General features: G+C 42.2%; 4 protein-coding genes across 9 annotated transcripts; 2 read left to right on the top strand and 2 right to left on the bottom strand.

Annotated features, from left to right (window-relative positions):
• Window positions 1-11,898: 11,898 nt before the first annotated feature.
• LOC128852238 (translation initiation factor IF-2-like) lies at window positions 11,899-17,998 on the bottom strand. 2 transcript variants are annotated; one of them, XR_008449959.1, is made up of 3 exons: window positions 17,410-17,998; window positions 15,916-16,365; window positions 11,899-13,190 (listed from the first exon to the last, which is right to left on the bottom strand). XR_008449959.1 is itself a non-coding variant. In XM_054067071.1 (2 exons), exons 1-2 carry the CDS (start codon window positions 17,996-17,998, stop codon window positions 12,763-12,765), a joined length of 1,017 nt encoding a protein of 338 aa, XP_053923046.1. In that variant the 3' UTR covers window positions 11,899-12,762. The 2 variants fall into 2 exon arrangements, 1 of the variants encoding a protein (XP_053923046.1); XM_054067071.1 differs by lacking the exon at window positions 15,916-16,365.
• On the top strand, window positions 17,927-133,243 carry CCDC85C (coiled-coil domain containing 85C). Its single transcript, XM_009559163.2, has 6 exons — window positions 17,927-18,912; window positions 87,902-87,978; window positions 104,258-104,362; window positions 120,747-120,842; window positions 127,950-128,048; window positions 129,594-133,243. The coding sequence occupies exons 1-6, from the start codon at window positions 18,201-18,203 to the stop codon at window positions 129,681-129,683; spliced, it is 1,179 nt and encodes a 392-aa protein (XP_009557458.2). The 5' UTR covers window positions 17,927-18,200; the 3' UTR covers window positions 129,684-133,243.
• A 138-nt stretch (window positions 133,244-133,381) lies between these two features.
• Window positions 133,382-151,175, bottom strand: CCNK (cyclin K). Of its 2 annotated transcripts, none has more exons than XM_009559164.2 (11): window positions 151,049-151,175; window positions 149,108-149,374; window positions 147,997-148,078; window positions 147,268-147,399; window positions 146,353-146,458; window positions 146,150-146,207; window positions 143,689-143,858; window positions 141,806-142,089; window positions 138,403-138,436; window positions 137,271-137,345; window positions 133,382-134,731 (listed from the first exon to the last, which is right to left on the bottom strand). In XM_009559164.2, exons 2-11 carry the CDS (start codon window positions 149,302-149,304, stop codon window positions 134,106-134,108), a joined length of 1,764 nt encoding a protein of 587 aa, XP_009557459.2. In that variant the 5' UTR covers window positions 149,305-149,374; window positions 151,049-151,175; the 3' UTR covers window positions 133,382-134,105. The 2 variants fall into 2 exon arrangements, with proteins under 2 accessions (XP_009557459.2, XP_053923045.1); XM_054067070.1 differs by lacking the exon at window positions 151,049-151,175 and adding an exon at window positions 150,844-151,006.
• A 430-nt stretch (window positions 151,176-151,605) lies between these two features.
• On the top strand, window positions 151,606-214,244 carry SETD3 (SET domain containing 3, actin histidine methyltransferase). Of its 4 annotated transcripts, XM_054067399.1 has the most exons (14): window positions 151,611-151,710; window positions 152,002-152,129; window positions 176,763-176,872; window positions 178,515-178,607; window positions 181,817-181,965; window positions 182,975-183,047; window positions 183,585-183,841; window positions 199,286-199,344; window positions 201,168-201,282; window positions 205,563-205,637; window positions 208,342-208,508; window positions 209,148-209,236; window positions 210,926-211,086; window positions 211,708-214,244. In XM_054067399.1, exons 3-14 carry the CDS (start codon window positions 176,770-176,772, stop codon window positions 212,149-212,151), a joined length of 1,785 nt encoding a protein of 594 aa, XP_053923374.1. In that variant the 5' UTR covers window positions 151,611-151,710; window positions 152,002-152,129; window positions 176,763-176,769; the 3' UTR covers window positions 212,152-214,244. The 4 variants fall into 4 exon arrangements, with proteins under 4 accessions (XP_053923375.1, XP_053923374.1, XP_053923377.1 ...); XM_054067400.1 differs by lacking the exon at window positions 152,002-152,129 and having other exon boundaries at window positions 151,606-151,710; XM_054067402.1 differs by lacking the exon at window positions 182,975-183,047 and having other exon boundaries at window positions 181,817-181,921; window positions 183,675-183,841.
• The last annotated feature ends 40,853 nt before the right edge of the window (window positions 214,245-255,097 follow it).

The raw sequence follows: 255,097 nt of genomic DNA, 5'->3' as shown, positions 1-255,097 counted from the left end.
TGCTCCACGACCTTCCCTTGCACCGAGGTCAGACTGACAGGACTGTAGGTTTCCTGGATTCTCCCTCTGGCCCTTCTTGCAAATGAACATAACACTTGCCAGCCTCCAGTCAAGTGGGACTTTCTCAGTCAGCCAGGACTGCTGGTAGATGATGGAAAGGGGTTTGGTGAGCACCTTCGCCAGCTCCCTTCATGCCCTTGGGGGGATCCCATCCGGAACCGTAGACTTAGGAATGTCTAATTGGCCAAGCAGATCTCTAACCATTTCCTGTTGGATCATGGGAGCTTTGTTCTGCTCTCCCTCCCTGTGTTCTGGCTTAGGAGGCTGAGTACCCAGAGAACATCTTACCTTACCATTAAAGGCTGAAGCAAAGAAGGCATTAAATACCTCAACTTTATCCTCATCCTTTGTCACTATTGTCCCCTCTGCATCCTTTGCCCTCCTTTTGTTGTTAATATATTTGCAGAAACATTTTTATTATCTCTCACAGAATTGGCCAATTTAAGTTCTAGTTGGGCTTTAGCCCTTCTGATTTTCTCTCTACACGATCTCACTTCATCCTTGTAGTTCTCCTGAGATCCCTGCCGCTTCTTCCAAAGCTCGTATACTTTCTTCTTTTTTCCAAAAGCTCTCTGCTCAGTCAAGTTGGTTTTCTTCCCCACCAACTCATCTTTCAGCACACAGGGATGGAACTGATCTGGTCTCCTACACAACAGAACTTAATTGTCTGGTACAGTTCATTAGGAAAGAGGTCCATGAACTCTTGCTGAAACTAAACCAAGTATCTTGTTAGGTATATTTATTAAAATTCATTTCATGGCGCTTCGCTTAGAGGGAAAATGGTTTTCTGCCTCTTATATACCCAAGGGAAGGACTTCCAATATCTTGTTTAATGCAGGTATAATTCCATTATTTTGACACCAAACAAGAAAATAAATCCAAAATAAATATAGGTGTGAGAATTCAGACCTGTTTTCTGTCTGAATCATGGAGGCACAATCTTTACCCAGGTAAGCGAATGGCAGCACAGCCTCTGACTTCATTTGGGCCAGGATTTTAGCCAGGATATTTTGTCCTCCAAGCTTACATGTGAGAAAGTTTAAAATAACCCACTGAGAAAGAAAAACACCGTGGATAATGCAGCCAGGGCACATTACTCAAATGGACTTTACAGCTGTACACTACAGACAGCTCATAAGCCAAAGCTCCTGTCTCCAAAACACAGCACAGTTGCTTAGACGGTGAGGTCCTCGGGACTGAAAGCAATTTGTGGTGTGCTTTTTCAACACCCAGTGCAGCTGGCCCCAGTTCCAAGGGAAATGGGCTGCAGGTTCTCCTGCAATGCCTCCAAATAGTAAACATAATTGTGGTATACGGGAAGGGGATATGAAAGAGAAGGTTAAAGAGGATATAAACTAGGATTTAGGAAGAGTTTTTGCAATGTATATGCAGTGATGAGCAGCATCTAAATGAAATGAATGATAGGGCTGACACGCCCCTAGAAAGCATTACAGGAACACTGGCAGCTCACGCAACTGGGGGGCCCGTGGGCTCAGGATAAAATGCTGTAGGTGCCGCAGGCTGGTAGTACAAGCAAGCCTAGAGCTGCCTTCCTGGCCTGACTGGCAGCTTTGCTAATGAAGCTATCAGAGATGGGATTCAGAAGTAATCTTTCTTGTCCCTAGGTCAGTAGACACTGGGAAAAATGGGAAATAACCCCTCTCAGAGCATGCAAGATTAAGTTTGCAGAAGGGAGCACTGAGGAAGACAATGGCTTTTTTAAAAGTAATCAACAGGAACAGAGAAGAAAGCGTTCATTCAACCACCAGCATTGAGATGCTGGTCCTGCACGACTGTGTGGCGTATCACTTCTTGGCTTACATCATCCTGTTGAGGATGAAGGGAGCAGAGGGGCTCAGTTTGCAGCCCAAGGCTCCTCCGAGCACATGTTCCACCAGCTGGGGGACAGCTAGCTCCTGGCAGTTTGCTGGGACTATGGTGCTGGACACTTTGGGTGTCTTGGTACAAGCCATCTGAGGTCTGTCTAGAATTGGTCACTCCAGCTTGCCATTAGCCAAGCTAGAGCCAGGCTTGCCCCAAGATGACACAGGAATCTGCACTGTGTTCAGCAGTAGTGAGTTATCCATCTTTTTCCTTTTTCCATGGTATCCTAGTCCCATATGAGCCAAAATGCTGAAGATATGGCTGCACAGGACATGGAGCAAAGCACTGATGTGCTGCTGGTGCCACCAGACAGCCTGACCTCTCCTGCGTGAACTAGCAGGCCTAAGATGCTGGTAGGGGCTGGCATCCAGGGAAAAGGTCCCTGACAAGTTTATAGACCCTGGTTTGGGAGACTAACATCCTTCTTTTATTAATAGACTATTACAGATGGGGATCCAAATGATTCCAGTTAATGGAGGTAATGAGACCTTAAACTTGTGAAAGTCTCTTTTACCCTGGTATCCCAGCCCGCTCAGCAGCCTAGCATTAACAATGTGGCTAGTGATGGTCAGCTACAGGCTCCAAGACTTCACCCTGAACAGTTTGCCCCTTTGCTAGGAAAAGAGATAGTTGTAAAAGAATATATCCCTCATGTCCCCTCATGGATACCTGCCCCCTCCCCCCAATCTTAAGATAAATATCAGCTGTTCTGGTGCTGGAGGTTCCCAAGCCTCTTGGCCACTCTGTGTCCATCTTGATCAGACTCCAACAACCTCTGGCTGAAGTCTGTTTTTATTTTATATCTTGTTAAATTTTAAGCCTTTTTTTGTTCAAGAGCAACAAATAAATCTGATAATTGCCTCAGACAGCAATTACTTTGGGGATATTTTTTATTTGATTTTGGTTGGTTTGCACCTAAATTGCTATGAATAGTAAAACACCAGTTCAATTTCTCAGCTTTAACAGACACAACCAGCTACTGCATTTACTTCACAGTTTCAGCTACAAATAAAACTAATCAAAGCATGTAAAGAAACCATGGTGCCAGAACAGTTCAGACGAGGGTCACTAATAATCTAAAACTGTGGTCAGAATGTCTGGATTTTAAAGTCTGAAAGAGCCATGGGCGGGAGAGGCTATTTTCTTTCTATACTTAAACTCATACGTAGAAATGTTCCCAGCTTAATTTCTGCAACTGTTGTGACTTAGACTGTCCACAGTTTCTAGAAGAAAACTAACAAAGCCTCAGATGACTATTTGGGAAGCAGGGCGATTATCATTCCAATCTGATCCAAGATCTAAATGAATTTCTAATTTATCATATCAAGGTTTTCTGATGAGTAGTCATGAGGGAGATTCCAAAGGTCAGGAGAAATGAAATGCAGATTTAAATTCAAATTAATCAGAGGCAGACTCTAGACTGGCTTACACTTACATGAGTAAACATGCACTGTGGGCTGTATATCACTCCAAAACATGAAATATAATCCAGAACTGAATTTCAAAGCAGTAAACAAAATGTAAACCATAGAAAAAAAGCTGTGATTGTAGGTGAAAATGAGAGTGACTATTGAGGAGCAATGGGACAGGGAAAACAGGTGGACATGAACTCCCAGTGTACTCAGTCAATCCATATCCCACACTAGGGCAATCTGAAATCTGCTCTAATTGATGCCACCATTACTCCAAGACAGTTTTCCTTGATCTGACTCCTGACTTGCTCCTTTTCTGGGATTTGCCCATCTTGCAGGGTAGACAGCGATCCCTAAGGACCTGTTGCCACAGCTTTAGGGACAGCTGTGCCGTGGCACAGAGACTGACCAGGTATGAGACTTAGGGATTTTCATATATAAGAACTCTAGAAAGTTTGGAAAGTTTTAGTCAAAAGTTTGTCAGGCATATAGAAGCACTGATATATGTGTTTGCTTATTTAATCCATATGTTTGCCCATTAAATAATTCAGAAGATGTTATATTAAACAGACTTCAGAGAAAAGTGATGGAAGTGCTTTTGCTGAAGCAAGAGTTTGTATAATGAGACATTCCATAAAAGAAGCTGGACTTTTAAAGTCGGAATGGATTAAGGGCATGAATTCATGTGTCCCATGAGAACTTATTACTTATAAACTTGAAGGACATTCAGAGACCTCCAGAAAGAAGCAGCGCTCACACTTGATTTTAATATCATTGCAGTTGTAAATAAATTGTTTTTATAGTTGCTTCTATAACAAAAATAGTGACCAAGGATTTTATCCAATCGCCCAATTAGCAGTATGGGTTTTTTGTAAAAAATGAGGAATTTATTACGGATTATTTTATGCACTACTGAAGACAAAAGTAAATTGTAGCTATAAAAATAGTGCCTTTCTTTTGAGACTACAAAAGAAGAGAATTTAAATTATACCGAATAAATCACTTTGAAAAAAGCCCAATGTATTTCTCCCTATCTGTGTCATTGTTATAACATAATCAGCTTGGACACTGATAACAACCTCATCAGGTTCATGGCTGATTTCATGTTCTCATACAGTAATAATCGTATTATGATCATTCTAACCACAGGGTTGCCAAGGCTGCAGGAAAATGATAATTTGTCTTAAAGTGATACCTTCAGTAGTGTGTAAAAGAAAGAAACCCAAACTGGAATCTTTTCCATTAGTCCCTAGTTGCCGGTGAGGATCTTGTTCCCCAAACCTGTCTGTGGGCGTTGCTGGGGTGGTGAGGATGAGGACAGTGATGAGGGAGACAGTGATGCAGAGGTGTGTCTCAATACTTCAAAAGCTTAACCCTTCTGCTTATCCCAGGGGTGCACCGCATGGTGGCCTGTCCTTGAGAAGTTTTTTTTCAAAGCCTGTTTTGCAAAGTGAGCTTCAGTGTGCCTCTTCACCTGATGACTTGAGTAACACATACCCTCTCCCCTCATCCTGCTCCATTTCCCTTTCCTCCCTCATTTTCACAGAGAATTCAGCTTTCCTTTGGCCATCCCAGTTCCAGGGAAGTCCTGGATTAAGCATAGTCAGCAACTTAAAAAGAGGAGTCCTGCTCTTAGCTCCCACTATACAAACACAAAAAGGGGCTTCATAAATGGTATATAAATGGTCACTCTACTTTCACTCCTCTCTGATTTTTCAGCAGCAGAAATAATGTCTCCCCTAGTTTTCTAGAATAAATTTATTTTTAAAGTGCTTTAGAGCAGTTTAACATGATTCCTGCATTGGACACGAGCTACCCGTTACAGGTGTGTGCAAAATGTGATAGCACAGAATATTTCAGTTGGAAGGGACCTACAACAGTCATCCAGTGCATCTAGGCTGTCCCTATATGATGGACTGATTTTGCCCAGCTCAGGGGCAGCAGGCTCTTAAAAAAAAGCCCTCAATCATGCTTGCTGCTGGTGAGACATCCCCCCTAAATTCTTCAGCAAGGTTTGACCACTCATATGTGGAAGGTGAAAGATGATGACCGATCTGAGCCTTGGACCTTATTTGATGACTTGTGCTGATGACGACACATGTGGACAGGCAACAGCTTTCATTATTTGTTCGGTTTTTTCTGCAGTAACTGCTACATATTAGGTTCATACCCAAAGTTACGCATGATTGTAAGATGGTCTGAGAAGGGGAAATGTTAAGCTCTTGGGCATCGAGTTGCCTTCTCATCGTAACTCTAGTATTAAATACTGATGTAATCAGTTAACACAGTGTTTCTCATTAAAAAAAAATCTGATCTCATTTATCAACTGCAAACTAATCTCACTTTTTCTCATCTATGTATTTAAGATTTATTTAAGGCTGATCATGCTGTGAGTGAAAGCAAGTCCTATTCTTACTTAGCCAAAGGACTTGCAGTGCACTTAAGCCTAAGTTGTATTTCTTGCTGTATCAAGCCTTTTGCATTTCAGTTGACAAATGCAAATACGTGAAGGTTACAGTTCTCAGATTTTTAAACTTCCAGTTGTTTATTGTCTTTTGTTTGTTTGTTTGTGGTTGTTTTTAAAAAGTAAAACTATTAGTCTAATACTAAAAGCACTTTAATGATACAGCCAAAAAATGTTTCCTTACATTGTGATCTCTTTGGCTGACTGCGATAGATACAGATCTGCCATTTCTTTGTTTACATAGAAGAATCTCAGTGGACAAGGACAATTTCCCTAAGATTAAAACAATAGACTTTTGGAGTCTTTTAGCACCGTCACAGTAAAGAGCAGAAGCAGTGAGTTTGTGAAGTTATTAAAAGGTGTAAGCTCAGTACTTCTAAAGGCTTAACTCTTCTATTTATCCCAGGGTTAGCAAGGGAAGTGGCAGTTCAGCACAAAACATTTTTCCTCCGTCAGTGCACTCCACTCCTGTCTCAGAGCACACTTCCAAGCCCATTCCTGTGACTAAGTAATTCACGTCTCTCTGTATCTACTAAATCACGGTCAGGGATGAAGCTGATAATTGGGTTCTCTTTGTGCTGTTGAGAAAGATGACCAAGGACACTCACCCAATTGGCACCAACTATTTAGCAGCTGTCAGGCAGTAATGCCTCCCAATAACTGCCTATCCCACAGCCCTGGTTTGAACTAGTATCCCAGAGACAAAGGGCTCATATCTCATTGCTGCCGGTTCCTCGAGCCACCCCATTCCCTCACAGCAGATGTCTATTGTATTAGCATCAAATGGTTTTAAGCTGAAAGAGAGGAGGTTCAGGTTAGATATTAGGAGGAAAGTTTTTCCTGTGAGGGTGGTGAAGCACTGGAAGAGATTGCTTAGAGAAATCATGGATGCCCCATCCCTGGAGATGTTCAAAGCCAGGTTGGATGAGGCTTTGAGCATCCTGATCTAGTGGAAGATGTCCTGGCAGGGGAATTGGAACTGGATGATCTTTAAGGTCTCTTCCAACCCAAACCATTCTATGATTCTATTTGTCTAAAAACCTGCACTGGAAGAAGTTTGTGAAGGCGCATCTGTCCAGCACCTAAATGCACTGCCCTGCACAAAAAATGTACTGGGGCAGGCTGTTGGATGACAGGAACATACTACAGGCCCTCTCCTCTGCTTGGGCTCCTATGATCCTGCATCCATTTGCATCCCAGTGCCCAATGTACTTACAAATGGGAAGGGGCTTCATGTCTTTGTTATATTCTTATTAAGACCACTATGTGTGGCCTTTTAAAACAGCAAGGGTGCCAAATTATAGACAGGTATAAAGTCCATTCAAATTAGCAGAGCACCTCCCACTTACCCCAAGAAAGGATTCAGCTCAGACAGTGGAACTAAAATGACTAGGTTTGCCTGGCTAACATATCTGATAAGTACAAGGAGTACAAAATAATCTGCCTCTAAGAAGATGCCTGAAAATATCAGCAGTCAAACACACTTTGGTTTTGGCTTCAATTTATCAAAAGTCTGATCCAGCTGGTGTTCAGCAGCAAGCACTAGCCAGGCAGTATTTACAAGCCCCGAAACAGCCAGCTCCTGGGATAGAAATGGCAATAAACTATTACTTGAAGAAAACACATGTAAAAATAGCCCTTGCAGCTTCCTCTCTCCCTTCCCCCAGTTTTCAAATGCTCAATGCTAAGCTCTGCCTATGGAAACTAACAGCTCCTGGGATTCTGCTTGCAGCGGGGCTGGTGCTTGATGGCAGGCAGGGTCCCCTCCCAGGCCACGGTGGCTTTTCCAGTCTGTGGGGTCAGGTAAATGAAGAACAAAAGCACAGGAAGGGGAAGGGGTGGCAGCATGACCTGTGTCTCCCACGACCCATCTTGCCTTTGCACTGGCCTCCAGCAGTAAGAAAAGACCTTTGCTCAGAGGTTAAAGCTAAGGAAATGCCACTGATGTCAGTGATGAAGTGGAAGTGAAAGTGAAAAGAAGAGTTGGCATGTCTCTCAAAGCTTCTCCATACTACTAACATTATTATTATTATTATTATTATTACTACTACTAGTACTAGTACTACTACTATTAAAATGTGTATGGCAGTTGCTTCTGTGGTTCCCAGTTGCAGACTCCAGCCCATGCAGGGTAACAGAAAGGTTTCATCCTCTGATCAGCAATTCTCTCAAGGACACCAGACTTGCATCTAGAAGATACTTACGCTTGATTATCTGCACAACAGCAGCGACAGCAATCTGTTGCAGTAAACTGCAAGATGTCGATGTGCTCAGCCAATGAGGGGTAGGAAGGGGATGTGCAGCTCTTGTGCTGTCACAGATATCACACAGACATGGTCCTGGGAGTGGCTGGCAGCATAAAGGCTCGAGGGCATAAACAAACACCAAGTGCCTGAATCACAGAACTATAGACTACTAGAATGATTTGAGTTGGAAGGACCTTAAAGATCATCAGGTTCCAACTTCCCTGCCATGGGCAGGGACACCTTCCACTAGATCAGGTTACTCAAAGCCTCATCCAAGCTGGCCTTGAACACCTCCAGGGATGGGGCAGCCACACCTTCTCTGGACCAGGGTCTATCCTCTGTTCAGAAGGATCCGGAGAGGCTCTGATGACTGCTCTCTGGCACTGGTTCTAGGGGTTATTTTCCTGACTCCCTGTGATGGAGTTATACCTAATGTAGATCGCTGCCCTAAAGTGCCTGCTGCGGTAACTTTCCCCTCTCTATTTTTTCTCCTCTCTCTCTTTCCATTGCTTACACAGGGTTTGCAGGGAAATGTTCCTCCCAGTTCAGGTAGTATGAGAACTCCCTTTTCCACAGCCTCGCTCCTTCACTGTCCTCTGGGGGTCCCTCAAATGCAAACAAAGCAGAAGTGCCATGAACAGCAGTAACTACTGTTTTTCTTGACACACAGAAATTCATGGCTTGGGATGGTTTCTGTAATCAAATATTCAAAGCTAGACTTGTTAAAATAAGCACTGTCAAGATAAAGCTTTGGAAGCTTTATGAACAGCCGGAGTCCTGCCTTTTGCTAGTTGTAATGCATGCTACTACCTTGTAGGCACCATATCATTTGCCATCACTCTGCAGCATTTTCTACTTTTGAGCCATTGGTAAAAAGCCAGCCCAGCTCAGTAGCTGACCAGTTACATCAGTCAGCAGAGAGCAGAAGTCTACAGGGCTTGTCAAGAAGCACCAGTAGGGCTGTTCAAGCCACTGCACATTTCAACAAGCAGGTGAGCAGACCAGAGCAACCTCGCTCGAGGGCTGGTCCTCATGGGCAATGCCATTGGTGATCCCAGAAATCAGGCTGACATACAGGACATGGGGTTAAACCACAGGGAGCACATAGGCGTAAACAATTTGCTTTGATTCACTCTGTTCAGCTGGAACTTGTGTTTCCGGAGTTGTCAATTCTGGAAACTTTCTTGAGAATTACATTCACTTCTAATGAAGGCAAACCAGGGAGTACAGCAAATAAGCTCAAATTTGCAAGCAGGACTGATCAATTAAGCCTGATACATCCTGCATGCTATCAAAATCAATGTACATCATGGTTTAAAGTACCTTCTGCAGACTGGAAATCAAGTAGTACCCAAAATGCGAATCCTCAAATTTGCTCTCCAAACAAAGGGAAGAGACTAAAAATAAGATCATAAAGATGGTGATCTTTGCTGCACTGGCCACTTGGTGCTAGAATGGTTCCTGGGTCTGACAGATTATCTCTGCATTGTTAAAACGGATCAGATCCCTAAAGCAATTAATTCCTTGCTTTCAGAGTTTTACTTCTGCAGCAACAAGGATTGCCAGGGACAATAATGTGGGTCAGTGAGAGGGGCAGGGTTTGGAGCAGTAAACAACAGGCCAGAGGAGAATGAGTGTGAACACAACGGCACAGCAACCTGCTAGGAAGCCAGACCTGCGCTGCTGTGACCCACTGAGCTGGGGAGGGAGGGACACAGCAATGCCAAGCAGCATCACGCTGGTGACAGGGGCACTATGCTGGGGAAGGTGCTAATCACCATAGCAATCTTATTACCCCACTGCCACCTGAGCTTCGCCTGGGCTCTGATGGAGAGAGCATGGCATCCTGCCTCCACTTTGTATTCAGATGGCGTCCCCATTGGAAACGGTGTCCCTGGCTGGCAGCGGTGGCAGACGTGGGCAGAATGCAGAGAGGCATCAGGTGACTCTGCTGCCAGGACCTGCTGCAGCCACCCAGGCCAAGGGGGATTTCAGCCAAGCCAGGGGGTGTATTGACTGAGAGGAGTGCTAGTTAGGAGGTCTATAATGATACCACCTTCCCACTCTGTTCAAGTTTGCACATATACATCAAGCGGTCCCCAGCCTCACACCACTCAGTTGGCAAGGTAGTAGAGTTTGCAAGGCGTCCCTTCTCAAGCACCCATCCCAAAACATCACACCCAGTGAGCGTCACAGGTCCAAATTAAGGGACAGGAAACACAGAGTAGAAAAACAGATCTGCAGACTCCAGGGGATATCTGATTTTCACATGCGCAAGAAGAGACAAGCTGGAAGCATTACGCTTATATCTGAATTGCAATTCTGATTTCCCAAAAGACTTTACCTCATTTCTTTCAGTGCAACGATGAGGGCTCTTTGGACAAATGTCAGCCTGGCTTCAGTCCAAAGCATCCTCAGAATTCAGGGGTCTTTGATGCACCAGCACCATGAACAGCTTATCTCCAGCCTTTGCTTTGGACTACATTGTTTTGAATGGCATTCGTTATTAGGAACAGAAAGTGATCCATAGCCTGAAGACCTGTGACAGCAACCAGGAGCTATATGCGATGTCTCTGTGCATTACAATGAGCATGAGGCAAAGACACATTTTCCCTTTTTCCAGTCTGGTTCCAATTTCATTTCATTTCAAATGCCACACAAGGCAAAGGTAAAGGGTCATGTGCCTGACTGCAATAAAATCCCTGCATTTGGTTTATCACCCCACATCTTGTAACACTATTGTAGTTCTTCCTCGGAAAGACTGATGATGTTTTTTGCGTGAGAAAGAAACTTGTGGAGTTTTTATTTTTGTGTAGAATGAAGTAAACCTGGATGTTGTCACTTATGCCACTATTCCTTTAACTTGCACTGCTTGACACCATGAATTATTCAGATATCTCTATGATATATAGAAGTGGTGTCAGCATTTTGGGGCATGACTTTCCTTTCATCTACTATAAAATCCCAGTGGCTTCAGTGAGCTATAAAAGGAGAAATTAGGTCCTCAGCAAGCAGAAAATGCAGTTTACCACCGCACAAAGTATACCAACGGGCCTATCTATTAGTATAAAACTGGTTATTTGTATGTCCCTGGTCCACCAATACAATTAAGAGGTCAGTTATTCATTTGGAAATGAGAAATAAGTGTATAAAGAAGATGGAGATATTGTAACACCACCTGTTTTCTCTACTGCAGAACCACTCAGGTCTCTTCGACTTCATGCTGCTAATAACCAATGGCTTCATCTGCTCGAATAGCTATGTGTCTGTTCTGTAACCACCAGTGCCAAGCTCAGTGGCTGGCCCAAGCACAGAGCTGTGCCAGGGAGAAGGAGGATATATGTGGCATGGAGCAGCAACAGGGGAGCCCAGAAGAGCCTGGGGGGCTACTGCGAACAAGCTACTTGGAGGTGACCTGCTGAGGCTGATCAGGCTACAACCACTCACTATCAAAATGAATGCTCCTTAGGAATACCACTGATATTTCTCCATTCATGTGTTAGTCTTTCTTCTGTTTTTAAATCAACAATGGCAAAGATCATTTGGCTGAAACTGATCCGTTGTCACATATGGAACAGCACTCTGCCTCATCCAAAACATCTGAAAGGGGTTGTTAGGTTTGTAAAGAAAATGCAGAGGTATTGAAGGAAAAAAAAATCAATGTAATATGAATATACTCTTGGCAAAGCCAGTGTCTAAACCACCAGAGGCTTAAATGATGTAGGTCTAAATCCCAGGAGCTTCCTGGGCCTTGTGCAGTAGGTGGATGCTGCACACCCATGAATGACGTAACTAAACCTGGGAGTGGTCGTTTTGTCTTGCAAAACAACCCCCTGCAAGTACCTCCAGGCTGTGGGACTGACTTGTGTCCCCAGATAGACAGAGCCCCCTCCTGTGTGCTCTGCATGTAAATCAGGGCAGAATTTGGCCTCTGGGATGTACCCTGATGTGACAGTAACAGAGGGGTGCAGTTTAGTGGTGCCAAATGAAGCATGCAAACCCTTGCCTTCCATTTCCCCCAGCTATTTGTTGGATCACCTGTGTTTATAAAGGAGTATTGACAAAAGATAAAGATGTATCAAGCTATCTCTGCCCTTCTTCCCATGTTAGATAGGATGGTAAATATTTTTGGAAGAGATGTAAACCTTACTGCTTCTGGGAAGAAGGCAAGTGGTACCAGATGGCAGAGAGAAGAAAACTCACCCTATGGGCAATTTTTTTCACAGTATTCTCATAAGCATCTGGTATTTGCCACTGGCAGAGACAATACAAGGGCCAGTGCTCTGATGCAGTCTGCCTGCTTCCCTATTCCGGCTGCTGTCTGATAGCTTTCCTGTTCACGAGATGTTCAGTTAAATTTTTATTTCTTGACATACACTTGGATTCAGGGTCTCAGTAGCACTTCTCTTTGGGTAGATGATGGCAGTGGAGGTGACAGCTCACCAGCACATGGTCTCAGTTCACAGGCGCGTGGCGATCCTGGTGATTCAAATGTTGTGAGAAGTTTGGGGATTTTTCTTAACACTTGTAAAACATCCCTCTAATATTGTATGCAGCCTTCTGACCACACAATGAAGATGGATTCCCATCATACATTTAACTAGCAGTGAAATTTCTGCTCTAGCTATTACATATGAGTTTGGGAAGTGTCAACCACTTGCAGCTCCCAGCAAGTGCAGCAAGTGCCTATTGTCTCTTAGGATTCTGCTTCCAGAGCAGATCTGCAACTCCCTTGCTCTCCAGTTTGGATGCTACTCTTTCTAACAGTTTTCAGAGGGCACTGTTTATACCTTTTGGAGGATCTGTTTTCTGGCATAGAAAAGAGTTTTCCGGGCACAATCATAGTTATTCTCTGAATATCTGTAAGGCTTTCAAACAAGTTGGTGCATTTTAGAATTTCACTAGCAGTTTCAGGGCACAAAATAAAAAGGCTTTGTGGACACAAGATGAAACCTTCCATTAATACGCAAGGAGGAGAATGAACGAACTGGATGGCCCTGTTATATTGCCAGAAGCCAGCATTATGGAGTGCTGCATAATCTTCGAAGAGACTGCTTTTTCCTCGTAGGTCACTCAAGGGGCAAATGGAGGAATAAAGGTTTTTCACTGGAAGGTTCAGCTGATCTGCAAAAAGAAAGAATGATGCATGACAGTTCTTCAGGTAGCTGCTACTTGGAAAAATGTTCTACCTGAAAATACTGCTTAATCAGGCTAGAAGTGAGGTACCTATCCTTATAGTACAGATTAGGAGCGCTGCACATTTTTTCTTCTGTTATCGTGCAGCTTTGTTGCACAAAACAGAGCTCCTCTGTCGCAATCTGGATGGTGTATTTCAAACCATGAATCAAGGATTAGTCCTTGGTGCTGATTTACAAGGAAATTCCAATGCCACAGAGGATTCATTACCTGTGTAAATGATTCATGGAGTACATGTTTTATGAGATGGGTCCTCAACGCATATAAACTAGGGCACGGCCTTGATGCGCACATAGCAGTGTGCACCTCCTTGCAAAGGCAAAGTCCTGGGAGAGTCCCACTGGGATTCCTCCTTTCCCTCTGCCCACTCTCACACCGGATGAGTGGGCTTTGGGAAAGCCATCCCTCTCGAGGAGGGGGACAGTAGGACAGACCTGAGCTGTGGCAGTGCCTTCTGTAATACTAATGCAGCCCTGTAGAGGGAATGCTTTGGTAAGACTTCAATGAGGCTACAAATTGCTGTGTTGTATCAGGGACCAAATTCACTCTTAGCTTCATCTGCTGAATTCAGGAGGTAACATCACGGATACTCTACCCAATAGATTTTTTTTCCAAAATTCTTGTCATGTTATAATTAGCTTTAATATTTCTTCCCTGACTGAAGAGGGTGGAAGTGTCCGTCTGATTCAGAGCAAGGGATAGGCTTTGATGCTGTCTTACATGGGCATCAAAAGCTTAAGATGACACACATATAAGAAAGTGTTTTTCAGTGGCAGATTGTAGGAGGCACTGTGGCCACATGTATCAAAAGGGAGTCCATAGGGTGTTGTTTACCAGCCTATCCCATGTTTAATCTTAAATTGGCATGGGGAAATCATAAGGCCTTCTGAACAACACCAGGAAAATGGTCTTGTTAACTAAAACTAAAAAGCACAAACCCATCAAAAGTACTCTGATGTTACGTATTATTTCTGTTGATTAAAAATCTGCTTGCAACACTGGGTTTGCTCTTGATCATAAAACTCTGCACTGACCTAGTCTTTTCCCTCCAAGATATCAGAGCACTTTAAAAACCTGCTTCATCCCAGCTCTGAGTTCCACTGTGCCCACAGATAATCTGGGACATAGACACTTTCTTATACCTCCAGGCTTTGCCCCTCTGCTCTAGCACTGCTGCCTTGCCTTTCCAAGCTAAAAGGATTTTCCTCTCCTACAATGCAAAGTCCACCTTGAAGAGAAGACAAAGGAGCAGAACAGGCGACAACACATGGTGCCCAATTGATTTAGCTCTCACTCACCCAACCCTGCTAATCCCAGCCTACTCTCTTGGTTGATAATGGAGGCACCCGGCAGATAAATTTAAGTGCAGCTTCAATGCCACCTCCAGAGCATACAGATCTGGATGCCCAAGCACAGCAGGTCACCACACTTCAACAGCCACCTGGGCACCAGAATGACAGCAAACCCCTTGTGAATGGTGGCAGGGTGGATCTGTACCATTAACTTTCCTGAAAACACAGACATGCTGAAAGCTAGTCTTAATCATCACAGGGACTTCCTCTGTGGATATTAATAATCTCCTTGCTTCCTCTGAGGAGCCCCCCTGTCTGCTGGGCTCAGGCTCTGCAGAAGCATCAATAAAGCTCAAACTTTGCAAGGTTACATCTAGAAAAAACAGCTTTTCCTGGGGAAAAAAAAAAAAAATCAAGCAAATGTCAGGCAGGCCCAGCAACACGCTGCCTGGGCCTGGCAGTGCCACAGCAAGGCTGCACCTGTGTCTGTGGTGCAGCTGCCAGAGGCTTCTCCTCCTCTGTTGACTTCAGCCAGTGATGGACAGTTGGTCTGCAGGATCCTTGAGCTCTGCTCCTCCTTCTCCAAGCCACCGGCCAGGGATCTGCTAGTCAGATCACAGCTTGGGAGGGTCTGGGAGAAGCACTTTCCGCTTCCTGTGGGGAAGGATGTGATTAAAGCTTTGCAAACAAAAGGCTTGGCTTGGAAGATGCCTGGGTGCCTTCTAGATGTGATGCAGCCATGGGCCGTGGCAGCGTGCCCCATTACAGTGGGTGCTACCTTCTGGTGGCCTGACTCACGGTGATGGCCTGGCACAGAAGCAGGAGGTGGGGCACAGCCTGATCACATAGCACACTGGCTATGGCCTGTCTGGGACCTGCCAGAGGGGTCTCAGACCACAGGAGTAGTGATCTCTTGGCATAGACACTTTCTGGTTTCCACATCCAAAGGGCTGATTCTGGAGGGGCTGACTGACCATGGCCAGGACTGTGCCTTTTGGAGATCTACCACCAAGGTGTGTACCCAGGTCAGAGCACAGCTGGTCCTAGGTGGCCCCTGCTCTATCTGCTCATAGCAATCCCCCCTGAAGGGGGCAAGCTGGCCTCTGCTGGTTTCCACAGTGAATTCCTTCCTCCCTAAGGAACTACCCTGGTGTGGGTATGTGCTAGTGAGAGGTGTCCTCTTCACATCTTCACTTCAGTGCAGCGCGTTCCCAGGGCTCCATAACCTGCATATGTCACATGAAATGAACTAGTGTCTGTGTTCTCTCTTAAGCTCCTCTTGCCTTTTTGATACTGAAGGGATAAAAGCTATTTTGGGAGAGGAGAAGAGCCAAGAGTGCCCATGGAGGGGACTAACTTACCCAGAAGCAGGGAAATCCTGCTGTTCTGCTCCCTCAGGGAACAGGCAGTTATCCCAGCTTGCCAAGGGTATCGTCAGAAAACAAGAAGTACAGACTCATGCAGAATAACATCCAAGAAACTGCAGCTTTAGTGACTGAGGGTCAGGAATAGAACACCAAAAGGCAGAAGTTGCAGTCCTGTTCCGATGTTTCTTCCATGCACAGGCCATCTGCTCTGCATCCCACACTCTGGCATCAGATCTGATGTTTCTTTGTAGCTAGAGGGTGTCTTGACCAGCTTTCCAGCGTGGTCAGAAATCTGAGGTTGCACTGAGTCAAATAATTTACTGAGGTTCCTCAAGAACACAAAGCTGGCAATTCCCTGCGGCCTTTTAAGGATACTTTTGTGGAAAAAAGCTGGCAGCACTGTCGCTCTGTCCTGGTGCAGCTTTCATTACTTACAATGTGAAACTGTAGAAAGATATATATAACTATAGAAAGATAGCATAGCCCTAGGAAGAGTAAATCAGGCTAAAAGTCAGGGGATATAATGCAAGGATATACGAAACCTGCCTACAAGTTGCCTGGAAAACCCACTTTATTAATTTTCTGTACCCATTAAGAGGTTTGCCTGATGTGCGGAGAAGTTATGCGTGCTCCTGACAGTAAGCACCACCAGGACCTGGCTAGATTTAACCGAGCAATAAGTGTTATCTGTGTCTCAAGGACAGTTTCCTCGCACAGTTCAGCGCAGAATACACGGGCCCCAGGAGCAGGGAGGCTGGCACCGGCTCCTTCCACCTGCAGGATCCGGCCGAGGCAGGAAGGACCCGGGGACAAAGGCGGCTGCCCCAGGGGCAGCACGGAGCGGTGCAGCAGCGATGCCCCAGCAAACCCCGCTCCGCTCCCAGGCTCCATTCCCGCGCTGGGCGGCAGCGGGACCGGGACCCTCCGGCGCCGCTCCCCCAGGCGCGTTTTCCTGCCAATCCAAACCCCACCCTTCCCTGGTCTGGTGCTCCCTCCAGGAATTTTTCTTTAAATAAAAAACGAAAAAAGGGAAAAGAGAAAAAAAAGGAAAAAGGAAAAAGAGAAAAAAAGGAAAAAGAGAAAAAAAAGGAAAAAGAGAAAAAAGGAAAAAGGGAAAAAGAGAAAAAAGGAAAAAGAAAAGAGGAAAAAGAGAAGGAAAAAGAGAAAAAAGGAAAAAAAGAAAAAAGGAAAAAAGAGCAAAAAGGAAAAAGAGAAAAAAGGAAAAAAGAGAAAAAAGGAAAAAGAGAAAAAAGGAAAAAAAGAAAAAAGGAAAAAGAGAAAAAAGGAAAAAGAAAAGAGAGGAAGAGAGTATGGAAGAGAGAGGGGAAGGGGAGAGAGAGAGAATGGAGAAAAAACCAAAAAATAATAAGAAACCCCAATAAACCAGGCAAAGGGGGGGGTGGCAGAGGCAGGGCGGGGGCAGCGGTGAGCCAGCCCCGGCCGCGGCGGGCAGGGCAGGGCGGGGGGAGCGGCTCGGTCCCTTTGTACCTGCCGTTCGCAGGCGCTGGGCGGCCCCACATTGGCTGCGGCTCCGGTAACCCGAGCCGGGGCGCGGCGCGCCGGGCACGGGCGGCGCTCGACTCGGTTCAGCTCGGTTCGGTTCAGCTCCGCCGCTCGGCTCGGGCAGGGGCAAAGCCGCGCCTCCCGGCCGGCAGGAGGTGGGACCAGCCCCGGCGCTGCCGCCCGCCTCCTCCCTCCGTCTCTGTGTCTCCCTGCCTCCCGAGGGCTGAGCCATTCCGGGAAGGCGCCGCTCCCGCGCCGGGCTCGGCCGCACATCGCCGCGGGGCTGCGGGCGGAGCGGGGGGCGCGGTGCCGGGTGCCCGCGGCGGGGAGGGGGCGGCAGGACCAGGGGACGGAGCGCCCGAGGACGGGGCGCAGCGGCCGCCCGGCGCTTGTTTTTGCCCAGGGTAAGTTGGCCGATCCCCGGCGGAGGCTCCGCTTGGCTCCCGGCTCCCTGCCGCCCCCAGCCCCCTTTGGGGGGGGCACCCCTTTTTTTTACGGTTATTTCCCCCAGTCCCCCGCGTTTGGTGGTGGTTTGGTGGTGGTTTTTTTTGGGTTTTTTTTTTTTTTTCCCCATTTTATTATGGGGTCTATGGGGGAGCAGCTCTTTCAGACCAGCGTTGCGATTCTTCCTTGTCTAACGCTCTGCGGAGAACTATAATATTTCTTCCCCGAGATGCTGCAGAGAATTTGAGTTCCAGGAAATCAGGCGAACCAAAATAATTCGAATAACCCGAACCATTTGTTACCACGTGAGTGCAAACGCTGCCTAGGCAGAGATGATGGCAAAAAATTCCCTGGAAGGGTCTAAAGAAGACCTGAGCAAAATTACGGAGGAGGAGATGCTGAGGTGGAGCAAGGAAGAGCTGGTGAAAAGACTCAGGAAAGTGGAGAATGAAAAGATGAACTTAATGGTGGAACACGGCAACTTGATGAAGGACGTGAACCGGCGGCTCCAGCTCCACCTGCACGAGATCCGCGGGCTGAAGGAGGTGAACCAGAAGTTGCAGGACGACAACCAGGAGCTGAGGGAGCTCTGCTGCTTCTTGGACGACGACCGGCAGAAAGGCAAGAAGCTGTCGAGGGAATGGCAGCGCTTCGGGAGGCACACGGCCAGCGTGATGTGGAAGGAGGTGGGCATGTACCAGCAGAAGCTGAAGGACCTGGAGGCGAGGCAGGAGACCCTCCTGCGCGAGAACGTGGAGCTGAAGGAGATGGTGCTCATGCTGGACGAGGAGCGGAGCGGGGCCGGCTCGCGGAGCTCCATCGACAGCCAGAACAGCCTGACCAACCTCAACGGTGGCTCGGCCACCAGGGACGTGGGGGACGGGAGCAGCACCTCCAGCACGGGCAGCGCGGGCAGCCCCGACCACCACCACCACCACCTCCACCATCACAAGGCCGGCGACAGCAAGGCCGGGGCGATGCGGAGGTCTATGGATGACCTGTCCGCACCCCTCCACCACCGGAGCATCCCCAACGGCCTCAATGGTGAGCCTCTCCCCTCCCACCCCACGGCAGCAGGTGCCGCCGGGCTTGCCCTGCGCCGCCTCCCCCGCCAGGTCCCGTCCTCCTTGGCGATGGGATGGATGAGGGATGCCAGAGCATCCCCTGACCATCCTTGGTGACCTCTTCGGAAGGGCAGCCTCGGGGGGAAGCCCTGTTGTGAAGGGGGTGTGTTTGTGCTGCTCCTTGACAGCGTTATCGGTGTCTGGGGCTGAAGGCTGGAGCCTTCTTTATCTGAAGGGTTGGTGTTGTGTTTTGTTTGTTTATTTTGTTTTTGACGAAAACCAGCTCGAGCTTTCAGGGTTAAATAAACCTTGATTTTTATTTTTTTTTTCCATCTCTTCCTCTCATCCCCTGCCCCCCAGATATTTTGATTTACCTTTGTATTGTTTGTTTGCTAGTTTGATGAGATTGATAAAGAGCCTGGATGAGATTTTTGATGCATCTGTTGAAAGTGCAGGTCTTCTCCACAGAGCATCACCTGTTAGCTCCGTGAGCTCTTGGGACAGGCTGGCTCTGGCATGCTCAGCAGTTTTGGAGAGGTGCGACTGCCTCCGGCCCCATTCCCTTGCTCTGCCTCAGAAACAGGAGGTTTTCTTTTATAGAAGAGGTTGCTCTCCAAGGGACGCTGTACTCACAGTTTTGTTTAGCCTAGTCATTAAAGCAAGCTCCACTATGAAATCGTGCCAAGCCTCTTCTAACAGTTTGTATTCAAGCAAAGTTTCTCCTGTTGTCTAATAGTGGTTAGGCGTTAAAATAATAATATAGGCTTAGCTTTAAAATGGAGATTTTTTTTTTTCTCTTTTGAAACAAGCAAGACTTGACTTATAGAAGAAGTAGTTTGGTCAAGAGGATTAAATAGGAATCAAACCAGACACGAATCTAATCAATTCTTGTATATAAGACTCCTTTTAGTATTCTTAAATCTTTTTTCCAACCAGAGAGGACTGTTTTCTGGTTGGGGGGGGTACCCTTTTCCCTCCTCCAAGCACAGAGCCCCAGAGGCTGGCTCTGACTGGTGTCAGCACTGAGTGTGTTTACCAGATCACAGTGCCTTCAGCTCTTAGAGTTTTCGGTGGTCCGGGTGGGACTAGGGAGTGCTGGTCCTTTTTCTTTTTTTTTTTTTTTCTTGTGATTATGGCAAGTGCTTATGCCCTAAGAGATCTGAGGGCACGCAGTACCAATCAACCCAGTTCTCAAGTTCATGAATTTGCCATGTGTGGTCCTGTTGTCACAGCTGTGTGTCTCCACTCACAGCTGGAGATGTTCCAGACACCTCACTCACCCAATAGACAGGGATTGCTGTTTTCAAGGGTGATCTAGTCACCAGATGTTGCATGGTACAGCAAGCATCTTTAAATGTTGTTTTTTTTTCCTCTCTCTCTCTGTCTTCTAGTGCTGTGTAAATCAGAAGTATCTGGTTTGTAAATCTGCAGATAGCTTCTGCTCCTGGTGTGACTTGACTTTTATTTTCTTAAAGCATTGTTTGCTCTGCACAGAGGCCTGGAGAGCACTTGGCAGATAGTGAATGTGCTGTTACTGGTTTGGTACAGAATGGCCTGGCAGTTCCGGTGGTTTGTGAACCTGAGACCACATCCCTTATGGGTATCAGCAGCTGGCTAGAACAAAGCCAGTTGAATTCATTCCTGTTAGCACCAGGGCTCTTGTGGATATGGGACACCACTACAGCCTCCGAGCTGTTCTTTAAGCCTGGTGCGAGGTGCTGTGGGATTCTGTGCATGAGATTCAAGTCATTCCTTCCTGCCTGCAGTAAGTGGCAGGATTATTCTTGCAGAGATCAGTCCTCATTGACACAAATGTGTGCTGGACGGTGCCCTGCAGCATCACTCGGAGGGGACTGAGCTGAGTCTCATGTCCTACCCTGTGCAGGGTAAGTGTAGGAAGGTAGAGCGTCTTCGTGTGTGTGTGTTTCCATACATGCCTCTGCACCGTTTCTCCTGCTCCTGTATAGAACGTATGAGTATGGGTTCAAGTATTTCAGATGTGACCTTAGGTTTTAATGACTTCGGGTTTTGGAATGCCTGTAGAAGATGGTCTCTGTGGGAAGCACTGAAGCTAGCTCTTTGCTGTGAACCTGCCCAGCTTCATTTCTGAGGGTGGGACAGATATGATCAACGCTTTTAAAGCTAATAATCCTTATAAAGATGCAAACAAGCCTGATCTCTCCACTTAGGTAGTGAAGCTGTAAAATGTCTTGAATAGTTGTCATTCTCAGATAGCATCGGTATTCAGCAAGGCCATTTCCCTCACTGCCTTTAGAAGTGCCTCTCAATACATATGCAAATACAAAGCTTATCAGGCCCCTTTTTTGACTGACAGCAAGAAGTCTGGGAAGGAGGCTTGCCTGGGACCAAGCGGCAAATGTGTTCAGCCTGTGACGGTGTGGTGGAGCAGGACAGGCGAACACGAAAACCAAACCCAGAGAGTGAGGTGGGCAGTGGAGCTGTCACGGAGCAGCCCCGGCAGCGAGCATCCTCCTGTGTCTCCTGCTGCCGGCTCTGCCTTCCGTGCAGGAAGCTTAGGTCTCGGCCTTTTTATACTCTTTTCCTGATGACTGGTTGTTTTGTTTTTGGTTTTTTTTTTTTTGTTTTTTTTTTGTTTGTTTGTTCGTTTGTTTGTTTGTTTGTTTTCCCTCTAGGGATAGAACAGAGGGGGGAAGAGGAGAAAGTGTGGCTTTTCATTTTTAGGTTGCAAACTTCAGTCTGGTTTGCAGTGGTCTCATGTCTTTAAAACACTGGGTAACTAACTAGCATGTGTGTAAAGCAGAGACTGTCCAGCCTAATACCACAGTGAACAGCCCTCATATACTTTCTTACAGAGAGTGGAGGCAGATCTGAAAAGAATGCACGGCAGAATTTCTTATCTGTAATAAGGACACAGCAGAAGCCTTGGACAACTGGTGGGGGCAAGGCATGATGGAGCTGCTTATGAGATTACCTCTGCATATGGAAAAACTGGAAAGTCCTGAAATTGGAAGCTGAATGGTGCTGCCACTGCTAGTGGTATCCCTTGGGCTTTGTAGGGCGCACTGCTTTTCTAGGTATCGAGCAGGACTGTTTCACTTATTTAGTGCTTTCCTAAAGGAGTCAGGACTATACTGGCTGTTAAATGCTCTCCAGAAGGTAGCTTTTTAATGAAATCTTAGCAAGTAAAGGTGGATTAAATATTTATTATTTTCTTTTCAGCCGTCCTTTGGAAGTAAATTGGTAAACCAGGGATCGATTTATTTGCCCATGTGACCCATCCCAATGAGAGGTGGTGAACTCTAGATTTGTAAGGTGAATTTGGTTTAAATGATATGAGCTTAAAAGAACCAAAACCATCCCAACCTGTGATCCACCTTCCCTTCACTCTTCTGAAATCTATTTACTTTTATAAACTGGCTTTTTGGAAGCTGGTGTTTAAGTATTCGCTCATGGAAGATAAGGTAATAAGTGTAACTCATAGGGTGAATATGGTTAATATTAGATGACACATGTAATTGTATACTTGGTCTGAAAGTAAGTGGTATGTCCATTCTGTATATGATCTGGGACCTGGTCTGTGGGGACAGGAGCACCTCCAACCTGCATGATGGGAGCTGGCCAGTTGCATCAGTGTTGAGTGATAGGCCACAGTTCTCATAAATCTACCCACAAATCCAGGACAGAAATCAAGGCACAACTGTCCTGTTGTGCTTGTGAGTGCTTTGTCTTTCCTTTGTATGTGAGCAAGAGTCTCTATGTGCCTTCAGGTATCACAGGATACCTCCCTGGACTGAGGTGTGTGGGAACATTGGGAGGAGTGACTGAAAGCTCCCTGAGGCCAGGGCTTCTGCTGGTTTTAGCCTTATCTAGCGCTGAATGGGACAATGTCTATCCCTCTGCAAACCTGGAGGGGTACAGACTCCTACCTAGCTGGTGGTGTGCCTGGGACAAAATCGTGTGCATGCAGGCAAAGCTTTCAGGCTTTGCTATTTTTTCCTCCAGCCACTGAATGTTGTTGCTGGAACTCCTCTTCGTCTTCCACTGAAGCTGTTGGCTTTGGGTTCCCACAATGGGCCGGATGGTTTCCAGTGTCTCATTGACTTTATACTAGCAGGGTAAAATGCTAATGCATTTCTTTATCAATGTGAGAAGCTGGGGTCTTTTTTTTGTTTTAATTATTAAAACCATCAAAGCTTAAAAAGTGGTCAGAAAGGCCCAGAAGAAAGCTGTGGGTACAGCAGGCAGCCTGCGGTAGCAGAGACCTTAAGCTATGGCCCCTTGCTGCTGTCTGCTCCAACAGAAGAAGAATGGTCTCTCAGGGTGAGGGCGTAGGAAGATCTCAGTTCTATTGATTCCCACTTGTACATGTCCACATATTTACCTAGAGGATATGATATATTACAGTTAAAATGGTGGCAAAGAGAAATGGCTTGTTCCCTGTGGGTTAGTATTGATCAAATGTGCAACTACCCTGTACGTATTTCTTCTCTTCTTCACACGGCCTTTAGGCCAAAGTCTTTTGTTTTTATTAGCGTATTTATAATCAATATATATATTATTTACTATGAGGTATTAATGAGGCCTTTGAGATGAGAAGGTGCAGGGACAGAAGCAAAGGGTAAGGTTCATCTCATTTAATTGGAGCTATCTCCAATACAGACGTAAGTGTTTGTGTCCCCTTGGGTTTCCTTTATCAGCCATGTGGAGAAAGGCACTTTGGGGTCTTGATTTATGTCAACTATACCTACTTTAGAGGGAGAAGAGTTGCACGCTAATCATGCTCTTTCTGTCTGCTGATGGGAAGGCAGCCTGGACAGTTAGTTCATATGCAGCCATCTGAAGTCAGATGAGATCGGTCCTGTTCTATGTGTTGTGGTGACTACTGTCCGCTCTTCTAGTCTGTGCTTGCTCTGATGAAAGGGAGGAAACCACCTTTCTCAGCTGTCACCCGCTTGCAGTTGCCACACTGCCTGGGCACAGCAGCCTGACTCAGAGAAAGCCCTGCTGTCTGTGATGGAGACCTGTCAGAGCCCAGGGGCCCCTGCTATGCTTAAGCAGAAGTTCGGCTGCTTGACTAATTAATATCTTTCTTATATCAAGAGCATTTTTCATCCTCTGAACATTGCTTTAACTTTTCTTTTTTTGATAATGCTGTATTTATTTTGGTGCTGTAGGCTGCTATGTACAATTTTCGTGTGATTAAACTAGGAAACCTGTCTGGGCTGGTACACTTGATACAAGACTGCTGTCCGTCTTTTTTGTGAGTCCAAATGGGGTCTGCCTATAGGTTTATCAGTGCTGAGATCTTGAACACTGAGGGTACAGATTGAGTTTTTTGTGGTCAGCAGGCCACTCCTCCAAGAGGCTTCAGTGGAACGCTCCACTTAAAGCATCTGTCTTGCCTGCTCCTGCCTCCCTGCTGGAGTACTGCCTGTGCCAGCCCACTTGGCTCCCAAACTTCAGGGTAGCTGCTGTCCCTGAGAAAAAGGCTTGAGGTACTTAATCTAGGTACTAAAATTGGTTCTTATCTGGAAGTGTATTCTTCATAGTAGCGTGGCTTTTTTTGTTTAGAAATACAACTCTAAATAGTTTCTAAACTCTAAATAGTTTAGAAATACAACTCTAAATAATGTAGAAATACAAACTCTTTCAGTTTTCTATAGAGATACTTTGTTCCCAGATGTCCTGTTGAAGAAAAAAACTTGTATTGTTTTAAAAGGCAATTTTCTATGGGCCTTTGATGGAATTATCCACTTAACACTTGTCAAAAGCAATCAAAATAAGGGGAATAAACTGTGTTGGTTACGTGGAAGTGATTTGGTCCTCTGGAGGCGTTTCATCAAATAAAGCTGAGCATCGAATTAAATGGTGATCTAATTAAGTGTCAGGCATGGGAACCCAAAATGCAGCCTTGGCAGGTGTTACGCTTGATATGTGTGTATGGAGATGAGGGACATGAACAATAACACTAACAGAAACATTGCCTCTGGAAGCTTGAGGGTTAATGCTTTTGTTGGAATAAGTCTGACCACATCCATGCATCCTCATTGATACTGGAAGTCCTCCCTGGCGAGGAGGCCCAAGTCTGTCTTGGCATTGCTACGGCCGTGCTTTCATCTTACGCAGAGATATCGATGGCAGGGTCTGCTGATGTTGTCTCAGACTGGCCCTGAGACATACTTCTGTATTGGGGTACCCCTTTGAAGAGGCTTTGGGAGCAGAAGGGTGGACAATGGCTGATCTCACTGGTGGATAAGATGGGGATGAGGTGCTTAAACATTCAGAAATATCTGGTATACATCATAAGGTATGGAATGAGAGGAATGAAGAACATAAGCCTATTGAAATATACTTAAAACACCTAAATTGTGGAAGGCTTAAGTCCTTTCCACGCTTACAATCAGGCCTTAATGCATCATGCTGCAAAACACACTCGCCTGTAACAGGGAAGGTTTGGAGGCTGCACATCCAGATTTCCTGTGAATTAGCAGTGACTGGCTGGGTTTGTTTCTGCATTCTGTATTTTTAACCTGACTTTTTGTCTGCCAGCCAGAATTCATCCTGCCCTGTCGCCAAATGTCATCATTCCCTTGTGGTTAACTTGCTGCAATTCATGAAACACTTGGCTGCCATAAATAGTTATGTGCAGAGGTTCCTCGGCACGCAGAGCGGGCAGAATTCACAGGCAGTGCTCCTAGGCACTTGCACACTAACATGTCCACCAAGAGGATGTTGACCCACTTCTGCAAATAGATAACTCCTGGCAGAAAAAGTAACACTGTCTCAGATAATCTGTCTTTCCCTTGCCTACTGAATTGTGAAGCAAAAAGCAAGCAAGCTCCATCTTCTGAATTAACAGCGATGTGTGCACAGTACTCCCCATTGAAATGAGTGTGTAAATCAGCTCTTGATCTGAGGAGGGCTTAAAATGGCCACAATTCATTTGTATTTTTTTTTTTTTAATGTATAATGAGTGCTTTTGTTAGTGAATGAGGTGTATGGAGTTCAGGACTCAGCTGCTCTTAGGCAGTAGGAAACATTTATCACCATGGCGATTGAAGGCTGCTGTACAGGTTATTTTGAACACTTCTCTGGTGACTCATATCTGGGCCAGGACTGTGTATGTCAGGTTACACCTGTATGCACAGGGACCAAAGTATGTATACTCTTCTCTCCTTAAACTTCTTCTTGGATTGCCGTTTGCTGCTCTTGGGAAGCTCATTGATTGCACTGACTTTTTTACATCGCTGAGCAATGGTGCCAAATGTTCATTTTGCTCAGGGACTCTTCTGTGAAGGGTCTGTGTGAAAGATTGTCCATTTGAAGTAGATTACAGGTTATTTATTGGTTGGATTTGGGACTGGAGCACTTTGAAGCGCTGTTAAAAGTGCTGTCAGTATTGTGGCTGTGTTTCTTGGCTTAGCAAGTGGTTGTAGATCCTCCATTTCCAGGCAACTTTTGGTGAGGTTGAGGTGATCCTAGATCTGATATGAATTATCTTGTTGTCTGTATAGGCATCTCCTACAGTCTTGTAGGACAGGATGTCTCCTGATTGCCTGGAGTGCCTGTGGTGGGAAAGGGCTGTGCTGTCTATAGCAGAGGGAGCTCCAGCAATGAGTGCTGGGCTTATGGCATCAGGGCTTTGGCCAGCTGTAAGCTGCAGTCGCAGGGGTAACACATTAGTTGTCTTGTGCGCTTGCATCAACCCTGGCTTGCTGGCAGAATTAGTTCAATGAAAGCTGGAGTGTTCTGAAAAGCCCTTCAAATGTTGCTCCGTCCCCCATTCCATGCAGTGATGCTCAAGACTGCATACTGCTGCCTTTCCTCTCATTTAATCCCAAACTCCTCTGCTGCTGGGTTTCATCGATGTTGTGGAGGGTCAGCAGAATGTGAATATTTATGGGAGATGGAGAATGTAGTGTATGAATTAAACAGATGGAGGAAAGCCTAGGCCGGGATGCAAGAGAAGGTACTTTGCTGCTCTTTCAAACCATCTCCATGGCAGTAGGGTGCTCCAGGGCTGCCTATGCCTGGGGGTTTGGCAGCTGCATCTGACCTGTCCCTGCCTTCCTGGGACAACACATGGCATGGTGAGGAGAGCTGTGGAGTGGGTGCTGCTCTATCATCTTGCTGCAGAAAACCAATGGAGAGGAATGGAGCAGGCAAAAGGACCACTCAAAATAGAGCCGTAAAACCAAACTGTTATTTCAGAAAAAAAAAAAAAAAAAGTAAGCCTTACTGCATTTCCAGTCCCCAAAGTGTAATATTTCTATGGAAACCAATGCAGCAGAAGGCTTGCTGTCAATCTCTAACGTAGTGGGTTGACTAGATTTAAAAAATGTTTGTCCTTCCCTACATCTTCCATCCTGGATCATCTGGAGGTAGGTTGCTGTATATCACAGCTGCAAGGTTAAAACTTGCATTCCTGGTTTCTGACTCTCTGTTAAGTGCTAAGCAGTCTCTGGAGGGTTGGCATCCATCTTTCATGTGCAGTTTTTTACTTGCTAAGGTACATTTCATTCACTCTTTGACACTTATTGGTAACACCCTCTTCCTACAAATGACACTCCTGTGTGCTCCTTTAAGGATGGCTGTTTAAGGTACCTTTAAGGGTGGTACACCTTGGTGCCTGGAGGAGTTACATCAGGGACACTGTTTGACTTGAACAGACTTAAGACTTAGACTCTGTACACTTGCTTTAATCTTATATTCAGAGGAGATCCATAATGTCTTTAATCTCCAACAATGGACATAATCTGGCCTATTTAGTCCTTGATTTTTGTGTAGCCGGAGGACTACTTCTGATTATATATATGTGCAGCTATTTGCCATTGTCATGTTGATGTTGTCACTCATTTCCCCCTATTTTCATTTTTAGTAGCATCTACTAGAAATGGCTCCAGGCCAGCCTCTATAGAAGTCCACTGTTTTATACCAGAGTAGCATTGTCAGATGCTAGCAGAGTATCAGTAATAAAATTTTGGTTGGTGCTGAATCTTTTTCAGCTCCTAAGAGAGGTGTTAAGAAAATCTTATTTTTATGTACAATATTAAAGCACTTTTGTGATGTACAGTATTCTTTTGTCTTCCTGGTTTCCTTTTCTTATTTCCTTTACCGGGGTTTGCAGTCTCATATTTATATATTTCACAGCAGCTGAATATAACTTTGATCTATGCTTTGGATCTGCAGAGCTTTTAATCCCTTTCCACTGAGTTAAAAGCTTGTTTGCTGCTGAATGTGATACATAGATATAGGTTACATGATCTTCACCAGTAGCTCATACATTGCACAAAGATGGCATATTGTGAAAAACTCCAATAAAATGTCCCCTTGTTAGTTTGTGTGACTGTAACTTAAAACCAGCATGGGAGTAAGTCAGTTCTTCACTCCTGTGCAGACTGCTGATATACCTGTCCTTTGCTGTTAACATACCTATGTACGCGCTTTATTTCATTTATGAATTCATTTCTTTGTGGTGTTTATGTTTTAGGCTACAAACCAGTTAAGTATTTCAGCCAGTGCAGCAGGCTTTCTGTCTTCCATCTGATAACATTTGTGGTGTTTTCCCTTTTCATTCTCTTCACTGCTTGTTACATCTCTTAAAAGGTGGGGATTGCTTTTTAAAGCCCGAACATTTATTTTGCTTTGGTGTCTTGAAAGATGATAATGTATGCCTTGTTTGTGGAGGTATCTTCTGGAGTGGCTGCAGGTTCCACCTCAGGAAAAATAATGATTTCTGGAGCTTTCAGTCCTCTAGGGCACACGGAAGTAACTGCATGTGTGTGATTGCATTCAGCTGTCTTCTGGAAGTTGCTCTTACTGAGTTTTTGGTGTAGCTGTTTGCTTTCTGGATTATGGGCAGCTTATTTGGAAGTCTCCCATGCTTGTCTCCTGTAACAAAATGCAGTCCTCTTTTTACGAGTTCAGTTAGGACTGTATTATTTAAGGTGTAAGCTTTAAAATAACAAAGGGATGGATAGTTTTGCAACTCACAGCATTTAATTGGGACTCAGATTTGATGTGTTTTCTCATTGTAACGTGGCCTTCTGATGTAGTCTTAGGTAAATGACATGATTTGTGGTTGTCTTTTTATAAAACCAGGATAATATATTTCCTTTACCTTCTCCAAGTTACTTGTGGTTTGTTGGGTCGTTTGTAACATGCTTGTACAATGCAACAGAATTAGACCCTTACCTCAGGTGGGGCCTCTTAATCATTGCTATGATACCAGTGATAACAAACAACGCAGGTTTTCAGTTATAATCAGCTAGCAAGGAAGGAGCAGCTTTTATAGTAACTAGAACTCTAGACGCTTCTAATTCCCAATTTTGGAGTTGCTTCAAATCCTGTTTCAGTTTTACTGGGATAAAAGCACTTTATGTGTTGGGGTGGTTCTTTCTGTATTGTATATATTCTTGGGACTGTAGGATGATGAAGTATGGACAGTCTCCAGCCAACTGTCAATAATAGAAATATGTTATTTCTAATAATTCTCCTAAATGAATTCTCCCAAAATGTAATAATTCTCTCAAATGAGGAGATGGGCAAAATAAGACAAAGAGCAGTGTTTCTCTCTGCAGCTGGAGACAAGTGCAGAAAGATGCTACTGACGTCACAGCAACAGGTTATCTCGGAGACTGAGGACAACATCTGTTGTTATTTCATCTCATCCCATCTGCATTGCCCAGTTGAGTATCATATCATATGTGTTTGTTAAAATGCTGTTTATCTGGCAGCCTTGTGGAGTTCCAGCTGAGGTGAACCACAACTGTGAAGCAGACGGCTTCTTGTCACGTTGCTCCCACATCACCGCAAAGCAGCGGTGTCTTTGCTGTAATTGCTGAAGACACCTTTCCTCTTTCCAATTAAGCTCTTACCTGATCCCTTGATTGCTGTATTTCTGATGCTAATAATGTGGTAACTCCTTACAGGCCCTGACTGAAAAGTCATCAAAGTCACTTTTGGGTGTGAACTTGGTGTTTCTTAACTACCTTCTGCTTTTATTCATTTGAGTAGTGGAATTTGTAGGGAGGTTCTATTTGTCAGTGTATCACCGAATCATTAGGAGGGTGACAAGACCGCGGTAACTCTTCCTAGGCAATTATGTGTGAAAGGTTGTCAGTATGAGTAGTATGGGAAGTTAAAAGCCTTAATTTTCATTTGGAATTGAAACCCTAATGACTTTCCACTCCCACAGTTCATAAAAACCTTGTTTCAGCCTCAAGTTGACCAAGGAAAGGGGGAGGGGGTTCTTTTATTGCAGACTTTTTTTGTGCAGGATTATTATGAAAAAGCAGATTTATGAGTCACTGTTCTTTGTATAAAAGATAATTACTATAGAACGAAGCTCAGAAAAGTGACATTTTATGACTTCACTGCTGGCCACGCAGTGTGAGCTTTTGCTTTCTTTCTTTTCAATTAGTTAAGTTAAACAACATCTCTGTTTGAAAGGGCTAATTATATTCCTGTTTGTTGTTTGCCTTGTAGGCTAAAAATGTTTTCTATATGTAAAGCTAAGCAATGAGGGAGAGAGAAAGGATCACCCCAAATAAATGCTATTTAATTATTTAAAATGATGGGTGTAGATCCTGTGGGGTAAAGTGGATTGTTGCATTTAGTCACATCCATCACTCACAGTGTAGTAAGGAAGAGAAACTGGATCACGCAAATCCTTTTGTTAACCCTAGAATGATAATTAAGTTCCTCTGGAAATTTGTTCTTTAAATGAACATTCCTCTAAATAATGATGTTGTTTAGTCTGTGCTTAAATATAAAGCTCTGTGTTTATCCACTTCTGCATGTTTTGTAGTTTCTTTTTTTTTCTTGAAGTAAAGGGAGCATTTTGTAACTCAGTAGTGTCTGCTGCTTTACGCAGGTGTGAGCTGAGGGTGGATGGGTATGTAGAGGTGGCACATGCAGGTCAGAGTCCTGCTTTGGCTCTACGGCAGCAGGTCAAGAGTTTGCACAACAGCAAGTGATCCGGAGCATCTTTGTTTTTTGTGATCTATCTAGGGTACCTGAAGGCATCTTCTATTTAAAGGACAGGTGCTCAGCATTTTCAGAGTGTTAAGTATTCTGAATGTGATTCAGACTTTGCTCTTGGAACTATCTGAGGTGACTAGCTAATTTTCTTGGCCTCAGGGCTGTAGCTTGAGAAGGTACTGCTGCAGAGCTGTAAATGCCCTCAGTTTGTTGGACCTACACTGTTACGAGCTTTCTGATCCCACAGTTGTAGAGACAAGTCTGCTCAGAGTCCCTCAAGATGAGGAATGGATCGCGTAAACAGCAGCTGATGCAGTTGTTGGAGAGGCCTCTATTTTTCCTTTCAAACTGTTATAGCATCTTGGCCAGATTGGACAGGGAAGGTTTCCGATGGAAAATCTGGTGTCCTATACTTTCATTCTGCCTTATTTGGATAAAAATTAGGAGGCTGTCCTTTTAATTATTTTTTTTTTTAATTTGGCAGTTCAAAGTGAAACAAATTTTTGGGAAAGGCTTGGAGCCGGCCTTGTAAAAGGAATGTTATGTAAAAGGTAAAACTCCCATATTGTGTTAAACGTAAAGGTGGTGATACTTGTATTTGACCTTTTTTAAATGAGATATTTCATTTTTGGATTTAACCCAAAACATATCAAACACAAAGAGACAGGGTTGTTTTGCAGATGTTGTCTTTGACAGAGCTGGAGGAAGGGGCTGGGCAAGGTGGAGTGTGTGGTCTGGCACGGTGAGCTGTGGAGGTGCCAACCTCCTGGACCTGGTGCAGGAGGGTAGAGAGTAAGGGGACAATTTAGGGGAGAACTTCTGTCAAGCTCAGATGAAACTCTCAAGCACCCCTTGTGCTGAGCTAGGGGAGTAGATGTCCTCACCATGGGTGAGAAGTAGGCAGCAAGAGTGGCCTGCGTAGGATGGAGTTAGAGACCACTGCAAAGGGGTGTGGCAGCAGCCTGGAGGAGGACATGGAGTAAATGAGTCCAAAGATGTGGTTTGGGAGCTAGCTGTTATTTTTAACAGCCAATTTCATTGAACTGGATTGAACTCCCTCCAGCACAGCATTGATGATGGAGCCTGGAGCTATAAAGATTGTATTTTGATCAGCAAGTCAAAAGCAAGTCTACCACTAGTTATGAATACATTTTCAGAATTGCAGGCAAAGGAGATCTCAGAATAATAATGGGCAGAAAGAGTTGCCTGAAGGGACCAGCTTCCTTGATAAATGCTGGAGGAGGTGTAGACCTGAACTTTGCACTTCTTCCTGTCTCAGCTTTTTAAAAATGTGCAAACATAGTTTTGAACCTGTTGAAATCCTGAGTAGACATAATGCAAGATGGCAAGAAAACCAGCAATGGTGGAGTTCTGAAAATACAAGTGGTTCAGTTGAAGATGCACGGGATAATTGAGGAAAATAAGTGCCTGTGTGTCCTGTGCTGTCTGTCTTTGACCCAGTTGGTTATTCCATGATGAATTCTGATCTGTATGATTCGAATGACAGATCTGGGTTCTGAAGTGCTTATAATTAGATTAAGACTGTGTAGTAAACCTTAATGGTGCATGAAAAGCTACTGCTGGATTTGCAGTAATACCTACTTTTCTGCCTTAGAACACAGTGAATAATACTTTATGGTTGTATAACTCCTTCCATACAAAGAAGTCTAGGAGTGCTTTGTAAATTCTAATGGGTTTGGCCTCGTAGCATATTTATAAGCCTGAGAAGTAGCATTAGTCCCCTTTTTTTTATGGTTTGAGTGTTCACTAGCCTAAGTATGCAAAGAGCAGGCAACAGAGCTTTTGTCTGCTGACTCTCTTGGGCCTTATCTGCAGGACTTGGTAGGCTTTCTGAGTATGTCTGAGGCATGCTCAGAAATTTTACTGTGTATTCAATCCAGCAAATGAGTTGTTTTTTTGCAAACCTCTGGGCATCCATTGTGAAGCAAAAAGTATTGTAATTATTTGATGGTAATTTCTTGCTCGCCTTTTCGTTCTGCAGCAACAGTGAGTGAAGCTAATCCTCTACTGGAATGAAATCAGTTTGGGCATTATGAATATCGTTTCCTTGCCCAGAACAAAGAGGCTAAGCTCATGTGAATGAAAACTCCTGTTATCTTTACATGGGAATTGCAGGTGGATGAGGAATGTGGGGTCAGCCTGGATTGGAAGCAGATAATTGCCTGTGTCAAAGGGCAGTGAGAGTGATGACTGTGAATAACGCCTCGCAAAGTAGGTAGGATCAGGCACTGCGATGGGAATGTACAGATTTTTCTCTAACAGCTTCTTCAGATGTTCATCCCAGAATGTCTTCATTATTTGTACAGATTTAGTGGTGGGATGTTCTGCAACATAAACACTGTTGGATTGTAGGTAAATTTTATAAAAAAATTTTGTGTGTAAATGCAGTGCTTGGTGATAACTGCCAGTAAGATGGTTTTAGAGGGAGAAGTCCCTATTTAGCTGTAGGATGAGCATATGCAAGCAGACATTTCAAACACTGCTTTTGCATTCCTAACCTGAAAAGCTGCTTCCAGATCTCAGTGTTTTTCTGAGGAATGGAGACCAATGAGGATCTTGGCTGTAAAGCTCTAGCTGTGGAGGTGTTGATCCTCATGATATGGATATACATCTACCAGCAGAGCTTATTGTTTGGATGAGCAGCATCTGTGGTCTCAGAGATTCCCTCATGGCCCAAGGTGGTCAAGCCAGGAGACTAATGGTGTCCTGAAGCTGTTATGGGAGGGGTGGTGACTCTGGCGGAAGTTTGGTAGTGGAGATTAGGAACAGGAGAACATACCTGTATTTTTGACAGTAGTTTTATTAGAAAACGCTAAGGGAGTTACCTAGGAAGATTTACATGTGGTTGATTATTATTTTGTTGGCACGATGGAAACTGCAATAATAAGCTAGTTGGCACTTGAAAAAAGGTACATATTTTCTTGTTTTCAGAGGCAACTGCTTTGTCTACTCTTTGTCTTTCCACATGTGGATCAGACTTGTCTCATATTTTAAGATGTTACTGCACTGAAGAAGGCCGTTCTTACAGGCTTTTTACATTCAGTTATATGAGCTATACCAAAGGTGAATTTGCCTTGTGGGCTTGTGCTGTGCAGGTAATGACCATGCGAACATGAAGGGGTTGTTTGACTTCTGTCAAATTCATACAAAGCATATAAATGGCAGCTGGGGTCATAAGCAGGAGGCAAAGATTTGAAGCATATGGTAATGTACTTTACCTGAATAATTTCGGTGGGACAGTCTCTGGGATATCATTATTTCCTTGTACCGTGATATCCACAGAACCAGACGTACAAGGGCTGTACTACACAATGTGTTCTGGTCCTGGAGTTGTGTTCATTGTGCTCTTCAGATGTGTATCTCACTGAATTAAATCATATTAAAGCAGTTGTCTCCATATGTCTGTCCTGTGTTTTTAGTCTGATTCTGGTCTGTTAAATTCCATGCTGGTATGTGACCTTTTTCCTTATCTGTCCACTTCTGGAATGCAACCTAGCCTTATCTCTTCACCACAGAACAAAAGGTTTTCTGAAATGTTGTTTGCTTGTGGCTACAAATAACAAACTTCAGGTGAATAGCAAGAGGTTTGGGCAAGGCAAAGCACAGTCATGCAGATACAGGGTATTTCAGTATGTGACATGGCATTCTTGCAGAGCCGGGAGCTGGAGCATCCTATAGAGAGGCTCTTAGTTGACTGTGCAGTGCTTAATCTTTCTAATACAGCCCATAATCTGTAGTGAAAGATCTAGATAATGCAAGAAAACAGTTATTTATCTGGGATTAGCCTACATGAAACATTTACATTGAACAGAAACTAGGCCAGAAGACCATTCTTTTGTAAATGGTGGTGATGAATTGTGAGCTGATCCAAAGTCTTTTGAAGTTAAAAAAACTTTTTAATTCCTGCAGTGAATGGACTTGGGACCCTGGACTTGGGTTTACTAAGACCCCTTGGATCCCTGGACTTTGTCTTAGTACTACAGTCTACGTCTATCAGTGTTCTCGCTGCAAAGAGGAAAGTCTTGTTTAAAAAAAAAAAAAAGTCAACCCTGACCCTCCCCAGGCACCCAAGCAAGCGTGCCAAATAAGCGGAGTGCAATTAATATCATATTTTTCACAAATTCTTATGTTGGCTGCTGATCGGTGCCTCTTTATGAAGAACAGTCTGCCTGCTTTTCCGAATCCTTGCTCTGCTAGCTGTGCACAAGGCGTTTTCCTGATGATTTATTATGGTAGAAGCTACGGAGTAATCCTTGGTAAATAGACTTTTACACGTGACAGTCTAGTGAATGGGAGATTATTTATACTTGGCTATTCTATTGCTGCTTATTACCATATGATGTTTCATTGAATACAACTGTATGTCTGCCTCTACTCTTTGAGAACTAGAAAGGTTTCACAGCATTCCTATCTTCTGCTCAGCAGAGCCTCACAAAGAGGGCACTTTCCAACATGACAAATGGGGTTTGCAGGTGGCTTTGTGCCTGGTAGGTCTGGTTGTGTGAGGGAAGCTGAGTTTTGGCTCTTGGCAAGACTCGTAGTACTGTTATGCTGAAGGTGTTTTAGCAGTTGAGCTTAGCGTTGCCAGCTGCCTGAACTCTTACACGGTTTTGCACTGCAGAACTGGCCTGTTCTTATATGCATTTAGTTAGGGAAATCCTCATAACTCTTACAGGTCTTACAAGACATGTAGCTACGTATTTCCAGTTGATTAATTTAGTTTAAAGTATGCATTGCACCAGCTGAAGATAAGAATACTGTTTCCTCTGACATTAGGAGAATTATTTAGATTTTTATTAGCTAGTATTTTTCATGTAATTTCTTTGATGCAGATCCTGCTGTTTACTGCTGCTATATACTACATTTTTAATTTATATATTCTCATTAAACTAAAATTATTTTTTCCCCCCATTTGGAAATCAATGCAATGTAAAACAAAACAAAATTCAGAACAGTGGCTTAAAGTGATGAGATTTGCTAGGTATTTTGTTTAATATACCCTGACTGCACTGAGGTCCACAGTCAAACTTTCCTTGACATCGGAAGCATTAGTATTTCACTTCTTATTTCCCATTTACCCCTAACGTCTTTTTGTTCCTGGCTAGCACGTATTACATCTTTAATTATTTCATTTCAACATGGCTTTTAAAAATCATGACCCTTTCTGTCCACGGTCAAGCCCTGTGTTGCTGCACCCTTGTGCTCTGAGACCTCATTCATAAACATTTCTCCAAACATGGCTCTTTATCCTGCGTCCAGGGATGCGAGAGAATCCCATACAATAGCAAGGCTGAGATAAAAGCTGCTATTGTGGAGGGGGCGCCGGGGTGGTAGCGTGGAGGGGCCCGGCAGCCTCGTCAGGCTGGGACCATTGTGCCAATAATTGGATTTCTGCTGGCAGTGGCCAGGCGGTGGGAGCAGGAGTGGGGCGTACCAAAGCAGTCATGCCCGACGCAATAAACCTGGCAGTGATTGGGGGAGGCAGATGACCTTTAGAGCCCGTGTTGTTGAGCGAGACCTAATACCATACAAATGCACCAGGTTGCAACTTTATTAGTGATTAGACACAGAGATAAGCCTCAGCACATTGCCTAATCTGCAGAGCCTAATTCCAGGCATTGAAGCCAGGGATGCTGATGCAGACCAAGTGCCCATTCAGTCTGAGTGAGCTGGAGTGGCTGCAGACAATATGATAGGGAGTTTCTGGATTGCCTGTCTGATCAGCCTTTGCTGTGGGAATGTACTAGAAGTAGGGAATTGAGAAGAGGGTCATACAATTGTCTTCAAATCCGGCTTCACTTTTGTTACAGCTGATTAGAAGAATATTTGCAGTGAGCAAGGACTGGTCCTTGCAAGGACCAGTTCTGAGAACAGCAAGGAGCTGTTCTGAGTTCGTCTTGTCTTCTGCCGGACAGGATTCCCTTTCCTGCAGCACAGTGTAAAAGCTTAGACAGCCTTGGCCTATGGCAAGTGATCCATGATGGATGTTCTAGGCTGTGGCTGGCTGCTACTGATGTGCCTGTGTGAATGCTTGAAAGCTCGTAACATTTTCCACCACCAAAGATGAATTGCTGTAGGACAAGGGTTAAGACGCTCCTTGACAGCACAGCAAATATGATGCTCTGGTATGCTCTGCTCTTGGATTTCCTCCAAGGATTGCTCTTTGAGGAGTTTTGGCCTCATGGCTTGCTGCAAAGACCTGGTGCTTGGTGCCATCCTTTAAACATAATGTGGGAGCCTCCAATTGGATTGTATACAGAACTTGGTCTGCATTACAAAGATATGCATTGAAATGTTTGGCAGATTCACTCTACAAATCCAGACAAGCCCATGCAACCCTACCTTCTAAATCCATACCTTGGAAGTCTGCCTCCCAGAGCCACTGCAGACTTCCTTATCCTGGGCTCTTGGGTCACGTTTACCTTGTCTTCAGACCCACCTGGACAACCACACAAATATTATCTAAGAAACCAGCTTACTAATAGCCATACCCTCTTCACTTTGTCAATCAGGGGAGCTCTTTTTGACCTTTATTTGGACATACTGGTATTAAACTAATCCTGCTCAATCTCTGTAGTGACAGGGTGACCTATTTTTTTTTAACTCTTGTAAAATGATGTTGTTAAAGTTACTGCATCTCACTGCCTTTGCCCCTTGCCTCCAGGCAAAACCCATTTGGATTCCTGCTTCTCTAGTTTTCTCTTAGCCCTTCATAACTGTGTTGTGACTTGTATTTTGGAACACCTGGCTCTGTATTTGGGGGTGAAAAGGGATGAGAAGCTTCATTTACTATAAGAGAGTAAATATCACTGGGATAACATTTACCCCCCAGAGGTGGCAGGCCACAGAAATTTCCTAGAAGAAACCAAAATCTTGTTCTTATTATGTTAAATTATCCAGTTTGTTAAGAGGTAGTTTGGAGATGTTAAATTCTCTAACGGTCTGTTCAGAACTGCAGAGTGACCTAGTTGATGCTGAGTTCTAGGTAAGACCACAGTAGGTCCCAGGTTGGGGCCCCCATCCCTGAGACAGCAACTTGCTGGGCTAGCGTATCAATGTCCCCGCGGCCTTGCATTGTTTTCCCTTTTATCGCTCAGCCAGGGCTTGTTGTCTGTCTTTTGCCTCCAGAGTTTTGGAGAGGAGCCACAGACTTCCCTTTCTGTTAAAGGAAGCTCTGCATTAACTGATCCTTTTCCTCTAACTAAAAAGGTGTGCTTCTGAAGAGGAAGCTTCTGTTGCTTTCACCGAATCTGGAACCTGGCTTGCGTTGTTGAGGTCAAAATCTGTGGACAGCAAACAGTGATACAAACTTCATGCCTGGTGCCATGTGGCATGTCCAAGGCCATTGAGGAATCTTACCTGCAGGTGTAAAATGTGCATTATTCCACAAGGATTAAACTTGGTTCTGGGGATGCTTGGAGGACGTGAAGCAGGAGCTGAAGGGAGAAGAGGTCATTCAGCTCTCACCTCTGTTACTTGTCTGTGATGGATGGAGAGTGTGAAGGTTTCCTTGACTGATACAAATTTTGGCTTTGCACACCTGCTGGTTTTGTTTTCTGCCTGCACCTGATGAAGCCAGAGTATTCTTTGCTCCAGAGCAGTATTACTGCTGAAATAGACACCTTCTATGCCATACACTACTTGTGCTGGAGCTGATTACAGTTGGATTGGACCTGGAGTCCTAAGAGAAGTCTAAAGCCTTCTGCAGCAGAAGATGGGAACTGCCTGTTTGCACTGTCGTCATGGAAGGTGGTGGTGTGACTTCTTCCCACCCACTTCTTTGGTGGTAAAGACAGCGCAAGCAATAAGTACTTGGAATAACTTGTATTTGCCTTGTGGGATAGTGTATGTGTCTCGGGAGGGGGCTTACTGAGGAGAGTTCTCTTCACCGCCTGTCGGCATCTCCTTTTCTCTGAACCATCAGCATTGCTGTCCTCTGCTGCACAGCCCGTTATCCATCCGTGGTAATGGGGGCTCCTGGGGCATGTGTGGGGCCAGGGGAATAGTTCACTAATCTGCAGACAGTGTCGCCTTATTTAAATAAATCCATGCCTATAGGCAGCTTTCTGGGGCTCATTATAATACTAATTCAGTTGAATTCATAATTAGAGAGCCGTGGTTTTGTGTGGGTATTGGAAGTCAGTATAACTTACTTAGGGCATAGGAATCATCTACTGAAAGCTGCTTTGGGGAGAGAGGCTGAAATGAGATCAGAGTCTAAAAAAAGATGCTTGTAAAATAAAAGAACTGTTTTAAATGTGTGTATAAAGCTGTTGTATTACTTCAGATCACGCAGAGCATGGAATTATTCAATTTTATTTTAGTTGACATTTTTGTGCAACATTTTGTGCAAGGGAGCTGTGTAGACATGCCCATAGATAAAGAGATGTCTCTGCCTTGAAATATAAGGAAGGGATAATTTTCAAGACCAAGTCCAGTGTTATTTCTTTGGGTTAGGTGAGAGGACTGCTTCAGGTAATTTGAATTAAGATTAAATAAAGACAGCTTTTGTGAGAGAGAGAATCTAAAGCCTGACCCCTTGATATCTGTGAAGAAATCCCAGCAATATCCCTCTTTGACCATTCAGGGTTAGATGTGTCCAGAACAAGCAGAACCATGATTATAGCCCATATATTTTAATTTTGTAAATTGAAGAAGTAATCTGTCCACACTTTGCACTATGTCCTGGCTTAGGGTGGTGATCTCTATTTGTATTGCCTCTTCTGTTTGAGAGGCCTACATTGCAAGGGTTTAGTTCAGGGAGTGTTCGTGCATGTATTTCTGTTGGGGTTGCACTCTATCATTGCTCTAATGGACCTCTGGAGGAATGTGATACAGTGCCAGCTATGCTGTTAAATAATAGCTCTTTCAGGAAGGAAGTGAAGAATAATTTATGTGCAGGAAAACAGAGCAGGTATATGGAGAACAATAAAAATAGACAAGCTGTGATTTCATTAAAATAGTTGAGCCAGTTCCTGAAGCAAAAAGTTATTTGGGCTCTGTGGTGCCTGCTGGTGCCCTCCTGTGTGCTGCCAGCAGTGGCAACTCCGTGAGGATGGCTGGCTGGGACTCCTGGAGCTTAAGCACTCAGGGGGATGTGACAGGGAGCAGGTTGAGGCTCAGGGGTTGTTCAGCCAGTGCTGAGCACTGGCATATGCATGCATCCAGCAGCCCAAATACAGTGTCCTTGCAGATGCACTTCAAAAATCCCTCACTTGTCAGGATTTCTTGAGGGAGAGGATGTTATCCTGTAAGTATGGCTCTGGTGAGGGGCACTGCTGGAGCTTGTTTATACTGGGAATGGACTATAAACTGTGACCTGCATTTTGATTGTACCAATACCCTCATTCTTGTCTAAATAGATTTGTGCATTACCATACCTTATTATCTGCTGGACAGTCTCAACTTTTGTTTGGATAGCCTTCCTTTTGTAGTTAAATGTAAATAAATACTGACTGAGTAGATGGGACTCCATTTGGGCTCTGGGGCTGAACAGGGGGCTGTGCCATGGCTGTGCTCCTGGGAGCTCCTCAAATAAACAGAGACCTTCACAAGGGCTACCGGGAGAACTCCTCCACTGCTAATTTTAAAAGTAGCCTATAAATCAAAGCATATCTCTCATTTTCCTCCCTTTTGCCATTCCACTTCTGAGGCAGGTTTACTTTTGCGGCGTGCAGCCAAAATGTCAGCTTTTGATTACTCCTTGCCTTTAGTCATAGAGATGTATTATTTAAGTGTAAATACATTTACATGGAAGAAGTGGTATCCTGTGTCACTTCTTAACAGCTTAGACACAGGATCACCTGAAACCCCCTTGAGTCCCACCCCTTCTCTGCCTCACACGTATGATTGGGACCCCCTCCCAAGGCCTCTCAAGCAGGAAAGGCATGAAAACAAAGAAATCCCAGTTGCATTCTTGTAAAGAAACAGACCACCTATGTGATGGGGCTCGTGGGCACATAGGTCAGTGAGAGCGCGGATTACCTGTGATGGGGCTGCAGTTTACATTCCCATATGACAGGGAGCCGGGTAACGCTATCTGGTACCTCTGGCTACTGCCCTGCCATCGCTTTTCTACTAAAGTTCAGATGGTAATTTTAAACCGTGGGAAAACCATTTTTTCTCTTTGAAAAGCATTGTTAGTCACTCGAAGTCTCCTCCCTCCTTCCTTCACTGAGTGCATCAGCCCTCAATCGGATTGTGGGGAGCCTACAGTTCCCCAGGAGGGCCGCAGGGATGGATGTGTGGGGTGGAGGGGGCTGCCATAATTTTTCTTCTGGGTTTGACTTGTATGGGTGTACTGATCTGTGTTTGTGGGGGCAGGAATGTGACAGACACATTTAAATTAATCTTGAATCATATTAACCGACAGTTTAGAGGTGGATTTTTGCAAATTCACAAATTACAGTTATGACAAGAAAATACTAACTGCCTGCAATTTTAGCTCTGTCCCTCCTCACCTCCCAGCGTATCTGTGTTCCCTCACTGAATAATATTCCAGCTCCCTAGAAATGTAGTCAAATGCCTGTGTGTATTTCAATGGAAACGTCATTAGAGTAAAAATACTTAGTTTCTCATGTACTGCCAGGTGTTATTGGCAGAGGGTGGAAATCTGCACTTTAACAGATCCTTGGCTTAATAAAGAAGTGAAAATGATGCCTGGTATCTTTGGGTTGGTTTTTTTTTTTTTTTTAAACACTATCCCCGCTCTCCTAGGAACAATGTAAATTCACTCTAAAGTACTTGCATTTCAATAGCACTGTTTTTTTTTTTTAACTACTGGAATGAGGGAGATCTGATAATGCAGTCCAGGGTCGAAAACCTTGATAACTTGAGCTGTTAATATAAAATGAACAACACATACAGTGTTGCATTAAAAGATAAGGCTACAAAGGTGTGGTGCTTTTTTTTTTTTTTTTTTTTTTTTGGGTTTTTTTCTTTCCTTGAGGCAAGAGCTGTATTTGGTCATGACGAAATTGGGATGGAGGGGTGGACAAATTTGTTGCTGGTGGAATTGCGTCTGTGATGAATGCATGCTACTTGGCCACAGATCCTTTTATAGGTATTATAAATATAAGATCTTGCCTAGAAGGTGATGAGTGATGGTAGGAAGCAACACTTGAGATTAATGTGATATCTTTTTGAAGCTTTCTGCCTTTTTTTCCTAGGTCCTGGAAACTGATTATAGCAAACACCTCTCCAGTTCCAGGGAGGGTAAGGAGATCCCTGCCAGAAGCCTGGTGCGTGGCAGGCATGCTGTTTGCCCTTACGTTAAAAACAAACACCCCAAACCTTGACAAAATTAGAACTTGTGCCACTTCAAACAAAAAGCTGGGCTGCAGGGAAGGGTATGCCGAGAATCTGACCGCGGGTGTGGGAAGTCAAAAGGGCAGCAGCGGGAGCAGGGTTATGGCCATCGTGGCGCAGCAGCTTTCAGGCTGTTTATTCAGTTGCCATTTAATTAAAAGCTGGGGGGGTCGCAGGCACATTGTTATTTATTTATTTGTGCTGGTAGGAGCTCTTTTCTTTAGGAAAGTTTGTTTCTGAAAGGGAAGTGGCTTAAGTGTTGGAGAAGCGAGGTTGTCTTTCTGAAGAATAACTGGTGGCATTGCTTGCTCTCTGATGGCCTCAGATCCTGTCTTTCTTGGTGGGCTTGCTCTTGTAGTAATCTCACAGCTACAAAACCAAAAGTAATGTTGTTAAACTAGAACTAATTATTGTAAAATCATGGAATCATTTAGGTTAGAATAGACCTTTAAGGTCATTTGGTCCAACCATAAACCTGACACTGCCAAGCCACCAGAAAACCATCTCCCTTAAGCACCACATCTACTTGTCTTTTAAATACCTCCAGGGATGACCTCTCCACCACTTCCCTGGGCAGCCTGTTCCAATGCTCAACAACCCTTTTGGTGAAGAAATTTTTCCTAATATCCAACCTAAACCACTCTGGTGCAACTTGAGGCCATTTCCTCTCATCCTAATTATGAGCATCTCCTTCTAATGAAAACAGATACCCAGAAAATGCTCTTGTCTGATGAGGGAATATTGGTTAATTTAGTTTGTTTTCCCTGGTCCAGACTCCAGGTTGAAATGTGCCTGCTGCCATTTATGCCCCAGCCCTTTTACCACTGTTCCAGCTCTGGGCAGGCCAAAGGAACAATCCATATATCTGCATGATGCAGTTAGAGTTGGGCTCAAATGCATGGGCATTCCTGAATATGTGATAAGCTGATAGATTTTTTTTCAAAAGGGTAGAACGCTGTCAATCCATTGATACCAGAGGATTTGTGGATATATTTTGCTTCTGTGCAACAAGCCCCACTATCTTGATGACATCCAGCACTTGATATTTCCATGAGGTTTTCAGCAAGATTATTGAATTAAAATTCAATGGCATTCTTCTGTCTTTAATGATACCCAGGTGAAAAGTACAGGCAGGTAATTACACATAATTTTCACATCTTTTTTTCTGAGATAGACAACAATCTTCATATATACTAGGATGAACAGCACAGAACAGTCTTGCATTGAGTGTGCCTTAATTAATACAAATGTTAACTATTCTTACAAATAAGCACTTTTAAATGTCAAATGCTTGTTATTCAGTGCCTGTGAGTAATTTTTCTTGCTTGCATGTGTGTGAATTAATGTTTTGAAGTCATGAAGTATCTGAGGTCATAACTCAGTAGTATGTGTGTGTTGTTTGTTTGCCGTCAATAGTTAGAAAAAATTCTCAGTCACAGACGGTTTCTGGCTGCGTGGTGTTCAAAGGAGAGAGAAATACTGTGCCATGTTCGTGTGGTGATGCAGGACCTTCTGAGTGCCAGAGTTTGTCCGTTAGGGCAGATTTTTTTAGTTTTCATTCTGAATTTCCTTGCTTGTACAGAGTGTGGTGAAACCATCGCTACATGGGTATCCTTCCCAGGAGAAGAGCAGTGAATCCAGATATGCCCCTTCAAAAAGGTGGGAGACAAAGCAGGGTCCTTCTATTCACTTTCCCTTTTTATTCACCAGTGTATTTATCCTATTGCAAAATCATCAGCAAAGAAATAGTTACCAGCCTTTACATTTAAATAGCCTTTATATGGAAATAAGTGGCAGCAGTTTGAACTTTGCCAGGGCTATGTTGGATTGAACTTTTGTTTCCTGGTAGCATTGCTCATTGTGGGCAGTACCAGTGTCAGCACAGCCAGAGGAGCCTGCCCTGCTGCATGCTGACACAGGCCTTCGGATCTTGCAAAGGGCAGAACAGGCAAGGTCGGCTGCCTGGCAGCCCCAAACCACTCCAGCCCCTCAACACTGGTGAGGATGTTTTGAATAGTCCTTGTTGGAAAAGACCTCAGTGAGGATGCTTGGAAAAGTCCTCACATAACCAATCCTCGGAGCTATTTGTCTAGGACAGGTGTTGTTTTTTCTTCATTCAGGAATACCTCAGTCACAGCTCTTGCTATTCTAAGAGGTGGAAAGTGAGGTTTTCCTGCGGTGAAGGAGGTGGAACGGGAAGCTTTTGTAGGAAGCCACAAGACAAATGCTAAGATGCTGCTTTCAGATTGTACTTTAAAGCTTGTGTAGCTGCTGCTGCTGACTGCTTCATGAAGATGCTCCTGGAGCTGTAATTCTCTGAGCAGCCATCTCATGAGCTTGCTTATGGAAGTGTGCAAGCATCCACAGGAAAAGCAAGCTCACTCTGATACAGAGCGTGTCCAACAGAGTTTGATTTGTACAGCACGTCAGGGAGTTGGGTCTGCAGTGACTGGACCTACAAAACCCCTTCATTGCTGCAAGCTGAGCTGAGCTGACTCTTACATGAGCTGGCTTTCTATGTCCTCTGTCGCCTGACAACTGAAGCTGTGCCAAGATGGAGATGCAGAGACGGACTACACACTGAGGGCTGAAAGCTGGAAATGGTGCTCTGTATCCAGGTGTACTACAAGAAAAAAAGTGTCCAAATTTTGGCCTCTCCTTCAAAACTTTTCCTATCTGTTTACAGCTTTTCACCATAGTGGAGCCGCTTCTGATTTTATTCTGTTTGTGGAACAGACCAAGACAAGAAGAGGGAGAGCGGGTGAGGAATGACAGCATGTAGAGGACTTTGCCTGGCTTTTGAATTATGCCCAGCTCATGCACCATGTAATGAACAAAGTGATGCCCCTCTTCATGGTGTCAGAGCAAGACTGGCCAAAATAAGGGGACCTGGGCCCTTATTTTGGAGAAGAACTGCTCCTCAAACCAGCCTGGATTGCAGGGATGCTGCCACGTGGACCTGACTAGCCTCCTCCCCCACTCAATGCTGGGACATAGGAAGAGGCCCCTGATAATTTTATTGCTGGGTTTGGGGCTGCTTCTAGAGCGGTCTTGGGCGATGTGGCTTTGAGGAGAGTTAACCTGTGCTTTGATTAGGCAACCTCTGCTTTGAGCAATAAAGAACCTTAATTTTGCTGCACTGAGGGTCTTGCAAGGCACACATCAGAACTGGCAAAACATATATTTGAGTCAAATGATCTATACTGGGTTGCTCAATTTCTTGGCACTAGGCAGAAAAGATGAATTTCAGCTGGTGTTTCTAATCCCTTCTCATAGCACAGTCCTGGATGACAATAGGAAAAAAAAATATTTAAGACTTTTCTCCTCTGTAGTGAAAGAAATGAGGGGGTGACCCCCATGAACTGTCCATAACCATCAGGCTTGTCAGAGGTGCTCTGGAAGATTGGCCTGCCAGCCTGGGTTCCTGCTTTGAGACATCGCTGACTTTTATCTAATCTCTGCTGAAGCATCCTGACCGATAAAGGATGTTTTTGTTTTCTCCATTTCACCTCATGCTTTCCAGGAGGCCATAAGTATTTAATAAAAGCACAAAACTGCCGTTTTAGGCAGCAGTATGCTTGTCAGCTACTTGAGTCAGACACCCTGTCTTCCTCTGGGTTTCATGTGGGAATGATCCTGCTGGCAGCAATAAATAACAGTGCTTCCCATTGTGACAATGGAGGTGTTTAAACGGTCCTTGCTTGGAGGTGGCGAGTCAGCCCTGAGGGTTACCTGCAGTTGGGTTTCCACTGGCTGCATTGAAATCTTGAGCGACGTGGTCCTGTTTGCATTGTGCAGAGGTCAGTGTATACCAGAGGTGGCTGTCAAGCTCTAAATTTCTATCCCATGAGTGGGGATCATGAGCAAATTGCCCCAGAGAGGTGCCAAAATGTGTGTGTGACCTGCTCCAGGACGGACAGATAGATGGACTTTAGCACCTGCCAAGCTCTGATGTCTTGCTTGTGAGGACAGACTGGAGCTGCTCCCATGGCATGAGCCTTCCCCCAGAGCCAAGCCTGCAAAACGGGTTCAAACAAGCTGCTGCTAATCTACTTAATGTCTCAACACGTTGTAATAGCGCATCATCTGCTGCTAGTGGTGGGAAATGGGGCTGTTATCAGCACTGATTTCAAGTGCCTTTCTTGCTGCAGAAACGAGACAATTTAAGTTAGTGTTGACCCGGTTCATTAAAAATGGGAAGCATTTATTTTTCTATTAAATTAAAAATAAGTTGTTATTTCCTGAAATGGATTGAACCTCAAAAAAACCCCAATCCTTAGCCATTAGTTGTGGCTCATTTGATGCCTTTAGGTTTCTTCCTGCAGTGCGTCCCTGCAGCTCATTACAATGGTTCCCCTCTGGAAGGAGAGCCAAGAGAGAGTGCTCGGTTCTCACGTACTTGTCAGGGCTGGAAAGTGGAGAAATAGAAACCTCCCAAGGTGTGTCCGGGTGTGCTGCCACAGCAGTAGTACCCAGCTCTGTGGGTTTGGTGCCTGCCTCTTGTCTTTGTTTGCTGTAACTCATGTAGTTACTTCTGGTTCAGGCGTAGCTGCAGGAACTTTCTGTGCATCACAGTAGCTTGTTCTTGGTGGAAGGAACATGGTGGTGGTGGTGAACATGTGTATGCTGGCATGAAGAGGAAAGGGGCTATTTCTTCCTTGGCTGCACTGATGTTGTTAGAGTGATGTGACTTAATGTGTGTTCAGACAAGGCTTTGGGCAGAAAAGTGGCATTTTCAGAGTTGGCTGGCCCGGTGGAAGAAGTTGCTGTTCTCCTCGGCAGGGTGGGACCAGCCCTTGCTGATTAGTACTTAATAATCTGCCAGTGGAGCAGGTTCTTAATGAAGCATATTCAGCCATGCTCACAGATTGCCTGGGTGAACTTTTTGCCTAATTTGACCAGAGCCAAAGAGTCAAACTGCTAGGGCAAGAGTCTGTACTTCGAGGTGCTGAGGGGCATGGTTTAGGGAGTGTTAGGAATGGTTGGACTGGATGACCCAGTGGGTCCCTTCCAAGCTAGTGATTTTATGATAAAGGGAGAAAGGAGTATATTGTGATTTTACGTGTTTAAATATGTGTATTTGAAATGAAAGTAAAGCATAAAGCAGCAGCAATAAAAGGCAGAGACGCAGTGAGTGGTGAACATGTGGAGGAGGAGTAACATCAGCAAATGAGTCTAGAAGATGGGAAAATGTAGACAAGATCAAAGAAAATAGATGCAAGGCAAAGGTGTGGTCAGACGTAGCACCCCTTGAGCGCAAAGGCTCTTATGGGTTGTTGTGATAGCCCTGCCTGAAGAGGCACTGTGGAATCCATCTGCCTTGGAGGGAGTGGACAGTCTCCCAGGTCAGGGTCCAGCCTCCTAACTCCCTGTGCATCAGCAGGGATTTTGTCTGAGAAAGGACTGCTTGCTGAGTACTACAAAGGAGAACAGCAATACAGCTGCCATCTCTTCTGTGAAAGAGTAGACTTCAGCGTATTTTTCTTTTTTTGCCTGCATTCAAAAACAATGATGACGAGAAGCCTTTTCTGAAGCTTCTTGGTCTTTTCAAAGCCTATAGAAGATTTCTCTTTGCATGTTTCACCTTTTTGAAAAGATGTGGGAAGGTAGTGAGTGATCCGCGGCACTCATCAGTATGTACATGAGCTCCTTATACAACAGCTAGTGAGGTTGCTCTCAAAACGTAGTCAGTGATGTGTATGAGGGTGGCTGCTGGCATCAGGCTTATGAATTGCTCTGTGATTGGAATAAAGTTGATATTTTTTAGGAAACTGCTCTCCAGGCCTTAATAGACAGTAATTTGTTGTCACAACTGAAGAATGTCCAATTCCCTTTTCCAAGGGCAGTGTTTCAGCATATCGCATCCTTATTTGTCTGTGACGTTCTGCTTTTATGCTGCTGTCCCACCATTGGGTGAGAAGCTCCAGCACAAAAGCCCCAGGGCCTTAAAAAAGAAATCTCTTGTAATAAAACTATATTGCTTTCATACAAATGTAGAACCCAAAGCAAAGTTTTCCTTCTTAACGACCATTTAGAACAAGGTTTAATTTGATCTGGGAATAACTCTCCTCCCCCTCTTTTTTTTTTTTTGCTTCTCTTTTTTTTTTCCTTTTATTTTTAATACATTATTTTAATTTTACTTCAGCAGAAGCTAATGTCTCTTCTTCAGTTGAGTGAGTTGTCAGCTGCTATGCAAAGGCTGAGTTAAAGGTTTACTGGGACCATCTGAGGCTTTGGAGACCACCATAGTTAATATATGCAATCCCACTCGTCTGTGTGGGTGGGAACTGACCTTGGGCCCATTGCTTTTACAGTGTCTGGAGTAATGGGGCTGTAAACCCTTTAGGAGTCCTTAGGCACTTCCGCTGCAGAAATAACAATTAGGTGCACGCACAAATCAAGGAGAACATAGGCAGATCCCTGGTGTGTACGTGAGGAAGGTGGGATAGTTAATCATAGTCTGAGATGGGGATAATCTACCCTGATGGGTACCAGTGCAGGATCACATGCACTTGGTGCAATTACTCTCTGAGCAGAAATGGGGAGGCATCCTTTGCAAGATTCCCACAGTTCCTTGTGTGTACTTGCTTTAGCTGTGCTGTCTCCAGTCACTTGGGGATGAAAAACTTGCCTTTATTTTTGTGTCTGAACAGCAGCTCAGACAAGGCTTGTTGTCTGTGATGAGGCTTATAATGCAAATAACAACTAGGTAATAATAATATTTAAGCAAAAGATTGATAGCAGGATTAGGATTGCAGTCTGGAGGTTGTTTTCAGTATTTCCTGGGAGTTTGTTGTTAAGTGAATGCTCATTGGCTCTACCTTAGTGCTTGTCATGCAGCATTTACAGAGAGGGATTCTTATGCATTAGTAACATCCTCCTACCCTCCTACAGGGGTTCCTGAGATGAAGCTATTTAGCTGTTACACTTCAGAATTGCTCTGTTCGGTACTTCTGGTGTTATTTCCCACAGTTGTTCTGTTCCTGTAAGGCTATAAGCCTGGCATTTAATGTGATTTGGAGGTTTAAAACAGGCAAAAGCTGGTCCTTGCTTGAGACCATCGAGGTTTTTTCCTGTACTTTGAAGTGGAAAGAGAGGGTTTGAACTTCTTAAATTTATCATATCTATTTATTTATTTTGCTGATGTTATACTACCTGCTAGGAGCAAGTTGCCAGTTCTGGAACTGGATTTTGGGAGGGGGCTAGGAATGACCCTAGCTGATGGGTCTCTGCAGGACAAGCCTCTTCTCTCTCATCCATTTCTTTTGCTGGAGGGTGCTCAAGAAGGGGTGGTGTTAATGATTTTGTCCCAGCTAGGCAGAGATGGTGAGTGTTTCCTGCTCGAAGAGAAGAGTGGGGAGGCTAGTGGCTCATGTTGGTGCAGTTTTAGTCCTTTTCAGCAGAAGTGGAAAAGCAGCTTTTGCAGTACCATAGACTCATAGAATCATTGAATAGTTTGGGTTGGAAGGAACCTTAAAGATCATCTAGTTCCAACTACCCTGCCATGGTCAGGAACACGTCCCACTAGATAAGGCTGCACAAGGCCCCATCCATCGTGGCCTTGAGCACCTCCAGGAGTCATGTTGTGTCTCTTGCTGTAGCAACAATGACCCTTTGACCTCCTGCTTCCTGATGTTTTCTTGCCTCCTCTTGTGCAAATGTGGAAATAACTTGGTTTTGGGACAGTAAGTCTGTAGCCAGTTCTCAGCGACGTCCAAGTGCCTCGTACCCATTGAAGGAAAATGGAGCTGGGTGCGCAAGTGCTCTCTGAGAATAAGGGACATTGCTTTGGTGTTTTGTTGAATTATTTGTTATATTAGTCAAGAAACGTCCAGAGTCTCAGACATAAAGCATGGACTGATTGTCGTGGCAGCAAAAACTTTGTGCCGGCTCCAGAGCATTTCCCTCAGGAGACTGGAGACAACAGGCACCTACTGGGGCACATCATCACGCCATGTTGTATCGCCTGGCCCTTACCAGTGTTTCTGTAACACCATTTTTGGGAGTACAACCTGTAATTCTGCACTTGCGTTGTGGTTTTTGTGATCAGTTTTTCCCTAGCAATTCTCTGAAGTAAGGTATGCAGGAAACTGCAGATCTGGCAGTCCCAATCTTGGATCCTCTTGACCCTTTCAAAAAATGGAACAAACATTGTCTGATGCTTTAAAACCTCCCCCCTGCAGGGCACTGTGGATGCTAAGCGTAGCGTGTTAAGTTCTCACAGAGTTGGGCTCTTAAATTGATAGTGCCTGTAGTTATATGTAGCTCTTGTGAAGAAAAATAAGAGAAACATCTTAAGTCTTTAAACTTCTCAAGGCCATCTTTTCCCTGCCGTGCTGTGAGGTGTTTGTAACTCTATAATATAAGAAAAAATCCTACATGAATGTAGCCATGCCAAGATGTGCTTACAGATAAGAAGCCCTCTTGTAGTGGACATGAACCAGTGCCTGCCGGGGTCACTTTTGGGGGTCTTTCAAGGCTGCTGTGGGCTGTTCTTAATGTACCTGGCTTTTGAAAGCATTGCATGTGTTTCAGAAAGCCTCAGAGTGATGCTGTAGTTGCTCTGTTCACACAATGTAGATCTCAAGGATTATTAGTTTCTGTGCTGAAATATTTTTTTCTAAAATAACAGAGGATGACGCGTATATCTGACCAGGTCTGCTTAGAGTTCCAGAATGGATGTGGCTTTTGCTTTTCATTTTATTTAGATTTGGTTTAACTAATGAGAAACACAAGTAAATGTTGTTTATTGCCGAGAGGGAGATCTTGAATGTAGATCATTAAGAAATGGGGTCAGATGAAGAAGAGAAAAAAATATCCCTGTCCCCAAACTTGCAAACCCATGCATTGTGCAATGCCCCACGGTGCTGCAAATCTTCTGTCAATGCTCATATGATTGTGATGGTCTGCTGAGCTGATAGCAGTGCCTGGCTTCAGGGTCTGTGCTATCCCTACATGTCACAACCACTATGTTTCAGAAAGCTGGATTGCATTTCCTCCTGGAGAGGTTGTCTGATTGCTCACAGCACATAACGATTTGAAAATGAGTTTCGTTTTAGTAATAAACCTTTATGGCTTTCGCAAAGTGGGTCTCTCCAGACTGGTTAGGGCAAAGGAACTGCTTCATCTGACCTTCCTTAGGGAAGACTGCCAGCTCCATGAAGGTAAGACAAGGTTGTTGGGAAAAGAGGAAATAAAAGATCTTTCTCTCACTTGTTCTGAAAACCCACAGCTTGGCAAAGTATACATTTCTCCAAAATTCTGAGAAAATATCGCAGTAATGTAGCTGTAAGTTATGTGAAATGAAATCCAAAGGCATTAATTATAATTCCAAACCATATGGTCATGCGAATCTGGAGATCCACACAACTGCATTTTCATATCTGATGTTGACACATTAAAATTTATCAGTTTGCAGCCTGAGTTGTCTTAGTTAATTTAACTAATACCATAACATTCCTGAGATGCATCATTACACCTCATCATGTAAATATAGACCGGGATGATTAGGAGAGAACCACTCGCTTCAAAGAATTAATATAGCTGAAAAAACTGCTTACAATTTAGAAGAACTAAAATAAGATGGCAAATATATCTTTTTATGTCCCCTTGTTAAAGCCAGACCTTTATTAGTTTACACAGTACCTTTTCTGATGGTGTATGTTAGCCAATGGCTTGTTTACACTTGTTCCTGTGCCATCTGACTGTGTGTTTGGGGCTGTGATGCGCATTCTGAATGGAACCTTTAAGGAGGAGGTTGTTCAGCTTCATGGGCCGGATTGGTACCTTAGCTCCAAAAATGTTTATTCTCCCAATATAAGCTGGTCATTGCCTTAGAAGGAGGAAATGGAAAGGAAGGAGGGCTGGAAAGGAAGGCAACATTGCAGCTGAAAATGCTGACTAGGGGCTAGCCTGTCCTGTGATGGTAAGCAAAGCCTGGTCCACTGAGAGGCTGGTTGGACTTTCCATGTTTGTGTCTTGTCTCTGACATGGGGAGATTGAAGAGGCTTGAGTCTCCTCTTGTGCATCAATTTAGCTGGAAACTGTCTGCTCTGTGGTGAATCTAAGACAGGTGCATGTCGCAAGAGAGCTGGGTTCAAAAGGGTGATACATTCTTAATGTCTGCTTTAGATGCTTTTTTTTCCCCCTGATGGTTAACTGTCATGTTTTGTGTCTAGGTATCTGTGCAGTGTATGCATGGACAAGGAGACAGAATACACTTCTTGTGATTACAGCAGTCAGCTTTCAGGCTTAGGTGGCTGGCAACAAAAACGTTCACAGAGATTTTCCCTCTTTTTGTGTGTACAAGGTTAGGGCTGCATTGGTGACAAGTTGACCAAGGGACATCAGTTCAGGAGAGCAGTAGCTGCCCTCTTACAGAGTTTTGTGTGGTTCTCTGCCAGCTCTGCTGTCATTTGGTAATCTTATCCTTGTGAGCAAGACCAGCTGCTCTGGACCTCCTCCACTATGTGGAAGCCAACTGCAAATCAGATATACCCTTGTGGTTGCCTGTTTTGTTGGTAGGAATTTGGGACCAGCCTGCTATAGAGCAGTAGTCCTGGGAGGACTGGGATTGGTGTGAAATTACGGATGTTGTGACCATGCCTCAAAGCAACCAATTGATTTGAAAAGTGTGATATTGACTTGTGAACCCCTGTTACTAATTGAGTAAGTGGCTATAAGATGTGAAAGAGTCTTCCAGGGGTCATCTAGCCCAGCTCTTTGCCCTAAGGCAAGACCAGCTCATACCTAAACAGATGTTTCTACAGCCTGGTCTTGAAAACCTCCTCAAATGGCAATTCTATAACCTCACCAGGCAATGACTTCCAGTGTGGCACTGTCATCCCAGTTGGAAGGCTTTAACTAACCTCTAACCTAAATTTTCATCATTGCAATTTAGGTCTTTTTTTCACCTTGTCCGATCTGCTATGGGAAAGGAAAACAGGTTATTCTTTCCAGCTACTTGTCATGTATTTTAGAGATAGTTATCGTGTCTATCCTCAGTCTTCGCTAGACTAAACAACCTAGTTCCTTCAGTCATTCTTTGTAGGTCATGTTTTCTAGGCTGCAGAGAAGTCTTGTTCCCCCGTGGACTGTCAAATCAATCTGCTTGCTTTTTTTGAAGTGTTATGCCCCAAACCAGCTGGCTGTGAGAGGGTGATGCTAGGCAGAGAGAGAGGAGTTGGTACAGGCTGTCTGCTGGTCACCAGGAGCTCAGTGTGTCAGTCTCTACGGGGAATAACAAGCTCCTTGAGCAAGGCGTCATAACTGGTGCACATGCTTCATGGCCTGGCCTCAGAGAGGAAGAAACCTTCTCAGCACACAGGCTGGTGCCTCTGAGGTTCCTACATGTCTGAGCGGGTTGTTGGAGCTTCAATGGCGTTCACAACCTGGGCTGAGTTTGCTAGCAGGACTATAGGGTCCCTGAAGTATCTATGAGCAGGTCCTAGCTTTTCTAGTTTTGACTTTAATTTTTATTGTTACAACCTTTTCTATCAAGCAGAAATACATTAAAAAGAGGAGGCTGAGTGGAGTACTTCATGTCTCGCCTTGGCTCGTGCAGCAAGTTACCCGAGTTTCCAGAAAGCCTCTCAAGCTTTACCTCTTAAAAAACTTGGCGCATTGCCACTGCTTTTGGAATTAATTTTTTTTCTTTACTCCTACTGTTTCAACTGCTTTCATAAGAAACTGTTGGAGTGTGTTGTATGTGGGTACCTTGTGCAATGAAACCGTACCAAGGAACCCTCCTTGTTATCTTAATGTGACACAGGTCAAGGAACTTCCTCTGCCTCAAAATCACACTTTATTCTTGGGCTCAAAGGAGCCTTACAGAAAGTGTCTGCGTGGAAGGAGCCAGCTATCCAGCATGTTTTCTTCAGCGGCAAAACTGATTGCTCACCAGCTTTTCCTTCCTTGTCACCAATCTGCTGTAAGTTACCTTGTCCTCCAAGTCAAGCCACCTCCTACAGCCACATGTATCGTAGAGACACCTCAGCAAAGCAGGTTCCCAAAACATGCCCAACAGGTACCTTGCAGTGAAGCTGCCTGCCCAAAGCCAGGAATCGAGCCCATGTCCCAACTGGCATTACCTGTGGCAAAGGAATGACTAAAGGAGCCCTCCAGCCTTTTTCCCAGAGCTCAGGTTCACACCCCTGTGCGTTTTTCTCTCTGCTTGTTGACAGATTATCCTTCCATGCATTCCCTTCCCGAACCAGTGGGCCATGTGCCAGCCACAGGAGTTGTGCAAAAGCTCAGCCTTGCCAGGCTGCCAGGCACAGGAATGTTGCAAGAGGACACAGGGCTGCTCTTGAAATGGTTTGAGGCTATAATCTTAATTTCTCATTTCTTTAGTACTGGCAACAATTTTAAAGAATGCAGGATAATTGCCCTGTGAAATAGATTTGATTTCCTACCATGTCTTTTCTCTCTGCCAGTAGTCTTAAAACTTGAGGGTTTTGGAGGGGAAATTTCATAACATATGAATGATCATTTGACAGTCCACATGTGGATTTGACCTCAGAGTCTTTGTACAGACTCCATTAAGCTGTTGAATACAATGTTTTATTTTTTTCTTCCTCAGTATTTGCTAAACATCTGTGTCTCAGTCTTCTCCTGACCTGCCTTTTCAAGCTGCACACACTGACAAGCAAACTCTGCTGTGTGTATCGTTTATTTCCCACCACCACACTATGGGTTATACAAGGGACATTCATTACTTGGGTGAAGCTTCTCTTGGAGCTTGAAACCAGAGCTCTGATCCAATACATAGCAAGATATATGACCTGGTAGATAAATTAGATTTAGCAAAACTGAAGCTGTAATAAAATTATTGTATTGGATTGCAGTGTGTAGATGTGAGTGTGTGTGTTTGCCTGGTGGGGCTCAGATACCTCCTGAAAATATTCACTTTTCTATTCCGTCTGGCCTTGCCTTTAAAACCTCACTAAAGCAGTGAGGAAAAACAAAGCAGATAGGTTTGGAAAGGATCGCATCTGACTGGCTGACTTCAGAAGGGTGGGTAATTTTAAAACAACAGCGTATTTCTTTGAGGTTGAACTGACTCAGAGCATTTATTCTCCCCTTTCTCCCACCCCAAGGGATAGATTTTGTTTTGTTGCAAGTACAGGTCAAACCTGAAGGGGAAAAAAAAATGGTTTTCCTCATTAAGTGTTTTTGGAGGAGTCCTTGTGGAGAATTCAGCCTTTGTGTCGAAATCTTTGAGGAATGGACTGCACCTTAGTCGGTATTTTTCTCTCTCTGCTCCTTCACTGTCCTGCCTTGAAACAGTAGGTACATAAAACAGGGAAGGAGCAGGAAGAAATTGCTGGCAGTTGAAAGAAAGGAGGATGGAAGATCAACATGATCTTCCTACTCTATCCAACACCCTGCTGGGATTAATGTGTGTGATTGTTTGTTGGTTTTGGACAGAAGACAAGATTTTATTGGTGAATGCTGGATGGAGGCAGACCAGAGCTGTGGAGCAGGCCAGGCCAGCAGTGTAGGCACAACTGTTGATGCATTTGGAAAGGACAGGACTGTACTGGACTCACATCCAAGTTATTGCTACCCCTATCTGAGTAGATCTGTCACTGGCTTGGATGGCTTTTGATGCGTCTTGTGGTTTTAACCACCCATTATTAGTGTGCTCTCCCTGCCTTAGAAGGGTAGGCCAGCACTACATCCATTTGATGGTGGGAAGGTGGTCCTATTTATTTCTGGGACTCTTGAATGCAGAAGAGGACGTGGTTGTATGCTCCAGAGCTCTCTGGGAGAGGCTGAGAACCATGTGCTGTAATATCCTTGGGATTAAGTGATCATTTCCTGAAGAAAAAGGGAGGAGAGGAATGTATCAGGGCATCACAGAGAGAAGAGGTGACTCTTCCCCTTGGGAGCAAAGCAAAATTGTCCTGTGCTTTGCTTCAGAACTCCACGTTGCCTCCAGGAGCCTCCAGCCCTGCAGACTAACATGAATTACATTAATATAGTAAATTCCAAGCTTAATTTTATGAAGGCTACAAAGTGAACTGGATTGGGGAGGCGAGTTAGCTTTCTCCCTACAACTAATTTTCGTTGAAATGATTTGGAGGGTGTGCCTGTACCTTGTCATGGAGCACAACCCAGGGACAGATGGATGCCTGTGGGAATGAAGGCTGTAGCAGTGGATCTGGGCATAACATAACCTCCCCCAGGGAAAGTTGTGTCAGGACTTGTTCACTTGGCCACAGTACTATCCTGCTCTACTCGCTTGAGATCTGCCTGGTATTGCTCTTGGTTCTCCCTGCCACACCTTCTGCAGGGAGCAGGTAAGAACTTTTTTGGGATGATGTAAGTTTTTCCATGTTTGGATGCTACAGCGCTGATTTTAGGGCACCAAAGCAAAATTACCTCCCACTCAGTAACAGAGGGTCTCGCTTGGATAGATTCAAACACTTGGTTGTGGATCTTGTGCCAGCTGGAGAAACCGTTGATGTTCATGGAAAGGAGGTGATCCCAATACAACCGCAATACTAATTGAGAGTGGTTGTCAGGGTGCACAAAAGATTTATTTATGTTATATGTATATATATACAGAGGTAATATATGTAATATATAAGTAATGGCAGTCAGTAATGGAAATAGTGGTTGCAGTCAGAAAAGCATATCTGGACATTTTGTGCGCACAGACATTTTCTGGCATTGAAGATTCTAGTCAGTAGAAACCCTGCTCATTCCATTAGAATAACATTCATAATTGGTTGGTTCAAAATTCACCAGTACAGATCATTGTTTTCCAGAAACAGCATTTTATGCTTTTCATTGGACATTGCTTACAGCATCAGTGGACAGTGCAAAGAGAAAATGTGCTCATTAGATATGAGCTTAATTGAGAGTGACATGGCTGGGTATTAATATTAGTTTTGCTGCAGGCTTTTCCTTTCCTTTTTTTGTGTTTATAGTCACGCTAGTAGATACTGAGCATATTATCCGTTTACTGAATTCCACAACAGCACCTTCGATAAAAGGGGTAGATCTCCCAGTTTCTTTCTAAATGGAAATACAACATCAGATGTCCATCTTCTCTAGATGTGGGACCAGGAGCAGCAAAGCAGGAGGTTCCAAGCATCCGGTCACCCTTGCTACTGATGTGACCTTTTATTAATGGTATTTCTGTTTGCAGGAATCTGCAGTTATGGTGATTATGGTGACTTATAGAATTTAACTTTGCATTTGTTTTTCTGGAGAATGGTCTGATGATAAGTAGCTGATGCAGATTTTTTTGAGGTCCTGTCCCTGGGCACTCCTACCTCCTTCCCCTCCCCCCTGAATGTGCTTAGGAGAAGAAAGAAATTAATTAGATGAAATGTCGGGGTCCATTTTTACTGACAAGAGAAGCAGGCTGGGAAGCGTGAGTGAACGTAGGGCTCTGATTGGTGTGAAGGGAAGTGGTGGTTTGTGTAAATAGTGAGATGTGCTTCTTTGTGCTTGAAAAGCTTCTTGTGTAAGGCAGAGCAGAGATGCTGGATTTGTTGCTGTCACAACTAATTCAACTCTTTTTGGTACATAAGCTTTTTTTTTGAGGGCACGCTTCCTTTTTTTCCCCAGCGTTTCCTTGCCCCTTGTGCACTCTGTGTGCAGACCTGCAAGGCGAGGGAAGGTGCAGATGCCTGTCACAGGGTGGTTTGTGGCTGCAGGATCCCTGGCTCCACACGCTCTCCTGCTGCTCGTGGCCAGGAAGAACAATTATCCAGAGCGGTTTGTCTCACAAGTCAGTGCCATCTGTGCGGGGCGTCTTGGATTTTGCTGAACAAAAGGATTTAGAGGGGCTGAGGGGCTACAGCTTTAAAAAAACCCAGTTGAATGGAAGAAAGGATGCTGTCATCCATTTCTAACTGCATGCGGGAGCATTGTTCCCTCCTGAAACGTTCAGCATCACTTTTATTACCTGCAGCCGTGCCAGGGGGACAGGGTAATAGATTCAGTCATTCTGCCTGCTACTACTATGTTTTGTTTTCTTTATATATGTTTTACAGGGTTTGATTTGACAGCTTTGTCTCCTGAGTAATTAAGCTGAATTATTAAAGGCCCAGAAATTAACACTGTCATTTTTAATAATTAAAATAAAGTAAATCTCAGCCTGTTTCATGAGTTAGGTTATTTCCTCTTCCTGATTTGGAAGGTGCGTGTGAACTTGTTTGGAAGAATGCGAGCACTGGGGTAGCTTGTTTTAAATTTTTGTTTAACAAAAATATAGGGGAAATCCCTAAGTCTCCTGTAGGTTTCTTATAGCATCCAAGCCTTAAAAGAAAACAGAGTGGTAGGTGGGGGAAGTCAGCATATGGTAGGCACTGCTGGTAGGAGTCTTCCTTGCCCAGTGCTCTAGGTAAATACTAGAGAATAAGCGTGTGTTGGAGAGTATCCTAGAGCAGGGAAGGAGCTTTACAGATAGATTATTTCCATTTTTTCCTTTAAGTCGTAACACTACTATCAGAATTTTTCCTGGCCCAATTATATATTTTTTAGAACTTAATTTTTTTTTTTCAAACATTTGAATTTCATTTTTTAACTCAAAATTTGGAATTTTCTCTTTGCTCTAGATTTGGGAATACTTCTCATTTGCTATTTGGGAATTCTAGGATGGTGGATTTCAAGGAGCCTGGTTTGGTTAACTGCAGTGTTCAGACTGTAGTTCTAGCCTTTGGTTTCTAACTCGGGGCCAGTTGCACCCAGCTCCATTCAGGCTTATTTCTCTTGACAAGGGCTACCTTTCTATACTGGGCTTTATCATTTCTTGCTGAGTTGAGAGCTGAAAGTATGGGTAGTGATATCTATGTGTGCGTGGAGCTGTAGCAGAGGAGGGGGATGCTCCTCATGGGAGTAGTCAAATAGGGTCAGAGATGCTCAGGTCCTAACAATGCTGCTGCCTTATGGGGCTGGTCATTCTGTAGTAGTAGAAAAGCAATAGGAATCAGAACAATCACCAGGAACAGTCAGAGGGTAATTCAGGCTGGAAGGGACGTCAGGAAGTCTGTACTCCAACCTGCTACTCAAAGCAGGGTGGGTCATGAGACTAGAGGAGGCTTCTTAGGGCATAGTTCTGTTTGGTCTGTAAAACCTCGAAGTCTGGAGACCACGTAATCTCTCCAGGCAGCCTGTTGCAATGCTGGACTGAAGGAATGAGGATGCTCCACAGGCCAGTAAATCATTCTGTCTCTGCTTTTGTGTGTGATGATGTCTAAAGCTGCAGAGAAGGTCACAAGTAGATTAAGAGGGCTGTAGAACAAGAAGAGTAGCTCCAGCCCCAGTGAATTTAATTGGTTTGTAAGTATGCACCCAACACTTTTTATTGATAAACATATTATTGTATTTCCTTGGTGACACAAGCTGGCTCCAAGTTTGCAGCCTGGAGGTAAGGGAGAGGAGGTGATGAAGATAGCCAGGGCAAGGGCTGGGGCTGATGGGCTGTTTTTAATAGGGGAAGAAATATGAGCCATGAGCTCCAGTTGCTGCATGAGACTTCATGACTGGTCTCAAAGTTGCTGGCTGCTGTGGGGTCATTGCCAAGGAAAGGCTTGATGATGTGGCTTTGCCTTGTGAAACATTAGCAGCTCTTAAGCTTCAGACTGGTCACCACATGAAAGGTGGAGCTGGTGTGTGGTTAAGGCACTGAACTAAGCTCTACTGAGTCTGGGATTGGCTGCAGACTTCTTGTGTGACCTTAGGCAAGTCACTTAGCTTCTTTGTCTCTCAGTTCCCATCTGTGAAGTAAGCGTAGCAAGGCTTCTTCCATTCATCATGTACAACTTGAACCATAAGCACTTTGGGCAGCAGTGGCCTTCCTGGGTGTTGAGATATGGGGCTTTGGACTCTGCTGTGGGTTGTCTGGGTTCAGGTGTCACACCCAGCTCCAGGGCCAACACGCTTGGGTAGACCTTCAGACATGCTTTAGAAATAAGGAAGTTTGTCTTAGAAGACAGAAGGACACATCCCTAAATCTTGCCACCCACTGGTGAGTTTGAGAGGGCTGAGATGCCACGTGCCTGGTCCCCTGCACTCGACATGGTATGGGGGACATTTCTTCTTCTCTGGTCCTGCAGAAGGAGACCCTGCTTGTTTCATTCTCCACAGCTTTGCTATTTGCATTTTGGGTTTGCAGAGTGTCTTTCCTCCCCGCAGAAGCAGAAACACCTGCTTATCCTATTTAGGGTCCTACACGGCAACAAATGGCTCAGACTTGCCTGAAGGAGGTTTTGAAATCTTGCTTGGACGTCCTCTTTGGGCAGAATTTGCCGAGCTCAGGGGAAAAAGGGGCTGGTAGGAGGCGATGGAGGTGGCTGCATCTTGGTCCCTGTCTCCAAGAAGTTTGCAGGCTTTTGTGCTCTTGCTTCATCTTGCAACTATATATATCGCTAGGCGTTGGCATAACAATATGAGGCATATTGATCCTGTTAAAAGCACATTTTAATGATTTTTAACTTTATCTTCCCTCTGACCCACTTTCCCTCTTGTTCCCTTGCAGAGGAACAGGTGAAGTGTGAGTGGGTCACTCTGACTGTGTGTGTTCCTGGGGAATCCTGGATCACTTGCAAAGAAACATTTTAGCATTCAGGTGCCAAGGTGGTACTTCAGAAAACTCCTTCAGATGAAATGCTTGGCAAATCCACTTTCACTTCTCTGAAATAGTGGGAAGATTTTTTTAATTGGCAAATCTGGTTTGGTCCCTTTGTAATTTTCAGGAAAAAGTGATGGAAGGATTATGACCAACCCTAGTTTTGCAAATGAGGTAAGGAAGCAAAGCCCGTATAATAAAACCACAGGGTAATGCATCATCTGTACCCTTTCTTCACTCACTAGGCACATACAGTTTAGTTGTAATGATGTGTGAACTTTTCTCCAAGTAAATGTTCTGGAATACGTTTTGCCAAAGGAAAGAAATCACAGTAATACCAGATCTCATATCTCCCTGCTGTCTGGGGCATGCAAATTATGGGTGAATTTCTAATGTGTTAAGTTCCCACAAGCCTAAACCAAATCTTTAAGGAGAAGCCAGTGGGACAAGACAGCAGGACTATTTTTTTTTTCTCTTAGCCTTGCAAAGAGTTTTTGTTTGGGTTTTTTTTTGCTTCTTTTTGTTGTTGTTATTTAATGAGCATCAATCTTAGCTAAGTTTCCTCCTCTTAGGAATATAAAGCATGAACTTTCGCATTCCTACATGGGCACTTTGTGTGAGTTCATCATGTTGGGTCTCGGTGCTCCCATCATTTTCGTATCCATGTCTTTGAACTGACTTCTTGATGCTGAGCAGATGAAAGCCTAGGTGACCATGCTGGGAGGGTGTGAGGAGCTGCATGGAGGTGAGCGGAAGGCAGTGAGGCTGGGAGGTGTAGGGCACAGTGCTGATGTGCAGATTGGTGCTGTGAGACCAGGTTTGGTGTTTCTCAGGGGCTGCAATAGCAAGGGAGTAACTTTGCTGTGGGATCACATCTACCAGCAGTGGAGAAGTCTAACTGGCTCATCCTGCCCATCTCCCCAGCACTTATGTTGAATTGGCCCTCTAATGTGTGTAGTCTTCCCAGGCAGCTGCTTTTCCAAATTAGCTATTCCCGGATTTGGCTGATATCTGGCACTGTTGTTATTTTCTTGGTTTCCAAGTGCTGCATCCCCTTGCAGTCTTGGAACCAGGCGCAAAGCATTTGCCGAGTATCTTTTTCCCAGGTAAACATTGCTTTAGAAGCTGCAGTTGGATTTGCAGTTGCAGATGGGTGGGGTGGCAATAGAAAGGGAAAGTTGTTTCAGTAAGATAAAAGTGGGCTTTTCTCTAATAGCCTGATGCGCGAACATCTTTCTCAACTGTGTTATCCTTGGCAGCTGGAGATGGCTGGAGCTCTGCTCTTGGGGAATGAGACAGTAGGTGAATCAGACAAGGTTTTGCATAATTTTTGACCATGGTTTTGAACAGTTCCCTGTTCTCTGGGGGAAAGGGAGGAGAGGGGTGGGCTCTGCATGTAGCTATGGTGGCACAGAGGGTTTGAATGTTGGCTGTGCCTGCCCTCTCTAGCCATGAGCCTGCCTGTGCTTCTGGGCCAGTGTTTCTCTCCTCTCGTCTTTGCTCTCTGTCTGCCCATCAGTTGAGATGCAGCTCCCAGCTGTGTCCTCACGCTGTGCCCTCCATGGATCTCACCAGGGGTTTGCTGTTGCTGCTGTTGGGGCTCTGCTACTGGCTGCCGGCTGCCTGCGTCTGCATGGCAGACTTCTTCCCCAGATGTTAGCAACTCTATTAGTGCTAAAATCAGAGTTGTGGTCCCTGAACACTGGTGGCAGCACGTGCCTCTCCATGGGGCTGCCCGCTTCCCGCTGTGGCAATGCTGTGGGCAGAGCTGCCTGCAGAACGGGAAAGCCACTCTGTGTGCAGCACGCAGCCCGGCAACTGCCTTGCCCTGTGCCCCTGGCTCTGCTTCTTTGGCAGCACCCAGCACAACAGTGGTCTGAACGAAATTAAACAGTTTGTGCTCTTGCACAACAGTCTAACATGCAGTTGGGGGGCCAAGAGGGAATAGAATGAAGAGTTACATTTTCTGGTTTTTGTTGGTGCTTTCTTGCCCTTGATAGTGTCCTTTGTGGGCAAAACCACAGACAACTATAATATGTATGCATCATTTTAATATTATTAGTTGTTACTCACAAAAGGCTTTAAAATGTCAAGGATGACCCAGTAACTGTGGTAAACTCCCTGTGATAAACTTCCCAAGGTCTTTGTGTAATGAAGACTCCCTGGCGCTTCTTATGACTACAGATCCATTAGGTAAGCAGATAGTACCTTAACAAACAACCAGTCATTACATGGAAATGTGAATATTTGTAAAATATATTTTACAGAATTTTTTAAGTTACTGTCACTGAACCTGTGGTTCTGGCATCCGACTATTTGAGAACTTCTTAAAAAAATGAGTACAATGCCAGTAAAAGCAAAGCAACCTGAAGAGTGAATCTTTACCCTTTGTCGACTGTCTTAATTAAAGGTAATTGCCAAGAGCAAAAGTGTTTGCACTTCATTATATGAGGACTGACTTTTCTGATTGAGGGATTGTGAGATTGTGAAGAAAATTTAGTTCAAGGATGAGCCCAACGTGAAGTCTGTTAAGTAGTGTCTGTTGTCTTCCCTTCTTCAGTCAAGCTGTATTAATCTGTCTGAAAGCTCACGTTTCCCAAGGGCCACCCAGCACTTGCTATACTGTGGCAATGACCTGAAGGAAAGTGTGTTACTTGTGTTATTTGGTAGAAAAGATGAAACTAAATTTTTTATCTAAGCAAAAACATGAGTGAAACCAGCATTGGAAGTGCTAGAGGATCCTAAGCCAGGAGACACGTTTACACATTGCCTCCACCCTGGACATGCCCACCTCTGTGTCACCACATTTATCCAAAAGACCTATTACCCCTTTGTAGGCACACAGCTTGTCTGGTAGTGATGAGATAAGGGTATTTAGATTGGTGAAGTTCACCCCTGAGGTCATTTAAGTTACTTTGGTAGAATTAAACCAGGACTGAATTTGCTCCTGATTCTTTATGTTTGCAAATTAATTTGGGTGGTATCTACTTTTAATTATGCCTTACCTAGTCATACTAGATTTACTGTCACAAGGGAGGAACGCTCTAATAGTGAAACAAGCACAGTGAGTATGGCCATCCCCTTAGGTTAATGTTACATTGATGGTGGTGTGACATGTGGTGTGTGTGTGTATATATGTATGCAAAATGCACTAGTATTAAAGGATGTATGAGATCAGAAGGGCCTTTTGGGATTGTTGAATGTGCTCTTGTGCCATAGCGAATGCTCCCACTTGATGCTGCCTATCTGCTGAAATGTTCGCCCCTAGTGCTTGTATTGCAAAGCTGTTCCTGAATCTCATACCTCCTTTCCCTAATTTCTATCCTAAATGTCTTCAAATCTAGTTTATGTTCATATTTTCATCCCTTTCAGCTGCTGAATGTTTAGTTTTTCCTGCCGTCTTCTTGCCTGAGGCAGATGCTGCTGAGTTCTGAGGAAACACAAATCTGTCTGTGTGAATCTTGAGTTATGGTATCATTATGTACCTTTCATCCTAATAACGGTATCTAACCTCATGATATATGCTATGGACGGATGTCATAAGCAGCCCTGCAAAATGACTCTTAACCCTTTGGCCTCCATGTCAGAACCTGTGCTAAAGCAGTATGCTAGAAGAAGACCTGTAGAAGCATAGTCAAGGGCACCTTAAAATTCTCAGCTGATTGTTACATTTATAGAGGAACACCTTTGAGACAGTCCTGGCTCACAAAAAAGGTAGTGTAACATCTGTGGCGTGCAGGGCTCTCTGCTAGGCATGTTTACCTGACGTGTCCTCCGTGGACTATTTTCAGCAAAGATGAACGTGGGTGCTGAGAAGCACATGGGTTCTTGCTGGGGACATGCAGCCCTGTGTGTCCTCTACTTCAGTTGTGTCCCTGCCTCGCTGCCTGTTCCAGGCATGTGGGGGATGGTGAGGAGAAGACAACCTGCTGTCTGAAGCATGGGGCTTGAAAGAAGGCAGGGAAGTCTGCTCCTGGCTGTGCTGAGGATTTGTGATGCACAGCTCTGATCTAGCAAAGCATATGACTGACTAGGTGCTGGATTTTTACTAATCCTCAAGTTACTGAGCTGTTCAGCCAGGGAGTAACACTTCCTTATGTCTGCAGACAGCTCTGTTTAGCTTTATTGGTACGTAGTTTGTTCACATTTTTCCTCTTGATGGAGAGAACTTGTATGGCACCATTAGAGCCTGGTAGTGCCAGCCTGGTACCCAGAACTTTATCAAGTTGCAGTGGAAGTGCTGTAAGTACTACGTAGTGTATTGTCAGTGCTAGATTAATGCTGCAGAGAGGACAGGTTTGCTATCCTGTGTGGTTGGGATGCTACCTGGGCTGAACCACTGCTGTACAACAACACACGCTTTTCATTCTGCCTAGCCAAATGTCCTGTGCTGTGGAGGGAAAAAAACAGCGGGGAGCTTATTAGCTCCAGTTTGGAGATGAAGTGCTAGGCATGTGGTTTTGTAAGCGGTTTCAGCTGACCTCATGTTGAGTTGCTGCCAGGGGCTGGTACTAGCTCCCCATGTCCAGCTGCACGTCCCCTCCATCATCGCAAGGTGCCACGGTGTAGCATCACCCCTCTAGGCAGCTGCCTGCAGTTGGATGGGCATAAAAGCCTAAGGTTTGCCCATATTTAGTGGCAAGCTTTTAAGTAGACTTTCCAGCTTGCAGGCTTTGGCTCCCTGCCTCCCTCATACTCCAGTCCTTGCCCTCCTGCAATCACTGTTACAGAATTTCCCATATCTGAGATCCCTAACCAGCTCTGGTATCTTATATGGCTGAAAACAGTGCTTTCATGCATTGAGGGAGTAAGTAGAAACCCTTTTATTTTTGTGATACCTCTTAACGCATTTTGCTTGAGGAAGCATTTGTTAAAAGGGTTGAGTAAGGTTAGAGAAGATAAATTTGGGCCTCTGGGCATGCTGTAGCTTGATGGGCATGGAGCTCTTTCTGTCTCTGCCTGTGTCTGAGACTTGCAGATCCTTTATATCAAAGGCTGGCACTGGCTATTGCAGTACCATCAGCACTCTCTTTTTTTCCTCCTTCTGGCAAGATATTTGCTGGGAAACCATTTGTATTATTTAACTAGTGATGACTAACACTTGAGAGTGGATGTCTGTGCAATGTAGGATTGAGCTTGTCTGAGGTCTCAGCACTTACCGTCTATTTTCTCTGCCTAAGAACACAGCCTTCTCTAAAAAGATAAAAATGAAAAATATTTTGCAAAGTTCTTTTTCATTACCCCTTTTTGAAAGTGAATCATCCTGAAAATGAGTTCTCTAAAAATGCCCATCTTGGTGTTTGTTGAGGCAAAACTGGATGATAAGTAGTTTTTTTGAGAGAAATAGAGAAGTGCTGGAGGCCCTTGTCTCTTCTGGAACATTGCACTCTTGTGCACTTTTGGGTTTCTTTTCTGGGTGACAGCCAGATCTTCAGCATCTTGCTTGAGGGCAGCGACAAGGAACATGTATCTCCATGAGTCTAGGGCTGTTAAAGGCCGATCTTGGCTGCTAGTAGCAGCTGAGGATGGCTGGAGGATTCCTCGATTCTCTCTGAGGGTGAAGGGAAGCTGGGCTTTTGCAAACATACCCCTGTGCAGTCCCATCCCAATCTTTGCAAGAGCAGCAGCAACCCACAGCAAGGATACCCAGTGCTGGGCAAAGTCTGAATAGCTCCTTGGAGGGTCTCAAGCAGCTCAGTATGGTGAAACAGCCTGACAGAGCACCCCAAAGTTAATGCAGTCTGTGGCATGTGCAGCTGATTGGGTTGAGCTCACCAGAAACAAAGCTTTTGCCTCACGCATTCCATTTTCAAGCACCACATTATGACTTGTGTATTGCTCTGGTTTGGCCTGAGTGTTCTGCTGCTGGGTACTCACAAAGCCTCCAAGGTCTGAGAGGTCTTTGTTTAATTTAATTTTTTCTTAAAATGATTTACCCCCTTGCAGTCTTACTCTTTTCTGCCCATTGCCTTTCAGGACAGTGCCTGCTTCCTTCCTAAAGAAGCCATTAGCTTTCATGCTCCAAACCAAATTGTTAGCTCAGCTGCAACAGATGGATGGATATGGCTGTTGTGTGGCAACTTAATGAATAATATCTATCACCTAATTTCCCAAAAGTTGGCATGTAATGAGACTGGTGCCATGATTATTACCTCTGTAAATCATGACTTTAAGATGATGACAATCCCTCCTGCCCCAAGGATACAGGACAGCCAGACAATGATGTACATTTAATTGCTGTGTGAGAGCGCCAATGTGTTCGGGAGCATGCCATTGCCTCTAAATTATCTTCTGCAGCACAGACGCAAGAAGAGATTAGTGCAGATTGGAGGGGAGGGAGAGCCTTGCCATGCTGCAAGGTGCTCTGTGTGTGTGTGCATTTATTCACTTGAGACAGCCGGTGGTGGTGTGAGCTGGCTGGAGTGGAATGGAGGTGTGTCTCCCCAGGTTTGCCTTCTTGGTCTCTCTCCATGACTGAAGAAGCAGTGGGCGGAGAGGGGATTGCTCACAACTGTTCAAAGATGCTTTCTTTGTTTTTCTGATGAGTGTTTGTGGCAAATACCTCTTGTGGCCTCCCAAACAGTGCCCTTGGCTTGCGGAGTGAAAGCAGCCAAACTTCTGCCCTAACCTCCTGCCACTACAGGAAATCTCTATTCCTGTTTCTTTCCACCACAAGCCACAACTGGCCGTAAAGCAGAGCTGATGTCCACATTGTGGCCTCTCAGCTAGCTTCCGCAGCTGCTTCCTAGCCAAAGGAGGCTTCCTAGCCAAAGGAGGCATCCCTTCCAGACTGTCTCATTCTTCATCAGTTTAATGAATAACAACTCCTAGTAAAATAATTACTCCTGGGCTTTTAAGGTGTCTTTCATTAGGTGCTATGCTGTGACAGCTTACAGAAATGTGGCTGGGTTATGGATGAATCGGATATTGCAGCTGACCCTTGGAAAGCAGCTACTGCCAGCCTGCCTGCACTGCTGGTTAGTGCTGCTCTGTTGTCCCCCCTCCTTTGTGTTTGTTTAATTTTTATTTTCCTTTTCGTTCTGTCCCCATCTCTGTGATGTGCTGGTCAGTGTGGTTACAGCTTGGCTGGATGTAGGGCAGAGCAATGGACATGCTGCTGCTCTGGTCCTCTCCTCTGCTTTGGTACTTTGAAGCCATGTGATGAGCAGAGGTAACAAGAGCCTCAAAAATGTGACAGAGGCTGCTTTACGTCAGGCCAAAGATCCCCCTGGCCTGATGTTCTGTTGCCACCAGTACCCAGTGAATTAAAACTAGGGCAATGTCACGATCACATACGATGAGGTGTTTCCCTACAATACTTGCCCAGCTACCAGCTACTTGCAGTTCAAGGACTTCCTAAATCGGGACTGTTACCTTTGGTTTGGTGGCCTCTGTGCAGCCACCATCAGCAGCATCGTGGCTGTTTCCAATTCCTGCAGCTCAGCTCCCAAATCCAGATGCTCGCCTGGTTTATGGGGAGATGACTATAAAACCAGCAACACTGTGACTGCCTGCATACTGTGAGCAATAGACCATTTCCAAAGCCACCCAGTGCTCTGAACAAAGCGGGATGAGGCTACTCAGCTGTGTGACAGTGTCTGTGTGTTGCTTCTGGGAGCTTGTGGGATGCTGGAAGAGAAGGTCTGCTATGGCTGTGGTGGACACTCACATGTCCAGGGGAGCAGCGTGCCTGCTTATTGTTTTTCTCTAATGTTGGTTCCCAGAGCAGTGATCAGTGTTAACTTCCTTTAGCCACGGTATGCAGGGCTCCCAGATGGAAGGGTGGGTGGGTTTTGCAGAAGGAAAGTGAAGGCAGAGCAGCCTGCACAAGCGCAGAGCCAGAGGGAGCATGTGCATTTACCTCAATAAGATCCTTCTGCAGCAGCCACCTTCGGGAATACCTTCAGTTTTGGTGTTTCTGGAAGGTGTTTGCAGCCTAGAGGTGGCCCAGAGCATTTCCTTCCTTCCTCCAAGTAAGCAAACACCATCCTGCCAATGCTTTGCCAGTGCCAGATGTTCCCGTACCTGCTGGAAAGATGCTACCTGCTAAGGCAATAGTGGCTGTGCTTAATGATTTCCCAAAGTAACATCAGTTTCTTCTCTTTAATTCCTGCAGTGAATTGGCTGCTGTTGTTCTGAGCCTGCATTGAGCCTTTTTGTCACTAAAGACATTGTAGTGCTTATGGCATTAGCAGTTACATAAGCTGGCTGCCTCTGAGGGGGCTTTGCCCTGCCGTGATGCTCCTTTAGGGTTAGGTAAGAGCCAGCCATGGTGCAGGGGGGATGTGAAAGAAAATAAGCATCTATAGTCAAGAGACTTATTTGAACTTAACACGCCCCGCAGGAAAACCAGATTTTGGAGTTTTCATGTATTCTCTTGGCTCCACAGATTAGAGGGGGACCGTGGGAAAGCTGCCAGGGCTTGGAGATCAATCCAGCCTTTGTAAATCCTTTCATCTGACTGGCGGCTTCATACAATTGAGTATTACCCAGTTTTTTATTGGTGGTTGATTAAATTCCTGTTGGTCAACACAAATAGTGCTGTGCAGTCTGTGCATTCTTGGGATGGAAATTGGCATTGCGAAGCACTTCCTAGAGAAAGGCAGGAACGACCTGTCATTTTAAACCACATTCAGGGGACATTTGAGAGGGAAGAAAGGACAAATCCCTGCATGTAAGTGATTTCCCAGGCATTTCTCATGTGCCTGTGGAGGCTGAGCCTGCAGTGAGTGAGTGTGAGAGTTGGGTCCCTGCTTTTCTGGCAGCGAAGGCAAGCAACCTCAGCGGGGATGCACTCAGCAAGCCCCTGTGCCTGCGGGGTGGGGGAGGTGTGGTGCATGGTGGACCCAGTATGTATAACAAAGATTAATGGGATGAAATTAGGTGAAGGAGAAAGTCATCAGGATGTATTCCCTCAAGGTGAAAGCTATTAGGCTGCAGCACAGTTTCTCAAGGGAAGCAGTGGATGCTTACTCGGGTGGTATTAAAATGAGAACATGAGAAAAAACCTGGCTTTGGGGAGAAGATGAGTGATATCAGTGGCTTCAGGGGGCTCCAAGGAGACATGAATCCCCCCTCAGGAACAGTGCATTTCTGGGAGGGATGAAGGGGGGCTGTGAGTGGAACTTCTGCCTCTCTACAGGGTAGGGTCTTCAGCTGAGGTTTGAACTCAGGGAAGCTGCAGGCTTTTGTCCACCAAAGCTAGTCATTACTTGTATACCAGCAACAGGGACTTGTCCTGCTGTGAGGCAGGGCTCTGGTAGGCCCTGAAACAACACTGTCCAAGTTCATTGGTCTTTCAGAATACACTTTTTATACTGCCTGGCTTGTACGAAGGAGAACATAGGACTTATCTCTTAAAACTTGGAGTAATCGGGAATCAAAATAGTTTGGGAACCTCTGTGCTTGATGACCTGAAACATCTTTTTGCTTTTATGAATGGTGTTACCTTGTGTTCCACATCCTTGTGCCTGGAACAAAGCAATCTGTTTTATCTTTGGGTGTAATGATTCGTTTCCCATCTCTATGCAATGTGCACCCCTAGAAAATGAGCCCACTTGGTTATTTGGGCAGGAGATGGGGGATATCATTGGCTTTAGGGAGCCTATGCCTAGTGGTCTGTTTTCTTTTACGTGTGTAACTAAGAGCTATCCTGTGGAAATAAGATCATCTTCTGTCCCTCTGCTAGTTCTTAGATAGTTCCAAGATGTGGATGCAGAGGAGCCCCAGGTGACCTTTTGCTGTGAGCAGATAGGAGATGCCTGGAGCAACATGTGGTTGGGAAGGAAGACGTTTGTGTTAAGGTCTCTTCCTGTATCCCTTCCCTTTGCCCCAGCTCTGCCATGATATGTGTAACCAGAACTGACTCTCAAATGTTTAGACTAGATAGTAGGAAGAGATTTTTCGTGCTGAATCATAGAATCACCAGGTTGGAAAGGACCCACTGGATCATCGAGTCCAACCATTCCAAACACTCCCTTAAACCATGTCCCTAAGCACTTCATCCACCCGTTCCTTAAACACCTCCAGGGAAGGTGACTCGACCACCTCCCTGGGCATCCTGTTCCAGTGCCCGATGACTCTTTCCGTGAAGGATTTTTTTCTGATATCCAACCTGAACCTCCCCTGGTGGAGCTTGAGGCCATTCCCCCTTGTCCTGTCACATGTCACTTGGGAGAAGAGGCCAGCTCCCTTCTCTCCACAACCTCCTTTCAGATAGTTGTAGAGAGCAATAAGGTCTCCCCTCAGCCTCCTCTTCTCCAGGCTAAATAACCCCAGCTCTCTCAGCTGCTCCTCGTAAGACTTGTTCTCAAGCCCCCTCACCAGCTTTGTTGCTCTTCTCTGGACATGCTCCAGAGCCTCAACATCCTTCTTGTAGCGAGGGGCCCAGAACTGAATACAGTACTCAAGGTGTGGTCTCGCCAGTGCCGAGTACAGAGGGAGAATAACCTCCCTGGACCTGCTGGTCACACCATTTCTGATCCAAGCCAAGATGCCATTGGCCTTCTTGGCCACCTGGGCACACTGCTTGCTCATGTTCAGTTGGCTGTCAACCAACACCCCCGGGTCCTTCTCCTCTAGGCAGCTCTCCACCCACTCTTCCCCCAGTCTGTAGCACTGCATAGGGTTGTTGTGCCCCAAGTGCAGGACCTGGCATTTGGCCTTGTTAAACCTCATGCCATTGGCCTCGGCCCAGCAGTCCAGCCTGTTCAGATCCCTTTGCAGAGCCTCCCTACCCTCCAGCAGATCCACCCTTCCACCCAGCTTAGTGTCATCTGCAAACTTGCTGAGGGTGCACTCAATGCCTTCATCCAGGTCATTGATAAAAACATTGAACAGGGCTGGACCCAGTACCGAGCCCTGGGGAACCCCACTTGTGACTGGCCTCCAGCTGGAGTTAACTCCATTGACCACCACTCTCTGGGCCCGGCCATCCAACCAGTTTTCAACCCAGGAGAGTGTGCGCCTGTCCAGGCCAGAGGCTGACAGTTTCTGAAGCAGAATGCTGTGAGGAACTGTGTCAAAGGCTTTACTGAAGTCCAAGAAGACTACATCCACAGCCTTTCCCTCATCCAGTAGTCGAGTCACTTTGTCATGGAAGGCTATCAGGTTAGTTTGGCAAGATCTGCCTTTTGTAACTCCGTGTTGACTGGGCCTGATCACCCGGTCCTCTTGCATGTGCTTCATGATAGCACTCAAGATCACCTGTTCCGTGACTTTCCCCAGCACTGAGGTCAGACTGACAGGCCTGTAGTTCCCTGGATCCTCCCTGCAACCCTTCTTGTAGATGGGCACAACATCAGCCAGCCTCCAGTCCAGTGGAACTTCCCCAGTCAGCCAGGACCACTGGAAGATGATGGATAGGGGTTTGGAAAGGACATCCGCCAGCTCCTTCAATACTCTTGGGTAGATCCCATCCAGCCCCATAGACTTGTGGGTGTGTATCTGGGCAAGCAAGTCTCTAACTGCCTCCTCTTGGATCATGGGAGCCTCATTCTGCTCCTCTAACTCCTGGGTTTGGACACAGAGGGAACAACTTTCCTTGCTATTAAAGACTGAGGCAAAGAAGGCATTAAGTACCTCAACCTTGTCCTTATCCCCTGTCACTGTTGTTCCTTCTGCATCCAATAGGGACTGAATATTCTCCCTAGTCCTCCTTTTCTTGTTAATGTATTTGTAGAAAGATGTTAATGTATTTGTAGAAATATTTTTTATTATCTTTCACAGACTTAGCTAATTTGATTTCTAGTTGGGCCTTAGCCCTCCTGATTTTTTCCCTGCACGATCTCACTTCGTCCCTGTAGTCCATCCAAGACGCCTGCCCCTTCCTCCAAAAGTGAAACACTGAGGTGGTGAAACACTGCAATACGTTGCCCAGAGAGGTGATGGATGCCCCATCCCTGGAAACATTCAAGGTTAGGTTGAATGGGGCTCTGAGCAAACTGATTGAGTTGAAGATGTCCCTGCTGTCTACAGGGTGGTTGAACCAGGTGGCCTGTAAAGGTCCGTTTGAACTCAAACCATCCTATGATTTTGTGTGACACTACCAGGTGAGCAGGGGTCCATGTTGCTGAGAGCCCACTCTTTGAAGCAGAAGAAATGCAGAATATGCATTTGAAGCCCACCATGCAGAGGTGGGTCTTGCAGGTTCCTGTGTGCTGCTGAAGTGGTGAGGTGGGGAGTGAGCTGTGAAGGCTGCTTTGTAGATCCAGAGAATTACGTGTTAACCTGCCTGGCAGGGAGCAGTCAGCCACCGGTCCAAAGGGCTCGAGTGAGAGGTAATAAAGCTGTTAATAAATAACAGGGAAAGCTGGCTGTGTTGCGTAGTTTTAATTTCTGAATATAACCTCAGGGAAACATGGTACACGTTTGTACAGTCCTTTTGCAAAGCCGTAGTGAGCACTCATTCGGCTTGTGGGATCAGAAAGTCTCTTCTGCTTGCTTACTCTCTGAATCACTGTAGGATTGATTTTATTATCCCTGGTGGCCAAATGCCTGGGCTCTCCTTGCTGCCCCAGGCAAGGTGATAGTGCAGTTCCTTACTTTGCTCTAATCACCAGGGAACTCATCCTGTGGGATGCTCAGTCCTGGCAAGGACCAGCTTTGTAGAGTGCTTCCTAAAACTTCTGCCTGAGGGTGGTAGCATGGATGAGAGTGAGTCACAGTTATCAGGATTGGCTTGCTATTTCTGAATGATTTCTCATGTTGTAATAGTGTTGTACTATTAACTTATTTTAAAATAGGTTTTTTCCTATTGTCTCATTATTTCACTCTAGCCCAGTGATACATTGCAATCTGCTCCATCTTATTTCTATTCCCTTTAGACATTGTAGAGTTAGGAAATGCTCAGGTATGGTCTGGCCTTTCTTTCCAGGCATTAATTATATGTTTACTATATTCAGATTCTTAAGCCATGCCACGTGTCCCTCACTGTAGGTATCTGGAGTCTCTGTTCTGCTCAGTTTTGGGATGTAACATATTTTTGGCTGTCCTACTGCTGTTCCCAGCTGGCCCTGACAAAGCCCGTGCTGGTTCAGTACAGCCAACATGTTGCACTTGACAGCCTTGCTCCTGTTTAATTTCCTTTCGCTAACTCCTGCAGCAGAGCAGGGGGTGCTGGCAGGAGAAGGCTGCAGGTAGGACATGGGGCATCACTGCTTTCCAAAGCAAGGATTTCCCTCCACCCTCTTGTTAGCACATAGGAAACAGTTTCTTCTCTATTTGTGTAGTTCGATGACATGAAGCAGCTCCTCTGTTACCCAGTTGTGTGTTTGTATTTCTGGTTGACTTTTATCTCAGGTGAAAGCTGGCAGGAATTGGATCCATGCTATCTTCCATCTTGGCACTGAAGTACACTGAACGAACTGTACATACTTTATTGGTTTTATGCATAGATGCTTTTCCTGTCTGTACTGAGTGCTTTAAGGTGTTTGGGAGGAAACACACCTTACTCCCACGGTCATACTGCTGTTGGAATGTGTTTATCAAAAGTGAGATAAATGACTGGTCGATCACAGCACTATGTTTAACTACAGCCTGCAGTAGGAGAGTGCCAGGATAAGTGGTTTTCTGCTGCCAGTGGAAGGGAGGAACTGGGCAGGGGAAAGAGAGAACTACCTCAGAAAATACCCCAAATCAGACCGGACCCGCTGTAAGGGGAGGAATTCTCTCAGTGCTCTGGACTGCAATAGAGCTCTGCTTCCCAAAATACTGGCTGTCTGGGAGAAACCAGCATGTTAGACCAGCTAATTGCAAAATGCATGACGAGCCAAAACTGAATGATGGGTGAATGCTGGGACCTGTGCAGGTGCCCGTTCTAGCTGGTAGGAGCCACTGGCTCTACAACTGGGTTTATTTTTGTCAAATAGGACTGAGTGTGGGGTTTCTGCCTGCGATGTAGCCAGGCTTCATGTCCTTGGCCATGGAAATTTCTGTGTCTTTAAAACAAACACACACAATCCCCAGCTCCAGAAATGTTTAGTGTGCAGGGATTTAGATGTTCCCTGGCAATTGCCTTAAGCCATGAGTTTGCAGCTATTTTAGGCTTTCTCCCTTTCTGAAGGTCTGACCAGAAATTTCATTCTGAACTAAAAATTGCATGAAATTGGGTGTACCCGTGTTAAAAACGCTCTCTTGATAAATCAGCATTTTCTTATGAAAAGCTGCTTTACCTGAGAATTCCCAGTGAGCCTTCATCCCAGGCAGCATGGCGACAGTGGATGATGCCATGAAATCATGCATCTTTCTTGTCACTTGGGCAGGGGCCCTCCTTTGCCAACTCTAGATGTGGGAATGAGGTTTGTTGCCAAACTGCCCCATATGTAAACACTAGCCATGACTGGATAAATGCTTTTATCTGGAAAAAGGCCAGTAATTTTTAACAGCTTTGCTACCTTACACTTTTTTAGGCTCAGGTGGAGAGATGCAGGCAGCCAGTGCTGGGGGCAAAGGAGGGGATGCAGGGCAGCCTGGACCGGGGTGGGGGGCATAATGAATTCCTGGGCACATGAAGGCTGTTTAGTGAGCACTGAGCTCCAATGAGCCCCTGGGTAAAAGGGCTTTGATCTGACTCTAGCCTTTTCCCACCAAGGCATCGTTTTTGAATGTGTTCCTGCTCTCAGCCTTGCTGTGCAGGGCAGACAAAGGCGAGGGGAGTGGGGAAGGAGAGGCTGGGGGTGGGGGTGGGGGTGGGTGCTGTTTACCCTCATCAGGAATGGTCCAGTGGCCCAAGTCAATAGACCCTATTTTTCATTAAACTAATCACTAGTTTTTTCTTATTGCCAATTAAATTTTTCCTGTCTATACTCAGAAGGGCATCATTTGCATCTATGATATATATTTTTTTAATAGGCGGCTCCCTGTACATTGTGGGCGTATTTGAGGAGTGGAAATTAAAGTTTAATTTCTCTCAGGATGGAAGAGGATTTTTGAGTTTTAATTGTCACGCAGCTTGGATTCCTGACAGTTGAGGACCATGTTGGAAAGGCTGGTTTCCATTGTGTGGAGTGGATAATTATTCAGCCCTCTCCCAGGCTCGCCGCATGTATTGTCCAGAAGAATCTTCCCAAGCAAAAAGGGGGAGCAGATTTACAACCCAAAATGCATTTTCAAAGCCTGCAAAAAATTCAAACTGATGTTTGCAAAGAAAGACTTGCAAGTATATAAGATCACCTTATTTACCCCTTTTTGAAAAAGACCAATCAATTAATCTGGTAATCTGCCTTTCCTCCTGCAGGTTGCTTAGGACGTAGTTTTGTAAACTCGAGGCAGCCCTTCTGCAGCTGGACTGCTTTGTGCTATCAGTTTCTAAGCAGGATTCTTTTGAAGGCAGTGGGAATTTCTGCACAAAACCTACTGGCCCATTTGTACGTACCATGTTGAATATAAGATTTGCAGCCTTCTGAAACTTGGCAGTGCTTCTTACTTAGGAGGTAATGCTAATCTATCCGGGAGAAAATGTTGAAGGATTCAAGCAAGCTTGAAATTTCAAAGCAAAACTCACTCACAACTGTTCTGTTTCACAAGGCTTTGGATTAACTTCATGTCTTTCTCACAGGTTTTTGAACCATTGATGGTTAGAAAGCTGCAATAAAAATGGAGAAATATGAGCAAAGGTCTTGTCAAATATGGCAAAGCTTTTGCAACGGCAACAACCTCACCAAATCTTTTGAGGGTGGGATCAGGTTTGAGGGCAAATGTCTTGAGCAGCTTTGGTCAGTGTGACAAGTTCAAAGAGAAAAATACCAATTTTTCACTCTTTCTCCTTGGTGAGAAGTGGAGCAGCAATAGTACAAAATGGAAACCAGGGAGCAGATTCTCGGATACACTCATTTCAGTGGATTTACGAGAGATAACTATCTGAGAGGTTTGGTGTGCAAATGTTTCACATTGGCCTGTTTTCCAGAGCTTTCTGGCTGTGAACACAACTTGACTTTCATTTGCAACTTTTTGATTTCACTAGTGCAAACTCAAGAGTCCTTGGGCTTCTGGCAGCTACCTTCCTACCTTGAAAGACCATGCGGTTGTTTTGGGGAAGGTATCAGCTAATAAAGGGCATTTCTGGACTATTGAAGTAGCTTAGGACAACCAGGTATCCATTTCCCACATACTGAGTTTTCAAATTAGCAATCTTTGTATTTTTGCTTGTGCTGCTCTAAGACTCAAAGGCATGGACACAGCTGTCTCTAGTCTGCTCCAGCCCTTTTCTCTGTCATAGTAGCTACGAGCCTTGACCAGAGTTGGACTGTCAGTGCTGCAGAGGCTGTTTCCTAACCCACATGGTTCCCTGGCATTCCCCAGCTCGTCTGCATTTGCTGAGCTTCTCTTTTTTGAGCTCCTTTGGCTAGAGACCATATGTTGTTACTATAGTTATACTGAGCCTTGTGTATGTTGGCCTTCTGTGATTTAGGACTGCAAATTTCTGTGAAAAGCTGGAAAGAGTAACTCTTATAAAGATAAGAACTCTCTTTTTTTTTTTGGGGGGGGGGCGTACTAACTCTTGAAATCTCTAGTGGTATTTTAGAACAGCCAACTGTTTCCAATATAACCTTTTCATTGAAAACATACCAGTAGTATTGGAGGGCCCTACCCCAACGCTTATTCTCCACAGTCTCTTGCCAGATCTGCTTTCCTGTTTGCCAGCTACCATGCAGTTGAGACTTTCTGCAGGTGACAGAAAACCAAAACGTGTGGATTGTTTCAGATTACTGAATCTGATATGCTAATCAAAGGCTGTTTAGTGATTTCATTTTTGCCTTCAAATAACAGTGGTGCTTCCTTTCTGGATTTTAGGTGAAATAGCCACAGATTTTCTCATGTGGTATTTGCACATGGAAAACAAGAGTTGATGGGCTTCAGGGTCACCTGACCCATCCATCTGTTTGCCCCAAGGCAGACTCAGTTCTACCTAAACTACTCCTGATGTTTGTCTAATCTGCTTGTGAAAGACAGCATCAATGGCAGTTCCACCGTGTCCTGAGGCACTCCTTTCTAGCCCTTAAACATCCCTGTTAATAGAGAGCTTGCTTTACCTGGGTGGACATGGAGAACAATTTATTCACTTCATCTTTTTTTGAAAATAATTTACATATTTTAATCAGTTACTACAGCTATGTTTAGTCTTTTCTTCTCCAAGCTAAACGATCTGGGTACCTTTAAGCTTTCCTGCTAGATTATGATTATGCTTTCCGCACTCTGATCCTCCTTATTTCTCTCCTGAATTCCTTCCAGCTAGTCCACATGAGTCTCAAAGCGCGATGCCTAAAACTGGACACAGATCCTTATTCAAGACCTTTAATAGCACCAATGAAGGAGGATTATTTCCCTTGTTTACATACGGGGCTGTTGTTTCTGTGCAGTCCCACATACTGTTTTTGCCCCAGCGTGACACTGATTTGTACCCAGTTTATGAATTGCAATAGTTCCCAGGATCCTTTTCTACAGTACTACTGGGTATGAGGGATTGAGGGATGCTGCCACAAGATTCTATGTTGAATTCAGAAGATACTTTGAGCATAGGACATTGGTGGTGGGGTGGGCCTAGCCTTTGGTTGCTGGGGTCACAGGCTACCACAATGGTAGCCAAAGTTAGGTAGGAAGGGTTGTGTTTTGGAAGTGGGAGGGAGGATTTAAGTAACTGGATGGATACAGGTGGAAATTAGTACAGCCTATCCTCTTTGTGTCATGGATTTTCCCCTGGAACTGTACCCTCTTGGCAACTTCTAGAGGCTACAACCTTGGTGAAGGTGCCCTCAAAAGGATGGTGTGGAGCAAAGTGGGCTACTCCTCCTGAAGCATTCACACCATCCCAAATGTTTTGAGTTGTTTGTAGTCAGTGCAAAGCCACTAATCGGCTTTGGGGCTTTTTTTGACTGGGTCACATGATCATGCTACCGAGATTAAAGCAGCACGAGGAAGGAAAAGAGGCTTAAACAGCTGAGGGTGCCCGGCAGGTCATTTTAACTTTTTCGTAATCATTAAAGCTGTAGAATCCCATTAGTGGTGAATGATTTGCAGCTCTGCTCCCCGAACGAGTGCTGGTGACACAACTTTCTGTCCGCTTTGGTCTTCCTACAGAGGAGAGTCCATCGCAGCTGGCTGATAGGGTTCAGAGTTTGAGAGGAGGTTATGGCCATTCCTTCCTCTGCATCAAGGAGTCCATCACACCAATGAGAAGCAATGCATGGATCTATTAAAAGCATAGGATTTCTCTCTCCGTATCTAAAATTAGACTCTCAAGAAAGGTCCTGCTTAGACCATACTGTGGTAGATCAGCCCTTGCCCATCTGTGGCAACAGTAGAGAGGTACAGGATAAGGAAGATTATGATGATCTCCTAATTCACTCCTTTGGCACTGGTCAATGTGCTATGGCTTGACTCTGCTGGGATCAGCGACAGCAGAAGATCCTGCACTCCTACAGTGCTTCTGACATGGGAAGCAAAGCTTTTTGGATGGAACTATGCTACTTTCCTCAGTTTTTCACTTGCAAATTCTCATGAATGTAGCATAGTCAGTAGTCAGTTTGATCTTCTCTTGCTCTCCCTGCATCTTTTGTTGTCTTCCTTCATATCAAGCAGTAAGCATTGATAGAGCAGTGCTAGTACCACACTGTCTGGAAGGGAGGATCACTCTGAACCACCTGCAATTTGAACGTTGTCCCACTTTCTCTAGAACTGCCCTTTCTGCATTCAGGCAGTCCTTCACTGAGTACAAGTATGTGGTTGGACAGAAAATGGCTTCTTAAAGAGGCCAAGGAAAACCTGAATACTGCCTGGTGTCACTGAACTGTGGTGGGTGTCGCAGGTATTGCAACACCTGGAATTGATCCAGAGAGCACCTGCTTCCTTAGACAGTGCAGGATTCCATGTATATGGGGCAAGAGCACTGCAGCAGATGTAAATCAGCCCTCCTTTGTTATGGATGCACCAGTCAAGACTGTCTGACTCTGTGTATGTCCATAGTCAGGCATTAAAACACAACTTGTAAAAAAAATGCAATCTTTTCCTCTGTTGTTTACTTTCAAAATTTCAGGGGGACAGAGGGAAAGATTTCCCCAGGAGACCTGGACAAACAATAGTGACTAATAATTAGGGCTGAGCTGGCCTGTCATGCAGGTAGCAGGTTGTGTGGCGAGCAAGTCAGAGCATCCCAGTGAAGGTGCCATCCTCTACAAGCAGGCTTAAAGAATAGCCGCAGCAGCACTGTCTGTCCTTGCCCAGTCCCAGCAGCAGAAGTTGTCCCCTAAGGAGAGAGGGAGTGTGGTGTCAGACTACAAGACTGGGAGGTGTTTTACCACCTTCCTGTTAAGCAGGTTTTACAGGGTGAGGGAGTTAGACATCCTCAGATGCAAGCAATCTCCAGGGGTGCTGTGATAGAAGGACAGCCTCTGTGAAGATTGTAGTGTAAAGGTAACCCAAGCAAGGAAGGAGAAACTAGTCGCCACTTTCCAATAGAATGAGACAGTTTCCTCACAGCAGCGCTGCATTACGTGGGCACACATGCGCATGCTGCTCCTTCCCTTTCGACTGCCTCCTGATGAAATCTCGATAAGATATTGGGAGCTCTTGAACTGCTGTTGACAGTTGTTATGGGTAGATGTTCTGCTGTGAGCGGAGATGATGTCATGGCTGGAAGTCACAGTAGTGAGATGTAAAAGCCTAAGTCAGGAGAGACCTTATCAGACTGTTACAGACTGACTTGAGGCCACTAAGCTCCCAGACAGGCCTAATGAACTGGAACTGAGTCGGGAACGTGCGGTCTTGAAAAACTACAGAGCTCATAGTTGCAGGCTTGCTATGAAATATTAATTAAATAGCTGCATTGGCATATGTCCCATACTACCGGAGCTGCACTTTGCAGCAGCACAGCTGTGTCACCAGCGTGTAACCACTGGCTTATGAGAGTTAAAAAGATGTGTATTAGTATGACACCAGATTTCTTTGTTATTTGTGATTAGACCCGTAACTAACTTCTCTGTGGTTTTGGCTAGTGTTTGAATACTTTTACTAGAGCCATCACCTGCACCTTAATAATGAGGCCTGATCCTACCTGTCTTATTCAGACAGATGTTATCATGGGTAGATTTGGATGCTCAGAATGGGCCTTTTATTTTTTTAGCTTAGTGGTAAGGGAGTGTCCATTCAGTAAGAGTGTGCTGTAGCACCTCGGCTATGGAAATAATCAGGAAATGACCTTAGTTCTGCTTCTGTTAAGTGTCCTGCTGTCACCTCTTTAATGTTGCCTGGCAGAGCCTGGAGGAAGATGCTGCCTGTGCACCTTGGGGTGAATGAGTTGATGGGAGAGACATAGCTATGATTTGCTTGTAGAATATCTTGCATGCTGCAAAAGGCTGGAAGCCGCTGTCTGCCATAGACCTTGTTTCATATTCTCTTACCAGGTCCCAAGAGACCCCACATTGCACCCAAACTCCTACTTGAGAAGCATCAACATAGGGGTTAGCAGAGCATGGTATTTTGAGAGAAGAAAAGGAGGGTTTAGATCCGTGAGCTACTTTATCTCACTGCTGGAATACTTCATTTGACTCTAACGTGCTTTTTGTCTGCAGACCTGCCCTCCTATCCACTCGCACGCTTTCCCAGCTGCATTTAGTGATATTTTCAGTGGAAAATACCTTGGTTGGAGCCTGGGTGCCAGGCTGGAGAGCTGCCTGTGTTCGGTGGGGACAAAGGCTAATGTGGGGACAAAGGCCAATTTCCTTAGACATCTGCAGTGTCCTCCAGGTGCTGGAAGAAGTGGCTTCTCCCTGAGTCTGGATGAGAGTCACTGCAGAGTTGAGTGTGCCAAGGTGAACCAAGGAAGCTGCCCCAAAAGCCCTGGTGGTGCCGTAGCAGAGGGCAGCACTTGTAAAAATGAAGTATTTTGGTGGCGGCTTTGTGGTGTTCCTGCTCATGTTTAAGCCATTCACTGAGTTAAGCCTGATGTGAAAGTTTGCCTCATGGACCAGTCTGAAACAGGACATTGGGAATGGTGTTTGTTAGTAAGAACAGAAAGATGGGGGCTGCCTAGCAAAAAGCAGAGATGGTGTGTTTGTCCACCTCTCACAATTATTTCCTTTAATGACAGTATATAAAAAGATGTGAGTTTCATCTGCTTCCCAGCTGCTATGAAAGAGCCCTGTTGCCTTAATAAATCAAATTCTTTACAAGATGTATCCACTGGCCCATTTTTCAGCCTGCTTGTCTGTGCCAAGAAGCAAAACCAGCAGAGAAATATGAATCTGAAATATGGTGCCAAAGAGCAGAGGTGTGATAATGAAACTACCGACAAACAGATAAATGTTTTATTGAACACAGGTGAAGGTCTTTTTAGAAGATAATCTTTGATGGAAGGGGAGGAAGTGAAAATGTCTGTATCCCATCATGTGAAGGAGATGGCGGCAGCTGACTGCAAGGTGCAAACCTGGCAGAGCATCACTCCTTCCTATGTCTTTCCTTCTTGGGTTTGGATTTGGGAGAATCCTTTGAGGATTACTGCTTTTTATGAGAGGAGAAAGAGCCTTGTTTACAGAGCATTGACAAAATATAGCTGTGCTTTACTGTCTTAAATAATTCTTAGATGATCTAAAAGTACCACCTGAGGAGAAAACACAGTGGGAGGCAGTGAGTATCCAGCCTCACTGCTGGAAGCGTGGGGCACCTCTGTGCTGCTCACAGCAACAGTGTGGTGCTGAAGTGGGGCATCATGGTCCTGACCTGCCAGCCAGCACCCAGCCAGATGCTGCCTAACCCCCTATTTGTAGTAGACACTGAAAAGACAAATCAAACTCCAGTGGGATGCCTTGGAAGAGGACTAAGGCACCACTGTTGGCTCAAGTCTGCTCATGCCAAGTTGTTTTTTATTGCCTAGAATGGGTGTAGGAACCATCCTGCTGTGAGTGAGTCCCATCGGAGGACTCTTGACCACTTCCTTGTCTCACAGACACCTACAAGAACCTTTTTTTGCATCTCTAATGTGAACTGCCCGAAGTAAAGGGGTTTAATTTTTTTCCTTCTATTCCTTTAACTGATAAGGCCTTATTATGAAAAGGTCTTAAATAAAAGTATCTTGATCCCAACTGTGTACCTACCATACAAACCTCTGCTCTGCATACTTGTGCTTTGGAGAAATAGCATACAAGGAAATAAAAACATTTATTTTGCCACTGTCAATAATTCATTGTATTTACCCCTCTGACAGATTCTTCTGAAATCTCAAATGAGGATCAGAAAGGCTCCAGTGTCTCCAAGTGTCTTTTAAAATGACACTGTTCTGTGCTCTGCAGGCTGAAAGAGTGTTTTGATTAACAAAACAGTTTCTTATTTATGTTTTAAAAAAGCTTCAGGAGCCAAGCTGTTCCTCACTCTCTCAGAGGCCATCGAGTTAAAACAAGGTAGAGTGATTTGTCTTGCCTCAATTTAGCTGTAATGAGTATTAAGTGGTTTATCTATGTGGAGAAAAGTTACTCACCTAGATTATATCCAAGTTAAATTACACCTCATTCCAGATGGGGTATATTTTTTAAGACAGTAAATCTTGAGGAGGGTGGATAATAATAGTAGTGCACCTTCCTGGGCTGGAATGTGACTCTTCTGCCTCTGGAGTTAATATGCAGTGCTACATCCTATTAGTTTTTCAAAGGCTTTCTAAAGAAATGGAACTTAAGGTTTTATGGCTCTGGGAACAATTTAGGTTGGAAGTATTTACACTGTACAAGTGAGCAATGGCTGATGGTCATTATGGTTTTCATTGTTCTGCTGTTGTGGGCAGCAGCCTGGCAAGGCAAACGTCGTCTCTCTCCCTGACCTCTTATTCTGCATCAAGTGTGATGGCTGCGACAGGGAGGGTGTTGGGTGGGAGATGAGATATTTTGATGGGGAATTCCCTCCTTCTGGTATAGTCTGGTCCACTGTGCCATCCATTGTTCATGCAGGTGCTGCTTGTGGCTCTGAGGAATAACTAGAGGGGGATGTTGGCCCTGCTGGTGTCCCAAGCAGCACTGAGTTCCAGAGCATTCTCCCATAAACCTTATCCTTGACAATGTGTCCTTGACCATGCTGCCTTGACCACTATACTTCTCTGGTACTGTACCTCCCCTTCACTGTGCTACACCTCTGCAGAACCAACTGGCGTGGCTGTCTGGCCAGATTAGGATGAGGTATTAGGTCACCAGTGAGGCACCAGCAGGCATGTGTGCTACAAGTCAGTGCTGCAAGGTGATGGCCCAGGCAGGTGTACCAGGGGTACACCCCAGCACTCAGGTCTGTGAGGTGCTCGTTCCATCAAGGAGAGGGCATTTGGGCTGGTGCGTTCCTCATGGCTGGCAGCAGGCTTTGGTGAGGCAATGGGGACCATTCATCTAATTTCTAATGAAGGGGATGATGGAGTCCAAGCTGTCAGTGATCCAGCTTTACCATCTCTTCTGGGTGGGTCAGCAAGGCTGTCCTCACCCCATGGCTCTGGGGGAGGCAGGGGAGGAGGAAAACTGACTGATAAGAGGAAGGTCAGAGGCAGAAAAATGTTGGGAATGTGTTTCTTGATCTAATGTGGGAGAGATGCAGCCTGAGGTTTCACTGCTCAGCCTGCCAGTGTTACCGCCTGCTGTCATGAGAGTTATGAGATTTTTTAAACCTGAGATCAGGATGCTCATCTGGTACCTACCTCAACACAGGCAGGTCCAGAAGATGGGGGTGGTTCATCTCTGAGAGCACGAGGATGGTGATGGCTCTAAGCACTGTTTCTCAGCCTTTGTCTGAGACAGAGCATCTAATGTTAAAAAAAAGCCCAGATCATCTGCTTTTTTTTCTTTTCTTTCTCTGTATATTTTATGTTGCTTGTGGACTGTTTTCTGGCTGAGGTGTGGAATTGAGCAGTGGTGTTTAAAGAATTCTAAAAATCTCAGAAAAGGCTTTCATGGCTGGAGGTAGCTGTGGTCTGTGTTGGCTGCTGGGGGTGAAGGGGTTGCCTTCCCAAGGAGGGCCTTTTTTTTGCAAGGTTTATGAAACTCAAGTTTTTCTATCAACCATCCAGTCCTTGTAGTATCCAGGGCCTGAACTTGATAGTTTCTGTGTCACCATTCAACTGCTTCACCTTAATTTCTTGTAGCTGTTAGAAGTGCTGGGACCCACCGCAAGCACGTTGGAGAGGTCGTTTATGAGGTTCATGTCATCCTCCACCTTGGGTAACTTCCCACTGTGCTTGAATGCAGAGCTCTTGGACAGGACCTCCTGCAGTTTCCCTGATCTTAGTGTGCACAGGACTGGGCAGAAGGGCTTTTCTGCAATAAAAAAGGGTTCCCATGAGCTTTTATTTTGGTTGCTGTTCTTTGCACGCGACAGGGTGTGGTGGTCCACAATATAAACAGTTTGTAGTGATAAGAGAGTACAAAGGTGAGAGGGGGCACTGTGCACAGCAGGCTCCTTGCTGCCTGGGAGTCAGGCTTGGACAACAAAGGCAACAATCTTAGTCAATAACTGTGGCTCTTGTGAAGCCTTTGTCTGTTACCAGCATCACATCGAGATCTTCAACATTATCTAGCATTTTTTACACTTATTTATGCTGTTGCTGACTATGTAATTTATGAATGCAGAGACTGTGCTTGGTCCAGAGGCATTTCTCTGATTCCCTGGCAGGCATGTATTGAGCCTTTCCTGTGACACCGCTTTGAATCCTTGAAGCCTCTTTGAATGCCCTGATACTAAAAATCAAGACTTGCTGTATCAGGATCACTGCATTCATTGTGTAGAGGCAGTCAAGCTCTGCTGCTGCCCTGGCAGGGTGCAGTATAGGTGGAGCTGAGGCAGGGAAGGACACGTTCTCTGTCCAAATGGAGGCTGTTTAATCCAGCATGTGAGTGGAAATGGTGGAGTCTCTTGTTGTCTTCAGACAGAGCTGGAGACCATTCTGGGAACTGTTTAGCCAAATGGATGTTATTGGACTGAATTTATGGATAGGTCAACAAAGTGTGGTGGCTTGGGGCACAGTGAAGGTCAGACTAAAGGGTCCATGGTCCTTCTGGCTTTGTGTTTAAGAATCTCAAACTCCCCTCTCACCCCGCTGGAGGACAGATTCATTGCTAATTCAGCTAGTCGTTCAAGCTGATGCTGAAATCTTGCTGACTTAAGCACCAATCTTCTGCAGTGTTGTACTCACCACCTTTTGATATGCATGACTAAATTCACAGTGCTGTGGGCATGAGGCCTTCACAGGGAAGGTACTATGGATTGGTCCTATAGCCTATTTTGGTTTGCTGCCTTCTCCTCTGACCTGGAGACTCCTCCCATATTGGCGTGGTTGTTGGGCAGAGTTTGTGGTCCCTGCAGTTGAAGGCAGTACCGCTGTGAACCTTACCACCACTTAAACTGTTCACTGAACTTACATAACTTCCTATGGTGTCTTCTTAACCTTTTTCACGAGGACTTTTTTGGATTTCCTGGGTTTGAACAAAGCACAATCTGAACAAAAAAGTGAGCATGATTTCTCTGAGAGTGTTTGTGCTTTAGATGGGCACTTGACTCCAGTCTGTCCTGCTGTTTCTTTATGTGCGCTTTGGCACAAGTCTACAGCAGCACTTTTTACAAGCAGTTTCCAATTTTTCTCTTGAATGGTCAAAGCACTCTCAGTGATTAGATGTAGCTTGCATGCTGGCTCTTCTGCAAAACTGCCCCCGGAGCAGCCAAGAAATGGCATTCGGGCTTGTGCCGAGTGTGTTCAGCAGCCATTGGCAAAGGCAAAGATAAGCTGTTTAGCATGGAGCCAGCCTAAACCTTACACTTGTGCATGGGCATGTGTTTGTGTTTACAAAAATGCAGCCAGTGGTGCCTGCTAACCACGGTGGGGCTGATCCTGAAAGGTGCCGGCAGTCGGTGACACATACTGACTGGCATCAGCACAGTCGCATGAACTCCTGGTACCTCACCGATTCACACTCTGTGGGATATCCTGTGGTTCAATAGCGGCTTTTGCAGGTTTTAAAGCAGTCATGCCATAATAAATGAAATGAGGAAAACTATAGTTCCATTCCACGGAGCCCTTTTAGTAGTGCAGAAAATGTTTGGATTTTTTTGTATGCTTAAGCTGTAAAACACTTCCTCCTGCTGTAACAACTCACAGCCTGTGCTACCAAAATTACAAGTGGAGGAGAAATTTGGCAAACATCCAGATGGATGGAAGGAACTATTGCAAACTGTTAAACTATAATGAAAAAGGAGAAAAGGTTTTCCTAGGTTCCTTTATTTTCTTCCCTGTGAAATTTGCAAATGTATTGCTTCAAAGCAGGTTTCCAAACAAAACCCAGATGTTTTGAAGAGCAGTAAGCAACCCACAGAGCTCTCTGTCGAGTTATCTTCTATGCCAGGTCACCCTATCTAGTGTAACTGTCTTACTGCGATGGTAAACTGGCCATTACATTCCTTCAGGTTGAACATTACCATTTTATGTGAAGGTATTCTGTATTTCATTGTCCCGGTATTTTTTCTGTTTAGTGTCACGTGTTTCCACTAGAAAAAACAGATGGTCCTGGGTAGGCACTTGTGTATGTCAGGCTGTGTGCATGCTGCAGCTCTGTGGCCTTGCTGTATACACTTCTCCCTCCTTTTACAGCACTGGCAGTTGTGGCAGTGACCTCCATGTAGAGCTGTGCCAGCAGCTTGTTTTTGTGAGTTTTTCAGTTGGTCTCAAAAGAAAAAGGCATGTGTGTAGAGGGATTGTTTATTCAAACCTAAAAAGAAACAGCTTGTTCTGTTGTTGAGTATTTTGATGCGTTTTAGATGAATGAGAATGGCTTTCAAAGCTAGGAAATTACTATTATAAAATTACGAAACACAGTATTTCAGCTACACTTTCCTTCTGTACCCCACCCCCTCAGTCAACCTGGTGGCACTGATACGGCTTCACAGAAGAAGCTGTTGCTGAATCTCAGTTTTTTAGTGAAAAAAGTTTTTCACAGAATCCCCTCCTCACCCTATACACTTGGGGTTTTATACATTAGGTCTTTCCGAAACTTCCCTTCCACGGAGGGGGGAAAACATATCACTGTCTGACAGTACTTGCCTGTAACACAAAAAGCTTAAACAGATTTTTTCTCTTTTCCTAAAGATCCGTCTTCCAACTATATCAGGCAACTTGAAACAAAAGTGAAACTGCTGGAGGATGACAACAAGCTGCTTTCCCAGGTAGGTTGTTAATTGCCTAATAGATATTAATGTGGCTCAGTTCTCCTGTTTCCATATCGTTGTGTCTGACTGCCTACTTGAATGCACAAGAGCTTTTGGTGGACCAGGGGAAGCGCATAATGGTCTTTTCATATCAACCCCTCACTGACAGAACTGGGTCTCTTTGTTAAAGAGAAAAAAGAGAGAAAACAAAAGTATACCCTCTGTTAGTGTCTGTGTGTGTTTTGGAGATGTATCGATGCTTCCCTGTAGAACACCTTGATCTGCTGCTGCTCTCGGAGATGCTGTGAGTATCCGGTGCTGCCTGTGCCCTTGCTGTAGGATTTTGTCTCGCTTGCCCATTTACATTGACTTTTATCTAGTTGAAAGAAGAGGCTATAGTCAAAAGACAGCCTTGGGAATAGTTTTGTGCAGTGCTGGCTCCCAGCGTTTATTTGAGATCTTGCTTAAAGACAGACCTCTTTAAAACTGGCACTTTCTGCTTGCATCTGCCCTTCAAAGTCTACTCCATGTGCCAGTGGGCTTTTTGATCACTCCTGATGCTTACCTATCTATATATAGGAATGTCAAGCAGCAGGAAGAAAACAGTCATTCCGTCTGGTATGCCCCCTGGATCCCCTGTAAAACACAGCACTTGGTGTAAAGAGGGGCAGCTTTGCTGAAATCAGTAAAACACTGTCTATTTAAGTAGTTGGAAGATTTACCCTTTTTCTCTTGTTCTTTGCATCCTTTCACTGTTGGACTGTTCTACCTCCCTGGCATTTTAAAGGTTGTTTTTTTTTTTTTTTTTTTCCCTATACTTTGCTTCTTACTTCAAGCACAGAGTTTCACAGTCATTTCTCTAGATTTTTTCCAATTATAAGGACTGGAAGTAAAATAACCCCCCCTACTTATTTTTTTGTAAAAAAGAATACCTTTTTTGCCAGTTTATGTTGTGCTGGGTTTTGTATTTCACAAAGTCTGAAAATAAACTGCTTCAGGATCATGTTTCTAAAACATTCCTCTTTAGAAAAAAAAACAGAAAAACAAAAAGCTCAATGCTTACTGATTTTTTTTTTACCTGACTGTGAGCTTTTTTTTAAAGATTACCCCAGATCTCCTGTACTCATTGGCATTGCTAGCCATGAAATAAAACTCACAGAGCACTGAAGGGTTAAAACCCCAGAAGGATGCTCTACTCAGCCGTTACCGAGTGGCTTCATGTATTAATCAATTACTAATTTAATTTTAACTCCCTCTGTCTTTCTCCCAACCCGCGAGTGAGCCGGTGGCGGTCAAAACCCGGAGACTGTTTAATTGCAGCGATTGATTAGCAGATGGGCTGTGTGTGGGCAGTTGGGATGCGCATGGATTCAGGGATGAGCTCGATGTGCCCTTGGCCTGGCTTTGTCCTGCCACAGCTGAGCACATTTCTCCACCATGTCTGTCTTATGAAGTTAAAAAAAAGAAATGGTTGGTAATTGATGAGGGGTAAATTAATAAGGGCTGAATAGCTGCCCGAGATTATTGTGTGAGGAGGGTGAAGCCCAGTGAGTCTCGGGGTGCGTGAGCCTTGAGCAGCCCCATACATCAGCCCTTCACCTTCATGCTGTCTTGGGTGGGAAGGCTGTGCCTTTGCACCTGCACACGCAAACTGTCCTCAGGTGTCTGTACCCTTCAGGCTGTGTTACTACAAATGTTTGAATCCAGGAGGGAGGGAAAGAATCTTAAAATAGCTCTGTGCTCTGAAGGGGACCAGCAGCCTCCCTGACAGCAGCAGCCACCGAGGCCAGCCTGCCTCAGATGTTCTGTGCAGCCCCTGTGCCCTCCAAAAAGACCAGGATCCAACTTATTTTAGATTGCGCTCAGGAAATACCTCTTTTTTATTGTAGCACTGAGACAGCTGTCCTTAGGGCAACAGGAGAGGCATTGAAGCTGCCATGGTGTGAGTGAATGAACTCTGTGGAATGCCAACCTGCATTGCCTCCAAACCTGCTACTAACCTAGATTTGGATATTTTTTCTTTTAATAAGAAAAATGTAAAAAATCTGTACAGGCAGAAACTCATATGTGTATGTACACGGTGCTCACAGCACTTTCCCAGAAAAGTATAATCCACTTACTCTGTTCTTTCTTGCTTCATCTGATTGGAAGGTGTTTAGCTGTTACCATGTGGATCTTAGGATAAGACTCTCATCAGAAAGGATCCTGGCAAACTTTCCTCCTGTTTTTAAAGTTGCCAGGTAATCCTTGCTGTTTGAACTCTGCAATGCCAAACTGGCTTGTCAACACTAAAGTCACATTTTAACTTGGCTTGGCTTTCTCCCTGGGAGTATTGACATTGCAATAATATTTGCAGTCTGGTGTCAAGAAGTTCTATCACCAGCCTGCTGAGGAGTGATGAAACCTGACGTCCTAAGTAACAAACAGTTCCTGTGCATTAAGGGATTAACAAATCAGTGGTGGTTATGGAAGTCTTCCTGGCTTCTCTCCAAGTGCTAAGCGTAGAGCTGAAATAGTGCTGCATCCAGAGAAACCCGAGAAGGCCAGTGTGGCGGATGGTATTGCAAGCTCTACAGGAGGATTTAAATTACAGTGGCTGGTGACAATGCCTCTTTGCTAGCTGGTGCATCATGAGCAAGTTTGTTGCTTTGTCGGCATCTGGGATGTGAGGCTATGCTGAGATGTGGTGTCTTTGTGCCCCCTTCAGGCATTAAATTAAGTGGATGTTGGGGTCTCCAACCTTCACTTTTTCTCCTGCTTCCGGTCACCTTTCTCTGTAAGCAATTAGGAACAAAGGTTCAGTGGAAGAGGTGAGAGCTCTCCAGCCCATGCCAAGGCAGCGGCTCTGCACTGTGAGTGTTACCCTCAGCGCTGGTGGGCTGGGATTCACGCTGCTCTTTTTCTGGTGACTCATTTGAACAGAGAGGTTTTCCTCTCCTTGGGAGACCAAGAGGTAACATCTCATGAGCCATGCTTTGCAGTGGGAGGAAAATAAATGGAGAAGTATATGTTACTTATGATAGCCGTATATGGATTTTTTGGTTTTGACTTCTGCTTTTTAGTGAAGGAGATGTGTATTTCCAGTTACTTCTGACTTTGCTAACCCATCAGTAATCATCACTCTTCCCATTCTCTTTTCTCTGAGGAGAAACAACTCCATTTTTTAAAATTTTCCTTTAACTTAGGTTTACAATACACTGTTTGACTGGCATGGTTGTGTTATCTAGAAAGTCACACTTTCAGATGACATTGCTGTGCTGGCAAAATCCCTGGCAGCAATTCTGACAGTACACTGCTTTTTTTGTCCTGGCTGGGGAGATGTAGCAAATGCTACTACCAGAAAAGGCCCCTTGATGCCTGCTCACCTGTGCTGGTAGGTCTGTGGTGCAGCCACAGTGGCAAAGACCCTGCAGAGCAGGTGGGGACCTCAGTGTCCCGGGGTTGACAGTATTAGCCTTTCTCAAAAGTCTAGCTGGTTTCTCTCCTCTGTATGCACATGACCAAGGAAGAAGAGAGGCACATGCTGAGTTCCCAAGGAGCATTAGTGACCAGACTACTTGCAGCCTCCTTGCCTGGGCTGGTATTTTTATGTGGGAAGGTGCAGTGGAAATCCTTGCTTTGTTTCCAGCTTCCTTTTATAGGAGAGGTACAATCCAAATGTGTTTCTGGTGTGTAGGCTTACTTGACAGCTTTGTTTTCTAACGTTTTAGTTAAGGTGTAAAGAAGATGAATGCAAGCTCTGAGGAATGTTGGTTGTTGGCTTTAAAGAGCTTCACAGGCATCACTTTTATAGTCTCCAGTTATCTAGAGAATAAATGCACTAAGTTCTGCTGTGTGCAGGCAATTATTCTATGCAACATCACGTGGGAGAAGTCCTGATTTTTCTCTGTATCGTTGTGGGTAGTGCCCAGGAGAGCTAGTATTAACCTCTCTGTTGTGGTCTCTGGTTGGCCTGATGAGAGGATATCTTCCACATTACTAAGGTACAACCCCTGAGACAGATCATATTTACTTCTTTTGAGCTGAAAGTGTCCAAGCAGAGAACAGACCCCTTAAGTCACTTCATGCTGCTCCTTAAATGGATTTGTAATCGCACCTTTTCCTCTCATGAGACACTTTCTCCACTCAGAGATGCCCAGGGCATGTGGCACACCTTTGTTTCAAAAAACTCAGCTTTGAACAGAGCAGATGTGTTGGGCAGGTGGGACTCTGAGTAACTGGACGTTTGACAATGAGGAGCTGGTGCTTCTTTCAGGGAAAAATTTCAGGGCCTCTAGTGCAGAGCAGAAATATGAAAAAGTCTTCTCTAAGAAGGGGACAATCTGAGATTTATCAGGAACATCCAAGTATTTAATTGAAATGACCATATAGTCTTCAGTATTACCAGCACATCACAGCATTTCAGTACCTGCCTGCTAGCTGACTGGGATTCAGAGTATCCCTGGAAGGTCTTTAGAGCATCACCGGAAGATCTTAAAAGCTGCATGCTTAGCCTGAATTTAAAAAAGGCTTCAGCTGTACGGATAGTACAATTATAGTAAATAATACCTGTAACCACTGCTGTTAACACAGAGCTGAGGTTTTTGAGTGAAGAGCTTCCATGGTGAGTGTGTCTACAGACTGCCTCAATTATTTTTAAGCAAATGTGAACTTGTTGCAAATGTGCACTCAGCAGCCAGTTTCTAGTATATTGTTCTGAAAATTACTAAAAATCTCCTGGATCCTGGGATTTAAGAGAGCCTGCAAATCATCAGTATTGCAAAGGACAAAGATGTAAATGCCATTCAGAAGAAAGCATGATCTCTTCCTAAAGATGGAGGATGGAGGTGGAAAAGAAATTTCCCACAGTTGCTGGCTCCAGGAGGATCAGAGTGCAGTTTCTTCTGTTGTTTTATTATCAGTTGCTGTTGTGCCTAGCTCTCAGGGTTGCTATTTGGTCTTAACATTTGTGCCTTTCCTTGAATTGAGGCTCTGGAGTTTTGTTGTGAAGCCACAGCTTGGGCCAGGAGCGTTGCACGTGCTCACCATGAGTGGAACAAAATTAGAAACCTGTCTTATTTCCCCAAAGTCTACCTAATGTTTGTGTGTGAGGAAGATAAGTATAATTGCTTTAATTTAAGGTCTCACAAGGGAAATTGAATTTTTTTGTAATAGAGAGCAACTCAGACATGAAAGCTTTCCAGTGCATTTGGTCTCCATTTAAATTCAGAAAACTGAAGAGGACATGCCCTAGGTTACTACATTACCGGTTTTATGCGCTGCTTAAACGTTTAGCCGCATAGTAATTTTAACTAATCAAAAGGAGATGCATATTTGAGGCTTCATACAAATATTAATTTCAAGTCAATGGTGAGACTTTCTACAGAACTCCGTGCATTTTGGAGTACAGCTCACGCAGAACCAGGTTTTTATGAGAAGCTTTCTCTCATGAGACCACTCTCCAAACGTATATTTAGACCTCTAATTGCATTGCTTTGCTTACATGTGTAAATGCAAGAAATGTTAACAGGATCCCCCAAATGTAGCTTCTTTAGCTGTGACAGCAGAAGCGTCAAGAAAACATGGCATGCAAGCCAAATCTGTGTATAAGTATGTCCTTTTATCAATTAAAATGATGAGACTGATCTGACCAGTTTGCTGTCAGATAAGTGGAAGTGACCTTTAAGTAGCCAATATATATTTCTTGAGTACAGTGAGGTTTTTCCCTCAAATTGGAGATGTACACTTCAAAGATGCCTCAGACTTGCATCCAAAGTACTTTCAAGTCCTTTAAAACAATGGGGTTCATTCTGTTGACTCTGGACATCAGTCTTGGGCTGCTACATACCGAAAATAAATTTCTCTTGGTATTCACCTTCCATTCATAGGTGCAGAATCTATGACAGAAATGAGTTTTTCCAACTTGTGGTGAAAGCTGGGTGATTAACAGATAGACAGAAAATTAGTGTTTATAGTATGTTATGAATTTGAGACAATCTGATAATTTCTTGCAATTTAACTCAAAATTTTCAAAGGATTAGAGATGAATTTCTGTGTAAGAGTGTATGTGAGAGAGACACACACAGGAAGAGCTCTGCATGCCCCATTTGTTTCTGTTGTGGGTGAGCAAGAATGCTGGGTTTAATGAGGCTCATTTTAACCTCCAGCTGTGAAACGTGGGGTTAGTCATATCCTATGCTTAACTAGCTTTGTAATAATTTCACTAGATTCCACTTTTTTTTTCTGTGTATGAGGATAGGGTCAGGGGAAAAAAAGCTCTTAATTGCAGTTAGATTAGACTATGAATAAACTGCAATTGTGTCTTTGTAAGGTGTAAAGAGGTGATCGGTAGTCTGAGAAGGACTGAAAAATGTTTCTGGGGGAAACAAGCAGTAGCTGGAGAAGCTTAAAAACAAGGCCAAATTCATGACCAGCTCAAGAAAAATTCAGTGTCTGATATCTGAAAAGAATTTGGAGAAGTATGGGAAGGATGTTAATTGCTTTTTGCTTTTGCTAAAAAGGAGGATTTACCCCAAACTGTAAATCTGTGATGAATTTTTCAGTTTTGTTTTGCTTTTCATGAAGCCAAATACACAAATTTATAGGAGACTTCTAAAGCACGTTCGAACTCATAAAAATTAAGACTGAGGGTAACTGATTCTTCCTGACTGTCCAAGTCCTGGTTCAGCAAAGAGCTTTGAACATCAGAGTGGTTCTCCAGAAGAGCGGGGCTTAAGCGTCCATCCTGTCCTGAGTACTGTTCAGAAGAAGAGAGAGGCGGCCAGCAGAGCCCAGCTTGGTCACAGCATTAGTTAAAGCCTGCAAGGGACCATTTCTGATTTGTGAGAAGAGGATTCAGGTCTTTGCCTTCCTCATTCCCAGCTGCCCCGTTTCATGTGGTGCGCAGAGTGCCTTAAAGGCAGCCCCAATGGTGTCACTGTGGCTGAATTTTGGGAGGAGGTGTTTCCCTGTGGCCTCCCTGCCTGGAATGCAGTTGACAGAAGAAAATGACGGGTGACTCCAGGGGATGGTCCGATGAGTTTATTCCAGTGCTTAATGCTACACATCTACCTCTATTTGTCTGGTGGAAGTGGGTCAACATTTCTTAGCTTCTCCATCTCGACATCCCAAATGAAGAGTCTGATTTGGTGCTAATGAGCCATCCCCAACCCCTTCCCACTTTGCTACTCAATTGCTACAAGCACAAACCAGACACAGGCTACAGGGAATGTCAGTCGTTATAGCTCCATTTGGCTTTGTTAACCATTGAGCTGCATTTCTATTTGGGTTATAGGCTGTGATGCTTGAATCTCAGCTGTGCCAGTCCATATTCTCTCTTGAGCAAAACCTGCCAGTTGTGCAATGATAATTATGTACTGCAATTTGATTTGAGCTGATTATCTGAGTCTCCCGTGAGTTACAGAGTTGATCTTTCTCTGCTGATGTAAAACAAGAGGAAAAAAATACAGACACTTTTGAGTATTTCTGTGTACTAAAGTTCCCCACCTCAACTGCTAAAGAGAATGAAGAGGTTTGAAACTTACATTGCTTTTATTGCCTGTGCCCCACTGAGATACTAATAAAAATATTTTTCCAAGAGTGCTTTTACATAGCAAAATCTCCTGAGCCTCTTACTGACTGTCCTGTCTCCTGCTATTTATTATGCCTTTCCCAAAATGTAAGCTCCCCAACAACAGAGAATTTGTTGTCACCATTGCAACTATATGAAGTCTGCTTCTTTTCCCCTCCAGCGTTGTCCTGGGTTTGGCTGGGGTAGAGTTAATTTTCTTCAGCTTCTAACACTGACTTGCCAACCTCAGAGTGCATGGGAACCTGGGACGGGACACAGCAGGGAGAGCTGACCCAGGCTGGCCAAGGGGTTATTTGATAACATGTGACATCATACTCAGTGTATAAACTAGGGGAATTGGCTGTGGAGCAGAGGGATTCCTGCTTGGGAATGGGCTGGGCAGTGATTTCCGAGTGGTGAGCAATTGCACTGTGCATTACTCACTTTGCATATTCTGCTACGATTATTATTTTTCTCTTCCTTTTCTGTTCTATTAAACTGTCGTTATCCCAGCCCATGAGTTTTACACCATCCTCCCACCAGTCCTGATTCTCTTCCCTATACCACCATGTGGAGCATAGTTATCAGCTGTGACTAAACCATATCTAGCTTGTATGAATGCAGCTCATGATCTGAGGAGAAAGTCAGATCATAGGCAGAAATGAGAATGCTTACTCCTGTGTTGTGTTTGCAGATGGCTGAGATCCAGCTGTGGCAAAATGTCCAAATGCATCCTCATAGCTCCTTGTGCTGTTTCTATACAAGGGCAGTGCGCCTCATTCTTAGGGTCACACCATTTCCAATTCCATGTGAATAACTGGAAGTTGCTTTACTAATGAAACTGGTGGAGGTTGCACTTGTGTCTTCCTCGTTGAATCCTGGAGTGGGAATTTGGAAGACTAGGTGTCTTGGCAGACCATCGTCCTCTAAAGCCTTTGTCACCAGTCTAAGGAATGACCCCTGGATGTGCTGCATGTACAACAGGGATATGAACAAGTGTAAAAGAATTTAATCTGCCCTGTTACAGAAAGCTTATATTATTACATGACATGGAACATGTTATATAGTTTTAATCTCATCCCTTAATGTTTTTCCTTATTTGCAGAATTCTTTCAAAATCAAATACATGGATATTTTACTGCACTCTCATGTATGTACTTTGCAGCCTGCCTGATAATTGCTATTGAAGTTAATGGGACTCTTCACATACACCTAAAGTCAGATATATGCTTTGCTGAGCTTATTTTCACTTGAATATGCCTTTGTAGTGATAACTGCAATTACTGACCCTTAATTCAATTATTAGCTACCTTCACACAATGAAATTGCACATCCCTCAAGTTCCTGGTGCATAAGAGCCTAAAATGTGGATTAATGAGATAAAGAGGAAATCTTTGTGCAAGGTCTTGTGGTGGGGGAAGTTCCCTGGGGCATGGGGCCTCCTGAAATAGCTGCTCGCATGTGGTGCAGAGGTCACAAGAAAGCAGGACCATTGCTTTGGTGCCCCTGTGGGAGCTGCACGAAGCAGGTGCTTTGCAGGTTCTCCTTCTCATTATTTGAGATGTGTTTCCACGTTGCTTTGCCTCAGCAAAATATCACTGCTCTGCTGGACTTACTACGTATATCTTGGGCCAGGTTGTTCTTACAGAGTGGTGTGTTCTGAGAGTGCCACTGAACTCCGTGGATGTGGTAAATTATCTGTAGATATGAATAAGAGTCAGGTGATCAAGCTTAATCAACGATTTGTGGGGTCACCATGCTCTAAATCAGGACAGTAAGATGTTAATGTTTGCGTGGGTAATTAAGGGTTCTGCAAAATTTAATTCATTAATATGGCAAAAGGGGTTGAAGTTCAAATAATAATGTCTTGTCAAGTGCTGTGTGTAAGACCAGCTTGTTTTAGTCATTTGTGGTAAAGACAGTGTTTTCTGAGGTGATAAAATTTATTTTAAATATATTTTCTTCTGTTCCCTTCTAGTCTGCTGATTGTGACAGCTTGGCACGAAATTTCAGTAAGGTAGAGAGAGCTAATGCATCCACAAACAGCTTCTTGGATCTGGGGGCTGCCTTTTATTATTGTTGCTGGTTGTTTAGGGCTCTGATTGCTTGTTCTTTCACATGCTAATATTGGCAATTTCCATTTCTTATTCGTCTGAATGTATTAAATATGCCCCTAATTATTTTTTATTTCCCTCCTGTACTTGTGCAAAAGACATTGGTTAGTAACACCTGAGTTTTTACCAACTTCAAATCAAAGCTATTTACCTGCCTAAAAGAAGTTGGTTTTTTTGGCTAAATCGCTGCAGCAAAAGGTTTTGAGCTAAACCTTCCATTTAATTACCCAGTTGCAAATGGTGGTTTGTTAAGGGCCAAAATTGAGGCAGTTTCAATTACTGGAACAATTATGGTTTAGAAAATTGTTGCTGGTAGGTTTAAGAATTTATATTACAGTGACAGACAAGTAATTCAGGTAATGGGCAGTACAAGAGTTCATAAAGATCAAGGCAGTCTGACCCAGTGGACTGAAATAAAACCTTGCTCTTTTTTCTCTTCACAAATACTCATAATCAAAAGCCAAGCTCTCAGCAGAGTTTTCCATTTAGATTTATCCATCCAAGATTTATCAGGTAAAACTAGAATATGAAGTAGGAATGACATTTTTTTTCATAGAGACTTTTTTTCATATAGAGAATTACCCAAATGATAAGCCCGAATCCTTAGGGGCTTGCATGGTCTGGATGGGATACCCTGTTGCTAACGACCAGGTTCACCCTGATATTTGAATGACAGATAAAGGAAATCCTGTGCTTTCTAAAAGGGTGGAGTAGCCCCCAAACATGGTAATTACTTGTCTCTCTGAGGCCTGGGTAATGGTGTTGAGTATGCATTTGTCCAGAGAAAATCTTCTGAACTAATGTCTATAAGGGTATCTTTTGTTGCTGATATTGAGTTAAATACAGTATTCCTTTCCATCTGTTTGTATTTCATGTTAAGATATGTAATTTCTTCTAATGTTATGTTGAATGGAAGGTATAATATTAATCAATTTAAGTGGTGCGGTGTGTAATCTGCTGTCTCTTGAGCTTAGTGCCAGTGGATCTGCATTGTAGGAAAATGAAGCTGATTATTATAAAGCCTCTGAAATAAAAGTCCTCTGGGAAGTCCGTTGTTGGTGACTCACATATGCTTCGTTCTCCTCTTCATTCTGAACACATTTTTCCATCCCTTTATAAAGGGACCTTCCAGAGGTAAACAAAAAGAAGCTTTGCAGGACTGCTGGCCCTTGAATCGGCACTGGTTTTATTTTTAAAACTGCATGTGGACCAGGAGATAAAACTTTCACAATGTGAGAGGTAACAAATGAGTTACAAAAAAGTGAGGAGAGCAGCATGTCATGTGCTCTGACGGAGTCCTCAGGTGCCACCAGGGCTGTCTCTCCTGATTCCTGCCATGCACCAGAAGGTTGTGGGTCTCTATCAGCTCTTCATCACATCCACCAAGCCTCTGCGGGTGCCTCGGTTACGCTCGGGCATGTGGTTCCTTTGTATAGACACCCAATTACTCCAAGGTAACCCTGCAGCCTGTGGAGAGAAGGGAAACTGTGACTTTAGAGAGGCTTTTAATATTTCTGCAGGGTCCAGGCTCAAACTGGTCATTTATGATTTTCTTTTTTAACCTGTGTTCAGCCTTCAGCTGTTACAATTTATATGAAAGGCGAAAACAGTGTTTTCAATTAAAGGCGACTTATGTAACACTCCTGTTTTGAATGCTAATTCATGAATTACTGAAAGCTGACAGAGTTGCTTTTTAATTTTCCTGGGTCACTTCAGCACATAATTATAATTGAAATAGTTCTTTTTTTTTTTTTTTTTCCCTAATCTCGTTTATAAATGCTGAGGAATATTTGTGAAGTAAATTTCTGCCTTTCATTTTCTCCTTTCCAGTAGTGGTAACACTGAAGGGGAACAGAAATGATTATTTGTCTAACTTGTTTATGAGTTTTCAACACTTCATCTTCACAGTTGGTTCAACATGGCCACTGCACTGATCTGACTTTACTGGACAGAAACGAAAAGGAAAATGAATGTTTTTTCTTAGTACTTTGACCTTAAAATACCACAAACACCATCCATCTTCTTGTGTTATTTGTGTTATTTTCAAATTGAATCACTCAGCACATCAGGTCAAAAAGTCATAGGCTGCCATTTCTTCTCCCTGCTAGCAGGATAGAAAGGTTTGATAGGAACAAGTGTTTGCTGTTTTTTTAAAAATTATAATTTTAGGCTTTTGTAAGCACCAAGGCTTTAATTTTTATCTGCAGTATTTAAAATGATACATTATTTATATGGAAAAAACTTACCACTTTCCACCCATGTTAATCAAATTGCTTCTATTTTCTAGACAGAGGAAAAGTTGGATTTGTAGTCCATTTTTACTAAAAACCTGATTTGTTGGTTCTGTTCCTTTCTCAGTGGTACAAGTAGGCAAAACTCCCTTCCCTGCCAAGAGGAGCATGTCTAGGTCCATCTCTTTCATAACAGGGCTGATAAAGATCTCGGGCTTTGGTCCAAGAGCAGATATCTTCCAGGACCATGTCAAGTTATGTTTGGTTGAAAAATTTAGCAATAAATGTCATTTTGTTATTTTCAGATAACATTTCAATAAATGTCATTTTGTTATTGTGTCTGAGGGAGCACTGTGGAGCTGTCAGCATTGGTAGTGTGTAGCACAGGTTTGCACTCAAGGTGAAGATGTAGGGTCTACAGGATTGTCTCCATGCTCAGTAAAGGGTAGCAACACTAGGCAAAGTGATGCTGAGTTAGATGGAGATTTAGCACTTTTGTACCACTGTGAAAGTCAGGAGATGCTTTGTTTTCCTCTATTTCCTTTCCTTTTAAAAATTTCTTTTAATGTTTGGATGAAACAAGGCTTTGAAAAAAATTCACAGTAAAAGAGCAAGAGCTGCTCCAGAGTAGTCAATGCCTAGTTGCTCACCTTTGCCAGGGACAAGTATATTTCAGGATATGCAAGTTGTAAATTTGATCATGTTAAGTAAAGCCTGACTGTGAGTCTCCTCAGTCTCCTTTTCTGTGTCCCTCCCTCTCTCTCTCTGCTCCTCCACTTAGATAGCATTCCCAATTAAAGTTCAATTGAAACAGCACTCTCCAATAGAGTTTTAGTTCAGATGAAAATTATTTTGGTGATAAATTCCTTGAAACCCCAGAAATAGGAAGTAATTTTACCTGAAAGGTAATTTATTATAGACATGTTGCCCGTTAATTGAGATAATTTCCAACAATGACGATGAACAGAGATGATCAGGGATTGTACTTCAAAAATGCCGTTCTGACTAGAAAAGCAATTTGGGATCCACTTACATCTCAGTAATGAAAATTGGGTAAGGTAATAAGAGATTTCATTTTGTGAGAGAATTGACAATGCAAATATCGGGATTTTTAATTTAGGCTTAAGTGGAGTAATGGCTACTTGTTCTGATGCATCATTAGTCATATTGCTTTTTAATGAGGGATTCTCTTTCTTTTTCCAGTTAGCTCTAATACTGATAGCAAAGCCCAATGAATGCCTAAATGTTTAGGGAGGTCTGATGAATACATGTCACCGCACCATTTGAGTTTTAAAAAGGGAAAAAACAAGCAGTTTTCCTTCTTTGGAGAAGATATACACATTCAGTTTTAGTGCATGGAAACACATAGTGCAGAACTGTCCTTGGTAAACAGTTGTAAAAATACACAGAGCAAGATACATTTCGCAACAAATTCTTGAAAATATAGAAGGGATATTGGATTGAGTGGAGTGCTTGTGAAAGGACTGGCTTTTCCTTTGACAGGGCTAGGAAAAAGTGTTTCTTTGGTCATCTCCAACATAAATGCATTATAAATGATGGCAGATGATCCTTCTTGCCCTCCCCAACCGACTCCATGCCCAAACCAACTCATTCCTCCACTAGATAGATCTCTGTCAAGCAATTTTATTTCTTAGATACCTTTTCTTTTATTTTTCTTTTGCTTTTATTTTCTTCCTTTTTCCTCTCTTGTCTTTAATTAAGAGCTTGTTTTGATCTGCGTTGAACTCTGTGGGAATCTTTCCATTAGATTGAATGCATTAGGTCAGATTCGTAATCTGCAGTCACTGAAAACAACCTAACAATAGCTTTGTGACACACAAGCACACTGTCTTAAATGCAATTTGCTTAAAAAAAGGCAATAGAACTAATCCATTAGAAACACTTGTTAGAGCAGATTTTTGATGGTATCTGTATATTTCAACCAATTTAACCCAATTTCAAATTAATGCAGACTCTTGCTCCAGGCAGGAGCGTAGGGCAGTTAAATTGAACCAATTTAAATGAGTATATTTTTAGCAATGGCAATATGATATTGTATGTTGACCACACTTAGGTCTGGTTGCCTTACTTCCTTTGGTGGATGAAGCATTTTGATTTTCCATGAAGACAACCTGTAATGTGATGAAACACACACTATGTCTAATGTAGAGCAAGCCATTCAGATTTGATGGCAAGAGAACAAGTTTTTGGGAGACATGGACATGCCTTTTCTATGCTCCCGTTTCTCCATAAGCATGTGGCACCTTGTCTTGGTGCCGTTCACAGAATTCTGAAGCAATCCAGGGCCTCTAAACACTGACGATGCAGTGCACGTCCTTCTGGAGCAGAGCCTTCGACTTCTGCGATCTCCAGTGTGAAGCTACAACCTTGCATTTTGCTCTGCTGTTTTCTTCTGGGTTTCTTTTGCCTGTGCAACTGCCCATTCATTACTGATGCCAAGGAAAAGTGCATCAGCTCCTGAGCTGACAAACTAAAGGAGTGGTAGCAGAGTGTCGGGACCTCTGCAGGAGGTTGGTCTCCCTCGCGCGCATGAACAATAACGAAGAACAGGTTGCACACAGCAGGGCAGTGAAAGCCCAGCCAGCCAGGGCAAAATGCTTTTAGTATAGCCACCAAGAGACCCCTACACATTACATGCCTGGGACAATAACAGTAAACTTAAAGAGTCCTCTCATCATCTTCTTTTGTGATCTTTCCTTGAAAGTACTTACCTCCTAGGCATAGTGGAGGAAACTCAGTTTTGCAGCCCTCTCCTTTTAGTGCCAGAAGGAGTTATCTCCTTCAGATCTTTCAATTTCTGACTTCTTATTGTAAAATGTGAAAGAAATGTAGGCCATGATCTTCTCTGATGCCACCTTGTAAATACAGGGGAATCCCAGGCATCCAATATGCTGAAGTCATTCTGTATCACTTGACTCTGTGTGAGGTACAATAGTTCCCAGCAGATTGGGTGAAACAGGACTCGCATCCATTTTTCATGATGGCTTTCTTGAAAACTGCCCTTCTCTTCACAGTTTGTAAAGGGAAAGTTGATAGAGTGAGTGCGCCAGAATGGTTGTAAAAGCACTGGGTCACACTAGATGTTTTTACCTAAGAAAAGAACATTTTGAAATAAAACAAAAGCTGAACATGTCCTAGGCAGGCCATGTGGCTACAAGAAAATGTTTCTGACGCTGACAGAAAGTGATGTATCTACTCTGAATGTGCCAATTCTTCCCTGCTAGATGGGTGCAAGCAATGAAAATGAACTTTCTATGTTTCCAGAGATCTGTGTGCAGCCAGGGTCCCCAGAGTGTCTGTTATGGTCAGGCCTTGGGGGTTGCTAAAGAGTGTTTGTATACAGTTGAGCTGATTTATGGGATTGCCTATTAAATTTTATTGCACCAGTGGCTTTTCTATGGTTCTTTTGAAGTAGAAAACATAATTTCTATAGAAAATGCAAGTCAAAAGTCTTAATGGAGCTAAAAGGTCATGATTTAATAGTTTTAAAATAGAAGACAGTGCACTGCTTGATACTCTTAAAAATATGAGAAGTTAATGAGTATATTTATTGGTAATAAAAAGATATAATCATCCCCCAGACCTCTGGTTCTGGCCACTTGTGTATTGGCTTTTTTATGGGTGTACTTTTGTAAGTGAGAAACTATTCTCATTCTAGGACCATTCTGTCCCCTTTCAGGATCACAGAGAATGAGATCGAATAGCATGATGCAGAAACTTTTTCTCAGATCTTTATTCAGTACTCTTGACACCGAGTGCTACTTCTCCCTTTGAATGCAGAGTATTGATTGCGTTTATCTAATTTCTAGGGTCATATAGACTTAACTTTATTTATTTAACTTTGTTTAAGACCAGTGGGTGCATGCACATTTATAACTAAATAAGAAACTGTTGCTGTCACACACATTTTGCAAAATTAGGTGAGTCACAGTAGCACTGTTTACAAGTTCTCATTGCTTCCCACAGGTGATTGGAAGAGCCTATGCTGTTTGAAAAAGTAAAATCTACAAAAAAGTCTCCTGGTGGTTTTCTTTTGCTGACTTTGGTTTAATCTTGAGTCTTAAAAGTATTTCCTCACATGCATCTTAACAAATTTGTTTAATGTAGGAAATAAAGTAAAATAAATATGCCTTCTTGCTGTATCACGTAATGGATTAGACCTTGGACTGTTCACATACAACTGCTTGCAAGTGTTTTCTCCAGGTGTGGGCATGGAAAAAGCATTTTATTACAATATTTACAGTCACTGCTGTTGCAGGTAGAAGAAATGGGAACAGGTCACTGGACAGAAAGCATTGTAGGAAAAGCCAATACACCCAGAGGGATGCAGCTTTCCTTCTTCTTGTTAATATGGGCTGTCCTGTTTTCTGTTGTCTTTGCAGCAATCCAGCATGGGGGACCTAAGGACTCTGAGGAAAGGGTTGTCCCCATACCACTCTGAGTCACAGCTCTCATCACTGCCGCAGTATCAAGACACGCTGCAAAACGTAAGAGACATTTCCTTACTTGTACAGACAGAGTCGTGTATTTCCCCGAAAGTGGGCACATGAAGATCATGAGGGAGATCTCCCAGCTGAGATTTCACCCTGAAACTGATGGTGCAAACATGCAGCTGAAACCTGCAGCTGTTGGGAGCGTGGGGAGCCCCTGGAAACATTGATCTTTACCTGAGTTTGGATCATTAACTTCCTAGTATGGGTTTTTTAGTTGGCTGATGGTCACTCCTAAAGCAAAGGTGAATCTTTGTTATGCCTGCAGCTCCTTTTTAGATGTTCTGTGTACCTGTTGTCAAAAAGCTGGTCACATATGACGCAAAAGATGGTTTGCCAAGTGTCTGGCAGCGCGTGGTCGGGGTTGCTTTAGCGTTTAAATTCTTAAGACTTTCTTTGCAGGTTTTTCTGTATGACAAATGAGGTTTATCTTAAGATTTGCTGCTTCTCAAACAAAACAATCTTGGTAAAGCCTCTTGTGAAAGGTGGATACTGTGTTGCTGTGCCGGGGCTCCTCCTGCACTGGTGCCCCAGGCATGGCTGAGGAGGCTGATTCCTGCCAGATGATTGTCTTCCAGATGTTTGCCTGACTGCCTGAGACACTACATTTTCTTGGTGACGTTTTCCAAATTTCAGAAGCATAGATGGAGTCAGGGAGTCCTGCTGTGAGTTAGCTGCAAGTGTTATGAACGTGGGCAAAAGCCTGATGGCAACACAGCTCAGGCAACGTCCCTGCTGCCCCATGTCTTCTGCTCCACATACAGGGCACTGTTCAACAGAGCTGTGGGTACAGCAGCACCAGTTATACGTTGGCTACCTTCTTGGATAAAAGTAATTCTGTAGATTTAGTGTGCCTCTTAGAACTGTAAAAAAAGGAGTAATGATAATTTAAGAAATTTGCATAAATAAAACTCAAACGTGAAAGCAGAGCCCCTTGCTATCCCTGCTGAACTGCAGGATAGAGGGAGACCTTCCAGCCAAAAGAAAAGGGACAAAACCAAGCAAATGAAATGGAAGGCTGTGGTTGAATATCCACTTCTGTAACTTTGTGCACCATATATAAAGTCAGGAGATGTTATAAGGAGGGCAGAAAGATATGAGCTTGGGATTTTTTTTCTGGCTGTGCCAGTGCCTTCTGGTTTTGGGGATTTTGCTTCATTTCCCTTGTGCTCGGGCTTTTGATTCCCAGCTTGGTTACAGGTCAGGGATGCTCCATCAGCCTGTGCTGTTTACCCCAAGGAGTGCCACTATGCACAATTTCCTGTTTATCTTGTGGGTCAAGCAAGGGTACGGCTGGCTGTTTTCTGCAGAGTTGCTATGCCTGGGCTGGGAGCTGGCAGGAGTTTTCTCTGCTGGAGCATTGGCTCCTGCAGCTCGCCATGGCTGTGTGAGGGCTGGCGGCAAACAGTGCTGCCTGCTGGGGCCCTTCCAGGCCACTTGTCCCTGCTTTTCTTCCTTCCTCAAGAAAGAGGTGGCATCTGGTGTTTATGGAGAGGCCCATGTGCTGCGTGGCACTCACCTTCATCTGTCACCCTGTCTGTGTTCTGCCTTCTTTGTGGGAAGATGATAAAGGAAAACCAGAACCAGCTCTGGGATCCAAATCCACATCATCTGGGATGCTTACATAGCCACTTATTACTTATTCCTACCCAAATCCCTTTGGTTTGTGGCTTGATGTCATGTATTATTTTTGTGACAAAGGATAACCATCATTCATTCAGTTGTCTTTGAATGTCTCGGGCACATCCCAGAAAGTGGAGTTAGACGTACCTGACTTTCTCTGCAGTCTTTTTTTTTTTTTTTTTTTTTTGACAGTAGGTGTGAGTTTGTGAGAAATCTTTCCTCTTTGTACCTGCACAGGCTTCATGCAGGTAAGTGGTGGGCAGTTGGTGACGGCTTGAAAGCTGTCATGTCTGTTCAGAGTTTAATCATCATCACTGCTTGTGCAACTCTGGGGAAGTTCCTTAGCACATCCCTCACGGTCACACAGTTTGCACGTAGGCATCACTCCAGCTCTCCATGGCCCTGACATACCTCAGTTAATAACAGTTTAGGTTTTCTAATGGATCCTGGATCACGGAAACCGGTGCACACTCAAGATGGAGAATAAAGAAACACTGATGATTGCAGTGTGTGCACTGTTTAGTCAATGGAGCATTGTGCAGCTGTTGAAATATAAATTTGCTCTGTGATCTGCAGCGGTTACTAAAAGCAGTCCCAGGGGGTTAGTTCTGAGCTACAAGCTCCTGGCCATTGCAAGGAAAGGTGTGACGTATGTTTGCATGAACTGATATCAGGCTGGTCAAACTCTCCAGCCCTGGGAACTGCAAACCAGGGTCATCTCATGGTGTACAAGAGGCTCCCATTGTCCTTTGGAAGGTTAGGGTGATTCATTCAGGTTTGGACTCTGAGTGAGGCATGAGAGGAGGTAATAGGCATCTCCTGTAGTACCTGCCATTCCTCTGGGATAGAAGTGTCAGGCTCCAGGGCAAGCTGATTGGGCTGGCTCAATCTTTCCCATCACCAGCAGCCTCCAGACCTGCTCAGCTTTGAGTTGGTTTGTGTCCCAGGCATGGAAGCTGACTCTGAGGTACCTGCAAGCAGTGCAGTGCTGAGGACTCAGTGGCCAGCCAGGTGTCTGGGTGTCATAGGTGGAAATGATCCCAAAGCATCCTTTGAGGGCTTGTGCTTGCATTTGCTAATCTGAGCTGTTGCAATGGCTTCAGTACTTTGGTTATCTGTGGTGACTAGAACAGATTTTTTCACCCGTGTTGCATTCACGTCTTATTTGCACTGCATGTGTTACCTTCATGGCTTCTCCATGTGGATGCAACAGTTCTTGGGATGGGTTATTGCACTTAGATTAGTGGCGCTCCGATTTACCACAAAAGCTGTTGGAGGAGTGACGCTGGGAATTCTCAGATGTGTGGCTGAAGTGCACAGAGAAGGTGATGCTCAATCTGTGCTGCAAACTCTTCCATCTCAGAGCTTTTCTGGAGTTTAACAGTACCAGTTGGGAGTTACTGACCTTCAGTTTTGTTTGTTGGCGTTGTCCAAGGAGTCTGGATTGCACAGTCATATGGTCTGACCTCTGGCTAGTGAGGTGGAAATTACATTTCAGTAATACTGAAAATTTTAAGATAATAATGGCAGTTTTGTGTAATTGCTGTTGCAGGGGGAGGAGGAGCCCTATAGGCACAGTGCTGTGAATCAGGACTGGGAGCTGTGCCTACCACTGTGCACATTTTTCCCCACAAACATATGTACCTTCTTTTCATCTCTTGGTGCCTCACTATTTCTCTCGAAGGAACTGGGTGGAACCGGGAATCACCCATTCTATAGCATCATTTTCAGGCAGTTCTTTATCATTAAGCTAAATAGCACTAAAGTACTCCAGGATCCTCCAGCGGTGGACACTAAAAGGTGGTTTTTAATTTTTGGAACAGCATAGTGTGGCTGAAGAGTTCACTTGTTTCTCTCATGAGTTTTCTCCAACATTAATCAAATGATGAGTGAAGACTGGGAGGTGGAGTTGCCCACACCTCAGTATCTCCACAAAGCCACCCTGCACAGTGCTTAACCTTTGGTCACATCTAATGATTGCTGAGTTATCTTTCTGACACAGGAAGAATGTGTAGTCCGGAAGGAAATTGCCCATCCACAGCGGTAAGGCTCTTATTTTGTTATTAATAGTTGTGTTTCAGCAATTAATTTCTAAAAGGTAGAACCTCAGCTGCTGACTTCTGAAGCATTTGAAGCCCCTGTAAGCACAGCTGAGTGAATGTGGTGGGTGAGGCATGGTCCAGAGCTTGCATCTCTGTCTCTTCTCTGTTCCGTTTGGCCTCTTCTTGGGTGTCCTGGCTGCCCACATGGACACATGGTCCCTTGCAGACCTTCACATTCCTGCCCTCTGCCCTGTGGCTGTGCCCCAGGCATGTCTCAGTGCCCAGGCATGGGAGGGTGGCCTGAGGGCTGCTTGTATTCCTGTGGTTGGAGGTACCTTCACATTGAGAAGCTCAAAAGCCAGCTGTGTGGAGGAGTCATTTATCCACATTGGCATAAAACACCATTAAATGTCAACCAGCCTTTTACTAGCCATTGGAGCTAGCCTGGCTGGCTTAGAGTCTACAATTTACTAGTAGCGCTCATGTGATTAGTAACAGGAATCCCGTTTTTGGTGGAGGTAACTGTAGAGGTTTGTAATGGAAATATTAAGTTTAGTGTGGTTGGAGTGTGAATGGAAAAGTGCATGTAAAGACACCAGCAGGAATGCTAGAGCAGGGGATGCAGCGATGGCCTGTGCTGATGACCAAAGACACAACCAACAATAAACAAATGGGTAAACACCACAGGATGTGTGGTTTGCATCAGGACCAGGAGGTCTGTGCTGTGATAAGGCCACAGCACAGATGGCCATCACTAGAAGACCTGCACCCTGATAACAGGAGCAAGGTTACACTGTGATGTGCCAGTGTGCTTCCTGTAGTTCCAAGAGGAAGGTTTAGATAAGGTGCTGAAAATGAGGGAAAGGAGACAACAAGCAACAGCTTTCCTAGGATTTATGGGGGTTGAGTAAGCAAGATGCTGAGATAAAGATCAGCCTGTAATAACCATTGACTCCTAAAGCATGTGAAAAATGTGTCCAAAACCTAGGTTGCTGTCAATGAGGAGTGATACCAGAGCTGTTGTTAGAGTTCGCTAGTGGGTGTCCCCTGTCCTCTGTGTCACACACAGTGACCCTGATCTCACAACACTAACACCTATGTATTGGTAAATGCGTAAGTGTGAGTCCGTGGATGTGTGGGTGTGGCACATTAGAGAAATCAGTTTTAGGTTAAAGTAACTATCACCTTCCCCTTTTAAGTTTTTGTACTGAGCTTGTACTGTGGTAGTTTTCTGCATGACCCCGTGCTGAGAAGCAGGAGCTCCGCACGGTGCCCAGCCCAGTGCAGGAGGATGTGTCTGTGGGTGCTGTGTGTGGTGGTTGGGGAAAGGACTTGTGCTCCTCTGGGCTCTGGACCTAAGAGTCTCCAGGGAAAATGCGTGCAGATACACTCTGCAAGAGCTGAGCAAGGCTCCCTCTTTTGAGTAGATAGTGATGACGGTGCCATTGCCCAGCTTTTATATACTTCCCTAGGGACTACAATAAGTACCTCTGGAAAAAGCTGAGATTTCCATTAAGGTATTCAAAGCTGCATCTGTCAGGAGTCTGATTTAGACTACAGGCCAGGCTGGGAAGACAGAATTCCATTTTCCTCCCCAAATCTACTTGAAAAATGGCAAGGTCCAAAGGAGAATGTAAAGAAGCAGGACAAGTCTGGTTTTGTAGTGGAGGGCACTTGGCTGAGAGGACTGCCGTACTTCCCAGCACTGCCCCTCATTGCAGTTCTCTCCAGTTCCTGTTTTGAGCAGGATGCAAACCATGGGAGATGGCTCTGGCTGCCCGGCTGCAGCACCGGATTCTTTGGCTCCTTTCCTTGATTCCCACCACGCTGTCACAAACAGCTGCATTTCATAGCTCTGCCTTGTAGAGGTACTTGTGAAAAGCGTATTTCATTTTGCCAGATGGCATGCACACTATTATAAAAACAAACCCAAATGTTTGTGGTCTGTAGGTGTAAAGAGAAGCCATTAGATGGAGTGGGAAGAGATGATAAGAGATTCCTTGGCTGGTGCGCTGGCTGTGAGCCTGTGAGAAGCAACAGCTAGGGAAGTTGATTTGAGGGCACATAGTAGCTAAACCCAAGCCCCGGTGACACTCTTGTCTCTTCCTTCTGGCTGGAAAGATGGTGGTCTCCATCCTCTAGATGACTCAGTCTCTCTCTCTGCTTCCTGCAGAGGAAGGATCAAGCTGGCCCCTGCGCCAGCCTAATGTAGGCAGGGAGCCGTGGCTGTCGCCCAAGCCTGGTCTTGGGTCTCACTGGGGGACCCTGAGCAAGTCTGTTATTCCCTTCCTCAGCCTGCGTGGGAGTAAATCTGTTCCTCTCAGGGAGAACTGGATCAGCTTCTTAAAGCCAACCTGACTTTTAAAATCATATTTGAAATGCCCAGAGACAACTATTCCCATTGTGGTGCCCAGGAGGGCCAGGTGAGTCCTCTGGGCATTGATTGAGCACCAGGGATCTTAGCATGGCCCTGAGGGGCACTGTACAGCATGGTGCCCCCAGCCCCTTGTACTGCTGCAAGATGCCTCCGGGTGTGGGGATACATGGGTTGCCCACTGCCTCTGGCTTCCTCAGGAATGCTTTTTGCAGCTTCTGCATCATGTTGCGGCCTCTCCAAATGCCTTCAGTTCCTTCTGTCACTCCACCAAGCCCATCCTGTGTGCAGCAGCTCAGTGGTCTCACGCCTTCTCCCATCCACACATCCCATCCCCACAACTGTCATCTGAGCTGAGTGTTGCTGGCTTGTGTTGAAGGACAACCCCAGGCCTGTTTCTCACCTTCCTCTGGCAATGGTATTGGCCACAGTCCATTTACAGGGAAGGGGAAACAATGATTGAGGAGCGCAGCAGAAGGCAGCTACTTCCCTCCGGCAGCACTGATATCACCAGGATGCCATTGAGCAGACAAAAGAGAGAAATTCAAGGCGGCCGTTTTGCTGCTGAGGTAACAGCAGCTGCGGAAGGGAAAATAAAATGAAAGTTTTGTTGGGATTTGCAGCCCAGGGAGTGCTATTGTGAAGCTTCAGAGTGTATTTCCAGCAGCCGAGTACAAGCTGATCCATTTCTGAAGGCAGCTGCCCTTCATCAGCAGTTATTGCAGTGGTGCTGAGCGGTGGGTGGCTTTTTTTCCCCATGGCAGCCAACCAGCACAACGTTTAGCAAGGACAAACTTTGGGGATTTGATGACAAGAAGAAGCACTGACAGGTGAGAAGAACTCACCTGGTTTGAGGATCTGCTGTAGGTTCTCATGCTCACCTGTCCCATGTGTTTGTGAGGGGCTGGCAGTGGTCAGGGGAGAGATAGGAGCAGGGCAGACCCTTGCTCTGCCCCATGCCTGGGAGGAGGATGCTTTGCCAGCAACAGGCAAGGCAGACAGGATTAAATGGAGATGTAGACCTGTAGGAACAACACAGACGTGCACAAGTATCCTCTGGCATGTGCGTGCATCCTCCACACACTTCCCCAGGGGCTTTTGCCTGGGCCATCCTCACATCAGATTTGCTTCCAGATAAGGAAAGTCTCAAAAATGCCTGCTGTCTTTTCCTGAAATCAAATGTGCTTAACATTCCTTTATGAAAAAACCCTAGCACCTCTCAAAATACTTATGCTGATAGTGCCCCTGTGAGTTGGTTGGAGTTAGTGCACTTTGTCCGCGGGTACAGCATGGGCTCGCTCTGTCCCTAGAAGCCACACTTCGGTAGTTACAGGCTGAAAGTGCTCTGAATATGTCATGTTGGTACCAATTTCACAGTCTGAGGGCGCAGCTGAAGCTGTCGGTGCGGCTTTTTAACAGCGTTCACCTGTTCCAACTCCACAGCGCTGTTACAAACGCGAACAGCAGCCCCTTTCCTTTCCCCTTCCAGTGCCGGAGGAAGCTGGCTTGTGGCTTAGCATGCACCGAGGAGTTTCCCAGGGCTGGAGATGTGATCTACTATTAGCTCCGTGCTGAGAAAAGACACCCTTCCTGTTTGCAGATGAGATTTAGTTGCAAACAATGTCCTGACTTTGTTTATTCTGTCCCTGAAATCTTCCCTTTCCTTTGGTGCCCCAGCACAGCCCGGACAGCCAGTGCTGTGTGGTGGGGAGGATAGCTATTCTTTTGCTGGGCGTCCTTGAAAAGGAACGAAACAGTTAAATTGTTTCTTTGTTAATAAAAAGGACCACGTGAGCTCTTTTTGTTACCTAAGTGGGTACCCAGGGAGGCTCTGAAAGTGCATACAGTGGTGGCTGAGCTGTATAGACTGAGCTGTAGAGGTGGCTTTGCCTGCCTCCTGTGCTGTCCCAGCAGTTAATTCATGGATTTGAATGTTTACATGACCAGCTGCTCTCTATGATTAAAGTCAGCAAATTAAGTTATGCCAAAGGAGATTAGCATCTGCAATAAAGTCCCCTGATTTGATAGGGAAGATGCTAATACCAAGTACGGATGGATCCTGCGCTCACTTTGCCAGTGGCTGGGACCCATGTTGTGCTGGGGAGCCAGTGTCTATCTGCAGGATCTCCCACGTGTTCCTTCTCCTGTGTCTCGTGGCAGGATGACAAGCACTCACAGCTGCGAGCCAGCCCGCTGTGACTTTGGGAATGTACAGCCATGCAGCCATATATGTGCACAAGGAAGGGAGCGGGTGGTTTGTTTTGAGCTGGATGCTGGCAAGCTTTCTGCACAGTAGGCACAAAATAACAATAACAAACTGTCATCATAGCTTTGGATCATCTGCCAGGCAGGCTGGGCACATAATGGGCTTGGGTGCTCCTTGGCTCTGACAAAGGTGTCCCACCCTCAGGCATGAGAGGTTTGGCATTACCTGCAGCAGGGCTTCGGAAAGGCTGCCCTTTGCACAGTGTGATTTGCAGAGGAGCTGATGCTGGTGGCTTCTTCATGCCTCTGGGAAATCTTGCAGCCAGCGAGGAGCCCTGGGGCTGCTGCCAGGGTGCCTTCAGGTGGCGTTGTCCCTGAGGGGCCAGGAGAGGAGCCAGACTCCTTCAGGAGTGCCTTGCCTCGTGGCAATGGCAGAGCTGCCACAGGCATGGGAAGGTGTAGCAGGAAGGGCAGGAGCTTTGAAAGAAGGGAGGGTGAAGTGTCAGCCCCAAGCCATGTCATGCTTCAGTAATGCGGCACTGTTGCTTTGTTTCAGCCATTAACCCCCCTGCAGCTGCAAGGCAGCCAAACACCAGGCTGCACACAATGAGAAGGCTCATCTGACGCAGGGAATTTCTCATGCTGGCAGTAACGGGAGATTATTTTTTGTGTGTGTGATCTCCCAGGGGTACTGCTCAGCTGTGTGAAGGGGGATTTCTCTTTCTGAACGGACTGGCTGCCTGTGTGAGCCTGGTGCTTGCCCTCAGTGCCCTGTGTGCTGTGCTTGTGATGGGATTGCTGTGCTTTGGGACTTAACCATGTTTCCAGTGAGAGTTTGAGGATGCTTCTCTCGTGCCAGACTGGCCCCATGCTCTTGGTGCTTGGTTTTGCGGCTGCTTTTCCACGCTTGCCCCCAACACTGTCTCTGATTGGAGATGCTCCCTAGGGGATTGTTCAGGCGCTTTCTTAAACTTCATAGCCATAAGCGTATTTGCAAAACCAAAATATGCTGGGCCTCTTTTTCTGTCAGCATGGGGCTGGGCTTTGCAGTCAGGCACAGCGCATTTCTGTGTTGCTGCCCAGCTCTGCCACCCACTTCCCATGTGATGGTGAGCATCTTACTGCCTCCTGCTTATACCTTCACAGATCCTAATTTACAGGGCGGTGTAGGCACCTTTATTTATGTAAAACACCTGGATGGTGATGGGTGCTAAGGAAGAGCCTAAGTATAATTCAAACCTGGATAAGCAGGCTGCAAACAAAACCACCACAAGAGAAATAGATCTGCCTGGGAATTTTATTGTGAGTTGTCTGGCAGTGACTGCCTGTAATGTAATTTTCCTTGTTCTGTCTTGGCAATAAAACCTTTACAGTGTCTGATATGACTCGTTTAGCTTTAATGTTGTTTGAGGTATGCCATTAGAAAAGTGTGGTTTATTTAATCGGGTTTGAATCCTAAATGTCTTCTTGTTTTTTGAAATTGTAGACAAAAACTAATAGAAAACAGGGAGAAGATGTGAGGTTCAGAAGCATTAATGCTTGCTTGCACGCTCCATGTTGATCTGAAGCATCCTCAGTGCCTGGGCTGTGACTGTTAGGTGAAGCAGAATCAGCGTGATGTTTTCCTCTGGGCTTTGAAACTTAGTCTTTTGCAGTATTTCTGCAAATCAGGAATAGCTCTCTCAGAGCTGAGGTAGGAGAGAGGATGTCATTAAAAGACAGAATATAATTGAGCAGAAAGAGATTGAAAACTGATGGCAGGACCAAGGTCTCATGTCTTTTCAGATCCCTGGAGGAATCAAGGAGAAATTGTTTATTGCAATTTCTTTGTTCCTTTTTGAGATTTCCAACCTAAAAACCTCTAAAAGAACAGACACCTGTCGTCTCCGTTTAGGCTTTTTTCTTCTTTGGTTCCAAAGCATTCCCACTGTTATTAAGAAATGTTCATATTTTAAGCTTTATATTGCCTCTGTGGAGGCGTGTCATTATCAAGAGTTCCCAGCATGCCCTGTTACAGAGACTCCTATTAATTTTTCCCTCGAAACATGTAGGAGTGGAGTATTGAGGGCGGTGCTTTTCAGCATCTGTGCTGGATTGCATCCCATGCAACCAGATAGAGCTAGCAAGGACTCGTCAGGCAACTTGGTCCTAGACACTGGCAGTGTCACTATAGATCAATACACAGCAGCAGATGTTCTTCTGCAGCTGCAGGCTGAGACCTCTGTGCTTCGTTTTTTGGTGTCAGACTAAAAAGGGTCATTGGCAGTCTTTGTGGTCTTTAGATTTTCTTTCGCACATAAGTGGGAAGTAAGGGGCAAGTCCTGTCTGACCAGCTTGGTGGCTTTCTATGATAGGGTAACCACAGCAGTGGACACGGGTAAAACGAAAGATGTGATCTATCTAGACTTTTGTAAAGCCTTTGACACAGTCCCCCACAACATTCTTCTCTCTAAATTGGAGAGATATGGATTTGATGGGTGGACAGTAAGGTGGATAAGAAACTAGTTGGATGGTCGTATTCAAAGAGTAGTGGTCAATGGCTCAAAGTCCAGATGGAGATCTGTGACGAGTGGTGTCCCTCAGGGGTCGGTACTGGGACCGGTGCTGTTTAATATCTTTATCAATGATATTGACAGCGAGATTGAGTGCACCCTCAGCAAGTTTGTGGGTGACACCAAGCTGAGTGGTGTAGTTGCCACACCAGAAGGACAGGATGTCATCCAGAGGGACCGGGACAGACTGGAGAAGTGGGCCTCTGAGAACCTCATGAAGTTCAACAAGGCCAAGTGTAAGGTCCTGCACCTGGGTTGGGGCAATCCCTGTTTTCAGTACACGACGGGGGATGATGTGATTGAGAGCAGCCCTGCAGAGAAGGACTTGGGGGTGCTGGTCAATGAGAAACTCGACATGAGCCGGCAAGTGTGCTCGCAGCCCAGAAGGCCAACCGTATCCTGGGCAGCCTCAAAAGAAGTGTGGCCAGTAGGTCAAAGGAAGTGATTCTACCCCTCTATTCCTCTCTTGTGAGACCTCATCTGGAATACTGTGTCCAGTTCTGGAATCCTCAACGTAAGAAGGAGATGGAGCTGTTGGAACGGGTCCAGAGGAGGGCTACAAAGATGATCGGAGGGCTGGAGCACCTTCCATATGAGGACAGGCTGAGAGTTGGGGCTTGTTAAGCCTGGAGAAGAGAAGTCTCATAGGAGATCTTATAGTGACCTTCCAGTACCTGAAGGGGGCCTACAGGAAAGCTGGAGAGGGGCTATTCATAAAGGCTGGTGGGGACAGGACCAGGGGGAACTGGTATAAGTTGGAGAGGGGCAGATTTAGACTGGACATTAGGAAGAATTTCTTCACCATGAGAGTGGTGAGGCACTGGCACAGGTTGCCCAGGGAAGTTGTGGCTGCCCCATCCCTGGAGGTGTTCAAGGCCGGGTTGGATGGAGCCTTGGACAGCCTGATGTAGTGGGATGTCCCTGCAGGGGGGTTGGAACTAGATGATCTTTAATGTCCCTTCCAACCCTAACTATATTATGATACTATGATAAGTGCTGTTGCTTTGCTAATGGTCTTTAGGTTCTGGGCTGGTGTAGTGCGTGGAGCTAAGTTTGATTTGGTTTATTTTCTGCTTTGGACCTGAGACTGTCACCAGGTCACACTCATTGTTAGCAGGTAGAGAACTGGGGGATTTATCTCTTGTATGTAGCATATTGTTTCAAGGGTGCTCTGGCATGGGAGACTGCAGAGTTCCTCTCTCTTTTCTTAGTTTATTAATGACACTGGACTGTGAATCTCCTTATGGATTTGGATATTGAAGCACAAGCCCTGCAGGCTCTGGTGAGATGTTTCTGGGAGGGTCTTGAATAGAACTAGGCTTCTTTAGTGTATTTGTGGTTTGAGCATGCACATTTGAGGCTGGTAGGATGGGCAGGGGCCTGATGTTACATGAAGGCAGTAAGCTCTGAGAAATGCAGTGGTCCCATCACACACACCTGCAAATATCCAGTGCCGATCTGCTTGAAGTGGAGGAGTAGGTGAGGGCTGAAAGGGAGATGTGTTCAGTGGTGCTTCAGTGCTGCTGTCTGCACAGTGACAGCAGAGGAATAGTTCTTGTCATGCCTTCCCCACTGGGAGAAGAGCTGGGTCCCTTCTGCATCCCTTGGGGGATGCAGAAGAGCATCAAAGGAGCCTCTCAGGACACTGGAGTCCCAGAGCCATCCCAGCAACAGAGATAGGGCTGTTCTTTTCAGGGCTGAACTCATCAGAGATCCATGTTACAGCAGTCTTGAATGCTCTGAAATTCCACAGTGGTTTGCAGAGCAGTGAAAGCACCAACTTACCTAGGAAGCATTGGATGCATCACACACAGCAGCTCCACAGCCTTTGATTCCCCAGGACTTTTGTTTCTTAAAGATATATCTTGGAGAAGGGTTTCCGAGTCTCAGACGTGCATAGGTCAACAAAACTTGTGCACAGGGAAGATAAAGTGATTCTTCCAGCCACTTGGGAACTTAAATACATCAGATATGTAACTTAAAGCCCGCGCCCCCCCCCCCCCCTTTCTGGTGACTTCTGAGCAGTCTTTTAGTACCATTCATTGATAAAATTGTGTGACATCTCAATCACATGTTGGAGGGTGGAGAGTAAACCATCTCTGAACTGCCAAATGCTATGAAAACTTAGCAAGTGAAAAAGCCAGATGCCCAGGGAGTGCATGTTTGACAAAACCAGAAAGGGAGAGGAAATTGAGAGTGATACATGCCCCAAAACATACTGCATGCCTTTTTACCTCTATGGACAATTTCTGCTTCTTAGTATGTAACCAGATTAACCTTGTTATTGACTGTCAGGGTGCTGAGTCAGTCATGTTCCTGTGACTGTGGAAAAGTCAGGTATAGGAAACGAGAAGGACATGAGTTTATGCAGCGATGCACGTCCTCAGAGTAGCTAAGTTAGAGTGCTACAGGGTGCAGCTGTGGTAATTGTTACTCTCTCAGTTTCCCAATGTATCTCTTTTAGGCATGAGGATTGTCCTCCATCTGTGTGATTTCAGCTACTACCTTACCTTACCTTGACTTCCTGAGATTTCCCCCTCCTTTCTGCCCTCCTGCTCTTGTTCCAATCTTCTGTCTTTGGTTCCCCCTCCCCTGCATTTCATCTCAACTGGTTTCCTGCTGGGTAAAATGCACATCCTCCCCTTTCTTCCCATTCCCTCCCTTCTTTCCCACTGTTGGCATGTTTCCAGTCCAGCAACCTTGACCTTATCTCCAATTCCTTCCATTTCCTCCCCTTCGGCTAACACTATCGGTGAACTCTGCCCGTTTTCCTCTCCTCCATCCTCCAAAGGCTGGCTGTGCATCCTGCTGGATATGTTGTCATTCTTTTCCTTGCTGACTACAGTCCCCTCTTTTCTGGCCTCCTTTATGGACGCCTCTGTGCAGGAAGTTGATAGGAGTTTGGCTGAACCTTTTTTTGTGAATTACACTGAAATCGATGGGAACGAAGCACCTACCCACTTTATAAAACGTTGACTCTTGTATGTCTGAAAAAAGCATTTTCTAAGGGTGCAACTGCACTAAAAGCACTAAGTGTAGTGATAAATATTAAGTCCCCCTTAGCAGTGGGTTTATTTTTACTCGTTGCATCCTACAGTTGCAAAGAGTGGGGATGTTGGTGAGATCCTTACTTCCTCCCCCACTTTCTTCATGTGCATATTTGTCCTTTTGTAGGAACGGCCTCACTTGATGGGAAGGTCTCTGGCTTGGGATAGTGGGCAAGTGACATGGTTGTTTGGTTCGCTCACCATTGCTCGTGATTGCACTCAGCAATTTGGACATCTGTTTCACTTGGCTGGGGATTTTGGCTTCCAAGCCAAGGATCAAGGATCATGCCTGTTTTAGGAATGAAGTCATCTGTTACTGAGATCCAGATAGCAGGTTTTGGATCTGCTTCCTTTAACATTATTTTTTATCTTCTTCAGTCAAATTCTCTGCCTGTGTTCAAGTGGAGCTCAGTTGATTGCCCTTGCCCAATTTCAGCCACTCATATGAGAAGGAAAGTGATGCTTTGAATGCTTTTTTTGTGTGATATGATATATCTAGTGCATCACCGTGCTTGCAGGATTACTTTTATCTTGTCAGTATGGTGATCAGTTAAGTATGATCAAGCTCTTTAGAAAATATTTCTCTGTAATCATTCTGGTTTCATTTGTATTCTGTAATAATGTTGGGAGTGATTATGATCATGGAAATGTTTTGTAGCTCGTTAGTGACTTCAGTTTTGTGAGGAGAAGCTGCTGCTGCCTGTCATACAGGAGACCTCGCAGTCTACTCTAGTTTGATCAGAAAACTGTATTTAAAATGTTGTTAGCAGCAGGATCCAGCAGAATTCCTTTTACTTTAGCAGATTACTCTCAACTCAGGGTAAATATTGGATGTTAGACTTTTGCTTGGTATTTCTTGTGTTACTTCTGAAGAGGGCCATGGGGGCAGATCCATATCAAGTGTGGTTCATGGCTACAAACTCCTGAATGCTTTTAGTTGTCATGATCTTGATCATTTATGGAAAGAAAGCAGCTTTCATGGTGAAGCCAGAGGAACTATGCATTTATTGGTGTCTTTGACCTCCGTGGGAGGCTGATTCTGGAAGGACTCTGTTGAATTTACCAGCCCTGTGAGAAATTTGTGACCCATTTTGCAGTCTTAAGTCACAGCTGTAGACTGGCTAGACCCAGTTCCCTCTGCCTTTTCTCTGTGAGGTTATGGATGAGGTGGCTGAGGACATGCCCCCACATGGCCACAGCTCCAGCGAGCTGTGACCCCCTGCCAGCAGGTCCAGAACCATGCCCAGCCTGAGAGTGTCTCTTGGTCTTTGTGCTGTGGCAGTCTGTTAAATTTCCTTGGAGAATTATTGTGGAGTTATTGAAGTCTAATATTCCTTTTTCTGAGATCCCTGCCTAGGCTTGAAAAGCTCCATGCCTTTCATGCTATTTTTGTCTGTAGCTAATGTATTGGCCCATCTTTTTCTTTAATGTATGCACATGAACACTTTTATTAGTAAAAAAGGCCCCCAGATCTTAAAACTTTTGGTAGAGTGAGAAGTGGTAAAGTGCTCCTCTGTTTGTTCTCCTTTCTGGCATGACTAGCTTGCTGGCCCTGGCTCAGAAGTCAAAGTGATGAGACGAAGCATAAAGCATGCTGTGTTTTCAAATGTAGAAAAGATGAGAATGGAGTGCCTCGTGTGTTGTATGTGAAAGCATTCCTGTGATGGTGCTACATGCCGCTCTGCCATCCCAATTTGCTTTCAGAGGCTCCCAGTATAATCATTCTTTGTGTTTCCTGAAGGATGCAAGGGCTAAATACAAGTTTGGTCAATGGCTTCATTGTTGATTTCGCCCACTGCTACAAAGCAATGCAAAAATATTAGGGACAGGCGGGGTGCATCTCGCTGAATAAGGATGTTGTGTCTTTCATAATCCAAGCCAAATGCCTTTAAAAAAAGGAAAGCTGTATGAAAAGTGCTTACAAGTCTGTTTGGACAGCAGAAATCTTTTGTAAAATGTAGTTTCGGCATTTTTCCCAATGGGATCCTTCATGCAAGAGGACTGGCCAGCATTTTGGAAACAAACCCAGCCAACATTAGGTTTGGACATCTGCTTGTTTTAAGGTTGCCTTCACAATTTTCTTTGTAGCTGAAGATCGGTACTTGATGTCTATGTGAAAATGTTGCCAGAAAAGCAATGAAGTTATGCCAACTGTTTATTTTATGAATGCAGCTTCTTAGAATTGACTGCTTTTTGCTGGAAAATCATCTTGTTTGCATTGCTCCCTTTGCTTGAAGGATGAGAACTGTTTGATCTTATCCTTGTACAAAGGTACTCTAAGTGAGCGAAAAATGTTTCTTGATTCAATTTAGCTTTAAAGCAGGATGATCTCCTGCCTGAGTACATCTAGACTGAGTGATTGTAGGCTTAAATGGCATTAAATCAAGTGACCCGTGAGGAAGGGGTTGTGGTGTCTTCTGTCTTTGCAGGTGGCTGCAGGGGATTGAGTTTGAATGCACACAATTTTTGGGGTATTTTCTTCCTCCTTGCTTAAGTCACCCAAAGGGTATTAAAGCATATCTTCTCTTACTTCAACAGGGACCAGCTCGAATGACATCTGATCTTGCGTCTTCTCCTGCAGCAGGGTATGTCCCTGTCGGTCAGAAGCCAGAGGCTGTTGTGCATGCCATGAAGGTAAGGGTGCTGCAGATCCCCACACAGCCATGCAGTGTGGTGCACACAGTGCGGGGTGGTGCAACAAACACCAAAGTGGCAGTACTGGACGTTTGTTCTTCTTGTGGAAAAACAACTAGAAATAGAAAGGTAGTACTCAGGCAGATTATCGCTAACTAGTATCTGTATCTTGATGAATAATTGTTGCTTGAAACAGTTGTGGAACTAAGCAAGGTTATGCATGACTCTTTTTTGATTGGGAAACCTCCAACAAAAGCTGCCAATACTGCAGGTGTCGGTTACCCTTTCTGTTCATCAGTCCTACATAAACTGGGTCTCTTGTATGACAGCAGTGACTGGAATGCTGTTTTTAAAAGGGACACAAAACCTACAGTTCCTACATACATAGATCGTGGGAGGATGTTTAGTGTCACTATTTCTCAAGTAGTTAATTTTCTATGCATTTATGTTGTGTGAGGAATTATGAAAGGAAAGACAAGTTTGGTTTGATTTGGATCAAATTTGAATATAAATTATAAAAGATCCTTCAAGATGAAAATCTTGATTTTTTTAGCTTACTTGAGGCTTTATACACTCAGATTGTACGACTCTAATTGAATCTTAAGAGAAGGGTGTCCAGCACCATCAGAACTTAAAAAAGTACCTTTAGGACAGTTTTCGCTGGTTTCCAAAGAGCCCTGATCACACAAGTGGCACTCTCTTGTCTGCATATATTTGTCCTGAGTTTTCCTGACAAGTTGCTTCTTCGCTTGTTATGAATGGTTCTGTGCTACCAGGAAGATGTGCTCAACCCTGTACTGTGCTGCATTGCACTTGCGGGTGACATTTCTCCTGTATATATATACGTGCATATGGATATGCATATGGATGCCTTGCAGAACATTGCAGGCTCAAGAGATTCCTTTGTTTTTTCTGTCACTTTGGACTAATCCAGTTTCACTTGTGTTTAATCATCTAAGTCCTCATCCAGTCCACACTACTGATGTTGGCTTTTTCTTCCCAAACTGTGGAGTTTGTGCCTTTCTGCTCCTTTTCTTTGTTGCATTTGGTGAGGTGCTGGTGAGGGATGATATCAAGCAGAGTTGATATTTTATGTTATAAGATCAGATATATGTAAATTGATTATGAACACATTCTGAGGGAAAATTAGGTTCCTATTTGCTTTAGGGCTTAAGGGTCTGAATTTCTGAGTAAGGACAAGAAACATAAATGGTTTTAAGATGTGGTTTGATAAGCTCATGGAAACAATTGGAAAATTAATGAAGAAGATTCTTGGAAACTGGAAATAAGGTTTAGGATGTCTGGAGCAATGATGCATATGAAGGAATTGGGGGGAAGTTGAAACATATTATTATTAATGTTATTAGTATTAGTAATAATCTTCTACTTCAGAGCTTTGGTGATCACTAGGAAGGGCCGGAAGAAATTCTTCTCTGCAATTTTGTAATTTGGCCAGTGGTGTATATTTATCTGTCATCAAAACCCTGGAAAGTGACACAGCTGAGGTCAGGAAAGCAGGTGACATAGCAGACACATCTCATGGGGCGTAAATGATCTCATGTGTTGTGTCCTGCTCACACACTTAGGGTTAAAAGTATTCTCACGTGTAAAGCGGGAAGGAAATTCTCCTGTAGGTCAATGTGGCTGTGAGAGATGAGGAGGTGTTTATTTTTCCATCCTGTGGCCTATTTCCAAGGATCAGTTGGAAACGGAACAGACCAAGGAAACTGGTCATGATCTTAATCTTTCCTCCTCCCCTCTTGTGTCACAGTGAAATTGTGGCTGTTGGTCTCCAACCTTGGGTCTTAGACTGGGTAGAAGGTAACGTCTCTTGGCCATGGCATCCTGTAGTATATGGACTAGATCTTGTTTACACCCTGCAGGACCGGGAAGCTTTTCTAGTGCCGGCTGCTGCATATGGGAAAGGAAATGCAGCTACCAGCTTAGTCCCTCACTGCCTGTGGTACAGCTCATGACCTTCACCTGAGGAGGAGAAGAGAGTGAACTACAAACAAGACTTTGTGCTTTGATTATACCACAGCAGTTATTAGAAAAAGCCCTTCTTGGTTGTGTAAAGTCCTTATGGCTGTAGTAGGTTAGCCCCTTACCACGAGGAAAGGCAAGGACAGTTGGAAGTTGGCTTTGCTTGTCTTGCAGGCTGTTTGAATGCAAGTCTGTCCAGAAGTGGTGTGATGGACTCTAAGGATGCAGTTCTGTGGCCAAACAAAGGTAACTGAGGGGCTGTGCACTCCACACAGATCTGCAGGGCTTCTGGGTTGCCTGAATCTGCACCCATCTATATAATGTCCCTGAGGCTTTCTCCTTGTCTTTTTCTGGTAACTGAATGCTAGCTAGATGGCTGAAGCATTGCCTGACATTTAGCGTGAGTTCATTCTTCCTTCAGCAGGTTTAGGGATTTTCTTTGGTTTTGTTTCTGCAATAGTTTTTATTTGTTTGTGCCTGCTAAATAAGGAGCAAGATGACAGGTTGGCACTCCTAACAGCTGTTTTTGCTAACGAGAATAAAAGGTACATATGCTACAGCTCAGTATCCTGCTGAACATCAAAGCACTTTTCTTAGGAATTGAGCAACCCTGCTAAATACGTGTGGAGGTGAGGAAGAGACAGGAACGATGTTTACCCTATAACCCAACTCCCCCTGCAACAGCAGCCTGGACCTCTCTCATGTACGTAGAGCCTTCGAGCAGGTGATCAATTACTTCTACTTATGTTGGGTAAAACAGGATTTGGCATTACCAAAGATAAGGAAAAGTACCAGCAGGGCATATTTCCCTTGCTGAAGCAGGATGCTGTGTTAGCCAGTGCTTTGGCCAGTTGACTTATTAATCAGTAAAATCAGTGAGGCTTGCACTCTTCAGTGTGCTCATTGAGAGTGAGGTACAAGTTGTCTTCAGGAGATAGAATCCCCAGGCAGAAGAGCAACGTTACCTGGTCCAGTCTTATTCCCCTGCATGGGGAATTGCCCTGTGCCCAAGCGGAGCAGGCTGCCCTCACTAGCTGGTGTTTTACCCAGAGAGATCACATAGTGCCAGTGTGTCTGCAAAGGACCAAGTGCTGTCAGCATAGCTTGATGAAGAGTGAAAAGGAGGGGACGGGGTGACCCCAGGAGTGCCTGGGGTATACTTGTCTGTTTTCTGTAGGCTGTTGAATTGGGATGTGTCAGAAATCATGGGAAGATATACCCGAGTTTCTTAGATCCACACTGAAGCCACGGTCCTTGAACTTCAGCTGAGCCATAGACAATTTATGTGGAAGCAGATTCATAATTCCCAGTGGTGTAATTTGAGGAATATTAACCTGGTCCTTCTGAACAGCTAAGGTGGCGCCTGGCAGGATCTGAGAATGGCTGGGGCTGGGTGAGCACTAAGAGGCCTTCCTGTCTTTCTTCAGGAGGTGATTTCACTCTTCAGATTGTATTTTTTTCCAGCATGCCTCTCCAGGATAGGCTGTTGAATTTTATCACCCCAAATCCCTCTTTCCCGTATTCAAAATGCTAATACATCTCTACAAAGTGCCTGCCAGTTATGGGGTGGGCCTGGGGAGCTGGGTGGTTTCCAGGGTAAACAAGTCCCAGGTCATTCAGAAATGAAATGCAACTATAACTTCCGTCTGATCAGCTTTCTGTTCCAGCTCTGCCTCATTTACACCATTAAAAGACATTTCCAATGCAAGAAAAGGGCTTCATCACCCTCCCACACCTCCTGGACTAGGTAATGCAGTTTTAGTTTAAGCGCAAGGCATAGAAAACCAGTTTATTTTTCTCTGCTGAGACTCTTGTGCCTGCAAGATTGATGGCTGGTGGAAGCAGAAGCTGGAGCTGATGTGATCTTTAACTAATATAAACCACGGTTGTCCTTGACACTTGCCCTGTGGACACAACTAGTGCTTAGCTGTCAGCTAGAGACCCCTGTCACTCCACGTGGGGATATGATCTTGCAGGCTGCTGCCTTTGCAGCCAAGTGTAGGAGGCACACTGACTCCAGACAAGCAAGTTGTGCAAGTCCAGCTGGATCAATAATTAATTCCCTCCTCTTTAGCAAAAAATAGATCCTGTCTTTGTCAGCACATACATGATTTTTGCATCCCTCTTGCCCATCCTCTTCTTTTAGAAAGTGTGTGGATAGTTCTTATTTGTGCAAAGATTGGTCCCGGCTCTGTTTGTTAAACTAGCTGGTGCATTTTAGAAGTAGGTTAAAGGCCCTAGGAGAATGACCTATTTTTGTTCATAATGCAGTTTGAGTAAAGCAGGATTGCTGCGCCAAGGCAGACTGGGGGATAATCTACCCTGGTATCCTGCTTTGTGGAGCAGCCGATGCTGTATACTTCAGCAAAGGATGAAATCCTTCCTTGCACTGCATCAAGCTCTGTACTAGGAGATGTAGGAATATTTGTGCACAAAATACACCTGCTGTACAGCATTGTACACTTGTGGATTGTGATGAGTAAGACCATGTGCTATTTGATGGTGTTGGGTGACTTATCAGGGGAAAGCCCTGGGTGAGCTATGTAGGTCAGTACAAATGCAGTGGTAAGATCTCGAGGCAATCCTGTGCTGTGGTATGCCCGGCCTGTGCAATGTGCCCATGCAGAAGAGCTATCTGAATGCATGCAGATGCATTGGAGGGCATTTTCTGTGGCTTGGTGTTTCCACCAGGAAGGAAAGGCTGCCCTGAGCCCCAGGCAGCCTCATCTCTGTGACCACCTGGTCACAGCCAGCACTGCCTCCCTGGAGGTGCTCTGTAGGGGTGGCTGAGATGATGCGTGCCCCAGCTGGGACAGGGGAGCTGGGACTTGCTCGCAGCTGCTACGGAGGTACAGAGTGTGGGCAGCATGTGGTGAACCACAGCAACCGCATGGATGTGCTGTGTCTTACCAGCCATGTGTGGCCTGGAGATCAGTGCTAGGGGAACATCTCCAAGTGCTATTTAAAAAAGAAAGAGTAAAAATCAGACTTGTTCAATTTTCAAACATTATCAACCTGGAATCTAAGAAAATAAGTCACAAGCAGGATGTTTCCACTATTCTTTGCACTTTCCTGAGCTGCTTTCACAGCACCTTTACTTGTCCTCCCAAGGCAAGTCTTTCAAGTGTGGCCCAGCCACTGGGCTGAGCGGTGTCCAAAGGGCCCAAGGAAAGAAGCACTGGACGAGTCAGGTCTGAAGTGTCAGTGCTGGAGCTGTAAGTTCTCTGTCTCTGCAAGGAAATCTGCTTCTTCCCAGATCTGAGAGTGCCTGCTGGAGATGTCCTCTGAGCTGCAAAGTGGAGCTTCTTTGGAGAATCTCAAATCCTCCCCCCTTCCCTTTCAGGCTATTCCTATGCTTTTGTATCCACATCTCCCATTTTTTTTTGCAGTGTTTTCCTCCCATTAATATCATGGGAAAAGCCCCCTAGTCTGAGTAGGAGGGAAATGAAAGGTGATGCCGCACTCCAGAAGCTCCTGTGGGTAGGATGCTGCAGGCATGTACCTGGGCCTGCTGCCTATAGCCACGCTTGAGAAGAAAGACAGCAAAACGGAGCTGCTTGTGGAGGACCAGACAGGCTTGACACCAGCACTTTGTGGATATGGCCTGTATTCATCAGCGTTTGTACCAGCTGAACTCGCTGAACAGCCGGTCAATGTTACCCTGCGGCCACGGCTGCAGCCCTGGGTGTGGGTGTTTGTGCAGGCGATGCGTGTTGTGTGCCAGCTCCAGCCAAGGGCCACCTATCCCCCCCTTTCCTTCACAGGGCATGCCCTGTGGGTGGAAACAGTGCTAAGGGAGATTAAAGTAAAGCTCGTGGAGTCGAGGTGATTGTCTCCGTCTTCGGAGGGCATCTGTGCCACAAGGAGAGGGTGACCTAGATTCACCACGGCACTCAGCTCTCCGTGTTGTGGTGCCTTCAGAGGATTGCAGCCAGCATGCAGGCTTCTGGGAGGCAATACTGTTTTTTTCCCTGCCCCATTCCCATCCACTTCACAACCTGGCTGCATCCAGCTTGAAGGTGGAGTGGGTGAGAGCCAGGAATCAAATCAGGATCTCTTCAGTCCCAGGGCTCTGAGCTAACAGCCCGACTCTTACTCACTGTCATCGTGGGCCACTGAGAGGTTCCCTAGAGAAACTAAAATGGGTTAAAAACAATTTTCAGCCAAAAGGTGAGTGAGACTGACCATGTTTGTTTAAGATCTGAAAGTTCATGGCTGATTGGAGACCACACACTTAAAGCTGCACAGTGGGTAATGCTCTGCTTTTCAGTGGTACAGCCTCTGTTTGCCTCTTTCCCTCATGGCTAAAACCCTGTTACAACTAAAAGCTGTTGTCCTAGACTGACCACAGTTGTCCATGACATGGATTAGTAGAAGGGAGTGGAGAAGCTCTGCTCCTGTGAAAGATGGGAATGCAGGGAGCATGGATTGCTTTAGCCTTGAGGAGGCTGAGGGGAGACCTTATTGCTCTCTACAACTACCTGAAAGGAGGTTGTAGAGAGAAGGGTGCTGGCTTCGTCTCCCAAGTGACAGAGGTCAGGACAAGGGGGAATAGCCTCAAGCTGCACCAGGGGACAGTCAGACTGGACATCAGGAAAAAATTTTTCACAGAAAGGTCATGGTGTGGCACTGGCAGAGGCTGTCCAGGGAGAGGGTGGAGTCACTTTCCCTGGAGGTGTTTAAGGGACAGGTGGATGAGATGCTCAGGCACATGGTTTAGTGGCAGATAGGAATGGTTGGACTTGATGATCTAAGAGGTCTTTTCCAACCTAGTGATTCTGTGATTCTATGTTTCTATGATTGCCTGTCTGGAAGCTGCCTGGAAGATGGGGCAACCAGCAGCCTTCCTGGGAGGGATGTGTTTGTGGGCAAAGCAACTCACTGCCATTTATCACATGATTCTCTGGAACTGTGGTGGCAGCCACAGCATGCAGGTGTGGGACAGAGGTGTGCCATCACCAGGGAAAGGAGAGGATGGAGGTGCTCAACTTGGTGTCACACTCATCTTTGCAGTGCTCTGACTCTCAGGGTTTGAATCTTGCCAGTTTAAATAGAGCTTAATGAGGTTGTTAGGAACACAATTATTTGAGGAGCTTAATGCTTTTGTAATGTTGTCTTTTGTAGGTCCTTGAGGTCCATGAAAATTTGGACAGACAAATGCAAGACAACTATGAAGAAGACCTGAGTGAAAAGGAGAAGGCAATTGTTCGTGAAATGTGCAATGTAATAACCTCTCAGCGACTCTATGGGTTTCTTTCTTGGTCATTTGTTAGAAGTTTGGAGGAGCAGGGGTCTGCTGCCTACAAGGCCTGTTTGATGCAAGGTCCACAGTAACCCAAGTGCCTTGTTCACTGCACAGAGCAGCCTTTGCTCAGCAGATAGTTCCCACTCTGCTGCCTTCAAGGGTGCAGAGTAGTGACTGAGAGCTCTGCAAAGGGCTCTTCCTGGCTTGAAGAATCCTGTTAGTAGTTGACTCCAGTGTGTCCTTGGTTGAACAGCAACTGGTTGCTGTCTTTCAAGCGGTACAGCTTGGATGGGCTTGAGCCATTCAGAGGGAGAATATTTATGTCTGAAGCCACTGAACAGCATCATGGTGTACAGGGTGCTTTTAGCACTGCCAGCATGTTGGACAAACACACACTATTAATTGAGCATGCCATGTCCTGTACATTGAGAGTTTGTACCAAACCTCTGCTCTGTGATGTCTGCTGCTGTGGCATTGTCTGCAGCTTCAAAGCAGCTTGGCCATGCTTTGGCTTTGGACAAAGCATTTGGAATTTATGCTAGAATGTGGCTGAAGCTGCACATCACTTGGAGTCAAGGATGTACTGTTCGACAGTGCCAGCAGTACTCATAGCGGGGCAGAGGATGCTTGTGGAGCCTTCTCTTTTAGAAGTCCGTGTTGGAGGCCAGCCCAAGTGGCACCGCTTACTGTCTCACATCAGCAAAGAGGAGCCTAAACCTACATTTAACATCAAAAAACCACTTCAGCCCTCAAAAGAGGGTGTAAAGAACACAAGCGCATCTTCCAGAGTGAAATCACTGCAAGTGTCCTTGGCAAGGGCTGAGGCATTCCACCTTCGTTGCTGAATCCCTATAAGCAAAGCCAAGACCAAAGTAAATGAAAGCTTGCTTTTTAGGATTTTTTGTCTTCTTAATGCCACATTCCATTGTAGCCATGCAGGGGGAAAGGTGAAAGCTATAACTTTATCCACCCAAGTGAAGTCATTTCCGTTTGTGTATCTTCAGCAGTTTCTTCTTTAATTTTATGTAGAGTCAAGGCACCTATGAAGTGCTTTGCAGTTTTTTATTTAAAAAAAATAAAATAGCCTTGCTTACCCCAGTAGCCCCAGAGTGGTAAAATGTATGTTACAAGGAAGTCATATCTATATATTTAAAATTTTAATCGTTATCTTTTCTGTTCATGGTAACATCATTTCTGTAAGCATGGCAGGGGTGACCTACCACTGAACTTAACTTCTGAACCTAGTGTATTTGTTTTATACTATTACCCCAGGCAAAAATGATTCTAATTTCAAGAGACTAATTAGAAAAATGCATCAGTGTTTTTTTTGCTTGGAAACTGGTGCAGAGATGCCATCCAGTGGCTGTGCTGAGAATTACAGTCGTTTCCTCTTTAGGAAATGGCTTTTTTTTTTTTTACTTTGAAACTGCAATTATGAAAATGCTGCAACTCATCAGAGGCTTGGTTTTTTTTTTTTTTAATTCCTGTTTTTCTCTCCCCCACCCCTTTATTTCTTCTTACAGGTTGTCTGGCGAAAGCTGGGTGATGCTGCAAGCTCCAAACCCTCCATCAGGCAACATCTTTCAGGAAACCAGTTCAAGGGTCCCTTATAGATGCACTGTCCCAGAGGCTGGAAGTGATTGATTCTGTGAAGACTTAAGAGGCAGAGCTCAGCATTTCCGGTTGCCTGTTCGAGAGTTGGGGTTGAGGATTTTTTTCAGGGTTTCCTTTTTTCTTTGCTTTTTTTTGTAACAATAGTGTAAATATGGCAGCTAAAGGCCTGATTTCCAGGCTGTGGTGCTCTGGAACTACTGTTCAATGGGTAACCATCCAATAATGCCAGACTTGCATCATTTGTATTGTAGTTCAAACCTGCTTTGTTGTAATGGTCTGTTTGTAGAATTTTAACTAACTCGAGAGAATTTCTAAGAGGAATAAGAAGAACACTTAGCCTGCAGAGAAGTCACAGTTTGTATCGCTCCTGTCCACCCACTTGTCAATGATTCATAGCTGAGTTAGTGGCTCCAGGCAGCACCTTCCAAAGAACAATTTGAATTCATTGGCTTACTTCGCACCAGGCTCCTGAGCTGCTAACACTTCTTTGGAGGTCCTTATTTTGAAGAATGACACGCAACTGTCTTCACGAGGCACTGAGTACAATATTGAGTGGTGAACTAAAAACACTGCTACCGTGCTGTACATTGTACAGTGGTACTCATCACACAAGTGTACAGAAAGGCATAAGACTCTGTACTGGCTGTTAATGAACTTTTTTTTTTTCATGAACAAACGACATAAGATTTCTGCAGTTGTAACGTGAATGAACTGAAGTTGCTTAGCCACACACCAGTATTCCCTAGAACCATGGTAACACTTTTCCTGTAAAGCCTTTACCACAAAATAACTCAGCAGAAACTGCCGTCCTAACAGTGTTTATGGCTTTCACAGGATCTTCACAAGCAGCTCATCTTTCAGATAAGGAAGATTTGGGTTTTTTTTTTTTAAATGTCTTTGCTGGATCCCTCACCTATACTGGTTCCTGTGTAAGGTAACCAACAACCATGCAGACCTGAATAAAAACTCCATAAACACAGGCTGTTGGGTGAGACTGCTTCCTGCCATTCAAGCTTTACTTTTGTTAGTGAACCAAAACAAGTGGGTTTTCCCTTCTTCTAATGGTTGTATATAAGACAATGGGACTTGTACTTTGCTATTGTGGAGTAGCTGCTTGTATAGTTGTGAGAATTTGACCCCCTTCTTTTCCAAGTTGTCACAGCAGCTGTCCCCGTATTTCATTAGATGTTCTTTCCCAATAGTTCAAGGAAGCGGGGCTTGGTTATTAAACCTATTGCTGTGAAATAACAGGCATGTGAAAAGATCAAAGCCTCCTCTTCAAAAGTAGCATCAATTTTAGTGATTAGTTCAAAGATTTAATGACCTCAAACACCATCACTTTTGTTTTATTCTCCATAAAAATCAGTCACAGCTATGGAAAGCTGAGTTAGCTGGACATGTTCTGCCTCTTAAATGAATTTGTTCTACCAGTTGAGTTCTTGACTTGTGGTATTGTATGAACATGGAGCACCCTCACAATATCAAGGAGCCCATGCTGCAAGTTACGAAAGGCAATTGGTCTCATGCTATACAATAACGCAGCTGCCTGGGTAAAGAATTTGCAGTCTTAGAGCCGAGATCTGTAACCACTAAAATACAGAGAAGCAATACAACCAAAATACGTAGTAACCAGTAAAAGTAAGCACCACTTCATCATTTATTGCAAACATAAAAACAACAGTCAAGATGAGTGGTTATTTAAAAAAAAAGAACAAGAACCACCTCCAAAACACACCCATACTCACACTCACCAGCAGTTTATTTCTTAGCACTGCTCAGTCAGCAAATGGTGAACTCGCTAACCTAAATGTAATATTTACATCCTGTGGAGTCTGGAAAAACCCATTCTGGAGTCTGTCTCTTTCAAAACACAGCACCTTGGGAGGCATCTGGATTGTGTCCTCTTTACTTTTTACCTCCAGTTTCTATTCACCATTGATTACTTGTCTTCCTCCTGTAAAATTTATACCTTGAGATTTTTTGCACCAGAAAAGGTCATGTAAATCAGACATCATTCTTCCTTAACAGCTGATGTCGAACAGAGGGTTACTTTAATCTGTCTGCTTGAAAGCCCATTTTAATTTTGGTGGCATCTAATCACTGGACTAAGCAGAGAATTTAAGCATATTGGGAACAAGGTTAATTTGCATCAGTGAATTTTAACTAAAGCAATGCAAATATTGCCAGCACTTATAAAGAGCTAATTGTGTTGATGACATGCTTGCTATTTTAGGAGTACATTAGACTAGCAGGTCCTCTCCACAAGCCAAGAGCTATGCTAATCAGATTACTAGTCTCGCCAGCTATGTAATTCTCCTTCAGATATTCCTGCTATCAAATCTCAAAATCTGTTCAATGACTTCAAACAAAGCTTGTTTTGTTCCATCTGCAGATCTCACCTACAAGGGAAATAGTGCTATAATTGACATTCATTAGTGCCGCAAATCCCGAAGAGCCAGTTTACAGCGTATCCAGTAGTTCAGTTGAACAGTCTTGATAATCTTAACGAGTATATCCTGTTTCTTTAAGAGTCTATTTGTCAGCATAAATCTGCAATGCAAGATGTGCATCATTGGTCTTGCAAAAGAACGTGACAGTGCTGTACAGTAGGGTGTTATATTGGGGGGTTTTAGGGTTGCTACTCTTCATACTTAGCTCCATTTGAGCTATAAAATGTCTTCCTGGGGTAAAATGACACTCAGTGACTTTACAGGATGACTTGGGTGCTGAATTTTCAGTTGTCTAAAAAGATGTCTTATATGCATATTTAAATTAATTTACCTATGCGCTAAGTCTTCAGTGAGAATCACCTGAGGAGCTCTGGACATGAAGTTGGAGGGGAGCATCCCTTGAAATAGCAGCCATTAAATTGATGTACTTGGGGCAATAGTTCAAGTTAATTTCCTCAAGATTGAAGCCCTAGGTTCTGCAATCCTCTGGCAAAGTAAGCATCCACTGTTTACAAATGGACTTTGCTTGCTTAAGGGAAGTAAAATCACATCCTTGATTTCTGTCGGAGCGACTGAAGCAAATGGCATTTCCACGAAAAGTTCCTGAAATGCTGTGCTGTTACCAGCTTCAGTTGGCTCTTTGCACCTTGTTAAGACTGCCGAGTACAACCTTGTTTGAGAATGGCACATTTTTATCCAAATATTAGATAATAAATCAGTGTTGAAGTGACCTTTTATCTTTTTAGAAACTGTGGGGGAAGAGTACTACTGATCTCTTTCAAAGTGCATGACTGTAAAGTGATAAAATTGTATATTTTTCATAATGTGGGGAAAGTCTATTTGTGCTGCTTTAGAAATCAGTTTAAAGTTTGATTTCTGTTAAACCTGTGATCTTACAGCCCTGCTATATTTTCTGTATAGGATTTACAAAAAACTGGAAAAGTTAGCACCTGCTGTTGTGTATATAGCAAAACTCTTTAGAACTTAGCACGCGTTTTTACCTATTATTGAACCACTCTGGCTTTTTTGGGAGGAAAGTATTAGTACAGATTTTTTTGATAATGTGTGTAAAACATTCATTTGAAATATTTTAGTAAAAATGAGGTAAGAGATTGATTGTGATAGTGTATACTTCTAGTTGAATAAAATAAATAAATTCTTTTTAAATAAACTGATGAATAAGATCTGGGAGACCACTGCTGAAATATCTGACAGTAAGTACCATAGTTACGAATTCTGAACTAATATGAAAAATCTGGAACCCCACTAAATCCAGAACCAATTTTATTTGGGTAGATGTGAACAAAGTAGTCCCATTTATAACCAGGATGTACATCACAGTAGGTTGTTACATTCAGACTTTCACACTTAGAAAATATATATATTATATACAGGAATTTGTAAATAGGTGTAAACATACAATACTTTTAGAGATACCAGTACATTCCAAAACAAAAATACCAGCAAGGCAAACACCTCAAAATGATTCCAGTCAGCCAGCATTCAAAAATCTCTCTTAAATAAAGTAGCTTTTATGCTTGACATTGTGTTAATTATTAATAAAAATGAATTTTCTTTCTCTAGATCAAATTTTGTGGTATCTGGCTATTTTGATACTCAAAAATAGGCACCGATTTCTAAAAGGAAGTTTTCTTCTTACTGATATAATTTAGCCAATATGGCTGGTTTTGCTAGTACAAAATAATCCAGTGCTGGAATAACTCAAGACCATTTAAACTTAATTCAAATCTATAAAGTTAGAATAGATACTGCAAAGCGGGTTAAAATCTAGAAGCCTATTTAACTCACCATAAACAATACCGCAAACAGATCAGCTAAATTTGTATTTCAACGTCTCTCTATTTCTTCTAAATTATACAAAATACCCTCCTTGTCATCTTTACAAAGTAGGTTTTGGCCAGCTACGCCTGCCTAGTCAACATAAAGGCATATTGTGCAAATTATCTCATGCTATCTCATCCATGTAGCACGTCCAAGTCCTGCTACAGGCGGCATACCAGGAGGTGGAATTGGAGGTGGTACAGGTGGCTGCCCACCCGGGGGAACAGTAGGCGGGGGATAACTAGCTGGTGGCATTCCCAGCCCTGGAGGTGGGTGAGGTGGTACTGCATGAGTTGGAGGCAGTCTTGGAGGCGGGAAGTTAGGGTTGTATGTAGGAGGAGGAGGAGGATATCCAGGAGTAGGAGGTGGAATAGTGGGTGGGGGAAATGAAGTAGGGGGTGGAGGCGGAACTGGTGGTGGAGGGTTGGGAGGATAGACATGAGGATGATATGGTAGATGAGTCGGTGGTCCGTAGGCTGGTGGTAAAGCTCCGTATGTTGGTCCTTCTGTTTTCATCATTGACTGAAGACTTTGATAACCCTCCCCCGACATATAAGAATTTGTAGTAGACATCCCTGTAATATAACTGGTGGGGGGTGGGGGTGGGGGACGATGCGGCAGAGGTGGAGGTTGATGTACTGGAGCAGGATGAGCAGGAGGAGGAATCTGGACCTTTGGCATATCTACCGAGTCCACAGTAGTAGATTGCTCTGCCTCTCCCATTGAAACCGCAGTTGTCAAAGGAGGTTTGCGCTCTAGAAAAGAAAATTTCATTTATTTTTTTGAAGGACAGTGGTAATAACAGCTTCTGAACACTTTATATTTTTCTTCCAATTAACATATCATAAGAGGCCTCAATTCTCTAAGTCTCAGAATGTCATATGGTATCCAGTCAGACCTTCTTTTATCACTAGAAAATAACTAAGCTCCCAGTTCAGCTTTTCCCATTCTAAAAGTAAATACATCTTCCATTCTTATTACTGTTTTTTTATAATTTAAATATTCTACAATCAGCATAAATTAGCAGACTGGATGGACAGAATCACAACTAGCAGATTTTAAAAGTCATTGGGCCCAAGGTACAAAAAAAGATCAGTGCTTCAGTCTTTAGACCAGGGCCTCCCTTCCACCTCTTTTATACTCCAGGAGGTAGCCTGGCATTACCCACCGGACTTCACTTGTCTCCTGTGCTGCGAAATACTATTTGAGAATACAGGCCAAAGTCTCAAGTCTTTTAACACTCAGTTCTAAACCCATTTACCAAGAGAAAGGAGAAAATTGGAGAGTAACTAAGAAAGTGCAATAGATTGCTTGGGACATGAAAACTTATCAGCTTTGTTCCACTGATTAGTTTCAGGAAACTCAGTACCTGACAGTCTGGGGAAGTTCATAAAAAGGTACGAATTTTACAGTATGTACTTGGCCATTTCTGGGAAGAACATGCTTTAAACTGTGTTGTCTTTAAAAAAAGTCTTTTTTTTTTTTCTTTTTTCCTCTTAACACAGATATTATAGAGTAAGGAATATGCTGCAATAAGGTGACCGACCTAATGGCAACGTTTCCGTATGGAAAAAAAAGTCTGGGTCATGTTGACACCCATCTTCCTCGTTAACATAAACATCTAAAACATTAGAATTAAAGAATCATAGAATAGTTTGGGTTGGAAGGGACATTAAAGATCATCTAATTCCAACCCCCCTGCCATGGGTAGGGACATCCCACTACATCAGGCCGCCCAACGCCCCATCCAGCCTGGCCTTGAACACCTCCAGGGATGGGGCAGCCACAACTTCCCTGGGCAACCTGTGCCAGTGCCTCACCACTCTCATGGTGAAGAAATTCTTCCTTACGTCTAGTCTAAATCTGTCCCTCTCCAATTTATACCAGTTCCCCCTGGTCCTATCACCACAAGCCTTTATGAATAGCCCCTCTCCAGCTTTCCTGTAGGCCCCCTTCAGGCACTGGAAGGTCACTATAAGATCTCCTATGAGACTTCTCTTCTCCAGGCTTAACAAGCCCCAACTCTCAGCCTGTCCTCATATGGAAGGTGCTCCAGCCCTCCGATCATCTTTGTAGCCCTCCTCTGGACCCGTTCCAACAGCTCCATCTCCTTCTTACGTTGAGGATTCCAGAACTGGACACAGTATTCCAGATGAGGTCTCACAAGAGAGGAATAGAGGGGCAGAATCACTTCCTTTGACCTACTAGCCACACTTCTTTTGAGGCTGCCTAGGATACGGTTGGCCTTCTGGGCTGCGAGCACACTTGCTGGCTCATGTCGAGTTTCTCATTGACCAGCACCCCCAAGTCCTTCTCTGCAGGGCTGCTCTCAAGCACATCATCCCCCATTGTGTACCACCGAGTTGGTCAGACAGGATCTGCCCCTGGTGAAGCCCTGGTGGCTTCCATTAATCATCTTCCTGTTCTCCATGTGTTTTAGCATAGCTTCTATGGCAATAATTTCCCCATTTACTCATTTTCAGAATCATTGTGGATGCAAAACGTGCATTCATTTTTTATCAACTGAAGGAATGACGACTGTGGTATTTAAAAGAACACCTTCATTCTTAATTAGATTCTAACAAATGGAAAAAAATGGTCCCTCTATATTTCTGAGTACTGTTTTCCTCTCTTGTAATTCCTTGCTAGAAGCTGTCATCTTATGGTTACATTACGAACCATGCCCTATAAAATATTTAAGTCATATTTAAGGGTCAGTGGAAGGACAGCTAACACATCAATGCGCTGGAAGCACATTTTTGCAACAGTAGAGTTGATTTTGCAAACATAAGGCATGTGTGCCCTGTCAAAAGTTCTCTGGTAGATGAAAGTCCTCTTCTGAGACCCAGAAAAGAAAGTATCCCTTCTTGTTTAGAAGTTACACTTGCAGAATTTCGATGCTAGAGAAGTAACATGGAGGACTTCTATAGGACAGCTGGAAGCTACTCTAGTAACACAACATAGCATCTGCTGTCCTTTTGAGAACGTAAGTCCCATTTTGCCTGCTAATGACAACTAGATTTAGTCTTCTAGGCCTTTAACAGTCACAGCTTTGTTTTGCCTTTGTCCATCTAGTATAGTCTTGTTTCTATTGTAACTTCTTTTGCATTTGTCTGAAAAACCTTGTGCTGCTAAGATGAAATGCCCTCTAGAGCTTATCTACCTAATGCTTTTACTTGTCAGGCTGATTAACCAAGGTAACAACCCCTGCCCCCTCACCGCTACCACTATCTGAATGAAAAGCAAGACAATTAACAGCAAGAGTAAATGTGTTTTAAGAAAAGAAAAGCGTACCTGGAGGTGGATGTGCAGGAGGCATTGGTGGATGTGAAGTTTCAATTTTAGGAATTTTAGATGGTGGTGGTGGTTCTAAAAAAACATTTGGAAGTTTGTAATTGGCTTGCGCTCAGCAACACTTACCAAATTCCAACTCTGATCTCATACTAATGATTATCATATCATATGTTACACTGTGCAAAAGCAGAGTGGAAATCCTATATACTAGGTATGTTTAATAAAGAAAACTGAAGTCAAGAACTTCATATAAAGAAGCGTCATCAAGTATCACATTCAAGTTTTCCAGAAGAACACATGCCTACAAGTTCAAGCTCTGTATTTTATAACTAGAGACAAATTGTAATAATAACAGTATGTAAGTGAAGATGAGAACATGCACATTTTCCAGCACAAAAGTAACTTGTAAATAGTTAAAACAAGTCTCAGAAGAAGATAAACTATGCTCTGCTGAGGGAATGTGTGTCTAGAAATCAAACTAAATGGCAGCTGCACAGGATAGAGGAGGGAAGAGAGACAGCTCTCTGGAATTTATTTGCAGAGCCAGAGAGGGAGCAGTACCAGTCGTGTTTGGGAAATGTCACAGAATCACATCCTAGCTATCTGAAATACATTGCTCCAAACCACCAAAATGAAGGATAACCCCTAAACATAAAATAACTAAACGTGATTACTGCGGTGAAGCATTTGTTAAGCTAGACTGCAGAGCGATATGAAATGCCTTTTACTGGCAGCCATGCCAGCAACTGATGACAAATGTCACTGATTACCAATAGACTTATTAGTGCAGCTGTCTAATGAAATGGTACCTTCAGTTACTTCAAGGTCCCACAGCCTGCTGAATAACTAAATGATGCATGGAGTTATTAAAAACTACTCAAGTCTCAATTGATAAGATTTCTACTGAACAAACTGTATTAAGGGATTCTTGAGGCAGAGTCATTCTCCATTTTTTCACGTTTTGCAGTTAGGAACACTTTAAAAATAGTTATAATATATATTTAAAGACAGATCATTAGGATCAAAATAGTTTAGAACTGCCAAGCCTGTAAGCAAAGTGCACATAAGCAAATGACTCACTCTGGTTAAAACAGCAAATTAAAAGCAATATGAATAGAATATTAACATTTACCTGATGTCTTTGTTTCTTCTTTTGGAGACACAGCCTGTTAAAAAAAAAAATTAATGGAAATAAGACTATTGCAAAATACAAAGCATTTTAAAATGGTAACAAATGAGCAAAATAGGAGACAACTTACAACCTGCTAAAGAGTTTTAGTACAGGTCTGACTAAACCAGAACCGATTTCCAACTCTGAACCAGATTCCTCCTCCCTTCCCTAAAAGGGGGCAGAGCAACCCTGTTACTTGTTCCCATATTTTTATTGGGAGACTAATGATGTCCTCTCTCTTTAGACAGATGCAACACTGAACAAAATCAAACTGCCCTGGGAATGCCCAGCTTAACTTGTAAAATTAAAAGATTGAAAAAAAGCAGCTATTTTAGATACAGCATTTCCTGCTGTTCTCACTGTTGGGTATTACATCTTGTTTAATTTATCATCCACTGCACATGCGTCATGGTCCAGTACACTGCTTACTGAGCTGAAAGCATGAGACTTGGCCTCTGTTCCCAATTTTGCTTTGACCTCTCATTCAACTTTGCCAAAATCACTTCAGGCCTTCATGCTTTATTTACCAGGACAGGGGGTCAATGAAAGCATTGCTCAGTGTAAAACCTTTCAGAAGCCATCAGATGGAAAGCATTATATACAAGCCAAATGTTATGCTAGAACAAAAAATTACGCATACTGAGCAAAACCCACAAAACCTCCCATCATCCTTCCAATCACGAAGTTTTGGGTTTTTTGTTGTTGTTTTGTTGAGGGATTTTTTAAAGAACTGTAGACAAGGCAGTAAGAAAAGCCTTTCCAGCTTACTTAGTCCAACTGAGATGACTTGTTGATGGTCTTTGAGAGAAGTGAAAACCTAACTGAAATTTTAAGTGCAATAAGCTTAGTTACGAATATATTTAAAATACATAGTAGAAGTCAGAGGGGTACCGTACCTAGCTCCTCTGTCTTTTGAATGAAGTGTTTTTTTTAAAGGACTATTTACCTCTAGTGGCTTCAACTTCACAAACTGTTGCTCAGTTCCCATTACTTGATTTTCCACAGCAAGAACGAACATACATTTCACTTCAACTTGAACAAGTTCTTTTTCTTAAGTCCGACTAACGGCTACTCTCAAGATTTTTGCTGTCCAATGCAAAGGTATCCAAGGCCTGCTTGAGGCTACCTAATTCTTGTATTCCTTTCAATTCATCTCCAGCCATCTTCTGGCTGCCTTCCTGCTTCTGAAGGACAATCTTTATCTACCCACTTCAAATATACATACTTTTCTAAGGGAGTCTCACAGACTCATCTGCTGACGTCATTTTACTTGGGTGGTCCTTTCTCAATTTTCTAGCACTAAATTCATTGCCTGTAAAACTGGATGCAAGCATCAGATCTCCCTGCACTTTCAAACAAAAGCAAGTCTCCACTACTCATTGCAGTATTTCCAAAAAATCTCTCATTCTGAGAAGTCAGTCGATCACTTCAAGTGGCAAGCAACTCACTTATTGTGCATTTGTTAGCATGGAGCTACATTTAGAAAACAATGTCAAAGGTGCACTGTTAGAATGCAATAATCAACGCCAGCCAAGTATGACAGAAAAAACCCCATCAGTTTAAACTGTACTTATGCTAAAGGAAAAAAAAAGAAAATAATTAAGAAACAAATCCTATAAAAATCACTTCTCTAATAATGGCAGCTGCTCTCTAAAGAGAGATGAACCTTTTTTGGTCCTTTTACTGCATTGCAGTTTGTATTGCTCCAGCCATGACACCCCAGCATCAACATTATTTATCAGCATTCTGACTGTTATTTAATGCTTCCATAATAAGGTCAATCCATACCACAATGGAACAGGTTTTTTTACTGCTCTATGTACATTAAAATTGTTTCCACTAACAATTTCTAGTTTAATAGAGCTAAATAGACTATTTACATCTAACAATTCACCAGTATATTTTTAGTGAAGAAAACTGAACACAAGTGCTCTTCATCTCCAGAGAATCAGAGTTAATGTAAATGGAAAACCTGGCCTCCTGGAACAAAATGTATTTATGTTCTGTACAAAGCAAAGAAGAAACCATGCAAAGGCCTATTTATAGAAGGAGGTAAACATTTTTAGTAAGGTTTATGGCACATCTAGCTGAGAAACATTTTAGAAGCACCAAGTAAATCTTTCAAACATTACACATCTTGTTGTCCTAGACTATATTCTGGAAAGAGAATGATTTCAGATCACCACATGGGCTTTTCTCAAATTTACACTGTTTGTGCTGTTCACCCTTAAAACTCCTACTGAGTCACTCTTTGCTTTATATTTGTTCTGGACACCTACAGTGTACCAGGACTTACCTTTTTAACTGTACTATTCACTTCCTTAATTATTAGGTAATAGACCTCAAACTTAATTTCAAAAAAAGGCAAGCTGCTCTGATGGCTTGACTACTTATAAAAAGCTCTCCTGATTCTAGATAATTAACATATTTTATCAGCTTTCTATCCTGAACAATTCTGAAGTTCACTGCAAGAACTGAGATATTTCAGTGTAGAATTTTCCTGCAGTAGTGGGCTATATCTTGCAATTACGAGACCAAGTGTTTATAGAGTTACATTTTTCTCTTTTTGGAAGGCTGCTATCATGAAGATGCTGCACTCTTCCAATTCCATTTCATTCAATCATTTCTTGCTTCTTCCTAGGCTTTTTGGCTTTGTTTGTTTCTTGATTCCCCCCTCAGCATCTGTTCTTTAGTTTGGGCATGCATTAATAAGTCAGAGCACAAGCTGTAAGAAGCTGTACAAAACTTACTTCCTAAATGGAATCATTGCAAAGATTTTACTAATGAAGATACTATTCTTGCTAAGTACACGCAAGAAGATTTGGGTAAGACTTTCAAACACTTCTTTTTTGATGAATTACAAATGAAAAAAACTAACGACCACAGAAAGTGTTAAGTCTGAAAGCTTCATCTGAACTTGATGACCGTGGAAAGGCGCTCACTGTACTCGTGATCTTATCCAACTGCCAATGTACCACCAACGATGAAGTGATACCACAAAGTAAGAATAACGTATGATGATGCATTTGTATGCTGCTACTGTTATTAGATTATTTTGAAAGAAATACTTTCAGCAGTCACCATTCTCTTACATTTGTAACCAAAGAGCCAAACAATGTCCTCATCAGCAATGTGCACATCTTTAGACTCAGGTGTAGTACAAGGTGTGCCAAAACTGTAAAGGCTGTTCTACACTAACACAACTTGCCATATAGTCAACATAAGTCCACCACACAAAATTAATTACCAGGCTCATTCTTAAAGCAAACACGAGTCTGCTGCACACTGCAGTCTTTTTAAATCAAATGGACATCAGATCACCTTGAAAATAGAATGCAAGTTAAAAGTTCAAAGTCAAACTTACTGCTGGTCTTTTAATCGGTCTAGGAGGACTTGACTGAGGAGAGGGCTTTTTAGACTGCTGTGTCTGTGTTTGCTGCTGCTGCTGCTGCTGTTGTGCTGACTGTTGAGACTCTTTTTGCTGCTGAGTTTGTGATTGCTCTGAACCCTGGGATTGCTGGGATTGCTGTACTGTAGGTGCCTGAGGCGCAGATTGAAGAGATGGTGGTTGCTGCAGCTGGTGAGGAGTATGATGAGGCATTTGCTGTTTTCCCTGTGAGTACAGATCCAGGATCTGATGACAGATATCTTAAAAAAAAAAAAAAAATCCATAATATTATACACCCATATTGTACAAATGTACATTCAATACACAATAATCAACTAAGTTTTTTACTGGACATCAACTTCAGAAAAATTCATTGCAAATATTACTCATTGCTATAATGACCACAGATTTGACTTTTTTTAAAGGCAGACTATTTCTCAGTTTATACTTCCATTTGAGTTTCCTCTGCCTATGCTGAACAGTACATAGATGTATACACACACCCTCCAGAAGAACAATAAAGTGTCTCAGAATTAATATACCATGTATCATTATGCTTGGAAATGGAAGTAACATTCAAACAACAGGATAGTAATATAGTAAAAGAGTGAGTCAAGGAAGACTATATGTTAAAATGTGTGTCAATTTAGACCAGTCAAAAAAATTTCAGGAAACTAAGTAAAGGACTAATACTAAATTCTTATTCCAACAAGCTGGGAGCTAAAGGGCCGTCAGGAAACACGTAGAACTAACTGTTTGAAGGGCAGTATTCAAGGAAAAGAAAACCCTTCTAGAAAAGCTAAGCTCTTTCCCTGAGCATTCACTGATGCCATAGCAAAAACTAGAAATATTCCCATTCTAACTCTTTTTGGCAGGGATTCAGCAGAGGATCTATCTGAAACTAAAGCGACTCTGAAAAAAGCAACAATATGAACAGAGAAAGTAACCTTTTAAGAAATCACCAGAACTTCAGGGTATTCACTTAAGAGTTCTAAAACCAACAAAGCCAACTGAACAGCTACACATGCTGTTACGCTTAAAACCTTCTTAGAACCAAATGCCAGATTGTGAGAAGCATCAATTTTTAAAGAAAGTTTCTAAAGAAATTTATGGAACTAGAAGTATGCTTAGCCTGATGTTTGCATCAAGTAAGTTAGTAAAAACTTGAATACAGCCAAATTAGTGGCCACACAACCATAACTTAAGATTCAAGAGAGGTCCTGCTTTATTTTCTGAACTTCCTGAGGTTGTCTCAAGAGCACAAGCAACAAAATACAAACAATAAATACCCACAAGGGCAACAGTATTACAATACCTGTATTGATGAAAGATCCATAATTCATCCTCTACCACAATTCGCACATACTCCCCCTCCCAGAACTCATCCTCCATAATTTGTTCCTCTGTTGCTGTACACCATAAAATGTGATTGCAACCCTAGTACAATTTGGTTAAAGAGGTCATTCATTAATGGGAAAATCACTGGAAATCAGGTTCCATTTAGTTCCAGTGCTTGTCGAGTTGCTTACTTAAAATAGGGAAAAGGGAATAATTAAAAAAAAAACCTGAACAAACCACAACACATCACAACAATTTAGCGGCTAATTAACTGTGACATAAACTAAACAAGTAGTAAAGCTAATATTGACCAGAATACTAATCATAACTAAAGAAGCTTCCAAACTAAGCCAGTCCAGTAAGTTTAATTAAAAACTTGGTTTTAATGTGACCTGAGTTACATACTCTATGCATCATTATTTTGAATAAAACCCATTGAGAATGCAATTTGCATTTACTTATGACATAAATCACATAGTTAAAGGAAATACTCCTCTGTTTGTGGCAAATATCTTTCATACCTTCCAGAACATCAACAGGAACATCTTGGACAAATTGCTCCCACCATCGCCTGTACATCGGTTTTGATGTCCATTCTTGTATTTCAAACTTACACAAACGGCCTGCTAAGTACATAACTGCAACAGCTATGATCTCAGGTTCCCACTGCAGTGACAGTGTAGTGCAGAGACTGGAATATAAAAAACAAAACCGAAAAACACAACCCTGAAGACAATTCTGATTGTCCAAGTACAAATTTTTAATGTATGACAGCTATAACTAACAGCATAAAATCCAACCACACTAACATACCAGACAATTTTAATGGAGAAACCTAGAAACAGCCTTGTTAAAGAGAGTTAAAAAAACTAAACTGTTTTTGTATTACTGCTATCATGAAACAAGGCAATTTTACACAAATAATAAAGAGGACATATGCCTGCAGAAATAAACATCACATGTAAACAAAGTTTGGAGTTTAAAAATAGAAAACCTAACACTCCATGAATGTTGAAGAGAAGAGAAAAGACAGCCTTATGTTCCAAACACAGGCAGCTACATTCCACTCCAGTCTCACCTGCAATGTTAGCTAAATACACTTGCTCCTCAAGGGTGCTGTCACTGCACTACACTGGTCAGGGAATAATGTCCACATTTGGACTTTAGAGTTCCCTAATGTTTTTGAATGAAATGTAAACAAGTGCTGAAAAAAACCCCCACAGAATAGCCAGCATGGCCTTGTAAAACAATTTGTCAGACATGATGCAAGTTTTAATTCAAGCTGTAGAACCTGTAACAGGTTCTCTCTCAAATAGCCTTTGTTAAATGGAATGCTGAAATAACTGAAATTAGTGGTATTATTTATACTAACTGATTAAATTCCTGTCATAATCAAAGTTACTGTTCCCTGATATTAATCATAAATTATAAAATTCTTCTCTTTTTTCTGTTCCTTTTTTTAACATTTTCCTCCACAGGTTTAGTAACACAGGATCCACTTAAAGAATTTTAGATCCAGCTATCCAGCTAGCCAGCTAAGTTTCTGCCAATTCACTGATAAATTCATTATATACTTAAAGGCATCAAAATTGTAGCCTAGACAGTGGTTTCAATCCATTTTCCCTCCAGCGGGCTACACATAACAGAAGGCCAATGGGATACTTAAATACCATCAGAATCAGGCCAGCAGTAAACAGTAAAAGACACAAACCCTAGCTCTTATAACTCCAATTTCTTAATATTACTTTTGTGATGTTTACTTGGAAGGATGTACTGTGGCTGTGCAAGAATAGAACCCCCGATTCTAAAGGCCTGTAGTGCAAATTACAGAATGATTGTCCCAGGATCCTAGAAAACAAGCACATTCCTAATATGGTGCCTATTAAGTAAACACAAGACAGCCTTCTCAAGGTAAGAGAAGTTTTACTTGAAACAATCACTCCAACTTCATTCTAAAGTTTTTCAGAAGTGTATATTTTGATCTACAAAAATTCTTGGATTATTAAACACTGTCTAATTCCAAGTACAGTAGTGGCCAAAGTTTGACAGCTACATAGCAAGACTTTTTTTCCCCTCACAGACTTAACAGTGACAGTCAAGCTGTATTTTTGTTTCACCAGTAAACCGATCACTTGCAAGATTGACAGCAGCTGCAATAGATATCTCTTGACAGCCAAATACACTAAGCAACCTTTTACTCAAGTTAGAGTTTAGGTGATTATCTGCAGAACCTGGACCCAGACTGGGCTACTTCAAATTAGGTACATGAATAAAAATGCACTTCATTTTTAACAACATTCTACTGCCACGGGTATGACTGAAAGCAATGCATTTCACATTTCTGAATATTCAAGCCATTTACACATTTTCTGAAGGGTTTGCTATGGAAATTAAAAATTACATTTAACTCTCCTTGGTGTATTAACTTGCCCATAGAAAACCCCTTAACAAGACTAATGTGTATTGGGCTGGTTGATCTTTTTTTTTTTTTTTCAATACCACACGATACATGAAAAGTGCTTCTACAGACACCGCTGTTTATTGATTTGAGCCTCTTATTGCAAATCCATTATTCAAGAAACTGTAAATTGAGAGCTAAAAGCTATTAGTCAGTAAATGTAACAGCTAGTTAACCACTACCATGATATCATTTTTAAAAAAACAAAGACATCAACAAGGGGCAAGACACCAGCTTCTATCCTGGAATTCTAAATTTTCGTTTGGCCCTCTCAAGCAGTAATTTTTTTTTTAATGCAGCATTAAATCATTACCACAAAACAGCAGAAGTCTTAGTGGTCTAATTCTATACTCATTCTAGATTCCCTAGTAGAGACAGAAATAAGAACTGATGAAGACGATGAAGGAAAGAAAAACAAGCAGAAAACATAAACCAAACACTTGTCAAGGAAATGTCTAAACCCAGAATAAAGTAAGAAAGAGTAAGTATTTCACGTTTTAAAAAGTATCCTGGAAATATCTTACCTGTCATTGACAAATGTCCATGCCATTTGAACCAGTTTTTGAATTTTATTTTTGTCTCCTGAAAAAAAAACAAATAGAAAAGCTGTAAGAAATAAAGTTTTTAGGAAGGGAAACAGTTTGGAATAGAATAATCTTGCACTGTTAAAGTAAATTAAGTTCTGAAAATTAAGTAAACATTACTTGTTCACTCTGTAATATTTTACCTTTGAGTTGTTTGGCATACTTAAGGAGAAACTGGTATGGATGTTCCACTTGCAAATCAAACTTTATTGTTTGTAGTAAGATTCTTTCAAGGACCATCACTTCTTCCTAGAGTATGTAACAAGGTAATCACAACGTTATGCCTTTTTTTACTTGCAAGTATTTTATGCTCATATAAAGCATGACTACAGAGCATCTCCAGGCAAAAGTATTTGTCTCCTTTTGCTTGATTAGGGTTTGTCTTCAAGGAGAACAGAAAACTCCCCAACTATAAACAGACACTTTTTCTTCACATTTTTTTGGGGACAGGAGAGGGAATTTGATGTTTAAAATTCGTCTTCCTTCGTGGAGGAAAGAACTGAACCAAATACAGCATGAAAGCGCCAAATACACAAAATAGCAACAAAAAGAGAAGTTCCGACCATGTTTCTCTCCCGAGTTTCAGATCCCTCTGCTATTTATAACAAGTAAATTTTGACAGAAATATAGTTTTGCTAAATAAAATACTCTAAAGAGGAAAATTCCCAATACTTTGAGATGTATTTCTCTTACTTGACTGAAGACTTGCTACTAACCGCTTCCTAAAATGACATTAAGGCCGTCAGATATGATCTATGTCTTGATGATATTTCTAGCTCTGACTGGAATTACTCAGGTTCGCTTGAATTTGCAAAATAACATCAAAATTTACATGAAGTCAAATGTAAACTTTTTATATGAACAATTATCCCAGTAGGGGCCCGAAGCTACTTGTATTGGCAAGAATTAATTTCATAATTACCTACCATATTACCCAAAAGAGCTTTAAGTGCATGCTGAACATATAACTTGATTTAGAACAACTGAAAATCAGCCAGTGAGCTAATGAATGTACGTCACTTTGATGGATAAAATCAATTTTAACTTGAGTTTTTCACCTTTGGATCATCTCCAAACTGTCCAAACTGTACATCATTTAGCAAGCTACGAGCTGTTTTAATTATATCTTTACATTTCTTAGGTGTTTCTTCAACTTTTCCTGCCAGGAAGAGACAGCAGGCTCCTGTCACCTAAAAAAGAAAGAGCTTTCAAAAAGTTGTCCATGTGTAGCTATGCAACACAGTATAGCATTGTATAAAAGTACTGTCAGTTTCTATTCACCGTTCTGTAGAAGTTCCCCAAGAAAGACTTAAGCATATTCATTTCTAATTTTATTATAGTATTAATTTAAGCTTATACGGTCTTAAATTAAATATACAGAATTAGAGGACTGCCCATTTTATACAACTTTATTTGAAAGTCAGAAACACAAAGTAGAGTTTGTCCTGGTTCAGCACCGTCTATCAAGCACTTTTAAGATGGTATCACACTTTTTAATTCTCTTTTAGTCAATACAGAAATGCCAGAACTATAGTTGTTAATCTTTCTAAAGAAGAGTATGAGCAAGACATAACTGCAATGTCAATATACGTTTCCAAACAAAAATAGAAATGTGTAAACAAGCAAGAACAGTGTATTTTAAGTTGTAATTATTAAACAATAAAATGCTTATTTTTCATCATTCACAGCAGTGGATAGTGGTAGTACCCAACTAAGTTAGCACCATTCCAAATAGTCCACGCTTAGTGGAATCCCTCTATTAAGTCATCAATATTGTAAATACTTACATATCTTGGGAACTGTTTGAAGGAATGAAACATATAAAATCGATGGAAATAAATTATTCCGGTTGCCAGAGTATCATAATGTCTGTGGTGCAGAATAAGGACATTCAAACAGGACATGAAACAAATTTAAAATTAAATATGCACAAAGTAAAAGATACATTCTGCTGTATCAAGTACCTCAAGTAACTGTTTATTCAGCAGCCAGCTAGAAAACACTGCAAATAAAATAGGAGCTTTAGCAAAAAAAGCCACACAACGCCTTAAGGCTGTGTAAATACTACAATTCAGCCCAGATGCAGCTGATAACTAAAGCATTTATTGGAAATGCACAAAGTCCCTATCATGTTTACTGGATTCATGCAAGGTCATCCTCCTGTTAAACCATATCTTCTTCAGAGAAGGCCAAAACCAGCAGCAGGTACAGAAAGGAACAAAATAACATCAGTTCACATTAATACCTTTGTGTGGAGGGAAGTTACTAAGTATTCACATCTTCACATTTTACTTCCAAACGCAAGTAAAATCTGAATGTGCTCCCTCCTCTAAGAAGAGTAAAATTTCATCTTCACTAGCTTTTATTAAATGAAGAACTGAGACAATTAAAACAGGAAGGAAAAAGTTTAAGTGGAAATGTATGAAAGCAGCAGCACAGTGGAGAGAACTTAAAATAGGCACAAATTTATAAATCCAAACCTACACAAAAAAAATACCCCAAAATCAAAAATAAGAGTGAGAAGGCAAAAGTTAGATGCTTCAGAGGCAAAGTATGTAGAAGAATGAATGAAAAATTAAAAATTCAGGAAGTTAAGCAGATTTGTGCGGCAAGAGATCAAGTCTAATAACAGCCAAAAGTTATCCTTAATCGGCAAGTCTGGAATGACCTTACTTTTTCACTGCCAAAGAGGTGGTTCAGTTGAAACCCTGCATACCCAATGAATGGATAAAAATTATGCAGGAACACACTGCATCAAAAGGCAAGTATGTTCAAAAAGATTTCTAATTAATGATTAAGAAACAGCTAACTAAGCACATAATGCCATTTCTCGTACATTTTATTCTGAAAATCCTCATGCATAAAGACATTTCATGTCATCACAAATTTAAAGGATACAGCCCTAAACGTGTTCCCACATCGAATATAAATCTAGCCCCTTCTCTGCGGTATCGCGCCTCAGTAGCTGGATCAAGCCCTTCTAGCTGTGACGGTGTATGTGCCAAGTCTTTCTTATCCCAGTACCAACATGGCTTTGTATGGTCCAGGTTTGCCAAATTTACAGAAGGGCTGGAATTTTCTTTGTTCTCCTTCATTTATTTAAATAGAATTGTTCTTGTTATTTAAGTTTTCAAAAAGGCAGTCTTCAGATAGTCGCTTCGGAACCTTTAAGGAAAAAAAAAAAAAGGGGTTTATTTATAAAGGGAGAGGACCTCCCCACCCATGGTTGAAGATGAGTAAAGAGGAATAGCATTTAACCTCGTTCACTGCAAGGGATGTTTTCCATGCTCAAAGACAAGCAATACTTAACCATGCCTTGGCCTTCCCCATAAATCGCAAATTGAATTCAAAGAAACAGACATAGGTTACTTTGCTATAAGCTGTTTAATAAAGAAATGTTAACAATACACTATCAACAATATCTGCTGCTTTTTAACAGAACAACTTTCACCTACTTTGTCCACAAAATAAGGAAAAACAATTCAATGATGGTAGCAGCAAGATTTGAAAAGCTGGTGATTGGGAATTAACTTGCTATTTATATCTAGGAATTACATCCATTGGGTCAGTCTGAATGATAATTTAAATACCCAGCTGGTCTCCCGAATATCCCTGGATGTAAGATAGCAGCAACCACTCGGCAAAAAGCTTTGTAAAGTGGTCTGTACTAATAACACAACAGTAGTGTTCTTTCACATGCCAAGATTAAGACAACTGACACGGGTCTGTAGGATAAGGTACCATCTAAAATTGTCCCCCAAACGAGGCAGTTTACTATATCCACAGAGCGTGCTGCATTCTAGCATGGACCAGCACTTTGTGTATGTATGTTTACGCTACAAAGCTCTGCAGATAACTTTCTGGTGTTTGAGTTATGACTGATGTGCAGTCATGCCTCAATTTAAAGAGAGAATAAAGACCATCTTGCTGCCTATACTTCATTCAGGCACAAAGCCGCTATTACTATAATTCAATAAACTACATATACAACACACAAATCATTACAGTCACCTGCAAAGGTTTGTGTAACAAACAGTGATTAACATATGATGCAATACATATGCTCTATGCAAAACAAAGACCTAAACTCTAAACTCTCAAAATCAACTATTAATTTTCTAGATGTTTCTCTTCTGAAAATGGAGAAAAGATCACACAAACTGCCAGAACAACTACGCTTGCAATCAAAGTTTCTCTTTTTCACAGTAAAGAAAACTGTGTTTGTTCCATGTAGACTTATGAAGAATCTTCACAACTAACAGCACCAGTGACAGACCAACCGAAACATTGGCACAAGTAAGTAACTACTTAAAACTATTTCCAGAGCTAACAAAATAGCTCACACATTCTCATTACACAAGCCAAGTAAAAGTTATTTCTACAACTGTTATAGATCGTCTTGCTTACAGGTTAGTTGTTTCTTACAAGTTCCTTTAAGCGCTCTTAACAGTTTAAAATCTGCTCGAAGCAGAGACCTGCTGACACATACAGCGCTTCCGAACCGAAAATCAGCAACACGAGCCACCCCGAGCAACCCAGTACAAACCGCAAATGACCGAAAAGCGTAACGAAAGTTTTTCTTCTGCCTTTTTACACAACCCGTTAACACGGAGACGGCTTCAAGAGCTCCATACCGGCTTCCCCCATGCAACCTCACACGAAGCAGCGGCCGAAAGTCCCACCGGCCCCGCACAGCCCCAGACCGGGCGGGGGTTCTGCTGCGGCCCGCCCGCCGCCCTCTCGCTCCCGCCTCGGCGTCGGCCTCGCCGCTCCCTTCCCCGCTCCTCCAGGCCCCGGCTCTCGCCAGCAGGCGGCCCCGAGCAGGCGCAGCACACTCACAGGCCGGGTACGTAAGAGAAAACCCCACCGGGACGCAGAGCCTCTAGCGACAGCGCGGCCCTCGCTCCCTGCGCGCCGCCATCTTGGGAGCCGGGCCGCTCTCTGTGGCGCTACGTCGGCGTCACGCGGGCACGGCGCGCCAGGGCGCTGCGCAGCGGCCAATGAGAAGCGCAGACACCACCGTCGGGCCAATGAGAAGCGGCAGTGCCTAGGCTCCGGCCAATGAGAAGAGGCAGTCCCCGCCCTCGGGCCAATGAGACGAGGCAGTCCCCACTCTCTGGCCAATGAGAAGCGCAGCCCCGCCCTCCGGCCAATCCTCTCCCCTCTAGCAGCCGCTCAGCGGCAGCAGTAGGCGGGTGGTCGTGCGCTCATCCTGCGCAGCGGGCCAATCAGACGCCGAAGGGCGATGACCGCCAGCTGCCGCAGCCAGTGGGGTGCTGAGGGCAGAGTTAACTCTCAGCCAATGGGGGAACGGCCCCCCATGAGGCCGGCCGCGAGGGCGCAGGGGCGGCCGCTGCGGATTGGGCGCGGCGGGCCCGGGGGGGGCGGTGTCTCTGTGCCGGGCCAGTGGCGGCGCGGGGGGGGCCGGGCTGGGCCGCCGCCTCCCACCCGCGGGCAGCGGCGCTCCCGGCAGCCAGGCAGGAGCCGCCGCGGCGCGGGAGGTAAGGCGGGGTCCCTCCGGCCGCCCGGCCCTTCCCCGGCCCCGCGGGAACCGCCGCTCCTCCCTCGACGCCCTCTGGCCTCTTTCCCCGGGCGGCAGGAGCGGGGGCCGCCCCGGGGCCCGGGCGAGGCGGCGGCGTTCGCGTCTTCTCCCTCGTCCCCTCCCTCCCCCGTCGACAGGCCGATCAGAGACCAGAGTAAAACAAATAGCTTGAAACTGCTTTCCCCGTAATGTAATTACTTTTTATTTTTTTTTTTTTTTTTAATCTGTGACTCGTTTCGAATACTCCCAGTTGTTCAGCTTTCCGGGGAGCCTCCCGTGCCTCCTGCTGCTCTGGGGCTCCTCGGAGTGCTCTGGGTTCTTTCCGTTGCCCCTGCAGCCTGCTTTAGGAAAGGGATTTAACCTTTGGAGGAAAAAAAGGTGGGTTTTGAAATAAGAATGAAGCGTTTAAACTGCTCTCTACAGGGGTGTTACTCCTGAAGCAGCCTGGGTGTTGCAGCCTCCCCCGTTACTGCGGCAGCTGCTGAGGCAGAACTTCTCATGAACCCTTCCTCCTCTTCCTTCTCGCCCAGTGACACGTGCTTGGAGTTTCTTTAGGTGATGCTTTGCATTTGTCTTTAATTCTTAGCAACTTCTGAAATTTTGAGTTTAAGTGGCATTTAGGGATTTCACCCAAAGGCAGTGTTTCTCAGTTCTTCCTTTTGGAAGTTGTCCCTCGCAGCTTAGTTCGAGATTAGTCTTCTCTGGATATCTGCTCTTCTGAATGGACTTGTCCTTGGAACCCAGGCTTTCTCATGAGATAAAGTTGAAAACAAATTGCCTTTTTTCTTTCTAAGAACGTGTAGCATAAGCCCCTGTCTCTTAGGTGATAGCTTTGTTCTATGAATATGGCTGCTAATATTAACTTAATGTCTATGTTTTCTGCTTTCAGTTGTTCTATGCATGTAACTATAAAGTGAAGCATAGTATTTTGTAGGTGAGTAAATAGCTGTAGGATTCTGCATGTCCAGCATCTTGCTCCTGGTATAAAATAGTAAGCCAGCGTACAAGTTGTTGGAGTGAATGGCTCGATGGGCACAAAGGTGGCGGGGGTGTTTCCAGATATTTCTTCTCAGTTAAGTAACTTAATATGGTAGAGGTTCAAGCATACTAGCTTGTGCAGTAATAGAGCTTTCAGTTATGTTTAGCAAACTGGATTGATGTATATGTTGAAGAACAGTTGAAGATATTTCTGTGGCATGATGTGTCTCAGGGGAAGAAATGCCGTAAACCCTGAAATCATTTGTAAACTGCATGTTACTGTTCTCAGTTAGAGATGGCCTCATCTGTGTGTGCACTTAAGTCAGAACTGAGTCTTGAAATGAACTTCTAATTTCAGTATTGTACATAACTTTAAAAGTAACATAATGTCTCTCCATGTGGAAAGGTGTGCATCATGATATGTTTACTCTAATAAATACAATGAATTTAAATATATCTACTGTATCTGAAGTGTTGCATACTTTATGATAGTGGTGCTGATTATACAGTTAAACTGATATATTGGTTAATTTTCAGCAAACTAGTGTTTTAGTGGTTGGTATTTCAAAGAATGAGGGAATTTGAGGGTGTTGGAGATCTTGGGGGATTTGTATCTTTACTACCAGAATGTCATAGTGTTGAGTGCTTGTTAAAGGGTGTATCATGATGCCCATGATTTAAGCATCAAGGGGGATATTGGTGTGACTTACTTCACTCTCAGTTATGAGTTATGTTTTATAAAGTGACGTTAATATTTTCTATAGGAAGAATGTATTTAGAAATGTGCATTGGGCTTTCTCTCATTCTGCTGAAGAGGAATTTTTGGGCAAAAGTCTGTGGGAGTCTTCAGGAGGAGGTAAAAAATCAAGCAAAGAAATGAAATGACAGAAGTAGGTTGCAAAGTGGTAGAGTTTAACAGTCCGTTTATTCTTTCTTTTCTGTAAAGAATAAACGTTGTTTCTTTTCTGGCCAAATATTTGTCTGAGCTGGTTCAAAAGAAAGCAAGGGGTTTATTAATCATTAAGAAAGATTTGTTTCCTGTGAGGCAACTAGTAAGCTATCTTCCCTAGAAGATCAGATGGTAAGAAGCACTCCTCCTGCCTAAGAAGGCTTTAATAGAAGGTGAAGGTATGTGGGGACAGTTCTGTAGTTATTAATATAATAGTTCAGCATTAGCAAGCTGATAAAAGTGATGAAATAAATACTTTTCTTTAGGATGTTTTCTTGGATGTAGCTATTTTTATTTGCCCTTTATAATTTTGTGCTACCTTCAAATTAATAATTTCTTACTGGAAGTTTATATTTAATTTATGAGGCGGTGTTGTATTTAATATCTAACTAGTTTCAACTGTAGGAGAAGGGTGGAGGGGAGTAGAATAAATGCCAAACTGACATACTTTTTTTTTTTTCCATTAGATCTAGGAGTATCTTGAGCACCCCAAGTCAGAATATTGTCAAGATGTGTTGTCTTTGATTCTGTTTATAAGACTAAATATCTTTGGAAGTTGTTTCCCAACAATTAGCTGAGTTTGTTGGAGTTGTTTTTTGTAAGTGCATCAAATAAGCATTTCACTGACTTTAGTAACTTCTCTTGATGTTATTCTGCAGTGGCTTCTTCTCGGTATCAGTAATAGTTATGTACCATCATTCTTTCCTCAAACTAAAACCAGAATGGGATTATTGAAGTTTGTTCTCTGCAGGGTAGATATGTGCCATGTATACAGCAGTGCTTCAATCTTCCCTGTTGTCCAGATGCTTTAGACTTATGCTAATGTTGGCAAAACCTGTGATGGCACAGCTTTTTATAGCAAACAGTGGATTATTAATTTAATTCTGACCATCTTTTTGCCAGCTAACTTATTAGAGACAGTTCAGTGTCCTAGGCCTTGTTTAGATTATTAAAAATGTTTTAACCAAGACTACTAAGTGCTAAATATGAGAAAGGACCTCTCAAATGTAAATAAAGTACACTAGGAGTTCTTCATCATACCATAAAAATGCCTTGTAAGTGTTGTCTGGCTTTAGTCTTGTTCATTTGGAGCTAGACTTTGAAAAGGCTTGTGTTGTAGTAATTAAAAGGCAAGTTCAGTGCCCAAGAGTATTTTAACACTGCTGTGCGTTCTTACTCTTGCCCTTCTTCTGCTATAACCTTCTTTGCTCCTTTTTTTCCATTTTTAGCTTATCTGCCCTATATTGGCTCTTGTCTGAATCTCTTCCACTGAATGATTATTCCAGTTGCACCATATATCTCTGTCCTTTACCACTTCCCATCCTGTTCAGTATGTCTGCTAATGCTTTTTCTTTCTGTTTAGTAAGGTAGAACTGGCACTGAGGTCTTGCATTTCAGTTTTGGGATCTGTTACCAGGCTAGGGTGGTGGACCTGTCATCTGCGGGAGGATTCCACCTATCTTTCTAGCCTGGGCTGAAGCATGCCAAGAGGTGAATGACTGTGCTTCAAAGTAGTTGACTCCAGTGAGTACATGCGAACAGGTATTTACATGCTCTGAAACTGGCCACATGTAAGTAATACATAAGTCAGACAAAAGCAAAACGCATGTTTTTGAGAGTGTAGCTGCTAGTATCCTATTAAGAATCCAAACAATGTAACTTGTAATTTGAGATTTCTTTTACTTTTTGGAAGGATTTTTCTGAGCCCAGACTTAAAAGCTGTTAAATATTAAGGGTGTGACAGATAAGTATCTGCTTCCTGTTTTGTTTTATTCTTGGCTGTATTCCCAATATCTCTGAAGGAGTTGGCTGACCTGTCCTTGAAGTGCCTCAGCAAGCTTGAACCACCACCATATTTTGCAGCCAGTGTAGACCAAAATTATATCTGCAGCTAAAGCTGGACTAAACTATATCAGTTCTAATAAGCTACTTTTCAGTTGTTTCTATTAAGAATGTGAGCAGACTACCCTGGAAGGAGGAGAATCCATCTCTGGGGCTCTTGTGTTAGCTGTCTGATTCTAGCCCTTTGCATATGGATCAACTTCTAGGTTTTACTTTTATATATATTTGTGTATATTTTTAGGATATGATATACAGTGATGGAATTATGTAACTATCAATAAAACTAAGTCTCTTACATTGCAAATGCTGCCTCTATTTCTTAGCGAATAATTAATAGAAATAGCAGAATCTTTCTTTGTCTTTAATGCTTTATAGCACTAGCGTCCAAAGTTTTCACATAGTGTTGTTTTAGTGGAGTGGAAAAATTATGTCATGTGGGTTTCTACTTCTGTGGAACCTGCATTAATGGTCCAGTACTTCCCATATGCTGGGTCTTGCTGAGCGTGCCCATACTGATGATAATTTAAGGTGATGAGTTACTTTGCAGGGAGGGGGTGGTGGCCATCAGGCTTGAGGTGCAGGCTGTTTACTGTCCTTCCAGGCTTTCTCGGAGGGTTGGATTAGTTGTCTTTGTGGCCACTCTTGGAGGCATTTGTTTATCCTTACTCGATGACAAGGTCTACAGATGTAGCCATGTAGTAATTTCAAATACTGAGAGAAGGAGCTTTCAGGTTTAAGAACTTTTGTATTGAAATGTTTCTGACAAGGACTTCCGAAAGTTCCAGTTTTGCAGACTTACATCTAGGTAATTCCAGTGAATGGTGTCCAAGCCTCTGCAATTATACAATTTGCGAATCTGTATGCATACCATGTGTCATTGTCCAGGTCATCAGTGAAGATGGTAAAACCATGTTGGTCCCCGTATTAATCCCTGGGGTACACAACTGTGACTTGCCTCTAGCTGGACTTTGTACTGTTCGTCACAACCTTTTGAACGCAGCAGTGCAGCCAGTTTTCTGTCCACCTTACTGTCCTCTTATGTAGTTGTAATTTGATCAGCTTGTCTATGGGAATGTGATAGTGTAGGATGGGCAGTGTCAAAGCCTTACTAATGTGGAGAAGGAACAGCATCTGCTGGTCTCCCATTAAGGTTACAAGGTTGGTCAGGCAGGACTTCCGCTTTGTAAATCTATGCAGACTATTCCCAAACCTTGCCCTTTGTATGTTTGTTAGTGACTTCCAAGTTTTACTTACTTCAACAGCTTCCCTCCGCTCAGTACTAGTGAGGCCACAGCTGGAGTAGTGTGTCCAGTTCTGAGCTCCCCAGTATGAGAGACAGAATTAGTTGGAGGGAGTCTGGTGGAGAAGCTAGTAAGGTGATTAAGGGGTTTTCCTCGTATGAAGAAAGCCTGAGACAGCTGGGACTGCTCAGCCTGGAGAAAAGAAGGCTCATCGGGATCTTCTCAATGTTAATAATTACCTGAATTGGTGGTGCAAAGAAGGCAGAACCAGGCTTTTTTTCAGTGGCTCCCAGTGAAAAGACAAGAAGCATCGGACACAAACTGAAACATAGGATATTCACTTACAACATCAGGAAACGCTTTACTGTGAAAATGTCTGACCACTGGCTGGTGACTGAGTCTTCATTCTTTGAGCTATTCAAAAGCTATCTGGACATGGTCCTGGGCAACTTGGTTCTGGGTGGTCCTGCCCGAGCAGGAGCTCGGTTGGAGGTTGGACAAGTTGACCTCCAATATTCCCTTCTAATATGAAATTCTGTAAGAATTTTTTTTTTTTTTGGTAATTTGTTTAAATGTTTCTTCTTTCACTGAGGATAAGTCTTCCTTACACCAGGTCCCAGGGCCTGGGATTCCTGAAGGCAGGTCTTCTCAGTGAAGTACTTTAGAATACCGAAATCTTCTTTTCTGTGGTGTTTGTCACCAGGTTCCTTGCCCCATTCAGCATCAGGCTTGTATCTTGACTAGTCTTATCTTCCTTAGCTGCTGATGCACCTGTAGAAGCCATTCTTACTGTCTCGTACTTCCTGTCCCTTGTCCGATTTAACTCCAAGTGGGCTTTGGCTTTCCTGACCCTGTTTCTGCATGCTTCCACCTCTTCTGTTTCTTTGAGTTTTGTCAGGAGCATCTTGTTCATTCGTGCAAGCCTTCTGCCACCTGTACTTAACATCCTGCACATAAGGATGGACCATTCCTGAACTTGGAGGAAGTGATTACTGAGAGTCTCACCTCTTTATAAATCTTAAAAATGATCGAGTGGTAGAGGAATGGCTTTTTTTCTTTTCTTCAGCTTTCAATTGCATGCTGCTGAAAGAGTTAAAACTACTATGCTACTAGAACATATAGGTCCCCAAGTTAGCAAATACCAAGTTAACCTCTTGCATCAAATCTTTGGTTTGGGGAAGCTATATAGGGTTTGCTGGAGCATTTGATGCTACTTTTTTTACAAATACAACAGACTGATTTTTCATTTTTTAAAACTTTCATCTAAAGGTAACAGTGTTCTGTTTAGGCATATAGATGATCTTGTTACATTTTGTAACATCCCTATAGGCAGCATTTCAGTGTTTGCCAAAATGGTTTTGTTTTGCTGCTTTGATAGCACATTTCCTTTTTTAAAATTACTTTTCCAGACTCTCTCTGGGATGTAAGGAATTGTTGCCAGTATGCTCTTCCACTGACTGTTGGTGGAATGGAGATTGATATCAATGTTCACAAAGTTGGGCGGCTTGTTTTTTCAAAACCAGTGATAAAATATTCAGATCTTCCAGTCATTGCTGATGTCCTGCACTTATTTAAGGGTTAATTTATTAAGTTTTAGCAGCTGAACACTTGATGCAAAAGCATTTGTTTAACACATCTGCATAGGTTGTTTTCTGTTGAACATGTTACTAAGAAATAGCTGCTGATGTGTATCTAAAAGCCTGTGACCCATTTGTCCAGTGTTTGCTTTTTTTTTTTTTTTTTTTACTTTTAAAAACCTGACTTTTCAAAATAGGATTTGGGAACTTGATGAAATTAATATATTTCAACAGTTTTTATGTGCTACTTTGTTGCTAACCTCTAAGCCAACAGCACTTTTGTACCTACTACTGCTCAGTGTGGAGGGTATTCCTGGTATGTCTTAATGTTTGGAGGCTGCCATATATGTATCTGTGGTCTCACAATTGGATAATCTTTTCTTTGGAAGCTGCCTTCTCCAAATAAAGTGAGACTCAGCAGGAAACTGAGCTATATGGATGAATTTCTTTCCTCGAGGAATTTTGCATGCTGGAATAGTATTTTTAGACTTGCAGAAAGTAGCAAGGTATAGCTGGTGTAGAAGAGGAAATAGCAGTCTGCTTTGGGTGACCACCACTGTTTAATCTTCCACTTCGCTAAGCAGACTTGCATTGATATTATATTAATATATTAACTCTTTTAAAATAGAGATGCATCCGTTCCCTCTGGAATATGCTGCACCTGATTCTGTCAGTCAGAAGCAAGTAGAATGGGTGTTGTCAGACCAGTTTGAGAGGCTTGCGTGCTGGCACAGTGAAGACGCCGATATAACTGTAAAGTTTAAAGTTGCAGAAAATTACTTGGGTTTTCATGTGGTTGTCAGTTTCAGATTGATATCTGTTCTCTGCTCCTTTTTTGTAAACGTCAGCATTCATGCAGTTATTTCTCACTTTGTTTCCAGCTGATGCTTGGGAATAATAGTGAGCTCAACAAGGGTTTGTGAAATTACAATTTTTGCATTTCTCAATGCCCTGTTAAAAAATAGAGTCCCGACTTTCAAGACAATGACAGATGATGTTGGGTTTTCCTTCTGTCACTGTAGGATGCCTGACTTGTACAGCCTGTTTCTGTGGTTTATTAAATCTTTGAATCGATGCCTGAATATAAAATAACTGTCCCATTGCACTTTGAATTTGGGCATTTAGAAGTCTAAAATGAAACAAGAGCCGAATGTGATAATGGCTCACTTTGTTTTGTGGTGTCTTGTAGTGGGGCTGTGCAAGTAATTCGGAACTACAATGCAGAGTTTCATAGAATGAAGCAGCCAAAACTTTGCAGACTCTAGTAAATGGAGGTCATAGTCTTAAAGGTACAGTGTATGTCTGCTTTGAAGTTGGGAAATTAGGGTAGTGATGAAGTTTTAATTTGATTTACTGGGATTTTACTGATGTACTGAAAGAAAGCAAAATTCTATGCATCTTTGAGGAATGCTTTACCTTCTGTAAGGATACAACTTATCTTTTCTAAAATACTCTCAGAAATGCCAGGTCAGGTTAATAACAAAAAGCTGGTTCGAGCACATTTCTGCAGACTTCTACCCTGACAGTATGTGACAGGTTGGCCTAAGGCATAGGACATGAGCAGTCTAGTTTTGGGAGGTACTGCTGCTTCCAGAATGCATTTTTCTTTGGTGAAGAGACATTTACCAATACCATCTGCAGCAAGATGTCAGGAGCAGCTTCTCTATGATAAATCATGAGGTTTGTATTCAGTCCCATCCTTTGTGTTCTATCAGGAATAATTGATCAGAATGGAAGTCATCTCTTTATCTAGAAATTTGCCAAACAAGTAGATAGTGGTTCTATTTGTGGAAGCAGGAAACTCAGCTACAAGAGCTGGGAAGCAGCATGTGACTAGTACCAGCCACTCTTGTGAGGAGCGATGCTACTGCTTGTTCTGTTGTTCTTGAGATTACATTACATAGGGACAAATTTTCATTCTGGGCTGATAGGTATAAATTTCATTTTGCAAGTGTTTCAGATTTGGCTTAGTGGTTAACGTGGTCCGATTAATAATGGTCCAGCTTATGGTCCTTTACTGCAGAAGAACCCATGGCAGCGTTCCTGGAGGAGATGAGTCTTTAGCTGTGGCAGCTGGCCTTAAAGCTGCTGCTTTAGCAGCGCCTCCCTGCTGTGGCACAGGAGACCACTCAGGTCTAAGAGGAGATTGGAAGGTGCTGGATCACCAGGGGCCTGAGACTGTTGGAAGTCCAAACGACTGCAATCTGAGACAAGTGGACTGTTGATGGTGGCTATGCAGTAATGAGATAGCCCCAGGAAAATAGTAATGCAGGTAGTTACAACATTGAAGTCTCATTTTGGAGCAGTCACAGCCAAGAGATACCTGGAGTTTGTAGGGCCACTGTATAAATAGTTACTGCTCCTTGTCTGAACACTTCAGAGTATTGCTTTTAGTGTCTGGTCAGCCCTGCTCTTGGCTTTGAAGCATGGCCTCCCTTAAGGTAAGACAGATAAGTCAGTGACATGGCTAGTGGTTTGCATGGTATGGCAGAAAAACTGATTTTCAGCAGTCGTGCTAACAGTGCATTAGTGTACTTAAGGCAGTTCTCTTGTAAAACGATTACATTCAATCTTTCTCCCTTAAAATAGAGAAGAGGGCTTTGTTCATCCTGGACATGCTCTGGGTGTGAAGAGTGCAATGCATTTACTCTGTAATGAGTGTGCTAAAATAAACGTTCAAAATATTTTTGCTTTGCTCTGTTTTGTCACCTGCAAATATACAAAATAAATGTGTTACCAAGCAGTTCTACCATAGTTATTCTGAATTGTGAGAATTAAAATTCCTGAGAAGCTGATGGCAGTTTACAGTGCCCTGTTGTCTGTATACATTTTAGTTATTATTTTATCAAACATTTGAAAACTCAGGGTAATATGTATTACTGCTTCATCTTTCTTATACTTGACAGCCCAGTAAATGCTTGTGTTAAAAGCTTTCTGATTTCAAACCACAGCAGTGTCAGTAGTTTGAGTAAACATGGAGGAGACTCTTAAGGGCTCAAGTTGCCAACTGTGAGTGCCAGAAGATAAAAAGGGTCTTGGAGAAACCTGCTCCTTCACTGCCAAGGTCTAGAATAAAAAGATCAGAAAACTGTCAGTATTTTACCTGAAACCTCTACTCACGACTTCTAGAATAGTCACTATTTTAACCACTAGATGGGGAGTGGGCTTAAGCGAAGTGGGTTTGGAAGGCTTTCCAACTATTATTCAGTCCTCATTTACATCACTTAGCAGGAATTCATAGAAGCAGCTTCTTAATTTTTTTTTTTTTTCGCAGTATACATAGCACTTAAATGTTGTCAGAAGTTCCTTTCTGAACTGTCAAAATAGTATTATTTTGGGATTTAGAAATGCCAAGTGCTTTGTCTTCTATGGGTGCTTTCAAGGACACTGAAATTACAGTATCTTGAAGTGTAGTCATAACTGGGTTTGAGGGATTGTGATCTCTTCAATGAAAGCTTCCCAGCAAAAAAGCCCCTAATCATTAGCAGCTGCTGTGGGGCAGGTCTGTAATAATCTTATTGTCAAAATTATTTCTTTGAGCTATTAAGAAAAACTCTGGATGTGCTGTGTTTATTGCTTGCATTTCAGTTAATCTGTGCAGTGCTACAATGTATGTTGGCTACCATTACACTACCTTACCATATAATGAAGAGCTCAGTTTTCCTCAAACTTCGCCTGGGTACATATGGAATGAATGATAGTAATGCTGATTCATTATTTCCAAGAATAACCAGTGGTGTGGGTTTTTTTATATATAGAACTGGCTGATGTCTCTGCACACCCAGAGCAGGAAAGCAGGCAGGTGTACTGTCTGGGTGTGAAAAGGCACAGTGTGCTCTCATGGAGCTGGTGTGCTATTCCAGACTTCTTTTTTCCTCCCTACTACAATGAACTCAATCCTCTTTCAAAATGAGTTGTCTGCTGTCTTTCAAATTTGTACAAGGTGCAGTATAATTTACCAGCAAGTGCATTACCTGATGTAGATATTCCCGCATGTCATAGAAAGGTTGAGAGAAGGTGTGGAAATAACCACTGCCATTCTTCATACTGGTATCTTTTCCTTGTTCACACGAGTTTGTACTGCAGTTCCTGGCCACAGCCTGGAAGCCCTTAGCATCGATTATGCATGGAATGGACACTTCTGTACTGCTTGGGTGTTTGTTGCTGTTTGTGGTCTGATAGTGATCCTAAGCACTGCTGGTCATGGGGAAGTGCCAGCAGTTCGGTCTCTAAGCTCATGTTTAGGGAGTTAATCTGCTGCAGACAGAAGCTTGATGGAACAGCTGTGCTTCAGTCTTAGATAGAGAAAAGTACAGCAGTTATTTTAAAATTGCTTAGATCCTCTTCTGTAAGGACAGGGTATTCCAGGAAACAACACAAAACTAGCTCAATTCAGATATTTATAACTTCAAGCGCAATTTAATTGTGCACACTGGGTAGTGTCAGTTCAGTGTCCAAAAACAGGTCCTTAAGCATCTTTTTTTGGTTCAAGCATTGGTAGCAAAACACTGAGTCAATTTAAATTGTTACAAGGCATGAATGCATAATTAAACTAATTTTGAGGGCAAGAATTGCATATGCCACCATGTAGCTTATAACAAGTCGTAAAGCTTGGAGAAACTTCTATGCTGTGGATGCTGTCTTTCTTTCCTCCTTTTTGTTAATAGGTATTTGCAAGATGTGTTTTGTCACTGCATGTGAGTATTGCAAGTGCCTTGTGGGTCAGAAGACCTTTTGAATGAAAGGGACCTGGTCTATCTGATGTACAGTTACATCTATATCATCTGGATTTTTGGATGAGAAACTTTGACCTGTGCATTACTTACATAAGAAGGGCCCAGAAACTGATGAGCGCTTTATAGCATGTTGCCTGTCTGTGATGAGAGATGTGTTGTCGGTGTGATGATCCTACATCATTATCTGATAGGAAAGGAGCAGCCTAGCAGGCTATAGTAAATCATATTGGAGTTGCAATATGTGTAGAAAGCAGAGGGTAGGCAAAGGTGTTGAAACAAAAAGTAAGCTGAACTGATAGGAGAATTTTTTAGTGCATAAGAAGAACTGTGGGCCCAATTGCTATGGGGTTGCTTGAGGGCATTCCACTTAGGTGGAATTATTGTTGCAATTAAACAGTAGTCCTTGGCGTTAAGTATCTTCAGCTTTAAATCTCTTCCTTGGAGACAGTCCAGTTAATTGGAATATATGTTGCTGCCTAGTTTTGTATTATTTATAACACTGACTATAATGCAATTAAAAAAGTACTTAAAAAAAATCTATGCAGTGACACCCAATAATTTTTTTTCTGCTGTTCAGCCAGACTCAGTTTCTTCTGTGCTAGCTGTTACACGAAGCAGATGCAGGAATATGTAGTGGTATATATCCAATATGCATCTAGTCTTTTCTGTGCATCCTAGAGAATTTGCATCCAAAATATGTAACTTTTGTTACACACGCTTTTACTTTAGTAAGACATGGAGGAGTGGGGCTAAATTCTTGGTAGAAGTTGTTTTTCCACCTTTTTAAAGAGATGCTGTCTTTTTTTTGGTGATCAAAGTTCTTATGATTCAAAGTAACTAAGAAGCACTTGCAATGTGGGTTGACCCATGTGAAATGCACATTTTGGGTTAAAAAAAACCCAATTCCCATTGAAATTATGTGTGCTTAGACACTATTATCCTGAAGTTTTTAATTGCATCCAAGTGTCTGTCAAAATTTCAAAGCAAATAAGCTATCTTGAATTGGGAGTGAACTTCTGCTCCTGGCTGTTCACTTCGTGGCAATGTAATGAATGCTATATTGTTTTGTTGCACCTCTATTAGCATAATATTGTTGAATTTTAACTCTCACTCATGCCTTTGTAGTCATCAGCAATGACTGATTTTCTTACTGTTGTCAGTCTTTCTTTAAGGAAAAACATACTGGAGACGGTGGTAAGAGGTCCTAGTTCTTGATCACATAACACATTGTCGATATTAAGGTTTACATAAAGTCTCTTTTAGTGACTTTTAGTCACTAAGTCTTTGCATTTAGTGACTCCTGTATTTATCCTGTGAAGTGAGTACACCGTGAGTGTGCTAGCATCGTTCAAGAATTCAGTGTCTGAAATTTTGAGTGTTGTTAGTACATTGCAATGGGAAGTAGAACAGGTTGTGTTAAGCCATCACAGGAGCTATTTTGGAAATTTCTGGGATTTTTTTGTTCAGTTTTGGGCCCCTCACTATAAGAAAGACATTGAGTTCCTGGAGTGTGTCCAGAGAAGAGCAACAAAGCTGGTGAAGAGGCTGGAGAACAAGTCTTACAAAGAGCGGCTGAGGGAACTGGGGTTGTTTAGGCTGGAGGAGAGGAGGCTGAGGAGAAGGCCTTATCACTCTCTACAGCTATCTGAAAGGAGGTTGTAGAGAGGTGAGTGTTGGTCTCTTCTCCCAAGTGGTAGGTGTTAGGACAAGAGGGAATGGCCAAAAGCTGTGTCAGGGGAAGTTTAGATTGGACAGTAGGCAAAATTTCTTCACTGAGACAGCACATGCTGCTCAGGAAGATGATTGAGTCACTGTCCCTGGAAGCGTTTAAAAGGCAGGTAGATGACGTGCTTGCAGATGTGATTTAGTAGTAGATAGGTACGGTTGGAGGTGATGATCTCAAAGGTCTTGTTCCAACCTTTGTGTCTTTTTGTGATTCTATGGACATTTGAAATTAAACATTGTGTATGTTATTTCCTGATGAACGCGTACAGGATAATAAATAAAAGCAAAGTAACTGTCTCACTGCAAGTCTTGTGTAGCTATGACGTGCTGGATAACGAAGATTTAGGGCAGTATTAACATTTCTGTATTACGATTTTACAGTTTGGGGACATTCTCTTATGTGAGCGCGGGAGGGCTCGATAGCTCTTAACAGCATGTGATCTCATTCCTTATGTAGACAAAGTTTCTTGTATGTGTTGTGGGGGTTGTTTGTATAAGTACAAAAGCAAAAATGTTCTCTCACAATGTTTTTTTATGTACTTAGTTGATGTTAACTCTTTTTTAAGTAGTGACAAATGCATATATTGTAACTGTACTAAAACCCATCCTTCAGGAAGAGAAATGAAGCATTAAGACTATAGCTGTGTATTTATAATTTTTTTTTGCCAGTAGGTTCTTTTCATTAGTGAAAATTGAGAAATTTTCAGTATTGATCTTTTTTTTAATCTGCTCGCTTTTGCTGATTCAGAGTTTTAATAATTTATTCGTAATCAGTTAATTTTAGGTGTTTGTACTTTTGATGTGATCCTATTCTTATTTAAGGAATAGTGAACCTTATGACCACTGGCTTAGTAGATTTCTTAAAGAAAATAGATGTTTGGGAGAAGCAAGTAGCCCAGGGAGTGGAGTCAGAGGTAAAAGGCACCTACCTTGTTGATGCCATGAAATCCATCCGCTAACAGATTGTGAACAAAGAGAAAAGGTGCAGGAAGGAAAGCAAAAGACTTGAGACTCACAGCTTATCTGAGGAACACTTTTCTTGTTAAGAAGTGATGGGAACAACCTATTTGATTTCCTTAACCTGAGAGGGGAAATGTGTGGGGTCCCAGGTCCCGTTTCAAATGGGTTGTATGGGTAATTCAGGTCTTAGAAAGGAAAATAAAACTGAAATGCTGTATGAAGCAGGAGAAGTTGACCTCGGGAACTTCATGACCTAATGATGAAGCGTGGACCGCAAGAAGCTGCGTGAACATACTGGAGAAAAATCCTTCTGTTGTGCTTTTTCTGTGGCTCTCTGAGTACCTGCTCTTGATTGCTGTCACTGTTACTTTTCCTCTGGTAAAAGAAGGGTTGGAGGAGAGGAGAAATAAGGAAGACTAAGATGAGGGTGAAAGCTGTAAACTTCAAAAAGAAACAGAGCAGAGCAACTTCTGTTCTCACTATTCCTCCAGGAGATGGTGGATGGTGCTCAGTGATATTCTTTAGAGTTGGAAGATACTAGGGGATGTGGTAGGTGTAGTTTTGTCAGGAAGACTGAGGAAGAAGCCCTGTGACTTAATGGGGTCTTAAATCTGGGGAGCAGATACTAGAAAAGGAGGGAGGAATGGTAAGCAGAATCTCATAAGATGGAGCTGGAAGAAAACTGCAGTGTGCACCAGGATCACCTTCTTCCTGCAGAATATGCATGCCCGGATCTGTGGACTGCTGCTGGAGGTGGCATTCTTGACTTGATGATCATATTAAAAAAAATCTAAGTATGGCAGTCCTTATCTTCTATATAGCATGAAGGAACTTGGTTTGAGGGATAAAGGTTTTGGGAGAGCAGAATTACCGAGGGCGCTCTGTGTTTGCTGGCCTGTGCACTGACCCGTTTCCCATTACAGGATCTTGCCACAAGGAGCAAGCCTATGAAAGCTAGCTCTTAGAGAAGGAAATAGTGTGGATTATGGGTAAGGGAGTTCTGGGTAAACATAAAATTACATTGTATTTTAAGTGGAGTGCAATCCTAAGTGGAAAGAGTATGGGCTTTTCTATGATTAATTTTATTAGTATTTTCTGTAGGTTATTTTTGTCAGCATTGTCAGTGTTACGGCGCTACTTCAGAGTTGGTTTAAAAAGCTGCCTTGGTATAAGCATTATAATCACAGGCAGCCTCATGTTGAAAAGAGCTTACGACTTACATAGTTAAGAACAGAAACATGCTGGAGAAAAAGTGCATGTGGTGAACTGTAATGGCACTGTATTTAGCAGAGCTTTTGGGGCAAGTTTATCTGAGAAATGAAGAAATGGAAGAAAAAAGAAAAGGGCAGTAGTGGGAGAGGAGAATTAATAGCAATATGAGAAGAGGTGAAGTATAGTTAGGTGAGACATTGAGAGCTGGGGAGCGAAGGGATTGAATAAGCAAGTCATTTATTTAGTGGAAACATCAGATAAATACCTCAGGAGAGATGAGAGTGTTAATGTGGCTTCCAAGTGACATGATGTAGGTGGTTTTCACAAGCAAACATAGTGTTCATTGTAAATGTATAAGCTGAATTTTTTATAAAGATCACAGATCTCTTCCTCCACCCACACTTTTCCTACAGGTCTTGATTTCATGCTTTCTGTTCGCTGTAAAATGTATTTATCTTTTTACCCACAGTCATAAGATCCAGTTTTAGGAGAAAAACCCAAACTTGATCAGTGGAAGCAAAAGATCACATTCCCTATAAATGTGGTTGTGTCAAGTGTAAAAGTGTTCTCCTACATACAGACTGAAGAACTCCTGACATTTGCCTGTAAGCATTAAGCTTGTCCCGTAAGGCCCAGGCTGCTCAACATATGCTGATACAAGAGATGATATGCTTCCCTCGATTAGAGGGGGGAATAACTTAACTGAGGCAATCAAACTGGGAAAAAAAAATTGCAAGCCTGGTTTGTGTACATCCTACTCATCTGTCCTCCTTCTCAATGCAGTCAAGGAACGTATCCGACAACCACCTACCATACTCACCTTCCCATGCTCTCTGCATGGCTTGAATTCCCTTGTCTTCTCGTTGTCTGCCCTTGTCGACCTGTGTCTGTCCTTCTAATGCTGATGCTAGATATACGCCCCTCACCTTCTGTGCTTGAAGACGCCAAGGGGATGCGTGGGGTGGCAGCTGTTATGTAATGAGAACATAAAATAATTAGCATCCACAAGGATCTGAATTAAAGAAGGTATGGTGTTAAGATACTGCGTTGAAAATACTGAGACTTGAAGGAAAGATAAACTTGAATGGATAACTCTTGCTGTGGGAATTCCTAGCTTGGTTCTTGTAAAAGCTCAGCAAAATTTTGAGTAGCTAGTTTACTAGTCTGTAAAGTAAAGAGTTATAGCTGAGACAAATGAGGGTTATTGGGATCATAAAATATATATTATATAAATAAATAAGTAGTGGCCAGTGGGCCAAGGAAGGTTATTCTGCCCCTCTGCTCTAGTGAGACCACACCTGGAATACTGCATTCAGCTCTGGAGCCCTTATCACAGGGAGGGCATGAATCTGTTGGAGCAGATCAGAGGAGGGCCACTGCAGTGGTCAAAGACTTGGAACACCTACTCTATGAAGAGAGGCTAAGAGAGTTGGGGTTCTTCAGCTTGGAGAAGAGAAGACACTGAGGAGACCTTATTGCAGTCTTTCAGTACTTAAAAGAAGCTTATAAGAAAGATAGGGAAAATCTTTTTAGCAAGCCTGTTGCGATAGGACAAGGGGTAATGGTTTTACACTAAAAGAGGAGAGGTCTAGATTAGATATTAGGAAGAAGAATTTTAGGTTTTTTTTTTTGCTGAGAGTGGGCTGAAACACTGGAACAGGTTACTCAGAGACATGGTAGATGCCCCATCCCTGGAAACGTTCAAGGTCAGATTGAACAGGGCTCTGACCAGCCTGATCTAGTTGAGGATGTTCCTGCTCTCTGCAGGAATTTGGACTAGATATCCTTCATAGTCCCTTCTAACCCACCCATTCTATGATTCTATGAATTTTATCACAAAAAAACCCCAAAACACACACACTTGGAAGCAATTCTTTAGTGCTGCTTTGGGGATTTTTGCGCAAGCTTCTTGTGGTTACTTTCTAAAGCTCTTAGGTGAACGTGCTCACTTTCTAAAGCTGTAAGTCAAGGGGAGGCATATTTTACAGCTCGCTAAACTATTATTTGTTTGTGATACAGAAACAAGTTCAAAGTCTGCCACAACACAACTGCTTTTTGATAGCAGTATTAGAGGGGGGAGATGGATCACTTACACCCCTCTCTGCCAGTTTTGGCATGCTTCTTTTTGCCAAGCCAGCTGATGCACTATATTTGGAAATGCGGCTGTGTCGGGTGTAACCGAGCTTATTCATCGTTGCTGTCAGTGTACTCTCTATTTGCAGAATGCTTTCAGGAATTTTCAACAATGTTCATTTGAAAGGAAACATGGCACAATACTTAACCTATTCACCGGCAGACGACCAGAAAAGCAAACTTGAAAGAAAAAAAAAAAAGCTCAAACCACTTTTCCACTGAAATATGTATTGCTGCTGCTTCAAATGTTTATGAACTCTGCAGTTCATCTCAGTCCTGCAGGATTTTTCAGTTTGTTTTTCTCCACATGTCATGCAGCTGTATTTTATATTGCTACTTTTGTTGTCATGTGTGTACTGGCAAACAGCCTGTCCTTTCATTGCTGTGTTGAGAAGCAGGCTTATAGTTTTCTTTATAAACAATAGTTTTAGTCATTTGCAAAAAAAGATGCTTCATATCTGAAGTTTTATTTCAACTTAAAAAATACTGTTTATTGTGAAGTTAGAAATCTTTTCAGAATTTCAGGGATTTTTGTAGAATTGAAATCTAGCTCTAAAATCTGTTTCACAAACTAACTTTTTATGAATGTAATTTTAATTACTAAAGTGTAGTTTCACTTAATTTCTCCATATTGAGTCTCATGTTATCAGTATAACACATGATTTGTTGGTCGAATATGGCAGAGGACATTGCTCAACTAAACTTTTTCTTGCCAAAAGTAAAACCTGATTATATGTTGTTAGTTTTCAGAGATTTTGATCTCTGAAATAGATCAGATCTATTTTTATATTATGTATTATATATTACGTAAGTTATATTATGTGGGGTTTTTTAGTACTAGGTTGCTCTACTAGATTGGTATTTGGAATATGTTTTCTGGACAGCCATGCATAGCAGCAATTCCTTTCAAATTATGGCTTTTACTAAACAATGCGTGTCAAATGCATTACATTTTACATAGTTGTATCAGTTTCATATAACTGAGCAGTGAGCGGAGATGAGTAATGTAGGAAGTGGAGATCTATTTTTCCGATTGGCAATTAGATAAAAAGTACAGTTTTGATTAGGATGGATGATTCCTCAAAGGAAAATACTTCTGTAACAAGATATCTCTAGATATCAGTCTGCTGGTTTTGCTTTCTTGTGTGAGATAGGCTTGCTGATTTAATCATGCATGCAAAATATTTTCTTTATAGAAATTCTGATGACTAAGAAGCAATGGTTTAGACAGGATACATGCATCAAAGGACAGAGGGAAGATACTTGCAGAGCTTATTTTGTGTTCATATATTGGTAGCATCCTGTGAAAAAATGCATTTCTGATTATGATGCCATCAGTCTGAGCTCTCCAAACTTTGTTTATCTTATGATATCTTTGCTGCATGTTATCTGAGCAATAGCAGCTGTGACAGATCTTATATTAGCCTTGAATTTCTTACTTGCATCGAGTAGATTTCAGTTATAGATTATATTTCAGCATCTAAACCAACATTCACCTGCAACAGTAATGCAAATAGCGTTGTTTAAATTTTTCTTTTCATCACATTTGGGAAGCTGATGTTCACATACTTTAAAATCAGCTTTATCTTTAGATATAATTCTTGGCAATGCCTCCAGTGCTAAAATAGATTCTCACTACTAACGTTTCATACGGGAGAAATTAAAAATGTGGTGTGTTACACCAGTACATGAAGCTGTATGAATACGGAGCACATTGTTCTGATCGTATGGTGACACTTTTCATGTCTCCATGTATAATATATGCATGGTTGTCTCTTTTTTTTTTTTTAAATAACATCTAGCAATGAATGCAAGAGGAATGAATTTAGCCATACATAAATACAACTTGAAATAAATACAACTTGAAAAAAAAGAAGGGGGGTGGAAAAAAAAAGCTGCAGTATTTTGGTAGTTGTGTTTGCAGAATATTTACTTTTTCATCTTTTTATTGATCAATAAACTTACTTTGCTCTTAGAAATAAGAAAGCGAAGTCCTTCAAAATAATTGGTTGTTCACCTTATCTTAATAGTTATGAGCACCTTGATTGATATAAACTATACGTCAACATAATTTCTAACTTGTAACATGGAATATACTGAGTGCTTTAATTTTCTGATGATACTGAAGATGCAGAGGGCTGTAGTAAGGGTAAATGCAGAAAAACATTTGTATGAATCAACACAAAACTGTATTGTTCTTGCCCTGAAGATTTTGGACTCTGTCCCCAAACCTCCTGTTGGATCCGTTATAGGCCCATCTGACTTGCTTTCCCTTAAGAGCAGAAGGATCTAACTCACGTGTAACAGGATGGCATATGAGAGAGGGGAACACTTAAGTGAATGGGTGATGTGCAATTAAAGCTTTCATGAATGGGAGATCCTGTACTAAGAGCTCTGTTTATCATCTACAGGTACAAGAACATTACTAGAGAGAAAAAAAAAAGGGAAATATATGATGGGATGACCGTGAAAATAAACTTTTCTAAGTTCTTTTTTTTCTTGGTATTGTTCCTCTATGGCTTTGTCTTACACCGTGTTATGGCAGGTTGGCCATTTATATTGATCCTATTTCCAGTTTGAAGTATTAGAAATTCAACACGGATCTCATAACAAGCATTACTCCCTGCTTCATATGAGGTGAAAAATGTTCTCAGATCTCGTATCAATTATAATTCCATGTGGTAGAGCAAAGCATTTCAAGAGGATGTCCAGTGCACCTTTACAAATTTCCAGGGGTGTGAGCAGCCATTGCAATTACATTGAAATTGTGGGATCTCACCTTACGAGCCTGCACATGAGAGCTTTTAGTGGTAGAAGCTGTATTAAGAGAGTGTTATGCAGTTCAAGGGGGACTGATAAAATTGAGCAGCTCAGGTGGGTTGTTTAAGCCTCTGATATCTGCTAGAGAGAGATAAAATTGGGGGTAGGAGAGGTTAGGATTTCACAGTTGCCATGAGCTCAGGGATAGTCTTGTTCCTTGCACTGTTTGGTGTTGGAAGATGAAAGAGTTTGGTTTGTTTGCTTTCCTTTTTGAAAACACCTTATAGTTTTGCCTTAGATTTTTTCCCCCTTAGTTATGAGGTGGTGTCTTTTGAGTCAGTTCTGAGGTCCCTTAATTTTGAGTTAATAATTTAACTCTGTCAACTTTAACTTGCTTCCTGATAATTGGAAGTTATTATTTAAAATAAGCCTTGGGCATGGCAGTTTCTTGTTTGCTCTAATTTTAATGGAAAACAAAAGCAGACAGGTTATGTACTTTTCCCACGAGTAGTTTTTTAATGTGTAGCATTTGTATTTAAAAGATCTGCCCTATACAGTTTCTTAACATATGGATTGCAATTGTTTTTGCCTTAGTCAGTGTGGAGAAGCAGCTTTTCAGCTGCTGGTTGGTACATTCCAATATTAGTTGCAGCTGCCAAAGACTAAAACTTTGGTAGAATATGAGAGGAAGTATTTTATTTTGGGTAAGCTAACTACTCTGATCAAGGATTTAGGTCCTGCACCTGGGATGGGGCAATCCCTTTTTTCAGTACACAATGGGGGATGATGTGATTGAGAGCAGGCCTGCAGAGAAGGACTTTGAGGTGCTGGTGGATGAGAAGCTCAACATGAGCTGGCAAGTGTGCTCACAGCCCAGAAGGCCAACCGTATCCTGGGCAGCCTCAAAAGAAGTGTGGCCAGCAGGTCAAAGGAAGTGATTCTGCCCCTCTATTCTTCTCTTGTGAGACCTCATCTGGAATACTGTGTCCAATTCTGGAATCCTCAACGTAAGAAGGAGATGGAGCTGTTGGAACGGGTCCAGAGGAGGGCTACAAAGATGATCAGAGGGCTGGAGCACCTTCCATATGAGGACAGGCTGACAGAGTTGGGCTTGTCCAGCCTGGAGAAGAGAAGTCTCATAGGAGATCTTATAGAGACGTTCCAGTGCCTGAAGGGGGCCTATTGGAAAGCTGGGGAGGCGCTATTCATAAAGGCTGGTGGGGACAGGACCAGAGGGGACTGGTATAAATTGGAGAGGGGCAGATTTAGACTGGACATTAGGAAGAATTTCTTCACCATGACAGCGGTGAGACACTGGCACAGGTTGCCCAGGGAAGTTGTGGCTGCCCCATCCCTGGAGGTGTTCAAGGCCAGGCTGGATGGGGCGTTGGGTGGCCTGATGTAGTGGGATGTCCCTGCCCATGGCAGGGGGGTTGGAACTAGATGATCTTTAAGGTCCCTTCCAACCCTAACTATTCTATGATTCGATGATAAAAAGATCCTTTTTATACACACAGACTGTTCAGGACACTTGGAATGTAAAGTGCTATCTCTATACAGTGATTTTCAATTTTTTTTTTTTTTTCTTAATTTTACTGTGGAGTGTGTGAGAACTTAAAGCAGCTTGGAGTGAGATGATCTTGATGACTCAGGCAGCTGAAATCTTTCAAATGTCTGGAGTTACCTGAATGTGTCTGACTCGCCTTTCTCTGTGAAGCAACGGGACATAGATGATATGCTATATAGGTTGCCCATATAGAGGTAAAAACGTCAGTTGCAATAACATGTAGAATCATAGGAGAATGTAGATGGGAAGGGGCCTCTAGAGAGCAAAAGGCTTGATTTTCTCCTTTAACTTCAAAGTTGAATTGGGTTGTTTAGGGCCGTGCTGAGTCAAGTTTTAAAATTCCCAAGCTTGCTTGGAGGTGCAGTTAAATCTCCAAACTGTTCCAGGGCTCAACCACTCTCATGATGAGCATCCTTATGCCTATTTGGAATTTCCCTGACAGCATTGTGTGACTGTTGCCCTTTTGCTGCGCTTACCTCAAGAGAATCTCCCTCTCTACCCACTGTATATCTGTTATAAGGTGAAGGCTCTAGTGAGCTCCTTTTCTTCTCCAAACTGGACAAACCCAACATCCTCATCATGTCTCTCATCTCACATGTCAGCCCTTTTGCTGTTTTGCACAACCTCTGAACGTGCTCCAGGTTGCCAGTACCTCCTATGCTGCTGCATGGCCCAAAACTATACAGACCTCTAAATGTGGCCTCACCGGCACCAAGCAGAAGGGAATGGTCGCCTCCCTTGACCTGCTGTTTATGCTCTTGCTTATGAAGGTCAAATGATGGTTAGTTTTCTTTGCTTTAAGGGTGCACTGCTATCAACTTGACTCTGCTAGAGTCTCCAAATCCTTTCTGCAGAGCTACTGCCTGTCCAAACTGCAGCTGTAATGTTGTATAGGGCTTTTTCCTACCCAAATGCAGGATTCTTTAACTTTATAAAGTTCCTGTTGGCCACTTCCTCCAGTTTGTTGAGGTCCATCTGAATGGTGGCCCTGCTCTGCAATGTGTTGACTGCTTTCCCCATTTTGTCATCTGTAAATTTGCTGAGGATGCTTTTCTGTCCTAGCATCCACATCTGATTAAGATATTGTCCAGTATTGACCACTGAGAAATACTGCATCTAACCAGTTGGCAGTTAGACTTAGAATTATTGCCCAGAACTCTTTGAACCTCATGGTCCAAGGAATTTTTTGTCCACCTTGTTTTCCACCTCTTTGGTCTGTGTCTCCTGAGCTTGACAGCTAGGATGCTATGGAAGATAGTGTTAAAAGCATTGCTTTCATCAAAGAAACTGGCAATCATCAATTCTCCCTGATCCTCAGAGCCACTTATTTCTTCAGAAGGCAGTCAGGCTGTTTGTACCCGGTTTGCCTTCAGAAGCCTGTTGTCCGATCCCAGTCACATTCGTGTCCATCACGTCTGGAAATAGCTTCTCTTTGGGACTCACTCTGTTTTGTACAGTAAATGAGGTGAGACTGATTACGATCTAGTTCCCTAGATTTTCTACCTTTTCCTGCTTCCACCTTGCCTTTCTGTTGGGTTTTGTTTGTTTGTTTACCTGTTTCCTGTCATAGGCAATTACCATGACTTTGCAAGATGTTAGCTGGCAACCTTCCAGTGACACCAACTAGCTTTCTCAGTACCTTGGATGCTTCTTGTCTGGTCCTCTGTACTTGTGTAGAACCAGCTTACCTAAATTGTCTTTTAACTTGATAGCTCCTCTCCCTCAAGCTTTACTACTCGATGCAGAAATCTGGGAAGCCTGAGAGCAGAGCTTGCTGGTACAGAACATGCCCAAGGTGCTGGCTACCTCAACTTTTTCCATACCTTTCATCACTAGGTTGCTTCACAATTTAGCAGCTGAATTACTCTTCTCTCAATGTGTCATTTGCTGATCGTATACCTGTAGAAGCATTTCCTCTTGCCTTTCACATCCCTGTTCAATAGCAACTCCAGACAACTTTAGCCTCCCAAATTCAGTCTCTGCTTGTCCAAACAGTGCATCTACGTTCTCCTCTTGCTGCCTGTACCCACCTCCACTTAACATGTTTCTGTTTAGTTTGAGCTTGGTCAGTGAGGAATCCCGTGTACAGTCAGCTGGCCTCCTGCTGATTTTCTTGCATGTTGGGAAGGCTTGCTTTTGTGCTCTGAGAAGAGAATTCAGAAAGATAACTGTCTGTCTTGGGCTCTTTTGTAGCTTCCCAGGGCATATTGCTTACCATTCCCTGAGCAAGCCTCAGCTCTACTGTTCTGAGTCCAGAGTCTTTAATTTGCTTCTTTCCTTCCTTCCTTTAGTCAACATATTGTGCTGCCATTTCAAAATTACTGTATCCATGGCTGATGTTGGATTTGTTAACTGCTTTGGTGCCCAAATGTAACCATTTTTGTGAAATGTATAAAAAGGGGAGGGGAGCCTGAGGCACGCCTCTGGCTGGATACAGCCCTGCCTCAGCCATGCGCCCAGCGCTGTATGCCTTGCTTTGCTGACTTTATATCACAGTAAAGAGATATTTTATACTCTTGGAATTTTAGTCTCCAGAGTGTGTTTATAACTATATACATGAGTGCTTCTTCTTTGTTCATGAGTATTAGATCCTGTGCAACCCCTCCCCTAGAAGCTTGTTCAGTGCTAGCATCAAGAAATGCTCCCAGCGCATGTGAGAAATTCTCTGGAAATCTCATGCCTTGCTACCCTGCCCTTCCAGTAGATGTGTGATTTAAGTCCTCCAAGAGAACAAGGCTCTGAATATTAGAAAACAAGCCTAGGATGATGTTCCATTTATTGTGGTAACTGGAAATAAGTTTTCCTTAACTAGTTGTCTTCTTGAAGAACAAGAAGCTGCCTCAAAGATATACATATGATATTTTGATTTTGGTTTGAAATGTAATACTTAGTTTTCTGTTAATTTTGAATTACTGTTTTGATGCAGTCATAAATACTAATGCAGCTGATGAGGTAAAATAACCTGGTTTTATATAGCATGGATACTTTGATATCCATAACACTGGTTCACAATTAATGAATTTTCAAGTGATCTGAATGATTTTTTTTTTTCTCTTTCTTTCTCTCTCTCTCTCTCTCTCTCTCTAAGATTTCTGGTTTCTAATTACCCTGAGGTAATTAGTGTGCAACTACATGAAGTATTGCTTCAGACTGCACTGTACGGCTGCCTTACATTCAGGCCATGCAAATAATACTTATATGCATACATGTGCTGGAATCAACTCCTCTTTCTCTTTTTTCTTATGAGGGACTAATAAGATCTTGTCCGTTCATCATTATTATATTTTGTTTCTTAGTAACTGGTGACAGTGTGCTTCTTAATCTGTTTTAGTTAGAAGATGGGGAAGAAGAGCAGAGTAAAAACTCAGAAGTCGGGAACGGGAGCCACAGCGACAGTATCTCCAAAGGAAATGTTGAATCTAATTAGTGAGTTATTGCAAAGTAAGTTTTGGTTTTATGCCTTTCTGGAAAAAGGAGTGGTATGCAGTCGACTCAAAAATGTTCTCTTGTTGATACCAGTGAATTCCATTAATTTTCTGTAAGTGGCCAAGCTTGTTACTTCAGCCTGCTTAAGGCAGTACGTTATGTATCTCACAGTATCTTTCTCCATTACTATATGTCATTATTGCCTGACTTAAATATGTATGTATGTATGTATATATTGGACATGCCATATTTCTGGCAGCTTTTGACTTTACATCTCAACACAAGCATAAATACTGTGTGAGACTGGATTAAAATGAAACTACTCTAGGTAACTTGACACTGAAGGTTTATCAAAAATGTTTTTCTCATAAACCTCAAGAATTGCACTGTTACTGTTTATTATTTGAACAGTACTTTGAATTTATATAAAAGTAGAGAAATTAATTGTGGAAGGCAGCAGTACAACTCAGTTCAACTGTGCTGATATTTTTGTCACTTAATTTTTTTTGTTGTTGTTGCTGTTTGGAAACTTTTTATAGTGCTTAGTTCTTGTGCATAGAGCAAAGTTGTTTCATTTGTTTAGGAACTTGGAACCTGTCCGTTATTTCTAGTAAATATGAAAAGCAACATCATTTCATATGATGATGCTAATAATGCTGTACACTCTTTCTGCTGTCATTAGTAACTGTGCTGAGCTACACTTCTTGTTGAAGCATAAGTCCAGATTTTCGTATTCTGGCTACAACTCAATGTTGCCTTAGAAAAAAATCTGAATTTTTCTTTAGCATCAGTCACAAAGAGGAGATAAGGGGTTGGTGGAGCAGTTTCATGCTTATGCTACAATTGGCCTCGGCTTTGCTATGAAAAATAAAACATAGGTCTGGCTTTCTAAGAAAAAAGATGTATCAGCTGATCTTTTTGTCAAGCTTCCATGTTTTATTCAATGCAAAGATTTTTCAAATCAGTTGAGCAAGGTAATCTTCAGCTGTCTGCTTGGATTTGTGTGACTTAGATCAAGAAATCCACACACTGCATTTACAATATTGTCACAGACACTGTGGATATAATCTAAAGCTAGAGCTTAGCAGTGTATTCCTGTATTTGCCCTTCCAGTACACATGCATCTGTGAAAACAGTGTTGACTAGGCAGGTCAAATGTATGTACTAGCAAATTTCTCAATTACTTAAGGTAAGGGCTGTGCTATTATCATCTGCTGTCATTACAATGAGAATGATGGCAAACAGGCTGATGTAAACAGAGTGGTTTGCTTGGATTATTGAAAACAGACTTTTGTTTGTCTTATCTGAGAGACTATGTACTTAATGGTCTGGTTGTACCTTTTTTCTTCTTTGCTTTTTTAAACATTTGATGTTACTTAAATCTGGGAGAATATTAAAAAAAAATAAAAAAAACTTGAGACAAGTCATGCAATTAAAATTTTAAAAGAGTTGATTAATTACATGTCAGAAAATGGAATATTTATAACAATGGAGATTACAGAGTTTACCATATAAACACTTTTAAAGGACAAGTAGTACTATGGTTCAGCTGCTGTGAAACTGACCTTTTCTCCAGTGTTAATATATACATATGTGTACACACATACATGGAGACTTTATTAAAGAAAGCCTTTTCATTTGGTGTTTTTATTTACAGAATGCAGCAGTCCTACCCCAGGTCCTGGTAAGGAATGGGAAGAATATGTCCAGATTCGGTCACTTGTTGAGAAAATTCGCAAAAAGCAAAAAGGTAAATTTGAAATGCTAAGGGTGGCTCATAGTAATGATTTGCCTGAAGAATTGTCTGTTGACAGGCGAAAGGAATATTGTTGTTATATAAATGTTATACAATCCTTTATTTTGGGATAAAAATCTTAGTTCTCTGACGTGCAGTTGCTTTTTACACTTGCAAGCATTTCTGAAGTGTGCTTGTGGGCATGACCACTGGCATTGCCCATTTTAATACTTATTCTGAGTGAATATCACAGACAGGTGATCCTGTGATAATTCTGTTTGATAAGTTGAAAAAAGAGCTTGAGATTGTCATGAGATGACAATCTGAAGGACTAGAAGTAAAAATCTTCTGACAATAATAGGCCTTTTTGAATGCTGATTGCATAGTCTGCCCCTCTGCCTCTATAAATCTGAACATTTTGAATTCAGTTCTATACTTATTTTATTTTAACCTGGACATGGAAACAGTTTCAGCAGTTCGACATAATGACATTAAACTATGACAAAATATATAACTGCACAAAATAAATACATACGCTAATAAATCTATCTGCTATAAGTCAAGCGCATAATTAAAATAAAGACATGCTAATGGCACCAGAGTTAAGATGGAGTTTATTGCCAGTGTTCCTAAGTTTAGGGTATGCTTATTTTTCAGATAAGAACAGTTTTTTTCTGGTGTGTTCTGCAACAACTCACTGTTACTGGTACTTTATTTTCATATTAGATTTGGGTTTATTTGGAGGTATGAGTTAAAACACACTTTTTTGAGTAATATTATTAAAATAAACCTTTTTTTTTTGTATGACTGTTGTATTTTAATTGTGGACAAATAGCAATTCTTTTTTCTGTTATTTATGTGGTGATGGCATAAAGGCCAGACTGCATTTGAAGCAGAGCTTGATGAGCTCATGTACTTGCTTGAAAAAGCTGAATACTATACTTGGAGCCTTTAAAAATCCTTCTCATACCTGTTTTTAATAATTTTGACTAATGCACAAGACTCCTACTTCATGAAAGGACTTTGAAACCTCTGAACCTCAGTTACTGTCAGAAGGCATATGGGAAGAATCAATAATACTGTTTGATTGCATCTTGTAGCTCTGTAGAGGTGAACTTGATTCATTGTTTTGCTGTCCTGTGACTTCTGTAAATATATGGTACATGGACTCTTTTTTATGGTGTAATATGTGTGTTAGGGTAAAACATAATTCAGATTAACAGGAAGAGTTGTACTGTTCACTGTATTTTTCTTCTGTGCCAGAATGATCGAATCATTCATGGGGAAAATGGCTCCTGGCAGAAGTGGTAGAATTAGTGTAACAGTATTACGTTAACAGGGTGTATTTTTTCCATGAAAGACACCAAGCCTACTAACCCCACAGCACTGTTGACATACAAACGGGTTTTAATGTAACATTTTTACCCAGTGAGTATAAATAGTATGGTATCTTTCGAAAATATTTTTAATGGGACCTAGTAGTTTATACTACACAGTTTTCTAGCTTAATAAAAGCTTTAAACAATTAACAAAGGAAGTATAAATTACTTTGGGAACTTTGAGATATGCAATGAATGTATGTTGCCTATAGTGTCATAGTTTATGCTTTTCTGGAATAGAACACTAGGTTGCAGAATGTCAACTAAAATGTTCTTGATCATAGAAAACACTTCATTCGAAAACTCAATATTTTTACTTTCTAAAATTTCTCCTTGTTTGACTCACAGGCAGAATTTTAAATAAAGCTAATCTTTCTATATAGATCTTCATCAGTATAGCTACATTTTGTTCAATGTAGAAATAACCGTTCCTCAACACTGCTTGTAATTTAAAGGGGCTGTTCTCCTCTTTAATTTAGAAAGAAATGAGAAGTGTTGGAGCACATCATATGTGAGGAACAGAGGCAAAACTTCAGAGATGCTTACAGAATGGTTCCAAATACAAGCTGGATGTTAAAAGGTTCCAGTAGCCTTCCAGTAGCTTCCAGTAGTCAGTGTTAGAAATCAAAAGGGCAGTGTCCTGGACAGTATAATCCACTATCAAGTTCTGTAGAAGCTATGCAACTAGTGTTACTAGATTTGTGAGGCCTTATCTCTGAATATATTCAACAGAAAATCGCATAGTGAAGGGAATATGCAATAAAGGTGAAATCCCAGCTTTTTACAACAGAGAAAAAAAATCAGAACTTCATGTACCACATTTTCATTGCATTAAAAGAAAACACGTAACAAATCTCAAGTTTTTATACTGCATCATCGCAAACTATATTTTTAGATCATACTTGCACTTCTATGTCAACTGTAGATTTGATTGGTTCTGTGATTTGGAGGGGGGAATATTTGAAATATGCTAATGCTGCTTTCTTAAAACCCTTTTAATCAAAGATGTATTTATCATTTAACCAAAATATCTTTGGATGTAAGCAACTTGCTGATGATGTTTTGTCACTTAGAAAATGACCTGAAAATTTCAGAGGCATTTGGACACTTTTAATGTGATCTGACACTAGATTTTGGGTTGGAGGGAAACACAGAGGCAAAGAGGTATGAAAGGAGCTGGCCGAGTGTAGCCATGAACTATAATGCATAGGTTCAAATTGGACAACGGTAAAGGGGAAAGCTGAGAAAATGAATGAGGCGTACGATTTCACTGGTGGACCATGTGTCTGTCAAGGCAAAGTATAATAATTTGGACAACCTCTGAGGTGTTAGGAGGTTGATCAGTTGTTTAGTAGATCCATACGCTACAGGAAAAAGCTAACTGCCTTATGTGTGAGAGAAGGAACTTGAGATCTGCTTATTATCATTTTCAGTACTGAATTAATGAAACTGCAGCTTGCCTCTCAAATTCCTCATTTTGTCTATATTAACACATTGCGGTGATTGCATTTATCATCAATATTAAACTGGAAAATATTTTCATTCCGCTTTAGAATAGAAAGAGTAGAGGAGCTTCGTATTTCATCACAGCTCAGCTTAGGTGGTTGTGTTCTTAAGATAACTGGTAAGGCAATTTGTCAGAACATTTAAGTTGATGAAAACGGGGTATGACATTTGTATCCTATTGAGTAACACTTAACAAAGACCTGTTCTGACTCAGCTACTTCAAAGTAGAGCTGCTGTGGGATAGCAGATACCTTTTTACTTGTGCTTTTATATTGAACTACTTTATCTTTCTAAATTCTCTTATTTCTGCATTTGTTTTTTAATAAATTGTGTATATAGGTTTGTCTGTTGTCTTTGAGGGAAAAAGAGATGACTATTTCCCTGAATTAATGAAGTGGGCAACTGAAAATGGAGCATCCACAGAGGGTTTTGAAATAGCCAACTTTGAAGAGGAGGGGTTTGGTTTGAAAGCAACAAGGGAGATAAAGGTGAGCACGTGAACATTTGACTTAGACTAGAAAGTTGTGTTTGGAATGTAGCAGCAGAGCTCTGAAACGTACCGCCTTTCCTTTCCTCTTTTGAGTGCTTATGAAGCTGCTGTTCTGAAATGCTCTCAACTCTGCATACTTGAGAAATAAAATTATTGATAAAATTGAACATTATTTTTGACTCTTGGGTAGTAATGTGAATTTTTAATAAGTCTTTTTTTTCCTCTGTGTTGCCTATACTGATTACCTAATCACCAGAGTACTCTACCCCACCAATGTATTGCCCTCTTCCATGTTTCCTAACTACTTAGTCTCTTCTCTTCTGTCTTGTCCCTTCTTTTAAAGCACTGGTCTTTTTGCCTCAGAAAGAGGTATTTGCAATCAGTTAAAGAATATAGACACACACAGTTAGCTAACTGTTAAAAGGTAAGCATTAAAGATTGCCTCTTTCCATTCCTGTTTTACAGATGGGAAATAACAGATGGAGAACAATCAGGTGTTGTAGAAAGAATGTTAGAAAACAAGCATATTCATTTTAGGGCTTTGGTAGCATATTGTTAATAAGGGTAGCACTGCTGGTTGATAAAATCCCTGAACAATTCTTCTAAGATAAGAATGGGTAAAGTGAAAAATCCTCTGTTGGCACAAAATATTTGATCACGTACTTATCATAACAATAAAATGTATCTGGTAGCTTTGAGGTTGTGTGGGCAGTCTACATGTTAGCAGTTCCAAACTGAAGCACTGTATTTTGTAATTTACATGTCTTTAAGCTTTGTGTATTGCAGATTGGAACATTTGGTAACCACAATATGAAACAGCATGTTGGTTTTGTTTTTTTTTTTAATTTGTAGTGGAAGAGAAAGAAGAATTTTGATGCAGAATAATTTTGATGTTAAAAAAAAGCAAACCCAAAAACTGGCCTGTAATGTAAAGACTATGTGTATTTGAGACACCTGGCATATCACAGAAATGCGAACTGACCCTCTGCATTTTTTCTTTTCTGTAGGCTGAAGAATTGTTTCTGTGGGTTCCTAGAAAACTGTTGATGACAGTTGAGTCAGCTAAAAATTCAGTATTAGGTAAGAGCTTACAGAACTTCTTATGCAAGAAGTTGATACATATAGAATCATTCAGTAGAAGACTGCCTTCTGGTTTTTTTGTTTTTTTTTTTTAGCTGATCTCCTTTGTTTACAGGACTTGCTTATCATGCCAGCTGTCAGGTTTGGAATACCTACAAGCTTGAAGTATCAGTGGAAAGAATTTATTTTCCTCTTTGTTTCTGGCTGAGCACCCTAGACATAATCTAGAATTGTGTGTGTTATTTTGAGCATATATCATGTAGTTTGTGTAACACTAGGTGATAAAATGTTCTGAGGTACTGAGAGTATTGTTCTGGTTTCTTCTGTCATGCAATTGTAGATGAGGCATTTACTGCATCAAATAACTTGCAGTGTAATAAAATGCAGAGAGATAAATAATTTAGAAACCTGAAAAGCTTTTTTTTCATTGTTAAAAATTCTTACATTGTTATCTTATCATGTTAATTCAAAGTATATCTAGGGTGATATTTTCCATGGACAATTAATTTACTGCCTCACCTTTCTGGGCTAATTCAGGATCCCTATATTCTCAAGATCGGATTCTTCAAGCCATGGGCAATATAACATTGGCGTTCCACCTTCTTTGTGAGCGAGCCAACCCCAACTCTTTCTGGCTGCCCTACATACAAACGCTCCCCAGTGAATATGACACTCCTCTCTATTTTGAAGAAGATGAAGTGCAGTATCTTCAGTCAACTCAGGCCATACATGATGTTTTTAGCCAATATAAAAATACAGCTCGACAATATGCCTATTTCTACAAAGTTACTCAGGTAAGCATCTTAAGTGTAGTGTACAGTATGTGTCGTTCCACTGATCATTGTTGAGGAAGGTGTGAAAACAGTGATGCTAAATAATAGAGCAAGCTCTTAAAGGTTAGAATAATTACGATTTCCTACGGTTTTTGAACTGCTGCTAAAAATTCACAGTTCAGTAGGCTTGTGAATATGTAAGGATGTATTTAGTTGATTGGGAGGAATGATTACTGGCCTTCGTTTGGCATTGAGTGAGGCTTCATCTGGCATCCTGTACAGATGTGGGCCCACCAGTGCAAGAGGCATGTTGACAAACTGGAGTGAGATCAGAGGACTATTAAGATGTCATTTGCTACAGCCTTTTATGCATACAAGGAGAGGCTGAGCAGGCTGGATTTGATAATTCTGGGGAAAAGGAGATGAGGAATGAAATAATTATTGTTTGCAACTTGCTACTGGTAGCCAGACTTTAGACGTTTGCCTGTGGGAAGCTGGGCTAGATGACCTGCAGAGATCTACAACCTATGCTTCTATAACTCTGCAAAATGTATAGTTTGTAGGAAACAAAGTAAAATTATAGTTGTTAATTGACATAGAATAAAACAATTACATATGTTGTATTTCCAGTGTGTGTGGTTTAACTGTTGGGTTTTTTTTTCTATTTAACAAAATTATTTTGATTGCTTTCAAATACAAAGATAAACCCATATGGTAACAATGTGAGTATGAGGAGGCTCGAGATCAGTGAACTTTTCATCATGTTCTGAAGTGATGATTTAAATTTAGTTTCTGAGAAAGAACTGTTACTCTGACTGATGTCTAGACATAATTGATGTTGTAAGTGAATGGTGATGTTGTGTTGTCAAGGTAGTGCTCAGTCTCCAAACATCCAAAGCTTTTTGTGGCACAATCTGTGTAAAAAACATAGGACACTACATACTGAATTTCCACAATTGTGTGATCTAGACACCTTTTATTTTTGGCCATAAGAGAGGTCAGAAGACATGAATCAATTCTGTTCTCCTTTAAACTTTATCAGAGTTCCAAAGCTTTTCTAGTAACTGTTTTAATTCAACAAAAGTTAAGTTATTCTGCCTATCTGTTTAGTGTTTGAAGAACTTCCTATGTTTCAAACACAATGTCAGTTTACAAAGATAAGAAGCAGTGGGATACGTTTTGAAAACTGAAGTAATTGACACTGGTGGGTGAAAACCAAATAAGATGCATTTTATTTTGAGGCAAGGAGTAGGGTAGGAACAATAGCTTTAATATCAGGAAGGAACAAAATTTTTCCTTCCAGGTGTGTCATAGTTCAGGAAATGATAGCTTAGCCACCTCTGTTAGGTTTTATTTGCCATGTGCTTTTCTAGGATGCCAGTCCACATATGACCGTTCAGCTTTTCCCTTTTTTTCTCGAAGTGGACTTCCTGAACAAATAGAACGCCTCAATTTTATTTCTTTAGAGTATCTTTTTATGCTTGAATAGTTCTACCATTTTTAAAGAGTTATTAGCAGAATACAGTGTAACATTTTCCTGTTCTTCTAACTGCTATTTGTATTCTTGCAGTACTTACTCAGATAGCTACACTGTCACTATGACTAGTTCCATTATTTCCATTGACTGATCTTGCACTAGTAGTGTTATATGAGAGGTTATATGGTCATAACATTAATTTTAAAAAAGAAACAAGCATTTAGTACTCTGCATTGTTACATTTTCTGCTTTGTATTTGCTATTCTGTGGAAGCTGATATGGCAACTCATGGAGGAAGACTTCTTCATCTGATATTGTTGAGGCTGATCCAGTTCAGTTTGATCTGCAGCAATGGGAAACCTTTGTGGAAATAGTGTTTAAATAAATGGCCATCTTTTTAGGCTTTCTATTAGTACTAAACTAAGAGTTTAGTACTGTACTGTTGCCTTTTGTATGAATTGTTAAAATCTAGGTTCTGGTTGCTTGTGGTGGTTAGAAATCTATACTAGATTTTTTCTTTTAGTTCTCCTGACAAATGCTTTTATTGCTTATTTTATGTTATTGTATAATACATCTGATTGCTTCATTTTGAACGTCAGTGTGAGGGTACATCTGGTAGGAATTGTTGTTATTTACTTGTTCTTTGGAGAATGAATGGTAATAAACATCAGGTAAATTTTAGGTGTGTTCTCGTTGCTTCGTGCCATGCTTCAGTGCTGCCATGTAATCCCAATTTCAGTGAACATTTCTTTAGTACTCAGTAAATGTCACATTAGGAAAATATATAATATTGTCTGGCTCCAGGAGTGACGAATGTAGTGGGTACTTATTATTAATGCTTTTTTTAAAAATTCATGAAAAAGTTTTAATTTTTTTTTTTATTTCTGTTTCTAGTCTCAAAAATAAGAGCCTCATAATTTATAAAATGTTAGAGGAAAAAAGTTTATTTAAAAAAAAGCCTCTTTCTTCTCTAAAACAAAGTACCATTTTTCATTATTCAGAAAAGCTAAAATGGATTTTAGTATCATCTGGCATGTGCTCATTTTATAAACGAAATTGACCCACAAAATACTGGTGCTAAGGGTAATATTTTTGGAAATTCAGGAGCATATGGAAAAGGGAAGAAGTAGGGAGAGAAAAAATCATGATATAAATGAAAAAAAAACCAAAGCAAACCCATTTTTCTATGAAAGGCAGTATGTTCTGCAAGCTTTATGAAGGTGGAAGTTAGGTTTTTGTATACCATAATTTAATTCAGTAATACTGCTGCTCTAGCATTAGCATTGTAATGAAAGCTGGCCTGTTGTGACCAGGTATGCAGACTAATATATTTGTATTTTTTTTAAAAATAATATTTGTAATACAAAAAAACTTTGTATTTCTATCTTACTTGATAGCAATTCTACTGCAGAAAGTAAAGTATTTTGAAATAAAAGGTGTTTTGTTGGTATTTGAACACACTCAAAAAGGAAAAATTTGTGCAGGCAAAATATTTTAATTCCTTTGCAGCATTTTTAGTCTGCAAAACGTTTCTCATGGCGGGAGAATACAAGGATGAACAAATAATTTATTCAAATGCTTCATTTTCTTTCCAAATAGGATTGCTAGACTGTTATTGAAATAATTTAGCTTCTGATAGGTGTGCAGTTTTGTGCAGTTTTGAACAGTTTGTCAAGTTCTGGTTGTTTTATTTCCCTAGCTTCTCCGTAAGGGTGGCTTTTTCGGAATGCTTAAGTCCTAACTCTTTTCTCCCCGTGCTTAGTTTGGATACACATGAAGAATGGGCAGATTGATGCGTTTAACAGCTGTTGCAAGCTAAACTGCAGTCTGGTTTGATAAGCAGAAACAGGTGGGATGTTGGGTAGACAAAAATAAACCCTTGAGCATGTTAGCCAGGCTCTATAAACCACGCTGACACCTTTCTAAACGCATGTAATTTGATAACTGAAAAATAGTTAAAAGTTTTTACAGATGTACTTTAAAGGTGTTTTTGGCCTCTGCATCGCTATAAGAATACTGCGGATGGTCAAAAAAATATACTTTCATCACAGCAGACTCGTAGGTTGCAATGTGTTTTTATAGTTTGTTTCAGAGAAATTTTGTAAACTGCAGGCTTTTTGTTTCCCTAGAAGGTGTGCATATGACTCCCATTAACATTTATGGGCATTACCTGCCTACTGAAGGGTGAACAGAGCCCAAGTATTTATGGTTCAATGTTACTTTTCTTTTGTATGCTGAAATGTGGTATAATGAGCACAAGAGGGAGCCATATAGTTTACAGACATTCACAGTGAGCTTGTATTTCTAAAGTAAAGACAACCAAGCTTGAAGCTCTTTTAAAAGAATATGCAGTGGTCTTCATGTTTGACTTTCAGTTGCATATGGATGCCTGTTTGCAGTCTACTACAGAGAAGTTTTTGTAAATCTAAACAGGAAATCAAGATGAGAGGATTGTTCCTAGAGAAGGTGGAAGTGCCTGAACTAATTTTGCATACTATGAGTCTGAAGCAGTGCTGTATCTTTTCCTCAGGAATAGTAAAGACTGTTATTTGCTGCCTTACTAAAAGACGATTTTATGATAATTTTAGTGAACTTTTAAAATCTCTGAAAGGGTAGGTCTGAAACTGGCAGAGGTTTGCCATTGTAGCCAGCTGTATGCATTCAGTGGTGTTCTAGGAGTAAGTAATATCTGTATGTGGCTACCTCTTTTGTGCTGGAAAAAGGGTCAGTTTTGCAGGACTGTCCCTTTTGGCATAGATTTAGACGGTATTCTTAGCTTGTTTTCTTTGGACCACTGGAGGGCTGCAGATTTTTCTGGAGGGTACCTGTGAGTTAGCTGTCTTGGGGGAAAAACCGCACACGCACACACACAAATTCAACAAAATACCACAATCCCAAAACCATCTATGTGGATGACTTTGTGGTGGGCATCTGCTATAGGCTGCCTGATCAGGAGGAAGGAAGGAGAAGATGAGATCCTCTACAGAGAGCTAGAAGTAGCCTCACATTTGCAGGCCCTGGGTCCTCATCAGGGACTTCAGCCACCCTGATATCTGTTAAAAGGATAAAGCATCAAGCTATAAGCAATACAGGAGGTTCATGGGGGGAGCATCAGTGACAGCTTCCTGACCAAGAAAATAGAGAAGCCAATGAGGAGAGGTGCTACTCGCATTTGTTGACCTTATACAAACACGGAAGGGTTTGTTGGAAGCGTAAAGGTTGACTACAGCCTTGGCTGCAATGTCCATGAGATGGTGGAATTCAGGATCCGTGAGAGGAGGGTGCAGGAGAGAAGAAGTCACAATGCTGGATTTCAGGAGAGCAGAATTGGCATCTTCACAGATCGGCTTGGAAGAGTCCCATGGGATAAGGCTCTAGAGGGATGAGGCACCCAAGAAAGAAAACACAAAGTTAATATTCAAAGATTGCCTCCTCCAAGTTCAAGAGCAGTCCATCCCAGTGAGCATGAAGTCAGGCAAAAACACCAGGAGCCCTGCGTGGATGAACAAGGAGCTCCTAGCGAAACTAAAACACAAAAAGAAAGCATACAGAAGGTGGAAGCAGGGGCGTGTAACCTGAGAGGGATACAGAGACATTGTCGTATCATCCAGGGATGAGATTAGGAAAGCTAAAGCCCAGCAGGAGTTGAACCTGGTAAGACATGTGAAAGGCAACTGAAAGGACTTCTGTAAGTACATAGATTGCAAAAGGAAGACTATGGAAAATGTGAGCCCGATGCTGAATGAGAGGGAAGACCTGGTGACACAGAACATGGAAAAAGCTGAAGTAACAAAAGCCTTCTTTGCCTCAGTCTTTACTAGCAAGACTGGCCTTCAGGAATCCCAGGCCCCAGATACCACCAGGAAAGGCTGGAGCAAGAAAGATGGTACCCTTAGTTGAAAAGGATCAATTCAGGGAATACTTAAGCAAAGTGGACATATACAAGTCCGTGGGCCCTAATGGGGTGCACCCACAACTGCTGAGGGAGCTGGCTGCTGTTGTTATCAGGAGATTCAGTGGGCTTTGAATGATCATGATGATTGGAAGGGTGCCTGAGAACTGGAGGAAAGCAAGTGCTATTCCTGTTCTCAGGAAGGGCGGGAAGGAGGACCCAGGGTACTGCAAGCCTGTCAGCCTAATGCAACAATCTGCCGTTGCAGCAAAAAGGGCTAATGGCATCCAGGGCTGCATCAGGAGAGGTGTTGCCAGTAGGTTGAGGAAGGTGAATCCTTCCATTCTGCTCAGCACTGGTGAGGCCACAGCCAGAGTACTGTGTCCAGTTCTGGCCTCCACAGTGCAAGAGAGATTGGTAAATAAGAATTTTACAGTTAAACTAAATGGAGAATGCAAAGTCACCTGTTTAAGTAACATTTAAGCAAGGAAATCTAATTTTCATTTACTCAGTTTTATGTCTCTTTGATAAGTGAATGAGCAGATACTTGCAAATGTTTTCTTTGCCTTCTGTCAAGTTACTGTCATTCAAAGCAGAAGCTGCCCCATGAATCGCACCTTTTTTTTTTTTTTCTTTTCCTTAATAGAATCTATTTGGTAGAAGTCACTACTACTTTTAGGCAGTACCTGTAGTCTGGTTTCTATCCTGTGTTCCACAGGAACATTCTCATACCGATTTTCTGACTGCTGTGAATTGACATCTGGATGGTGCTTGTGAAAGTGTTATTGGAGTCCCATTGCAACCTCAAATATTGCAGTAATTTATTCAAAGATGTTTTGATCTGTTTGTTTGCACTATTGGACAGAGAACTTGATTTCCTGGAGGCTGTAATCCCTTTTGATCAGATACTAAATTTAATTTATTATTCATATAAAATTTGACTAATTGATTTAGCGTGAATGAAATTCTAAAATCCGGTTATTAGCTGTTGGGCACTGGAATATCATTTTAGTTAGGACATTTTAACACATTAAGTTCTAGATCACAATAATATTATAACATCTTTAAAATCTGGTATCACATTTGACTCTTCAATATTGGGTATATTAGGCGAGATTTCACATCTCTAGCTTAATTTTAACACCAGTTTTTGAAGTTGTGATGATTCTTTCAACATGACTTATGCTGCTCTTACATTATTTTTCTGTACTGTTTCTAATCTGTCCTATTCCAATAAGCATATGATTTTCCAGGTCAGTGTGAAGTAGAACGTCTGGTCTCTCTCTGTACTTGGCTTTCAGATACCATTTAACTTTCATGTGTTAAATAACATTTGAGTTGAAAGCAGACAAGTTTACTGTGTTTTAAAACACTATTCACATGTTTGGAAGTTATTATTTTTAAATTGATATAACAGAATATTTTAATGTTTCTAAAGAGGTCCACTAATATGCAGTTAAAAGCAAATGTGTTTGGAAGCAGATTATCATGTTCTTATCATGTACCAGGGTACATGATCCTTAGGGTTCTCAGTCTGTCCCATGCCCCCTCACCCCCGTCACCCTTGATTTATGCTCATTGGCATGCCAATCAAATTGCTTTTTTTCAGAAGTGATGTCAGTGACACTAAAAAATGGGTGGAAGAAAGATGGCACAATTTTAAACACTATAAAATCTTTCTTTTTTGGTTACTTGTCTGTTACACATGTCAGCTTAAGAAAAGATTTAAAATTCCATTGAGTTAGACAGTCACAAAGGTAAAATAGCATTGCTATTTGAATTTGCTTTCTCTGAATGTCAATGCCTGAGTTGTTGTTCTTGATCAATAATAAATCAATAGGCACTTAATAATGGAATACATTTATGCCTTTCTGTGTTTCTCACTCTGTGAGGGCCAAAATATTGTATTAATCTATTTTGCTGGCAGCAAACTGAAGGCTGACTGTATGCTTGTATGTACCACTTAGTGTGTCCTCCGTAAGGTGGTTTAGATTTTGCAAACATGCCAAATTCCTGGGTTTTATGTCACTTCTTGAATATCCCACGCCTGGCTATGATGACAATAATGGCGGGTCCTGGGGCTTCCTTGGGCCATTCCTGACTCTCTTTATTGCAGAGGCAGCTACAGGCTTCGCTAGGTTGTGTCTGCCTGTCTCAGAGCTCAAGTCCTTGCGTGGGTAGGAGGTCTGCTGCCTTCTTCCCCGTTCCTTCTTTGCCTTCTGCGGGAACACGGTGACAGCGCTGGGCTTTGAGCCAACCGGACACAGGAGGTGGTGTTTGGCTGTTCGGGCAGCATTTGCTCCTCAAACAGCTGTTCCCTATCTCCTCCAAGGAAAAGGTGGCAGGCCATATGGAGGCATCCTGTAGTCCAGATTCAGCCGATGGGCGCCAGTTGGACCGTGCTGGCCTAGATCGAAATACAGGCACATCCCACTTGGTGTCTATTTCTTACAGTCAGAATATTTTAAAGTTGGAGGACAGACAGGATAAAACATACTCTTCATTTTAGGTATAGATGTTATCTTTCTTTGGGCGTTCATTGTTAAGACCTCCTAATCAGTAGGTTTTAATTTATTTTATATTCTGAATGGTTTGGATTTTGTTATAGGAGCCTAAATGCCCTCATTCCTCTAGAGAAACAGAGATATACTTCAAAGCGTATATGCCAGTACTAAACAAAATTTGTTTCTGCACAGTTTAAACCACATTTGGGAGGAATAATACATTCTCTTGTTAGTATTATGGGCTTTTAAAACATTTATTTTTTTTTTTGAAGATAGGGTTCTCAACCGCTCTCCTAGTTGAGAATGCAGATGAGCATCTGTTTTTACAGCCAATAGAGTGGAGAGGTTTTTTGTTTGCTTTTCTGTTAGTCGCTTTTATTTCTATTTTTTGAGTTGCACTTTCTGGGGCAGTTGAGTTTATCCCCAGAGATGTTGTCTGTGTCTTTTGTGGAAGTGAGTGCCTCAGCAGACATGGGGAGATCATCATACACTTACAAGTATACTTTCTCATATAAAGTTTGTACTTATTATGTAGATTTAATATTTTTCCTGATATAACAGCAGTTACAAATGTTCCATAAATTTAAAATATGATAACAAGCTGATGTTTCTTAGAATGTAATACTCAAAGGATATATTCTTTAAGCACTGCAAAATTATACAGGGGACTTCTCTTTGTTAAAATTAGTAATTTAACTAAATTACAAAGTGGATTATCCTCTTCAGTCAGACCCAATGCTAATACTCCACACAGTAGGAGATTGATATGTTGCTAAGTAAACCAAAGTTTCTTTTCTTGTGCTATGGTTTGTATGTGAGTTGAAGAGGAAGTGCTAAGTTTTTAGTTTTGGAGGTGTGTGCTATAGTGCCACTACACCTGGTTCTAGAATTTACCATGCCTCGTGTGCCATGCTGTTTATGCAGCATGGTACCTTGGTTATAAGATGATCATGATCCAAGCTTCCACCTAAGTGGCTTCTGGTATGGTTTATCTGTAAACTTAAATAGTTGATTCACAAGTAACAGAACTTGTACCCGGCCATACCGGGTAATATTAATGCTTGTTAAGATATTCTTTAGGTGTGGAGTGGTTGTGAATAGGAAATAATATCCCTGTCTTTTTAAAGCAGTTCACTTCAGGCTTTCCATCACAGCATTTTATCTGGGGCTTGTGATTCCTTGAATTAGTAGTAGAGTTAGTGATGGATTTGTGCATGAATGTAGTGTGCGTGCTGCGGTAAACAAGATGAACAAGGTAAACCTTGTATCTCAAAAGGAGGAAACTCTTTACGGTACCTGTCTTACTGTACGTGTGTGAATGTAGCAATACAGACTGAACTTATCAATATTAGGCTCAACAACACCACTTAATTCATTTCATGAGGAGATTTACTGCAGGGAATAGTGGACCTAGTGTGCGTCTCTGTTAAGCGAGGGACTGGGGGGACTGTGTCATTGGAAAACATGTCTAGTCTCAGCCTGACTGGCTCTCCCACTTCTCCCCTTCAACTCTCAGTGCGGCTGCATTCAGCTGTAACTGATCTTATGAAAGGGCAGGAAAAGATATAAAAAACTTGGTCACTAATTTAAATGTCATATCCAAATGCCTTGTTTTCTGGGAAAGATCGGTATTTTAGAATTGTGTATGTTAAGGGGTATTCTGTAAATGTGATGAAGAAGTGGACATTAAAAAGTCCATCAATGTCTTGTCTCTATTTAATAAAGGAGATGTCACCAGAATGTAGGCAGGGTACTCATTTATAGTCAATTCAGAATAATTTCTGTATACTCCATCAGCCAAATGCGAATGACCACTTTGCATGTGAAGTGGGTTGTCAGTCCTTCAGACCCTTGAGTTAGTAGTTGATGTCATGGTTTGAGTTTTCTGTTATGCCACTGCTGTCTCATTAACTGAAAACAATTTTTGTAGGTAGAAGGTACAGAAGAAGGGACTGTGCAGTAAAATTCCATTGCACCAGGAGGAGTCATTCCACTCTGTTTCCGCTGCACGAATCCCCTAATAGTCTGGAACAGTGCTTTCTTGTGTATACTGGCAGAAAGTAAATAAAAAATGCTGACATAAAGAATAAGCAAGAATGTTATTTAGATTTAATAAATTTCAATCCTGTGATACCTTTTTAATTTGAAAATTCGTTCTATTAGGTTTTGCAAAGTAGGATGATCTTTCTTCCATTATAACAGCATAGGTTTGTGGATGTAATTCCTAGTGTTTCATGAACGAGGCTGTTTGAAAATTCTGGAGCATGTGTCTGTAGTTACAGACTGTTATTACAAAGTAAAATAGTCTTTGGCCTTGTCTCCTGTCCTGTACCGTGAGCTAGCTTTCCCTTGTTAGGTTAGGCAGTATACGTCCAATGGAAAAAGCGAATTCTTGTTTCCCTGTAGATCGCTAGGATCCTCCATTCTGAATTCTTTATTTTTCTTAGCTTTAGGGCAGTTAAAGCCTTAGCAGCTCCACAGAGAGGAGTTTCTCTTCAAGGCTGCTGCTTCAAAGGATTTCCAGAGCTGGGAAAGGGACAGTAACCAGCAAATGCTGACAGATCTTCCTGCTTCTGGCCTTGAAAGTGTGTGTGTGGTGTATGTTTGTGTTTTTGTACACCTACACATTGGCCTGAAACCATCAAGTAGCATCCAACAAGGCTCATAAGGAAATCTCCCAATGTTAATGAGTACATCAGAAAGAGGGGAGAATCAGCAAAGAAGGGGAGGAAAAAAATTGTTTGGTCAAAAGGAACAAAGCCTTGGGCTTTATGTTCAAAGGAATGAAAGTTAACAAGGTGGAAACTTAAATGGATTTTGGCTTTAACTGTTTCAAGTACCCTTAGTGTTTTCAGGGCTGGGAAGGGGGTGGAGTGATGGCCTCGGTGTAATCACAGCACTTGGTATGATGCTTTCCTGAGATTGAAATGGAGGTATGTCTACTTCAACTGTGCACAAGAGGTTTTTGAGAATATTGAAATCTGATTTAGTAATATTTGATGTGATGATTGCCCACAACTTTTCCTTGGACTTGTAAGTACTTGAAATATTCTTCACAGAAATCCAACCATCTCTGTGTTTACAAACTGAGGAAACCAACAAAAACAAGCATTTTCTTTTAGTTATATATTAAAGTGGAGCGGTAGATGACTCCAGTGGTCAGCTTGTCTCAGCTGAGAGGTGGTGTCATTTCAGAAGAAACACTAATTTTGATCATATCCAGTGATTCAATTATTTTTTTTCTTATCTTGAGTGTACAAGGACTAATGGTACAAAGGATATACTGGCCAGTATGACTTCACACCAAAATGCAGCAATTTTTTTCAAGACATTTAGTAGCATAGATATGAAGACAAATTTAACTCTATGTAAACTTTTGTACTGTGATTTTAAGTTTTACTCAGACATTTTATTGCATGTTACAGTAATAAGACTTGTACGGTACATCACTTGGTAAACATGCAAATATTAATCCAATTTTGATGGAAATTTCTTGTCAAGATTAGGATCTCTGATAAATGAGCTTTGGCATTTTGTGACTGAATGGGGAAAGGGGTTACCACCTCTAATAGCCTGGACAATCTTTCACAGGAGGTTAATGCCCTTGCAGGCTGAATAGCAGAAGTGAAGATTATGATGGCTTCTCAGTTGGAAAGGCACCCACCCGTTCTACATCAAAACCTTCATATTGTCCAAATAAAACCAAACCTTCACAAAAGTGGCAGAGTCCTCTAGCATCCAGTTTATAATAAGGCTTGAGAATTACTATCTTGTGATGTCCCTACAAAAATATGACAGAGAAATCATTAGCGCAAAGGCCGCTAAGCAGGCATCAGGAGTTGTGTTTTCTTGTGAGACACTGAACAAGTAATAAACTCCTGGGTATTACTGCTTCCCAGAAAGAGAAGGATGTCTCAAAGGGTATTTTTCTTTCCTCCCCCCCCCCCCCCCCCCCCCCGTTCCCCCCCCCTTTTCTCTGGTTGCCACACTGAGTAACTGGCTTCTAGTCTGATAGTGTTTTAGGTGACTAGAATAACAGTCTGTCTCTTTCCGCAGTGGCTGCAGACAATCTGGCAGCAATCACTGTTACTTTTTAATATTTCTGGTTATTTTGAGATATCCTCCAAATGTCTCAAAGAAGGCTTGGAACGCTGAAGGGGAGGAAGCATTTTTTTCAGGAATAGCAGCATCAGGAGGAAAATTAAATTCAGCATGCCACTATTTGTTTTTGCAGTGGTCATCACCCTGATTGCCAGCTCTGACAATATTTTCACAGAAAGGGTAACTAAATAGATGATATTTGTTCTTTATAATAATTCTTTCAGTAGAATGTCAGGACCTGCATCTAAATGAATATATTCACATTTTCATATTCCCATTTTTTATTTAAAGTTTTCCCCTCCTAACTTTCTGAAAGTAGTTCATACAGACTTGGTAAGTTACAATTAGGGTTCATGTAGGGGATAGTGTTACATTTCAACGCTCATCTAGAGACCTAGCTGTGTGAACCTCTAAAAGCTAGATCTGATGGGTTTTTTTATGTATTAAGTGTTTGTTTAGTTTAAATATGTCTGTATCATTTTTGATCAGCCTAAGGAATTTGCATGCTATGCAGCAGTCATCTTCTATACTTTATTAAATATCTGTCAATTATAAATATCAAGGTTTTACATTAATGTCAAGATAGTACATCAAAAATTCATGGAATATGTGACTTTTTTCAAGGGTATTTAATACTTAATGCATTTGTGTCATTTTTCTTTCTAGATATATTGACAGGTTTTATTAAGTGTTTGTTAGGGAGATTTCATTTTTACCAAGGGACTATAAAGAGAAGCTGCATACTAAATCAATTTTTTAATCAGAATATTGTTCTTTTTTGTGTGTCTTCGGATTCTTGTAATCTGTAGGGGCTTTAAGTTACATTGTAAAATAGTCCAAGTCAGAAATCTAACATGATCAAATATGCTGACGTACCTTAACTTTAAAACAGCTACTAGAATATTGTACCGTGGAATCTTATAAATATGGTAATTATGTACACTGGGATTTTATTCTGTCTTGTCTTTTAGGACTGTATATTTTGTATTTCATTGTAATTTATTAGTGGATTTATATCACGTGTGGATGGTAAGTTTCACAGATTTACAAATGGGGAGTGTGGCGGTGTTTAGTGGCATCTGGAATCTTTGCTTATCGGTTGTGTCTTCAAGTTTACTCCTTATGGACAGACTACTGATGTCAAATGAACAACTAACTCCACTGCAATCCGCAGATTTAATACAGATATTTCTGGCAGAGAGGACAATGCCAGCCTGTGTGTATTCTGCTTCCCGAGGGTGTTTGCTCCACGTTAGGACTGAGCGCATTGGCTGGCACTCCCTGTGCAGAGTCCGAGTTGGAACTGTGCACAGGTAACACATTTCGTCTCTAAAAATCACTTTTACAGAGACTACAGAGGGTTAAGCGTAATGCCTCTTAGTGCGATACGTCCATAGTAATTATTGCCATTTGCAAAATCATTTATTCCGTATAAAGCCCCTGTTTGGGAAGGGGAAGGAGAGCAGAGAAGGGCGGGGAGGAAAGCTGGGGTTATCTGCTTGTGTACCGGGGGGTCTTTCCTGGACTTGCCAGACCCTCAGCTTTGCAAGTACGGTACCATAAAGGTAAGTTATCCCCACTGGGATGTCAGCGCGTTGGAATGACTCGGAAGGGAGGGGTTTCCCTGTCGGGTTTGCGTCCCTCGCCCTGCGGAGCGGCGGGCGGTGCCGGCAGGGGGCAGTGTGGGCCCGCCAGGGACACGGAGCGGGGGCTGCGCAGGGGGAGCTGCACCCGGCGCCTGCGGATACCAAATACCTTCCTTAAAGCTTCGGGGGCAGCGCGAGGTTCAGCCTTCGCAGCCCACAGCGATGTAACGGGCGAAAGCGTTACGGCATTGTAAAAGCGAGACAGTTGATAGGCTTCCATCTCGCACTGCCGGCTTGGCTTTCCTCTGCTTAGTTTGTGAAGCTATTGATACGTAATATTAGCAATAAAAGTTGACATTAAATTGTCATAAAGGAATAATGGGGGGTGTCTGAGGATTGTTACTCCCAGCTGAAGGCTAAATTTCTGTGTTCATTTCTGAAACCGAGTCCAAACTGTTCTGCTGCTGGGGAGATGTTCTGCCTCCTGAAATGTGTTGCTTTGGGTTCCAGCTCTGGTTTTGTAGGGAATCTTTTTGAGAGAAGAAATAACTCTGTAAAATGCGCTGCTACAATTAAACTCGAGGGAGTTTGCCGTGCAGTGGCCGTATCGTCGGTGTGAGTGAAAATCGTGTGGAAACGCAGTACTTTAAAAAGAAAAAAGTGAGGGAAAGGGCAGGAGTCGCTGAAATTGTTGACTTCTGTCGTATTCCAGAGAAAGCCCATCCAAACGGTTAACTGGAGAGGCTAAGGGAGACGGGGCACCTGGGACCTAACACCCAATTGGCAGTCTTTTGTGATGTATAATTTGCCTAAAATTGTGCACTGAGCACAAGCTTTTGTTTTCTAATTGATTTACGGCTTGAGCCACTTTTCCCTCATCCCCTACTGTCCTGCACACAGTGCCAGCAAGTACATTACAGGAGAAATGATAAATTACCATGCACTTGTGATGCTAATGCATCAAGAGTAAAAAACTGCATGGAGCTCCGTGCATTAAGAGTGTCGCAAAGATAAAGCTATGCAAAAAATCATTTGTATCTTCTGAAATAACCGTTTGATCATTTACTTCAATTCGTTTCTGAGACCTAATTGAACCCGAAGATTAAAATTTATGCTGTTATGGCTTTCCATTTGTGAACCGGGAGAAAGTTCTAAAGAAGGTGTGCAAGTAGCTTAAAGCTACCTTTATTTTTGAAACTTTTAATAAGTTAATTGATCAGGAATTTAACAGGTATTATAGTGTCTTAATAAAGCCTTAAAATCTAAATATTGTGCTTGTTAATGACAGCTGCAGTATGCGTTCTCAAATGGCATTGCTCCACTTTTAGATGGGGCTTAATGAAGGTACTATCTAATTGCTGTTTGTCAGCAAACCTATTAAAATATTCTAGGCTGTTTTATTCCAGAGATTTAGGGCCCCTTTTATTGAATGAAACCTTTGCAGTTATCGAGGAAAAAAAATAAAATCTCGTATAATTTTTACTTTTATTTGTGAAATACCTTACCAACATCACAGAGAAGAGGAAAATGTGGAAGTTGGTGAAACCTAATATGTGCTTAAAGTCTGATTTCTTTCCTTCACCCTGCACCATGGGCTGGGTTTTGCTTTACCTTCACATACTCAGTCCACCTTAAATTTTTTATTTTTGTGCAATGTCTGTGGGTTCTAGTCTTGAAATATGAAGAAACAGATTTATGGCGGCTGCTGGGCACAACAAATTAAGTTGACAGTGATGTATGAGAGCTAAATAGCATGATGATCCCTCCGTAGCGCGGCTGGACGCCTCCTGCTTCATTTGGCTCTTGTTAGGATCTGTTAGGCAGCTAAATAATGAAATTCTGCTGACTGATTTCTGATTTCTTTTTTTCTCATTTCACTTTTTTTCTGAAACTTGCATTTTCCAGACCCATCCTAATGCCAGCAAACTGCCCTTAAAGGATTCTTTCACTTATGATGACTACAGGTTGGTTGGTCTTTTAATTCTCTCTCTGTCTTTTTTTTTTCCTTAATATTTAGTAAACTGTGGGGCCCTGGAAATACTTCATTGGTGGGAAAGCCCTGTTGTTATTGAAATGCTAAATGTAGGATTTGATTCTAATTCACTTTCTTAATGAAGAAGAAAGTGAAATAAAGAAGCAGATTTTAATTGTTACAAAGGAATAGTCATTATGAGCAGTTAATTTAGCCAACTGTTACAGGTTGTCTGAGATTAGTAAATTAATTCATTGTTCCTTAAGAAAATAATTCAGTTGACATTACAGGAGGTTTGGGGTTATTTTAATGTCTTTTTTTTAATAAAAGGCTTTACCAGGGCGTAGTAGTGAAAACTAATATTTACAGTGGCAGTTGAACAGCATATCTGGAGAACATAAGTTGTACACTCTAAGTACGAGTGTCACTTAGAGGTACTATAGGTGGTGACTTGATTAAGATAAAAATAATTAAGATAATGAGAGCTTTAATTCTGTTAAGTGATTAAAATAGCATGAAGAAAAGGCACTCATGAGGTCTAACAGGGATTTTTATTGGCCTGGTTGTACTTCTGGATGAGTCTATGACAGTGGCATTTCCAAAGCATGCCTCCCTCACTCACGGTATTACAGAGGAATACACCAACTTGTGTGAGGTGCTCTGAAGTTTTGCAATTATGTTACAGCAATTAAAAAGAAACAAATTGCTATTATGTTTCAAACTGTGTATTAAAATTATCTGCAATTTTAACTTGCTTTTCAGAAATTAAGTAATTTCCATTTGATGGTGTTTTTGTAAGCAATCTGTCTTCTGAACGAGTCTCCTGATAGACTTATTCTGTGTGTTAAATACTTGTTAGTAGTAGAGTCCATAGAAGTTAAAAATTATTTTGATCTTTTTTTTCCCTTAAAAAAAATCCACAACAAATATACATATTAAGGCCACAACATAGTAAAACTACGAACACCTCACCCCAATATTTAATATTCATTTTTGTCTGAAATCAAGTAAGAATTATATCTTAGAAAACGCTGAAATGTTAAGTGTTTCTGCATATTCTTGTTTGAATAGGTAACTGGCATTTGATTTGCTTAGCCTGACTTAGAAGGGTTTTGAATGATGTTTGTGTGCTGAACTCTGTTATACTTTCTTCATTTTTTTATCCTTACTATCAGTTTGGGGTATTATTTGTTTTTGGTGTTTTTCCTCTTTATTCTGTCAAGTAGAAAATTTAGCAATACTGATCTAAGGCCGAAAGTTTGCAAATTGGAGAGAAGCTCTTACTGAAATACCATACGTGTGTCAGGTGGTGGCACTGGTTCCAAGTGCATGTGGTAAATAAGCTCTTGAGGGGAAAAATACCTCGTGGCTCTTAAGGAGAGTCTGCACAGAGATGAGAGCTATTGCTTTCAAGCAGTAGCTGTGAACTACTCTGGAGCCTGCAGGAATAGCTGACCCTGGTTTTGGGATATGTGGTAAGACGTGTGTATGCTGTGAAGGGCTGGGGAGGCAGAAGGTGACGTGGGAGTGGGTCCTGGGTGAGGTAATGGAAGGTATGACGGTTCTGTTACAAAAGAGCACAGGGAAGGGTGGGATTGCAGTCCTGATTTGGGAACCAAATGTGTATCTTGGAAACCCAGGAGCTGCTGCTTCTCCTGCAAGTGGTATTGCCTTCTACTGTTATGTAGTCAGTGTGATCTTTAAGAAAGCTAAATTTGGAAACTCCTAGCCTAAGTGGTTGCTTCATGTTGGACTACAGCCAATTGCATATTGATGTTTTGAACATTGACCATCTAATGTTTTTAATTTTCCTAGATGGGCGGTTTCTTCTGTCATGACGCGCCAAAACCAAATTCCAACAGAAGATGGTTCCAGAGTAACGTTGGCTCTAATACCTTTATGGGACATGTGTAATCATACTAATGGACTGGTAAGGATTTCTTCAGTGTTGCTGAAGGGCTTTAGGGCTTAAGTATTAAGCCTCTCAGCTGCCGTAGAACAGCTTAATAACACTTTTCATTATGCTTCTTAGCACAGGTAAGAAGTGTGTTCCCAAGTGACCCTAAAAGCCTCATATTTGAAAGAAAGATTTGTCAGTGAAGTCTGTTATGATAGGTTTTTCAGGAAGAACTTTCTTCATCTAGAAAAAACTTCAGATGTGATGGCATTCTTGCCTATGGTTATGTCTCATATATATGTGGTAGTGTACCTTTAAAAGTTTTCAGTTATGTGATCCCTTTTTCCAGCAAAATTTGAATATTCTTCTGACGTGGAATTTTGTGTTTCTGATGGCCTGAAAAGGCTCATAATACTGAACAGATCTGTACTGACAATGGGAAAGCAGAGAGTGACGGAAGTTGCCTCTTTGTAGCTACCACTAGGGAAGATGGTTAGAAATTTGCGACTAAGAAATACTGCCTGCTCTCCTAACCATGCCCAAGGAGCCTTGTTATGGAGACAGCAACAATGGGAACAAAGCCTATTTCAACAAAAACAGTACATCTGTTACTACATCAAAGAAACAAAATGCAAAAATACTACTTTAGGGCATATTAAACATTTAAAAGGTGACATATATATATATATATAAAAAAAAAGTTAGACCTGCTGACATTCTGGCCTACATGAGCTAGTTTGGAGGATGAGGTCTTGATTTCATTAACAGACTAGTTAATGTTGAAATGAGGAAATGGAAACCTGTAAGAGGATGGTTTATCAGTGTTATTTAGTCAGTCTTGTGTATGCTTCAAAGTTCATACACTCTATTTGTGTTTTTAGTAGAGAGTATTTATTGTATTTTTAGTAGATAATATTTATTGTAAGCGGTTATTATGACCATACTGTTCAAGTAATCTCGTTCTTTTGTGGGGGGGGTTAGCCTAAGCATTAGGACAGCAGAATGTGTTAATATTGGTATAAGAAAAACCTGATTTAAAATGAAAAAAGTATAAAGCAAGTTGTTTTTCACTTGGCTTATAGTAACAATGAATTAGTTTAGCTGACTGTAACAAATGCAGTACAGTAGGCAAGTCTACAAAGTTGCAAGTGTTTGGGGTTTTTTATTTTTTCCGATTAAAAGTTGGTTACCTGTTGTTCTATAACAATGGTTCTTTCACTCTTTGTTATACAGTCTCGTGCCTCTGATTTAGTAATAAAGCTTGTATGAGAGTCTCCAATATGAAGAAAATTGCTTAAAATTCAGAAATGTATATTTTTGTAATATAAATCTTAGCTGCAAGCATTAGTACTTCTAGTACCCTTTTCCTGCTGGGCATCTCTTTCAGATGCTTTTGCAGAGACTTGTCTGTATTCGTTAGAAAACTCTTAATGAATGCCTTCAAAGTTGGGATTAGAGGAAAGAGGAAGAGAATTAAGGTTCTGGGAGGGGAAAAATTAAGTAGCCTGTATTAAAAAAGCAGCTAGTTATGTTGTTTTAATCATTCAAACTTTTATTTAAATCGATAAAGTAATTTTTATTTTTATTATGCTCTTTAACATTACTTTTGATATAGAGCCAGGCTCTGGAGCTAAATCTGCTAGTGCAGTAGTATGTCAGGGTTGGAAGCATTTTTTTTATGCTGAAGTGTATCCTAAAGGGCAGGGGAGGTGCTGAACTTAAATGTTTTGCATGACTTTGCTCCTTTGTTTCATATTTCTACAGAAACTAGCTTAAATGGTTACATATTTAGGAAGGCTAGACAAATGTAATATTGATAATGGGCTAAGAAAAGCTACTAAACCTATTTTTATTTTGTGTAATTTCCTTGTACTACTAGAAATGAGGGGAAAAACTGCCAAGATAACTGTAAACTCCTAAGATCACTGTAAGCTGTCTGTATTGTAGTTTATGTTATTGTAGAGTGAGATGAGAGTAGGTTCTGCTCTAATCATAGTGCATCCCTTTAAAATATTGGGAATTGTTCTTCTTTGCAGGAAAGTAAGAAACAAAAGATAGTGTTGCATGCACCCATCTAGCCTCTCCAAACATAATGCTTAAATACTTCTTGAGCCAATCAGGTACTATAGATCCCTGCTCCTGCTTTTTTCTACAGGGCCTGTTTCCATGAGCTAGTTAATAAAATGCTCTTTGGGCTTTAACTGGAGCTAGGTCCATCCAGCTTTTTCTTGCTTCTGACACGATTAATTAGATCAACCTGCCTCTAAGAACTATATCAAAATGGTTGTCTTCACGCATTTCTCATTGTTATTCTTTAGTGGGATTGTATTTTGACAGTCAGAGGTTGATTACCAGTTCTGCCAGAGCTTTAAATAAGCTACGTTCTGCATGTTGGGCTGGGTCCATCCTTAATCACTGACCAAGCAGACTATTGCATGCTTTATACACAACTTGAAATTCATGTATCAGTGTGCCTCAGAACTAAAACTGAAGAGATGCAATTTGTCAGCTATCATGTGGGAAGAAAAGTAAACACCCTGTTAATTCTCTTACATTACTGCTATTAAAAGAAAGAGGAAATAAGAGTCTAGCGCTCCATTATGCTTTATAGAAAAGCCTTTTAGTAGCACTGCTGTTTGGTGGTTGGTTTTGTGGGTTTTTGTTGTTTTTTTTTTTTTTAACGATAAAAATAAAGAATCCCTCAAAATGGGCAGTACTCCAGTGAAGCATGCTTAAACTGTCAGAATCCTTCTCTTAACACACTGGAATTTCCTCAGTCCTTGAAAGTTTCCTATTCCACAGGCAACTGGAATGGATTTTTCACGTTCAGAAATATTTTATTGAGTTTGCACACTAAGAAAATTTCATGACAGGTCAAGTGCTATCGAGAGTTCCGTTTTTTGAATGGAAGCTACAGATTTTCAGAAGTTTACTATATTTGAACTTGGAAGCTACATTTGTCATAGTGAAGGTGAATCCTCTAGCACTTGTAACCTACAATTCAGGGTTAGATAACCTTCTGAGGATGAGATCTTAATTAAGAATTGTTCAGTGCAGCATAGTGAACATACACGTTTCTGTGTTCGAGTGCTACAGCCTGTGTTTTGCAGTAGGCTGTATTGCGTGACTCTTGTGTTCTCTTCTGATATCAGTGTACCACAAACCAATTAATAGACCTGAAGTGGTGGCATCCACATGTAGAGTGGTCCTGCAAACCTCCACAGGGTTGCCTGTGCTTGAGGCTACCATTTTGAATTTGCTGCATCACAGACAAGTTCCCCGTGCTCACTGGGAAAGCACTGTTTTGGCTGACAAATGCACGACCGATGATGCAAGCAGTCGAAAACTATTAACATCTAAGCCATCAATGAAGATTTTGGAATAGCCTTGTCTTTGGACAAACTGCATCCAAGATGGGAATTGGGGTATATCAACTTAGAAAACAAGTATGTTTTCATTTACAAAGGCTGAGAGAGATTCTTTGGCAGCTTTTAGGTTTTTCCCTAGGCCTAGGGGATATTTTTCCATAAGTCAGTACTGAATTCAGAATGCTTATTGTTCAGCAGCTTGTGTTCCATCCTGTGACTGCATCTGTCCCTGCATCTTTGGTAGTATCATTCAAGAACGTGCTGCTTGACGCATTTTAAAAGTATTACATTTTTAGGATAACTTTACTTGTTAGTGTGACCACTTTACGGTTTTGTAATTTTTTTCTGGAGAAGTACAGGTTTGTTAAGAGAATTTATCCTCTTCCATTGCCTGCTACCATCAAAAAAAATCCTTTTAGCATTTTAAAAGTATTACATAACTTTAGATAAAGGGATTATTTGCAAGTAAATTATAATTCTGTGAAGATTGTATCCCCTAAAGATCCACAGTTATCTAATCCTTTTTCATTGAGAGATCAAAACTGTGCTGGCAGTTGAAGGATAAAGCTCAGCGTACGGAGCTGTCACTGCCTTGCTCCCTTGGGCCTCATGGGAGTGACTGAAAACTCTGGAACTTTATAACAAGCTGCTGGCTTTAGCATGGGACTGCCTGTGGTCTATGGAGGGTAATTTCCTTAGAGCCTTCCAATCTCTTCAGGTGAGTTATTTCTTCCCTTAGATTTCTTTAATGGAAACAATTTTTGTAAAAGAGATTTCTCAGTAATTGTAAAACAGTTGCTACCAGCTATGTTATATTGTGCAGGGAAAGAAACGTATGCAACTGCTGTTGTTAATACCTATTTCCAAAATGACAGTGTTTTGTCAGTGATGGGGGAGATAAATATAAAATGCTAAAGGTGCTTTTGTTACTCTTTCCTTGGTTAGATCACTACAGGCTACAATTTAGAAGATGACCGGTGTGAATGTGTAGCACTTCAAGATTTCAAGGCTGGAGAACAGGTAGTGTGTACAGTTATCTAATATAATTGTTCTTAATCTTTGTGGACACACAGTTTTAGTAGGGAAGTGGTGTGGATTAAGCCCTACTACATTTGAATCTTAATATGCTGAGATACTTTTGTGTAAAATAACTACCAAACTAAGTGCACATTTTTCAGAATAAGATGTTTTCTGTTACTTAGTAGACCACAACTTCAGGTGATTCTGAGTTCTGATATTGTAGGTAACTAGTTGTAATACTTAATCACTGATAAATGCACAAACACAGAGTTTGGTATTCTTTATATGGTTAATAAAAAGCCATATCCGAAGGACCAAAGATAAATGTATTTTAGATTTGAAGCATCACTTCGTCTGCAATAGCAGATCGTAGAATCTTTCTTCAAAATGTTGTTGGTTTGTGTTTCTTGTTAGTCCTCATTTAATGAGAGGTTAAATGCAGTATAGTTGCCAGTCATTTTACCCATGTTGCCATTCCTGTACTTTGTGAAAATGAAGGACCTAAAAATATACCTACTGCCTTTCACACAGGCCTGCACACATGTAAGTACCCCTTCATTCTGAAATAAGAAGTACTAAGGGGCGAGCCTTGCAAAGATGCATGGAACAGTTCAGAATCTGGTATTTTGTTCTGAACTGCTAAGAAACAATGAGTGTTAAAATTAGTGATACGTTAAAGACAGTGGCTCCAGAAGTGTAGGAAATCTCTGGCAGGAGGGTTCCGGTGCCGTGTCAGCAGCCAACCTAAGGCCTCAACTGTAGTAGCCCCTTGTTCAACTACTGTTTGTTCACGTGTAGTCAGCATGGCCAAAAAAAGACTGGCTATGAAGCGTTCTGAAATGTTTTGAAACTCAGTCTCTGAGTTACTACCTTTAGTGTATTATTTTGCCAGTCTTACGCTTAATAATATTTAGATTTTCGTTTTTCTTATGGATCGTTATCTTCTTTTTTAACAAAGATGTGTCTGAAAAATTTTTTAAGTATGTCTTCCGAGAGGTATATTTATCCTCATTGCTATGCTGGGGTTTACAGTGATTGTGTGTTTTTTGTGTTGCTCTTAGAATTTGTTATGGTAGTCAAATATTTGCCGTTTTTTCCAATACTAGTATGATGAGTTAAAAGGGGTCCACAGTTTTTCCAGAAGTGATCCAATTTATAATTTTCCACAGCTGGCAGTGGATGTGTCACATAGCTGTTCTGGCTGCTCTCTCCATTTCAATTATAGAGGCTTCCTCTATTTCAATTTTATTTTAGTAGTTTTACTTTGTCTGCTATTTATCAGAATTTTTTAAAAATTTCCGTGCAGACTTTAACTGTTATCGACATCATTAAAGCAGTTTAATTATAGAGTGCTTCAGTCTTTTAATATGCTATGCAGATGTTATTTCTTACAGTTTCAGCAGGAAGAGTGTATGCTCCTTGCTTTTACTACTAAAATATGTGAGGCAGCAGAAGTCCACAGAATCTGTCAAACACTGGCCTTGAATAAAGCAACTTTCTCGTTCTGTTTTATTGGCTTTTTTTTGTAAAACACTCCTAGAGTGTTTTACAAAGGGCAGACTGTATAATATACACACGATATGAGGCTTTTAGTTTAATATGAGATGTATCACTTTAGGTTTAAAACCTGAGAGGGTTAGTGGTTCTCTCCTTAACCGTTGTCTTAACATACTTGGGCAGGTCTCTTGTTCCTTATAAGAATGTGTTACGGTATGATGTTTACTGTGATTTAGTATAATACTTATGCATTTAGTGCTTAGGATACATAGTTCTAATCTAGAATTGAAAACAAAGAAAGTAAATAACGTTGTTAGTGTTGTTGACCCCTTAAGAGCACACTGTGCTTTTCCCTGTCAACTAGACGGGAGTGGCAGCTTACAGGTATCCAGAGCATTGCTGTATCCTAGGGTTAAGGAGGGAGCTCTGTAACTGTTGAAACTTTTTTTTTTTCTGATTGACAATTCTGTTATCAAACAAAGGGGAAAATACCCTCTTGATGCAGGAGAAGACAATTGCTACTTGGACCTCTTGTCCCATGTACTTCATGCAGCCTAGCCCCGAGTTAAACACTTCTTGGAACTCCTTGTTTTCATGTGGATTTAAGGAACCAATTTACTTTAGATAAAGTGTTCAGAGTAGAACACAAAATTGAATGCTGTCTGAACAAAGATCAGAGCTCTCTTTGTGATATACTTTGGTATATCCATGCCTTAAGGTAACATTACAACAAAAGCAAAGTTGATCCATCAGCGACATAGTTTACTGTTTTTCGTGGATGTTGGAGGGGGAGAAATGACCCCAGAAACAGCATTTCTTTTAATAAGCCCTCCTTGTCTCAGATTTTTTAGCCTTTGAAAGGCATAGGATCTTTGAAAGCTTATTAATATATACCGGTATTTTATGATTGTGTAAGAAAACAAAGCATTTTTATTTTGAACTGTAGAATAAACTGTTCTCGTTTTTCAAAGTCTCTCATCTACATGGATATCTTTACGTGTACCTCTGTAGTGTATTGCCACACCCTATACAGCATTTGAATTGATATCAGAAAACAAAGTATGTTTCTTTATATAAATATAAATGTAAATGTACCTTGTACTCAGAATAGTAACTCTTTCAGGAAATAACTTTCAAATTATGTCAGTTTTGTGTGCTGATGTTAAGCTTTTTTCCCGTCCCTTCACTTCTCTTTTCATCCTTCTAGATTTACATTTTTTATGGCACTCGGTCAAACGCTGAATTTGTGATCCACAGTGGTTTTTTCTTTGATAATAATTCACATGACAGAGTGAAAATAAAGCTTGGCGTGAGTAAAAGTGACAGGCTGTATGCTATGAAGGCAGAGGTCTTAGCTCGTGCTGGTATCCCAACGTAAGTAAAACACAATGCCGTGGGTTTTTAAAAATATTTCTGAAGTTTACAGTGTCCAGTAGAGGATATAGAAAGCTGTTCTGTGATAGTTTTCTTAGGTGTAATATTCCTCCTGTTTGTATAGCAAATTAAAGTTATTGTAATAATATTTACAGAAGTTCTCTGAGCTATATTTTCATCTAATTTGGACCATATATAAGGAAAAAGCCTTTGCTTTAATAACCATTTGAACAAACCCAGCAAGGATTAATTTAAAGCAATCTGTGGTTTTTCTTTGTTTCCTATCCCTTGCAGACATACTACAATGTTCAGTATGTGAACCACAGCATTTTCCTTTAGTCTTTTCAGTCCAGAGGGTACAGTTAGAAGCAGCAGACGTGAAACATTGCATTTTCATGAATTTATTATGAAAGCCATATAAAAATAATTGTAAGTGTAAAATTGTAGAGATAATTGTTCTTTTCAGATACAGGCTAGGGAAGCTTTTCTTCAATTTGAAGTATTATTAACTAATTTTTTGAAAGTTACTTCTGTAACAGTGCATTTGTTGTATTCTTTAAGGTCTTTAGTGTTGAAATAAGTTCAAAGGTAAGACAATAAAATGTGCATTTACTGTTGCTGTTTGCTTCTTTCTTTTAGTAGTTCTAGTGTTTTTGCCTTGCACTCCACCGAGCCTCCAATTTCTGCCCAACTTTTGGCTTTCCTTCGAGTGTTTTGTATGACTGAAGGTAAGAAGTTTTATGGAGACTACCTAATTTATGTTTGGTTTGAGGTTGTTTTTTTTGTTGTTTGGTTTTCTTAATGCAGGAATGCAATAGATATTTATATAAAATATTAAGTGAGGAGATTGTAACAGTTGAGGAGTTGAGGTTAAAAGGGCTAAGCTGGTGAGAAACCCAGTGTTTGGCCATGTTATCTGAGGGCATATTTCAGTAACAGTCCTTTTTGGAACTCCTAAAGCATATAATTTTTTTTTATTTCATTCTCCCAGGCTGTTGTGAATGAGTGATCTTTGGAGATTGATCTTTAATTCTTTGCTTTTAAGATGATTCAGAGAACAAGATCATGTGAAACATAGGGGCTGACGTGCTTAAAATCATAGCACATTAGCCGTCTAGAATCTTTTAAGTGTGGAATTAGAATGTTCTGTAAGAGAAATATGGAAGAAACATTTCAAAGTTGAGTATTTTCAATATTTTGGTAATGCATAATCTAAAATCAACTTAATTTGCAAACTGCCTTTGTAGTGTTTGTCTTACGTTAGGGGTGTTTGTGGGGAAAATATATGTAAAAAATAATAAACATTTGCCTAATTTGCGTATGTGAAACTTCCGATTTAATGTCTGTAGTAGCTTTTTGCTGGTTAGATGCAGTTTTGGAGGTTATAGATGTGACAGCTTTTCCTGACAGTGAGAGAGTTTCCTTGTAGTTAGGGATGCTGTGCAGATGAAGTGGATTTTAATACCAGTAGCAATACTGAAGTTCAGTTTTTGCATGTGCTCCATTTGCTTTCTTTAATAAAAACAACCCACCTCATTTAGTGTCTTACCTTCACTCCATCCTGTCATCCATCTTTTAGAACTTACTAAGAAATTTGAATAGAATAGTTCAGTTAGAAGGGGCCTACAATGATCATCTTGTCCAACTTCCTAACTGCTTCAGGGAAATAAATTCAAGTAAAAAAGACTTTAGGATGCTGATGAGGGGGTGAATTTTGGCTCGGGGAAGAAAATGTGTCTAGTAAACATTTTAATTGCATTGCTCTGATATATGATTGTGCTCAAATTATTCATATGTCTTAAGTGCTGTATAAGAGAACTGTTTATTGAGAAACTACATGCAAGTGGTTTGTGAAGTCTGTTGTAGCTGCTTTGCAGGAGTGAAATTTGGTAACTAAAAGATTTATGGAATTTGTGTAATGTCAAGGAGCTGACTGAAACATTTTCTACTGTGTGAGGTTTGCTTGATGGATGTCTTTTCTCACCAAATGTACGGAGTTTCTGCTGATGAAAATGATTAGGAAAAATAATCTGTGTGTTTGCACACTTTGGCCTGTTCCTCTTATTATCAAAAAGTTCACTGAACTCTTCTCCCTTTGATTTATAAAGCATTATTCAAAACATTCTATCTCACTGTCACAGAGTTACACTGTGTATGAGAGCCTCTTTATTTCTCTTTATTACTAGAGTCTCTTTAATTTCAGAGTGGAGCACTTATCTGGAAGTCTTGAGGTTAGCAATGTCTCTTTGAGGAGAATCATAGAAATAACCAGCATATCTGATAATTGTTATTCGAGGAGAAGTTTTTGTGTTAGCTGTTCAAAGCTATAGTATTGAAAATAAGTCTTTCTGCAGTTTGTCAACTGACAAAGTGAATGATGAGATTGTTTTAACAGATTGGTTTTATACTTATTGCAGAAGAGCTGAAGCAACATTTGATAGGCGAGCATGCCATTGACAAAATCTTCACTCTGGGGAACTCTGAATTTCCTGTTAGCTGGGAGAATGAAGTTAAACTTTGGACATTCCTAGAAGCCAGAGCATCCCTTCTTTTGAAAACCTATAAAACAACCGTCGAGGTAAAATTATCATTACCTGTAATTTAAATGTCTGAAATGTTTTTGTATTATGATTGGAGGAAAAGATATCCAGTCCCCCATCTTGTCTTTACAAACTTCATTCTGCATGTTAGTACATAATTCATTCAGTACTATTTAAAGTGTAGAAACAGATTTGCATTATCTAAGGAAAATGAAATAAGATTGCAAAAAAGAAAATTTTGTTAGTATAATTTTGTTAATGTCTTTTTTTCTTTGATTCTCCAAATAGAGGCTACCTTCTTTTTCTCTGCAAGTGGAATAGGGAATCAGTTTCAGCTTGTCATCTATTAGTTGCATTCTCCAGACTGCAAAGAAATGTGCTACAATTGCAAGTGTATAAGTGAACCTATGTGTCTCATGTACTTGTGAAGTCTCCTGACTTCGCTTGTTATGCGGGCTGATCTATGTGGGGAAACTTTTGGTTTCTTTCTGAATTCTTGACAGACTTCAGTGGGACTCTGTGCAGACCGGCTCATTCATATACGTCCATTTGGATCAGCCTGAAGAACCTAGTGTCACTTATTGTTAACATACAGAGAGAAAAGTTGAGGGATTTTATGTTGGTTGTTACTAACAAGCTTGCTTTTTCTTTTCGAACAGGATGATAAGTCCTTCTTGGAGACCCATGACCTTACTTCACATGCAGTCATGGCTATCAAGTTGCGCTTAGGTGAAAAAGAGATCTTGGAGAAAGCAGTAAAGAGTGCAGCTGCTAGCCGAGAGTATTATACCAAACAAATGGCAGATGGAGCTCCACTTCCTAAGTATGAAGAGAGCACTATTGCCTTGTTGGAGAACACTGTGGCAGACTCTAGACTCCCTATTGTCTTGAGAAACCTAGAAGATGTGGAAGAGCAAAGGGACTTAAAGATTGGTGAAGCTATTGATGCTGAAGTTGCAGAGAATGGGTTTGTAAATGGTGAAAACTCTCTATTTAATGGGATCAAATCAGAAAGTGAAAATCTAAATAAAGAGAAAAGCAACAGAAAGACTGAAGATGCCAAAGAATCTTCTTCAGAAAGTACTTATGAGGTTAAAGAATAGTCCTGAAGTTTTACTTTCTTGTGAAATTAAATTAGCTGAAGTTTATGAACAGTGCATTTATGTTGGTGTGTTTCTTTGTTAACATTTCTCTTTCTGCAGAGAAAAATGTTTTTGCTGCTTTATATAAAAATGAGTTTTTAAGTTATTTAAAAGATTTAGCATCCCTGTTCAATTAAGATTGCCATCTTGCTTTCAGGCAAAAACTGGGGAAAGAGGTGCCTTTGGAAGATTTTGCAGCCCTTTGTTGAACCAAATGTATTTTCTTCCTGGGGAAGAATTAAGCTCTTCTATCTGCTGTGCTTTTGTTGTTCTGTCACTCTGACTACCGAAACTAAAAGCTTGCTCTGCCTCCTGCCAAGAAAAGCAGAAGGCAGGACTGAGTTGGTATTCGGCATGAAGGTGGGAGAGCAGTACAGCAGAAAACTGGATAAAGAGGATCAGAAACGTGGGAGACTGGAGGGAAAACCTGTTTAAAATCAGGTATGCCAGTCCAGAAAAAGGTAAGGTGGCAACCTTATGATTTGTAGTTTTAAATGATAAAAATCCAAATTATGTACACTTAAAGTGATCTCAAAATATTTCAGTTTACTATATTTTTAGTTTACTCTATGAAAATATCTCACCTTTCTTCTTCAGTCAGAGCTAGGCTGCTAAAATACAACATTCACCAACTTTTAAAGGCTAATGACTTTTTACTTCCAGGTGGTACCTTTTATTTACAAGGTTGGCAGTGCTACTGGGGAGCTTGAAAGCAGATAGGCCAAGCCACAGCTTTAAACTGTATTGTTCAAAGTGAGGTCACTTCCCACCTTCTTCAGGTTTCCACGACTAGCTTCAGATTTTCAAAGCTACATTTTTGACTAAACATTAAAAGGAAAATATGATTAATATCCCTGTCTGCTACTCCTTCATTTTTGTGTTGTTGGATGTACCATTGAATGTGACACGGTTGCCTGATCTTAATCAATCAATCTTCATCGTTTGGTTAAGATATTCATTAATACTGTTTTCTTGAAGGAAATGGCAGGCATGCTAATATATTTTTGACCCGAGTCCAGACCAGCCAAATCTGCAGTATGCTTTGCCATTTAGATTGTTTCTCTCTGACGCACATTTCTTGGGATACCTCCACAACTGAATCAGATCTACTGTCTCCAGCAGTTTGTCACCCTCATACTATGTTTTAACTTCTAGATGGAAACAATACAATCCTAGTACAGTGCAATATCGGAATAAGGATGGTTCCAAGGCTTGATATTGGAATTACCTGGGTATTGGGAGGAGAGGAGGGTGGAGTACTTTTATTTTGTGGGTGAGTGAAGAGAAGTAGCAAGTGATTTACTTCTGTTCTCAATGTTAAGGACTTTATCTTTTGCCTTTGTATCCTTAAGTTCAATACAATGGATAGAATGGACAAGCTTGAACAATTGTTTAATGCTCAGTCAATGTTGCAACCTGCTCATCTGAGATCAGTTGCAGTAAAATGTCTTTTGGCATATTCATAGTTTTATAAGATTTTGCTTCTTTTGTACTGCAACTTGGAAAATGTGTTTTTGCATAAATCTCTGGTGCAATACACATGATAAGTAGTGATTTTCTTTCAGATTGTCATAGCAGTTTTGGTGTTCAGCTAGTATCAGTGTGGGGAAAATAGAAAAAATAGTTTTTTAAAAAATATTTCACTAAGAATGGCATGTTGCCATCGCACCTTGGATATTGCTTCACCACTAACAAGATGCTGGACCAGTATTTTTGTAACTATATGCTGCCATTGGTAGAATGTTATGAATTGTTGTCTTGACAGTTCAAATGTTATACAAAAGTCATTACATTTCGGTTCTTATTAGGACCAATATTCCATTTCTGTTTCTGCCAGTTACGTACACAACATTGTACTAAATGTTATGATGCAATTCTGAAACTAGCCTTCCCTGAAAATTCTAACTGTAATTAAGAATTTAAATGCTTTGATTCAATCTGATACACTGTATTTTGTTCCAGTATTTGCTGATATCTATGGCTTAACAAAGCCTGTGGTCACCACAGGACAGAATGTGTGGGTTTTCTTGAATAAAATATAGTTCTACCATGTCTCCCCTAGTGAGTGTATTATACAAACAAAACCTCTACCTGCTACTGACAGCTGCATCTTTTGGGGTCTGTGGGGAGAGGAGTAACAGTCCAGGTGTACAGATAAGGATTAAAGGAGAAGTAGCTTGCGAAAAAAAATAAGAGGGATCCTAGTAAGCAGAAAAGGAAAGGGGTCTGTTAAGTACAAGGTTAAATTCTTACTCTTCATATCCTACTGTTATTTAGAAAAATGTTGCGCACACAATAAAAATTGTGAGTAATCTAATTTTGTAATTTGCATTTTTCCTCTGTGCATGTAGTGGTTTCTCAGAAGCACTAACCTAAAACTTAAGCTTCTGAAAACTGAGGTGGAAACAAAAAAATTTGGCACTGATGAGCCCTTATTACCATCTGTCATGAAAACAGACCTTTCAAAGCATTTTAAAGTTAACTTTCTTCATAATGTTTGGTTAAGAGGCTGTTCGCACTAATCCCAGGCTAAATGCCAAATCTTGCTTCTGTTTAGCTAGCTCTCTGAAGCATTCCTGTAAGAAAGACATACTTGGATTTCTCGGACTGTTCTTCAAAAACAAAATGGGGGGCAAAAAAAACCCTTCTGAATTTTACATGAACCTACTACTACTGATGGATCGTTCCCCTAACAACCTGCAGCTGCTTTGGCTCTATGCTGCATGAGGATGTCTGTATAGCCCTGTCGATAAAGTCAAATATACGAAATAGAGCAACAACCTCCACTCTGAAATAATGCCTGTAAAGTATATAAATGTAGCCTAAGTGCTGTCACGAGTATGTGCGAGCTGAGAGCCTTGTGGCTGCAGAAGTGAGACGTTTTTGGTATCGTGGCTAAAATAAGTTGGGTATTAGCATCTTGGCTAAAATAAGTATTCCTTCCTTTGGACATTGTTGAGAGGCTGTATGTGCAGAAAATCTATGCAACTCCACAGTAGCTGTGTTGTGGAGGCTGATTTGCCTTGAGAGAGGAATGGTCATAATGGACTTGTGAGACATGTTTCAAAAACACACTGGAAGATTTAGATTACACAAAGTGTTCTTTATTTCATGTTAGGAAATGGTACTTAATATCTGCTGCTGCCACTTCTGTTGCCTTTTTTTTAATAGAAAGCCATGTGAAGTAATGAAGAAACATAATTTGAAGTGTTTCAGTCTGACACATCAAAAATGCTCCCCAAATCCCTGGCTCTTTTCTGATTTTATGGACCAAAAGCTGATCCTTGCTGTTTCTTGTGTTCTGTGCCAAACGGGATTGTTTAGACAAAACATTACTCTACCAAATATATCTGATGAAGCATCCTTTAGATATAAAGATTTTTCACTGATCTGTGTTGAAGTCAGATATGAGCACACGACTTTCACGTAATTACCATCTATATTTAATAGTTTCTACCACGCTTCCTTCTTCAAGTGTGTTGCTTACTGTACCAAGTACTGCATGTAAGTTGATGACTCACAGTTAGAAGAGCTTCTTTAGCATTTCTTGATCTCTATGTCTATTTCCTAACGAATGCCACAAGTTTGGAAACGATGCGGAGGATTTCTCAGTTAAAATTAAAAAAAAATCTTAATCCATATTTAAGAAAAAAGAGCCACAAAGGGTCCTGGATTCTTTTGGGGTTTGTCTCTCCTTGCTTCACTGGTGTATTTATTTAGTGTATTTCAAAACTGAATGAATGACTGCTATAGAGTTGGTGTAAATGGCATTTAAGCTTTAGTAATTAAAATCTATGATTATTTGTGTAGTGAAAAACATAAACTGAAATATTGCCAAAGCACCTATCCTATGGTACCAAGCAGAAACTAAAACACTCAGTTTTTTCCTTTTTCTGTAGCCTTTTCCTGAATAAGGAGTGCTCCAATACTTAGACACCTGGATTAGCAGTAACAGGCTTAGAAATTTGCTTGAATAAGCTGTTTTGTATAGCAGCATACATTGGGGGGATATATGGTACTTGTACTTCTAAGAAAATGTGATTTTTGCCATGCACACTATCTTTAGTCATTAAGAGTCATTGTTTTCAATTTATGAGGACATCAAACTTGAAAATTTACAAATTAAATGTTTTTTTTTTTTTTCATATTTTCATAGCAGCATGAACAGGACTTGGCAGTTTACAACAGCAATCAAGTTGGTTGTCAGTTTTCGTATTGTCCACAAAGTGTTCCATAGTCACTACTGGAGTGGTTGGAAACCAGAAAACATTTGACATCTGCCTTTGTCTCTCTTAACAGCTGGAGCTGGTGCCACTTTTCATCATTAAAGATTAAGCTAGATAGAGAAGGAAAGCAAGGAGATGTCCTTTCTTAAGTGGAAAATAATAGCTGGACAACTGAACGCTAACTTGCTTGTCTCTAAATCAGCGGTTGCTGTCCTGAAGAATAAGCAGCTGAGGAATTATTTCAGTGAGCGTTAAAATAAAAAAGAGTATCTCCAATTAGTACTGTTTAAAATCTGTATGAGGATAGGGAATAAAATCTTGCATGTGTGAGGAATGTTGATTTTCCAACTGAATCATCATTACTAACCTGATTGCCTTCTGTGACAAGGTGACCTGTTTGATGGATGAGGGAAAGGCTGTGGATGTAGCGTACCTGGACTTTAGTAAAGCCTTTGACACAGTTGCTCACAGTATTCTACTTGAGAAACTGTCTGCCATCGGCCTGGACAGATGCACCCTCTGCTGGGTTAAAAACTGGGTCGATGGCCGGGCCCAAAGAGTGGTGGTGAATGGAGTTAAATCCAGCTGGAGGCCGGTCACAACTGATGTCCCCAGAGCTCAGTGCTGGGTCCAGTCCCATTCAATATCTTTATCAATGACCTGGATGAGGGGATTGAATGTACCCTTAGCAAGTTTGTGGATGACACTAAACTGGGAGGAAGTGTCGATCTCCTTGAGGGTAGGGAGGGTCTGCAGAGGGATCTGAACAGGCTGCATCACTGAGCTGAGGCCAATGGCATGAGGTTTAACCAGGCCAAGTGCAGAGTCTGCACTTGGGACACACAAACCCTGTGCAGTGCTACAGACTAGGGGAGAGTGGCTGGAAAGATGCCTGGCAGAGAAGGACCTGGAGGTGTTGGTCGACAGCGACTGGACATGAACCAGCAGTGTGCCCAGGTGGCCAAGAAGGCCAATAGCATTTTGGCTTGTATTAGAAATGGCGTGGCCAGCAGGACTGGAGCAGTGATTCTGTCCTTGTACTCAGCACTGCTGAGGCCGCACCTCGAATACAGTGTTCAGTTTTGGGCCACTGTAAGGAAGACACTTCCAAAGAAGGACAACAAAGCTGGTGAAGGGGCTGGAGAACAAGTCTTATGGGGAGTGGCTGAGGGAACTGGGGGTGTTTAGGCTGGAGAAGAGGAGGCTGAGGGGAAGGCCTTATCACTCTCTACAACTGTAAAAGGATGTTGCAGAGATGTGGGTGTCGATCTGTTCTCCCAAGTGGTAGGACAAGAGGGAATGGCCTCAAGCTGCATCAGGGGAAGTTAGGATTGGACATAAGGAAAACTTCTTCACAGAGAAGGGTTATCAAGCACTGGCACAGGCTGCCCAGGGAGGTGGTTCAGTCACCATCCCTGGTTTAAAAGGGTGAGGTAGATGAGGTGCTTGGGGATATGATTTAGTAGTGGACAGGTACGGTTGGAGCTGATGATCTCAAAGATCATTTCCAACCTTATGATTCTATACTTATGCACAGAATCAACACCAGCCAAATTAGACAACTGAACTTAAATACTTAACATTGTCTTTTAATGTTAAGCATACATTGCTGAAAAATGGTTCAGCTTGGCAGCCCTGAACACACAGGTCATTTGTCCTCCAAATAGAATCAATGGGGCAAAAAGCAAGTTTCCCTGTAACATTTCACTGCTCTTCTGCCATGTGGCAAGACCAAAAGTAGCTAAATTCCAGCATAGTGCCTTGTTTCACTTACAGATGTTACTGGCAAGGTGACCTTGCTTTGTTTCAGCCTGGGACCACCTACCCATTCTGTAGATGTACTTTCTGTCCATGAGAACTGTCCTCTTGGTCAGTCCATCCATGCTTGACACAGTGGTGTGGAAGTCAGTAGATTCATAATAAGCTGCATGTTTGGATCTGTGCAAATGGAGTATTTTTTTGGTTTTAACTTTCTTTTTGTGGATTTGATTTAAATGTTCTGTAGTTTGTTGTCGTGTTTACGGAAGTTGTCTGTTTCTCCTCTATAGGGCTGAAATTTGGGAACCAGGTAGGTTTCCTGCATCCAGCAATTGCTTTATGGTATAGTGTTAAGGCAAATTAATTTCCCTTTGTTTTATTCCATGCTGGTTTACCACTTTCAGTGGTGTTAGTAACTCAGCCAAGATTCCTAATTTCAGCACTAATAAGTGGGGTTGTATACAGATTTGTGGTCCAAAGGTATGAATAATGTGCCTTAAAACTGAATCTCCATACCAAACCAGAAAAGAACAGCTTCCTATGAACTGTAAAGGAATTTTTAGACTAACTTGAAAATCTGTAAGAAAGCCCCACTGCCTTGCAGCAATTAATTCAAGTGATTGGATGCTAGGAATGGTTTATTATAATTACATACAGGTAGTAATTTATTAGGGTGGCTGTTTCTTTTGGCATATGTCAAGAAGGTCAGAGTTTAGACTTTTTTGGACATTAACCTAGTCTTCTGAAACTCTGAAGTTCCACTTTTTGGTCATTAATTTCATACATGCTGAGATTGTGACAATTAACCCACTTAATAAAGGTCAAGTTTCACTTCTTTCCAATTTCTGGAACACTTAACTTTATTCCTTCTTGAAAATGGGCAGATACAGAATGATAAATAGTTATTAAATGAGAACAAAGATGTAGTTCTGCTGTCAAGATACTATTGAGCGGTTAGTAACAAAAGGACCAGAACTGCTGTAGTTTTGAAGTAAAAGAAATGGAGTAAAAATGCAGGAAAATGAAATAGAAAAGCATAGATCACGGTAAGCTGGTTAAAGTAATTCCACTAACATCCCTGTTGACTTACTTCTAATTATGCAAGTACATAATTTGCCCCTTTAATTTTTTTCACATACACGTGATTTTTCCCCACAGCTCTAAAGCAGTGTCTAACCACAGCTGAAAGGCATAAACAAGTAAAGTGAATAAGGAAATGGTGGTGGTGTTTTCAGATGACGAAAGCCTAGCTATACTGCATTATAATAATATCTGTATTCCAGTGTTCCACAACATTAGATAAAAATCAACTCTTCTGTGTAGTGGCATCAGTTCCTGAAGGATGTACTGGTACATTGGGTGTCTTAAACTATCATTTAAAAATTAGAACTGATGATGTAGTTTTTGAAACTTCTGAAACATATCTATCAAAAAGCATATTTAATACTTTTATATTGCATCATCTATTGAAGAAGTGTTTGCAGAAGAGTCAGAAATAGTAATTTTCTATGTTAATAAAAATATTGCACTTTTATTATTATGTCAATGCTGAGTGATTTTTGGAAACCTATTTTTCATTTACATTTTTGTGTAGTTTTTAGGCGTCAACTGAGATTGAGTCCTTCTGGAGTATTACTGCAGCAGTTTTATAGGTTAATGCTGAACACTTCAATGCAGGAATGACACAAATATCGTTGAAGTAAGAAGCTATGTACTGAAAACAATAGTGTTCCCTGTATTTTTTTTTTTCACTAACTAGTACTAGTACTAGTTATCCAAACTTTAGAAATGGAGATATCACTGTTATAAATTCTTAGTCCTGTTTTGTTGAACCTGCAGATCTGTGCTTCTGAACAGTCTCCTTTCAAGTACTGGGGTACCAAGTATTTCACGCTATTAACATGTACACCAATGTAGCTGCAGAGTGTTCACAGGAAAGCAGGGGAGGGGCTCTTTATCAGGAATTTCAGTGACAGGGTGAAGGGTGGTCGTTTGAAGCTGAAAGAGGGGAGATTTAGATTGGTTATTAGGATGAATTTTTTTACTGTGAGGGTGGTGATGCACAGGAACAGGTTGCCCAGAGAAATTGTGGATGTCCCATCCATGGAAGTGTTCAAGGACAGGCTGGATAGGGCTTTGAGCAACGCGATCCAGTGGAAGATGTCCCTGCCCATGGCAGGGGGATTGGAACTATGTCATCTCAAAGGTCCCTTTCAACTCAAACCATTCTATGATTAAATGAAATAATTCCCTCCTCCCCCCCCCCCCCGCCCCAAGCATGCACTTGAGGTACTCTGCCCCTTCTCTCTTTGAGAGGAGTTATTAACCTGTGTTAAAGCTGTCTAAATGCTTGCTAGTTAGTAGTGATACTTGTGGGACAGATGATTTACAGCCACTTGATTCAGAAGATTTTCAGCTAAGGCTAAGTAATAATTTGAAATGATCGTATATTATCTGTCATAAGAAGCCAATACACAGCACAATGATAGTTTTCAACCTTGCTCTCAGCAAAGTATATTAATCTTTTCTTTAGATTTTACTTTTGGGAGTAGCAATAAACTCTGACAGAACAGTTTGGTCATCTTAAGCTGAGTTTCAAGGAGCAGCAGCGTGTTTCCTCGGTGAAATGAGGTTCAACAGGTAGAACTTCAGCCTAAAACTGATGTGCAGTCTTGAGGTGGACAACATGGTTTTGCACACCAAGAAATTAGCTAGCATTTTCACCATCTTTCTCCTTTATTAAGAAAGCTATTTTTGTTGTTCATATTCAGCAACTGTATAAAAATAGGCAAGTTTTATATCTTGGCAGGAGTAAATGAGAAGCATGCATGTCTCTTTTCATATCCTTGAATATCAAAACAAGACAAGCCTATTTAGGACCTAGAATTTTATTCCTTAACATATATTTGCATCACACGGTGAAGACATTCACTTCCACGGCACATTTTCTCCCAGTGGTTTCCAAATGCCTTGCAGCTCTCTCAAAGCTGAATTTTTGCAGTACTTTTCTGACAGAAAGAAGGAGGCAGAGCCTGAATCTGTGGTTCTGGTCATGAGATAATAGTTTTGTTAACTGTTTTCAGGATCACGTGAAATAGTTTTGTGAACAAAGTACAAGATTGTTTCTAGAAAGAGGAAAAAAATATGTGCCTGCTATGTGTTGAGAACAAATGTTTACTAAAATAAGCAGTTCATCTTTAGAAATAGAAAATCATTAAGCATTGGGTTTTTTCTCCCTAGCCATAGTTTTGGGGAAGAAAGTAACGCTGTAACAGCAATGCTAACCCTTCCCCAAAGACAGACTGGCATTCACAGGGTTAATTGTACCTGTTGCAATCAGGACTTCTTCTCTGCATCCAGTGATGGCAAATGCAAATAAAGTGTTAACTTGGAAAGCACTGAGGAACACGATACGGTCTGGTCATGATATTTCCAGTGAGATATAAAGAACCAAATAGAGACAACGAAGTTAAGGTGGAGCTTCTATATAAGAGTCCCTAAAGGCTTTTTAAGGGAAAGAGTGATTGTGGCACAAATAGACGAAGCAATGAAAGGTGCTGCAGGGAAAGGCATAGCTAGTGGCTTCAATGACAAAATATTCTCCGAGGAACATATTGGTTTAAACTGCACTTATCTGCAGGAAAGGGTGAGATTTAGCATCTCTTCCTCACGTAGAACATTTCTGATAATACTGGCTCTGTCAAAGCATCCGTATTGTGATGTTTCACAGCCGATGTGTTAAAGAAACAGAACCTGGGCAGTGACGTTACTTGTTTCTTAAGCTACATAAGTAATAAGATTTTGTTATTCAGTTTCAAATTTGACACAATGGCAGCAAAGTGCAAGTTCCTGTACCTGGGTTGGGGCAATCCCAAGCACAATTGCAGGCTGGGCAGAGAATGGATTGAGAGTAACTCTGAAGAGAAGGACTTGGGTGCATTGGTGGATGAGAAGTTAACATGAGTCATCAATGTGTGCTTGCAGCCCAGAAAGCCATCTATATCCTAGGCTGCATCAGAAGAAATGTGACCAGCAGGTTGAGGGAGGTGATTCTGCTCCTCTACGCAACTCTTCTGAGACCTCATCTGGAATACCGCACTCAGTTCTCAAGTCCTCAGCACAGGAAGGACATGGATCTGTTACAGGGAGTCTAGAGGGAGCCACAAAGATGATCAGAGGGCTGGAACACCTCCCATGTGAGGAAAAGCTGAGAGTTAGGCTTGTTTAGCTTGGAAAAGCAAAGGCTCCAGTGAGACCTCGTAGCATTCTTCCAGTACTTAAAGAGGGCCTACAGGAAAGCTGGGAACGGGCTCTTTATCAAGGAGTGTGGTGATAGGATGAGGCGTGATGTTTTTAAACTGAAAGAAAGGAGATTTAGATTAGATATTAGGAAGAAAATTTTTCACTGTGAGGGTGGTGAGGCCCTGGAACAGGCTGCCCAGAGAAACTGTGGATACACCATCCCTGGAGGTGTTCAGGGCCAGGTTGGATGAGGCTTTGAGCAACCTGATCAAGTGGAAGGCATCCCTGCCCACAGCAGGGGGGTTGGAACTAGATGATCTTAAAAGTCTCTTCTAACCCAAACCATTTTGTGATTCTATGAAATCTCAGAGGTTGCTGAGTCCCATGAAAATCACCAGCCAGGTAAGTGCCTGCCTTGTGAACTCACATGTGTTTAGAGAAAAACCATGGAAACAGCCCCAATCACAGTTCACAGTCAAACATGAGAGCCAGAATAAAACCATACATCATTCACAAAATCAATTTAAGTTGAAAAGCTCTGGTTTTGGTTTGAAACAATCTTTTATTTAAGAGTACAAGAAAGTAAGATTTAAAGACTTCAACCCATTTCTTTGCAATGTTGAAGCAAAAGATTCAAAATGATCAATATCTTAGTGACTTTTTGTCCTTTGGTTCAAATGGTCAAGAATGAATTTTGCTGTGAATTGAAGAACAAATGTGGATCTGGATTAGAAAGTTGCTTTTTGGTCCAGCCCTAGTCACGTTCATTCTTCTCTGTGTAGGAGGACCAATGTGAGTCTGAAGGGCAGGGAACCTCAAACTGACCCAACAGAACATAGTTGACCACTGACACTTCATGCTATAGCAAACAAGAAACCCACCACTCATGAGGAGCCTGAAAAGGCAAAGGACTGGTCTTAATGTTTCAGATTTCTGTTAAAGGAAACAGAAAAAATTAAGAAGGTATTTAGCCCTCAGCCTTAAGATTACAAGCAGATTCAAACTGAGAAGGAAGCTAGAAACTTATGCCATGGTTAGGTAATTAAACGGTTGTCTAGGGAGAAAGGCTTTTGCATTGCTTTTGATGCTTTTTCTATGCATGACAGAATGGAAGTTCAGTGGTCTGAGCTGGATATCCTACATTTCTTGAAAGACCAGTCAGACTAAGTCTTTGATAACAGACTCATTAGTTTGGCAATAGGGAGCTTGAGGAAGTATGCATAAGTTTCTGTACTATTTTATTTTATTTGACATTGGTTTTTTTGAAGATCTGAGCATAGTTACAATTTTGATAGGACTCCTAAATGATTAAACTTACCATGTATCTTATAAATGGCTTTTGTAGTCTGCTTCAGGTTTTTCATGTGTTGGGTTTATATCAGGTAAACTGGAATAAATGCAGGCTCCTGACTTCCACCTGGTTCTCAGTATCCCCATAAACACTTGCTGGCAAACTGAGTTGACTCTCTACCACTTGAAATAGCTACTAAATAAGGTCCACATGCTTTCAGCTTTCTGACTTTTTGGTCTAATTACAATCAAAATGGAGCATGGAAGTGGTATCCCAACTTCAGTAAAGGCTGATACGGCTGTCTATCATCTTCAACCTTTGCAGGCTCCTAGGGAGTACAGCTGCTTTGGTCAGCTGGCCTTTGGCTACAGGACCTCATCACTTACTAACATGAAAGAGGAGAACAGGCATAAAGCAGGTACCACTGAAGTAGTTGAAAAGTGGGATGAAAAGGCGCATAGAGTGCAATAGTAGTGATTTCAGTTGAAAATGTAACCTCAAACATAGAAATGTTAAGTCTAATAAGCCTAAAAATATGAAGTGTGTCAATTTTCCTGCTTGTTTAGGTTTGCTCCTTTTTTTTTAACATCTTCATATTTGCAAGCTCACTAAAGACACCTGTACCTCTCTGGTAAGGGGATAAATATGGTACTTACTGGAATGAGATCTCATTTTGTTCTGTTTCAAACCAAATAAGCATGCTTTAGAGATCATGGGAAGTCATTGAAGGGACTTACCTCCGAAGTTAACAAATCAGCCATAGAACAAAGGGAGAATAGCTCTTGTTCAAAGTCAGTACTTATAAAAATGCAGTATGTTGGCACTTCAAATGCCATTTTTTTTCCTTTGTAAAACATGCTTTGGTATTCTGGAGCAAGCACCTCATTCTGTGGTGCAGGAATCTCTACCTTTGACGTCCCTCCTTCTCCTTCCATTGACATGTAGAAAAAACTACAGCATGGACAGTCTTTGTCACTTCATTCTTCATACCTGTAAGCAGAGTTTCATATGCTGTATGACTTCTATCTGGTTCTGGTCATAGGAGAAGATTATTTCGTTTGTAAATGTAAGAACTGCAGATGGACTCAGTGTTAGCTGAATCTCAGGCCAGAACCTTAGACATAGGCTCCAGATTATCCACTCAGCCCACAAGATGGAACAACTGACTCCAAACGTGCGTGCAGAAGTGCCTGACTTCAGACATGACCAAGCCATGCTCACAGGATAGGTGCATCCCTGATTTCAGCACAAGTGGTGTCACCGTTTTTGTAAGAAAGGACTTGACCTATTCCTGAGGGGTCTGGAAAAGAAAAACAATCCCTAACTCAAAAGCTGTTCTGTTGTATTTCTGGCCGAATGCTGTCAGGCAGTGGCTGGTACCATGTTCAGAGCACTCCTTAATTCTCTCTCCTTCACTTTATATTTATCTCAGTTTAGAGAGTGTGATTTTTTTCAGTTCATTATGTTCTGAACTGTTATTTAATTGAAGCCCCTAATGTTCAGTCAGTACACATTGCACGCAGTCATTTAAAATATTCCAGCAGTGCATATTTTTTTATAAGTGATTCAACTGGAAGTGATCAAGGTTTGAGACTTCCAGCCAATAAAGGCTTCTACTGTGGAAATGTGAAGTGCTGGTCTCAATAATTTCAAACTGCTTCCTAAGCAGGCCCTCTGTTCTGTCTTGAACTGCAGCATAATTTCTCAGCACAGTGCATGCCCAGAGCCTCCATTTAATATCTCGTGCAGAAAAGAGCAAGTTGTGGGATTTAACAGATCCCATTAGCTGTGGAGTGTGGTGGGAAGCCCTCTGCCCTAAACAAAGAAGTTGGGTGGGAGATTTTTGTTTCCCTCACCCCATCTTGTCCAGAAGTACTGGAACAGAATGACTGCCCTTTCTTCTGCTCAGCGTGTATCATGCTTGCAGCTTTGTCCTCAGTTCCATGAGATCTTCTGTGCAACTGAGATATGAGCACAGAGAGTCTCTAAATTGATTTCTTCCAGCAGAGCACTCTGCAACCCCAATGCTGTGGGGAGGATGGCACCCTAGAAGAAACTAGGAAGAACCATGGCATCAGGAGACAGGATCACAATCAACCTCACTTTCACTCACCCAGAGTGCAGCCATGGTGAAGAGAATGTACTACCCAGGGATTAGGTGCAGCAGTGCAGCTGTTTGAAGTTTACTCTTCCCATATTTCGGACATGGTTGCAACCTATGACAACACAGACTACAAACCTACTTTTCTTCCATTTTCCATAACCTGTGCACTGACGGTAAATGAACTGTGGCAGGGAGTGGTTGTCTTCAGTCTTCCCAAGACTGATTCTGCGCATTAAAGGAAAGGCTTTTCTTGTGAGGGAGAAAATGAAGCTCATCACCTCCCTTCTCTTGCTGCAGAGAGCAAAATGATACTTGGGAATTGCTAGGTGTCTGTTGTGGTGAGGCAGGCTAGTGACAGTGATAGACAACACTGTGTACCGCACGGAGCAGTCTCCATTACTTTTTGGTGTCCAAATTTAAAGCTGAAGATGAGTCAGAGATTCCAGTTATATTGAAAATGCTTGGTAATCTCTAGTAATGACCTAGTGTAGCTAAAGAACAAGCACTCGTTAAAGGTCATTTATCTGAGCAGAGAAAAGTGTTCATTTTCCAAGTGCTGTCAGCTTCTACTTTAATTAATATCAGCTGTGTATGCAGTTGGCAGTGCCTTCAAATACTGTATCATGGGAAGACTGGACTTCCAGTGACATTTTTAATGAAATAAATGTAAATAATTTCTCATGAACGTTGCAATTGAGGTGTTCATTAGTTAACCCTGGACTGCAGAGGAACACCTATAGAAACAAGCTGCACTCTGTGAATCTTGGAAAATTTTTTAGGAATGAGTAGTCTTGCAGACATAACCCAGTAAGTTACTATCAGCTAGGGACATGTCTGAAGAGGCATGGGCCAGGTAGACAATAAACACATGAAAAAGACAGATGAGATACCATTGAACTTTGACAGAAACACAGGACGAGTAACTTAGGAACCTGCAGATTTGGGAAAATGTTTCCATGAAGATTCTTACGCTGATCCTTCAAAGAGATTGATGAAAACACAGAAGAACAAGCGGAAGTTATTATGTTGTTTCCAGAATGCACTAGAAGCAACCACTCCAACTCTAGATTTATACTTTGGCTGGAAAGGTCCACTAGATCACTGACTGACCTCCTCAATTGCTTCCCGTCACCTGGTATTCATCCATAACACGCATTTGGCTAAGATAAAGGCATCCAATGTTGATACAAAGATAGGAAAAGATAGCAATTCCATTGTTATTCTTGGCAGCTTGTTTCAACGTTTGATCACTCTCCCTTTAAAAAAAAATTTTCCTATTGCTTCAGGTCCTAGTGGTAGATTTGGTACTGCTGGATGCAAAAGATCTCTTTCTAGTACCTGGAAATCTCCCTCTGTGAATATACTTGTACAGAATAATCAAATTTACTTCCCAGGTGTCTTCTTTTGATGAGATAGGCAAAGAAAGCCTCCTATTTTAAGCTGTTTCCTTCAGCTTCCTTCAAGTAATATTGGGGTGTCTCCTCTGTGTTCGTCTAATTTTTCAACACTCTTCAAAGGTTCCTCCACTGGAATACACACTGTACTTGTAACACTAAAGTGTTTATGGTGGTATTTATGTTTTTAATTGTCATTTTGCCTGGTCGAATACCACAGTGTTTCAGTAGTCCTCTTTTTCTTAATGCTTCTTTGAAGTTCCATTTCATTCCTTGCTCACTGTTTGAATCACTGCTATCTGATTTCTAGACATCTAGCTTTGGATTCAGGTTCTCCAATTTCATGATCCCATTTCAGCAATTGGACCAGAATGCAGGAACTTCATGATTGTCTTTACTTACCATGCCTAGTATTGTTATGTCTTCTTCAATTCTTTTTTTCAGCTTAGTTTTATTATTTCTGTAAGTCTGGTGGTGGTTTTTTTTTAATCTTCCAAAGTTCATGTGCTGCATGCCATGTTCTCACATGAAGCTCTGTAGTCATGATGTCTTTTGGAATATTTTTACTCATGTAGATAAAAACAGGGACATATTCTCCAGTACATTTTTTTTAGAACAGTGATTGCTAAACTCCACACTTTTCATATTTAGTCACAATTTTAGAAAAACAACAGTACAGAACTGCTTGCAGAGTTTGTGAGGTTCAACTTCAAATTCAGTTTTCCCAATAGTGGGTTGAATCAAAACTTGTCTCCTCAGGTACCTTTGCATTTTATTGTGGATGAGGACTGTACAGCCTGCGTGTTTATAGCTCTGGTTAAATATGTTCATGCTGTGCAGTTAGTTCGTACAGTCATTCAGTAAAGAAGAACATGGATCCTCTGCACTAGGCAATCTTCTAAAAATCAGCTCAGTTGGACTGTGTTAGGGCAGAGATGTTTTCAAGCTGTGTCGGGGCTGTATGATTTCTTACCAGGGACTCCTTAAGCCTTCACAATGGAGAAGAGCAATTGGACACTCAAAGACAAATTGCACCTTGAAATCAACTTACAAGTCTCAAAATGCACTCAGGTCTTAAACACGCTCATATGAAGGACTGACTGGTGGTAGGCCTTTGGTGACAGAGGAAGGCTAAATCAGATCTCATTTTAGCAACTGGGAAGTTTTGGAAGAGGAGTAGGAGCTTCTCACCTAATGAGGTTTCTGGAGTTAAGGACTGAAGATGCACTGCAGAAAGCGCTCTTTGGGGAGTGAGAAATGAGTAGAGACCAGGCAAAGAGAATGGGAAAGCTCTGATAATGAGGAAAGTCTTTCAATTATCTGTTTTCAATCAATGTTATAGAATATTTAGATTAGTTTTAGACAAATGTTTTCTTGTACGTGGTTGCTGAAAGTAGCTTCGCCTGGATTGTTACGTACCTTCCCTCAGCTATCAGTTTCCAATGTTTCCCAACACATTGTGAAGTGACACAAAAAATAGGATTAGGCCAAGTTCACCTCTCCTGAAGGTGAGAGTTAAGCCCAACATACACTTTCAGTTCCCCTTTAACTCCAGTGGGTAACCCCTGTGTTATTGCCTGAGTTGATGTATTGAAGCTCGCTTGCAGAAAAGACTACGACCATGAGCGACCTGAAGTCATGCAAGTAAGAGTGGGATCTGATCTGAGTTGGCTACTGTCAAACCAGATGTGTGGAGCAGAGGTGCAGGGCTGTGACCTCTCTCCATCCTGAGCCATGATTTTCATGTCTTCTGGTTTTCAGACATTATTTTTTTTTTCTTAGTTCTTTCTGTGTTTTCTGCCAGCCACCCAATTGCGCACCTGCTGTCATAGATGCTGTAGTCTTTGTCCTTCATATATGTCCTTCACATAGAGAATCCAAATGCAGAACCAAGTACCCGGGTGATTTAAAAGCATGAAGTACTTCCTGGTTTTTACAGTGATATGATTCGCATATTGGTGCGCACACATAGATGACAACTTGTTGCAGCTTCTTGTGATATTGAAAATGTGTACCTGTAAGATTTGAAAACAGCTGGGGAACAGAAAATGTAGCACTAATTATTTGTACTCTACTGATGCTTGGAGGCCATGGTCAGATTGGTGACCCATCACACAAGAAACAAATTCTGAAGAGCTCATAGCTTAATGACCTGTCGCGATTTTGTGTGAACATTGTATTCAACTTTTCCAAATCCTAATGACCAGTCAGGTAGTGAGAGGGGTAAAGATCTGGAAGATAAGATTTCTAAATGCAAGGTCACAATTCTTTCCAGTATATATGACCCACTAATATCCAAAACCCTTGGTTCGTGTTATGAACAAAATGAGCTGATAATCTTCATTTCACCATGAGGCTGAATTGATACTCAGAAACTTGCAGTAAAGATCTCATTGACAGGTTTACATAGCATTTTAAAAGATGTCTTGGAAGATGTTTGAACCCTGTTTACTTAAGATCAAGCAGAATGATTATTTGCACTCTGAGACTAAAATTCTTCCCTGCTTTCCTCCAAAGCTTAAACCAAATGAATAAATACTTAAAAAAATAACCAAAATAACGATATTTGTTTTGAATTGCACCCCTTGTAACTACCTTGTGTCTGAATCATAGAAATCTTAGTATTTAGCTACTTTGGAGCAGCAGCCCTAGCTCCTGAGATGCATGCTTGCTGTAGTGAGGACAGGCAGAAATCTCTGTATTACTAAGCGTGGTTCCCTGAAGCTACTGTTGTTCGTATTTATCTATAATCCCATTCATAAACCCATAAAGTTGCAGTTTAAAAACAGTTATGTTTCTTGATTCTACTGCCTATATATAGGAGTTGCTTCCTGAAGTTCTGTTGATGTGTATGTAAAGAGTTGGTTTCTTCTGCTGTTGAAACTGTCAGGGTTTCTCCAAAGCACTAAGAATGATGCAAGAGATATTGCTGTGCTACATGCAACTCATTACGGCTGAGGCTGGTTTTATAACAAGAAGGGAAAAGATGGTCGAAATGCAGTGAATGAAAGCGTATATCAGTACGCTTTTATTGCAGGTGCAATTAAAGAAGAAATATTAGTAAGCTCTGTGTCCTGTGATGTACCTGCACTGCCTTCATTTAAACTCCTCCTGCTTTCACATTGCTTTGAGCCATCAGCGTTTGAGGTGATTTGTGTGCAGAGAGTTGCACTAAAATATACATTTTTATACAGAGTGACAAGCTTGTGCACTCTTCTCTAGCAGAGATGTGTAAAATCCAGCTGAAAGCTCTATTATGTGGACATTTCTCATGTTTCTCTTTTACAAGTGGATTTCAGTAGACCCTTCTGGTAACGCAGCCTTGGGAAGTCTTAACACCTGTAAACGCTTGAGCTGTCTAGAAACAAAGTTACTTGGGGTTGTTGAGCAAAATTTAAACACCTTCCAGTGGCTCAGCTGAGGAAACTACTGCAGCGTGTGGAGGTTGTGCTGCCCAGGAGGAAGATGCATGCTGAAAGTCACGTCCCAGCTCCTCCACTGCTCTACCCTGTGACCTTGAGACCTGCTCTACCCTGTGACCTGTTTTTCTGTGCCTACTTCTCCACCTATGAAGAGATCAGCATTTTGAGCTAAGTACTTTGAAAGCAGTAGGTACCAACCAGAGATTCCCTAGAAGAACTGAGCTAGTTTGGTATCTGGGATGTAGCAAAGTCAAGCTCTGTTCAGTAATATGGTGGTAGGGCAGTGCTCCTAATAATGGGAAAGAAACGCTCCTCAAAACTTTGCAGTTTCTTCTTCTTGCGATTATTGAGTTTAGGCTACTGTGCCATTTCATGAAATGAGTAAGAAATTAGTCTGTTGAGCTATGGCCTGAACATCCTCCCACATTAAAATAGGCATTACTGTTTGTAGCCAAGTGTGAATCATAGTGCTACGTACCATGGTGCCACATACCATGACAAATCAGGTAATCACTGACAAAATACCACAACAGTACTTTGTGCAGACAAGGCATCATGGACCTGCATTTCAGGAATGTCATACACTTACACTGCCAGACGAGTCCTGAAAAGCTGCACCTGTTTGACTCCCTTGGTTAAATCCAGAGGCAGAAATGTTGGAACCATTGCTTGTGGGGAGGGTGACTACTGAGGAGCCATGTGGTACTTCTCCAGCACCAGCGACACTCCACCAAGGGCATGCAAACAAAAGAGATGCTTCCAACCTCAACACTTGCATCTACCTGAAAATAATCAGCTGAAGAGATAATAAAATGCCTTCTACCCTTGCAAAGCGGGGAGGAAAAGGAAGTTGTGCTGGTTTTGGCTATGATAGGATTAATTTTCTTCATAGTAGCTTGTATGGAGCTGTGTGTTGGATTTGTGCTGGAAACAGTGTTGATAATACAGGGATATTTTAGTTATTGCTGTGCAGTGCTTACATGTTCTTGGGTTTTCTTTATTTCTTTCTTTGTTGTTTTCCTTTTCATTACAAGTATATCATTATTATAACTGTTAAATTCTCAAACTGTTCTTATCTCAATCCATGAGTTTTCTCAATTTTACCCTTCTAATTCTCTTCCCCCAATCCTGCTGGTGCAGGAGGGAGTGAGTGGCTGTGTGGTTGTTGCTGGCTGGGGTTAAACCACAACAGAAGTGTGTCTGAGATTGCTTCAAATGAAACAACGAGGCTCAGAGGAACAAGAGAAAGAATGAAAGAATAGAGTGTCTTTAATCATTTAATTAGGTTAATTTAAAACTACATATGCATAATTTATTTACAGAGAGGTAAAAAAATCTAATTCCTGCATTTATTATTGTAATGCACAGTATTAGAGTGATTTTTTCTTTTGCTATTGAAAACTCCACACTGTGAGACTGTTAGTTTTCTACATATCATGCTTGACTGAGTGTCTTTGAAGGGATTTGAGACTCCAATTCACATATACTGTCGTTCATAAATTATGTACATTACTTCCATTTATATACAAAGGCGTTGCAGAAACTATAACACAAATTAATACACACGGCTTTCTTTCCCGGCCACTCTAAGGAGCTTTGGTTCTGGCAATACTGTAATAGTGCCTTAGGTTGAAGGAGCATTTAGCTTATTCACAGCAAAAACCAGGGAACCTGTCTTGTTGAAACTATCTCCAAATACAATTTATGCAATCTATTCATGTAAGTGGGACAACTTTTCTAATTCCGGCTCATGGGAATTTAATTGACAAGTTTGAGCCTTTGTCAAGGTATCTATCACTTTTCAAGGACTTCGTGGATGGATAAAGAATTCAGTGAAGTCCACATCTTTTACAAGGCTTGACAACTAATTCTGACCTTCTCAGTGTGTAAAACATGAGCCCTGGAACACCTGGCTGAGGCAAAGAGAGAGAATTGATCCCATAGCTGCCTCATTCCTGGGTAGCTTTAAATTATGTTCCAGCCTGACCCAGAAGGTTTGTCCAGTGCAAGTACCAGCCCAATCACTTTTAGACAGCTGAATTTTCCCTCATTCATTTTCTGACCTGGGCTATACTTTAAGCAGCCACCTTCACTGAAGCCATTGTGTGTCCACCATAATGCCTCTCATCACTAATTCACAGTCCCTTGGCATGTATGAAAGCTTAAATTATTTCCTGCAGTGTGCATTAGTTTGCACATGTCTATGCTGAATTTCCATCATGCTGTCTGGTCATGTCTTTCTGGAACACGTTGTAGCTCCCTATAGTCTTGAGTAACCTAAAAAATTCTATGTCATCCGGACACTTTGCTAATTCACTATTTACATACCTACTCCCAGGTCATTAAGAAACATCTCTTACTACAAACTTTGGGCTGGCAGGCATAAATTCTTAATGTGTATTGAAGCTGTGAGCCAATCTAGGGCTGTTTTTTAGTTTGAAGTAGCTTTTAATGGCTCATCTGTAGCTTTTGAAGGCAATGAAATCTGAGGTAGCGTTACAGGTTTTGCTTTCTTGAGCTGGAGTGACCATTGGAGACAGTGGGGGTCATATTCTGCTCCCCTGGACTAGAAGATAGCTCTTTCCTAAACCTGCATGGGACATGAACCTCTTCCCTTCAGTGTATTTTTCTTGTGCCAGGAGGGTAACAACTCCCAAAGGCAGTGGCAGCTAGTCATGATGCAGAAGGAGAAGTATATGTCTTTATTCCAGGAAACTTAGTTGACCTATTCCCCTTCTGCTTGAAGTTGGCTGGCACGAGAGGAGGAAACAGAGGCTGACAGAGGCAGAGCATGTACAGGGACAGGGAGAAGGGATGTGGGCCAGTTCTGGTTGTTGTTGAGGCTCACAGCAAGGTTGCCTCCCCTGTCTCTGCTTGTACAGTGAGGCCTCTTAGAGTGGCTCCCCGTCTGCTCTCCCTGGAAATGATAAAGGCCGTATAGTGATGCGGCTCTTCTTCCCCGAAATGGAATCCTTAGGGCTGATGTACCACATGGAGCATAGCACATGCAGTGTCTGTGTCCCTTGAGAAGAAAGCATGACATGGCCTCATCTTTAATTGTGGGAACACACCTCAAGATGTTTATGTAACCCACCTGGTTCCCATTTGCTGTTGTGGAAACTTTATATTTTACTTTGTAAATGCTCTCTGTTTTTTTTCTAAGCTACACTGGCAATACTCATAGTGACAAAGAGGGATATGCTATGGGCTATTGGTTGCTTTGTGAATGGGGTGCAGGGCATCTGGGCAATGTAGGTGTTGTAGGAGGCAATGTCAGATTTTGAAATTTCATGGAAAAGAACACAGAGAGAAGGAGGAATCTTGGGATTTAGATCTCACATGATCTAAAATATTTAAGAGTCATAAGCTCTGCCATGTTGAAAAGGTTACCGCCAGTGTCTGTCATGATGTCCAGCAGCAGTGAAGGAAAACATAAGTTGAACAATTAAAGTGAGTTGTCACCACAAGCAATGATGCTTTGTTGACAAGAATAGAATGGTATCTATTCCTCAGAGATATTTGTTATTCCAGGATATATACAAACTTGAGAGTATGAGACTGATTTGGATTATGGTCAGCAACACTTCAGGTAACTTTGCAATCAGAGGAAAAAAACTTTTAACTACAAGCACAATAACATCATTAAGCTGGGACAAATATTGTGCTTCATTCTGTGCTACTGATTGGGGGTTTACCTGGTTGAGATTCTTGTCTTTGGCTGTTTCCTCATAAAATCACTTCCCAGTGATTTTTTGTTATTTTTGTTACAATAACTTTGACATAAAATGATGAAGAGCAGAGAAATATTTGATAGCCTGAACACACTTGGGAAAATACTGTACTGTCTACAGATCGTACCTCACTGTGGGAGAAAGGCCACAATGCTGCACAGATGCCTTTGCAAACCATTACTCATTTATACCATGGCAAAGGACCTGTGTCCCCCCCAGCCGTCAGTTCAGATCTCTGCTTCTGCTCGGGAAACCTTCCCCTGCAAGTTGTCCCAGTGATGCACGAGGTAAAGAAGAAGATAAAGTCTCTGTTTCCAGTTTGTCAAAAGTAACATATGGAGCAATGCTTGTGCGAATCTCTTCCTTTCCTGTTAAGCCTTTCACATGTGGGTTGCATTGATTCAGAGGGCTTTGACGGTGAGCTAACAAGCTCTGTTACCTCTGGGTGGGGGCTGTGCTGCAGGTGCTGTGAAGGCATCTGTTTCCCCCAGATCACGTTCAGTCACCTGGTTCCCAGCCTGGAGGCTCTGGACAGCTCTGCCTTAGATTACATCTCCCACGTCATCCTGCACCTCATCACCCTCTGCACCCTCTTTCCTGTCCTCCAGCCCTTTGTCTCCCTTCCTGCCCCCAGCCACCCACCCGCTGCTTTGCAGACCCTCCAGCCATCCCCGCTCCTTCTCCCCAGTCTGCATTCCTCTCTGTCAGCTCTGTTTGCCTACAACATCAGTGTCTGACAGACCATGCCTTTCTGCAGACAAACCAAGGCAGTCACCCACTGGTCCCCAGTGGGCAGCAAGGGACATTTCCCTCCTGCTGTATTGGAGGTGGATTGTAAGCCCCTAGGGATTCTGCAGGCAGGAGTTTGTTTGGGTGTTGGAGAGAGATCATAGCGTTGCCTTACTCAAAAAGGGGTGACTCTGGGGTCTGCAACTGAGTGGATGAGGTGGTGGGAAGGAGAGCAAGGGGCAGAAACCCATAGAAGCAGGGTGCACTCAGGCTTGAGGCTTTTTGGGAGCTGTGGTTTCAGGTGCAAGCTCAAGCATAATGTAAAACCGCCTCCAGCACTGCCAGGGCAGGGAAATGTGGCCAGCCCCTGCTCAGGGGTAACATAAAGTCCTACTTCTTCCCATGGTGCCCAGGCCAGACCTGCTACTACTCGCTCTGCAGAGGTCTGTGAGCCCTGGAGGGAGCACAGCCACCAAGCTACGGGATCCCAGCAGCAGCAGCTCTGCCCCACAGAACTGGTGGGATCTGGCAGCTCGCCCAGGCCCCTCCGAGCTGCACAGCGAGGTAGGTGTTTGCCTGGAGCTGGGGCTTTCATGGCACTTGGGTTTTGTTATAGGAGGAGGAGTTTCTCTCTTGACATTTTCACAGCTCTTGAAGGAACAGGAGGGATTGATGACTCTGAGCACAGCAAAGACAAAGAGGTGATCCTGCCCTACCGGGCTTTGATAAACCCAGGCAACCAGCCACCACTTGTTCTTACAATCCCTCACTCCCACATATGCACAAGAAACACTATTACGGGGCTTTTTCAGCATTAATGCATGCTTATTAACTGACATGCCTTTGTTTTTTATTCAAAATCTTGTTTCTAAACCTCTCCTTATAACTCACCATATAGATGCACGCACATAGTTATTTTTCTGTCAAAGAGATCAGATCTGTAACATTTGAAAGGGAAAGAAAAGTACATTTTAAAAATAAATTTGTTTTATTCTTCTCGACAATTTCTTTTACCAAATTACTCTCCAGCTATTAATTTCACAGACATTGTGCTCAGTTTCAGTAGCCTGTGGAGGTTTGCTGAGGTGTGATTGGGCAAGCCTTTTGCTAGCAAAACTCTTGTCATTTTTTTCTCAGAAGCACAGCACTTACACCTTGCAAACCTGACACTGGTACTGAGACGAAGATTTGTAAAGGTATTTTGGCATCTCCCTCCCAGCAAGTCAGATTCAGATATTTGGCTTTTCCAGTACAACAGTTTGCTCTTTTATTCATTGAATTGTCCTTCTGTTGGAGGAACAGCAAATATGAATTGAAATATTGCTTCTCTGGGAGCAAAATCACAGGAACACGTGGTAAAATCCTTTACAAATATCTAGTGATTAACTCTTGCAGATACCTATCAGGAAAAATATACACATTAACCCATTTTCTTCCCAGAGACTCCAAGTAAATAACTGGCTCAGAATTTGAGAACCCACATCTAATTCATAGTGGTGGCTTCCTGGTTGGATGCAACATGTATATGGATTGAAGAAAATGTGACACAGCAGCTTCCTAACATGACTTCACAATTCCCAACACCTGAGTTGTGCTTTTTCAGCACTAACTCACTAATCATGCATCATAGACAAGCCTACTTTTTTTGCCATCGCTTCTGTTTTTCACTGTAACTTTGCAAAATGATCAATGATTGAGATCTAGGAAGTTCATAACTAGCGCACAACACTACTGCGCAATTTAGACCCTTTTAGTTAAACTAATTGTGTTTCCTGTGCTGTCCTGCCTAAAGGGCCGTGGAAAACAGACCCCATTGTGCTAATTTCTGGATAAGTACATAATGAGAGTCCCTGTACTGACAAATCCATTATATAAACGGAAAAAGAGACCTAGAGAGAGTGGTGACACAAAAGGGAGTGAACAATACAGGAGCTGTGAATATCAGGTCAGTGGGGATCTTGGCTTCAGAGTGTCCTGCTCCCACTTGAGGCCAATCATCTGAGTAGCTTTCACAGGCATGGAGTCTGTTGTACGCCCAAAACACAGCTGAGACTGGAGCTCAGCATCTACGTGTGTTCAAAGAGAACGTCAGGCCCGAGGTGCTTTGCTTGCTGTGCCCTGAAGGATGCTGCATCTGAACAGCATCATTTCTGCCAAACAACTCTGTGATGAACCCGGAACGTTATTATTCCCAAACACCCACAAAACCCCAGCAAACTCCTGAAATGCAACTGAAATAGCAGAATTCTGGTGTGGTCAATTAACCCTCTGCTACCTCAAACCCTGATATCTGTGTATAAATAAAAGAAAAGGAAATAGCGCTGGATTATTTGCATAACTGGGGAGGAAAGCAATGATACCATGGGATGGCTTCTTATGAATTATTTATTGGGTGCTGTGATCAGAGCAGGGATTAGCCTCTGCCCTGCTCTAGGTCATCATGAGTATATATCCTACGCCCTCACTCAAAGCATTAAGTAGCCATGCCAAAGACAGGATCTTCGCATGACTGCCTCTAGATCCCAACACATACCCGTGCAGCCCCTATAATGGACAAGTACATGTATTATTAAGCAGCAGAAAGCACTTGTACAAGGCTGACGGCACACATGACTTATTTACATGGACCTAAAATAGCAGCACTTTAAGTGATACAAACACAGAAGACTTTAAAGTGCTCCATGGAGATTTGTGAATATAGGAGAACCCTTTGGCTAATCCTGAAATACTGTTTTTTTAAAAGTCATCTCATTCTCTTTAATGCACCTGCCATTACTTTCCTTACCTAGAAGTGACTTCCTTCATTTTTCCCTATATATTGGATTATTAGCAGCTTGCTTAATAACAATCCTCCCACTTTTGTTGGCAGATGCAGCCTTTCAGAGCTGACAGTTCCTAAGGGCTTAGGAATACTCTCCTGCAGGCTTGCAGGCTGGAGAATTCATGGGGTTTTCCCTACTTTCATCTGGGTTTCGTGATGGAAAGCGGCTTCAAATGGTCCTGCCTCAACTATGCCCACTGGCCAGGTTTGGCACAGGTTGTCCCTATGGTCATTTGGTATCTGTTTGGGGATGGGGCTTGGATGTGCAGTGTCTCTTGAGAGGTGTGTGCCCACATGAGGAGGGAGGTCACTGCCAGGGCAGCTGGAGAAGGCTCCTGGGGGTATGCCAGAAGCGTGGAGTGAGAGGCGAGAAGCAGTAAAACATTAAAATGTATGTATGTGTGTGCGGGGGGGGACCTTAAAGATTATTTAACCAAAAAAAAATATCTCAAAGTCTGACTTATATGAAATTTAATTTAATTTATTTTTACACCAGCAGCTGTCAGTTCAAAGAACAAAAACAAAGTAGCCATCTGTGCTTAATTTCATAAATCTACTGTAGATTGTCACATGATAGTGGAACTTGGACAAAAATGTGTCACGTGATTAGGTCCGGTCCCTTTAAAGTTGTGCTTTCTTATAGTCTAATTTAGCTGCAGTGATAGGCATGAGGCCCGACTAAGCAGGCAGCAACCTGTCATGAACTGAGCAGGGTCAGTCTGACAAAAATCCTGATTTCTAGGGCTTGTAACCTCTTCCCTTCTTTTTGTGGTAAAAGTGTTTTGTTATTTTTTTCTTTAATGATGGTTCCAGCATTCAAGCAAAACTATGAGCCTATTTGATAATAGCAAAAGCTGTAACATGAAATGTAACATGAAATAACTCTCTTTCCACGAGAGCTGCGATGAAAAGCAGGGTGCCAGGGAGCTGTGGTGGACCAAGAGTGTTTGCAGAGGCAAGCAGTCTCGCCTCTCATTGGAAGCCCTTCCCTGGCTTTTTAGATGGAAGGAAAAGAGTTTTCTTGAAATCTCCTCAGATTACAGGTGAATAAGAAAAGTTAAAAGAAATGACACTTTTTTTTAGCCATTTGTGAGGCAGGGCTAATAGGGAAAGTCAGAGTGTGTTTACTCCTCAAATTTATATTACTAAGAAAGTGCAAGGGAGAGAGATCAGAAGGGGTATAATTAAAATACAGATCAAAAAGTCGCATTTTTCAATTTGCCATGTGAAAAAAAAATAACAATCAGCTTGTCATATTCTCATTAAATACCAGATGGTTGAGCATGAGTAATAGATCTCTGGCTGACAGAAATCTGCAAACTCTTTTCTTTGGAGAGTTTTTAACTTAAGCAATCCGACCATATCGAGTAGTCAATAATGCTCTCAAGGTGAATGCATTTGTTTAGTTTTTGCGTGCATGTATGTGTCTGTGCATGCCGGAGCATACGTGTGTGTGGGGTGGAAACAACAGCAGAGCCTCAGAGAAAGTAAAATTAGTTCTTAGCAAGTAATTTTAGCTGCCTAACACACTCTTACTTTCACACTCACAGACACAAGAGTTTTTAACGCTTTCCATCTACTCGGGGATAATTAAGTGATGACCACACCTCTGCTGAAAGGAAAAGGCCACAGCTCCTTTATCTAATGCAGCTACATAACCATAAATCAGGTTGTCGCTCTCAAATCGAGCCCCACAGATCAATTGCTTTCTTGCAGCACTGCCGTCCCCCTCCAGTGAGGCAAGCAGGCAGCTGCTGGCAGCCCTGCTCCGCTGCCTTCACCAGGGCCAGCTCGCCCCTGGACTAACTCCAGAAAAAGCTTTACCATGATGGCATTGTTTCTCTGTTTTGCTGTTATCAGTGACGTATTACAGTAATACCGATAGGATCGGGCCATAGACCACCACTGAGATGGTACAAACACACAATTAACAAGATTCTTCTTTTCTTCCCTACACGATTTACTCTTCCAGTATGCAACATCTCGAGATAGTCCATGGACGTAGGCAAGTGGGGAAGCTCAGAACCAACCATATCAGAGGGTGCTTGTGTAAACAGCATGAGCAGCATCAGCATTGCTGGTTTTCTAGAGTCAAACCTTTATGTAGCCGGACGCCTGTATTGATACCAAATACAAAGACATATCCTATTGCTACCTTACTGGACTTCAGCCATTTGCTAGTCTTGATATCAGCGCAGCCAAATAACTGGCAGCTCTGAAAGGCTGGTGTAATAAAGGAAACATTTAAGCCTGCCAGCAACATGTGAAATTTAAATGAAATTCTGTATGTGTGCAGAGGTAGCAGCCATTTTCCTGTTGCCTGCTCCCGCCTGTCACGGAAGCAAATACACATTGATCTCTTTCTGAGACCTTGCATTTTATTTTAATTCCCTCCCCACCCCCTTCTGACTGCTGTTTTCCCTTAATCTAGAAGAAGTCATTTTGAATGAAAGTAGATGATCTGGTCTTTGTATATGGCAAAACAGCAATTACGGGCAAAGAACAACAGTCTTTGCGGTAGTGTGGTAGCTTTATTCTCCTACAAGTTTGGGCTGGACTGCTACTTAGAGTAATAGACGTTAATGGCAGAAAAAAAGCTTGTGTGGTTTTTTGGACTACTCTTTGCCAGCAAGGGATTTTTCCCTATGGGATATTGTAACCAAGCTTTAATTAAAAAAATTAGAAGGCATTAAAGCAGCACAAAATAATAGCCTCCTTCGGTGTACCTCACATTACCAACCGAACTGTTAGTCTCAGGCCTTCCTCATTCAACCTACTGACACATCTGTGCTCTTGCCAGATCTGGATCTCACAACACTGTGTTGTTCAGGGATAACTAGAAGTGGTATAGCTACATTAGCACAATAAATTAGCATGGGTAGAGCACTGTGCTAATAAGTCTGGATTGCTTCTCATCCTCAAGCTAGTTCTTTTGGAGCTAACTCACTTAGCACTACAATGTGCAGTGAAGATGTACCCATGTACTACAGTAGTCTTCGGGAATAACACTGGTATTACGGAGAGCTCAGAAAATCCATAGATGGTAGGAAAGTGGAAAACCTGAGAAGCCTGGGCTCTCCCCACTCAAAACTTTCAGATGGTCAAAATAAGGGTGTTTTCTTTTTCTATGGCAAGGCTCCTGGGATAAAGTCTTGGTGCCACTGAGAGCTGTAGAAGTTGTGCCACCAGCTACAGCAGTTATAAAATGTTATCCTTCCATACAGAGTAAAAGCATTTTTCTAGTAATAATAGGCTAATCTCTCAATCTGTTGATTTGTCCTTAAATTCCATAAGGTTTGCCAGTTACATAATGTTTTCCTTATGCACTTTTCATGGTTTTTGCTAATACTAGCATCTATTACTGCCTGAATCACCTTTTTTTTTGGGAATTGCCATCTTATCACAACAGCCTCACTTTTCAGTTGTTAGTTTTTCAGGAGTTCATCCCCCATCTCGTCTTTTTTTCTTGGGTTGACAAGACTGTCAGAGGCACATGTAAGCACTTGCTTTCTTGATCCTGAGCTTTAATGATTAGTTTAAGGAGTCTCATATGCTCCTGTCATGCCTATTGCTACTCTGTCAACTCTCTTTTCAACAGAGCAGACTTCGATCACACCTAGAGACAAGGTGTGCAGCACCTGCTCTCAAAGGAAATGGAAAGACAGATCTTCTCATGAGTAGTGGAGCCATGGCTAACTAATTCACCTGGAGTTTTCATATGGGTCTTGAGCCCTTATTTCTCTAATCTGGTAGCATTTAGTGAGTGCAAGGTGACTGGATCCTCAGCTGCAGACACAGGCAGTGATTTCTGTCAGCTTCCAGAATATTTGTCTTCTCTTCGAGATCTGTGTCCTTTCTGTCTAGCAGATCATGTCTGTCCCACCTTCTGCCCACAGGTAAGGTGGTTTTGGAGAACAGCCGATCAGCTTTTTTCAGCAGTTTGCCCACACTGCCTTCATTAGAATGACACGTCCAACCACTGATACTCCAACAGACACCTAACAGAGTACAAACCAGGAGGAAGTTTCAATATGGAGTTAGCCCATCTCACAGCTTTTTCATCTCTCAGGACCTCACCACCGAGGTCAGAGGCTTGGGCAGAGTTGCTATTTGCAGCACTTGTCATCAGAACAAAGGAAGTCTTTAAGCTGGTTTTACCACCTTATCAAACCTCTATGGGTGAGGCAGGAGAGAACAAACTAGTTTTCGGGACCACAGAGGTATACAAATCTGAGGGTAAGCAGATATACATATAGATGTCTGATGACTAGTCTGATATACCTGATTAGTGAGAAAGGACGCTTTTGAGGTTAAGACACTGGATAGGATTCAGGAAATCTGGATTCAGTTCCCAGCCCCACCACAGATTGCCTGCGGCATCTTGGGTAAGTTTGTTTGCTTGTACCTCAGTTCTCTGTGCATAAAAAAAGGGGTCATAGGGCTTTCTAGCTCCTAACATTTCTTTCCGATAGATAGAGCAAGTGCACTGGTGCCCCCTAACACACGTGGGTCCTCACCTCACTGACGATCTCTTGATACCATCAGTGTGTGAATCACAATGCTCAAGGGAAGAGAACAATGTATACTTAATATCTGTATGTACAAATGATGAACAATTCCAGAAGTATCAGCGAAGTATCAGAAGTTGGCCGCTTTTGGGAACAGTCATAGTCTTACTGGCAGCTATCTCTGGCAATCTCAAACTGTTAAACAAAATTTGAATCAATCCAGGACTGAGTATTTTATTTCGTGGTTCACTGTGCATCTAAGTAAACACCTCCATTTTCCTTTCTTCATGCCAATGCATATCCAGGTCCTGGCTGCAAGCATAACAGGACTGAAACAAAAACAGAGCAAGGCAAAACAACCTGGGCAACATGGAGGTAGAGGGCAGCAACACTATTTCTCTTTGTTCATTGGTCATATTGATCATATTTATTTCATGAGTCACAGTCATATCAGTCATATGATCCATTGTTACATGAGGCTAAGAAGATGGCACTGAACACCAGAGAAGTTCATTGTGCTAATTTGTCCACCATTCTGTTAAATTCAAATTCTCTTGCTTATTGAATTCCAAATACAACTAGCCTCAGTTACTTGGGCCTCTATACTCTACAGTAACTGAAAATAAACATTACTATTATTTGCAGTACCAGTAACATAAATGAATGAGAATCTCCAGACATGCCCTATTATGTGCTTTTTTCGGTCAATTCAATGGTCTTTCTATCTTTTTAATGCCTTCTAGGTTATTAGTCAGAAATCCTGCTTTAAGGTTCCAGCTTGCAATATCTTGCTTTAAGACTATTGTAAGGCACTCTCTCTTGAGCCTCTTTTCTTGGCAAATTCTTGTAGCAGCCGGCTTTGTAGGCAGACTTCTTTCATTATGTAACCTTTTCCTCTTGATAGGGCATCTGTAGTACCAGAGGGAGGAGGATGCCTGATGCAGACAGGTTTCATCCTCCCACCCTATTTTCATGTCCAAGCATTTTCTCCTCTTTAAGAGGACTCTAATACTTCCCCTTGCTACTGAAAGTAGGTGGAGGAACAGTCAGTCTTTCCTATCCTTGGCAAAATGTTTCTCTGGTGCTGTTACTTATTATGGAGCAATAAGCACAAGCACCCTCACTACTGCAGTAATCCAGGAGGAGAAGCAATGCTCCAGCTAGATTTCCTGGGCAGTTATGTGACCCATCAGACATCCACTGAGAGCATCAATAGGTAACAGCCACCTCTGAAAATGGGATAGCTTGGACTGAGCCAGGAGTTAGTTGTACAAAGGGTATTTATGCTCAGTGTTCAGGCATCACTTGAGAGTGCCTTGCTCAAAGCTGTCCCAAGGGGAGTACTGGAGTGGATTGCTCAGGAAGGCCATGGAGTCTGCATCCCCAGAGATTTTAAGAACTAGTGACACGAGCACCTACAAAGGGTGCTCCGTGTGTAGCTGATACTACAGTGGTGCAGGAAAACACATGGGATCATCTCCCAGCATGCTCTGAACACATTTAGTGGAGTCGGAAAAGTCTTAAAGTCTTCTCGGAACAAGTCCTTTCAAAAATCATAGCCATCGGAGCCCACCTCCTCAGGAGCAGTGATTTAAACTCGAGTCTCTCACATCCTGGGGGAATATCCTCATCCTTTAGCCTTGCAGAGAAAGGTGTGAGAGTCGGGTTTGGTTTATAATTGAACACAGGTATTTAATTAGCTATGACAAAGTAGATCAGATTCAGCAGAGGGTATTAAGAAAGTCTTGTTCCCAGGTACCTGAGAGGGTGATGGTGAGGCCACTCTCCTCAATAGGAAACCAAGGTTCAAATCTTCGCTTTCTAATCAGGTGTGTGGGCGAGGAGAGAGGAGGAAGACTTGAAAGCAGATTTCCTACCTCTCATGTGGCTAAGGGAAAAATATGGGGGAGATGACTGTTGGTTTTTAGTACTTTTCTTATCTCCAGGAAAGGATTTACAGCCAGAACTCCCAAAGAAGATAACTGCCACCTTCTTTCCCAGCGGTAGCTATTTAATTGCCTCTGTTTGATTGCCTCATTGCTAAATACCTGATACCACAAGTGTGACTATTGTAGACATTTCTTGCTCATCAGCTTGGGCAGCTTCTTTTTCTCCTCTCCAGCTTCTTTAATCCCATCCTCAGGTATCAGTTTTACCCTCGTTTTACCTGCATCAAACTTGGTACTGTGGGATGCCTGTGTCTCTAACCCAGGGCTGAGGATTCCAATATGCATCAGGGTAGGAAGTTAGGTATTACAATGGAATGATTTTTCCTCTTTCGGTGTGAAATGTCTTTTTACTTCAACTATAAGCGTGTTTAACAATGAGGAAAGCAGTGCTTCTGGCTGAAGCACGCACACATTAACCAAACCTTGTGATCCTATGACACAGAGCTCTTTGTCTCAGATCTTCTGTAAGGAGTTCCCTTTGACTAAAATTATGTGCTTAAGGTCTTTGTACTGTTAAATTGAACCTGTTTTATACTTTCTGCCATGTGTACGGGACTTGAAGTGAGCTGGTGAGATATGATGCTTGTATTAGTACTGGTACATGGCTCTGGTTTTATAGGTCAAAAAGTTCTCCAGCTGCCAGTAGTTATATGTGGCCAGAGAAAGATAAGTAAATTTCTTGAAGTTTTTTTCTGCTTAATAAACAAATTGATTCTGTATGGGAAGTTTTTAAAATTCTTTGCTTTACCATGGAATTTTATAGTCTCCCTTTTTACACTTCAGTGGAAATTACCCCCATTCCCACACATTTTAACCTCTCTTTCCTATAAGAAAAAGTAGAAGCAAGGAAGAGTAAAGCAGTGAAAAATAACAGGGTTTGCTTGGATTTTAGACCTGCAACTCTCTGGCACCTGAGCCTACTTGACAAATGGAATTAGTCACATTTTATAACAATTTATTCCACTGTTTTCACCACTCTGGTCACTCTTCCTCTAGCCCTGGCATTTCAAGAAGAAGAAAGAGGAGGAGGAAAGTGTTAGTCTTTGTTTCAGGATAGAGTCCCCCTTTTCCCTTAGCCAGGTCAAAGGTAACAGCAGCATGCTCCTGTCACTGATTCTCCACAAATACCACGGGTCTGTCCTTTGTTGATCCCGCTGATGTCTTAAAACTCTTTCCTTTCAGAAGGAGGGAGGGTAATTTTCACCGATGATGTGATACATCTTCAGATTCAAAGTTCACAGTGGTGCTTCCCCATGTGCTGATGTCCCTGGTCCTGGCATTCATAGCATCACATGTGTGTATTTCCCGTTTTTACCTACATCACACAATCAGGTTTTCCACCTTGTGCCAAAGGTGGTCCACAAGTCACCTTCTGATTGGTGTGGCACCATTTTCTGCAGTGCTGAGCTATGGCTCATCCACCAACTAACCTTTTAAGTGACATATTTCTGCACTCTTTCCTGGATCCAGTAGCTCATGTTAGGAAGCTCACCACAGCTTTGCTTCTTGGATTACAGTTCTGCAGGTCTTCAGGTTAACATTTCTAGCTTTAATCAAAAAAGATGATATCAACAGGAACGATGTTGTAGGCTTTTCCAGTGCCTATTGTAATTTCCTTTATTGTTGGTTAATTGACAAAAGTGCTAAAAGTCTGTTTCAGAATTTCTGTTTCATAAAAATGTCTCCATTGTTGAAGTATCAATTACCAGTCTTGGTTCAGAGTTTATTTCCCTTGCATGCAGCCATTTATTCTGTAATAATTGTCTAGATTCTGACATTAAATACTGTAATTTCTTCTGCTATGTTTAAAACTACTTTCAAAGGCTTCTAAGTTTTATTTCCTTCCCATTTTCCACAGAAATAGCCAGAGTTTTTTCATGCTTGGGGAGATTAATAAAACTATAAAGTAGATTGTGAAATTTACCCCAAACCAAAATACAATGAGCTCCATTCCAAGACCTCCTGCAGGCTCCATTTCTTTAATTAAATATATGCCAAAGTTCCTCTCCATGAAGTAAATATATAAAACTCCATGTTTGAGAGCAATTATAAGCTAGTGTATTTTGACATTTCTTCACTGCAAATCTTTTAACCTTTATTGAGGGAATTCTGGTTGAACGGATTTCTACTTGAGATATATATAGAGAGAAGAAAAAGCTTAATGCCTACATGAAATTAGGGACAACCTACGGAGAAGTCCTAGGAAACGTGAGTAAATTAAACCTTGATTTTGGTCCTACCAAAGGTTTTGGCCGGCAAAGGCTTATCATTAGCAAGAGCTACATGGTTGTACTGAAGCCAGAGGAAGGTGTTTGTGCTGAGGAAACATCATCTTTCTCCATTCACTGTCTGGCTTTGCTGATGGACAGAGCAACCTGTTTCCAGACTTTGTTGCAGAAGTGCCATAGGAAAGGAAAAGAGGTAGGGCAAAAGGTGCTAGTGCGGAGTATATGGTCGCAGTTAGTCAGGATCAAAGCCCTCTGCCCCTGCACTCTGGTTTGTTTAGGATGGGAGCAAGACATTAGCTGGCTCTTTGTCTTTGGTTAATCTTGTCTATGTCAGTAGTTTCTTCTGCCAGTGGGTAGTTGAAAGTGTGAGAAGTGAGTGTGAAGGCAGCTGTGAGACAGGGAAGCAGAGTAAGTTGGTCTGGAAATGGGACCTCTGAATGGGAAAACAATGCTCAGAGGAAGGGATATTTAAAGGTGTGCTGGCACTGTAACAGGATGACCCTGGGCCGTGCTGTGAGAGGGATGGTGGAGGCAGAAGTGGGTGGTGGGTGCTGCAGGAGAGCGACTGAAGTCCTGGGGTGGGTCTTGATTGCCACTCCTGGAAGAGGCCAAAGTCTTGATTACCCTTGCATCTTTATCTCAGATCATCAGGCCCGTTTGTTCTTTTCCCAAAAGTGCTCTGAATGCCAAGGAAAAGCAATAGAAAACTTTTCTGGGGAGGCCACAAGGGGAGTTAAAGCTTTGGTCACAGGTGGGATTCTGATTCAGATGTGGCCTAGGCCAGAAGGAGCTTCTGTAGACACTTGCATGTAGGTACATTATTGTGGGAAATCCCTGTGATACAGGAAACATCCTGGCAAAGAAGCCTCAGCTCCTGCTTGAGCCAGGAGACAGCAGCATGCCTGCAGTTTGGCTATCATTTTGAGCAACCCTAGCAGTTTTGGGGAGCTGCTGGAAGCTAGTGGTTCTTCGCAAATTATCCACATGGTTCTGCCTTGGGCATAACCTTGAAATTTACTTAAATTGTGGTTCTGTCCCAGAAGCACAGACTGACACATGCTGCACTTTATGTACTAACAAACCTAAGCCTGTTCAAACCCACTTACTTGACAGCAGGCTACTAGATGAAAGGAGGGTTGGTTCACTTATCATCCAGAAATAGAGATCTCCAGAAGATTTTTTCTTACACAGCACAGAAGTTTCCAACATTTTTTTTTAATGGCAATCATTCCACCATGGGAATGAAAGACAGCAGGATAAAACTTGAACTTGCCTTTTTTAGCTGGTCAAAACAGAAGTTCTGCCTCCATAACTCCAACTTTCCCTTCAAATACATGTGTTGAAACTTTGCCATGGATATTTTTCTGCCTTCTAAGAAAAAACATTAGATGATCCATCTATAAGAGGATCTCTGACATCAATTGGTAATGGATACTGCATACTAAAAAGACTCATTCCGAACAGCTCCTGCCCTACACAAACCCTAAGCCTGTTCGGCCTGACCTTCTGTGGCTTTTCTTGCCTGCAGAATAATTTATGAAATTTTTAGCATTCCTGCGATTGTAACATCTGGGCCTCATTGTTCTATACCTTGGGAAAAAAAGGGGGCAATGACGAACACATTTTGCATTCATATCCTCTTTCACCTGGTTTTCTACATATTTTGAATCGAGATGCTCAAGTGTAAATTTCTGCTGGTCATTTGTGGCTGCTCTCCTGAAGCGCAGACTTCAGAGGGAGGGAGGGAGATAAACCAGCAGAGTGATTTTGTGCATAGAGCACTGGGGTGTTGCTTTGTGTTGGGCACGTAAACAGAAGAGTGACTTATGAAAAATATGCTGGAAGACTTTTGGCACTCTGTTAAAAATACCAAATTAGTGCTGGTATCTGAGTTGTCTTTTCTCTAGTCCCTTTCACAGATCTACAAGAGTTTCTCTCTTACACATCACTGAACTATAAGCTATGCACATTAAAAGGCCTTGGGTGATTTGAAGAAAAGCATCTTCCTGTGCTGCTTGTAAAGAGAAGTTCCATAGTTAAAATAGTCAAGATCATCTAGTATTTTACTCTTCTCTAATCATTTGCTTTTGGGCCAGCTGCTGACTTTACCATGTTACATAGTGTGTAGGAAATGTCATGAATAGCTTGTAAAGTTTCAAAGGTCAGGGGTCATGATATCAGCTCTAATGGACAAAAGCATTAGAGAAGCAATGCCTGTGTCTTGGGGCTGGAAAGGGTAAGACTGAAAGGTGCAGTCATAGACTCATTAACTGAAAGAGTACAGTGCGGCTTTGTTGTTATAATTTGATAGAGTGCCTGGAAACAAGCAAAAGATCAGTTTGTGTTTGGGAAGGAATAATTCAGCCTCATGTGGATGCCTTTTATTTTTAAAGAAATGTGTCTCCCTTAGACCCTTGCAAAAATAAATCATGTGGAGCAGAGGGACATTGCCTGCATGCAGAATCAACTACTTGCCAAATGTTTTCTTTGTTTAAAATATGCACTTGCTAGACTGAAGCCCAAACTGCAAAGTTCAAACCAACACTCAAATTCCAAACAGCGCAGACTTTAAAGTCACTGAAGTCCAACTGGGAATCGTGGCACTACAAGCAGTCCTGGAGTTAAATTTCTACACCAGCCTTTGCTTACAAAATATCAGAAGAGGTGCAAGTGCTACCACCTGTTTCCTTCCTCACCACTCCTCGTTTGTGCAACAGCTCAGCGGTTAGTGTGCCTTGCCAGGATGGGGATCACCCGTTTAGTTTCTGGAGAGATGGAAAAGCATTCGAACCCACAGACTCTCAAGATATCCTCAGGAGGGACTCCTTCAGTCAGTCCTGTTAAAGGTCTTCACACTGTTTTGTGGAATAATCCTCAGATGTTAGATTAAAAAGGTATTTGAGCCTGATTTTATTTTATCCCAGGCAAGATTGCCTGGAAAAAGGAGACACTGGTACCAAGCCTTCCACCAGGAAAAGCTTCCTTAGGGCAAAATACTTTAACAGGAGTTGGAGCTAAAAGCTGGAACCAATGTTTTTTTCCCTAGGTGATCAACTAACATCCTTGCTAAATTAGTTTCAAGGAGACGCTTTGTGTCCCTGTCTGGTGCCCTTAGAAAACTAGATTGCTGGGCAGGATGGGGCAGAGTAGCTACTGTTAGGAGAACTGTGATCAATGACAGCCTTTGGGGCAATTTCGGGTAGCCAGATACAAAGTACTGGTTCATTTGGTTTAATAACAAATGAAAATCTTCACAGACAAGGAATTATTTGGTGAATTGGAGAGTTGCTTTAAAACTAATTGCTATTGTGAATGGAGCATAACCCAAGACAACAGCTATTGATAACAACTCCAGTATATGAAAACAGAAGCTTTATTGTTTTTTTTGCATGACTTGAGTCCCCAGACCTGCACAGAGAGCTGCTTCTTAGCAATTTTAAGGTGATGTCCGTGGGTGTTGGGCATCTAGATAATTCTAGATCCTTGGCCCGAAGTAACTGGGTTATCCTGAGAACCAGGTTCAAAGGTTTCAGTGGGGAAATGTCCTGTGAAAGACTCTTGCTTCCTCTGTCATCCCTGCTATCTTTCCCTAAGAGAAAAATCTGCATCACTGTGGCTTAATTTAAATATGCAAGCAGAGTTTGACTTCTTCCCTTACTTTGTAATTCATGCATAAAGAGCCCATCTCTTGGCAATACCTCATGGTGTGTAACACACTAGGACTCAGCCCACCTGGGCTCCAGAGCTGGGATTGCTCTGGCCAACAAAGTGGACAGTACTAGGGGAGAAAATAGTGATCTGAAGGAAGGCTGCCATGCTTAACGATGAAGCAACCTGAAGACAAAGTCCTGATGTGCCCAGCTGGGATTACAGCCACTGAGACCCCAGTGGACATCCTCGGGGAAGAAGTTCCGTAGATGGAGTCTCCACCGAGAAGGTTCAAACAGCAAACCCAGGCACAGCAAAACTGCACAGCTGAAAAAAAGAAAGAAATAAAAGAGAGTTTTCATGCTCCATAAGGCTATGATTATGTGATATACATATTTTTATTCAAGATCAAAGCGTTGTTTTTAATAGTTAAATATTCACATATGCAAATGAGCTTCGATTTGCATAAAGTGATAATTATGTTATTCATCAGGACTTGGTAAATGTTGCGTTCAAATTCCACGATCCTTTTGCTTTAGGGTTACTGAGAAACAAGTTTATGAGTTCGAGGGGAAACCTATTGTGAAAGCAAACGGCCGAGTTTATTTCCCCTTAGCTGGGATGATTTACCTACCTCCTACGTTCTCAGCATGGCATGTCCAGTCTCGCCCATTATGTCAGCTAACGTCTGCGGGGAGGCCCAGGGCTGCTGTCCCTGCGAGGTCATCTGTCAATGCCAGACGGGGAGGGGGAGCTGTCAGTCTCCCCGTGTAATTGCGCGTCCCCAGCTGCGCCGCCCGCCTGCCGCTGCCCGGGCCCCGCTGCCGCGGGACAGCGCCGGCCTCCCGCCCGCCTCGCGCGCACGCACCTTCCCCTGGGTCAGGGGGAACAATGGAGCAGGGAGGACAGGGCCGGCCTGCGCCGAGCTGCAGACACTTGATAAATGGGTGGGCAGGCGGCGAGTGACAATATGCAGACAAGTGATATCATTTGCAAATGGATTCGGCGAGGGAAGCAAGAATATAGAAACGGGGGAAGACAAAGTCAGGGGCATGGAAAAGGTTTCTTGTTAACCCTTGCAGGAGGGTGGGGAATACGATAGCTCGACTCTCTGGGAAGAAAAAGTTGGGAATACTGCTTTTCAATCCCTCACCTACAACCTCTGGGAGAGAAAAACACCTCACGAGGAAGTCACATGGTGCTAATTGCCTTCTTAAAACCCACATTTTTAATATCTATACTGTGGGGCTTCTTTCCAGGTGCATAGATATGGGCGTCTTGGAATTTACCTGGGATTCACCTTAACTCCTTTGGAGAGATTCCCATCCCCGTGTTCAGAAGCTGAGATTGGTTCCTCAGAATAAGACCTGATGGGCTGCACTGGTTTCCCTCCTTAGACTCCCCACGGGTGGCATTGCCCCACACAACGCTGCAGCCTCACCGCCTCAGTGAGTCGGCATCCGGGGACACCCGTGTCCCACTGGCGGGCCAGCAGAGTCAGGGGATCAGAGCTGCTGCAAAGGAAGGGTCACTGAGCCAGACAAACGGGCAAGCAGGAAAGGTACAATGCATGTTTTAAATATTTCTGTATGTAAATACTTCATAAAGATTAGTCATGAGATTAAACTACCTCCTTTCCTCCAAACCCTTTCTAAACAATGGTTATCCAGTAGGTTAAATCCAGAAGAGATACAGTCTCCTTAAGCTGTAGAACCAATTGTTTTCCCATTATAGAACTGTTCTGTGTCTCTCCTAGTAGCTGACAACCTCAACCTCAATCTTTCTTTTGTGCATGCATTTGTTCCTAGCCCCAGTCACACGAGAAGTCTGGCCGCGTTTTATACCCATGCTATTTGCTATCAACGAGTATGGGCCATTTTCCACACCACAAGGTCTGCTCTCCTGTTTCACAAGCCTCATTGTACCAGTGGAGCTGATCCTACCCTGCTGAGCTCGGGCTAACTTAGTTCATGGAAAAAAGGTTGAGACATCTTCTTGGAGAACATGATCGAGGATGGCTGCTGGGATGGAGCACTTTGAGACTGTGGAGTTATTTGCAATCTGCTACTCAGGCAATGACAACATCACCTCTGCAAATGAGCCACACATAGGATTTCTAAGCCCATTAAGCATCAGGAGTATTGTTAGCCTCTGTGTTTGCACGGACTATAGGCTGGGTCACTTAGAGTCACAGACTGTGTGTAAAGGCACTACTACAGTAAAGTTTTCATTTTTTTTCAGTTTGTTCTTTGCATTCAAACGGTTTTCGACGGCTAGTAAGAGGTGGACAGATCTGTAGGATGTTCCTTAGCTGCCATAAATTGTTCTCTGCTTCCAACAAAACCACTGTGATGCAGGTTTGAGGGTGTTTCAGACACAGAGTCCTCAGCTCATCTAAACTACAACAACCAGCATCCCTCCGCTTCATGATAAATACCACCAGCCTGCAGTGAACTCTGGTAAAATAAAGTAAATCAGGGCATGATTCTTCCCTGGTAACATTCATGACTAGAGTTGTGTGGCAATAGAGGTTTCTGGAGTGCAGTATTTCTCCTCCACGTTTCTTGCCACTCTTGAGCATGGTGTGAACTTTAAAGTAATGCTTCCAGCCCTTTTCTCTGCAAAGAAATGACGTCGTCCTCTTTCTCTCTCTTTTTACTTGCTGGATGTCAGCTGTAGTTACCATATTATAGTTATACTATTCAAATCCACTAAAAATACAGATCAAATAGCTGGATCATCCATTAACTGCCTCATTATGCTATTGAATGAGAACACTTTCTGACTTTTACTGTGGTCATGGACAGGATATATTAGAACTTGGCTGTCATCAATAACTTCACACTCACACATAAATCTAAATGGCCAATTAATGGTCACATCTGCCTTAAAGTTACTTATTAACTTGTACTATGTATAACAGCCACTAATGCTTTTGGAACTTATTTCACTTAATTTCTGCCTTTTCTTCTGTTATTTGGCCCTACATTAATACTCTATTTCTTTCAGAGCCTCTCTCACTGTAAGAAGGATGGACAAGATGACCTGATAGCCTTTCCTTCCTCTAATTTCTATATGCACACTTCCCTCATTATGACACTCCTGCACAATAAAAGACAGAGGATGTTTAGCACCTGGAAGAATGTTCTCTCTTTCCCTAGCCATCTTGCTGTGCTGTTGGCCTTGATTTAGCCTTACCAGCTGTGCATCTGTTGCTCTTCAGGGTACTGAGAGCTCAAAGATGGGAGGAGGTCAGTAAGGGTCGTACAGACTCCATCATTAGAAACAAAATTACACATCTCCTTTCTTATCCATTGCTGGCCTTCTTCCTCTTTTAGGAGACTTTTACATTGGTCAGAGAAACTGAAGGTATGGGTTTTACTCTTCTCAGGTCAAGCACTGGCTTTCTGGCAATCAATAGTGGAGTCTTTAACTTAAGTCTTTTTGTGCCACATCACTCAGTTGCCCACGGAAACCCTCAGTTCTTAATGCACATGGCTTCAGTGCTGAGGACGTGAATTTAGAGTTGCTTCTTCTGCATGTCAATGGCTGGCAACGGACAAAAAATAAAAAGTCAAGCTTTTGAAATTGCTTTTCAGGCATCTGAATTTTCTTTGCTGTTTTGTGAAATCACAGGAAAAATATCTTAGATTTCTTAGTGCCTCAGTTTCCTCAACTGGGTTTCAAATTCTGTGAAATTGAATTCCTTCTTCTTCACAAGATACGTGAAAATCACAGTTGCCTTCTCCCTTTTTCATATTATCTGTATTAGGGTATGAACTCAGGCTTATTCTGAACCAATCTGGAAATCCTTGATATGACAATTTTACTTGAACTTGAATGTGACTGGCCTTTTATTTCACCTGAGGTGAATGAAAAGGAGTTGAAGAGCAGCTGAACAAATGAAAAAAAATGTGGTAAGGAATCTGTAGCCAGAGCAAAACTGAAAATGGGTTATTTGGAAATACTATAACTACCAGTAAATTCTTACCCTGGCTGTTGCTTTCTGCACTGGTCCTCTGGAGAAGCTTCAGGGCCAAAAGGAACAATAGACATCTTCTTTGGGTGTCCTTGAGGACGTGAACAAGTCACTAAGCAGTCCTGTGCAGCTTTACCTATAAGACGATTCTAGGTGTTGGTCCAGAACTCTGATTTGTGAGGCTTGTCAAGTCCTTACAATAGATGACTTTCAGTTACTCTAAAGTCACTCTTAACATAAGGCAAATGTTAAAGCAAATGCAAAGAAAACTGTTTTTATTTCAATCCAAATTTAACAGCATACTTACTCAATTTCAAGACAGGTGGATAGAAATAGAAAAACATAATTATAACTATCTATATGTTAGATCACCCAAGAGGTGTCTCTCTGTTTCATCTAGCTAGCAAGCTGTCAGATGCTTATGCAATTTCTTGGCACAGCCCTTCCTTACATAGAAGTGTAGTCTCAGGATGAGCTTTCAGATTTAGGAACAGGTTTATCTTTACAACCCTCAATCTTCCCTGAGGATCCATTCGGAATCTGATATCTATGCAGGATAAATGCTCCCTTCTGCCTCGTAGAGCAGAGGATCAGCCCTCAGCATATGACTTCTTTATACTCCAAGACTGACATTTCGTGTAACCACCTATGCTTTATTCAACCTTACTTCTACAAAGAGAGAAATGAGAACAGCGTGCACAGTGCTTTCCAATTTCTCATCAGGATCAGACATGATGATAAGTAACCACTTTGGAGTGATAGTAGGTGTTAGCTAGGGTGAATGAACCTTGGGCTGGGCTCTGAGGCATTCTGGGGCAAGGAATTTCAGTGCTCTGGATATTACCGAGTAATGATAAAGAGACTTACATTCCTGCAC

This window comes from Cuculus canorus, chromosome 5 (assembly GCF_017976375.1).
Source record: "Cuculus canorus isolate bCucCan1 chromosome 5, bCucCan1.pri, whole genome shotgun sequence".
NCBI classification, from domain to species: Eukaryota; Metazoa; Chordata; class Aves; order Cuculiformes; family Cuculidae; genus Cuculus; species Cuculus canorus.
The sequence above is the reverse complement of the archived record's forward strand: the minus strand, read 5'-3'. Positions and strand labels throughout refer to the sequence as shown.

What these genes read in the sequence shown, in the direction of transcription:
- CCDC85C (XM_009559163.2), top strand. Translation starts at nt 18,201, where the DNA reads ATGATGGCAAAAAATTCCCTGGAAGGGTCTAAAGAAGACCTGAGCAAA. An exon ending in CATCCCCAACGGCCTCAATG is followed by an intron (nt 18,913 to 87,901) that starts GTGAGCCTCTCC and finishes CTTTTCCTAAAG; the next exon opens with ATCCGTCTTCCAACTATATC. An exon ending in CTGTTGTGCATGCCATGAAG is followed by an intron (nt 120,843 to 127,949) that starts GTAAGGGTGCTG and finishes TGTCTTTTGTAG; the next exon opens with GTCCTTGAGGTCCATGAAAA.
- LOC128852238 (XM_054067071.1), bottom strand. Translation starts at nt 17,998, where the DNA reads ATGGGGAAAAAAAAAAAAAAACCCAAAAAAAACCACCACCAAACCACC. An exon ending in CCAGCGCCTGCGAACGGCAG is followed by an intron (nt 13,191 to 17,409) that starts GTACAAAGGGAC and finishes TTCTTTTTGCAG; the next exon opens with ATCAGCTGAACCTTCCAGTG.
- CCNK (XM_009559164.2), bottom strand. Translation starts at nt 149,304, where the DNA reads ATGAAGGAGAACAAAGAAAATTCCAGCCCTTCTGTAAATTTGGCAAAC. An exon ending in TGGACATTTGTCAATGACAG is followed by an intron (nt 143,859 to 146,149) that starts GTAAGATATTTC and finishes TTTATATTCCAG; the next exon opens with TCTCTGCACTACACTGTCAC. An exon ending in GACCGATTAAAAGACCAGCA is followed by an intron (nt 138,437 to 141,805) that starts GTAAGTTTGACT and finishes TTTTTTTAACAG; the next exon opens with GCTGTGTCTCCAAAAGAAGA.
- SETD3 (XM_054067400.1), top strand. Translation starts at nt 176,770, where the DNA reads ATGGGGAAGAAGAGCAGAGTAAAAACTCAGAAGTCGGGAACGGGAGCC. An exon ending in TTCACTTATGATGACTACAG is followed by an intron (nt 199,345 to 201,167) that starts GTTGGTTGGTCT and finishes TAATTTTCCTAG; the next exon opens with ATGGGCGGTTTCTTCTGTCA. An exon ending in AGTGTTTTGTATGACTGAAG is followed by an intron (nt 209,237 to 210,925) that starts GTAAGAAGTTTT and finishes TACTTATTGCAG; the next exon opens with AAGAGCTGAAGCAACATTTG.